This window comes from Canis lupus, chromosome 16 (genome assembly GCF_011100685.1).
Source record: "Canis lupus familiaris isolate Mischka breed German Shepherd chromosome 16, alternate assembly UU_Cfam_GSD_1.0, whole genome shotgun sequence".
NCBI classification, from domain to species: domain Eukaryota; kingdom Metazoa; phylum Chordata; class Mammalia; order Carnivora; family Canidae; genus Canis; species Canis lupus.
The window spans coordinates 8,652,416-8,884,264 of record NC_049237.1 but is presented as its reverse complement, the minus strand read 5'-3'; the positions used below and the strand labels follow the sequence as shown (position 1 = coordinate 8,884,264).

The following is a 231,849-nucleotide window of genomic DNA, read 5'->3' as shown; positions in this document are numbered from 1 at the left end:
ATGTGACAACAAAGAGGAAGTGAGTGTGCATCATTGCGAGCATGCAAATGGAGTAAAATGAAAATGGTCGATCTGGGTAAAAGGTATGGGGCTATCCTTTGTAAGCTACTTTTATTTTTGCAAATTTTCAGGAAGCTTACAATTATTTCCAGACAAAATATATTTTTTAAATGTATGAGGGTGAACATTTATTCATTCATCAATGAACTCTAACAGGTTCCAACAGGAACTTACTTCTAGGTAGGGGTTTGGGGCCAGGAGGTTCAAGGCATCCTAAAATTTTGAGCAAACACAATAGGTCCCACAGAAAATTTGGGACAAAGCACAAAGCATTGCTCATTCAAACCCATCATTTGGTGCTTCTTCCCAAAGGCAGGATCCATACTGCTCCTCTCTTGCTGTGGGCCTTCCTACCTCTTTCCCTTAGCCTATGTATGTTCACAGAGGACTTGACTACAGTGGCAAGTTCAGGGCAGTTTTTACCTAATAGCTTTGCCGACATATAATTCACGTATCATAAAAGTCACCCTGTGAAAACGCACAGCTCAGTGGTTGTAAGTGCATTCAGTTGTGGGACCATCACTACCTGATTCCAAAACATTCTCATCATGAACCCCCCCCACCCATCAGCAGCCACTCCCCGTTCTCCCCTTCCTCAGCCCCCAGCAATCTCTAATCTGCTCCCTGTCTCTACGGATTTGCCTATCCGGGACATTTTGCACAAACAGCCCTGTACAAGTGGCCTTAGGTGTCGGCTTTCTCTCACTTAACATAATTTTTTCAAGGTTCATCTGTGTCATAGCCTGTGTCGGCATTTCATTCCTTTTTCTTGCCAAATAATAGTCCACTGAATGGACAGAGCACATTAGTTTGTCCCTCCATGAGCTGAAGGACGTCTGGGCGGTTTCTGCTCTCTGCCTGTTTTGAACAACCCTGCTGTGAACCTGTGCACGAGCCCGTGTGGACAAATGTTTGCACCTCTCTCGGGCTGGGTCGCGAGGGCACTCAGGGTCAGCCTTCTGAGGAGCTGCTGCCCTGCGCTCTGAAGTGGCCTCCTGGCGTCCCCAGGAGCTGTGCCACACAGCGGTCCCCGTGAGCACCCGCAGAAGGCAACTCTCCAGAGACGGCTGCCCTTCTGTCATCTGGGAACTACCGCAGCCTGCATTCAAAGCAGGAGTCAGGGTTTGTTTGACTCGAGGTAAATAAATGAGGGGAAGCTGTGACTCGCTCGGTGCCAGCAGCGTGCTTAGCCTCGCATCGTCCCGGAGAACGAGCCAGCACCTGGCATGGCAGACGGGGCCTGGCGCCTCGCGCGCGGCTGCCGGATGAAGAGGCTGCGTGTGCGCGGCCCCGCTGCGGCAGGACGCGGCCTGGCACCCTCTGACTGTCCCCTCGCCGTGGCAAAGCCGCCTGTGCCACTGGTCAAAGCCTCGGCTAGAGTTATTTACTGTGGCCCACGGATCGTGCTCCTGAAAACGCCGGCCGAGAAAGCGGCAGGAGAAAAGCCGGAGGGAGGGCGTGAGGGCCTCAGACGAGGAAGACGTCGCCGAGGCCGGCCCTGCGGGGCCTGTGGCCCCTTAGCCCTGAGACGTTCCCGAATGAGGGCAGAGCCCGGCCCCGATGCAACTGGTGATCCCTACTGGGCCGCGGGCCCTCCCCGCTGCTGCCGAACAGATGCCACACGGGCTCCCTGTTAGGGCACCGGACTGGACCCCTTGGAAGAAGGAGCGGCTTCCAGAGCTACACAAGTCCTGAGGCTGGACGACGGGCTGGGAGGCGGGATGGCCTTGGCAGAGAAGGGAAAGAGAGGTCCTGGGATGGTCGGCTCTCTGCTCTGCTCCCCCGACAACTGGGGGAGCCCCTGGGGATCCCTCTGCCATTCGGAGCCAGATGCTTGGCACCGTCCCACCCCCTTGCTGGGGTCGACCTTTCTGCCCCCTTTCCCGCCTCAGGACCGACCTTGTTGCCAAAATCTTTTATTTATTTTATTTATTTATCTTAAAGATTTTATTTATTTATTCATGAGACACATAGAAAGACCCAGAGAGAGAGGCAGAGACGGGGAAGAAGGCTCCATGCACGGAGCCCTCTATGGGACTCGATCCCAGGACTCCAGGGATCATGCCCTGAGTCAAAGGCAGATGCTCAACCGCTGAGCCACCCAGACGTCCCCAAAATCTTTTAAAATAAATTGTATTCCAAAGGTGAATTGCTGCTTCTTTAATAAAGAGACCTCGACCACGGTTTCATGTTGTGAGGATGCAGCAGGAAAGGAAGCTGGCCTGAGATGCCAAGTGTGTACTACCTTGGCCACGGCCTGTCCCCTGGGCCCCAGTCGATCTACACCTTCTAGCCATCCCTCTGTCATCTCTTCCTCAATGTCATGAATGTTTAGCGCTTTAGTATAGCTCTGAGTGTTCCCAGGTAATTGCTCCTAACTCCTGCTCATTCATTCTTTCTGTCATCATTCAATAAATAGCAGTTATAATCTGCTATTGATATTCACTTCTTGGTTTTTAATACGCTCTGCCTTTCAAAAGTCCTAGATCGGGGGGCGGGAGGGGGAGCGGGCCAGGGGCGAGGCAAGCAGCAGGGCCTGATGTGACGAGAACAGGGAGAGAAACACGGACTTGATCTTTATGTATATTATCTCAAATAATTCTCACGACTTCCCCGTGGGGTCATTATTGTCATCCTCACTTTACAGAAGCAGCGAGACAGAGACATGAACAGGCTTAGCCGCCCACGGGCACGCGCCAGTCAAACGGCAGAACCGGGGTTCCCACGCTCGGCGGCGGGACTCCGGAACCTGCGTTGTTTTCATTACTAGCATAAATGACAACATTTTCAATGCCACGCACCCTCATTCAAGCGTGACAGGATTATTATTTGTAGAAAGGACAATGGATTGGGAGTGAGAAAACCTGATTTTAAGTCTGACTCTTTGTTGTTGACTTTAAGCAAGTCACTTAGTATTTCTGAGCACAGGTTTCCATCTCTGTAAAGGATGCAATGTTTCCCGAAGCATGTTTAGTGTCCTGTGAGCTATTAATACTTACTATGGAAAAAGGAGGGAAAAAGTGAGACTCAGATGGTTGAAGAAACGCTGGGTCCCATCCAAGTGAGCTTCTTTTGCCTTCAATCCACTGATGAACACTGTGTGTATCCAAGAGGGTCACACAACATACTCTGACCCAAATTTCTTTACCAGAGGAGAACAACTTTTTTTTCTCCTCCACACAAAATATTTTTGGTCAAGAAAGGAGATTGGAAAATTCAGGATTGGAGAATCCCCAAGGAACCTCCCAGCTCTAACAATGAATAATTTATGATTCATCTTATCCTTCCGACTAGATGGCACACTTTCTGAGGGCAGGGTGTGCTTCTCTGTGAAACAGTGAGAGGATGGCCAGGGAGAGGCAGGTCCGAATGTTCAGAGGAGCAAAGGGAGCCAGAGATAGCTCCCCTGTGGACGGTTGTTCCCTACAAAGGACTAGCATACCAAGAGGTACCTTCTATCCTTTCCTTAGTTTTACAATAAGTCAGCAACATCCAAATGCAAACTGGGCTGGCTTTGTTCCCCCAAAGCAAATTTCCTGGGCATTAAAGAGATTTCCACCTGTCCTGACATACTTAAGAGGAGGAATCAATATTGTCTGTCCATGACCCTTCAAAGCTACATCTAGTCTTCAGGGCAAATCTGTGGGTTGGCAGTTTGGCAAATTGGTGGAGACGGCTCTCTGCAAGGGGCAGCCCAGGCCTCCACTGCTCCACAGGCACCTTTTCCCCCTCGTGTGTAGGAAGAAAGGATCCTAACTATAGAGACCCCACTGGGCCTTGAGGGATGGTTATACATGCCAGGCTGGAGGGATGGAGAAGGAAGATAATGGGGGCAAAGGTAAAGGGGTAGCAGAGTATAAAACATGTCTCAGGACACAGAGTACAGTTCTCAGAACAGAGAATAATTTCCAGGTCTTCAAAGGTTTCCCATAAAACTCCCTTCTTTTTAAAGCGGACCCATGATTTTCCTTGGGACATTTTTATATATGACTTAAAATTGCCAGATCACTCTTGGAAAAATATGCTACTCATCTTGGGAGTGGTACCGAAGAAAGAAGCTGATGTTCTCAGATATATCCTTATGTGGTCCTCAGCCCCAACTTCCAGATGCCCACAGCATACAATGGAGGATACCCTGGTGCGGTAGCAGCAAAAAACCCAAAAAACACAGCACAATTACCCCCTAAGTCCTCTCCATCTAGAAAAAAAGCCCAAGACTTAGAAATAGAACTAGCTACTGCCCCCATAGATTCATTCAGAGCTCATTTCCAGGTCAACTATCCCCTGCTGTTCCAGGTTCCAGATTTGGGTTCCAGGATCAGAGTGCCTCATCAGAATGGCTCTGTGCTAAGAAGAGCTCTGGTCAAGACATAATGGTTTAGGACTCAGGATACTGGGGATTCAACGTCTGAGCAATTAGTTCCAGATGTCACCTCATAGGCTATAGACTTCTGTGAGAAACCTGGAGAGAGGAAGGCACAATGACTGCATGCCTATTTAAAACTGCATGCCAGGCACAGTATCCAGAATATATTAAGAACTCTTAGAACTCAATAATGGAAAAACAAATACCCATTTTTAAGAAATGGGCAAAGAATTTGAATAGACCTTTCTCCAAAAGACATATACCAGCAAGCACATGAAAAATCTCATTATTAGCCATTAGAAAAATGCCAATCAAAACTACAATGAGATACCAAGAGAACTGAAAGCATATGCCCACACAAAAACTTGCACACAAATGTTCATGGCGTAATTCATAATAGCCAGAAAGTGCAAACAATCCAAATGTCCATCGAGTGACTAATGGACAAACAAAATGTGGTACGTCCATACAGGGGAGTATTACTTGGCAATGAATAGGAGTGAAGTGCTGATAACATGAAACAAGTGGCAAAACATTATGCCAAGCAAAAGAAGCCAGACGTAAAAGACCACATACTATAGGATTTTGCTTATATGAAATATGTCCTGGACAGGCAAATCTATAGAGACGGGATGTAGTTAGTGGTTGCCAGGGACTAGGTAGGGGGAAGGGTGGGGAGAGACTGCTAATGGGTGTAGACTTTCTTTTTGGGGTGAGAATGTTCTGGAATTAGATAGTAGTGATCAACGCACAACTCTGAGAATATACTAAAACTGAATGAGTTCAGGGTACAAATCAAGGCATTTCAAAAGGGGTAACCATATGGTATATGAATAATATCTCAATAAAACTGTCTAAAACAGGGCACAAACAAAGATGCTTGATGCATAGTATCATCCGATGAACCCAAAATGGGTATTAACATCCCCTTTTCACAAGTGAGGAAACTCAAGGATCGGTGAGCTATGGCTCATCACCAAGAGTCGCACAGGTCGCCATGAGACCGAGGGGGTTTAAGCTCGGGTCACTGACACCAAAGACCACGTTCTGCCCACCTCTCCATGCTGCTTCTCGTCAAGGTGATAAGCTAACTAGCAACTGCAGGACGGTTCCTATGGAAAAAATAGCACTCCCTGGACAAAGAATCACTGACCGACATAAAATGCTAGTGTGGGAAGTCGTGTTAAAGGGCACCTCGCCAAATCCCTTCAATTTACAGATGAATAAGCAGAGCTTCAAGGCAGTCAACTGACCTGTCCAACCAAGGCGGCAAGGCTGGTGGGAATGTTCACCCCTCTCGTTTTACAGAAGACAAGCTGGTGTATTGTTCACTGCGATTAGTTAGGAATCAAAAGGTAGATGGAGTTCACCCAGTTGGGGCATGCAGGTCAACAGGTATTCAGCAACCTTCAAACACGCCAGTCTCACATCCAGATCCCAGCTAGAAGATCACTCAGGCCGGTTATAGCTCACATTATTCTGCAGTTACCCTGAAATTTCTCTCCCAACCCCAGGAGTGCTCTGAAAAGTCCCACCAGGGTGCGACTGTTCCAAGGATCCCTCAGAGCTTTTGAACTACTTAGCAGGAACGGGGAGTTCTGGATTTAGCATTCAAGTGTGAGGATAAAGGCTCGGGAGACTTGAGCAACATTCCCCCCGCCAATCCGAAGTGACTCTATGGGGAACCACTTGCCAAGGAAAGGAGAGGAGAGCTGGAGCCAAATGAACTCCCACTGTATTATGGGGCCCTGAGTACTCCCCAACTGGGGGTTTTTAATGCCTGCGAAATGTCTCCACGGGGATGTCCTGTCTCATACTTAAAATGTCCCAAATCAAGGTCATTACCCTAGGCTCATCCCACAAAGCTACCCCTCCCTCGTTTCCCTTTCTCCCACGACTATACTATCCTTACGTTCCCCCAGCGGCCTGGGCAAAATACCTAGCTCGCCTTTCCCATCCTTCCCCTCTTCCCGCTCTGACTCCTCTTGGGCTCCAGGGCTGGAGTCTGCCTCCTGTGCACGCTCATGGCAAGCGCTGTCCTAGGCGCCATATGTTTCCTGCACTGAGGTCGATCCCGCCCACTAACTAGGTAAGTCCTTCACAGCAAGTAGCAGCCAAGACTATTTAAACACAGAAGAAGAGATAGATGACCTCACATGAGCAGGTCACAGAGAGGTTATTAAATAAAAGATAGAGCCAGGAAGAGCAGAGCAGATGGGGCCGTGAGCTGCTCCTTGCATGTATTCTGCTGGAACGGAACGGCACACCAGCACACCGGGGCCGCTGACTGCATCTGCAAATTATTAATGATTTCTAGCGTGGTCCTTCTGAACTCTCCATCTGCTGATGGCAACCACAGTCAAATAAGGACATTCAAACGGAAAAACCTGTGACCTGTGACTTGCCTGTCGTACCAGGTTTGACACTCGCTGTCCCCCAGCCATGCCTTGGGCATCCGTGCCTGCAGCAACATCGGGCTGCCTGGCTGCCCATCCAAATCAAGGCCATCCTTCAAAAACTAGATCAAATAAGGCATCTCTGGTCACTTGGGGCCCTCTGGGTTTTCTCTTGATGGCGCTCATCACAAATTACCTTGCATCACTTGGTATCTTTAGTTGCTTTCTTTAATCCCGTCTGCAATGCGTTTAGAAGTTCTTGGAAAAGAGAGAGCTGGTGGTCAAGTGGGCAAATATGGGGTAGCACTGTATGAGCATTAGTACTATTTGCCTTCATTGCTTACTGGCATCCCCCGGGTCCCAGGCAAGTGGCACCAGTTACCAAACAGGCTGAAGGCTGACAAGCACTTTTTTCTCAGCGTCTTCTTAAGCGAAACCCTTGCCCTCCAAGACCCAGAGAGTCCAGCTGAACATCCACCCGCTCACCATTTGATCAAGCATGCTGCCCTTTCCTTCTACAAGATCCCGTTCCACTGCTTCGAGTCCAGTCTGCCAGAACGCAAGGGGGCTCGGGGAGAAGCAGGCATCATTCCGCCATACAGTGTCTCCGCATGACACCCATTATTATTTGTCTCAGGGGCTAGAAAAACCTAAGACTGACAAACCTTTTACTTCTCTGTGAAATCAAAATGATAACGAAGTAGAGTTGGAAAAAGAAGGGATTTTTAAATTATACTGGGCACAGAGCCAAAGCCAGTGGTGAGACAATGACAAGTCATTTGTCCAGGGCTGGCCAAAAACATTCACAGGGGTGCATTCTTTTTCATCTAATAATGCTGGGGTTGGGGTTCCGTTTTAGATTCCGAAATATCCCTTGTCTGCTCTCTCCAAAACAGCATCCTCTGGGAATATGTCACATGCAATGGTGCCAGTGAAGGGGGGGAGGGTGGGCAAGGGAGCCCCAGTACCCTTTACCAGGCATCTGCATATAACCAACCTAATACCAAAGACTCCAAGGGAGAACCTTCTGCCTTCAGAGAAGGTAGTCTAATCTGGACATCTCTGCAGTCCTAGCACTGGACCACCGGTCCCACGAGGTACATCAGAGCCAGCACACACAGCCTGAAAACAGACCTGGACCACAGACCCAGCTTCCCCACGTCCTCCTCATATTCCTCACTCTGCCCTGCTTCTCTCCTGAGCACTAAATAGCGTAAGACAATTTGGGTTCTGAGAAGTGAAATACAACCCTGTATTAAGCATCTTTCAGTAAAATCTCTAGAAGATTCTCCTGTGTTCTTCACTTTCACTCACACCAAAGCCCCTTTAGCTGAGGATGTGAAGGTGATCTATGAGCCTCGTGAAAATCCAGGCAACAATGTTTTCTTCTCTGGGTCCTATCCCAATATATGCCTCTGCTCTAGAGCCACACTGTCCAATACAGGGGCCCCAGTCACTGTGGCAATTTAGATTAAAATTAAATAGAATTTAAAACTTAGTTCCTCAGCCACACCAGCCACGTCTCAAGCATTTAACAGCCACATGTGGCAAATGGCTACCATTTTAGTGAGTATGGATCTAGAACATTATCATCGGTGCAGAAAGTTTTCTATTAGACAAAACTGTTCTAGACAGTGACATTTACACTTGTAGGCTGGCAGTTTTCAAAAAAACTGTCACCTTGTAGTCTGGAAGAAAATATATTTCCAACCCCAATGGGCAAACTGCTTTATCTAAAACACCCCATGAGGTAAAAGCTCACCTCAGAGCAATGTCCTTCGTATAACAAGCACTCACATTCTTCAGACATTGGTCTGCTTGTCTGTACTGCTTGTCTTCTTTCTACTTCCTCTCTGCCTTCCATCTGACTCCACACTCCTATGGAAAGTATAACCAAAGCATGTGAGTGACTCTCGTTTCTCTCCGGAGTCAGGAAGTCACCACCTCTTCATGGGCTGGCCCTGTGTTCATTTGCCAGGGCTGCTGGGACCCAGAACCAGAGACTGACTGGCTTAACCAACACTAGTTTATCTGTCTCTTACAGCTCTGCAGGCTAGAAGTTCAAGATCAAGACATCGGCACGGCTGGTTCCTTCTGAGGCTGTGGGGGGAGAATCTGTTCCGGGCCTCTTCCCTAGCTCCTGCTGGTTTCTGGCAATCTTCAGTGTCCCTTGGATTGTAGAGGCATCACCCCAATCTCTGCCTTTGTGCTCTCATGCAGCTCTCATGAGTGTGTCTGTGTCCAAATCTCCCCTTTGTTTCTAAGGATACCAGTCATATAGGATTAGTTCATTCCTGTATGAAGTCATCTCTAACTAGTTACATCTGCAATGACCCTATATCCAAATAAGCTCACATTCTGCGATACTGGGGGGTTAGGACTTCAAATATAAATTTGGGTGGGGGAGGGGATGGGGGACACAATTCAACCCATAACAGGCCTTCAAAGCCTCCAAGAAAAAGCACTCCTCCTGGCACACCATCTGTTTTCCATTATTCTATTAATATGAAAAGATCCATAAGAAGTTCCTCGCTACTCAGCTTGGTGGGAGCAGGTGGTGACCCCAGGCAGAGGCTTATACTGCATGAGGCTATTTCCATTATACATAAAGTCAGCTCAAGCCCACTGTACTCGATTTAACGAGGTCCAAAACACAAGGACAAAAACACAGATTTTTGGCAGAAGTGCAAAAGGAAAAGTATGACAACTGTCATGGTCACAAAATAACCTCTGCCGTGTTCGTCTGGCTGCACTACCTCACCATACAGGACGTTTTCCAGGTGGCACGGCAAACACACGTGGGAGAATGTCTCCTGAGGCAGACTCCTTAACAGAGCGCTTGGTCGTCATAGTCATCACAAAAACCCCTGCCCAAGCTGGTCAGACGTGAGCATAAAGAGCAGGAAGGCATGCATCAGCACAGCGCACCCAGAAATGTGCCAGAGTTCACTGCCCAAACATCTCAGGGTGAGATATGAGAGCTACCTATGCTGGTAGCAAGGAACAGAGAAAAAAACCAACACGTTCCAGGGCTAGAAAACCTGATTTGAATCCTAGCTTTGACACTTACTAGATGACAAATCTTGGACGAGGTAGTTAACTAGCATCCTTAAGCCTGTTTGCCCATCTGTAAAACGGGGAGCATGAGGTCCACCTCACATTACTATGTAAAGAAAGATCTAGTGGTGGCCATCCTTCTAATAACTAACCTTTACTGAGTGTTGGTGATGTATTCATGACCCCTCCCAATCCAGTCGGTGAGGTAAAGCACAATCTGCCCCAATTTTTTTGAATAAAGGAACTTGGTCTTAGAGCCCAGAGCTGAGCTGGATCCCGTAATTGCAAAGCCACACTCCTAACCATTTTATGATATGCCTGGTACATAGTAAGAGCTCTATAAATGCTCATTCTCTCTGCTTCCCACCTACCCCTTTCGCTGGCATCGTGCACAGTGTGTAACAATGCATGTTGTACTGCCATTCAAATCTGCACAAGGACACAAGATCATCACAAGTCACTTGGAATAATTATCACCTCTATCAGGACACAATTATTGTCTCGTGTGACACTTCCCCAAACCCTCTTTCATACCCTTTTTACTACATACCATTCCTAGCGGTCGGTGGTGTCACTTACTACACTCCCCTCTTCCCTACTGCCCTGCCTCAGTCTACCTTCTCATTCTCATTCTCTGTTTATACACTTGAGACAATAATATGCAATGGAATGGTCTGGCTTTTGACTCCCCTCCTCTTTTTAACTGGTAGCCTGTATACAGAGGACACTGTCCCTGGGTAGATGGTGGTTTCTTGGTTATGGACTCATGGTTTTAACAGTTAGGCTTTGTCCCTGGGAGTGGTTAAATAAAGATAGATATTAGCACAGTTTTCCACCCAATTATCCTATTTACAAAAATAGAACTCTCCTCTGTGAATGTTTCAAATAGAGTCCTTAATTTCTACAGAAGATGTCAACCTTACCAGGTCGATTCCTAAAGCCTCAATCAGTGAGCAAGAAAGAATACAGCATGGTCAGCAATGGAATATAACACTGAACATACATATATACATATATATAAGTATAAATAAATAAATATATATATATATATAGAGAGAGAGAGAATTATGAGAGCATATACAGATACACACATATATCCATTCATATACACACACCTGAAGTAACGCTTATGAAGACTGTCTGATGGATATGGAGACGAGCAGCTCTGCCGGGTGTTTTGGGTTCTAGCATTGCGTCAAACTGCACCCTTTGGAGGCTAGAATTCCTTTTGCCAGGATGCATTTTGATGTTCTGCCTTGAGCTTCCAATCAGGACAACTGTGAGAAAGAGCTCTAAGAACCCAGCTGTTCCTCTGCTATGGGAATGTTACACCCTGTTCATGATATCACTTGGTTCTTCCTAGATGAAAAAAGTCTATATGCAAAATTTAGGTTAAAAATGGGGTGCCTCTAGGGCACCTGGGTAGCTCCGTGGGTAGATCATGCTTGATTTCAGCTCTTGATTTCACTCTTGATTTCTTGAAATCACTCTTGATTTCAGCTCAGGTCATGATCTCAGGGTTGTGGGACTGAGCTCCCATGCCGGGCTCTGTACTGGGCATGAAGCCTACTTAAGATTCTCTCTCTTTCTCTCTCAAAAAAAAAAAAAAAAAAAAAAAAAAGTGGTAGTGGGGTGCTCCTGGTTGGCTCAGTTGGTAGAGAAGACTCTTGATCTCATAGTCATGAGTTTGAGCCCCATAGTACAAGGACAGTTAATAAACAAACACGCTTTGTTTCTCTTAAAGTTTCAGGATGTCTTCCTTGTCTGGCAGCAAGAATTACTGAACTGACCACATTTTCTCCTTCTCTTTGACCCAGTGAAGCTCAGAGACATGAGGCTAAGCTAGAGCAAGGTAGAGGTCTCTCACTGTCTAAATATCTGATACTTTTTCCTCCTGCTTTTGAACTTTCATGTTTGTATTTTTCCTGTTCCTGTTCTTAAATCCTTTTTTATAGTGTAATGGTTATTTTATGTGTTTATACTATAAAATAAAGCATAATTTATAGACTAAGGTGAGGTATAAATACTTAGTTGGATAGAACTCAATGAAAATAATTACCATAGCAAATAGACCCAAATTTAGAGAATGCCCATAGTTTAAAAATATGATACAATCAGGGAAAATTATTAATATGTTGAAGCTGACATTGTAAGTTGCCTTCCTAACATCCATTCCTGCTTTCTCCTCTGGCAGAATGCTGATTAGATTCAAATGTCACCCCCAGCCCCACCACCGCCACCGCCAACCACCTCCCATCTTCCCCCTTAGTGGCTCAAGATCCCATCTTGATTGGTCTAAGCTTAAGCACTCCTGTGACTGAGAGGCACTGATCTGGGCTGGGCTGTTAGCAGTTTTACCCAAGAGAAGGGAGAAGAGACAGCTGGGGGCCTTTAGGGAAGGCTTCCTTGTTTGATGAGTGGGTTATTTGCATGGCTGGATGGACGGAAGGACGGACGGATGGACAAACATGGATTTCTGCAGGGCCAACCACACCAATTTTTACTATCATTAAGTGCTAGGTACTAAACCGCACACTTTGGGAGGTCCACGGATAAACGAGAAATGACAAAGGGCTGGAGGAGGTAGATGCCGTAAGAACAACACTCCTCGAAAGGCTCCTCCAAGTGCAGCTCTCCAGGGGCTCCCCTGAACCTCAGGAAGGCCAGGAGGTTAATGTCAGATAAATGCTTTGAGAGACTCCCCATAAATACCAAATTCTCCACCACTACATAGGCCTAGCTCCTGTTCTTCCTCAAAAGAAGAAAGGAGGAGCGAGGGAAGGAGGCGAGGAGGAAGCCCAAGAAGGCTTGCTAGTCTGTTTCAAAGGACATTTGCGTCTTCTCCGGACCAGGTAATGGTGCTTCTACATTAAAATGCAACCGTGCTCGGGTCACCAACAATCTGCTTTTTCTCTTAGAGACACCAGACACACGTGGGCCTGCCCACACGCATGGAAACTATTCGAGATGTTCTCCGACCCACCTGCTCAGCCGCCCCCTCCCCGCCACGGACGCATCTTCTTCTGGTGGAATAAGTCCAAGTGCTGTTCCGTCTCTTTGCTCGCTGCCTCCCTGCTGCCACTGCACCCGGAGGTCAGCAGTGTCCCGCGCAAGCCTTGGTCCCCTCGCCGTCTCCAGGACACCCACCGAGGTATCCCGGAGACACCTGAAATGTAACCCCTCACACAGCTCTCCTCCACTCTCTGAAAAATCTCGCACATGGCAAAATACAAGGATGTTCTCTCATCCTCTAGTAACTCGACGGCCTGGCTCTGCATGGCCTCCCAGTGCGCCCCCTCGTTCCTCGGGGTCTCTGCACATGTGCTCTCTTGCTTCCACGCTCACCTCTCTCCCTTCTGCACCAGATCACGTCCACCTCACTTCTGAACTGCTGAAAACCCCAAATCTTCCCGATTTAGCACCCAAAGCTAATTTCTTGAGGTTAGGACCCCTACACTCAATATTCCCTCAGTCCTCACATCTGTAGGCTTCTTTTGCTTTTGAGGACAGCATTCTCCAAAGTCACCTCCTATAAAGCAAAGCCTGTTTCTCACTGACCTCTATGTCCTCGCAGCAGAAACAAAAACAACCAACTGTGCCCACGCGCGTGGAGGAGCGGCTGCACCTGCTCTGCTGACGTATGGGGGGGATCCCCTCGCCAACCCTCCAGCCGGACTGCAAACGTCCCCACTTCCAATTAGTCTGACACCACCCTTGAAGCCTGCACTTCGGCACCTCGGATTCTGTCCCGAAGGGGGCCTGGGTGACAGATGAGGCAGACAGGAGCACAGGTGTGTCCTCACAACCTGGAAACTAACTCCAAGGGCGCGTCCCACAAGGGGGCATCTCTACCTACGCGCAGGAGGGCCCAGGGGGGCATGTGTCTCAGGGATCTTCTGCTCGCCTTTACAGTGACCCAGGGGCATGGTCATGTTTTCTACTCCATTTCGGGCAGACTTGCCACATCTCACACTGTTCTCGGAGCCCAGCCGTGGCACTCACCTGAGGCTGGGACGTGCGAGAGGAAAAGGGGAAGGACCAGTGGAGAAAGATACCAAATGTCGTGAGTGCTAAAGCACATTCCGACTTGGGGCAACACACAGAGAGGAGCTCTTGGCTCACCATGCATCTGTTCCTGCAAGATACCAAAAGCCTTGTGCATATAGTAGCAAGCCTGCTTTAAAAAACATTTTTTTTCTGGTTGAGCACAACAGGGAAAGTTGTAAAAGTAAAACTTATGTCTGTTTTAAGATTTTATTTTTAAGTTATCTCTACACCCAACGTGGGGCTCAAAATCACAACCCTGAGATCAAGAGTCATGTGTCTTACTGACGGAGCCAGCCAGGCACTCCTGTCTATGACTCCTAGCGCTTCTGCAAACGATCACTTGGAGGACCAAAGGACGGGGTATTTGTGCATGTGTGCATGCACACACCCAACACGGGCCCCGGCCCCCGCCCCGATCCAGCAAGGTACAAGCAGTTAAAGGGTGAGCCTGTTCCTTTAATGATGCCAATCGTGAGATGGGGAAGGCGCCAGTGGAGAAGGCATTTAAAGCAGATTGCCCCATTTAGGGAGATATGATTCTTGGAAATGAAGATTGGCACTCTTCCTAGACTAAAGGTTGCACTGAATAACCAAGGAGCAGGAGGGCGACAGCACTGCCCGTTGGGCTGCAACCTGACTTCAAAGACGGGAGCCAGAGGCAGAAATGGGAAGAGGGGACGGGCCCAGGCCTCAGGCTGTGACCTGTTCCAAGTGAGCTCCGAGGCCCATCATCTGAACTGGCCTGTCCCTGGGTGGCACCCTTAGGAAGTGGGGGGAAAAGCTGCTCAACACTCAGGCCCCAACTGAAGGGCTGGGAGAAGAGAGGGCCCATCAGGCCCTGGTCTATTAATTTCAGAACCATTTCAACAATAGTTCTTTTACCTAAGTCTCTCCCACCATACAGGGAGCACAGATTCTAGGTGCTCAAGAAATGCTGTCATCTGGTTTTGGGTAAATGAAACACCTGGACTGAAGCTTCATTTTGCATCGCTAGAACACAGAACTGGGTGTATCAGATCCTTCTGCATGGAGGTCATGAGGAACAGAGCTGGGACCACATCCTTCAGTCACATTCTATCCCATCAGGACAACCATGTTCTCTGTCAGAAGGAATTTTAAAGGTCATCTCATCAATCATCCATTTTATCCTGGACCCTACTCTCCAGCAGGCCCAGCAAGAGATGCTCATCTTGAATTCCTCCCAAGGAATCACTGTTCTCCAGTACTGGCCATTTGTGGGGAGATTTCAGCATTATAATGTTGTTCTTTACAGTCTGATTAAATCTACTCCCTGTGGCTTTCAAATCACTGGTTCAAGTTGGATCCACAGCTCCTTTTTTTTTTTTTTCTTAATCCATCTGCCCTTCAGATATTGCTTCTGTCTCATACAGTTCAATTCTCAGTTCCTTTCAGACAAATGTTTCCTTACAGCAAATGCACATGCTTCTGACCCCTGTTCTACCTTCCCCATCTCAGGCCCAGACACTTGAGGAAAATCAATCTGTCCCAGTCAATGAATGAGGGAATGATTCAGTGAATTAGTCCATCTGTCTCTCCCTCTTACCCCCAACCCAAACATGCCTAATTTAAGGGTAACAATCATGCTCAAAGTCACATATTTTGAACAAAATCATGGTGATATAAAAATTCAGGACTGTCAGCCTCCCCAAGTCTCCAGCAAACACACATATGCATACACACACACACACACACTCTCTCTCACACCTATTTTTATAATTAAAATATCTTTCTTCACGCACTGACATTAAGGAAAAAATAATCATTTCTTATTCAAGATTATTTTTCTGTCATTTAATTATTTCCCTTTTCCTGTAAAAAAAATACTTATTTTGGTTATCTTCTCTTTTAAAAAAAATTTAATATAGGCATTAGGTTCACAGCAAAAATGAGAAGGTACAGAGATTTCCCTTATACCCCTTACCCTACACATTCATCAGCTATGCTGTTAAGTATTTATTTTTTTTTAAAAGATTCATTTTGAGAGAGGGGAGGGATGGGCAGATGAAGAGGGAAAGAATCTCCAGCAGACTCCCTGCTGACTGAGGCGCCCAAGGCAGAGCTTGATCCCAAAACCCTGAGATCATGACCTGAGCTGAAACCAGGAGTCAGATGGATGCGCAACAGCCTGAGCTACCCCAGAGTTCCTATGCTGCTAAATATTCTCTAAGGCTAGCTTGAGACCTTAATCTTAATCAATATCACTTTTTTCTATTGTTAAATGTGATCTGTGTCTATGTAGCCACCTTCTAAAGGAAATTCTAAAACACAGCTCTTGGTAAACTTAGGACTTCTCAAATATATGTGAACTGATTGGTCTCATTCAAAATACCCTGTTCCCAGGCCCAGAACACCTTTACCTAAGTTCTTATCTTCATTTTTTATATGTTGCTAAATAGTCTCCAATAACAACAGAATCTACAGCTTAAAATCATCCTCCTGAAAAGATAATGAGCCTCTTAGACATATGTACCAGCAACTCTCATTCATTCTAATGCAAGAAAAATTAATGCTCATCATCACAAACCATGTATCATACAAAACTGTCTTTACTGGGCTGTTGGATTAACACATGACTTTCCCAGAGGGGGGAAAACCACCCTCTAATTATATTTTGCCCACGGTAAAATAAAATTTAATTTATATGTGCTAAATCACATTTTAACTTTAAAAAGTAGAAGTGGCCCAGAAATATAATAGAGCCAATCATTCATTAAATAAGACTTTACTAAATTTCAAATATTTGCCAGGCATTATGGTAGACACTGGGGATTTAGTAGTGAAAGCCTACTACTCCCTGTCCTCATGATGTCTCACTGGTGGGGGAAGGGAGGGTGGTGTTGGCAAAAGGAAACTAAATATATAAAGAAACCAGCAAAAAAAAAAAAAAAGAAAAAGAAAAGAAACCAGCAAATCAGAGCCACAACAAGATACTGCTTCACATCCACAAGGAAGGGCTATGATTAGAAAGACAGACACCTGCCACAACCTGGATGAACCTTGAAAACATTACGATAAGTAAAAGCTGCCAATTGTAAATAACCACATGTTGCATGACGCCATTTATAGGAAATTGTAGAATAGAAAGGAGATTAGTGGTTTCCAGGGAATGAAGAGAAGGTAGGACAGGGGAATGATTATCAGTGGGTGCAGGATTTCCATCTGGGTTGTGAAAATGTTATAAAATTGGATAGTGGGGGGATGCCTGGGTGGCTCAGCATCTGGAGTCCTGGGATCCTGGAGTCCTGGGATCGAGTCCCACATTGGGCTCCCTGCATGGAGCCTGCTTCTCCCTCTGCCTATGTCTCTCTGCCTTTCTCTCTCTGTGAAATGAATAAATGAAATCATGAATAAATGAAATCTTTAAAAAACATAAAAATAAAAAATAAAATTGGATAGTGGGGAGGACTGTACAGTTGGACTGTACAATTCTGTTAAAGTCCTAAAAGCTACTGAATTTTACCCTTTAAATGAGTGAATTATACCTCAATAAAGCTGCTTTAAAAATATGCATGGAAATCAACAGTCCTCATAGATGCAAACGACCAGTTAGAAGACAATGACTTTGTTTATAAGTATAAATTTGAGATCTCTACATAAGCTCTACACAAAGAACTTTAAACATTATGAAAGTACAGAGGATCCCTGGATGGCTCAGTGGTGTGGCATCTGCCTTCAGCCCAGAGCATGATCCTGGAGTCCCGGGATTGAGTCCCACATTGGGCTCCCTGCAGGGAGCCTGCTTCTCCCACTGCCTATGTCTCTGCCTCTCTCTCTCTGTGTCTCTCATGAATAAATAAAATCTTTAAAAAAAAATTATGAAAGTACAAACAAAAAGAACACATGGAAAGAAAACCCGATCTTAGATGAGAAGACTCGATCTTATAATTTATCTGTATGTGATCCCATACAGAAATGCCAACAGGTTTTTCTGAAATCAAGACCTGTGGATTTCTCAAATTCATATGGAAAAAAAAGAAAAGAAAAAAGAAATCAGGGAGGAGAGCCAGGAAAATTCTGAAAAGGAAGAGTAATGGGGAAGAACTTCCATATCCTTCAGATATTAAATAAAAGCATACACCTCAATAATGGACAACAGACCAACCAAAGGAAAAGTATAGTCTAGAAACAGACCCCATGCCTACAGGAATTTAATACTATGGGTACTATGGGAAAAACACAAGCTTTTCAGTAAATGGTATTGGGATAACTGAGTATTAAAAAACAAAGTTGGCTCCAAACCTCAGAACATACTCTAGTTTTTAAAGAGAACATGAACCAAGATGTAAGTGGAAAAGATGAAATGACAAAAGTGCCAGAAGGAACTTAACAACCTAAAATAGGAAATGTCTTTCTGATTCTGACTCAAAATACAAAAGCTGTAAACAAAAACATAAATTTCATTTCATAAAATTAAACAGACTTTTGAAGGGTAAAGTCACCACCATAAGGAATCAAAACACACACAGCCAACTGGAAAAAAATATTTGCAACTCATATCACAGGCAATATAATATACAAAGAGCTCTTAGAAATAAAGAAGATGAGCAACACAGTAGGAAAATGGATAAAGTTCAAAACACAGTTCAAAATAACATATATATGATGACATTTACATAAATGAAAAAAATGCTCCACCTTACTTATAAAAGAAATGTAAATTAAAACTACATCAAAATATCATTTCTCACCTATCAGCAAAAATCCACAAAAGTCTGACAACAGATTCTGTAGGAAAAACTCTAGGGAAAAAGGCACATTCTTTTATTGTTTATTTGAGTGAAATATAGTACTAATCTTAACAGGAGGAATTTATCAATATCTCTAAAAAAATTACAAGACATACTCCCCCGTTGGCCATCCAATCCCACTTATAGGATTATATGCCAGAGATACACCTACAGGAATATCAAATGACACATATATAAGCTTATCCATTACAATAGCAGAGGAGTGGTTACAATCCAAGATTATGTTAATATTCCATAAACCACAGTATGTCAATAAAATGGAGTACTTTGTAACCATAAAAAAGACTGAAGATAATCTCTGCATACTAATAGGGAGAGAAAGCTAGAATACATTATTAAAAGAAAAAAGTTAAGATGTAGAATATATAAGGTACATCACCTTTTGCATAAACAAAGGAGAATAAGAATATGTATACACACACATAATTTGAATCTACAAAATGAAAGACTTAATTAACAAGACATTGACAACGATGGTTATATGAGGGAACAAAGCAAGGGCTCACTGTGCATATCTTTCTATATACAGTTGTCCCCTCCTTCCCCCATCCATGATTTCACTTTCCCTGGTTTTAGTTACCCAAGGTCAACTGCAGTAAAGCAGCAGATAATCTTCCTTTTGACGTAATGTCAGAAGGTCAAAAACAGCCTGACGCTATGTAGCCATGCCTACGTCACTTACCTCACCTTCATCGCATCACCCAGGCATTTTATCATCTCACATCACAAGGTGAGTACAGTACATAAGATATTTTGGGAAAGAGAGACCACATTCACATAACTTTTATTACAGTACATTGTTATAACTGTCATAACTGCTGTTACTCTTTTGCTGTGCTTAATTTATGAATTAAGCTTTACGATAGGGATATATCATAAAATGTAGCACATATAGGGTTTAGCACTATTTATAGTTTCAGGCATCCACTGGGGGACTGGGAACATATCACCTGCAGATATGGGGAGACTACTGTAGTTTAATTATTTTAACTTACAAACATAAGAAATATAGAGAAAATAATAAATCCCTATATACCTTTCATCTAGATTTAATATCTACATAGTTTTGACCTCTGAGTCATATAAATGCATTCCCTATCCCAAAAAAGCTAAATTAAAAAATTTCTTAAACCAAAAAGATATGAGAAGAAATGAATCTAACATATGTCAAACTGAAGACACAATCACCCCGAGGAAGAATTTATTTTTAGGTACTTTAGAACACAGTTTTTAATTGCACATCCTTAGGTGGACACATTCTAAGGACAACAAAAATGACAAAGATGTGTTAAATTCTCCTTTGTAGTTTCTGGTGTTTGTAATAATATAGGCATTGGTATTCCGAACTTTATTCTTATAAGGTAAACAAGAAATAAAGATTTTTCTGTAGAACAAAAAGGATTTACAATGACAAAATTGAGTGAAAGCACAGGCAAATGTCCATCAAAACTTTTAACAATATGTATCTTTTAGTTCTGTGAAACCAAAAAATCTAGTTTCTGAAACTAAATTTTCAAAATAAGTCACCTCTATAGCAATACCACTCCTAATGCTTGAACTGTGGTCTCTAAAACCACTGTCTGAGACCACTGAAAAGTCCAAGATGAGCCTGGGGCATCTTGCATTTAGTAAGAAAGCTTTTCAGGCTTATGAAGGGCCTGTCAAAACATAGTAGCTACCAGAAGGGGCCTCACTGCTTGAAGATATAACAAAAAGATTAACAATTAAAACAACCAAATCAATAAAAACCCATGCCTGTACAATGATAAAGACAGAAAAAAAAAAAAAAAAACCTAATTTCTTCACCATTTGAAAAAGCTACTACACAACTCCTTTCCTTGAAAATTAAGGAAAGAAGATTAGCAAAGATCCTGCCTTTCCTATTAGAACTATTATTTCAGGGTAACCAGACAGCCCCCAAAGATGAGAGCTCTACAAAGACATCATTTCACAAAACCTAATGAATGTATGATGATGGCAAGACTCATATGGTACTACAAGTACTACAACCATTTGGTAAATAGTCTCTATACCAAAGTTACACCACAGATCACTTTTGGCATCAAAAGGAAAAATGGAACTGGACAGTGAAGGGTTTGGGGTTATCACAAACCTAACCCTGGGGGCCAATCTTAGCTTCACTAATAGTAGTTCAGTGGAAGGTAAATAAAGTGCACAGAATCACCTTCAGGGATTCTAGCATAAAATGGTGAACCTGAACCCATGAAACCTTTAGATAAAGCAAATACGGGAGATGGAGAAGCAAGCCCAGCACTGTCCTAAAGAAACAAGCCCACAGGGGTACCTGGGTGGCACAGTCGGTTAAGCATCCGACTCTTGGTTTTGGCTGAGGTCATGATCTCAGGGTGGTGAGATCGAGCCCTGTGTCAGGCTCTATGCTCAGTGGGGAGTCTGCTTTAGATTCTCTCTTCCTCTAGCCCTCCTGCTCCTGCCCTCTCTTGAGATCTCAAATAAATCAATCTTAAAAAAAAAAAAAAAAAGGGCAGCAGCAACCCACAGATGGAAAAGTAAGAAGGTAACTGCCCATTTCTTCAAGGAGAGACTTTGCCAGATTCAGAGACCAAAAGGAAGTTATAACCAGACATACTGCATGGGCCCCAATTAGATACTGATTTCAACAAACCAGCTTCAAAGGACATTTGGGGGCCAGCTAAGGACATCTGAATATGGACAAGGAATTAAATAAAATGAACTTAACTGAAATACAAGGCTGGAAACTATTCACTGAAAAAAATAGTTAATATAACTAACCTTGGCTTTTCTAAAAAAGTATTTGTACATGTATATGCATAGGAAAAAACCTGCAAGATACAGCAGTGGTAATCTCAGTGTGTGTGTTTTACTTGCCTATACTTTCTTTTTCCACAAGTAGTATTTCTATAATACATTTGAAAAAAAAAAAATTACAGGTGCCTGGGTCACTCCGGCAGTTGGGCATCTCTTCAGCTCAGGTCATGATCTTGGGGTTCTGGGATCGAGCTCTGCCTCGCGCTCCCTGCTTCAGTGGGGAATCTGCTTCTCCCTCTGCCCTCCCCCTGCTTGTGCTTTCTCTCGCTCTCTCTCACTCTCTCTCAAACAAATAAATAAAATCTTAGACAAAAAAAGAAGTTAAATAGACTTGAAATCTCACCACGCTAATCTACAAAAGGCCATCTAAGAAATGATGTATTTATCTTTCCAAAATATGTTGTCTGCCCATCTCTATCTAGCATGCAGGATTCCTGGAATGACTGGGGAACAATCTTTAATTCGGAATTTCATTGCTAAAATGATTCTCTGACAAATCAAAGATTTCTTCCCCAGACTAATACCACATAGTCAGTCTTTAAAAAAAGTGCCAAATGCCTCCTCAAGCACACTTGATCCCCACTTCCCTGTGAGAAAACATTACCAGCAGAATTCAAAAATTCTCCAGGAGCAAAGGGAGCCCAGCAGGACTTTACACAGCACTCAAGTCCCAGGGAGAAAACACGGGACTGGATATACCTGTTGGCAGAACACACCCTTGGACAATAATGACACATTCACACCCATTTACAAGTCCACTTCTCAGGGTGACTTTTCAACCATCACTCAATCTTAGAAGATATACTGTATGCTCTAAAAAGGGTGACTTTTTTAGGTCTCTATATTGTAGCTTCAACAAAAGTCTGTGTGAACAGAAACTGTGCTATACATACAATCATTCATTGATTTAGCAAGTCTTAGGAAGTGTGTGCAATGGGTGTGAAGAGCCCTTGAGCAGAGAACAGACACACCAAGATGTGTTCTTACCCTCACAGAGACTGCAGTCCAACGGGGGAAACAGGTGGAAGACAAACCTGAATAAACAGGTACCCGAAAATTCTAAGTTCTGTGAAGGAAAAGAACAGGGTGTCTTGAGATCAGAAGAGGGATACCCCTCTAATTCACACAGGAGGAAGCAACATTTTGGGTATGACTGCAGAGTGAGGAGCAGTTAGTCAGGCAAGAGGCAGGAGAGGATTCCAAGCAGCAAACAGTCACAGACCCAGAAGAGGCCTGGACAGGGCAGAGTGGGGAAGCCTGGCATAAAATGAGATTGGGCGAATCAGCAAGGGACCCTGGTATAGCCATGAGAGTCAAGATTCTGGATTTTATCTGAAGTGTGATGGAAGTGTTTGGACATCTGAAGTGGGAGAGGAATCAGATCCAACTTACACATAAAATGGATATTGGCAAGAGGTTCAAGAATGGCCATGGGGGATAGGCAGGTCAGGAAGACAGTCCAGATAAGGCACTGTGGTGGGTTAGATGATGCTGGCAGGGTCTGGGGGCCAACCCAGCCAAAGTCTGTTTTGTAAATAAAGTTTTATTGGAACACAGTCCCACCCACCCATTTATGTGTCTACAGCTGCTTTCACAAATGCAGAGCTGAGCAGCTGTCATGCAGACCATCTGGCCGGCAAAGCCTAAGACACAGTTGACCCTTGAGCAACACAGGTTTGAACCCTACTCGCATACTTACTTGTATGCGAGTTTTTTTACATTGTCTGGAAAATGTATTTCCTCTTCCTTATGATCTTAATAATTTTCTCTTCTCTAGCTTATCTATTGTAAGTAGACAACATATAACACATATACAAAATATGTTAATCAACTGTTTATAAGTAAGCTTCCAGTCAATAGCAAAGTATTAACAGTTTGGGGGGAGTCAAAAGCTATACATGGATTTTCTACTCTGTGTTTTAATGTCCCTAACCTCATGTTGCTCGAGGGTCAACTGTACCTACTATCTGGCCCTTTTCAGAATGAGTTTGCTGACCAATGGGCCAGGGGATGGCAGTATAGGGAGAAATGGATAGGTTTACCATATACAGGTGGGTCTTCTTCATTATCCAAGGACTCCGTATCTGCAAATTCACCAACTCACTAGAATTTATTTGTAATCCCAAAATCAGTACTCAGAGGGTGCTCTCACAGTCTTTCCCAGACATGCATGATGCATGTGTTCCCAGCTGAGGTCAAACGAGGCCATGCTTGCCTTCTGGGTTCTGTTCTTGTACAAGTACACTTTCCACTCACCCTTTAGTACCATGTTGTTTGCATTTTTTTGTGGTTTTTATTGGAGATTTAAAAATGGCCCCCAAGCATAGTGGTAAAGGATTGTCTAGGGTTTTTTAATGCAAAAAGGCTGTGATGTACCTTACAGAGAAACTATTTGTGCTGGTAAGCTTCGTTCAAGCATGAGCAAATAATGTTCTACCCTGTGAGTTCAATGTTAATAAATTAACAATATATACTAAAGAAGGTGTCTTTAGAGAAGCACACATAGACAAGGTTATGTATTGATAGGCTGACGAAAGTGACCAGAGGCTTGCGGGATGCTAACTTAGGAGCACTGGTTCAGTATTTGCTAATTCAGTATTTGTGGCAGCTTTACAGAACATAACTCTGGCAAGAAACAAGAATAGCTATATTTGGGAGGCAAAAATCAATAAAACTTGGTGATGGATTAAATGTGAAGTAAAATGAAGTCAAGAATGACTCCCAGGTTTCTGGTGTCAACTACTGGGTGGAAGATGATGCCATTTATGGAAATGAAGAATTGTGGAAAAGGCACGTATTTCAGAGGGTTGACCAAGAGTTTTTCTTTGTACACGTTAAATGTGGTACCTGTGGGACATCCAAATAGTGATGGCAAATAGACTGTTGGCTCTACGACTTTGGAACTCAAAATATAACTATAGGTAGAGATAGAAGTTTGGGAGTTACTGATACATGTAGATGGCACCGAAGCCCTTGGAAATGAGGAGAGAGGACCCAGTCCCTAGAGCAGTGAGGAACATTTCCTTCCTGAATGAAAAGGTCTAGGTAAACTTAAGGCTTTAGGTGGTTTGATTTATTTAATATATAAATACTTTGGGAGGAACATCATCTAGAGCCCAATAAATGTTCATACCCTTTGACTTACTAATTCTAGTATCTTGTGATAGTAAACCCAGAAATAACCTTAACATTTGGGGAATGTTACACTGATAAAACTATTGATGTTTTCCTCTATAATTTCTTCCACACATTCTAAGCTTAGAAATTTCAACTCCTTCAGAGGTTTGATAAATACCCGCTTCTAGCTCTTTCAAGCTTTAAAAAACAAAAACAAACAAACAAAAAGGATTACTTCCCTTTACTTGCTCAAATGCACACTGCTTCAGGTAGGGGTTTTTGGCCTGTTTTTGCATTGCAGTACACCCAGCAGCATCTAGAACAGTACCTGGCATGTTGAACGTGCTCAACAGATTTTTGTTGAATTTAACATTTTAATCACATAGAATTTATGTTGGTATAATGATGTGAGGTGAGAATCTCCGTTGAGATTTTTCAAATTGCTATCATATGGTCCCACTCCCATTTGTTAAATCAGGTTTCCTTTCGCCCACTGCTTCATGGCACCTCCTTCATCATCTATTAAATGTTCACAGACAACAGGGCCTTAAATCTGGCTCATGCATTCTGCCCCACTGATGGGTCTGTCAAATTTCGTGCCAAATTTGATGCTTTATGGTTTTAACACATGGGAGAGCTAGTCCCTTTGCTCCTCTTCTCTTTCAGGCCTGACTGCTCTGTGCCTACCACCTCATCCTTCAAGACCAGTAGAAGTCAGTTTCTCAAATTTTAAGACATATATGTAGATTTTTGAGTGAAACAAAGAACATCTACATTTAGAGAAAAACCAGAGAAGACCGTATTTCCAAATTTTACTCCCTCTTCTAGGAAGGGGTTGGGAAGGACTTCCTGCCTTGTGGTGAGGGGTGTGAGCTCTGGGTCCACAGTGCCTGGGGTCAGGGTCAGCTGTGGGACTCTCAAGCCATGGAAACTTTCTGTGCTTCTGAATATCACAGTGGCAGCAGAACCTACCCTACAGCACTGCTTCAAGGATTCAATGAGTTAACACATGTGAAACCTTACAACAGAACCAGCAACAGCTAGGGCTTGACAGGCATTAGCTGTTGTTTTCATCTTTTCATCACACTTTTTTCTTAGAGGTCTCAGTAAGATTGTTCTCAGATGTTTTATCTGTTTTGCTGCTCAAAGGGGGTTCATGTCTTGGCTGCCTTTTATTATATCCATCCTATAGGCCAACCAGCAGACTAAACACTAGATCATCATGTCAACATGATCCTGGTTGATGAAGAGGAGGCAAATGGGACAGCAGAGCCTCGGGAAGGTGTGTGTGACATTAACACTCTAGAACCATCTGCCTCCACTGTGGCTACCCCTTCTCCAGGGATCCTCGTGGTGTATCTCGTTGTGTGGTGCATGGACCACTTCAAATCACCTGTGAGGCACAGGCTGGGCTGCCGGTCAAGACAAGAGCATGCTCTAGTTATCAGGTGGAGTGCAAGCCCTGGCTCTACCAGTTGCTTATGAGACCTGAGACACATTATTTAACATCTCTAAGCCTCAATGTCCTCTTGTACAAACAAAGAAGATCATAGAGCTCTGTTAGTGAATGGAAATATATTATCATCCCACAAATGACGCCTGCCCAGTCTACTCTGGGACCCCAGGGCCAAACTAGATGAACTACAGACTGGCTAACTCTTGTAGAAGAAGAGACAGTAGGTCACACCCTGGAGTTTTAAAATGGGGCCTCTTTTCTCTTGCAGTCAGAGGCAGGAAGGCCAAGGGACTGGATCTGTACGTTGTCCTATGGCTTCAGGAAGTTACGGCCACGAAAAAGCAGTAGAACTGAAAATAATGCTAATGTCGGGTCTCTGACTCTCACTTGTTCAAGGGAAGTTGTCATCAAAACAACTACCATCTTATTTTAAACAGGTCCTGATTTTTCATTCTGAGTACATTCATTCTAAAACAGGGGTTCTCAATTAGAAATGCAAATTCTCGAGCCCCACCCCAGACCTACTGAAACAGAAACTCTGAGGGTGGGGCCTACTGATGAGTTTTAACAAGCCTTCCAGGTGACTGAGGATGCCAGAGTCGGAGAGCCACTTCTCCCAACAGTGCCCGACACAAGTGGACCAGGAGGGTTCCACATGTCCCTCCACTTAGACCCTCGCACCAACAAGTATATCAAGGCGAATGCATAGCCAAGGTACACAAAGAACAAACAGGTAGGTAGGTAAAGGAGCCTGGCTGTGGACAGATGAGTGGGAAGTAATAAGTAGGTGGAAGCAGAGAGGTAAGATGACATCAAGGAAGGAGAGGAGAGCCTGTGCACCTCAAGGGCTCAGACAGACGAAACAGAAAAGCTGTAGGATTTACTAGGCTCTCTGTCAAGTTTCACTGTGGGAGGGACATACTGGTTATTGAGCTACCTTAGCAAGCAACAGGAAATGGGTCAGTTTCACCCACTATGCTTTATGGAGCAACCAGCATGTAAGATCCAGGCTGAGGAGGGAGAAAAAGGAAAGCCAAATATCCATGAAGCAATCACCAGCCCTGGCTTGTATAAACAGGAAACATTTCAGGTTGCTTTCGTTGCCTCAGATTTTACAGCAAGAAGTCCCCTTATCGGCACTGCCCGCAGACAGGGGGAGGGACGCATCGTGCTCATCTCATGGGCTGGGCCCCATGCTCTTCTGACCATCCTCCAGGTCCCTGGGACCCATGGAATCCCTGCCCGAGAGGCCTCATGCCAAGGGTCCCAGCCAGGCCTTCCCCAGGGCCTCTGGCTGCAAGTTCTGGTCATGTCAGTGCCGGGGGGGGGGGGGGGGGGGGGGGGGGGGGGGGGGGGGCACGACACGACTCAGACTCTGAACTGTACCTGGAGGATTAGAATTAAAAAAAAAAAAGCTGCTTAATAGCTAGACAGTACTCTGAAACTCACCATGGTTGTACTGGTTTCTCTTTTGTGACTTCTCTGTTTTTGTTAATAAGTAGCTCATGATGACAAGCTGCAAACTTTCTCAGGGAAACATGATGAACACCTTCCTAGGAGAAGACTAAGCGCTGGAGCTGAAGGCATGGGACCTTGCTTTCCTTGGGGAAGGGGGAGATACTCCCTCCCAATGAGCTCAGTGAGGCACTGTGGGCTGCCAGGACCCAGGAGAACCACCACTCAGCAGCTCCCTTACAGGTGGGTCTGGGGGAGGTTAGTGGCTCTGACAGCCTTGCTGCAACCACTACCCCTGGAGCTCCACCTGCTAGCGCAGCCCAGGGAAGCTCCCTGCCTCAGGGGTTCGGGGTTCTGAGCCTTCTGTGCACACGCTAGCCCTGCCTCCTCCCTTCTCTCTAGGTTGACACCAGGGCAGCCTCTTCACTGCTCTCGGCCTGTTTCCTCTTGTCAAAGGTTGATACTACTGTGTGCAGATCCCACTGGGTTTATACTGTGCCCGGTAAGATCCTTGAGATACCGACCTCACTGTGAGAGAGCCCGTATAAAGAAGAGATTCTTCAGAAAATCAGGATAAATACGGTATTGCCAACCCCTGCAAGCCTTCCTGATGGCCATAAGGTGTGGGGAGGAAAGCGAAAGGGAACACGTATTGAACCCCTGGGTCAGGCATGCTGATAAGTGCTCTACACATGTTCTCCTATGTGACCCCAACAAAAGGCCCAGTTGCATCTCCACGGTGCTCACACCTTCCCCTGCAGCACACGGCCTCCCAGTATGGCTCACCCTCTGGCTGCCTCATTCTACTATTATATCCAGGCCAGAAAAAATTACCTTGTTCAAGTATCATTTTGATTATATTGGTCCCCTTCTCCACACCATAAAATGTCTCTTGAATTAGAACCCCTTTTAAACCTTTCAACAACTGATCCTAAACACTTACCGTTCTCGTCTGCTGGTCTATTTTGTGCTTACCACTGTAGCCAAGCAAAAATTACTTTGCAAATGAATTCCATTATGCACTCTGCTTATTCACCTTGTTAAGCTAGCACAAGAGTTTTGGCTGTTTTTGTCATCTCTTCGTATAGGAATACCTCATTTATCCGACATCCTTGAAATCAGCTGATCCACAAAATTGATCAACATAAATCAACTACCCATCTTCCAGAAAGTTAACCCTTTAGGCAGCCTTAAATCCGTTTTTGAAGTCACGGTACAATGAAATGAGAGCTTCTTTATTTTAACTGTTTTCTAAAGGAAACATTTCTGTAATATATTAGAGAACCTCCCAGTCTCAGTTAACGGAACATAATGAATATCGATTAATCTTTCCCTGATGGGGCAGGTCATACTTAATGAATAACAGTCATCATACTGTGCTGGAGCCGCGAGTGTAGATGGTTCAGGGGATAACGCTGAATGCATGTGCAAGCGTGCTTGCTCTCTCTTGACTGTAATGAGCTCCCCTGAAATTTAGTTTCCTGTAGAAGCTGCGATCAGCCTGGATTCTGGGGAGTAGGTGCAGTCACATAGAACTCAGGAAAGTGTAACTTGCTGCCTTTCTGCACAATTTCAAGAATTTACATGCTGGTTTTTGTCAGTGCTCCATAAATTCTTCATTAGAGAGAGAGAAAGAGAGAGAGAGGGAGCATATACTTCCACAACCAGCAATAAACCAGGGTTTTCCAAATTTCCTTGCCATAAGACTTTTAACAGGACTGCAGGCACACATACCATTAAAATTTTTTCTTTAATACCTTTTGAAACTAGAAGTTCTACACAGAACTGGCATGATGGATCACTTTGCTTATGATAAGCTCTTGGAAAAATCGTCTTATATTGTGAATAGCAACTCCATTGGTTGACTCAATGAGGGAATACTGATATGAAGGAAAATGGTAAAAATACAGAAACAAACCTTATTGCATCAGGATGCAATCTGTAACTGCGTGAACCAAACGCACTTTTCTACCCAATGTTATGGCAGCTTCCGCTGTGATCTTTCCCTGAGGACGGGCAGCACAACCTGGGAGGAAACGCTCCTTTTGCTCACATATTAGGCTGCATTCTTTTTGTGACAGTGAAGGTTTTATAAAGTCTACAGCATTAGCACGTGCAAGAGTCAATCAATCTTAATTCTGCTTAAACACAGTGTCATTTAATTAATCAGAACCTACTAGAGCAAAAGAAGTTAGGCAAGAATTGCTAAAACAGACCGCTTTCAAAACACTACAAATCTCTTCAATGCCATGTGTAGAAATAAGTGGCTGTAAAAACCACAAAATTCACAAAATTATTTTGCCGTTTTCAAGCTTTGCTCTTTTTTTTTTTCTTTCTTCACTGGCAACTATTTTACTAGCTTACTTTGTAATGGTAAAGTCGCTCATCAGAAAGTCACAGGTTGAATGGCCCTGTCCATCAGTATCTTTTGCCTTTTCTGCTGTTGGCTTGAGACCAAAGACAGGAAGGAATCCCGGCTGCCAGGCTGACTGGTAGCCACTCTCATGAACACTTAGCTTACTCCTCACAGAGAACCTGGAAAAACAGGTATGGCTTTAGCTGACTCAGAATCTGTAAAGAATTTGACAAACTGTCCTTTCTAAACCTGGATGAACTGATATTACACTGAATCATCCAGATTCTTCTGTGTCTTCTCTTCTCTTCTTTCAAGAGCAGTTCAACTTTATACACTTGGGTCCCTGCATACTGTCTGTCAGATCTGTAGGAAGATAAAGTTCTAAAGAGCTGGAAGTAGAGGGGTGAATTCAAAGTGATCAAGCAGATTCAGAGTCAAGCAGAAGGTGGAACAGTTGGGGTAAAGGATGGCTCGATATGCACAGAAGGCAAATAAGGACTCAGGACCCAGGTGAAAGCAAGCTAACTATCAGTTACCAATCCAGGGCTGGTGTGATGTAAGTTATTACTTAGCTATATTAAAGGAAGAGTCAATTCAACAACTGTTTATGAAGTGCCTACTAGGTTTAACGAACTGCCCAGCTACTGTGGGGGATACAGAGATGAATCAGATTTGGTTCTTGCCCTCCAGGGGTTCACAATGATGCAAGAACCTTGAAGTCATTTTTCTTGTGTACACTGTACTAATGAGACCATTATTAAAGAACTGTATTCGGTTTCGACCACCACCAATCTTTTTTTTTTTTTTTTTAATGTGGAGAAACTAGAGAGAGTTCAGAGGAGGGTGAGGACACAGAACAGGCTCTATAAGGAAAGAGCTGTAGAGACCCAGTTATTATCTTCAAATATATGGAAGGTTTTAGAGAAAAGAACGGAGCAAAAGAAAACAGGTTTGAACGAAGGCAGGTGAGATTTCAGGTGGACTCAGGAATTTCTTGGCATTCGGGTAACCTGGAACTGGTTACTGAGGGGGTTCCTAGTGTGGCCTTTTCCTGGAAAAAAAAAAAATTGTTTTGATGAACTGACGATTTCAAGTTATGGACACTCATGTTCCTGAAGACAGGAGGATGAACTACACATCTCCCAAGGTCCTCTCCTGCCCTGGGTTCCAAGCCCCCTGAGGGACAGAGCTGGGTTTTCTCCTTCTATGACTCCTGGAGTCATCTGCTGAGCGACCAGCCCATCTACAGCCCAACGAATAGGTACCACAAAACCACCTGGAATATGCGAACTCAGGCAGGCGGCAAAGCCAGGAGTTAATTCTCCAGCCACCTATGATGCAGGGGGTCCATTCACAACAGAACCCAGAACCCTAAACACCAAAAAAAACAAAAACAAAAAACAAAAAAAAAAAACTAACATCTCCCAGCAACCTGTGCAAATTAAAAACATATTTACATTTACAAGGATACAAAATGTAAGTAATGAAAGAAGGAATGAAAGAGGAAGAGTTGGTAATTAGAGATGGTAACTTCTAAGGAAACTTGTAACAGGAATTTCCTACATTCTGAAATACTTGTTTGATCCAAATAAAAACAAATATTTCAAGAGAAAATAGGGAAATAGGGTCTTCCCTTTATACCATGAGAATGATCAGTGAGTTAAGAATTAAAAAACTGCAAGGGTGCGTGCATGCGTGTGCACACACACTCACACATACACATTCTATCTTGAGTCAGGCCACGGTCCAGTGAGCCCACGTGTACTTCTGACTTTCACTTCCCATACCCCCGGACTCCTCGAGGACAGGGACCCTACCTAGATCTTGTTAATGAGTTCATGAAAGCTGTGCCCTGTCTGTAAAGCGGGGTGACAGCGTCCCCCTGGTGGGGCTGGAAGGACAGTGAGTGACTTCATGTGAGTGGAGTGCACCACACAGACTAAGTAGAACCTAAGTCACGCTTAGCGCCAATGAACTTCAGGCATCTCCGTTTCTTTTAGAGGAAAAATAAAGACCTCCCTATACTCCAGCTTTTCAGTTTTTGTTCATTTTTCCTTTTTTTCCTCCCCCCACAGAGGATTGCTGTATGAAATGGAACTATTACGAGTTTGGGCCTTTCAAGTTCACACTCTATCGATGGTTCCATGAAGTTGGCTGGCATTATTCTGAATCTGGTCTTTGATAGCAACCCGAAGTGCCTGAATTGTCATCATAAGACTACCAGAAAGCACTGGCAAATTACATTGTTCAGAGAACAATAAAAAATGGCTACATATCATACCCTCTTGATCATCATGACTTTGTTTCATATAAACCTCAAAGGTAGTTCCCCCAGATTAGTCTCTATGGGAGGAAGAGAAATGAAGAAACATTAAAAAAATTAAATGTGAAGACTAGAAGCAGCCGTAACTTGCATAAAGCACCAAATGCCTTCTTGTAGGAAAACTATGTTGAATGCATGATGAGCCAGACCCTGGCCAGGGGTGAAGCGGGCGTCACGCCCCCCCCCTCCCCCAGGAGGTCCTTGGTGAGCCACCTCTGGCAGCAACCTTTCCCCGGCCTGCCTGGGGTAGGGATGTATCCTGGTCAGGGGTGAAGGTTATCTTTCATACTTCGGGATACTTTCACAGAGGCAGCTGCAGCCCCTGAAACTTGGCTCTAACGGTTTGTTTCTTCATTCTTAAAGTGGCATAGAATGTGAGAAACTCTCTACCTGAAACCAGCAGCAACTCAGTGGGAATAGACATCTAGAAAGGTCACAGAGGGGGTTAAGAAGGCTCTTTCTTCTGTGGCCATAGGGGGTTTATTGTTGCTGGTGCCAAACTGGAAGAGGAATAGCAGGAGATTAATAATTGAAATGTTGCTATTATTGGTTTTCTAAACTATTTGCGGGCTCTTCCTTCCCTGGAGTCATCATGCCTGTAAGCAGCCCCCCAAAACAGAGGGATTTAAAACATACTAACAAAATGCCCGCTACAGCCAGGCACTGTACACGTACTCAATTCTAATGGAATCCTCACACAGTCCAGTGAGGCTTAAGATGAAACAAAGCTCCAAGAAGTTAAGTAACACACCCAAAGTCACACAGCTAGAGTCGAACCCAGGTTTCTCTGATTCCAGTATTCTACCATACTGTCCGGAATCAAGGGTAAAATTAATGAGCCTTGATTCACTACCCAAAAGCGGTGAGAATGAAAACAATATTTATACTTACTCATTTTAAAAATATAAAACACAAACACAGGAAAAGATATTTTAGAACATGTGTCATCAAATTCTTTTAATGGAAGATGATTCAGAATCCATTTCTTGGTAGGCATTTCGGTAGGTGTCTTCAGACCCATCTGATGAGAGATTTCAGTATTAGAGTTTTGGGAAGTCTGTGTAAGCCAATACTAATTGACATGACACATCTCAGGGATGGTGGAACATAATTAACTTGGAATTCAGGGCCCTCTAATTCAGAGCCCATGGCAATATAGACCTATGTCGCTGGCCTTTGCACTACATATTGAAAATAGCCTTACTAAGCAAGTTGATGGAGTAAACACAATTGCAAGGCAAATGTTTAACTTTATAAAGAAAATAAACCCTTTCAAAGAAGTTTAACTTAATCAGTACCAAGTTCCTGAAAACGAATGCGCTATTTATAAATCTAACATTAAAAGCAAGTAGCGGGAGACTGCCAACACTTTGCTACCCATTAATTTGTATTATCAAACATACCCTTTTACAAAGACTGAATTTCTCTCTAAACAGCTGGCAGTTCAGATGCCTCACTGTTGCATTCAGGCCTTTCACCCCACAGCCTAACCTGGGGCAACTGCGCCCCACTTAAAGGAATGAGCGCGTGCCCGAATTCCAGCTGAAATGCCTCACCTGTCATTATACTGCTCCTGAGAAGAACCCCATGTTCGATTTTTTTTTTTTTTTTTTTTTTAGCAGCTTGGAAACGATTAGAAATCTTCTTGGCAAATTCCCCAGGAAAAGCCCTGCTCCTTCAGGATACACACAGGGGGCCCATGCATTCTGACTGGGATGTGGTAAAAATCCGGCTCACTGAATCCAGTGGATATCGCCAAGAAGGGAAAAAGGAGGTCACCGGAGTCTTAGAAGCACTCATCAAGCTAAGTGAATGTAGGTTCCAGGAGTACAATCCTTTATGGAGGTCACCTGTCTGTTTTAGTGCATGACCAACAGGCTCCTTCAAAAAGACCTAGGCCTGAGCTTGTGCCCAGTGAGGCTGGGGAGAAGGGGGGGGTGCTCGGGAAAGAAGGATAAAGAGGCCCAGAAACTCCAGCAGAGACAAAGGGTACAAAGTGTAGGGACAGTTAAGACAGCGCATAAACAAGACTGAGAGAAACTCAGGGTGGAAAGAGGTGACCAGGTAGGTCAGCTGGAACAGGGAGTGAAGCCTGCAAATAAAAATAAGTGAGCTCCTGAGACCTTTGAGATCCACGATTATGCTTAAACCTTAACATCTTACACACCCACAATTCTTTATCTGTTGTAATGCACTAAAAGAACACTGAAGTCAGAACGAGAGTGCCAACCAAGTCTTAGCCTCCAGGGTATGGCTACCTTCTGTATAGATTTAGAACGAAAGGAATGGGAGGTGAGCAACACAGTTCCCGAGACAGGCTTTCTACAAAGTTGACAAAACACATCCCAAACCCACGGACCCAGCCAGCCCCTTGCAAAAGAGAAAGCAGCCGTCTACTATAGTTCTGAATTCAATGCCAAGTTCCCTCCCTAATGCACGCCCGGAGTGTCCAGCAGAGGGAGTCTCAAGGAGGTACTTAATAAAGAGAAAATTGTTTCATTTTAACACTCCATAGACAGTGGGAGCATTGACTGTAGCCCCCTCCCATAGACACAGACGAACAATGAATGCCCGACATGGGTTCTCCTAGCAGGTTCACAGAGCCACCGGCTCGTTCCATTCTGCGTGGTGGAGTGATCAGAAATTGCGTTTTGTTTTGTCGAATGGTTAAATGGACCTTGTGTTCTTCAGAATCAAAGAGGAAAGCCCCTGGAATAACATCGCTCTGTTGCCTTCTAAACAGCCCCTTTGTTTCTAAGAGAGTCTGAAAAAAAATATTTACAGTCCATAGGTTATTTACAGCCTCATTATCCAGGGCCTGACTGGTAACTTTATTCCATCCAGAAACCAAATTCATTTGGAGCCCTGGAACTAATAACAGATTTTCTTTTCAGATAAGTTTTTTTTTTTTTAATCTGCCTCTTGTAACAGAGATAAAAGTATTAATGCGTTCCCTGTCTCACTCGCCAGCACTGTTCTCGGGATTTATAGAAGGATTAAACCCTCCTCTCCCCGCCCCTCCTCTCTACTCCACACAAACCCTTTCCCCTCTCATTTGCTGTTTCGTCCACAGAATATCTGAACAAAACCGAAAGAAAAGCCAGATGGACCGACGCTAAAAAGTATGTAAAGCCTGCTCTTTCAATGATTTCATAAGAAAAACATTTTCACGATGAAATGACTGAAAAACTCGGGCACCCTTTGGTTTAAGATTCCTCCTACTACAAGCACACAAAAACACAGCGAAGTGTAAAAAAAAAAAAAAAAAAAAAAACTTAAGTTGATTCTGGTTTGATTTCTGGCTGGAAGCTGACAAGAACTGACTGAAGAGAAACGAAAGAGAGAGAGAGAGAGAGAAAGAGAGAGAGAGGAGGGCAAGGGGAAGTGTATATAGGGCTTTTGCCCTCCCTTCTTTTTCTTTCTTCCTAAAGACAGATCCGAAAAATGACCCCAGGCCAGGTGAAGGTGCCACACGCAGGTCCTGCCCAGGCCGACCGAGGGGAACCTCTCGGCCGCCCCCCCCCGGCGCCCTCCCTCCCCCCCAACCCGACCCGAAAACCTAAACTACATTTTCCCTTACACACGCTAATGCGGGGAGATTTTAGCCAATTTCATTGTTCTGCCTGTGGGTCTGAGATGGACTTTTCCCTCCGTACCCTCCTCTCATCACCTAGCCCCATACATTCCGATTCCATAGACACCCCCTAAATAAATAAATAAATAAATAAATAAATAAATAAATAAATAAATAAATAAATAAATAAATCAGAGGCTCGCGGAGAATAAAGGAGTGTGGGGAGGGACCGGAGGGGAGCCGGGGACAGGGTAGAAGGATCACCCTAAAGGTGAATTTTCTGGGGGGGGAGGGGGAGGAGGGGGAGGAGGGGGAGCAGGAGCAGAGCTAAACCGCATCACCTTTATTTATGCCAAATAAATGAAAAGCACCGTCACGGGTCTGTGCCCCCCCAGGCGCCCCCTCCCAGTTTCTTTTCTTCGGGCAGCAGCCCACCCTCGCGCCCCCCACCCCTGCACCACCGCCGCCTCTCCCCTCCAGCCTGGAAATAAGATCCTGCCGGATTCCGGCTCGCGGCCGCGCCGTGGGCAGCGGCGGGGGCGGCGGGGGACGGCGGGGGCGGCGGGAGGGGAGGGGAGGGAGGGGAGGGAGGGAGGGGAGGGAGGGGAGGGGAGGGGAGGGGAGGGGAGGGGAGGGGAGGGGAGGGGCGGGCGGGGGCCGGGGCCGGGGCCGCGGCCGGGGGCAGCCCGGGGAGGGGCGCCGGGGGGCTGCGGGCCGGGGGCTGCCCGGCGAGGGGCCGCGGGCAGAACAAAGCTGCGGGGGCCGCGGCGGCCGGCGGCGCTGGGCGAGCGGGGTCGGCGGCCCGGGCGCCCCTTACCTTCGTACACGGGGGCCATCGGGGCCGGGGTGTCCGCGATTCATGGCAACGGAGAAGGGAACGCGGCGCGCGAGCTCGGCCCCCCCAGCCTCAGTCGGAATCTGCCATCTTGAGCCTGTGTCTCCGCTCTCGGCGCAGCCGGGGCCGCCAGCGCCCGCATCACCGCCTCACTTGGCCGGCGCCGGGGGAGGGGGCCGGGCGCCGCCGCCGCCGCCGCCGCCGCCGCTGCCGCCGCCGCCGCCGCCGCCGCCGCCGCCGCGGTCGGGCCCTGCGCGGGGGCTCCGGGCGGCCGGGCGGGCGCAGCGGCCGAGGCCGAGGGGCCGGGCGGCCGCGGCCCCCGAGCGGGTCCGCGGGGGGGCGGGAGCCGGGGCGGGCAGCGCGCGGCCAGTGCCCGGCCGGAGCTCAGCTCAGCATGGCTGTGCGCGGGGGCTTCGGCAAAAGTTGCACGGGAGGCGGAGGAGGGGCGGGCGGAGCCGGGAGGAGGGGCGGGGGCGGGGGGCGGGGGCGGGGGCGGCGGGCCGAGCGCGAGCGAGCGAGCGAGCCGCGGAGCGCGGAGTCCGCGCGCAATCGAGCGCCGATGGCACGGATGCGAGGCGGGGAAGGCCGAGCGCAGGGCAGGCGCGGCGGGGGGGGCGGGGCCCGCGGGCGAGGTGCGCGCGGGGCCGTCCCGGCCGCGGACAGGGGCGCGGACAGAAGTTTGTGCGCGCGCGGGCGGGGCGGGGCGGGCGGGGCGCCGGGGCGGGGGGCGCGGCCGGCGGGCAGGGTCGGCCGCCTCGCCCGCAGCTAGGGGTGCGGTGAACCGAGGGGCGAGCGGGCGCTCGCCGCCTCCTCCGCCGAGCAGCTTCGGAGACCCCTTGAGGTCGGAGGTGCGGCGCCGCTGGGGGCCGGAGCCCTGCGGGAACCTGCGCTGCCGCCGCGCTCTCGCCGCGCAGCCCCGCCCGGGGCTCCAACCAGACGGCCTCCGGACTCTCCTTCCCCCGCCTCCCAGCCCGGAGCCCCCCCCCCCGGGTCCACCCCCCCTCGGGTTCACCCCCCCCCCCGGGCTCACCCCCCCCCCGGGCTCACCCCCCCCCCCCGGGCTCACCGCCCCCCGGGCTCACCCCCCCCCGGGTTCACCCCCCCCCTCGGGTTCACCCCCCATCCCCGGGCTCACCCCCCTCCGGGCTCACCCCCCCCCCCCGGGCTCACCCCCCCCCGGGTTCACCCCCCCTCGGGTTCACCTCCCACCCCGGGTCCACCCCCCCTCGGGTCCACCCCCCACCCCGGGCTCACCCCCCCCCCCGGGCTCACCCCCCCCCGGGCTCACCCCCCCCCCCGGGCTCACCCCCCCCCCGGGCTCACCGCCCCCCGGGCTCACCCCCCCCCGGGTTCACCCCCCCCTCGGGTTCACCCCCCATCCCCGGGCTCACCCCCCTCCAGGCTCACCCCCCCCCCCCGGGCTCACCCCCCCCCGGGTTCACCCCCCCTCGGGTTCACCTCCCACCCCGGGTCCACCCCCCCTCGGGTCCACCCCCCACCCCGGGCTCACCCCCCCCCCCCGGGCTCACCCCCACCCCGGGTTCACCCCACCCCGGGTCCACCCCCCCTCGGGTTCACCCCCCCCCCCGGGCTCACCCCCCCCCCGGGCTCACCCCCCCCGCACCCCCCGGGCTCACCCCCCCTCGGGTTCACCCCCCCCCGGGCTCACCCCCCCCCCGGGCTCACCCCCCCCCCGGGCTCACAACCCCCCGGGTCCACCCCCCCTCGGGTTCACCCCCCCCCCCCGGCTCACCCCCCCCATGCCCTGCCGTCGCCTCCACCGTAAGAAGACTCCAGTCCACCCCCAGGCAGTGGTTTCGAAGCCGCGGGTCGCGACACAGGAACTGAGCATAGAATTAGTTCAGTGGATGGGGACCACCTTAAAAAAAAAAAAAAAAGAAAGAAAGAAATGTCAGGGAATAGACAATATTAGGATCCATTGTCCTCAGCGAGGGTGACTATGGTTTCAGAATCCTTTTGTTTCAGTTATATATATATATATATATATACACACTGGACAACCGTACAGACCATGATGTAAATTGTATTTTCTACTGTGGGTCAAAGGTCAAAAAGAAAGTTTAGAATCTATACCTTGGGGGCGTAAAGTAACGGATCACTGTAGAACTTTCTTAAAACAAAGTCACGATTTTCTCACTACTTTATATCCTTCACAACCTCCATACCCCCGTGACGCTCCCCCCCCACTCCCCACAGCCCCCTAAAAAAAGACAAGCCCTTCTCGAAACACACCTGGTTTTGTTAGTGGCCCATAGTTCCCCGCCCCCCCCCTCCTGTGAGGGTGACCTTTGACTCTGCCATCTTCCTCACCCCTATATCCAGGGCTACTGCTTCCTACTCCGACTCCAGCCTAATGTTAATTCACATTTGCAGAATCCTAGACCACCCCTTGCTAAAAAGGGCCTCAGACGCCATCTGGGCCAAGCTTCCCTTTTAGAACTGAAAAAGTGAGGCCCATCGAAGCGAAGCCGATTGCCCAGTATTGCACACCATTAAATCTTAAGGTTGCATTTTTTTTCGTGTGTGTGGCTCCCACTTTGGGGTTCTTTGCTTCGCACCATTCAGTCTCCCCTTCCTTTCTATCTAACCTGCTGTCCTTAAGTGGACTCAGTCCAGTCAGCCCTAAGTACCATCACCGCCATAACACACAGTTCTGATGGTGCTAAGCTCCAAGGAGCCAGTGTCTGCTGAAGTACCTAGCTCCTTGGCTTTTTTTTTTTTTTTTTTTTTCTACTTGGCTTTTAATCAACGCAGGCAGGCCCTGAATTACCATTCCCAGTACATGAGTTCAGCAAGTCACTGCCTCTCCAGGGAGACTGGTTTACCCGTGGACTTCCGCCAGCCTTGCCCATCTGAGCCTTTGCTCAAGCAGCTACTTTACCACCAAGGGTGCCTTCTCTATCTTTTCTCTTTAACCAGATTTTCTACCTGGGCCCGACTTGGTTCCTCCACAAAACAGCCAGAGGCAGTGTGAGATTAAGCTAGACCTGGGTTGAGAGCCCAGCTCTTCCACTTCGTAGCTGTGTGAACTTAATCAAATTGCTTAACCTCTCTGAGCTTCAGTTTCTGCATCTGCATCACAGTGAGGTAGCAATGATTACGCTGTTCTTCCCTTGTACCTGTGTCTCTCATGACCTTTGCTGTACAGGTACTCTCTCTCTTCCCCTCTCCAGTGCCACCTACTAGAATTTGCTGCAGTGATGGAAATGTAACCATTTGTGGCTGTTGACCACATGAAACGCAACTAATGTGGCTGAGGAGCTGAATTTTTCATTTTCACAGCCACGTGTGGCTGGTGGCTACCATATTGGATGGTGCAACCCTAAGCTGCGTGGTCAACAAGGGCAGAAATCACGTTGATCTTGCTTGACATTACATCCCCGGCGATGAGTACGGGGTAGGTACTGCACAAATACCCATGGAGTGATGATAGCCACCACTTGTTGTATGCTCATTGTGTGCACCAAGCACAACACTAAGAACACGGTATGAGTTATTTTGTATGGGGCTCCCCACAGCCCCTGAGGTGGGATTAGATTGGAGATAGAGCTTGTACAGAGTATTGGCAGAGAGTAGAAGCTCAGTAAAAGGTGGTTGTTGTTACTATGAAAAACTCCATGTGACCTATGTAATTGATTGTTGTTTTTTGTTTTGTTTTGTTTTGTTTTTAGAGAGGAAGAGGGGGAGAGGCGGAGAGAGAGGGAAAAAGAGGATCCCAAGCAGGCTCCAAGCCCAGCACAGAGCCCAGTGAGGGGCTTGATCCTTGGCGCCTGAGATCATGACCTGAGCTGAAATCAAGAGCCTGATGCTTAACCGACTGACTCACCCAGGTCCCTAATCTAACTGGTTTTTATCTCTTCTTCCAGGCTTCCAGAACAGTGACTCTCACGCTGTGCTGTCATATGGTGTACCCCACCCTAGATGTCTGACTCCCCTCTCCTGTGGAGGTCGCCTGTCTCCACAACTGGGCTGGGAGCATCTTGGGGCAAAGTCCATGGCGTACTTGTTTGGATGTCCCTCATTCATATTTAGTAACTGCCTCTCACTTTGTCCCAGTTGTGTCAAGCTATGAGTGATTCTAGGCAGTAGTACTCCTTGGAATATCCCCTGTCTTCCCAAAATTCATATGTTGAAGTCCTAACCCCTGGTTCCTCACAATTTGACTGTATTTAGAGAGAGGGTCTTGAAAGAGGTAATGCAGTTAAAATGAGATCATTCGAGTAGGCCCTAATCCAATATGCAGACATGTGAGACACGGGGAGAAGGCAGCCATCAGGAAGCCGAGGGCAGAGGCCTTCAAAGAAACCAATTCCACTGACACTTCAATCTCAGACATCTATCCTCCAGGATTGCAAGAAAAATAAATTTTGGTTGTTAAAGGCACACGGTCCGTGGTACTTTGGTATGACAGCCCTAGGAAACTAAGATACCCTCACGGAAGGTGAATTAAAATGAAGAAAGGTCACTTGTGTCACCTGAAAACATCTTGAAGGTGGTCTCCTTTCCCATGTGCCCACCTTGGGCACGGAAAGTGAGTCCTATGAAAGGAAAACAAGATGGAGCCACCTTCTCTTCAGACCACTAGGACTAAACCGGTACCTATGTGATGCCCAACTGCAGCAAAGAACATTCGATTGAGCTAGCACACTTGGTGTCATGTAGGTGGGGAAGTGTTATTTAAATGAATTCAGATTGTTTTTTTCTCATGAATTGGCAGATTGATACGCCTATTTGTCTCCCTTCCGTCCTGTGACTACAGTCACGTGGAAGCAGGATATAAACCTAACTGTGAACTGCCACGGAAGGAGAGCATGAGAGCGGGAAGGGGACAGAATCTGAGACACAGGCCCAGGGAGCACCAGTACTTGAAGTAAGGGAAGAGGAAGAAGAACTCCCTGTTGGAGGAGAGGACAGGGAAGGAGAAGGACAACTTGAAGAGAATGGTACCTTGACATCGTAGGGCAGTGACCACTGCAAGGGGAGCTGTGGTCAGCAGTGCTGTGTGCTCATGAGAGGTCACATGAGATACAAGTGGGGAGGCATCCACTGGATTTAGCAACAAGGTGACTCTGGGGAGACTACTTATGGGGGAAATGTAGGGTTCTTAAATTTAGCCTGAAATAGAACGTGCAGGGTTTATGATAGGAGATGAGAGGATGAAGAGGGTTGAGAAGACTCCAGAAGAGGAGGGTTGTCAAGACTCCAGAAGAGGGCACTAGAGAGTATTCTGGGTAGAGACAGTGCAACCAAAGAAGTCACAGAGTGAGACAAGGAGCTGGCTCCAGGGGCCATCTCATTTGGCTAGGTTAGTGTGCACCATGTTACACTTACTTAATAAACACATTAGCACTTAGTGTCCTAACAAGTTTGCAAATATTCACCATTTAATAAATCCTTTTAAAAAAATTTTTGCACTACGTGGGACTCTAGGTTGCCATAAGACCATGTAACTTCAGTGTCTTTTGAGAAACATAATCAACACAGGAGAACTGGAGAGGATTTAGTAGCCATCTGTGTCAGTTACCTCGTCTCAATTTGTCTCAGTTACCTCTTCTCAATTTTCTTTCTACAAATGGTATGAGTAATAGCTTTCTCAGGAGTGACCAAACGTGGGGGAGTTTTGACCTGGTTTCAAATTCATTTTGCTTATAGGGCAAATGAGAAACCACCTTTTCTTATTTATGTCTATAGTTGTGAAAATGCACAACATCCCAATATCTCCAAGACCACAAGACGGAGATATTTGTTTGGGGGGTATCTATATTCAGGCGTTCGTGTCTTGTTGTCACTATGGGTGTTTGTAGTGATATCTGTGCAGGTTGTATCTTATCCGGACTTGGTGAGCAATGCTCTCATTTTCCTGCTTGGTCCTTCTTTCTGTGTTGAAGCCTCTGGTCTTTTCTTTGGAGGATATGCCTGGGGAGAGGCGGTTCACTTTCTCAGGATCTGTCTTTTGACACCCTCGTCTCTTCTGGTGTCTGGCTCTATGTGTGTCCGTTTTTCTCTCTCTCGAGAATGTATCTGCCTCGTTTTCTTTTCCTACGCATCTTCCTATCTCTTCCACACACGATTTCTTCTTTCTCTCCTTCCCTCTCTTTTGTGATTCATGTCCTAACGAGTCATAATATCAACCTACACTTGTTTTAGGTATTCCAAAGAAAATTACTTGATATTTCTGCCTTAAACCTTTGATAGGCTTAAATGACACATTTTGTAAGAGACTGGTGTTTAATAACTGCAGGACTCCCCAAACAAAGGCTTCAGTGGCAGGACGGGACACTGACAGGGGATGTGAAAGAGTAGACTTTGCATTCAAATTAGGAACAATAGGAGCTACAGCTTTAAGGGCAAAGGGTAGATAGAGCAAGGCTTGGCAAGGTGAAGGGAAGCTGTGGAAATGGCAGTCTTGGAGAAATCGCACTGGCAAAATCAGGGGAATACAGAAACATCATTCATTTTCTGCTTCTGCTCCTAGAAGAAAAAATGATCAGACATCCGATCACGGATACAAGGAAAGGCAAGGAGAGGCCCGAATGGCATTCAACAGAAAGGAGTTACAGCCAGAAGAATAAATGCAATCAGCCTATGAATGTAAAAGAAGCACGGAAGATGGAGTGATTCTGTTGGAGGTCTCAGAAATGGCAGATTAGGACAGATTTGCACCTGAGAAGCAGTTCAGAGAAGCAATCCCGCCTTGCAGAGAAATTTCCGTGATGATGAGAGATGCGTAATAGCTCGGTTTGCCTGATATCAAGTCCAGGCTGAACATGGACAAACTAGGCAGAAATGGCACCAGAGAAGCCTCTAGCTTGAGTGGAGACAGAATAGAGGGGAGGGGTGCCTGGGTGGCTCAGTGGTTGAGCGTCTGTCTTTGGCTTAGGTCATGATCCTGGGGTCCTGGGATCGAGTCCCACATTGGGCTCCCTGCATGGAGCCTGCTTCTCCCTCTGCCTGTGTCTCTGCCTCTCTCTATGTCTCTCATGAATAAGTAAATAGTCTTTTAAAAAAAGAAAAGAAAAGAGGGAAGGGGCACCTGGGTGGCTCAGTCAGTTAAGCATCTGACTGGCTCAGGTCATGATCTCAGTGTCCTGGGATCGAGCCCTGCATCAGGCTCTCTGCTCAGCAGGGAGTCAGCCTCTCTCTCTCCATCCGCTCCTTCCCCAGCTCATGCTCTATCTTACTCTCACTCTCTTGGTCTCTTTCAAATAAATAAAATCTTTAAAAAAAAAAAAAAAGAAGGTAGATGCAGGAGAGCTCTTTCAAAAGCCTGAGGATCCTGTTAAGCCAAGTTAAGCCTAACTCACTGATTAATCAGTGGACTCGTGCATTTTCTGTGCTGTGTCAACTTTGTATTGTGAAGTTCCCTCTCACTGGCATGAAAGAGCTTGCCCTTATGTGGCAACCCCTGAAGGGGGGGAAGGCCATAATGGCAGCGGGCTGTTAGGACTGCCTGTGCTCTGAGGTTGCCAGTGACCTCTCCCATGCCAAATCCAGTGCCCTTTCTCAGCCTCTCCCCTGCTTGATCTCTAAACAAACATTAGTTAGACACTGTTAATCCCTTCATCCTTCTTGAATCAATCCCCTCCCTTGACTTCTCATAATAGTGCACTTTTAAAATTTCTTTTCAATTTCCCTAGTCATTCCTTCTCTCTTTCTCTTTTTTTTTCCACCAAGAAATTCAAATCATCAAATGTTCAGTGACTGCTTACTATGTGTCAGATTCTAGAGCAGGAGCTGGGAATAGATAGATAGATAGATAGATAGATAAATAGATAGATAGATAGATAGATAGAGATAGAGATTTTATTTATTATTTTTTATTTATTATTTTTATTTACTCATGAGAGACACAGAAAGGCAGAGACATAGGCAGAGGGAAAAGCAGGCTACCTGCAAGAAGCCTGATGAGGGCCTTGATCCCAGGACCCCAGGATCACAACCTAAGCCAAAGGTAGACGCTCAACCGTTGAGCCACCCAGGTGCCCCAGGAGCTGGGAGTATAAAAGGGAGTAAGCCACAGTCCCTGCTTTCAAGGAGCTCAAGTTCAAAACCACCAGGTAGAGTATAATATATTATAGTGGGTGCAGCAGTAAAAGGATGTTCATAGTCAAAAGCTAGCACAGAGGAACAAATGGAAAAGAGGTGTTTACAGTGTGGGAAGAGCTGGCCTGTGTCCAAGAGCATGAATTCTGGTGAGGAGAAAGCGTGTAGAAAGCCACGTGTGTTCAGGATCTGTAAGAAGTCAGCATATTGCTAACCACCAAGAACAAGGTCCAGGCAGTGACCAGGAATGTGGCTGGAAGTAAAGGCAGTCTTGTGTTGCCAAGACAAGGAACTTGTACTTTATTCTATATACACCAGGTGTGGGGAGAAAATGAGTTCAGTTTTGAACCTGTTGAGTTTAAGCTTCCTATGAGATATTCACATAGGGATGCTCATTTGCCAAGTGAGTGTGGGAGGCTGGAGCTCAGCCAAGAGTTTTTAATAAGAGAGAGAAATGTTTTTGAGTCATCAGTATATCATGGGTGGCTAATCCATAGGAGTGAGGAGATCACACAGGAAGAAGTTACTTGGTGTCAGTTCTCAAAGTGTGGTCTTTGGGTCACCTGCATCAAAACCCTGAAGGGACTCTCTAAAGATGTGGATTCCTCAGGCAGAAGAACCCCAGTCCTACTGACTCAGGAATCTCTGGTAGGGGTGCCTGAAAATCTGCATTTGAAATTTACTCTCTAGGGGAGACAGTTATAACAGAGGTATCCAACAGCCACCAGTATGGACCACCCACTGGTGTGAAAAGTTAAGATGCAAAAGGCTAAAACTTGGAAGAGAAAGACCCAATCATTTAGGAGCTGTGTGGTTTCCTCTGGGGTAAAGGTGCCAACCCAGAATCCTGACATCTTGGAGATGAGCCACTGACTCCCAGGCTTTTCGTTAAGTCAGAGAAGCAAGATCTTTATTAAGCCACCTTTAGCTGGGCATACTGTTACTTATAGCTAACAGCATCTTAATTAATATGAGGAAGGATTTAATTCTGTGATTTCTAGATAGTGTTTTATCATAGTCCATGTGTAGATCTTTTAAAAATATTTCAACAGCCTCAAAGTGTAATTAAAAAAAACAAACAAACAAAACAAAAGATCTTGGGTATGCAATTCTGAGGATTTTCACTGTACATGTGAGAGGAATTTGAATTTTTAAAGAATTTCTCTAGAAATATGGCAGTATCTTTAGCTCGCATTCCATTTGCCCTAGGTGATACACTTAATCAACATTCAGAAACTGCTGATTTGCTTATCTTTTCTGTAGGAGACATATAGTGCCTGGCTGATTTGAGCCAGTTTGTCTGGTTGAGTTGGATGTTTAAATAGAAGGCAGAAAGATTTAAATATATTTATTTTTGAATTTCCTTGTGCTCTTTTGACATTATTTTGTTGATTTCAAACTTCTGAATGTTAAATCCTATGTGAAATAACCACTGAGAGAGGATGGTGGTGAGCAGCAGGGAAGGCCCAGAGTCCTTTCATCAGCGAATAGGCTGGCATCGCTGGGTGCCTGAGCCTGAGCTCAGGGCAAAGTCCGCTGAGAACGGCTGAGATTCAGCAGGGCATTAGGTAAGAGACTGACCCTGCCCACTCTATTTAGTATGGGAACCTATCCTCCAACTCCCACTGCCCTCCACTGCACCTCATTTCCCCTCGCCTGGTGGTCTTAACCTTTTCTGGTTTGTAAACTCCTTCAGTAGTCTGGGGGAGCCTGAGGACCCCTTCCTGCAACACTGTTCTTAAATGCATTTAAAAAATACAAAAAGTTACCAAAGAAACTAATGACATGGAGATACAGTTACCAAATAAGTTTCTTTATTGATACATTAAATAACTAGATGTAACTGCAGGTCCAATAGCTACAGAGTAGTGATAAGTATAAATAATAGTTCAAGGTACCTGTAAAGACTGTCAATATAATGTAAAAATACCTGTGACTTTCACTGGTAGCAAAATCATAGCTGCGCATTTCCTCAGGTGGCTTGGTTGCCTACAGTTAGATTTCAAAGGTTTAAGGTTAATGAGAATAGAAAAGTCTTTTTTTTTTCCCACTCAAGTTCACAGAACCCCCCCCCCCCAATTCTATCCACCGGCCCCTGGTGGATTTGGGCTCTAGGATAGAACCCCTGTCCTTTTCCTGTTCTGCTATTCTTGCATAATATTTTTATCTTTCAACATCATATATTATTTACTTATCTTTTAAGTTCATTTCTTTTTATTGTCTGATTCTATTAAAATGCAGTTTCCACGAAGTCAGAAGTCTTTGTCTATTTTATTCACTGATGTGTCCCAAGTATTTAAATAGTGCCCAACACTTACCAGAAGCTTCATAAAATTCTGGTCAATGAATAAGACCAGAATGCACTGACATCTGAGTCTGGGCAGGGTGGCAGAGAGTTCTCTTGTCTTGTCTCTCATTTCTCTTTCTCCTCTCTTCCTTCTCTGTTTTCCATCCTCTTTCTCTCACCTGTGTAATCTCTCTTTCCTTCCCTTTCTTATTAGCTTCTTTCCATTTCTCTCTCATTCAAGTAATTCATTCAACAAAGGGGCACTTGGGTGGCTCGGTCAGTTAAGCGTCTGACTCTAATTTTTTTTTAAAGATTTTATTTATTCATGAGAGACACACACAGAGAGGCAGAGACACAGGCAGAGGGAGAAGCAGGCTCCCTGTGGGGAGCGTAATGTAGGACTCGATCCCAGGACTCTGGGATCACGACCTGAGCCAAAGGCAGGTGTTCAACCACTGAGTCACCCAGGTGCCCCAAGCGTCTGACTCCTGATTTCGGTTCAGGTCATGATCTCAGAGTTGTGAGACTGACCCCAACATCAGGCTCTGTGCTCAGCACTGAGTCTGCTTGAGATCCTCTCTCTCTCCCTCTTCCTATGTCCCTCCTCAAAATTAATTAATTAATTAATTAATTAATTAATTAAAGAAGAAAGAAAGAAAGAAGAAAGAAAGAAAGAGAAAGAAAGAAAGAAAGAAGAAAGAAAGAAAGAAAGAAAGAAAGAAAGAAAGAAAGAAAGAAAGAAAGAAAGAAAGAAATTTGACAAGGATTTTGACAAGATTTGACAAGGATTTCCCGAGAATACATTGTGACAAGAGAGACTCAGACTTGAGGCTCCTAGAGCTCATCATCCACTGGGCAATGGCTAAGAACATGGCCTTTGGAGTTACACCAACCCAAGTTCAGTGTCTGCCTCTGTTCAGCCATGGGCAAATCTCTTAACCTCTCTGTTACTTAGTTCTTTTACACCATTTGGCCACTCATCAATTGATTGTTAGAGGGTTTACAATGTGCCTGGCTTTGTGCTAGGCCCTTGCGGTCTAACGGGGTGAGAGATGAGAAAACACACAGTGGTATGACAAGTGCTCTGATGGGCAAAGGGACAAATGCTAGAAGAGGGTAACTCTTCATATCTCGAACCCCATGAAATGTGGCCATAGTGCACTGCCATAGTCAAGGACAGTTCATGAGCTCCACCTAATTTCAAACAAATTCCATTGGTATTTGCATTTATGAAACAACATGAAATGGAATTCAAGTTCATAGTACATGACAAGCATTACTAAATCTTCCCTTATTCCACCCCAGACTTCATTTCCTTTTCCCAGTCACCCCAGAATTTCATTGCAGATTGACTTAAATTCTTACCTTCCTTTGGAGTGGAAGCAAGGGGTAGGGCAGGGATATCAGGTAGGGCTGATTATTTCAGGATTCTCTTTGGTAGACAGTAGAGGAGACAGGGCTGTGCACACTCCCTTTGCACTAATTTTGCCCAGACAGAGGAGCACACAGGATTGTGGACATCTTGAAGAAAGTGGAGTATAAACCACAAGGTTTTAGAGGCTCCTGTTGGCCACCGAGTGGAAATATGCTGGAAGGCCATAAGACTGGGAGATAGGGAGACCTGGGCATGGGGATGGCAACAGTTAGGAGAATGACTGTCTTTCTGACACATTCCAGAGTTGGAATCTGCAGGATTTAATGACTCTTCAGAGCGGGGAGGAGGAGGAGATGTTAGGAGTTAAATTGTGCACACACCCCCAAAAGGAGATATGTTGAAATCCTAACCCCCATACTACAAAAGAACTTTATTTGGAAATTGGGCCATTGTAGATGTAATTCATTAAATTATGATGAAGGTATACTTGGGTGCTCAGTCATTTAACCATCCAACTCAGGTCATGATCTCAGGGTCCTGGGATTGAATCTCGCGTTGGGCTCCATGCTCAGTACGGTGTCTATTTGTCTCCCTCTTCCTCCACCCTCCCCTTCCTCTCTCTCTCTCTCTCTAATAAATAATTTCTAAAAAAAAAAAAAAGGTGAAGCCTTGCTGGAGTAGAGTAGACACTAATCCCATAAAACTAGCATCTAAGAAGACAGCTCATGAAGACAGAGACACAAGGAGAATGCCACGTGAAGACAGAGAATTGGCAAGAAGTGTCTACAAGCCAAGGAAGGCCAGAGATGGCCAGAGAACCTCCCGAAGCTAGGAAGGGGCAAGGATGCATTCCTCTACAGGTTTCAGAGGGAGCGTGGCTCTGCAGGCTCCTTGATTTCAGACTTCTAGGCTTCAGTACAATGAGGCAATAAATTTCTGGTGTTTAAGCCACTTAGTGTGTGGTACTGTGTTATAGTAGCTCAAGGAAACCGTGCCAGTATGGTGAACATTCAGGCTAAGCTCAACTTATTATTTTAAACGTGACAGAGCAAGAAGAGTTGGGGATGAATAAACAATAGGAACAAAAAATTAAAAGGAAAACCCAAAAATGATTTCAATCGATTCAGAAATGCCTAAAGACCCACAGCTCTTGCTGGAATTCGGCATCCTCAGCCCCCAAGGCAGGTCGGGTGGTTTAGATGAGGCGATGCTCGTAAAATCGTTTCACACACATAAAGTGCTCTAGGTACGTTCAGCTTTGTCTTCATTTTAATTAAATAAAAACACAAGGCCATGCGTTGGAGTTGCCCACATGAATGGTTCTGCCCTACAGGCCTGACGACCTAATTTGGAGAGCCCAGTACAAAATGAAAATGTGGGCCCCTTCTTCAGAATTGAAGAGTTTCAAGACAGCAGAGTATCAAACCAAGCACATTGTCCTGGTCCTGTGCACCTGCGCCCATGAAGCCACCCTACTTTTGGGATGGGAGCCAGAGACCTTTGTGATCTCAGAATGCTAACTTCCACTCAGAGAACCAGAGGACTGGACGTGTGGAGGGAGGAGGCGAGGGGAGGAGAAAAGGCAGAGGGCTGGGAATGAATGAGTGATCATGGTGCACTGAATGGAGGTGGCCCTGTCCCCAAAAGGGGACAGATGTTAGGCAACAGATGATACAAAGTATGTGTAGAGTTAGATGGGTCTGGATTGGAGAGGGCATTCAGTACCAAGCAGAGATACCTATTTCTATAAGCAGTGGAGAAGTACTGAATATTTCTGAGCAGGAGTTGGAGATGGTGGAGAGTGAGAAATAGGAAGAGAGGATTGGAAACCAAAACCTATAAGGTTTTAAGTCTAGGTAAGTATCCACCTTACAAATTACTTATCAAAAAAAGATATAACCTTTCTCTCGAGTTCTGTACATGGGACACCTGCTTATTTGCTGAATGAGAGTGCTTGGCGTGAACATCCCTACCTACTGTAGCACCCACTAGTCACACATACTCACCTTTTTTGACTGCTTTGTAATAATTTTAGAAATTATAGAAAAGGCCTGTACTTTTAGTATGTTTAATCTCTTTGTTAGTAAAATGTGTGACCCAGTGGCTAGGATTTGATGGTCCTTTTACCATGTCTTCAAACCACGGTATCCTGTACTATTCTTTTTTCTAGATTGTTTTTAGGTCTTTTCATGTACTTCTAGGTCAACTTTTCCATCAATCCACACTGAGCACAACCTTGTAATCTGAGCAACATGGTTAGTGAGGCCCACGGATGACATGCCAAAGTCACCTGTTATACATTCCATTATTTCCTCCTCACCATAAAGCATGCACAGCTCTTCCACAATGATATCCCTTTATCTCACATATCTGGGACCAAGTGGCAATCCTTCTGTCCCATACTGCTGCACCAAGATCTTAGGTTCACTAAACAATTCCTCTTAGCTATAAAGTCAGTTTAGGTTTAATTTAAAACACCAGCAGGGACCATGAGGATCCTTTGGGTTTCGTGTCCGAATGAAACATTCAAACTTTTACTGCTACCCACTCCTACCACTACTACTAACAGTATTGGGATGGCTTTGAGAAACTGGAACAATTTGGGTCCTGCTAATTTCCTTTAATCCTCCTTTCTTTCACTCCTCCCACTGTTCTCTATGCATCCTTCATCCTGCCTTTAAAGCAATAAAAACTGAAATAATTGTGTACAAACTTTCTACTACCGTTCAAGACAACGAAATGTACGTAGTGTGAGTGCTTAGGGAAGAACAATTAACAAAAAATGCACCAAAAGAAAAATGATCCCTTAAACTCTTGGAGAAAACAAATCGAAATAAGTTACATGGGAATAAGGAAAAATTTTAATGTGAGAGCTTTTTTCCCCCTTGCCTTATGTATTCATTCTCATGGATAAGGTAGGTGGGTTAGAACTCCATATTATGTTTGTATGAATCAGTGGATATCAAGAGAATGTGTAATAGTAACTGTAATACCGATTGATACAGGTTCTGGATTTTATATCTGGTTATTCTTAAAAAAAAAAAAAAAAAAAAAAAAAAAAAACCAACAACCCAGGAACGCTAATGTAGTTAATTAAGTAGCACAAGCTGCTGTAACAGATAAACGCTAACAGTAGCCTAACACAGTGAAAATTGATTTCTCACTCTTAACAGCAGTCCAGAGTGGATGTTCAGTAGTCAGCCTCCCACACGGTGACTCAGAGACCCAAACTTCCCCCATCTGTGTGTGGGACCCTGGGGTCCTTCACTTCCAGGCAGCAGACAGACAGGTGGAGAGAACAGAGGAGCCCTCATGGGAGTTCTTTATGGGCCAGGCAGGGAGTGGTGTCCTGTCTTTGGTCCACAGTCCAAGGGCAAAACCCAGTCACGTGGCTATACCTAACCACCAAGGGAGGTTGGAGAGTGGGTCTAGTTGAGTGTCCAAGAGAAAAAGAATGTTTTGGTGAACATCACACCATTCCTGCCCCTGTGGCATAAAGCTAAACCATGAACAGTCCAATTTCTGCACTGGGTCACATTCAAAGAAACAGAGGTTCAGCCTTAAAAACAATTAAGATGAGAAATTTAATGTGAACCTCAGCTGCCTCATCCAATGAAGCTTCAAAGAAGAATTATATTCTCAATGCATGAATTTCACGAGTCTTCTTCTCTTGTCTGCCTCTGCATGTGTGTATCCTGTATACATGGCAGCTAGCTACCTGCCCAAATTCTCACCTCCCTACTCTGAGCTCCCAAATTGCTTTGCAACTTAGATCACTCAGACTTTTTCTTCCCTCTCATCCTAATTGTGCCTCATTTAACCCTCTGGGTTTCAATTTCCCCATCTGTGAAATGAGAAACTTGAACCAGATGACCTTCATGTATTGAACACTCAACGAGTATTTATTAAGTGCCCACCGGGCTAGGCCAGCTCAAAAATTCTCACCTGCTATGAAAAGGGCAAAATGTTAAATCAGAGGACTTCTCCCACTGTGGTTGAAGTTTTAGAAGAATTCACATGCCATGGGTTTAACAGCCCCTTCATGTATTAGGAGATATATGTTTCTGATAAGAATAAGGTCCTTATCTTTCTATCATTAGGATATAGTCAATAAAATTCACTGTAACTTGTGTAAACAGCTTATAGAACTGGAATTATCATTTCTTTTGAAAAGGCATTAACCCACTTTGACAGGAGTGTTTCAAGCTTGATGATTTGTATAGTGGCTAAAGACTAGAATTGACTGGAAGTAAAACACCGGGTACATGTACCCATTCCATGGAATATGACATAATTATTAAAAGCAATGAGTTTAAGTTCTATCAATTGACCTAGGGGGAGTGACTGTGATGCATCAAGTGAGAAGAGTTAAGTTTCAGAGTCAAGTGCATTACATAATCCCATATTTATAAAAGAAGTTAAAAAAAAACTAGTCTAAAAAATAAAGTCTATTAATTAAAAAAAAATCCATACAATGGAATATGTATCACTCAGTGATAAAAATAAATGAGCTATCAAGCCACAAATTATGCTGTATATCTTAGTATGGCCCCGGTGAAAGGTATAGGAGGGTGTACACCCAGTCTGTCCACATCTATTACTGCTGGGCTGGGAATGGAGATCATGGGAGAGATGTGAGAGGATTAACTTTTTCTTTACACATCTGAGAAATCTTATTTTTTAAAATTTCTTGCAATGATCACATACTTTAGAATTAAGAGAATTTTAAGTATGATTTTAAAATACCGAAACAAAGGATATTTTATAATGACATATGTAAATGGGTGGTAATCCCCATGAAATGCAGGAAAAAAGTGAAGAAGAAGAATGTGTCTATGTGTCTCCACACTGTAGTATTCTTTTCCCTGGGAAGATCTTTTCCAAAGCAGAGCAAGGCTGGTGTGTATATTAGACTGCACTATTCCACATAGAAGTATAACCCAAGACTCTGATTCCATGCTTAGCAAGCTCTCCCCTCTTTAGAAATGTACGCTATCAGTTTCACGTATATCAGAAGGTAAGTGCCCTGACACCAAATTTTTGGGCCCTGGAAAGATGTATCTCTCACTCTAAATTAATACTGTGATTGGGGGGAAAAACAAAGCCAGTCTGTGGTTTGGTTAGAATGAATCAACTCATTGGATCCTGATAACTCTTGGGTAAACTGGTAAAATGGACTACCAAAACCGCAAGGCTGAGACACAGACCGCTGGCTCTAGAAGACGCCACAGAGATACAATCCCTCTGAGGCTGAAAGACCCAACCAGTGTCACCCATGATCTTTTTGTGGCTTGTTTCCGACCTGTGTTATCACTCACTTGTCTATTCTCCCTGCAGTTTCCAGAGGTTGAAGACCCTGTCTTCTAAGTCAAATTTATCAGAGAAGTTGGCCTAGCACCTGCCTACAGTCTATTGACAATGAAACCAACAAATCAACAAAACAGTGGTAGAGACATGGGTGGTTATTTTTCAGGAACTCTGTGAAGTGAAGGTGGGTCATTGGCTGCCAGTCCCCTTCGCCACTGGGGATGTGGGGCCTCATGGGTTTAGATGATTGCAGGAACTCAAGTTTACTCTCACCCAAGGCTTTAGCTAAGTCAGCTCTGCTGTGGAGGTTCAATGAGGGAGGAAGAAAGGGTCTCTTTCACTCCTCTCCCCCATGAAATTGTTTCAGAAAATGCATTTTTTTAAAGTTGTAAACATCATTTAGTATCATTTGAGGCTGAGACAAGAGAACATCAATAGGAAACAAGTCCAAATGGTAAAGGAAAAGAAGAACAATATGAATACTTGGTGTGACATTATCTGACCTATACAAAGAAGGACCACATGGGTTGTCTGCACCCTGCCTAATTCATGGTGAGGTAGGTAAGATGCTCAAACCAGATCTTGTTTCTAGACACATAACTGAATGATTATCTACTATGTGAATGGCACAAATTAAAAGTTTATAAGGAAGAAAAACAACAAAAAACATCCCAGGAGGAGTTCTATTAGTAGTACATTTTAAAAGTATTTATCGAACACCTACTACATGTCAGACATCATTTTAGTGTCTAGTGTCCATCAGCGAGCAGCTCTGTCTCACAGCCTTGTAGTAAAGAGAGACCAGAAGAAATGAACAAATGAAGAAATCTTGGATTTTGAGCCAGACACTTAAGGATGGATTTGGTTGAGAAAAGCAGAAAAGAAAAGGAAACATATTTCCCATGAGATGGCACAGCATAATCATGGGAACTTTCACAAAGTGCTTTACAGTTTGCATGGCACTTTCTCATCCATGCTACAGAGGTGAAAATGAACAAAGCTTTTCGGAGCCCACTGCTGAGATCAACCTGACAGATCGGAGGTAATCATCCCTCCTCTCCCCTCTGCCTTCATGGTTTCGTACCGACTTGCTAATCCAAAGCCCCTTTAGAGGGGGGTTTAGTCCACACAGAACTGGCAAAGGGAACCAAAGGGCAGGGTTGCTTCTGTAAATCATGTATGTGTGTGCACCTGTGTGCCCACTAACAGTTGGCATGGGACATTTTCTATTGAGGGTGACCAAGAAATTCTGCAGTTTATAAGCCCCACTTAAATATCTCCTTGACTTTGAAAGACATCCCTTTCTTAGCTTGCTTTACTCTTCATCCCTTGCTTCAGCAAACCATGTCCTACCACCGTCCTTCAGTTGTTTTTCCATCCTTCAGTTTCTAAATCAAGCCCTACCACATTCATGAGCTATTTTCCAGCTGTATACATGCAACTGATGATGATTTGCCCCCCTCCCCATTTTTGCAGTGGTTCGTGATATTGGGAGGAGGTGGATTCTATCCCTTTGAAGATTTGATGAATACCTTGGACCCTGAGCATGCAAAAAATACATGTCTAATTTCAAGAGATGTATATTCCCCTGAAAATATTGCTTTTCTAGATCACGTTAGTTGGGTGCCAACTATGCACTTAAATGCACTAAAATATACTTCTATATTATTTTTCCTAACATATGTCTTATCTTCATAATTAGACAAACCTGGAAAATAAAGCCATTTTAGGTTTTTTTTTTGTTTTTTTTTTGTTGTTGTTTTGTTTTGTTTTTTTGTATCCCTCATAGAACTAAGTAGAATGTAGAGCACATGGTGGTATTTAATTAAAAAGAAAAGAATGGATAAACAAACTGTGGAACATCCATACAATGGAATATCACTCAGTGATAAAAATAAATGAGCTATCAAGCCACAAGAAGGCATGAAGGAACATTAAATGCATATTAATAAATGAAAGAAGCTGGTATGAAAAGGCTGTGTGCTGTTATGATTACAACTATGTGATGTTCTGGAATAGGCAAGACTACGGAGACATTGAAAAGATCAGTGGTTTCCAGGGAGGCAAGGGGAGGGGATTTTTAGGGCAGTGGAATTATTCTGATACTGTAATCGTGGCTACATGTCATTATACATTTGTCAAAACCTGTAGAATGTACAACACAAAGCATGAACCCTGGTGTGAACCATGGCTTTAGTTAATAATAATGTATCAATACTGGCTCATCATTTATAACAAATGTACCACGGGAATGTAAGACGTAATAACAGTGGAAGCTGCCAGGATGGGCAGGGTTATATGGGAACTCTGTTTTCTGCTCATTTTTCTGTGAACTTAAAACTAGTCTAAAAAATAAAGTCTATTAATTAAAAAAAAAAAAGAGTTTTAGATTTCTGACTGTAGCCTCTAATGACTATTGGGATAAAGACTATTCATTTCCCTAAAGCAATGCATGTATCTCAGCTTTCCAAAAGATGTATCTGTTGGTGTGAAACCTGCTGCTTGACATCATGTCGACACAATATGCAGGATTTTTAAATGAACTAACTGAATGAGTAAGATATGTTCTCATGATACAGACTCAGTCCAATCCTAATGTCAATGGAAGCCTCAACATTTAACACACGAATTTCAACATGAAAAAAAATCCATTAAGGTATAATTAGCGAGTCTTAGACATAAACGGAAAGAAAGCCTACAAAGACACTGTTGTCATTTAAAATAGTTCTCTCTTCTTGTTCTGTCTTTGCACGCTTAATAGATGCTCTGAGGAAAAGCCCTATCTATCTGGAACAAAATATTCATTTGGGGCCCCCAGGAAATCAGTTCAGTGAGTAATGGAGTCAAATTCAAATGGAACTGAACTCGACTTTGAAGGAAACAAAGTTGGGATGACTGACCCAAGTGACTCCTCCCCCCCCCCAAAAAAAAAAATGATACCTGAATTGATTATTCTGAGAGCAGACAAGGATTTTGGCCATAGGATTAACCATTTACCCCACATTATCCTTACATAGCATCTTCTTGTCTGGTTATTAAAAAGGCTGAAATGATGGAGTGAGCTCTTCCAAAGTCCTATTATTCTGTCCATCTCAACAAGTAGGTTGGGTTAAACAGGGTTGGGTTAATTCAGCTGCTTGGGTAGGAAAGTGCTTCGTTATGAGATGGGGAAAAGGAAGGCTTTCCCTCTACCCCTCCATCTTTTCCTGTCTCCAGCAAGCCTCTGAACTCTTCCTAACTCTTTACCTTCCTATTTGCTCTTTGGCTTTGTGGGGAAAGGAGAGAAGAGAGAATATTAAGGGTAGGCCAACAAAGACTCACAGATGCTAAGTGGGCTGCTCGGAAGCCCCCTGTGTCCATTCACAGCTGAGCATGATACAGCCCCCAGGCCTCCTATAGAGGGCCACGCTGCCCTCATGATGACTCCTTTGACCTCAATCGCTGATCTGGCCACACAAAGCGTTCATTTGATGTCGTTTTTGGTTTTTTTTTTTTTACCTTCTTCAATAATTACAATAATAATGTTTTCCAGAAAAAACAAAGAGGCTGCTTGCTTAAACTCTTCTCCTCAGCACGCTCATGATATGCATTCAAAGTGCATCGCCTGGGGGTCGCCATTGTGTACACACAATAAATCTTAGTTTATCTGGAATCCAGGCAGTCATGAAGCTTGGATGACAAGAATTTTTTTTTTAACAGACAGAAGTCAGGGAGGGCAGTCATTGCTCAGACAATGAGATTCAAGCAAGTGCTGTTCTGAATCTATGAGCTCTGTGGGGGAGAAAATGGATGAGGCCGGCAAAGTGAGAAAGAAGGCGAACCAGAAGGGAGAGAAGGAAGTGGGTGAAGCATGGAGAGAGGAAGAGCACATGGAAGAAGCAGAGGGGGGATGGTTGTCAGCAGTGGAGGTGAACCAGGGAGAGCCCAGGGAGACTGGATGGGTGGGGCCGTGCTCACTGAGCTGAGAGCCTGGAAAACCAGGTACACTGTTCTACAAACCACATTATTAGCTGCCTACCAGATGGCTTCCGAGGTACGTGAGAGGGGAGAGGCAGAGAACATAATGTGAGTCAGCTAACACTGAAAGCAACAACAGAAAAAGATCTGGGCAGATCTTGAAAAGGGTGAGGCTAGAAACCTTGTAGGCGGGAGATGAGTGTCTGGCCATGTCACAGATCACGGATCTGAGAGGACATTTGTTCCCAAACCATGGTGCTTTCGTGCCAGCCATAACTCCTGCTCCTAACAGTGACCCTGAAGCATGACAGGAACCTAAAGGAAACTTCTAAATTTCCAGAGAAAGACGAACGATATCGAGTATGGTTTGACTAATGAATGCAGTTTGAATGTTAAGTGTATGTTGCTGTATTCTAGTTTTTGGAAAATCGTGAATCCATGTCTGAAAGGCAGGTCAGGCCCGAGATCCAACAGCCCGACGGGTGTGGCAAGAAGGCCGGGGTGGCGAGGTGTCCCAACGACACCTGACGTTATCGTTAGTAGCTCCAGCTGGATAGCAGGCCTTGTTGTGACTATTTTGTATTGTATTTCTTAACCCCCACAATAACTCCATGAGGTGTATTTTATCACTATCCCCATTTTGCAGATGAGAAGACTGAGGCTCAGTTTGAAGTAAATTAAGTGCATAATTCACAGAACTAGGATTCAAATCCTGTCTGGCTCAGGAATCCAGAGTCTGAGCTTGTGTGTTAGATTCTGTGTCACTGCTGTGCCATTTCTTCATTACGCCTGTTGGTGTGTGCTGGTTGCAAACTGGCCCTCTGGGGAGAAACGGAGGAAGAGGTGGAGCAGAGCAGAGTGCACAGACTGCCAGGTGGCAGGTGGACCCAGCAGAGAAACGTAGAGGAGTAGCACTCCGCATCCTCCCGCCAGGATCTTGACAGTTGAGAGAGGGGCCTTTAGGAGGCTAGTCCAGGGCTTCAAGGTCACCTTCCTCTCCCAAGGCTACCTGCCTCCTTGAACACAGCTCCCTCTCTGGGAACCACCTCAGGTAGAATGTGCATTCCAAGGACAGGGACAGGGGAGGGGTGGGGAGCCTCTGACTGCCCACATCCAACTCACTGGTCACGCGGAGCTCGAGTCCTCTTGATGACCAACACTATTGGTTGAAATCACCAGGTCAGGTTTCTCAGAACATTTTAGGGAGGCCAGTTGCTTCCTGGGGTGGCCGTGCCTCGTTTCTGACCCTGGAAGGGGAAGGATGCTTCCTTCTCCGCCAGCCTCTCCCTTGTCATCCTTGCTCTCCTACAGAACCAGGAGGGTCCCTCTGTCCACTTCCATCACTGGACACACATCACTTACTGGTAAATCCAATTTTGGATCTTCTTTCTCACTTTGGTTCCCCCCTTGCCCTAACATCTAGAACCAACTGTGGATCTGGGAGCATCGACATAGCATATTTTAATACTTCTTGGCCACAGGGCGGGAGATCCCCCTATTTTTTTTTTAAAGAAATGGTGTGGGTCCTCATGCTGGTTTCTGGGGCTGGGGGTTGAACATTTATGCTCTGCACCTCTCTTTCCAGGTCTCTCCCCAACTCCTTCTCCCCTTTCTCTCTCTCCTGCTTCTTGAAACACTCTTATCTTTTATTGTCCATTATGCTTCCTTCTCATGGCCAGCTAGTCTGGGCCATGCCTCCTGAGCCTCTTCCTGGACTCCATTTCCACGGGCAGCTTGCTTTGGTCCTCTGCCCCCCCAGCCTCTTGTACTTCTTCCTCTAGACCCTCTTCCGGGGGCCCTGTGCACCCAAGGTTTTGCCACCATCCACCTGCCCATGGTGCCCGTTTCAGGGCCCCCCAACCAGATGCTGCCAAAGCTCCTTTTACCCGGCCAGGTCTCTGCTGGATCTCATAGACCAGACACCAAACAAGTCTTCTGAAGCCTCTGGCTCCAGCTCTTCAATGTGGCCTGAAAGTTCATGTGGGGTTTGGTATCCTCTCTCCCAGGTCCCTGTTGCCTGTGTTCCCCCTCCTTCTGCACAGCTTGGAGATCCCTGCCTTGATCTTGAATGGTCTTGCCCCTACCTGCTGGTAAGTGGCCTCCCGGGGATGAAATAATCCCTCATCTGTAGCACGTATGGCTTTTCTGGTATAAATACTCCCACCACGCCCCATTTCAAACCTACATGGTGTCATTGAACATGAAGTTAAGAAGAGATGGGTAGTAGCCACCATTAGACAGTATTTTCACCAGACATGTACCACAAACCAGGAAAAAAACCTCAAGAGGACAGGTATTAGTAAAATGTAAAATAATCAGGGAGTGATACATTTTTCATATTTATTGTTTTTGTTTTTATATGGTTTATTCAATTGCAAACTTACATAATTTGCTTTTTAATAATTACAATAATTGAAGTATTTTTGATGATTTAGTATTTAATAATTTATGACCACGTGTAATAGCCAGCTTGCAAGATGCCCAAACATTTAATGACTGGTTCTCGTGAGCCCATTCAAACCCTCTCTAGCACACCATTGACCCCTTTCCCAGAGACCCCAGCTCTCCACCAACATCTGGGCAAGGCTTATTTTTCCTTTAAGGGTCAGCTCTGCTCATGCTGGGAATATACCCCTCTTCTGTCTCCATCATTGCTCCTACCACATGGCCATGATCTGTCTCTACACCTGTCTCCCCTCCTACTGCATGGGCCTCTTGAGGGCAGAGGCTGTGTCCCCTTCATCCATTCCAGTACAGTGCCTGGTACACAGCAGTACACCCTGTGAATTATTGTGTGAAAAATTGATAATGTCTTTGCTGTTGGCCTCCTCCTTCCTCCACCCATCTCCCTTCTGATTCACTATGGGAAAGGCAATGGGCTGCATTATGGAACAACGAGCCAGGTCTCAGTGAAAACAATGCTTGTGATTGGATTAGCTGATCCACTGGACTAGAGCATTGGTAGCTATGAATAGTTTACTCATATAGTCAAGGAAGGAAAGGGTGCGTTCTCCCAACTAGTCCTCCGACGTGGAGTCCCCATGCCCATGACTACCATAGCCCGTGCTGACACTATATAGGATGCAAATTCATCCCTGGTGGAAAACGATTGTTTAAAACAGTTGTACATTTGATGTCCTTCAGCCCTTTCTGCTCAGACCTACTCTCTTTCACTGAATGAAATGATCATTCTAGATCATCATGCTGACTGACAGAAAATCAGAACAGTCCACCAGGAAGTACAATCTGATGGTCTGAACAAGACAGTGAGGAAGCACCTATTTCGTAACAGGTGTATTAGCAATGGGAATGGATCAATGGAGCAGGAATCTATGAATGTATTGATGGCACCGATGATATTTTTGCAATTTTTCAAGTGAGTGCTCGTTGTTTGAATGACACAGACTCCAATTTCTCAGCATTTTTTTTTTGAGTTGCTCACATTTTTTGGTAGCTGATTAACCGCCTAGGCTGTTATCTGAGGGTACCTAATTTACCGCACATCTGCAGAACTTAGCTCCAGCCGCACAGGGAAGGGGTAGCAGTGCATTCTCTAGAATTGTTATTTTATGCTTCACTGGGATGACTTGTTTATATAACTGAATCTTTTTGTTTTCTAAGAAGATTCAGCAGTTCCATTAAGCAACAGCAAAAGCAGTAGTCACTTCTTCAGAACAGACTTCAATGTTAGCAAGATTTATATTTCGCAAATAAATATTTAAAAGCAAATCATAACAGAGTGAAAACCAACACTATCACACATACCCAAACTACGCCAGCTAGTCTGGGCCCATGTCTCGTAGGAATTAAGTGTTTATAAAACCTATGTCAATTTTTCTCTGTCTCTAAAGAAAAGCTTGGTGTCTTTAAGATTCTGTCTGCAGAGACATATCAGTCTGAAAAGCAAAATCAAAAGACTGAGGTCACACGAATTTCATTTGAGTGACCTCAGCCTTTTGGTTTTAATTTTTGAATTCAATTTGAATTCGAGTAAGCGGAATCTGAAAGAACTTGTTTTTGACTGGATTTGACCTAAAAATATTGAGACTTCTTAAAAATCTCCTTTTACAGGGAAACGTTATTTCTTGCCTCTAATGGGTACCGACCTGTACACACTCTGCACATATAGTCAGTCACCCTGTTATGGTGGACAATGGGCCACACCTGAAGGGAACAACAGATGTTTCCGAAGAGCCTGAGACTCACGAACAGAGGTGTGGTGTGAGGGGTAGGGGTGAAGCTGTCCTCAGTAGATATTTCAAAGAGTGAGCTGTGCCTCACAACTAGTCTGAAAGCCAAATTACCTCCATTGGAGAAGGACAGGAAGGCATAAGCAGACTTCCCACGTCTTTGAAAACACCATCTTTGGAGATCTAACAGTTCATTCTTAACGATTCGGGACTAGAGATGATTCTGTGGCATGATCTGGGCTCTTGGAGAGGGAAACCATGGAACTTATTTCCGTAAGAAAAATCTGGATGCAGACTACAGAGTCAATAGCTAATTGTTAAAGCCACAAATGAAGAAAAAGAAGAAAAAGAAAAGGACTTTTTCACTTAGACAAGAACCACAGGAGCAGTTAGCCCTAAAGATGGAAACAGCAAATGACCTTTGGTGAGGGATATTTTCTGAACATTTGAAGCAGGACTTGACTGCTTTATGATACTTCAGATGGCATGGAAAACACTCTATCGTGAATGAGAAATCCTCCCCTTTAAAATGAGCAAGGCCCTAAATTAGTCCTCACAACAGTGTCTCTGGCCAGGTGGACTATTTCAACCGTGCACTTCCTGGTCTGTATCCTTTAGAGCAATTGCATTTCATAAATTTCAGGAACTTGCGTGGAGCAGATGGGTGAGTCATAAATCTGGGGCTCAGTGGCTTCTAGTTCCCAAATTCAAGGCTCTCCAGTGCTAGTCTTGGCACAACCAGAATTCATGCCATAGAATAGTCTTCCACAGGTGGAAGCTCGGTATCTTATATTCATTTCTTGTTGCCATCCTAGAAAAGCAGCAGCATAGAGGAAATGTTAAAAGAGCTTTCCTTTTTCAGGGCACTGTAAAGAGCTAGATGGAAGCTCTTTCCAAGGCAAAGATAATTAGGTTGAAATGTTCTACACTTTGTGGCCAAGGCTGAACTCGTACTGAGCAAAAAGACATGAGCACAGGGAGATGATATCGACCCCACATCTTTGGGGTGAGCCTCTTGGAGAAAGTGAGATGGAGTGAATGAACACCTCTGGGCACTGTTATCCTCCTATCAGTTGCTTGCAGCCCAAATAAAAAATTTTTCCAGAACTTCCCCCCACCTCTTTTGCAAAAGTAATACACGTTCATTCTAGATTTTTGGAAGTGCAGATCAACATACAGAAGAAAATTTCCTTTGTTCTCCCCATGTGTACTCCGGGAACCCTAGAACTCATGGACTGTGGGTTTTCTAGATCTTTCCAACCATGTTAGATGTTAACAGATACTAGGTTCATTGATGACAGATGGAAAGTTACACCTTTTTCTGCCAACAGCTGGTATAAATCAGAATTGTGGTATTTGGGACCCGGACTCCAAGCCAGCCAGGATGAATGAGGTGAAGGCTGAATGGGAACTTACTACCTCCTCTCCACTCTGGACAAGCAAAGTCTTTGCCACCAGTCTGTTGGTGCGGATCTGGCTGTTGTCTGTCTGTCTGGTCCCTTATGGATGGGTGTTCCTTTCGGACTGTTTCTATGGCTTTGATGCTGCCTTCCTCCAGGACCACCTTTGCTCCCTGTCTCTCCTGGATGAAGCACCATGACGTTGGAATAGTGTCAACCCTTCCCTAAACAGAAAGAAAGAGCCTCTGACTCCATATCTCTAGCTAGAGTGTGAAGAGCAGCCTTCCCTTTGACCCTCACCTCACTTGTGCATCGACTCAGAGCCCAGGCGATTGTCCTGTTCTTCATGAAGGTCGAAGTTCTAGGGCCCATGGTTCTAACCCTCACCTTCTCACCCAGGTTTGTTGGGAGATTAGTAGTGTGGTGGATTTCAAATCCAGAAACCTGGAGTCGGGACTGCTCTCAATGCAATGGCAGGTATATAATTGTTGGGCCAGGAGTTGAGCAACCTGAGGGCTGATCTTGTCTTTCCCAAGATTCACGGAACCTGGCTGAGACTGAGTATAGCTGCTTGGTCAAGTGGGCACTCTCCAACCCTGTCTAAATCACAGGGTCACTAGCTGATGAAAGGGCAGATGTGGGAGTGACTGTACGGGAGAGGCAACAGCCTTGGGGAAATCCGAGGCACGTTCTGAAGCTCTGCAGCAAGAGAAGGGCTACGTCACAGAGAATTGAGCTCCCAAGAATAGGAGGAAATCAAGCAGAGGCCAGTCAACTAGGTGCCCAGGATGCTATGAAGGTGGAAGACTGGACTCGGTGCCTGTAGTCTTTCATTGGTTTCCCAAGATGGTGATTTTTGGCACTGATCTAGAGTCCTCACCGGACTCTGCATCCTGTGGTTGAGGCTCAAGTCTGGTGTCCTGGGTCACCGAGTGGCAAGCTCCCCGAGCATAGGGTACTTCTCTTATCCTTCCTCCTCTCCTGGCCCCTGTTCTGAGTTCCTCACCTAGAGGATGTTCCAGGGTGTACTCTAAAAGGGTGATAGTGTGCTGGCTTCTCTGAACTCGGTTGTGAGCCTAGGTCTTGTCTCAAACCCAAAGTGGCTTGACCAAGTTACAGAACTCGCTGGGAGAAGGGGGGGAGGGGGAGTGTCTACATGACAGTGACAATGAATGTGATCTGAATCTCAGTTTTACCATCCAGGCGTTCTGATGTGAGAGGATACAAATTTAGGGCAGACATTCCAGGCCTGTGAGGGTGGCAAAGGGAGCAGGACCGATGGAAAGATGGGACAGACGCGAGAGAGCCGGCCGGCCAGCCAGATTGGGAGGGTGTTCCACAAAGATGCCCGTGGTACAGGAGCCCCAGGTAGCAATCAGGCCTTAACTTGGCAATTTCCCTCGTAGAAAAATAGTGGTCACTTCCATGAGGGGGTTGCCTCCTTGGAGATGTATTCGTGGCTCATTTGACAAAGCAAAAGCAGAGACTAACACACCCCAACCTGATTCTGTCGGTAAACATCACCCAACTGTTTTCTTATTAATTTACCTTGGCAATACCTCTCCATTATGTAATTATGTGGGATTTCAGACCCATATTTACTTCTATCCCCCACACACCTTATGTTACCTCTCCTTTCTACTAACGTATTGAGAAAAAGGACACACTTTTTTTAGTCTCTGCAGAACCTCGAATGATTTAATTGGCAAGTGAGACGGATATCTACTCCAAGGCACTGGGTGGCTGGACAGCACAGGGGTGAGACCAGGGTTGGGGTAGGATGAGCTCACAGCAGAGAAGGGAGGCAGGGGGATGGATGGCTCCTGTTCGGCAGGTAAGCAGTAAGCAGGCACGTCCTGCCCACGGGAGATGTAGGATAGATATTTCTGGAATGTCTAGAAGATATCTAGAAGAGCTAGAAGCAAAGTGGCAAGTGCTTAGCGTGAGAGAACCAAGTTTGAGAAAGTTCATGTTGCTTCTTAGGGAGGACTGGACGATGCTGGCCAGTCTGGTACTCCTGTCAGGGAAAGAGGGGACATTGAATCCTCTCCTGGGGGATAGAGGGGAGTGTTAGAGACAAAATGGGGGCAATTCGCAAATAGAAACCCAGCAGTTTGCTGATACGCTGCGGCTCAAATCAGCGGCCTCCTCAGACCTGAGCTGTCTGCAGGGGTGCTGTCTTTGAACCTACCGTGTAGGTGGAGGGAAGGCGTCCAGATGTTTCTTCTACCTGGATCCTGATTCATGTGGTTTGGGTAGGGCTCTGAGAGTGGTCCTGGAACCAGCAGCATCAGCATCACCAGGCAATTTGGTAGAAATGCCAGTTCTCGGGCCCGGGCCTAGATTTACGGACTCAGACACCTGCAGCCTGTGTTTTAGCAAGCCCTCCCTGTGCGTCTGACACCCGCTTTTAAAGTTCGAGAACCATGACATTGAGGATGTATGAAACTCGGGATGCTCTTCCTCTTAAAAGGAGGCCACCTTCCATTGTCCCCGTTTCACTTGGAAACCCCATCCCATCCCTGTCTCCTGCATCCAGGCTTGGAACCTGGGGTCCCACCCGCCGGGGAGCAGGGCGGGCATGGACTCCCTGACTCCGGGGCCCTATTCCCCTAGGAGCTCTGCAGACCAGACGGTTCACCGGCAGGTGAAAGTCGAGTGTCCTGGGGAAGTCAGGCCTTTTTCTAATTTGCACAAAGCCAGGGTTTGGCCCAATAGTGGGGCTCCTTGCTAGGCTCTTGTCTCCCCCTCTCCTTCCCAACCAGTCATTCAATCCTGCAGAACCTACCTGGATCCACCCAGGGCCCACCATCCCTGACACTTCCAGGCTGTCTGGTGCCTCAGCCCTACACCTTAGGTGGCTACAGTGACCCCCTACCTGCACCCCGTGGGTCTCCCTTGCTTGCCCCTCCCCCTGCCCCATCATCAGTCCTCCTCAACTCCACTTGGCACACATCCCTCCCTCTGCATTCCACTCCCCTTTCACTCATGCTCACGGCCTGCCTACACACACATGTGTGCATGGCACAAGAATCTTTGCCGGCTACTCCGTTGTGCGTGGGGTGGAGTCCACCTTCCTCAGCTGGTATCCAGAGACCTCCTCCCGCTGGCCCTGCCCTGCCTCCAGCCTTATCTCTCACGAGCCCTCATAAACCCTCCTCTCCAGCCAAACTGGTCTACAGGCAAAACCCTGATAAGATAAGCAGGTAAAATTAGAGCCAGTGAACCCGGAATGGGTACAGACAGCCACAAGGGTGTCAGGCTGGGACAGCTTCGGAGACCTCACCCGCTCAGGACTCTGAATGGATCGTCTAGAGTCTTCAGTTAAATAATACCATGAGATCACGGGGAGAGGGGTCCTAAGGACTCACTGACTCCTTGGTGCTTTCTCTGTACCTCTTCCTTTCATTATGGCATTCCGTTTGTTACATCTCTGGTAGGAGGGCTAGCTTGAGCAATGCTTTGGTGGTTATTTCAATTAACTGATACATTTTATAGTAAAATAACCAAGTGTTTGGATTATGGGAACAGACCTCAATTTCTTTCAGGGGTTCTATGAGCAGTTACCCTCATAACCCAAAGAGTACTATTGCCATCTGGTGGCTGCTACCTGAAGCACAGGCATTCATTCCTTCACAAGAGCATTTCATGAACACCTACTGAGTGACAGGCGGGCTTTCTCCTTGCCACTGGGGCTGCACTCTTGAATCAGATACACACACCCTCTGTTCTCAGAAGACTTACATCTAGGGTACAGATAGATAGGCAACTAGTCAGGCAACTTCAGTGGAGAAAACCTGGGGTGTTATGGCAGGACACAAAATTGCCAATCATCATCATGGGTAGTCTGGAGGGCTTCCTTGAGGAAGTGACATCTGAGTTTTGAAAATACACAGGAGGATTCTGGCCTGTTGGTGGGGGGTGGGTGAGGATACAGAATGGCACGAAGCCTTTCAAAACTCAGATGGGCACAGGGAAAAGGCAGGCTGGGACCTCACTCAGTAGTACATGGACCAGTGCAGACGGGGAGGGAGCTAGGCCTCGTTAAGACAGGGCTTGAAACAACATCCAAGGTACAAAGTCGACTTCTTCTGCAGGCAGAGCAAATATTTCTTATTCACATAGTCCATTGGGGTGCAGGGAACTGATTCAAGTAGCACCACATTCTAAGAGGATCTAGTTAGGTGGATTAGTCTAGTCTAGTTGGGCCTGGATGAGCACCACACAGGGAGGCTCCAATGGCCTCACAAAGCTATGGGCAAGCTCCCAGCTGTGACTTCAGAACAGAACCCCAGCTAGCAGGAGCACCATGGGAAATAGACTCAGCAGAGAGAGCCAGAACATAGTCGGAGGGCAGCACCCTGTCATCTTGCAGGCTGGTTGCTCTTTTTTTTTTTTAATATTATTTATTTATTTATTCACGAGAGACACACAGAGAGAGAGGCAGAGAGAGAAGCAGGCTCCATGCAGGGAGCCGGACATGGGACTCGATCCCGGGTCTCCAGGATCACGCCCTGGGCTGAAGGTAGTGCTAAACTGCTGAGCCACCGGGGCTGCCCTGGTTGCTCTTTATCCTTGATCCTGAACTGATTGGGCTTTGGCTTTTTTGGGGGGACCTCAATGGAATCACCTTCCACCTTGTTCTAGCAGCCGGCTTCCTAGGCAGGAATCATTGGCTGAGAACATACTCAAGATGGGAACTACCTGTGGCAGGAATGCTAGGTGTTCACCAAGCTGTTTTTCTTTTTCTCCTGGGCCCACTCCATTTCCAGCCTCCTCTGCAGGTAGGCGTGGCCGTGTCTGAATTCTGGCCAACGACGTCAGGATGGGCATGTTTATGCCACTCCCAGGCCTGACCTATTAAAAACCTTCCTCACACCTTTTCTTTTTCCTTTTCCCCTTCACCAGCTGGTTGCAGGATGATCGAGCAGAGGCATCTGTGGTAGTGGATGGTGGAGCCTGTGTCCCCAGATCACCGCGTGGAAGGCTGCCTACTGCACACCCACATTTGGACTGTTGGGTGAGTGAGAACGAAAATTCTGTAGTTAAACCCTTGGGATGTGGAGGCTTCTAGTTACGTACCTATTCTATCCATCTTCTTTCCAACCCCGCCTCACCACGACTCAGTTCTCATTTCTGTTGGCCGTTCTGGGGCCTGGGGTCCTGCTACCCACTCATGTATGTATTTCCTTGAAAGCTCTGCTGCCAAAACTTCCAATTATCTTCTGCTTTGGGATCTGCATTATTAGGCCCCATGCATATGTCACCATGCCCTCTTTCCCCTGCGTGGGGACTTCATGGTGCTGACTTGCTGGGGGTACCAGTCCCGTCTGCTGTCAGACGTTGGATTCTGAATTTCTGCATTCTGGCCATGCAATGACCAGAATTTCTGCGTTCTGCAGTCTGTCGCTGCAATGCCTGCCCCAGCTCCAGTGATTCGAGGTGAAAAATGGCTGATCCGGGCTCTCACTTGCCTGAAAGCTCCAAGACTTGCCTTAAGGCAGCCGAACCATCTGCTGACTCTCCATGTTCACAGACAGAGCTCTCTGTAATCATCAACATGTAGCCACATTCAGCCACGCCGAGCGCCAGGAGAGATTCAGTGATAATTTAGAAAGTGCTAACATCTGACAAGCTGAGATCATGGGTGACATAAATTGATAGAGACGCTGAGATGTGAAGGACATAGGGTGGGTCGTGTCTGATTAGCAATATCAAGAGCTGCCTGCACTCAAGGGCATCTCCCACCTCCCGATGACACGCGCAGTCAAGGTCTGAACGGTAGCTTGGCTCTGGGGCCCCTGCTGTGTGGCTGGGGCACCTGGCGACATGTGGATGTTAGACTGCTATCTGATGAGCTCCACACTCATTTTCATAGTGAAAGCAGATGGGATAGAGTTGGCCTAAATTGCATTATGTCACTTCCCTGCACGAAGCCTTTCCTTCGATGGCGTCCCGCTCCTTTTGGAAGGAAACAGTACATGTTTCACAGGGCCCAGCAGATTTTAGGTGTTCTGACCGCTGGCTGTTCTCCTACATCGCCCAGCCTCACATTTCCCCTTGCTCCATGCCTCCCAGTCATGCTGGTCTTTATGCTCTGGTTAGGGTGCTGGGCATCTCACATAAGCTCAACAAAGAAACATTGATGGATGAACGAGAGGCACAGAAGCCCCTAGAAGACTACTGCGGCCTAATGAGAGATGGTGATCATGAAAGAGCTGGGATCTGGGCAGCTCCTTCTCTAGATACAAGCTCTGTGAGATGGGACACCTAGCTTGTTTCCCGCACCAGTGAGTTCCCATTGCCTAATACTGGCTAGATGCTGGCATGTTCATTAAGCCAGTGGGAAAAAAAAAAGCCAGTGGAATGAATGTAGGAATGAACAGATGGGGCGCCTGGATGGCTCAGTTGGTTAAGTGACTGACTCTTGATTTCAGCTCAGGTCATAATCTTGGGTTCATGGGATCGAGCCCTGCCTCGGACTCTGTACTCAGCGAGGAGTCTGCTTGAGGACTCTCTCCCTCTCCCTCTGCCCCTCCCAACTCTCTGTCTCTCTCTCTCAAATAAGTAAGAATGGCTAAAGGGAGTAGTGACCAGAATGAGAGGGACTTCACAGGTGGAAACAACAGGGCTTGGTGATTAACTGGATATAGGGGTGGGGAGCTGGGAGAGAAGGAAGAGTCGAGGGTGAGCCCCAGTTTCTGACTTGGGGGGGGAGGCATGATTCACTGGCATGGGGAACACGGGATGAGGGTGAAGCATTTAATGGAGGAAGGGGGCTGTGACAATGAGTGTGGCTTTAGACATTTCAAGTCTGTTAGCATCTGCGGGGTATCTGTGAGAAGAGGACCAGTGGGCAGCTGGCTATACATCTGAACCTCAGGATAGAGAACTGGGCCGGAGAGAACAGGTTTGGGAGTGATTGGCTCATGCTAATAAAAGCTGTGCGGGTACATGAGATCGCAGTGGGCCGGGCGGTGCGGGTGCACAATGATGTATAAAATATGTTCCCTGCCCTCACGACCAACACAAAGTCAAGATGTGACATAGACCTTAAAACTGTTCACAAACCCATCCATGTCTCCATAGCAACCTTGAAGAGAGGAGCGAGTTCTGTCCTCCCCGCGGGAGGGGAAACACACAGATGGCCACTGTCCCCACGCGGCTCCCGAGAGGGGGTGTTTGCACCTCACCTGGGACCCCCAGTAGCGGCACCTGCAAATTCTCCTCCAGCCAGGGCAAACGTGTGTCTCCTCCCACCTCTCAGCCGTGGGGCCACAGAATGACCGAGGAGGCTGACTCAGCTCCCTCTAAGCCTCCGTCTCCCTGGTTCTGGGTCTCTGCACCCCCTGCTGCACCACAGCCATCCTGGGGGCGGCGGGGGGCAGTAGAAGGACCCGCGTGCCAAATCCAGAGATGCCTCGGTAACCACCGCACTTGACCTTTCTGCGGCATTCACACCCTGGGCCGTTTCCTGCTCCCTACAACCGTTCTCCTGTGGCTTTGGTGCAAACATCCCCGACCGCATGTGCACGTGCTGGCTGGGCTCCGGAGCTCTGCTCAAGCGGCCACACGGGCACCTTGTTTCCCCACAACCGCCTTGCGAAGTGCGCACCATTATCCCCACCTCACCAGGACAACCCAGGGCTCAGAAGGGCTGCAGAGCTTTCCCACCGAGAGAGCTAAAGAACCCAGATCGCTTGAGAACAGAAAGCCACATCCTCATGCACTAACGGAGGGGTCCCTCTGCGGGGTTTCCCAGACCGGTCCTCCTCAATTTCTTTGAAAGCCCCATCTGGCACCCCATCATCCCCCAGCCCCTTGCCCACCTTCTCCCCAAAGCTGCTATTCATGGCATTCCTTCCATTGCCCGCTTTTGAACACTCCACCTCTTCTCTGTGGCCAATTTATTCTTATGGCATCACCCCACCTGTCGGCAAATGGCTCTCGAAACGAAAACGACTTCCCTGCTTCAGATTTCTCTCCTGACCTGGCCGCCTCCCAAGCACCTTTACCTGTGTGGCCCCCCCGGGGCTCAGCTTGCTCACCACGGAAGCCACGCGAATTCCCCTCTACCCAGTCCTCCTGCCAAGTCCTTCCTGTGGTGCATGGCACACATGGGCTCAATCAATGGAGCCAGAAATTGGGGGTGCTCTCCTCAACAACCCCTTCTTCTCCCCCCCCCATGCTCCATCGGTGACCCAATACTGTTGATTTTGCCTTCCCGGTAATCCCCAAATGTGGTCTCCTCTTCCCCATTTCCAGCCCTACAGCTTTATCTCGTACCTAGAGGGCCACGCAGCCTCTTCGCTGGTCTGCCCATCTCAGGTATGACCCAGCCATCTGCCTCCTGAGAGAAACTTCTCAAAGCAAAACTAATCATGTTGCAGCTCAATTTAGGTCCTCCTCTGGCTTCCCACAGATCCTAGAATAACGTGTAAACTTTCTGGCATGGCCCACAATGGTGCGTGACCTGGCCTCTGAGTGTCTGCCCATTCGCCCTATTACTGCCAGCTTCTGAAGCCTTGGAACAAGCCTGAGCTGTGCTCCCCCTGCTAAGCACATCTGTCCCGTTCCCATCTGCTCAGTGAAGTCATCTGTCCAGTCTAAGCTTATGTGTCATGTGTCCCAATTTTTTTCCAATCTCCTCCCTCCTGTTTTTTGCCCCCTCTGTGCCCTGTACATATTTATGTCATGGTACCTATTACACTGAAGCCACTTAGGTATTTAAATATCTGCTTCCCTAACCCAGGAGGTGAGTTCTGGGGGCAAGACCTTGGTCTTTTCCACTGGGCTTCAATTCCCGGTGCCTAGGGCTTAGCAATTGCTCAGCAAATGTTACTTGACTGAAGAAATGGATGAGCCCTCCTAATCTGACCTCACGTTCTCAGAAAGTGGACAGAGGATCTCTAAGATATTGGATGGTGTTGGGGAGGTTGTTGTTTTCCCCTTCCAAAAGGGGCCCTAGTATCTTCTGCAAGGAGATAAAGCAGCTCACAGGCCCACACCATCCCTCCATCTTCCTTAACTATAGCAACACTTTATGGAAACCCAGGGGGTAACCATAAAGATAAATGGTATCGCATCCACAGGCTGGCTTGGTGAACTATGCATTTTTAGATTTAGTGGGGAAAACACTGGGTTTCAAGCCAGAAGACTGGGGCTGAAGCCCGGCCTTCAGAATTTATTAATGTATGATTTTAGTTCTGTTACATCTCTGAGCTCAAGTCATTTCTCTCAGAGCCCACGCATGAAAGGTCCTGCTTACCTACTCCTCAGGGTTGCTCTCGGCTCAGATGAGGTTACATGCAAATGTTCTCTGAACTTCCGTGGTGCTGGCTAAGCCCCATTGTCCTTTCACTCGGGGGCCCTAGTTGGCAGGGAGAATGTGCCCCATGCCTCAAGCCTCCCAGAGACATCAGGCTTTGGGCAGGCCAGCTGGGAGTCTTCAGAGAGAAGGAAGGCACCACTTAGACATCTGCACAGGCAGTTTTTAAACACAGAGAACATGAAGGAAATACCACAGAATTTATGGAGTGAAAGCTTTAAAAAGAAACACAAGACTTAAGTCAAAACAGTTGACTCAACTCTGGGGGAGGTGTCTGCCTGGATGTAGGAGGAAAAAAAGGATGGACTTGGGGTGGGTTGAGACAGAAGGAGAAAAACTGGGGTGTCCCACCAGGTGGGCACTCCACGCACAGCTCGAGGGAGGGAGAATCGAAACTGCTTCTAGGGTGGAAGCACCCACCAACCTTTTTGGAATGCACATCTTTGGGGGCGGCACTACCACTTCTAAGACTTTTGCTTGGGATGTCCTTACCCAAGGCCATGGTGATATGTACAAGGATGTTCACTGCAGCCTCATTTGTGGTTGGAAACAATTCAAATGCCATTCAGTGAAGGACAGGCTAAATGAGTCACAACACATCTGTACAGTGGGATCCTAGGGAGCCGATGACATGTATCTATCTCTAGCTATGATGTAGAAGGGTATGCATGCTACAGTAAGTGAAAAAGACCAGTTGCAGAAAAGCATGGGTATGGCAATCTTGTTTTTTAAAAAACTATGAATATATCTACGTTCGTATATGCATAGAAAAGGATGGAAGGATATACACTAATTTGTTAACAGAGTTCATCTCTGGGAGTTGGAATTATAAAATACTTTTTATACAGTTCTATGAAGTTGATGGTTTTTAGTTTTTAGTTTTATTTTTTATAAAGATTTTATTTATTTATTCATTAGAGACACAGAGAGAGAGGCCGAGACACAGGCAGAGGGAGAAGCAGGCTCCCTGCAGGGAGCTCGATGTGGGACTCAACCCCAGGACCCTGGGATTACGCCCTGAGCCAAAGGCAGATGCTCAACCACTGAGCCACCCAGGTGCCCCAAAGTTGATTGTTTTTAATAGATATACCATTAAAAAGAAAATATTTTGAGAGTAAAGGCCTAATGCTTAATTATGGTGAGCATCATGGCGACAGACTGTCCTTTATCGTGGGAAAACCCCCAAATGTTCCTGCATTGTGTCATAGATTTTTAAAATTAATACATTCCTAATCATGTTACTCTGATAAAAATCCTTCATATCTCTCATATCTGACCCTTCCACTTCATCTTGGTTAATTTACTATCCATACCTCACTGAGTATGAGGCTAGCGTGGAAAGGATGGGATGATCTCTCCGCAGCATTGACAGCTCCTCCAAATCACAAATCACATAGAAAGGACTCCAAACATATTAGTCAAAGGAATGAATGAGTGAACTCAGTCACTTGGGGAGCTGGCAACCCCTCAACAAAGTCAGACATCTCTGAACCGGCTGCTAATGCTCAAAGGTTCTCTGTGAACAGGGCAGGACCTGTGCCAGGTGCATGGGGTGACGTGAGGAGTGTATTCTAGATGAGTCTGAAAAGAAGTTGGGCGACCCAGGTTCTAGAACTAGGCAGCTGTGCGACTTGGTACCAGTCACTTTCCCTTTCTGGGTTCTTTTTTATTCCTTCCTCTGTAAATCAGAGTTGGGTTTGGTCAACATTTCTCAAAGCACGTTCCTAAGAACACTACATCTGGGATGTGTTCATGAATGCTCCTTAACAAGAATTTGTGGTCAAATACAATGCTGCTCTCTGCATGCCACTCTTGGAGCTTCACCATGCACATTGGCCAGTTCAAGTCTTTTTCAGGAAATAAGCTAACTTACTGATGCTTACACCAGCATTTTCTCATATTTATTTCACCTTGGAGTCTTAAAAATAATTTTTTTTTCATGAACATCTCTTTGACTGGCCTTCGTAATATCTGAGGTCCTTCCAACTCTCTGAATCCATGGCCGTGACGACTTGCTTCCTCCACACCCGCTTGCTCTGCTCCCAAGCCCCATCCCATGGCTCCTGTGATTGAAAGCGTCGTATCTCAGATGACTGTTGATGAAGCATAGCTCTGTTTTGTGAGGGGGGGAATACACAGATCCTTTAACATCTCAGCACAGTCCTGATCAAATGCAACAAAGGACATGTGGAATATGAGGAGAGTCATGGACATCCAAAAGGGCTGGGCAGGAGCATGAGACACTTGGGGTGCAGCTGTTGGAGGCACCTCAGTAGGAATGCAAAACAGGGAGGCAGGGCAAATGGCCAGAGAAAAGGGAAGTATTGTGTGGTTTGTATCATATTTGTGGCTGTGGCTCATCTGTTCCTCTGTATATTGATGCCTTCCATATTGGAATATAATCTTTTGATTAGGAGAATGGACTTTGGAGTCATGTGTCCCATGTCTTAGTTTCTTTTATAAAAGGGGGTTAATAGAAAGCTTGGCTTCATCGTGCTGTTTAAAAGGATTGAACGAATTAACACATATGAATGAATGCTCTTCGAATAAGAACTGGCCCATAGTTAGTGCTCCATAAATGGCATTTTTGTTATTAATCATTATTATTTATGTTTTCAGCGAAGATTCCTCTCTGACTTCAAAGCTCCACTCAGATGGCCCCCAGGCATCTCAGACTAAACAGGACCCAAGCCAAACTCTTGATTTTTCCCACCAATACTCCATCTTCCCCACCTCAGTGTCACCTCTATGTATACACCCACAGCTCAAGTCAGGAGCCCAGGAGTCAGACTTGTTTCTTCCTCCCCCTTCCCTCACACATCCAATCCGTCAGGACATTCTGCGGTCTACTCTTAAATATATTTCAAATTCCTCTACTTCTTTCTACGTCCACTCCTGCTCTGTCTGCAGGCTCATCTTAGGATGAATGAAGAGTCTTCTAAGTGGCCTCTCCGCTCTTCCTCTTGCTCCTTCCCACAAGTTCTCCACGTGCAGCCAGAATGCTTTCACCAAACATAAATACAAGTATGTTAAAGCCCTAAGTGGCACATAAAATGGAGCCCACGCTTCTCACTGTGGCTTTGTGCTGTCTAGCCTCTGTTGACAGTCTCCATCTCTTAGGGAAGCGATGTCTCCCCGAGCTGGCCCATCTACTCCAGCAGGACTGCCCTCTTTCCAGTTCCCACACACAGGAATTCCTTCCCACCTTAGACCCTTTATCTGTGTCACCCATTTTTGCCCAGAAGGCTTTGCCCTTGGCCCTTTCCCTGGTGGACTCCTCTCCAGCTGAGAATCGCAGCTTCAAGCTTTTCCTTTCCAGACAGATTTCCCCTGCAACACTCTCTTAGCGGGGTCCCCCCAGCTCTTCCTACTCATACCCTGTGTTCATGACCTTCACAGCACGGCTCTCAACTTGCAATTACTTATTTATTTGTCTCCCTGTTTGTTGTCTATCTCTCTCGAGAGAAATTTTCCCGGAGTCTGGTACTACTTCTGGTTTTCAAACACCGTACACTTAGCACAGAGCCTGGTCCCCCATACATATTGATGAATGGATGAATATCATGGTGACCGAATGACTCACTCTCTGAGACACCCTCCCCATTACTGAAAGTGTAGTACACTGACTAATAAGCGAAAAAATGATTCAGTCTACTTCAGTCAGATAAGCTCAGAGCTAGAACAAAGGACACGTGCATGAGCCTACGGACATGCTTTTAGACATGTGAGAAATCCTGCAACTCATGATGAGAGTGCTGACACAGGGCAAGATCTTTGGTCTATTCCATTGGCCAGTCACCAAGGACCCCCTGGGTCCCAGGAACCAATAAACTTTGTGGGATGGATGTCCTCAGTTCCATCAGCATTTTCCATCAGGCTGATATCTGACCCCAAATTTCTCTGGGACATTCAGGGTCTCTGGATCCCGTGTCTTCAGTGAATTATGAATTAAGTTTTTGAAGAGGAGTCTTTCTTCATAGACGACTCAAGGAAATCTATGGTTGCAACCATTTCACATCTCTCGGCAAACATGGGACCAGTTCTGCTGCTAATTCCCAGGGAAGTTAACATAAATGTTTATTGACAGGGCGGTCCTCAAGAAAATAAAGTTGCTGATTCATTGCCTTACACTGAAACCCTGTGTTTTTTCCCTCCTCTTCCTTCCTCTTTATAAGGAGACGCTCTGACGGAGAGTACATTTTGGGGACCCACTTGATATGATGCGGTCTTGGTTGCCTAGTCCTTCTTCTCTCTGCAGATTGTGGTCCCTGTAACAGCAGGAGGACCAGGTTCCCTCTTTCCTCTGGAGGACCAGTCTTCTAGGGACTCTGGGGAACAATGGAAGTCTTGAGTTTTCTCAAACTGGAAGTGAATGGCCCCATGGTGACAGTGGCCCTCTCCGTGGTCCTCTTGGCCCTCCTGAAATGGTAAGTGCAGCCAGCAGGTTCCCATGACTGTGACACTGTCAGCAACAGCAGCCCTGGAGCCTCACTGGAGCCAGGGCGGGGTATGTGGGAGTGTGTTTTTCTTCTTTTCTAATCTAGAGGGAGTTGAGTATTAACACAGCTTCAGAATTAAAAGCAAACAGCCAGGTTAATCTTTTGCTAAAATGCAATGAGATCGAGGTGTCAGGAAAGGCTGGTGATTCAGTGACGGAGAACGCTACACATAATTAAGTTTGAAAGAGATGGAAAAAGAAACACATTGGAGAGATTTGGGGAGAAGTATTTCCTCGTACATGTCATATCTTCTCACTTCACTTTTCTGAGATCCTCTCCCCGTGGCAGATATACTGCGGCTTCGGCCTCTCGGTTCATGACGTTAAAAACAAAAAGGACATAGGAGCTGTCTGGCATCGTGGGCCACTTTGCAAGAGGCCACTGACAGGGTTTTCTGTAGGTGGAAGGACAAAGTGGTGGAACTAATTTCCTAGTTTTCTGATACTTGATAGAAGGGAATGGTTTCTGACGAATGGAGTGTGTACAGTGCCCACACTGCACTCCCTGAAAAGATCTCAGATTTGAACTGAGGGCAGTTCCCTGTTTCTGGTTAATTCACAGGAGGCTTCTTGGAGTCTGGCCCTGCCAAAGGCCTGCGTCTGTAGATGGACGGGCCCGCAATATGCTCCATTAATACATATTCACCCGGCGGGTTAAACTTACTACAGCTACCCACTCGATCCAAAGCACCTGGATTTAGGTGGCTCTGGTTTTTGAGGGGAAAGTGGAAAAATTAATGGGGAACTCGAGTTTGAACAGAATTTCAATTTATGTTTCCGGTGGTAATAAAGCCTCCCCTAGATTAATAACTGGGAAAGCACTTTGAAAAGCATCAAGCATTATGCAAATGTGAGGTATTATTCTTTTGGAATTTGCATAGCTGAAAATGGAATTCACGTTTGATGTTCTAGGATGATGAAATGACTTCTTGGAAATTGGCTCTGAAACCCAGCTTCAGTCCCAGTGCTGTTTTTGCTTTTTTAACTGGTTTAATTATCTTTTGAACTTTTCTCAGTATAGCTTATCTTGCCTTGAAACCAGCCACATGCAAATCCAGGAGCAAGGAGCAGTTCTCATTCCCTGCCTCGCCCCATTCACCCATCTCAAAGTGCTCCCATGCTCAGGGCTGCACACACCACAGTGCAGACACATAGTAGGTGCTTAGTAGGTGTCAGCCAGCATCAGTAACCACCATCTCTGTCAGCTAACTGCAGAGGAAAGGAAGTTGTTAGTGCTTCAGGTATATTTTAAATTTCTTCTTAATACGATTATGAACGTATTTTCCCATCAAGAGCTATGCTCTGACTGTGGTTCTCAAAGCATGTCCCGCCTGGATCTTCCAGGTAGTCTCACAGCATTAATGCTCATATTAGACACTTTTACACATTTCTGTTTTTGTTGTGGGTTTTTTTTTTTCCACTTCTCTGTTCTCAGCTCCCAGCTCAATGCCTGACTTACACCATGGCCTTGATAAATGTTTGATGAACGAATGAATGAATTGCATACGTTAATGTTGCTCTGGTCATGGAAGGGGGCATGTGTCCTGACTGATAAGCTGCTGTAACTGGATGTTTATAATCAGTGTAGATCAGGGAGTCACGGACAATGACACTGTACCATTCAGCCAGGCAGCTGTGCATTTGTAATCTACTCCCGGGGCCATATTAATAACCTGGGTCAAAGACACAGAGATTAGATAAAGGCACAAAGCAGAGGTGGTAAATAGGAAGTGAAAGCTAACTTCCATTTGTTATCTCAGAAACATTTGTTGATCTGTTCATGTATGCCAGGCATGGAGCAGAGGCTCTCTGGTACAAGGTCAGGAAACAGGAGGTTGGGATCAGATGTCCAAGACAGGGGGATACATGGAGGTTCTGGGGTAAGCATGGTGTCTGGAGAGAAGAATGCTGAAAGAGAGCAGGTGACAGAAGAAGGTGGCTCTGGCCGTGGCTCTGGATCCTGGGGTCTATCCCTTGATCCAGCTCAAGGTAACCATCCTCAGGCTCTCAACCCTCCTCTTCCCAGGCAAGGCTCTAGGTAGCCTCTGAGCAACGGACTTCTGCTTGAATGTGGTGGGGCCTCCCTCCTGCTCCATTCTCTTGAGAGATACTTGTGGGAGAGAGAGGGGTGCTCAGAGAAAGCTGGGGGTGGACAGATCCCCACAGCCAGCTCGCTCCTAAGAAGAGACTGTGGAGGGCGGCATGTCATGACTGTTCAGACTCCTTTGTCTTTCCTTTGAGAGTCATCTTTGCCATTGGGCCAGGTAAGATTGTCACAGGGAGCCTTAACTCTGAGAGAATAAAACTATGAGGATTACTTCTTGCCTCCTCAACCAGCCTGTGAGTTCTTACAAGGGAGGGGTGAGGTCTCACATCTCTTTGCAATTCCAGAAATTTCTAGTTATGGCACAGATGTTCTTCTAGCATTTGGTTCAATGGGGGTAGAGTTAAGAAGTACACATTCATCAGCCTAGCACCCAGGCCTTAGGGTTTAGCTCGTCTCCTTCCAGGGGCCTCCTCTCCCCCATCCCTCCCCCATATCCTGTTCAGAGAGCCATCATGTTGCTATATGCGTCCTTCCTTTGCCCTTGCAAGTCTCCATGCTTGGAATTCCCTTCCTCTTCTCTTTCCTTCAGGGCTAAGTTCAGGGACATCTCAGGGAAGCCTTTTCTGTTTGTCCAGGGCACTTCCAAGCCCCTACCAAGTGCTGCTTTTATCATATCTCTCATCACCCTCCACTTCCCTGTCCCCCCAACCCCAAAGCCCAGCAGGTAGCATTGGTGCATAATAAATGTTAGCTGAAGGCTAGTTCCAGCCTCTGATTTCTGCTGGTATTTTTCTTGCTGGTTTTTCTCTTAGCCTTCACAGATCAGTACAGATCTTAACAGTTTTGCCCACAGGAGTCACCCATTTTCCTGAAAACCTCTTGTATTTTCAGTTCATACCAACCTGGTGACCCCTTTTTAAGCTGTTGCAGGTGGACTGTTTTTGTATCCCTACCCACCTTGTAGAAGAGAGACCATGCTATGTACTTAATAAAGATTTCTTAATTATGAAGTGTGTATGTGAATTTGGAAAGAAGAAGACAAAAGAGTCCATTTCATGTAAAAAGAGATCATTATAAAATAGGCAAAATAAATTTCAATAGTCTTCCTCAAAGTGCATTTGACACAAATTTCAACAATGCTTATTTAAATTGACAGGTGGCTGAGTAGTGTGAAGGGGGGTATCAGATCAGGGCTGTTCCACTGGGGCTGAGATGGAGCAGGCATATAGAATATATTAGCTAGAAGTACATGAAGCACATACAAAGGTGATTAACACACCTGACAAGACATTTTAAAAGCTCATTTTTTGTGTGTAAAATTGTTTGAAAGTCTTACTTCTGGAAGAGATTTGATGTACAAGAAAGAAGTTGTGTCAACTGAATATGGCTAGAGGTAACCTTAACTCCTAGCGTATTTCAAGCACATCTAATACTTGGCAATTGGATTCCCATTGATTAAGATTCCTTTATTCTTTAAAAGAGTATAAGGAAGTGGCCCAAATATTAACAGTGGTTTCTTCTTCCTTGGTGGGGTTATGGATGATATTTATTTCTTTTTTAGTTTTTCTAGATCTGCCACATTTCTTTAATGAGTATGAATTACTGAGCAAAGACTACAAAATAAAAATAAAGAAAGAGAGAAATTTTATTTAAAAGAAGAGGAAATGGCTCTTCTCTAGTAGTGAAGAGGAAACCAATTGGATGTTTTGGGTGATTTCAGGACTATAATCTCATTATTTCTACCAACAGAGGAGAGTAGAAGGGGAATCTGTAGTAATGGGAGAGCTTCTTGACTAATGAGGCAGTGTGAAAGGTAAACTGTAGCAGTTTCATTAAGTAGCTAAATAGTAAAAGCAGATAAATATATGACTACACTAGCAGCTGAGAAGTGCTGTCTTGGAAAGATACAAGGGCTTTTAATGCCAGGCTGCATTTAAAGCTCAGGAGCCCCGAGACTCAGAGGTATGAATCAAGTGGTTGTTAGAGTAGGAATCAGGATGCTTTAGGATTCTGATCAAGTCTCATTCTAAAACCAGGTTAAGGTAAAATGTTATGGGTGATTATGAAGACTTAAGACTAGATTCTAATACTAAGCCCAGACCATATCTAGTAATCTAGATAATTGAGTCCTAGACCATATTTAAAAGAAACCATTGCTCCTTGGGAAGCAAGGAAGGCTTAATATCCACAAATCACTCAACATGACATACCACACTAACAGAATGAAGCAAATAAAACATATAATCATCCCAATACATGCAGAAAAAGCATTTGACAGAAGTCAACTTCCTTTCCTGATAGAAATTCTCAATGAATTTCTGTAAAAGGAATATACCTCAATATGATAAAGATTGTATAGGACAAGCCCACAGCTAACCTTATACTTGGCAGTGAAAAGATGAAAGCCTTCCCTCTAGGATCAGAATAAAACAACAAGGATGCCCATTCTCACCACTGCTATTCAACAGAAAGCTGGAAGTCCTAGACAGAGCAATTAGGCAAGAAAAAGAAATAATAGGACCCCAAACTGGAAAGAAGAAGTAAAACTGTCTCTGTTCATAGATAACATGATCTTAAGTATAGAAAATGCTAAAGACTCCATCAAAAGCTGTTAGAACTAACACATGAATTCTGTTAAGTTGCAGGATCAAACATATAAAATCAAACATACAAAAATCTGTTGCATTGCTTTATACTAACAACAAACTGTGAAAGAAGAAATAAAGAAAACAATCCCAGTTACAATAGCATCAAAAAGAATAAAATACTTAGGAATAAATTTAACCACGCAGGTAAAAGATCTGTACACTGAAAATTATGACACTGATGAAAGAAACTGAAAAAGACACAATTAAATGGAAAGATATCCTGTGTTCATGGATCAGTTAGATAGATATTGTTAGAATGTCCATACAACCCAAAGTAATCTATAAATTCAATGCAATCCCTATCAAAATTTCAATACCATTTTCCACAGAAATAGGAAAAAAATCCTAAAAATTTTATGGAGCCATAAAAGCAACGTTGAGAAAGAAGAGCAAAGCTAGAAGCATCATACTTCTGGATTTCCAACTATATTACAAAGTTATAGAAGTCAAAATGGTATGGTTCTGGCATAAAAAGAGCCACATAGACCAATGGAATAGACTAAGACATTCAGAAATAAACTCATGCATATACGGTCAATTAAGTTTTGATAAAGGAGCCAAAAACACACAGTGGAAAAAGGATAGTCTCTTCAATAAATGATTTTGGGAAAATTGGAGAGTAACATGCAAAAGAATGAAACTGAACCCTTACTTTCACTATATGCAAAAAAAAAAAAAAAAAAAAAAAAAAGCTCAAAATAGCTTAAAGACTTAAATGTAGACCTGACACTGTAAAATTCCTAAAAGAAAACATAGGGGATAGCTTTTTGATAATTTGTCTTGGCAATGAGGTGTTTTTTTTTTTTTGATATGATACTAAAAGCACAAGCAACAAAAGCAAAAATAAACAAGTAAGAGTACATCAACCTAGAAAGTTTTTGCACAATAAGGAAAACAGTCAACAAAGTGAAAAGACAACCTACAGAATGGGTGAAAATATTTGCAAATCATATATCTGAGATGGGGTTAATATCCAAAATATATAGTAACAATAGTAACAAAACAGAACAAAATAACCCACTCAAAAAATGGGCAAAGGAACTCAACAGACATTTTTCAAGAAAGACATACTAATGGTTAACAGGTATAGGAAAAAGTGACTAACATTACTAATTATCATGGAAATACAAATCCAAGCCAAGAGTAATCACTTCGCACTTGTTAGAATGACGATCATCAAGAAGACAAGAGATAACAAGCGCTGGTGAGGATGTGGAGAAAAGGGGACGCTCGTGCACACGCTCGTGCACTATTGGTGGAAACATACTTTGGTGTAGCCACTGTGAAAACAGTAGGAGGTTCCTCAAAAAATTAAAAATAGAACTACCACATGACCCAGCTCCTACTCATGAGTATCCAAAGGAAATGAAGTCAGCATCTTGAAGGGATATCTCCACTCCCATGTTTGTTCAGCATGATTCACAATAGCCAAAAGATGGAAACAAATGTTATTGACCCATGAATGGATATATTGTGGTCTATGTGGACAATACTATATTATTTAGCTTTAAAAAAGAAGGAAATCTGCCATTGGTGACAATGTGGATAAACTTGGAGGACATTATGCTACATGAAATAAGCCAGACACAGAAAGACAAAAATGGCATGATCTCACATATATGCACAATCTAAAAAGTCAACTCATGGATACAGTGAGTAGAATGGTGGTTGCCAGGGACTGGAGGATGGGAGAAATGAAGAGATGTTGGTCAAAGGGTACAAACTTTCAGTTATAAGATGAATACGTTCTAGAGATCTAATGCACAGCATTAGTAACTATAATAATAATGTAGAATATGTGAAATTTGCCATGAAGGTCATCTTAAGTGTTCTCACCACACGCACGCAAATGGTAACTATGTGAGGTGATGGAAATGTTAGCTTAATTTTGGTAATCATTATACAAGGTATACTTATATCAAACATCAAATTATATACCTTAAATATATACAATTTTCATTTGTCAATCATACTTCAATAAGCTAGCAAAACCAAACAAAACGCCCCTGGGCTGGAATACAGAGCCCAGCTGAGAACTCTTGAGTTTGTCCGAGCAAGGAAGCCACATCAGTGTTCCCTGGTATAATCAGAGGGAGAGGGAGAGGTATCTAGCTACAGAATGAGGGTATTTGAAGATCAGTTTGGCTACCATTTCCCAAGTTCTGTTCCTAAAAATGTTTGGGAAATTAAATATAAGGTAAGGCTTCTTGGAGATTCATAGCATACCAAGGGACTGAAAAGTTATGCAGTAAAGAAATCTCTTTAACTTCACTTGACCCAGTTTCCCCTGAATGTATTGGATTAAGAAACGCTGAGTATGGCAATAGCAACAAGGGCGATCTCAACTAGCTGAGACTGTTCCTTGACAAGGGTGTGTTGGTGGTGGTCAGGCAGCCCCATAGCCTGGTGGAAACGGAGCGGCTGCTGACCAGAGGAATAAAACCTCAGAATGATCCGTTTGCAAGCTTTGAGGCTCTAGGGTTGATGATGTTTACTTCAGGCCATAGATGGTATGGAGTCTAGAGGGCAAAGGAGGGCCAATGCACGGGCCGGCTCCAGTTCAGCATCAAAGTAAACAAACAACCACAGCTGTCTGGCAGTGGCAGGAACGCTGCCCTGGGAGGTGGGGAGTGGCCCTCGACACCCACCAGGAATGCCACCAAAGCACTTCTTGCATGGTGTGGGGCATTTGGCACAGATGACCACCGAATGCCTTCTGGATCTAGACTCCACGCATGGGCAGGTCTGTACGAACCAGCTACTGCTGGTGAAAAGCAAGTCCGATAAAACACAAGTGGTCCACTAGGAACTGCTCCCTCTTCCTCACTCATCCTCAGCAGTAGTTCTCATGGAGGGGAGAGAGTGTCCTGGGAGCTGGGAAACATTCTCACAAAGCAGTTTGGGGGGGGCTTCATTAGGCTGTGTGCAGGACTCTCTTCTTGCCTTCCAGCCCTCACTCCTCAGAATTTCTGGGTAGCCAGCCTATCAGAGGTGGCTTTGGGAAGCAGAAGGGTCTCAGGCTGGGTCTGGAAATATAAGGAAGAATTGATGGCAGAGGAGAGGAGGGAGAAAATTCCAGGTAAGGAAGAGTCACCATGTCAGGGTGTGTAACATTTGGTAGAACAAAACATTAAGGGTGTGAATAATGGACGCATTTTAGAAATACATTTTAAAGGCCATGGATAATTTCCAGTGCCCCAGAGCATCTACAGAGGGATGCATGCTATTTCCATTTTTTAATTTTTTGCACTTTTTGTTTAGGATATGATGGGTACTTTGGTTTAATAACTCAGCGATGAGCTTGGAGATAAAATTGAACCTGCTTAGGAAAACTAGGTCTGTGCTTCCTCGAGGACCATTTCACAGAATATTATTTTTTGTTTTCTCTCTTTTAAATAGTTATACACAATATTCCTAGCCTTCCCCTCACTTTATTGATTTTCCAGAACGAGAGTACGAGGCGTGACTATAAAGTAACGTGACTGATTATTTTAGCATACACACCAGAACTTATACAGCCAAATGAATTTTATGACCTTCAAAGGCATTTTCCTGATAGGCTAAACCTTTGCAGCAGATATGCCACTATCAGAAAACGCATTCTTAGCACTTTTCTTTAGGAATGGTCCTTGGTGTCTAGAGGCAATCTTTTGACAGCCTCAAGGCAACCAATTGTCCTCTGTTTTAAGAATAGATCGATTTTTTTTAACCAGTCCAAATTTTGGCAGATTGGTGATTAGACAGGCAATATTAGTTTCAACTCAAAATAAAAGGTGATTCTAGAACAATAAGGCTTCTTGTTTACTCAAGAGGTTTTTGTATCAGGAAGCCAGGGATGCTGTTAAGGAGCCACACTCACGGGGCATATGCATTGGTTGTTCGCTTTTGATTTTGTTTTAAGGAAATTAACAGCAATAATCTTAATACTTGTGGTCATACTTTCTCTTATCTTGTGAGAATTCGGGCTTCTCCTAGCATCTACTCTTTGGGAAGAGATGAAAGAAGAATCTCATTTGTTCTATAAACAAAGCAAATAATCGGATTTATGTTGGTGCCTTCCTGTGATGCTTGAGTATATGCTTGGTGCTGCTGTCCCTGGGAGAACAGTGGCTCTTCCAGAAATAAAGTTACTGACTGAACCCTTCCCTCCACCCCTGGATACCATAATAACAACCATCTTCTAGGCTGTCATTTGCCACTGAGGATAAGTGCCCTGTCTTTGGGAACCTGAGCAGCGTTACAGGGATTTGTATATATAACGTGTATCTGAACGTGGGGATGGAACTCTGGAGAGAGAAGGGACAGGGGACAGTTGTTCATATTGCTGTGCATCGGTGTTTCAATTATTAAGAGCCACCTCGTTCCTGGTTTGCCGGAAATATGTGACATTGCACAACTTCTTTGAGGATGGGTAGGGGTGGAGTGTTGGCTGAGTGGGGAGATCCCCACGCCCTTGGGTCTCCTTGTCTTCCATCTCCTGGCAGAGTCTGGCGCTGGGCCACACTGCAGGGCCATCCTCAACTTCCATATGTCCTTGCAAAGATGTGTCTTTAGGTTTCAGCTCAGCAGACAGCAATTCCTGAATGTGTCCCAGGAAGGGGACAGCCCTTTCTTTGCTCAAAGGCACCTGGATGGCCTGAAAGCAAAGCCAACCTCTACACATAGTGGCTTCAGCCAAACCCCTGTTTTCTGAGCACTACACACAGACACCCCGGGGAGAGCCAGCACCGTGCACCAAAACCAGCCTCTGCCTCCACATTTCAACTGCAAGTTGCCCTAAGACCCTCCCCTGGCATTTCCCTCCTGCCGGCACACAATATGCCTATTCTCTTCCCTGCTCCTGCTCACTCATCACAGTCCCTGCTGTCTGGATGTCCTCCTCTCTCTGTTTACATCCTGGCCATCCTTCCAAACCTTGCCAAAGGCCACTCATCTAGAAGGTCATCTTGACCAGGCCAGCCCTGAGGAGCTCTGCCCACCCGGAACTTCCATAGTGCCCTGTGGTCTCTAGAAGTCACCTTGGTACCTACCATGTTATTTCATTGTGGATGCGTGTGTCCTACCTTCCTACCCTGGCTCTAAGCCCCTCAAGGCAGGGCTAAACCTTAAGCCAGTGAGTGCCTTGGGCACAGTAGGTATTCAGTAAACATCAGTGATGGTCACTGAGATGACCATGTGAGATGCCTCAGGTCACTGAGATGCACATGTGGGCCTGTGAGTGCCGGGGATGGCTGGGTCAATCTCCCTCTGACTTGCTTGCACACTAGTGGCCCCGTGTTCCCAACGCCTAGCAGAATGCCTTGCACGTGGCTCATGGAAAGAGTAAATAAATGACTTCTTTGTTCACACACTCATTGAATGCTGAAGGTTTTCAAGGCTGCGTGCTGGTTCTCCCTCATTGATGTGCAGCGGATAACATTCTCATGAATTCAGATAGATAAAGCAATTGTCACATTCGAAATTGAAGAGCAGGTCTTGGATGCAAAAGGAGAGAATGGGACAGAATGTAGGACATGGCCATTTAGAGATGGCATATCGGGGAACACAGAGCTCTTGGGGTCTGATCCGGGCACCCTGACAATCCTGTGGTGGTGAGGGGGTGATAGGAGGCATCCAGCCCCCAGAAGAGAGGCATGAAAGGACAAACACTTCCTCATTCACAGTTCTATTGAACACTAATCCCCAGTTTAAAGCAATGCTATCTAAACTCTTTACCAACATCCACTGTTTATATTATTTCCCCATAGGTCCCATTGTCTAAATAACAATGCATATTTAAGTAATGATTGATTTTCCCATTTTAATCATTCCAAGACAATGATAGAAGCTCTGCCAATGAGAATAGCTGATCAATGAGATAACCAGCATTAGTGTACCAAGTTATATTTCCGCTCCAAAGCAAAGAAACTTGGCATTTTCATTAACCTGCGCAATCTTATTGTCAATAACTGCGCGATTTACATTAGACCCTTTGAAATGTTGGAAATATCTCATGTATCCCCTTCCTGTCTTGGCAAATCAATAGGCAGCTGGGAACCCCAGGCTGTAAACATTGTAAAGCATAGTCAGTTATATGTTTAAGTGTTTGAATTCTATTTGTAACAGAGAGTGACCAAAATTGGGAACATCATCTCATGACAAAAGGGATGATAATGGAAGGTAATTGGGAAGTTCTCAGGAGAACTATGGCACCGTGCAAATCAGCTAGGCCTTTCTAGTTTAGGACAGATACACTTTTTCCACCAGAAGAAGTCATTTCATCCTTGCTAGTTTCCTCATTAATAAGAGAGGGCTGACAGTCCCTGCCTCTCGGCATATGGCACCTTTCCACCTGGCCACCCAGGCCAGCTCTTGCTCACCCTTAACGGTCAGCCAATCCACATTCTTGCCAGTCTTGTTTCCTAAGGGGTCCTTGAATTGTTCTTTCCTCTATCTCTGCTCTTGTTCTACTGTAATCCAGGATTTCGAGAATATCCCTTGGCAGGAAATAGCCTCCCAACTGGTTTCCCTGTCTCCTGCCTGTGTCCCTCAAATTTGTCCTGTAACTCTACAGCCAGAATAAACACCACAGGAGCTCACCACATAAACCCTGTCCTGCATAAAACCTGTCCATGGTGCCCTTCCCACTCAGGGAATGAAGTCTCCCTAGCCTGCTGTGCTCACCCCACTCCACCCCACCCTCACCACCCCACCAGGCTCCTTCCCCCCTGCCTATTCATCTCCTTTTGCCTCTCACCCAACACTCTCCTTTTTGGTGCCCAAAGTTCCTTCCAGACACCATGCTGTTTACCACCCATTTCCTTCCTTCTACTGGGGTGCCCTCCCCTGCTTTGTTCAGGTGAGAGCTTCTGCATTCCCTGTGCCCCTGGCCCACTGCACCTGGTCCCTTCTCTCACTTACCACTTATCTAAGGTGAGCTCCTCAAAGGTGAGCTCCTCAAAGGACTGGGCCTTACACACCTTCCTCCTCGAGGGCCCAGCATCATGCCTGGGCCACTTAATACATTTCTATTGGGTAAACACTCACTCAATTTTCTGTTGAGTCAAACCAAGCTGAGAGATAATATATACAATTTGGCACCATGGACTTGGCATATATAGACTCCCAATACATGCTAGTTGTTCTTTGCTGCTCTGAATATTATCACAGAGAATTTCCATTCATTTCTGGCTGCCTACCACTGCAACCAGCTACCACTCTTTTATTTGTTATATAACAAAATGTCATTGACTTGAACTCTGGATCTTAACAAAAGATTCTGTCTTTCTAATTTAAGCTAGCCTGGGCTGTGGGTGAAGTTCATCTCTGTAAGGGAAGAGTTGCTAAACAAAATCATAACATAAAGGTGACTGTGGCAACCTCTTAGGAAAGCAAAGGACCTTTGAGCACTTTGGCAGTGCATTCGTTCTTCAACACTGTCTTTGAAAACTCACTAAAAACCACTTCACTCTTGGCTGCCCTTCTGCACTTGTGCAATGACCCAGAGCTTGAGCTTTGGAACCAGATTGCCTGGATTCAAACCCTGGTCAGCCTTGTAAACTTAAGCAAGTTTGTAAGGTCTCTGTGTCTCAGTGTCCCCATTTGTAAAATAGGGATAGTAACTGTGCTTACCTCATAGTATGTTTGGAAGAGTCAATGAGTTAAGACATGGAGTAGACTTGCCAGGCCCAGTAGCATTCAATAAGTGATAGCTATTTATTATCTGATTACTGCAGGCTTTTAGTCAACAATAATTATGTAGCTCCTGGGTAGATAGCTCACGATTTTATTTTTAATTAATTTATTAATGAATTTTAACATCACTCAGAATTCTCCCATGATCTTCAGGAATGCACTGAAGTGAAAAGTGAGGGGAGCTATACTCTAAACAAGTGGTCTTGTTTTGAATGATCTTGGCCTTATATCAGCAGGCTGCTTTTGACCTTGAATAAGTAAGATGAAGTTTCAAAATACCTGTTGGATTTGGCAGCTAAAAAGTTTTAGGTGCTGTTGGAGATGGCCACTGATGGGGTGGTGGGAACAGGAGCCAGAATGCAGCAGGTTTAGAGGTGATTGGGAAAGCAGGCCATGGAGGAGAGATGGACTTTTCTTTCAAGCAGAAGATCTGAGATGTCAGTGGCCTTTCCAAGCTTCAGTTTCCAATGATAAAATGGAGACAGAGTCATCCTTCCCTTATCTCCTTAAAAGGGAGTATGAGTGCATTGTGATTGATAAATCTTACATCCACATATATTATTATTAGTCTATTATGGCAATTGTGTATCTCTTAGTTGTAGGTGTTTAAAAAGAAAAGAAAATCCATTTCTTGAAAAGTGCTTTATAAATCAAGTTTTAGGGATGCCTGGGTGGCTCAGTGGTTGAGTATCTGCCTTTGGCTCAGGGCATGATCCCGGAGTCCTGGGATCGAGTCCCACATCAGGCTCTCTGCATGGAGCCTGCTTCTCCTCCCTCTTCCTATGTCTCTGCCTCTGTCTGTGTGTCTCTTATGAATAAATAAATAAAATCTTTTAAAAAATAATAAAAAATAAAAATAAATCAAGCTTTAAACCCAATTCACTTTCTAGAAAAATATAACTCTCCTATGACAAAATTTATATTTGTCCTCTGATTTGAAGAGTAATGGCACAATTCTATTTGCCATTTGGTCTTTGTTTCATTGATTGACACATGCCTTGCCCATGAATGTGAGAACTGGAAGTGTAAATGATGCATATCAAATCAGTACATAGATCCTGGTAAGTCTTCCTCCACTCTCTCTCATAGACCAGACCTTTTGTTTCCTGTACAATCCTATCTAAGCCCTTATCTTCATTATCCCTTAAATATGGCACTTTGTTTCTTTGCAGATTCTAATCCCTCTCATCTTAAAACATCCAAGTAAACCAGCCAGCCAACCAACTAATCAACTACCCACCTCTTCTTTGACTGTGTGTTCCACTCAGCAACCTTTCCACCCATCTTTCTATTTCCAGCTAAGAGGCTTCAGAAAGAGGATCCCACACTTGCTCACATTCTCATCTCCCATTTGCCCTTCAGCTCCACTGAAATGACTCTTTCCAAGGCCACTCATAAATGGATTAACATTTCCCCATCCTTGTCTTTCTTTAGTGATTTGTAATAGTTGACTCTAGTATGTTTAGTCTCTGTTGTTATTGGGTATATTCCAGAAACCTCAGTAGAATAGGGGTAAAAAAGAGGTGAAGTACCTTGTTTATAATCCAATGGCCTCATTTTACAGATGGGGAAATGAATATGCAGAGAAGTCAAGTGAATTGACCTGTATTAGCTATTGCTGCAATGCTGTGTAACAAACCACCCTAAACTCATTGGCAAACAACATCATTTCTTTTTCTCACAGTCTGTGGGTTGGTAGGGGTAGCTCTGTTCTAGGCTGTGGGTGGGGTTCAGATCTGCTTCATATGTGTTTGTAATTAGGCCCAGACTGAAGAGCATGCTGGGGAAAAAGCTCTATTCCTGAAAGATCACAGGAATGCCAAAGATGCCAAAGGAAATAATGTCTCTTGAGGCCTCATCCTGGAAGTGGTTTAATGTCACTTCTGCCCATATTTCTTTTGGTAAGGCAAGTGGCATGCCCAAGCCTAACACTAATGGGGTGGGGGAAGAAGACTCCACCCACCATAATGGGAGGTTCTTGAAAGTCATCAAGTAAAGGGTGACGATATAGAATTTTGATACAAGAAGAGCATGAAGAATTGGAAGCAATGATTCAATCTACCACATGCTCCAAGATTTCACATCTGGGTTCTGATCTCTGGCAAAGCAGAAAGACGTCATAAGTGACAAGACAAAACAAAATAAGAAACAAAAATAAAAACAAACAAAACCTTAAAGCTATTAGGTGCTTGGATTTTTACTGTAAATGAAAACAATAATCTCTGAAAAAAGAATGGACATTGATGGGGAATTTGGCAGCTGAGACACCGACATGGCAGGTCACGGTGGTGGGTCATGGTGAACTAGTACCAAGAATACTCAGGGTCAGGGCTCAGGTTGACCCGAACTGAGCCTGGGGATGTGCCCAGGAATTTCTAGTTGAATAGGCAATAGAGGCCAGGGGCTGACTGATGACAGAACTGGAGCATACTCTGAGAAGAACGAATATTGATTCAGGAGAGGAGGTGGGAGAAGGGAGTAGCTGACCCATAGAGGACCCAGCTCCAGTCTGGAAAAGCAGGATGGAAAGGAGGCATCACTGAAGCCCAGAAGACCTGAAGAAGACTGGGTGTGGAAAACCTAGTGTGGCCATCCAATCCTGAAATATATTACAACCAGAGGACATCCTTGTAGATTGTGAGCTGTGTTGTTTAGGATAAATTTACTGTTCTACGCTGGGCAGTAAATTTATGGATGCTGTTATGCCAAGAAATGGTTATGGCTGAAAACATAAATAGTTCCAGAATTGTTTTAAATATTCTCATGGGTGTAAAGGCGTACTGTGTTATTAAAAAAAATATATGTTTTAGGATTATCTCTTGCCCTTCAAGAAGCTACTCCTTGGTGCTGGCTAGTGGTTATAAGAAGAAAGAGCATATCCCAGTCAGAAGGCCTGTTACACGGGGTGAATTTCACTTGGGTTTTCAAAGACAAAAAGAGACTTTTGACTCCCTTCCGTGCTCCTCTCTGCCACACACTTGTGTACACTGTCTTCGATGAAGTTGCTGGCAAATTTGAATAGGGGACTGCTCTTGCAATCCAAAATCAGCCACAAAATTTCATTTCCTTTTTCCCTATAAACTGTATGTGCTGAGTAAAACAACTAATTATAGATGAGTTAATGTAATGATAAATACCAAAAGAGCCAGGGCGCCTCGGTGGCTCAGTCAGTTAAGCATCTGACTGTTGGTTTCAGCTCAAGTCATGATCTCAGAGTCATAGGATCCAGCCTACTTTGGGCTCTCTATTCAGCGAGGAGTCTGCTTCCCCTCTTCCTCTGCCCCTCCCCTCACTTGCACACTCTCTGTTGGTTTCTTGCTCTCAAATAAATAAATAAATAAATAAATCTTTAAAAAAAAAAAAATCACCCACACCCCAGCAGGCAAAAACAAAGTAGGACATTCAGAATAAGCTGGGGGAAAAAAATATATTTTTGAATTAGTGTCTTCTTTCATTAGAGCCAGTTTCTTTCTCTCTCCCCTTTTCTGCCCTAGAGTGGCGAGGAAGACCCCTCCCCACCAACACGCACACATAGGTTACTCCCTTCAGGCTCATTTCAGGGCTGCTGACAGCTCTAATGGTCTATGCACTGGGTTGAGTAGGTGTTCCCCCAAAACTCATGCTCACTGGGGATCTCAGTATGTGGCCTTGGTTGGAAATAGGGTCTTTGCAGATGAATGTAAGTTCAGATGAGGTCACAATAGATTCGAGTGGGCCCTAATCCATGAGTGACATGCTTATAAGAAGAGGGAGGGACACTGGATGCAGACACAGGTAGAGGGAGGATGATACGAGGGCACAGACACTCAGGGAGGATGCCATGGGACAGTGCAGGTAGAGTTGGAGGGATGTGGCTCCAAGCCAGCAACTCCAAGTATCACCAGCAACTGTCAAATCTAGGAAGAGCAAGAAGGGGTCCTTTTCTAGAGCCTCAGAGAGCATGCCCCTGCTGACACGTTGATATCAGACTCTGGCCTTCAGAACTGCCAGAGAATATATTTCTGTGGTTATAACCCCCCCAGTTGTGGTGCTTTTCTTTTGTCCTAGAAGACTCTTATCATCTCCTTTTTTCCATCAACCTTGCTGAGCCAGAGCAGATCCATTAGGGGCCCAGCCTGAGGGTCAGGCCCTTCCATTGGTCAGACCAGGCCTGGGATGCACCCCTGGGGCCAGCTTCTAAGCCTCAGCTTCCCCATCTATGTGATGGACACAATGAGGATGTGGGTAGAGATGAAAGGACACAGTGATTACGAAGTGTTTGGTACAAGGCCTGACCCATAGCAAGTGCTTAGGAAATGTTCCCGATCATGAGCCATGTGATTTCTGATGGCTCTGCATCCATTTTCATCCTCCTTAGTTGGAAATTTCCTTGATTTTACTCTTTGGCAAAAGCCAAGAAGGTCCTGTGTGTTGTCTTGGTGAGGTGAGTACCTGGCAGAGGGTCTGGCACAAAGGAGGCACTCACTACATCTTTATAGAATGAAGAATAGAATGACCAAATCCTTTTTTTTTTTTAAGTTTAAATTCAATTTGCCAACAATAGTATAACACCCAGTGCTCATCCCATTAAGTGCCCTCTTTAGTGCCTGTCACCAGTTACCCCATACCCCCACCCACCTCTCCTTCTGCAACCCTTCATTTCCCAAAGTCAGGAGGCTCTTATGGTTTGTCTTCCTCTCTCATTCTTCTCCACTCAGTTTTCCTGCTTTTTCTGATAGTCCCTTTCACTATTTCTTATATTCCCCCATATGAATGAAACCATATGATGATTGTCTTTCTCTGATTGACTTATTTCACTCAGCCTAATACCCTCCAGTTCCATCTACGTCAAAGCAAATGGTAGGTATTTGTTCTTTCTGATAGCTGAGTAATATTCCATTGTATACATACGTCACATCTTCTTTATCCATTCATCTTAGAATGACCAAATCTTGTTTCAATACCTCATCATACAGACCTTACAAGGTTCAGTAACCAGCCTGAAAAACCCAGGGTAAAACTTTGGAAGAAGGATGTATTTTAATTAAATTTGCCCACACTGGGGCATGGGCAATGTGGCAGCCAGCTCCCAAGACAGCCCCTAATGATCCCTGTCCCCCAATTTTTACAGCCTTGCACAGCCCCCTCCCCCGCTGTATCAGTCAGTCAAATGACCAAAAAAATACAGCAGAGGTAACGAGATCTTCTAAGTTTAGCTTTTAAAAGACTGAGGCTGCCATTTAGGGCCTTCCCTCCTTCCCCTGGACTGCTTGTTTAGAAGGAAGCCAGATGCCCCATTAAACAGCCCTACAGAGACTCACATGGTGAAGCCTTCCAACAACTACGTAAGTGAGCATGGAAGCAGATTCTCCAGGCCCAGGCAACCCTCAACCAGTGCTGCCTCAGAGGACAGCTTGACTATAACCTAATGGAAGACCCCGAGCCAACACCACTCAGGTAACCTGAGCCCAGATTCTTGACTGTTACACAGAGACTGTGTGAGATAATAAATATTGGTTGTTTTAAACCACTAGGTTTTGGAGTAATTTGTTACACGGCAATAAATGACCAGTACAAATGATGAGCCAAGACTAGGGCAGGAGACAGTAATTGTATAAGGGATTATAAGGTGCAGGAGGCAGGCAAGAGACCAAACCCAGATGGGTTGACCATGGGAAAGGTCAGGCTGGTTCTATAGGTCTGCACATCTGAACCAGAGCCCAGAAGAATAAGAGCCAGAACCAACCCCACTAATGAGCAAAGGACATCGAGACTCTCGGTGATCTTAGACTGGAGCTATTGCTTTCTGACCTTTTTCATACAATTTCCAGTTAGACCTGCAGTGGATCACTGTAGCTAGGAGATGAACAAAGGCCAGAGGGTCAACTTGCTAAGAGTTAGGTCAGTGCAAAGATTTGGGGATTATAGTAACAAACAAGATGCAGTGGGATTATTAGTGTTTTTGAAACACTCACAATATCCTTTTGTTATTTCGATTGCCTAAGCATTTTAAGCCATCTGCTAAGCTGGGAGACAGAATTGGGTTTCCCTAGCCTGTTCCAGGCTACTGGGCAGGTCATAGTTCAATAGAAAGATGGGAATATTGGCTGGGTTTATGAAGACATAACCTCACATCCAATTGGCAAATATTTTTTGAATGCCTACCAGGCAAGATACAAAAGAACAGAATCATTCTGTGCACCAGTTCCCAATGCCCCAGCCTACTGACTTTGGCTACTTAGAGATTGAAATTCGTCTGGCCAAAGAACAGCTCTTCTACTCTGCACAGGCCAGGCTTCACTTTGAACTTACCCGTCCTTATTTCAAGCCTCGTGGCCCTGCTGACTCAGTGGCTAATCTGATCAATTGATTTGATCCCAGGGGATAACAGAGTCCCATGAATGGCATCTGCCTTTTCACAGGGGTCTCAGAGTCCTTAACCCACAGAAGTGAGCAGGGCAGGCCTCTCTGCATCTCCTGTTTAGTAGATGGGTTGGGTTGTAGGCAATTTGCTGCTCTGCAAACAAAATGAAAGACAGTAGAGGCTGTTAGCTAAGAGCACAGACTCCAGAACCAGACAACTCAGCTACTTACGAGCTGTGTGACCTTGGGTGAGTTACTTAATCTCTCTGAGCCTCAGTTTTCACATCCGTAAAATGAAGATGATCATAATAGCACCACTAGCACGGAGTGTGGAGAGGAATAAATGAGTTAACGTGTGAAACACTTAGAACAGCTCCTGGCTTGTGGGAAACATTCTGTAATAGTTCGATATTATTATGCAGGACACAGAGACAGGAGTAGCCCCCTCTGTCCTCTCTGGGCTCTAATTTAATTGTCTGTAAGGGTTCACCCAAGGCAGATGTCTCTCTCTCACAACAACATCTAAAGGGTTCTTTAAGGACTTCATAAAAACAAAAGGATTAACTACAGATGACTAAGCCCACATGATGGAAACAGAACCAGGTACAGTAAATAATGAACTTAGACAGGATTATATTCCTACAAACAATACACTGAGCTTTCCTGCTCTTCATTTACAATCCCTCTGCATCAGGGAGCCGGTGGTCAAAGAGAACATCCCTATGTGTCTAGGACAGTCTGGGTGGGCTCCTGGGGGAGATAGCCCTGTAGCAGAAACCTGAAGAATGACCAGGACTTTCCAGGTGGGGAAAGAGGGCAGACACAGACAGGGAAGAGTGTGCCAGGACCAACCAACCGAGTTAAGCAGGCACCTGGGACACAAGATTTAAGGAGGCACTCACTCTCAGGGTCGTGCAAGAGCAAGGTTGGCACTTGCACATCCCTGAGAGTGAGTGCCTCCTTAAATCTTGCACCCTAGTTCCCTCACTTGTATCACCTTAGTCCTGGCCCTGGAGAAGAGCATGGGTAAAAGCCTGGAAGGGTAAAACAAATTGGCGTAACTAGAAATGTTCCAAGTCATGCAAAATTGCTGGGGTCTAAAGGCGGGGGAGGAGACCACTTGGAGTGGTGCTGAAGAGTCAGACCAGGGCCAGATCATCCAAGGCCATATGTGCCAAATAAAGGAGTTGAGTGTTTAGTGACAGGGAGCCAACAAAGAGTTCTGAACTGGGCCATGGCGTGGTCAGACTTGCGTGTTAGCAAGATTCTTCTGGCACTAGAATGGATGGCAGATTGTCGGATGAAGGGAGAAAGCAGAGGCGGGGAGGCCAGGTCAGGATGCTAATGAAGACTCCATGCCCCAGGGAGACAGGAGGCTGAAATAGGGCAGTGCCAGTTAGCAGAAAGGAGAAGAACACACCTGAGATGTTTTGAAAGCAGAACTGACGGTACTTGAGGGCTGACTGCTGACAAAGATTGATGGAAAGAGTCAAAGATGACACTGAGGTTTCTAATTGGAGTTCTTAAGCAAGAGAAGAAGTACCTGGAAGACTGTTAGTTACCAGGGCTTCCCCAAGTCAGAGGGACATCCCCTGTCCCCCGATTTGTTTTCCATAGGATGTACTCTCTGGGGGCTGGGATGCCTTACTCACCCTTGTGTTGGCAGCCACCCACACTCTCTAAGGGTCGCTTAAATGAACTGGGTGGCTTCCGGACCCCAGCCCCTCATCCTGCTCGGTGGTTTGGGGGTGTCACAGTTCTTCTAGGATGGCTGTGCAGCTGGGGTCAGGACAGCCTCCCATCCTGGACCTGTAGGGCAGTGGGACTGGATGCCAGGGCAGGGTCTGGGCTGGCCCGGAGCTCTAGGAGGTAGGGAGAGGAGCGGGGGAGGCGAAGGCAGTGAGGGCCTGTGGGGAGGCTGGGGAAGCTGGAGTTGTTAGGTGAGGAGAGCCAGTTTGAGGTCAGAAAGTCGCTTGGAGAGCAGGCCAAGGGGCAGTGGGTTGGGGTGAGCCCAGAAAGGCTGAAGCAGCTGAGCTGATGGGAAGGGGGAGGTGTTCCGTGGCACCCCAGACACCAAGCCAGGGCAAGAGGAAGTGCTGAGGCCACAGGGCAACGATGGGAGGCAGAGGACTTCCTCTGACACAGGCTCAGCCCCACACACTGACTCTGTGGTTGACGAAACCCCCAGAACCTCTTCTATGAAGTCAAGTGAAGCCAGGCCTCCTCTTTCTGCTCTGCGTGCATTTTGCCTCGTTCTCATAAAAATAAAGTGAGTAAAAAAGCCAGTCTGAGCTCTTTGAAATATTAATTAAAGACACCACCGTTTCCTTATTTAACTGAGGGTTGCTACCTCATTTGGGATTATTAGCAAAGCAAGACAGCCTTTGTTGTGCTTGACAAAGTGATTAATTCAGACTGTAGGTGAATTTTGGCTTTCTTGACATCTTTTGATGTGCTAAGATTCCCCAGCGAGGACAAACATCATCAATTACTTAAACAAGCCATTACCTTGAGAGCACAATTATCAGTGAGGCCCAGGCTACTAATTGGCAGATGGAGAGATAGAAATGAACTCTGGGCTCTGGCCTGGACCCTTACCTGTCTACGAGGAGCAAGAGTCCTTTCATTTGTCTCATGGTGACGCTCCTGCACATCTGGGGCAACCCAGTTCTTTTTCCACCTCTGCAAAAAATACATCTTGGGTGATGGTGTCTCTAGATCGAGAAGCAGCCTGTGTCTCTCTGATGAGAAACTCTCTCTGTGGGCAGGGCTGTAGGACTCAGCAGTGGGGCAACTCGAAAGACCCAAGTTCACAGAAGCAACATTCTTTCTTGATGGGAGTTTGTAAGAAATTTGGGGGCTTGCTTTTCTCCTCTCCTGAGCACATACATCCTCTAGCTTCTGCTGGGTGCAGCAGGATGGGGCAGGGGCTCTTGTAGGATGCCACGTCTGGGCCTACAGTCCCCTGACACATTTAGGCCTCCCAAGGCCCAACTACAGGAGGCAGCACTTCATTTTTAAATATATAAACATATAAGATTAGATGTAAGTTGATCTGCACTTCAAATTTATAAATTTAAATATATTTTATTTAATAATATTTACTATACATTTTCTTTTAATGCATGAAGCCACTAGTCTTTTTTTTTTTCCTCCTCCATGCTGGAAGAGAAGTTTGAGGGGAAGGTTTTATGCCTGAATTTGTTTATGTCATTGTTTTTTCCAGTGTGTGTATGTGTGTTGGGAATGCGACTCAGACTAGTTAAATTCAGTCAAGTATCCGACACTTAAGCAAAAATCTGGAAGTATTTCATAAAGACCATTCACTTAACTGATTTTATGACATAATTCAATTGCTTTGCTCTATTTTTAAAAAATATTTTATTTATTTATTCATGAGAGAGAGAGAGAGGCAGAGACACAGGTAGAGGGAGAAGCAGGCTCCATGCAGGGAGCCTGATGTGGGACTCGATCCCAAGACTCCAGGATCATGACCTGAGCCAAAGGCAGATGCCCAACCACTGAGCCACCCAGGTGCCCCTGCTTTGCTCTATTTTTAAAATAAAAAGCTAAGTTGGTTGCGTTTTCATCTTGTGAAACTTCTCTGCGCTACCTATCATTCTCTTTAATTCTCGCTGGTGCAGAAGGGTAAGGCCTGCTCCCAGAATCTCTCTGTGGCCAACTGTGATGTAGGGGAGAATCACAGAACAGAGGTTGAGGTGGCTTCACTGAGCCCCGTCCCTTCCTGACCACCAGCCCCGACTCCAAGCCCTTTGCTGCCTCAGCCCCAGGGATGCCAACTAGTCCCTGCTCATTTGTTTTCTTGGGGATGAGATGGGCATTGGAAAGCCCGAGAAAGCAAGGCCCCCTGAGGGTGCCCCCATGCTTCCCATTTTTGGGCCTCCTGGTTCACCAGCCGTTCCAAAGCAGCCCTCTCTTTCAGTGCCTTCACCTGCTGTGGGTGACCCGGCTCTCTTTAGTCGTGTCAGCTTTGACATCTCTGTCCTCAGTTTCATGGTTTTCTGGAGGTTGGTCCTCTTTGGAGAGCCCTATTGTTTGAAAACCAGCCTTGAGGGGAAGTAATAAGCATAAGGACTGCTTGTCATTTTTTTTTTTTTTTCAGCTTCAACAAATACCATCCAGTAGTTGGACAGAGGAAGTGTTCGTATCAAAATACAAAGCATACATTTCAACTGGTATGAGATGCTTCTTCACTGCAAGAATCATAATGTAAATGCTTAATCACTGCTTGTCATGAGCCACTGAAAGTCTGTCTGGTCCACTAGGCTGTAAGTGCCACATCCCTGCAGCCTCCCTGGCACCCAGCACTGTGTCTGGTATGAGACATGCAGTGAATATGTGTCGACCCAATGATACTCTTCATTTGTAACATGTCAGTTAACATTAGCCCTAACAGTGATAAAGCACTTCACTACCAGGACCTCTCCCCTTCGGGAGGAGGGTAAACTACTATCATAGTTTAGAATAAATGCAATGGCAGAAGCAGACCAGCTCTCTCCAGTCCTGAGAAAGGGAAATAGAGGACAATAAGATTCATTTGCTCTAATTCTCCACGTGCACTCTGAGAAAGGTGCTTCATCATTCTCTGGCTGTGGTGTTAAGCTATCAGCTGAGTTGGGGCAACTGAGACAGAGCACATTAAAAAATGTGCTTGGACCATCTTCGAGAGCCAGGTCTTCCCAGCAGTGGAGGATGGACTGCCCATGGCAGGACAATATTTTTAGGGGGTTCACAGACTTAAAGAATTTTCCATGGTAAAATGTTGATTTTTACCATTACTTTTTATTCATGGAAGTGGTAACGGTTTTCATTTATGGCCATGACATAAAGTTTCCTTTTAAAATAAATGCATTTAAGTTTATTTAAAGGAAAATGGTAAGCAAGCAATAGCACAGGAGATTTGCAGATATGCAAAAACTGTAAAGGCGTTATTCAAATGACTGAATTTAGAAGATTAACGTCTTAATACCAATTGAGATTTGTTGACTCAACTGACTCACCTGCTCTGAAAAGTTGGGATAAAAATGGAAAAGTTAGGTCTCTGTGCTGTAACAGTCATCAACTGGATGACTTAGTCTTTGTTTAAAACAATTGTAGTATTTTCTTTAAAATATTTATCTGTTGGCTATTTAGGCAGTAGGGTCAGCAAAGCCTAGTTCAGCGGTACCCGAGACAGAGGCTCAGTGTCACTTTGAGTTTGAGCTTGCCTCCACCCCACACCCAAGCAGCTGTACCATCCAGTTCTCTCTAAACAGGAAGCCCTGGTGATCTCATAGTCCCACACAGACACTTCCCCTTTTCAGGCACACTCCAAAATAAAGTCAGGATGTATACACAATGTAAGGTGGTATGGTGCTGAATAATGACTCTCAAAGATGTCCAAGTCCTAATCCCTGGAACCTGGGAATGCCACTTTTATGGCAAAAGAGACTTTGAGAATATGATTAAATTAAGGCTCTTGAGAAGGTGAGGTTGTTCTGAATTCCCCAGTTGGGCCCTAAATGTGATCACGAGGGCCCTTATAAGAGGGACGCAGGAGGAGTCAGAATCAGAGAAGTTAATGTGGCTACTGAAAGTAGAGATTGGAGTGACATGGCCATAAGCCAAGGAAGCAAAGAACCAATACTCTCCTGGACAGAAAGAACTGACCCTGTTGACATCTTAACTTTAGGCTAGCAACTCTGATTTTGGACTGCTGGCCTTCAGAACCTTAAGATAATACACTGTTTTGTTTTAAACCATTAAGTTTGGGGTTGTTATAGCAACAAGAGGAAGCTAATAGAGCTGGGAAAACGTACTTTAAAAAAGTCCTTCACTCTCTGATAGGATTCATCGTATTGATCTGTTATATAAGGTACTACTATACATTTAAGAGAATACGAACTACAGAGGATTCAATTAAAAAGTTTCAAGATCTATTTAAGTTTTGGAATAGGCATCCATGTGATTGAAGTATCAAAATGGTATCAGGAAGTATCACCAAAAACTACAGTGAAAAGTCTTTCTCCTGTTATGATCCCTAGATACCAGTTTTCACTAAATAGAACCAGGGCTTATTGGGGGTAAGACATGTACAAGATGAACCTGGAACATCTCATTGTTTCAGAAAGTGATAAAGACATTCTATTAAAAGTACTCAGGAGCAAACTTACACATGGTCCCATTAGCTAAAGATGTGACAATTTGATGAATAAAATTATCATTGCAATGGGTCAAAACACATCAAACATACTTAAATCCATTAATTCATAAGGATACAAAAATATCATTAGTTACTACTGTAAGATGTCACAGAATCAACTCATTATTTTGAAAACTAACAATAAACGGAAAGAACCAAGTATTGATCCTACTTTTTTTATATGAACTGTTCCTTAGGGTAATCATAGCAGATGAGGGTAAATTCAGAATTATTGCAGCTAATAAGTGCAGAAGGAATATCACCGTTTTGCAGCTACTAATGAATTAATGGATCTAGGTGATAATCCTCACAGCTGTTAAGATCATAATAAAAGAGAAAAATAGACATAATCAATCTCCTATAGAGCAGTCTTACAGAAAGAGCCTCTGGATCAGTGGTTTCCAAACTTGGGACACTGCAATCACTTGAGGATCTTTTTAAAATTCTAAAGCCCAACCCACACCCTCACAATTAAGTCACCATCTAGGTCTGGGGGTAGGACACAAGCATCAGAATATTCTGAAGGCCCTTGGTGTGCAGACAAATTCAGGAACCAATGGTTTAGATCTCACTACCAGACTGGGGCTGAAGAACAAGTTGAACTACACCAGAGGATGCAACCAGTGAAATTCAGACTATGGGAAACCCTATAAGACACAAGCTATTTATTAAAAATGCAAGAAGAAAAAAGGTGGGCAGGGAAAGTTGAGGGGAATTTAGAGACTTAGAGATACCTTTTTAAGCATCTGACCCAATTACAACATATAGAATTTATTTAGATCTTCATTCAACAAACATACTGTAAAATTATGAGACAATTGGAGAAATTTAAATGCCGACTATGTATAATACTGTATCTTGATGACTTTCCATCTTTGATGTGTAGTATATTATTCAGTGGATGCATAATGATTTTCTTAAACAGCCCCAACTGACAGGCATCTAGCTTGCTTCCAATCTTTTGATGTTATAAAAATGCTAAAATGAATACTGCTGTACATATGTATATGTTCAGGTATATGGGTAGAACAAATGCCTAGAAGTGAATTTGATAGGTCAAAGGGAAATGCATTTGCCAGGTACTAGCAAATAGCGCTTTTATGGTCCTGTACCAGGGTAGAAGCAGTGGAAATGGAGAGAAGTGGGCAGATATGGAGAAGGAGCTAATTTGAAGATATAGCTAAAAGATATAGAGTGTATGTAAAGTAAGAAAAATGAAAGAGAAGCATAAATCAGGTCTAATATCAGTCAGGTACAGGTAATTTTCACATGGATAGCAACTGCCTCCAATCTCAGTGATTTACATCAACATCTATTTATTTATTTCTTGTTCATACTAAATGGTCCAGCATGGACCACTTTGAGCTCTGCTCCTCATCATCTTTATTACAGGACCCAGACTTCAGGAACAGCTCTCACCTCGGAGACTAGGTCTCCTGGCAGAGGGGAAAATATTAAATGTCTCACCATGTACCACTCTCTTGACTTTTGCTTGGACATGGCACATATCATGTCTGTTCATGCTCAGATGGCCAAAAAGTCACATAACCAAGCCTATTGTAAATAGGCTGGAGATGTATAATCCTCTAACTAAATGGGATAGTCATATTTTAAGCAATCACACACTCAACCATGTCTCAAATGTTTCTGGCTTGAGTAATTGGTGGATTGTGGTTGTAACAGTGACATTGAGATGACTGAGCAGGATAAGATTTAAGGGGAAAATTGAATTCAGATTTAGATATGTTAAGTTTAAGTGCCTAATAGACATTAAAAGAGTGCAGCCAATTTGGCAGTTGGGTAAGATTAGTTCAATGGAGAGAATGAAACTAGAGACAGAAATGTGGAAGTTATTGATGTATAGATGGTATGTAAGTGATGAGACTATTAGAAGGAAAGGAGCCAGCAAAGACACAGAGGAGCAGCCTCTGAGAGGAGGAGTGCTGCCAGGGAGCATGAGCAGGAGAGTGTTTCAGAAGAAGAAAATTTCAGAAAGAAACAAGAAAGTTGATCTGTGTTAAATGCTACTGAGAGGTCAAGTGCAAAGACTGACAAGAAGTCACTGGATTGACAAGATCAGAATCATGGATGACCTTGACAATGGCAATCCCATTGAAGTGATGGGTACACAAAACCTACTTGGGATAGGTGAACATACTAGAGGTATAGAAGGGGAGAGAACAAGTCTAGATTATTCTTTCAAATGATGTTACCAGCAAAGAAGGAAGAAAAATAAGGCAATAACTGGAGTCAAAGGAGTTTGCCTTTTTCCTTTAAGATGGAAGACACTGCAACATGTCTGTATGTGTACAGGAATGATCTAATAGAAAAGGAGAACACAACACAGCAGAAAGAAGAAATAGTTGAGATCTCTGAGTAAGAGACGGTTAAGAAACAGAAGTGAAGGGGTTGGCTAGACAGACAAAAGCTCTCTCATCATGATCATCAGTTAATTAGTATCTGTTATTATTATACCTTTGGTTTCAATAAGCCTGCCCTTGTTCTCAGCATATTCACTGTATATTCTCATGTGGTGGTTTATCCACAACATCCTAGCCTAGAGGGTGAGAAGGAACAGGTTAGTGGAGTTAGTGGCTACCAGCTCCTGTTTGAAATGTGGCAGACTTTGTTTCTACTTTGACTCAATCACTTAGCAGCATCATCACCTTGGGTACATTCCTTAGCCTCCTTAAGATTTAATCTCCTAATCAGTAATATGAAGATAATATTGATTTATATCTTTATATGATTGTTAGAAGGTCCCAGAAACAAAAGTCAAAGTTCTTAGCACAGTCCCTGCCATGTAGGAAACATTAAAAATTATTATAAATTATAATAATAGTAATGACTATATACTTCTCTTTGTATGTCTGTATAAATGTATTTTTCTTGTGTTGTGACAAAACTGTCATGAGGTTAATGATTACAATAACTAGGCTTTTGTGGTTCTTACATTATTGGGGAAAGAAATACACATCAGTCAAATATTTATGTATTTATTCAGTACTCCTTCATTTTTTTTCTTGTAGTGGGTTGAAGATTATAAGCAGTTCCCCTTTCTGGATCTTTGGATTCAAATGATAATGAATTTTACTTACTATGTCTTTTTTTTTTTTTTTTTTTACTTACTATGTCTTAAGGAAAAAGCTGGGCAGAACTGAAAAACAATAGGAAGGTCTTATAATTCTAAAATATCTCCCTCTGATTTTTGCTTGTGTTATCGCACATTTTATGTTATATTTAGAAGTTTTATATAGAATGTAACTATTAGACAATGAAAGTACTACATTTCAAAATGTGTGGAATGCAGGTAAAGAAACACTTAGAGGGGGATCTATGTCCTTCATTTATTTTTTAAAAATACTAAAAAAATAAGTAATAAAAATTAAAAAAATTTAAAAATGCTGCAAATAAGTGAGCTAAATTGTTAAGAAATTAAAACAAAGAAAACTCAAAGAAACAAAGAGTAAACCCAAAGAAAGTAGAAGGAAGACCATAATAAAAAAATGGGTATAAAATAATGAATTAGAAAATAAACTAGAAATGATCCACAAAAGCAAAACATGGTGCTTTGAAAAGATTAATAAAATAGACAAGCCTATAGCAAGACTAATAAAAAAAACTTCTCTAAGAAAACAAAGAATAGAAGAAATGTCCTTAACCCAATAAAGGACATCTGTAAAAAATCTGCAGCAAAATCTCACACTCAATTTTCAAACAATAGATAGACTCTCACAGTCAGAAATATGAAAAGGATGCTCTCTTTTGTTGTTTCTTTTAAATATTGTACTAGAGGTCGTAGCCAATATAATAAGGAAAGAAAATGAGAAATTAGACAAAAGGAATAGAAACAAACAGTACTGATATTATTTGCATAAAATATGACTGTCAGCATAAGAAATCAGATATTCCACATGTAAATCAGTAGAACTAAAAAGAAAGTTTAGAAGGATCATTGATTATAAAATTGGCATAAAAAACAAACGATGAAGTCATATGATATTTGTCTTTCTCTGCCATATGTGGGATTTAAGAAACAAAACTGATGAATATAGGGGAAGAGAAAGAAAAATAAAATAAGATGAAAGAGACGGGAACAAACCATAAGAGACTCTTAACTCTAGGAAACAAACAGGGTTGCTGGGGGGGGGGGAGTGGGTGGGGAGATAGGTAACTGGGTGACAGGCATTAAGGAGGGCACCTGCAGTAATGGGCACCAGGTGTGATATACAACTGATAAATCATGAAATTCCACCTCTGAAACTAATAATACAGTATATGTGAATAAGAAAAAATAAATGGTGCTCCCATACATGAATAATACCAATAACAAAAAATATATATACATATATATATGGCAAAAAAAAGATACTCTTCTGTACATAAAATTATAAAATGTCTCTGCAGGACAGAGTTAATGGAATCAATGGAGAGATATAACACATTCATATCAATGTTGTGATAATGTTGGTACTCTAGTTTATAAATTTAATGCAGTCCCAATAAAAAATATTTCAACAGAATTTTTCGTCAAATCAGACTAATTCTAAAATATGAGAAAGATACTAAAAAGTATTACAGAATTATAATATGTAAAGTAGTGAGGCATTTCCATAAGCCAGACACATGGATCAAAATAGACCCAAGCACCTCTGTCACAAAGTTGTATGATAGAGGTGGCACTACCTCTATGTGGGGTACCTCTTCCCCTCTTAGTGGGGAAAGGGGACTGGGGCAGCCAGCACACTGTCTTTGCCAACTCTTTATAGGGGTATGCTTGGCTTTAGGGCAGGATTATTTTGTCAGGGTCCCAGTGACATACTTGCTCCGATGAGCCACCTCTCATTATAGACCCTGGCTCAACACATGACCTTCTGATTAATTTGGTTTCTCAAGTACTTGGAAAGTAGGGGCTCAGAGTAGGGACATTGGATTCTTGTTCCTGGAAAAGGACACCTACTCTTATAGATTAGTGAATGAACATTCTGGTTTGCAGGTTATATCTTAGTAGATAATCTAACTCCTAGTAATTGGGACATGAATGAAAGTACACCAGATGACTTCCAGCCCCGAGGGCAAGCTGAGAGCAAGGTCTTGAGGGAATGGGTTCCAGGAAAGGGGACTGAGGATAAGGATACTGAAACAGAGATGAAGTGCTAAGAGGGGAACTGGGATGACCTCATCTAGAAACTCAGTATTTCCAAGGAGCTCCTGCCTGGAGGCATAACCGATGCAATTCCTAGGCTTACAGTTTCTGTAGTATTAATGGGGCAAAGGAAGGAGAAAGAAATAGAATTTAAAATCAACTAACAAGGCTGTAGTGAGTTATTTTCTAAATAAAAACTATTCAAAATTCGTCTGCTTATCTTCCTCTCCCTGCCTAAATGTGTGCTTGGAGTCAGCCTGCAGTCACTTATCAATGACTGTTCAGTTTCCGATTAATTATTTAACCAGTCGGTGTGGCACAAATTATGCCTGCCACCTAGATAAGCTATGGTAGAAATTAGGGGGGGAAAGAAAGAATAATTTCAAAGTTGGGAAATATTTTTTAAATTAGAGAAAAAGAGATGGCAAAATGTTCTTTCTCAAATAATGAAAGAAATGAGGAGATCAAAGTACACTGATGTGTCTACAAAATTAGAAAAAAATTTATGAGAGCCTGTGGTGAAATGGATACACTGACAGTGAGACTTGCTGGGACAAGCTTTCTGGATAGCCTTGTGTACCAATGTTTGAATCCAGTGACCCATGGATTTCAGATCTGGGAAAGCTCCATACATAAAGTGCTGGAAAAGCTTGATGTACAGAGATATTCACTACAGTAACATAACTTAAATTAGCTAAAAAATAAGAACACTCTAAATATTTTTTTTAATTTTTTTATTTATGATAGTCACAGAGAGAGAGAGAGAGAGAGAGAGAGAGAGGCAGAGACACAGGCAGAGGGAGAAGCAGGCTCCATGCACCGGGAGCCCGACGTGGGATTCGATCCCGGGTCTCCAGGATCGCGCCCTGGGCCAAAAGCAGGTGCCAAACCGCTTCGCCACCCAGGGATCCCCAACACTCTAAATATTTAACAAAAGGAATAGTTTAGTTTATTATGATACATCCTCAAGAGGAATATTATACAACCATTAAAATCATATTCATAAAGGATTAATGACATGGAGATTTTCCCTTATATTAAAAGAAAATAGTAGAAATACAGAGAAATAGAAATAGAAACACATTATAGAGAATGTAATCTCAAAAATAGAAACAATCTTCAGAGAAAAAACTAGAAAGAATTAGAATAAAATGAAAGTAGGTGTTGTCTCCAATAATTGTAGGTTTTTTGCCCACATTTTTGTCAAAGCTAGCCAACCTCACATTCTGCTCCCGTGTCTTAAAATCTTTTGAGAAGGTAACTATTTAATGCCTTGTTTCTAAAACATTTCCGATGTGGCCACAGTTTTTAATGGAATTGATGGTCATGCATGTTGCAAGCATAGAATAACCATGACAAAGGGCTTTCTTCTCCAAAGAGCAGGACAGGAGGTTTACCTGGCTTCACTGGAGAATCATGATTTTTATTCCAGGACATGTGCTATTTGCCAAAGGGATCTTTCAGCATTTCAAAAACATCAACAGCCTCTGAATCCCACCAAGGAGAAATTCTTTGATAGCATTGATGAGAACACAATGGATGAACCAAGGAGTTGGTTGTTTCCAGAAGCATATAGCAGAGAAACCATTTCCTCTATAGCTGCTTAGGATATGTATTGAGGGAAATCTTGGAGGGTGGACCATCATTTGTCTGTCTTCTCTTGCATGAAACCTCAATCAACTCGACTATCTCTTTAATGAATGATTCATCAAACTATCCTCCCCACTTATCACAAGTAGCTTCTTTGGCTAACCAGTAGGCTGACCACTTTTGTTGACTCTATCAAGAAAGGGCTTTGTCTTGGGGAAAAGGAAATATTGGAGAATTTCTAGGCTTTAAACATTGAATCTTACTTTGAAAATGATCCATATGGTTCAATTTATTTTGAGGACGGGCAGTATAAGGCATACCACTGGCTACTGCAGGAATGTGCGTGTTGTAGCAAGAAACAACCACTTTAGTTGTGAAATGAAACCAAAGGAGGCTACCTGAAGCTACTACATGTATTTTCTGATGTCATTTTCCAACTCAAGTATCCCTAAGGTAAATAATGATAGATGTCCATAATCATAGTTAAGGGATATTTCCATTAATTCCCATCAAAGAGATGGGAATATTCTAAATATCACAATACAGTGGTGGCTGTGTGATGGTTGCATATTATCTGCTTTTTGTGGTAGCATCTGAGGCCTGCCTTTTTTGCATTTTTTTTTTGATGGCACAAGACTTAATGGCATAAATTGACATAAAAAAGAAATTTCTTCTGCAATGACAATTTTTAAAGAAGCAGGAGGAAATTTTTGAAAAATCTTTTTTCATTGCGTCTCTAAAACTCATCCACGGGTATTCTCGGTGTATCAGTTTCCTAGGGACTGCCATAACAAAGTACCACAAACTGGGCTTAAAATGCCAGAAATTTGCTGTCTCATAGCTCTGGAAGCTAGAAGTCTGAAATTATGGTTTTTGCACGGCTGTGCGCCTTCTGAAACCGTAGGGGAGAATCCTTCCTGGCTTCTTCCTAGCTTCTGGTGGTTTGCTGACCATCTTTGGTGCAGCTGTGTGACTCCATTCTCTGCCTTTGCTATCACATGGGATTTTCCCTATGTCTCCAGGTCTTCATGTGGCCATCCTTTTATAAGGACACCAGTCATAAGGATTAGGAATCCACTCTAGTATGACCTCAACTAATCACATTAGCAACCACCCTCTCTAAATAAGATCATATTCTAAGGTGCTAGGGGTTAGGACTTCAACTGATCCTTTTTGGGGGTGACATGATTCAACCCATAACACCCGGAGTCCATGGGTTATCCAAAGAGCCTTTTTGAGACAGACGGAGGGCAGCATGAGAACATTGGGACCAGGGAGTACGAAACACGAGTGCAGAGAAGGAAGTGGGAGCAAGACAAATGGAACCCATTTTACAATTTTGCCTGGAAGTCTGGTGGCAGTGATCTTTCCCTGTTGATTTTGGTGCAAGGACTCTGGTTACTGATGGCAACTTTTGGCCACTTCTCATATGAAGATGCTTGAGTTCTATACTTGAGTACTGGTTGCAAAGTGAAGTTTATGGTTGTGTCCAGAACATTCTCTGCTGATGCCATATGTTTGAAAATGTCTGAATTTTGTGCAGACACACACAAGCAGTGTTTTTGTAAGTGGAGTTACATAATTAGGGCATGGACTTGCATAATAATTAGCACATGTAATTAGGCACAGACTTCTTGTCCTTTAATTAGACAATCAAGACATCTAATTACAAAATTAAGATGTAATTATGTGGCCCAAGATCTACATATTTCTTTCCATCCATTAGAGATCACATTTAGAAAATAATTCACAAAAAAATTGATGAAGAAATGAACCCAGAAACCCAGATTCAAGGATGTTGAGGAAAATCTTAAATGGACTGGTAAGTCTTCTTTGGTCTAGGTTCCTCTTAGGTGTGAGGGGAGTTATTTAAAATATCAGTCTACTTGAATGAATAACTTGTACACACTATGCTGTTGACCTTTGGGACACACACTAATGAAGAGGAATGTTGGTAAGACTAATCCGTGTAATTCACACATGGATCTTGAGTGCGGTTTGTAACCACACTTGAACATGGGCTTACGTGTGATGTCCTGGGAATTTTATTCAAACCCAGTAAAGCAGTCAGATGGTGGAAACTTCCTTCCCATTCTTGGTTCTCCCTTGTGACGACTTTATAAAAGTAGACCCATTGCTCAGAATAACACAAACCAACACTTTGGTCGTGTTGTCCTTTCCCTGAATATTTGAATATTCGATGACAAGTTCTTATTTGAAGTGCTCCTTATTGGACCATACGTGGGAAAGGGAAAGATCAAAGACTATGACGAACATTCCATCTTTCCAATGATAAGTGTGTGATTTTTAGAGCAGCATTTTGCTCATCTAAATTCTAGTACTCCTAGGAAGCTTGGCTGTAATGATATGCTCTATATTTTTCCTTGCTCCTAAATTGAGATTTGGCTGATCTCTGCATGATGCTAAACACCCAGTTTGACTCATTAATTTTTCTGAACTAACTGAACTTTTGACCTAATTGGCTGGCTGATTAGGGATTACAGCCATATGTCCAGGTTTTTCTAAGCCAGCTCTGACTTTAACTGTGTTATCCCTCTGTTCCCATAAACTGGTGGAACATCCTAGTAATTCCAATGTTTTGACAGCTACACTGCACTTCTCAGACTGCTGCTTTCTCCTGGAAAGTGGCACAGAAATCTGTCGGGCCACGCTTCCTGGTTTTTGGTTAAGAAAATATGCTTCCCATATGGTTTCAGGCCATGAAAACAAAGACATGAAGAGGTTATAAGCAGTTGGTGATGAGGTCTTGTCTCCATGGTGTGTTCTCTCCCTCCCTATTTTGTTTTTTCTCGATTAGGCCACGGAATGTGATGAGGGACAAATTATGTGCAGGGGTCAGTTTTGACTAGCAAAACACAAATTGCACAGGGGACTTATTTTTGCCATTGTGACTTTTTTCTTTTGCCTTGCCTTCTGATTATTGTTCATGGTCAATGCAGAAGCAAAGGAACTGAACTGGGGAGAGGTATATTTTTTAAAAACAATGAGTGTATTGATGGAAATTTAAGGTGGGGAATGGACATTTAGACTACAGCATCACTAAGGTGTCTTCCACCTGTGGATTTTAGGAATCCTCAATCTCCAGCCTGTCACTGGATCAGGAGGCATTTCCTGAGGTCTATTCCACTCACTCACCTCTGCCCCTGTATCTCATTGGTCCTTAGACACTGTCAACTGGAAACCACTACTTCCACCTGTCCTTGAGGTGAACTCGATAATTCAGTGTATGAATGAAAACTCCAATTTTTTGGTTTTTAAGGTTTGCTTTTCCCCTCAGGTACTCCACAGCAGCATTTTCAAGGTTGGAGAAGTTGGGCATCAGACATCCCAAGCCTTCTCCCTTTATTGGAAACTTGCCATTTTTTTGCCAGGTAAGAACAGTCTTCCATTGTCTTCAAGCATAAGATCCACTGAGCCCATGGCAGCTTAACCCATGAAGCACTGCTTCCATGTAGGTCACCTACACTGTGGGCGCTGTGTGGTGAGCCCTCCCCTGCTTCAATGAATTCTCATGTGATGACAATGATCCATCGCTTATCACCCATCAACATGTGTTGAGTCCTGCCATCCATCCATCCATCCATCCATCCATCCATCCATTCACCCCAAAACCCACTGGCTGAGTATCTAGACATGCCAGGCCCTGGGATGTGGAAGAAGTAGAAGTTATTATGCCCTCAAGTGTGCACATGAAATTACAATATTCGGCACCAGATGGGATGTGCCCTGCACTAGATTAGGTGAGAGAGATGGTAGCTGTGATGTCCTTCAGAGGAGAGGGAGATTTGTCAGGGTTAGAATCACCCTGGAGGACTTCCTGGAGAAGGAGGTCTGGCAGGAGCAATAAACACAAACCAGGTGGGGAGCAACAATGTGCATGACTGCATTTAAATGAGAAATAGGGCACAGCTTGGTGAGCAGCCTGGACTGACTGGAAGCCAAGGATGGGGGAGGACTAGGACAAGCACCTATGTGAGAGAGCAACAGGCTGGATAGCTGGCAGTCTAGAAAGGCCAGCCTACTATTCCTTTTGAGCAAGAGAGGGACCCTGAAGTAGAAGGTACCCTGTTGGAGTGAAGATTTAGTTTAAGAAGTCTAGGTGAGGGACACCTGGGTGGCTCAGCGGTTGAGCACCTGCCCCTGGCTCAGGGCATGATCCATGGTCTCAGGATCGAGCCCCACATCAGGCTCCCTGCCTGGAGCCTGCTTCTCCCTCTGCCTATGTATCTGCCTTTCTCTCTGTGTGTCTTTCATGAATAAATAAATAAAAATCTTAAAAAAAAAAAAAAGAAGTCTAGGGGAAGTGGTGAGGACTTGGCCCAGGGTGAGGGTGAAATGAGGACATTGGGGGCAAACTTAGTAGCTCCTGAAACTAATTTAGTATAGAGAATTCAAGGCAAATGAGCCAAAGCATCGCAAAATGTTGAGCTAGGTTCACAGGGAGAATGGCCATGAGTTGACAGAAATAGAAGGTAGAGAGGGCAGCTGGTCTGGGGAGATAGCTTTGATTGGCCAGAGGGACATGCAAGTGGAAAGGTCCTGTAGGCATTTGTAGATAGAGGCCCAGCACTCTATCTTCTAAGAGTATTTTGTTTTCCTTCATTGGGTTTTCTCAGAAGCCAGATGGCTTATTCTGTGAACTCATGGTGTTGCAGCCACCAGACCCAACATCAGGAGCCAACAGATCCTGCGTGTGAAGAACTACTGAGCTAAATAGAGACTAGAAGGGCTAAGTGGGCCATTCCTGGTCATGTCTGGTCAACATCTCTCTAGGATTTCCCCACCCCCACCATCAGAAAGGCTGGCCCTCAGCATGACACAGATAACAATGTTAGGGGTTTCGTTTCCTTCTTCCTCAGTTTCTTTTCTCTTCCTTTCTGTCCAACACTCTTTTCCCTCTTCATTGTTGTTGTTGCTGTCTTCCTAGTGTTTTAAATACCTTTTCCTCACCTCCATCTCTGGGGTGGTGTGTTCACAACATTAAGCCCACAAACAGCAACCCCACCAAGGCTTCCTGTGAGTTCCCGAGGCAAATGTGAGAAAATTTCTAAGTGTCAAAAGAGAACACACTGGATAGGAAATTTAAAGTAAATGGATTTCACATAGTCCTGGGGTAGGGGGAATGATCAGTTGCATTCAGTTGAGTAATTCAATATTAACATTTTGAGGAAAAATAGTAGAACTGTCCATATGAAGAGAACATGGTGCTCCTGCCTCTGGTTAATTTCCACATATGCTCCTTTTCAGCTCGTCATCCTTGTATGTACAAACCTTGCCAAGTTCTTTGTAGAACATAGTAATTTCAGTGACTATTTTTATATTCATATAAGCTTTCCTTGATATATGGCAAACTTAGACTGTGAAAGTAGATGTAATAAGAATGGGATGTATTTCCATTAAGGACATCCACCTCTTCCAATGCCCCCCTACTCTCTCCTCTTTCCTGCCCCTCAGATGTCTCCCATGTACTGCATTCCCACAACACAGAGATCTAGCAGTCTTCAACCTTTCATCCCTCCCTACATTTCCTCCATCTATATCTGTACACACACTCCATCCCCACTACATTACTCCAGCCCTATAGCACAAAGGGTGTAGCATTTTCTGACCTTCCACCCCACGCATATCTCTAGGTATACTTGTTTCCCACTACAAAATGTGTCTAATGTTTTGTCCTATATAAAGTTACTCTAAGGTTCTTATGTTTTGACTATGTTGTTTTCAGTTAAAAATTTAACTTGGATCATGATAATTCAGAATTTGTGATAATTTGGATAGATTCAGCAGGCATTTACACATATAGTGACTGTCAAAAGAGGCTTTGCCAAAATTAATAATAATATAAACCAAATTGTAGAGGGGAATGTTAACATAGTTGAGAAAGCAAACAGTTTTCAAATATTTTAACAGCAATTACACACAAATACTCGAAGTACAGATGATCTCCTTCTATCCATTAAAGCAGAGTTGACCAAGATTTTTCCTTGGCAATATATTTTTTAAAGCTACTTGTTTATTCTAATAGTTCAAAATACTTGAAAGCAATAGAACTTGAATTCTTTTTTGTTTATGTAATTGTGTTCTCACAGTTCCAGACTTTTTCTTGAATAAATTTGAATACTTGATATTTTGTTTAATCTTTTTCTTACGATGGTGCTATGTTTTCCACAGGGTTTCTGGGAAAGCCAAATGGAGCTCAGAAAGCTATATGGACCTCTGTGTGGGTAAGAGTGAACTCTACTCTTCTACCATTTATCTTGATTTCTGCATGTTCTGATAAGGAAGTAATAACCAGAATGGGGATGTGGCATGTGTTTAGATCTTTTGAGGATCCATAAAGAGAGAGCCTCGCTGTATAGATGAGGCTCCAGGAGGAGGCCTCAGGGTTGCTCAAAGGGGGCCCCCATGGGAGGCTGAAATAACATGACCTCTCAGCCTTTAAGACCCCGACTAGTTAGGTCAATCCCTAGATGCCTTGACCATTTCTCACCACTACTGCAATCAGACACTTGAGAACTAGTCTAGTTCTAGTCTAGTTTGCCTTGAGAACAAGATGTGACTGGTCTTTTCTCATGAACTTACCTAAACCAACTCTGTGGATAAAACATCCCGTCAGCTATCTGACCATATAATCTACCATCCAATACAATACACCGTGCTATTAACAATCACCCCAGGACAACAGTGGATGTGAAGACTGTCCTGGATATATTGGAACATAGGGTCACCCTAGTTCTCAGCCATGTAGAGTAATAGAGCCCCTCTTTTTTTCTTGAATTTTTCTTTTTTTTTTTTTTTAAGATTTATTTATTTATTCATTCAGAGAGAGCGAGAGAGAAGCAGAGACACAGGCAGAGGGAGAAGCAGGCTCCATGCAGGAAGCCCGATGTGGGACTCGATCCCGGGTCTCCAGGATCACACCCCGGCCCGCAGGCGGCGCCAAACCGCTGCGCCACCGGGGCTGCCCGAATTTTTCTTTTTTATACCCGAGAATGCTCCTTCTTAAAAAAAATTTTTCAGAATCTGGTGAACAAACATATGTTAAGAGCATTTATTCTATTCAAGATTTGACAGACTTAAATCATATTGATTCTCAACATGTGTCTTTCTCCACTGGAGTCCTAATTGTTTTAGTCTGTTCTTGTATCGCTCCTCCTCAGCCACTGGGAGATTTTTAGCAGCTCTTCTCCAGACCACCAGGTCTGTGTTCACTGTTTTAGGTGCAATAAACTTCTGTTGTGTTCCTAAAGTACATGCTAATGGGGTCCAGTGGTCTATGAACCCTTCTATCCAGTGGATCCGTTAAACTTATTCTCCCAGTGATGATTTTCAAAAGATTGACTTGTATTCTATGGAAATGGTCCCACAGTTTTGGCCTAGTTGCTCTCGTTGCTGTTTAGTTATATGATCCTGCAAAAGTAATAAATTGTCATACTAGATGATCTCTGTATTAGTTTTTATTGATGCATAACAAGCCAATCGAAAACACAGGGACTTAAAAAATTATTATTTATCATGTGCCTAAGAGGTGGCTGATATTGATTAATCTAAGCTACACTTGGCTCAACTCAGCTGTGCTTTCTGGTGCATCCATTGGTCCTCTGGGCAGGTAGCTCATTTAGGGCAGGCTCAACTAGGGCTCTGCTCCATATACCTCTCATCCTTCTTGGAATAGCGAGCAACCAGGAAAGGCTCTTCTCAATGTGAAGGCAAATGTTCAAGAGAGCAAACCTAACAGTGCAACAACATCTTAAGTTTCTGCTGCATCATGTCTGCTAACATCCCATTGGCCAAACCAAGTTATATGCCCAGATTCAAAATCAGGACAGGAAGCACACTCTGCCCACAGTGAGGCCGAAGTGAGTCATTGGCCAAGCCTGACATCGATGGGGCAGGGAGGCGTATTCCTCTGATGGAAGAGCAGGGAGGTGGTGTATATCTTTCAATAATGAGCAACTCTACTTAATCCTCTAAGATTTCTTTCAGCTTGGTCTTTGCTTTTTTTTTTTTTTTTTTTTTTAAGTGCATAGCTTCTTACTTTGAGCATGATAGATACTTAATAAAGGCTCAAGGGATTGACCCATTTACCTGTCTTACTTTTGTGCTGCTCTATTGCTTTTTAAAAGTTCTCATTCCAGTTCTTTTTTTCCAATGGTCTCATTCTGTGGTTGACTTGACACTGACCTTGGAGACTGTCCCATACATTGCTGAGACACAGCACTGACTCAGAATGACAGTAGCTTCCCTAGAATTAGGAAAAAGGCTAAGTTTGAATTCTAGGAATCTGTTCCCTTGAGTACTTCTTGTACTGATTTTTCAGAGTAAAACACTTGGGTATTTTAAAATAATTTTAGAATGTCAGATGAAGAGTTTAAAGGGCACTGTATTAACTGGTGGGTGGTGTGGTATGCATGAATGTATGGGGGGGAGGAGGAAGAGAGAGAATTAGTTTCCTTGACAACAAGATGTCCAATCAACTTTTCCCCCCAACTTTAAGTTAACACCATTTATTCTTTTCATTTCAAGAAAACGTAAATCAAAGGGAATGATTTCAAATGAGGTTTTAGAGATAGAAATTGCAGTATCATCTTCACTTTTTGTTCCCACCTCTGGTGAAAAGGGGGGAATAAGAAAGGTGATGGCATAATTTCTTCATACAAAACTGTCAACTTTTTTCTGCTTTAGAAAAAAAGATGAACCATAAAACACCAACTTCTTTTTGAACATGTCCATTCCTGAATTTGGAGGCAAAACGGTGGTGGGGCAAAGAGTTGACTAGGCTCTGTAATCTTGACGTGACTCAGTGTGCTCACCTTTTAAAATGAAAGGGATGGATGAGCTTATATTTAAGGTCCTTTTTAGCCCCCCCAAATTATTTTGTTACTTAAATTTTCGCAAAATCTTTTTGCTGGTTGGGAATGTCAAGGATAAACTACATTCGGTAAAAGACCCTTCTTTTACAGTGATTCCATGTAAGTTATAGTAATTTTTAGACTTAGAAAATATAATCAAGACCAGATTGGCCCTCTTAAAAATTCAAATGATAGACTGATTGATTCACCATTTGGCAAAGGAAGCCCCACACTGTTGATGCCATAAAGAGACGCACTGGGTTGTTAGGTGACAGGACACTACTGCACATTGGGAGAAACATGGACAGAGAAACAGAGAGGATCTCCTCTTTGCTCTGGACCTGAAAGCCAAATATGGGGATCATTATGCTTATTATCTGGTTGTTATCATTAGCAACCCAATCAGAGTTTGGGTCCCCAAACTGGAGATCAGCTCCTTATCCATTTTCCCTCCCACTCACTGCTATGGGGAAGATACTGCTAGAGAAGCTTTCTGCCAAGAAGGGTTGACAGCATCACTGTTTATTGTTACCACTACCACCACCACCGCCACTGAGAACAAAATGTCTTTACCAAGTATCTAATTATGGAGCCTGCTTTGCCACGCGCTGTGCAGATAAAACTACACATGTCGTCTCTGCCTCCTTTGAACTTGAATGTAAAGCAGATGGACTGGCATGCATACCTATCCAGTTTTTATTCACAATACTTGATTTGAACTCTTTTGAATTGCACAGTAGTACCCTTGACAACATAATAGGAAAAAAATGCAAGGCTTTACTGCTTTAGAGAACATGCCGTCAATTAATGATTACGGGTTGGCTCCTTCACTCTGAGCGTGAGCCCCAAGGTGGATTTATATTCCTCCCCAAACCCTAAAAGAACAGTATCAACATAATCATCATACATTTGTGATTGGGTATAAACAGGATGGAGATTATTTTCCCTTCCAATTTGTAATTGACTTTATAATCCAGTGGATGACAAGCTATTACTATTAATTACTTTTTTAAAAAAGATTTTATTTATTTATTTGAGAGAGAGAGAACAAACAGGAGTGGGGGTGGGGGAGGTGCAGAGGAAGAAACAGACTCCCTGCTGAGCAGGGAGCCTGATGTGGGGTTCAATCCCAGGACCCTGAGATCATGACCTGAGCAGAAGGCAGACACTCAACCGACTGAGCCACCCAGGTGCCCCATATTACTATGAATTACTTATAAATACTAATGGCACCTAAGTTCAGCTCATTTGTGGCTCCTAAAGGCTCCTATCCAAAGCTTCTTTACCCTTCTCTCTTTTAAGTGATAGTTCTATAGCTGTTCTTTTATTTGGTCTCATCCCACCTCTTTTTCCCTCACATCACTTTGACCTTGATTTCTAGTATAAACGTAGTTTCCTCTTGTTGAATTTGATTTTCATGCCCCTTGGCATTCATCATCTCTGCCCCTCCATTTGATTAGTGGCCCCTCATTCCTGTATCCCTTTATCAAGCCAGATTTGTTCAATGATCTCATATATTCTCATTAGAATATTCAGTTGCAAGTAGGTAAGAATGCATATTGTATATAATTCAGAAAGTACAAACAGTATATAGGAACAAGTAAAACTGACTCCCTTCTTGGACCCTTAGCCACTTGTCATCCACTGGGTTATAAAGTCAATTACAAATTGGAAGGGAAAATAATCTCCATCTTGTTTATATCCAATCACAAATGTATGATGATTATGTTGATACTGTTCTTTTAGGGTTTGGGAAGGAATATAAATACACCTTGGGACTCATGCTGTGACTGAAGGAGCATGTGATTGCCATTAAAATGTGGTGGTCATGATTTTAAATCTTTACCACTTGATGGTAGCTTTGATTTGTACTTTTTAAATTATGAGCAAGCTTGGATATCTTTTCATATGCTTGAAATCCATTGCATTTTGCATTCTGAAGAATTCTTTGCCACTTTGCCACTTTTCTGTTGGATTAGTGATCTTTTCCCAATTTAGTTGTAGAAGCTCTTTATATATATTAAAGAAAATAGCCCATTACATCCATATACATTGCAAATATTTTCTCCAGTATATTGTTTAACTTGGTTTATTGTGAAGTTTTTCAATCAGAAAACATTTGTTTTCTTTTTATTGTTGAGTTTAATCAATTTTCATGGTTTCTACATTTTGGATCTTACTCAAAAAATATATTTTTAACTTTCATTTTTCTAGTGTTTTTTAAATTTCATTTAAAAATTATATATTTAATACATTGGGAATTTATTTGAAGCTAAAGTTAGGAGGCATTCACTCTTTTTTTTTTCTCAGATGGTAGTGTTCCATCTGGAAATTCATCCTTTTCCAACTGAAATGAGTGTCATTTTTATTATTTATTAGCTCCCATATATATTTCTGACTTCTGTGCTGCATTCCCCAGCCTAATCACATGCCAGCGCTGCACCAAATAACCTCATTTGGATATCATGCATGTAGCACCTTCTGGTACCTAGCAGCAGTAGAATGTTCTCAGAACATTTTTGCAAGTTTCGGAATCTGAAGCAATCTCTCAGGGAACCTTGAGTCCCTGAACTGAAAAAAAAAAAAAAATCAATTTAGCAAACAAATAAGGCTTTGGTATAAAAGACCTGGCACTTAGACACAAGGTTCATGCCCACAGGAGGTAGAGGTGTCTCATATGCTTCCAACCTAGAGGTTTTTAGCACCATTTTTATTTAATTAACTAGCACACGTGAACTAATAGCACCTTGTCACCAGACAGTGAGAAAGTTGAGAACTTTGGGATACATATGGAAAAGCAACGAAAACAGTAAGGTCATTTCAATGTTTTTTAAAGCTCAGATTCTGTTGTACCTAGGAGAGTGTGTGTGCTTCAGGAGTGAGTACCATAGGAAACCTTCTCAAGGAAGCGCTCTTGGCCATCACACTTGCGTACTTTGTAGGTGTGGCCGCAGAGCAGCACCCACAAGGTTTGCTTTAATGCCATCAGATGGCTATGTTGTCAATGTATGGGACATTTGTTGGCCTACCTCCATAGATCCAGAACTCTGGGAATGAAAAGGCTCTAAAGGACTGAGCCTGCTGCAGCCCTGTGTCCCCTGGTTGTTCCCTAAGAAGATGCAAGGTGGAACCTGAAAATGTGGCCGAGGATAGGGCAGGGTGGAAACTATTGCCTTTTTGTTCAAGAAAATACTAGTGTTCAGACTCACTCCTGGACAACTGATATGGGGAGAGGGTTCTCCTTTTTAAACTGGACTGAGTTCAAGAGAAGCATACATAGGTGTTGAAGGGTGGCAGAACTCTTAGGTGGGAATGAAGCCACTGTTGCAGAAAAGTTGCACAGATGCTGATGCTTAGGATCAAATATGTAAGTTTCTGTGGTTGATTTGCAGAGTGTGCCTCAGAACGAGTGTCCTTTACTAAGTGTGTGACCCCAAAATGTGACTCAGTTTTAAGAGGAATTAATGAAAATGAAAACTACTCTCACCACAGAGAAGACACGATATCCCTGAAACTATGGCATGAAGTACAGACATCCTAAATTATTTTAACATCTCTGGTCATGAGGCCTGACTAGGGGTAATATTTGGGTCTCCTAACTTGGTAAAAGTTGAGTCTTTCATGACAGTGTGGAAAACAAAGCTTAGACTCACCATTTTCAAATAATATGAATCTGAAAGCGAAATTAGTATGAGACCTGGTGGTCCATATGCCATAATTATTGAGAATCATTCAGTGAGTTAAATATCAATATTCTCACTGGTCAAGAGAGATCAATCATGAACCATCAGCTTGCAAGGGTACATTTTTAGATGAGTGATTACACTGGTATTGCATTTTAGGGGGCGGTGCATTGTTTTATTAAAAAATATATATAATTGGCTGATATTTTTTCTAGGAGGCCTTTAAGAGCAGGAAGAACGTTGTCAGCAGGAAAACACATGACAATTATCATTAATTGAAACATTTAGCCCAATAGGTAGAATTATCAAAGCAACAATTGTCCTAAGATTTATCTTAGGTGACCTAGACCGGAAAGAATGGGATGAATTCCATTAGCATTCCACTTCTCTTGAATCAGCCTTGCATAGACTTTCCACCTCTCCTCTCCGAATCATGGTCTCTTGTTATTCCCAATGGTGAATACCACAAAGCGTCCATTCTTCCTGGTGGCTTAAGATCACCTTTTCTCCCCCTAGTCTTTATCCAAAGGCCTTTCTGACGTTTACCCATTTTTTCCCGGATTTTGAATCTCTTCTTTTAGCCACTATTTCACACCACTTCCCCCCTCCCCCCCTTATTCAATGACAACCCTTAGGTGGTGGTTGCTGCATAGTTGAATGACTACTACTGTCCAGGAGTTAGGATCAAGGGTCCATATTAATTCCTCTTCCTTGGGTGGCAAAACATCAAACAGAGCATGCCAACTTACAGGAGAAAACTGGGCTTCAACTTCCAGCCCCCGCAAAAATTAAAAAATTAAATTAAATTTAAAAAACAACATCAAATTCTAGCTCTCACTCTCTTATCTGCTACTTGTTAGTTTGATGGATTTAAGCCAATCTCTTCTACTCTCGAAGCCCCAGATTTCTCAAAATAAAATGAGGGATGTGGACTATATCAGTGACTCTGACCCTTTAATTTTGGGCCCTGGTGAATAATATATTTTGCATGGTGATCCAGGACACACACACACCTGAAATAAAAGTCTTACAAAAGAACATCTTATTTACTATAAGAGGCACATTGACCTATTCTATTCTATTATTTCATGAAAAACAAAGCAAAACAAATACAAGCTGGTCACGACTCACTAAATCGGTTTTATAACCACTAGTAAGTCAAGATGAGCAATTTGAAAAGCAAAGGGCCAGATGATACCTGAAACCCTTGCCAGCTCTAAATGAGGTGGCTACAAACCAATGGCTCAACCCCAACAGTCTGCACTAGAAAATTTTTATAAGCCCCTGCTTTTATGGTGGTTTAAGACTCTGAGAGATCTCTGACAAAATCTAGCAGAAGTAGAATAGAAGCTGAAACCATTCCTCCAGAGGAGGGGCTTTTGCCCCTGACTGCAGAACCAGAGCTAGCACGCGATGCCACACAGCATCTTATTGCTGCTGCTTTAAAAATCGCAAATTCAGGCATTATTACAATGATTTCCCAATCTTAACCCAGAATCTTTCAAGCTAAAAAGTTTAACAAAGGGCTGCCTGGGTGGCTCAATGGTTGAGCATCTGCCTTGGCTCAGGACGTGATCCTGGGGTCCTGGGATCAAGTCCCATATCAGGCTCCCTGCATGGAGCCTGTTTCTCCCTCTTCCTGTGTCTCTTCCTCTCTGTGTGTGTCTCTCATGAATAAATAAATAAAATCTTCTTTTAAAAAAGCTTAACAAAATATAGGGGTTGACAATTTAAAACATCTCTCTGTAAGATTTTTGCACTGAGTGAGTGTAAATATCTAAGTAATTCATGTGAATATCCTGTCTCAGCTAGGTTTGGCCCTCATTGCTTACTTCTGGGAGATAGGACAGCAGAGGGAATGGCCTAGAAACTGGAAGTAGCCCCATTCACTGGGGGTGGCCAGGTATGGAAAACTGACCAGGCTATGGGTGCTGACCAGAGCAGCTTCCAGCTGGTGAGCAAAGCACAGTGTTTAAAGGGTAAGAAATTGGCAGCTCCCCATTCTGGCAAACACTGGCCAATGTGAACGGTCCAGGAGAAAGCTGCCCACAGAGAAGGTGTCAGCTGGATAACAATCAGACATCCAGAAAAGCAGGACTCAAGAAGGCACGTCAGTGGACAATAGGGCCCCAAAACAGGGTGTTCCAGGCCCTGAGAAAGGGGTAGGGGGAGAGACCTGAGAACAAATCACACACAGGCACTCAATCCTAAGACTTGGGAGCATGATGTGAGGTGCAGAATGCAGAAACCAGACCCTATCCTTGTTATCAGCTGGGGACAAGAGATCTATCCTGGCTGCAACAGATCAAGGCTGAGGACAGGACGTTGGGGACAGGCTGGGACTGCAGGTGGGGGATGAGCACTTGGCTGGGAAGAGTGGAGGGTTCAGAGGCAGGGAAGTCAGCCTCAGATTTTCAGTTTTACACTCCTCGATATGCGTTCCCCAAATCTACCACTAGAGCAGGTTCAAGGTGGAAGGGAGCTCATTCTCCATCAGTGACAACCACGTATGGCATCAATAACTTCTATATCCCCAAGGTGACAGCCCTGCACAAATGTGCCCCCGAACAATAGAACATCTCAAATTAAAATTGCATAAAAGCTCTATTTCCAGCTAATATTTTCAAATAATAAATTCCATATTTAATTGAATTGTACCTGCAACAAATCCAAGTTGTTCAACCCAAAATGCAAAAGAGAATTATATAACCTAGTCATGAATCACTGTGGCATTTGCCAAGGCATTCTCCCATCTGGAAGCAGGTCCAGATAACACATGGCATTACGCAGACATCTTGTCGAGAACTCTTTTGCTCAGATACTCTCAAAAATTGCACACACTTACCCAATTCTTACGGCTCTCAACCCTAATTAATTGAGAATGCAAATAGCATTCGTAGTCTTTCCAAAAAGAAGAATGACAAACCCTCTTTGATTTCATGATTTTAAAAAAGCCATTACTGAACTCGAAGGAGCAACTAATTCTCAATTTACACAGAGCTTAAAGTTCCTCTTCATCCCGATTTTGGGAGCGGAGAAACTTTTTTCAAGTTCTTGGAACCCTTAAAGGATTAACAAAGAAAACCATTTTAAATCTTTGTTACTCACATAGGGCAGAAGGCAAAGGCATCTAGATGTCTACACCAAATTAACTCTAGATATATAGTATAAACTTTCAAACAAAAAAAAAAATCACTTATCACACAAATTTGAAATTCTACTAAATTTTGCATTATCAAATTTATCTTTAAAATGAAGCATATAGGGGCACCTGGTTGACGCAGTTGGTTAAGCAGCCAACTCTGTATTTTGGCTCCCATGATGATCTCATGGGTGGTGGGATCGAGCCCCGAGTCAGGCTCCATACTCAGCGTGGGGGGGCGGGGAGTTCTGCGTGAAGATTCCCTCCCTCCTACCCCTCCCCCCACTCACACTCACATGCTCTCTTTTGATAAATACATAAAATCTTTATTGAAAAATAAAATAGGGGCACCTGGGTGGCTCAGCGGTTGAGTATCTGCCTTTGGCTCAGGGCGTGATCCCAGTATGGGGATCAAGTCCTGCATCAGGCTCCCTGTGAGGAGCTGCTTTTCCCTCTGCCTGTGTCTCTGCCTCTCTCTGTGTATCTCTCATGAATAAATAAGTAGAATCTTTTAAAAATATATATAAAATAAATAAATAAAATAAAATAGGCCATATTCTCTTTCTTCCTCAGGACCCTTCAATTTTCTAGATTTTGGGTTATTTACTGTGCATTCCAATTACTCCTGGTCAGACTTGTGCGTGACACTTCCGCAGCTGTGCACATGAGGTAATTCCTAGTAAGGGACTGCCAGGATTTACGAGCCTGCATGCCTGGGGCAGATCATGGCAACTTAATTACTAAAATAAGTTCCTTGATTATTGTTTGCATCTCAAGACCATGCTCCTCACAACTTCTCCCCCATCACACCCCCAAACTGCAAGAATTTTGTGACCTACTATACGAAATTTTCCACTTGGAGTGAGGCTTTCAGTGTATTGGCCTACTGATGAAGGCCTGATTCTCTGACATGCTCTCCAGGCTCCCCACATGAACCACTAGGGAGGCACTATTAGCAAATGATGCTATGTTGGCCTCTGTCTAAAGAGGAACTCATAACCTATGTCCTAGGCCTTTGGCTGATGGATGACCCATCACCACATGGTAGGTGGACATGGTGGACATGGTGAGGGTGGTCTTTTGTGTTACAACACCTACCAGCACCTCTTGATACTACTCAGGCTACAGGGAAAGTGGACATCCAGGTATTAACCAAGACTTCTGCCCTCCCAACAGGACCCCCCTGGGGAAGGATATCCAGGTCCCATCAGGGTCATCCCCCTCCATCTTTTGCATTGCTAATGCAGTGTCCGGTGCATATTAATCACCAGAGAGGCCATTCCACTTTCCTTTAAAGGGTATCCCCAACTCTCCAAGTTCTCTTCTTAGATTCATGGGCAGACCAAGGGATGGTTTTGCCTTTTGACTGACATGGCCACTGGATCCTTCCCAAAGACTCCACCTAAAGATTCTCACCTGCTTTCCCAAAGTCTTAGATGTCTCTGCTAGAGCTTGGGTCCCTCAGGCCATCCCAGTTCTTTGTCCCCCTTAGCCTGGGAACCCACTATGATGCTATCTCCTGAGTGGACACTTAACATCCTGAGGTCTGCCCTCCTCCAAATCCATACTTGTTATTGAGCACTGTGGGCTTCAGTGTCTGAGACTCCACAACTGATACCCACAGAAGAAAGATTTCATCTAAGTAGGTGGAATGGGTGGTGGTAAAATACAACATAAAACACCATCTGAATCCTTTTTAAGTGTACAGTTCAGCAGCATTAAGTGTATTCACACTGTTGTGCAAATATCTCCACCACTCATCTCCAGAACTCTTTTCATCTTGAAAAACAAACTCTATATCCCTTAAACAAAAACTTCCCATTCCCCCTTTCCTCTAGCCCCTGGCAACCATCATTTACTTCCTGGACATTATGCTAGGTGAAATAAGTCTGTCACAAAAGGACAAATATGGTATGATTCCACTTATCTGAGGTTCTTAGAGCAGTCAAAATCATAAAGCCACCACAACAAAAAAAGCCCTCCAGCCAAATGTCCATGTCATCCTCAACACCTGGATCTGACCAGGCATCAGGGGACCCTTAAGTCCCACAGCCACGGGTTGTGGAGGCAGGAGAGCCCATTCCACCTACTTCATCTGTCTGTGGACACTTGGGCTGCTTCTGCCTTTTGACTATTGTGAACAATGCAGCAATGAATATGGGTGCACAAGTAGCTCTTCGGGACCTCACTTTCAGTTCTCTTGGGGATATATCCAGAAGCAGGACTTCTGGATCATTTGGTACTTCTCTTTTTACTTTTTTGAGGCACTGCCCTACTCTTTTCCATGGCAACTGCATCATTTTACATTTGGAGAATGTAACAATGCTTTACTATTCCCTCTGACCGTTGGCTACATGACCATTACTTCTTGCCTTCAAACCTTGAGAGTGAACTCCAGGCGAAACTTAAACTTTCTCCTTGTGCTCCGGAATCCAACTGTTCAATGTGAACCACACATTTCTAATTGGAATGCATGGCCTCAGTCATCTTGCCCCGACTTCCTGTTGACTATAGGCCAGCGAGCACATTCCTTACCAGACTAGCCCTGTTATCAACAAATGCTTGAACTGCACCATAAATTCAGTTCGTTTTAATAAATTCCCAGTAGTCCCCTCCCAGAGCCCCTTCTCCTCTTATCTCACTCTCTGCCAAACTCTTTACAATTTATGTGTTTGCTTTTCAATTCTGCTTTCAGCCCCTCCAAGTTTCCTCCTTCCTGCCAGGTCACTGTAGCCTTTATGTCTCGTATAAATTTAGTCCTCTGTGTCTGGGACTCTGGTTGATTTCTCCTTTCTCCATCATAGGGCCACTCCTCCTCACCTGGGCACTGGCCCTTCACTATCTGGCCTTCCCACCTTAAGGAACTTGTCAAGATCTTGCAATTTGGTGGTCTTGCAATTTGTAGCTTGTTACTTTTCCTTCCCTGTGTTTCTCAGCTATGTCACAGGCATGCATTCAGCTTTGTGATGATTGGCTGGAGGAGGCACACTGAAAGCCCCCCGCTCCATCCTCACAGCATCTGCACTGATGTGCACTTGCAGAGAGAGGCTGGAGGGCTTCACAGCCAGTCATGCCAAGGAGGGATGGCAGGTGGCCCCTGGAGAAGAGTGCACTCAGGTGCGTCGGCCTGTGAGGAGGTTGCAGGGGATTTTGGCTGAGATAGAGATAGGGAGAGAGTACCAGCCGAGGGTGTGCTAGACAAATGTGATCTTGGGGGCTGTGATAGAGAGCATGACCTTGGCAATGCAGGGGAGGAGTCAGACCCAGCCGTGGTGCTAAGGAAGTGGCTTACTGGAAGGAAGTTGTGCAGATGCCAGCGTAGAGAAGCACAAGGCCAGGGGTGAGTGGTGGGAGGGGGCCAGAGGAGGAGGGAGATTATAAACAGACAAACAATCCTTCTAATGGCCCAGGGGAGGAATGATAACGATTTGGCCCATCAGAAATGTGAGATCTACAGGAGAAGGAGAATTTTATACAGGAAACGTCCCGCAGCGTCCGACACGAACATTCGCCCATCATCAGGAAAGAAGACACGCATCAACCCTCACTGCTGAATGCCGGCTTTGAGTTCTGGAGGGAAAATGATCATTGCCTACAGACAGAGGAGGGGAGGATGGCAGAGGGCAGCTCCGTGTTTGCTGCCATCAGTCACAGCTACGGATGAGCCACGGGATCCCCAGTGACTTTAGGGGCAAAGCACCCTAAGGATCACGGAGCTGCATTAGGAAGGCCACGGGAGGGTGCGAATCCCAGAACATGCTCAGAATCTGGAGTCTTCGGCCTCCCCTCCTTCCACAGTCTAGCATCGCTGTTTCCCACAGAGAGTCCTTTGGACCATTTCCATGGACTATAATAATTGTCACGTGGAAAATAAAAAAAAGGGGGGGTTCTCCTTGGTCAAACGCTGCAAAACGCCAGGTCGGTCGAAGGAACACAGGTCTCTTTACCGTGGGACTTCTCAGAGGCTTTCGTGTAATAATGTACTTGGAACATCTCCAAGTGACACATTTGGTATGCAGGGTTTATTTGACCACAGAACTTTCTTTGTTGTTGTTTTCCAGAATGTCTCTTGGGACTAGAATATGGAGAACTGGCTTTGAGAGAAAACACTGATCTAATAAATAGCCTTTTACTCCCAGCTATTCCACATGAAACAGAGCCATTGATGAGAACAGCTTACTTCACCATTGACGAATTATCAGGGTTGCAACCAGTAATTCCTAATTACCTCCACTTCAAGATTTTCTCTGTCTCTGTCTCTCTGTGTGCGTGTTTGTGTTCATTCTGAGACACTGTGGAGAACAAGAAACACGGTGCCATGCGTTTTGCATGTTTATTCATTCCCTTTTATCCTCATACCTTTCTTTCATTCCCTTCCTCTCCCCAACAGACAACCATTCCATTGTCCTTAACATGTATTTTTTTGGGCACACGTTCTTGCAAACTGTGTGTTTGTGTGTATTGTCTGTAGCTCATATCAATGGCAGTGTCCTCATTCCCTGCTTTGGTTTTTTCACTTGGTGCCATGCTTTGCAGACTGTCACATCACTGGGCTCCCATAGAGCGTGTGGCCTCCATCCATCCTGCCTGTCCCCTCTCCCCCCAGAGGGGACACCTGATGGCCTCCAGCAAGCAATGCTGCAGTGGGACTCCTTTTATGCTTTATGGACTTGTGTGTGCATTCTATGGGTATATATCTTGCTTTTATGACTCTAAGAGACATGTATCTTTATTCCCTGGGGCCACTTACATAGTAAATACCAATCCATAACTGTTTTCTGGTATCTGGATCACAATACCTCATGTAACCATCCCAACAACCCTGCAAGTTTGGCTGGGCTGACTGCATTATCCTCAATTTATATGGAAACATATATGACAATTTATATGGAAACATATATGACCAACATATATGTGGTTGGCAAGAGGTGAGTGCAGGGCTGTGCAAGTTCTCCTTTTAAATTTTTTTTTTTTTAATTTTGAGTAGGCTCCACACCCAGCGTGGGGCTTGAACTTACAACCCTGAGATTAAGAGTTGTATGCTCCTCAGACTGAGCCAGCCAGGCGATCCCTGGTTCTCCTTATTAATCCAAAGGCTTTTCTGTTCCAGTCTCCTATTGTCGTTCCTTGGCTGTCAAATCTCCTGCCTTAGGACATTGGCCCTAATGCCAGGTCACATCATTATTTGTTTACTGCCCTGCTCTCTTGCCAGAATGCCAGCTCTATGAGGACACAAAGTCTGTCTCTGCTTTTCTGGGATATTCCCAGTGCCCACAACAGTGCCTGACACAGAAAAGGTACCCAGGAAGTATTTATTGAATGACTAAAGAAATCACCCCTGAGCATGTGTCTTTCAGGACAAAAACCTCAACAGGAAAGTCTTGTTATTTTGCTGATTTGGGTAATTAGTATTATTTCCTTGGGACATAATGAAAGGAATTAGGGGGGAAATCTCTCATATTAAAATCAAGGTTTTGGGTAGAGGGGTCTATAACCCTGCCCCATCAGTGACTATGCTTCAATTCAGTTGTGAGCCCATAAAAGTACAAAATTGATTCACTGCCATGTCAGGCCATCTTGGGGTCCATGGGATAAACAGATAAGGGGAAGGTAGTGCTCTCATGACACACTCACAGGGCTCCCCTCACTAAGGTCATTCATCGGTCTCTTATGGGGTTACTAACCCTTGGGGGGTCCACCTAGGGAGCCAGAGAGAGCACTGGATTGCAAGCCAGATCTGGGTTCTGGTCTTAGCTTGGATGTTCCCAGCCATCGGACTAGACCGAGTGACTTAACCATCATCCCCAACCTTTAAAAACACGTGAGTGCCTGCCTCTTCCCAGATCTGACATGAGAATCAAAGGTGCACGATAATTCATGCAGCCTGCCAAGGAGCAAGGGTGATTCCTCTGCTCCTCAGGTCAGTTTCTGAAAGGTCTTCTTAAACGATCTGGGGCCCCGGGGAGAGTGCCAACTTCAGGAGCCGTCCCCAGCCAGGTGTGGGGTGATCGTCACTCCCTCCTGCTGCACGTCCTCAGGAAAGCTGGGCAGGAACGCCTCTGGCCTTTTGCACCTCTCGGAGAACCCCTGCCCCCCTTCTCCTGGCCTTGGCAAGTGTCCAGGTGGTGCCCACTGGTCACCTCACCTCTTGGGGCCTTTATTTTCGTAGCCAAGCAATGAGGGTAGATGTTGGGGTAGAATGGAGTTTCTTTCTCTAAACCATTATGATCTAGACTTTAATTTTTTTTCTCCTGCCCTTGTTTCTCCCCTGCTATGTCTGAAATCCTTCTGCCACTGAATTCTCCTTTCTTTGGAGTCACACACCTGCTCTGATACCTAGCTCAGGACCGAGCACGTGTCTCCCTGACACTGGGGCTCCTCCTTGACCTCATTGTCTTTTTTAGAACTGACTCTAGCTTTTGTGAAGCCCCACTATTCATATTCGGAGTCCACATGGCATTCGGAGAGAGGAGATTTTGCTACAGAGTCTCACACAAATATATGCCCTGCACGTACTCTCTGCAACAGGACACACAGCCACCAGAACACACACACACGGTCCCCTCCGGCGCCCAGGAATCTACATGCCTGGGCATCACTGTGTGGGCGCAAATATTCAGGGACAGCCAAATGACTATTTTAATGTTTCTTTGTCCCTGCAGTGCCATCTAACTATTTATTTAGTAGCTTGATGCTGTTTGCATCAACAACTTTGCCTTATAGGCTGTTCTTCACGTTTATGATTCTTACTGTGAAAAAAATTGCTTGCCTAACATCTGTTCTGAATTTGTTTTTTCTTTATTTTTATTTATCTATTCCCTATTGAATTAAATTTGCACCAAGGACAGTAACTTGAATTGGACTCCTCAGTGTCCTTCAGGATTTCTATACACTTCAATACATCTCTTAATTACTCTTTTTTTATTGTTATGAGCTAGACATATATACCCATGCTCACATAGGCAGATTGGTTTGTAGCTTACCTCTGCCTGTCCCCCTCTGGGGAATAAGTTTTATTAACTGAATAAATTAAATGGGCGGGTATATTCAATAGAGTAGAGAGGTTTATCGTTATAGGTTTGTTTCAGATAATTTTCCCTGTGCTGCCCAGCTCCCTTTTTTCTGCCATAGCTCTGTTCCGGAGAAAGCTTGACTGTAGCTTGACAGTCACAACTCACCAGGACTGGAAGGGCCACTTGATCTTACAGATGAAGAAGCTGAGGGTCAGGGCAGAGGCTTCCTGCCCCAGAGCCAGACACTCAGGACAAGTAGGGTACAGCCTGAACCTGAGTCTCCTGGCTGCCAGGCCTGGGGTTGTTCCTAGGCAACATGAAGCCTCCTGGTGGACCCTGCCACCACCCACACACTGTGCCATTGCCGTGGACTTGGGCCCCTCACAAGCACGCATTTGCATGTTTTTCATGGGTGTGGCTGGCACGAGTTGGGTGAGGGATGTGCAAGAGATGGCATGCTGGCAGGGTGGGTCATTGGCAGGCCTGGCACTCGTGGACTCCCCTGGGAGCACTGTGGTTCTCTGGCTTCTTCCAAGCTGGCTTGTGTGAACTCAGCCTGGAGTCCTCATTCATCCCCTACTGTTACCACCAGAAACCCACCCTAGGACCAACAAAGCATATTCCTGGCAGTAGCCAAGAAGGTCCCTAAAAAAGGGTGGTGAAACCTGCTTTTCTACTTGATAACCTGGGAAATCTACCAGGTTTAGGGACTGTGACTCCAAGACTCAAGGGACTAGCTCAAAGTCACAACATTCTAACTCCTGATGCAATGCTCTTTCTGCCACCAGTTCTTAGCTCATCCTCGGAGGGGCATTCCCTTCTCCCCTTCTTTGTGACCTTTCCGACACTCCTTTCAGGGTCTGGGTCCCTTTCTTCTGATGGCACAAAGACAGAGGGGACAATTTCTCCCATGTCTGGAAGAATTCACTGCTGACTCCACCTCAGGCATTGTCCACCCAACAGATGTTTTGGTCTTGGCTATCTGTGTAGCACCGAGCTGATGGCAATAGGGAGACCATCCATCCCTTACACTCACCCGCCCACACACACCAACACCCACACCTACCCACACCCCCCCACACACAGTATCACTCATTTCTTGTTTCCTAAAGAAACATGGCATCTAATTCAGAAGAAAAACGTGGCCATGGGCCAAGTTACGCAAGAATGCCAGGTAGTAAGTGACTGAATACGTGATTAACCAGACAACCTGAAGCCATGACTTGGGTAAGAATCATGGGCCAGTGAAGGCAGATGCTTCCTGGAGGAGGCAGTACTTGAGCTTGATCTTGAGGAGCAATAACAGGGAGATGAGGATGACGAAGGAAGAGTCCTACCCAATAAGAACAGTTAGAGAAAGACCTTGGGGCAAAAATGGTTGGAGTAAGAGAAGTTGACCATCTGGACATGGGAACAAAGATGGGGCAGTGACCTCGTCCACATTGACCTATGACCCTGAAATGAGATTAGAGGCTCTCTGCTGACTTCACTCTCCGTGGCTGGACAAGTCTTCCCCTAAAGGGGGATCTGAGAAGCTCTTCTCAGTGTCACTACATTACAGAATGTCTGATTCAAATGCAATCTTTGGCAGAGCCATTGAGTTGGAGTGGGGAGGTGATCTAAGAATTCTGCATCCTCAGCTGTCCCCCAGGTATCTGTGCAGAGCCAGAACTGAGATCACGGTGACAGCCACAAAGGTAGACACACAGATGAAGAAGCCAGTAGAGCAGCCCTGCAGATGGACACCTCTTCCATAGCTGTAGAAGAGAAATAGGAAGAGTGGGCCACAGGTTTTAGAAGGAACAGGGACCAGGTGTCTTTTGGAATGCAGGATAAAGGTGAATAAAGAAAAATAAGATCCTGAGGTTTCAAGTCTGGCTTCAAATCAGCTGGCCTCAGGGTTTGGGAAGTCAGGAGGATACGAAGTGATTTCCCAGAACAAGAGAGGCAGATTCAGAACCATTCCGCCATTTATTCCTATGTATGAGGTGCTCTGCTAGCTTCTCAGAGATGCGAGGGAAAAAAGAATAAGGCTTTATGCTCAAAGAATTCATAGTAGTAAGGAGCTCATTGATCAATAAAACAGAATGAGATACAAATCCATGGAGGAGTGGACCAGATGCTATAGAAACTGCAAGGCTCCACAGAAGATGGGACAGGTGACTCAACTATCAGAAAGGGTTTTCCAAACTAACAAGATGGAGCCCAGGAAAATTGCGTGTGAAAGAATGGGGCATGGAGATACACTGCAAATTTGTGGGAACAGAGATAACCCTTTTTATAGCAACTGTATGTGGCTGTGGTTCCCAAACTATGTGCTAAGGCAACCCAGGGTGCCCCGGTGAATTAACTGGGGCTTCCTGGGACATTTTAAATATTCATGAGGAACACAGTGACATCTGTTGGTCACTGTGAGAAGTACTTCCAATTTATGTGGATTCCTTATTCCAATATCAACTAAGTTGTTAGAACACGAATAACTATTGAGTTGTTTGGGCTGTTGGGTACTCCTTTGGCTTTGGGGGTGGGCGGGCTGTGAAAAGCTCCTGAGTCACTAAGGGTGCCATGAATTGAGAAAGTTTGGGGACCTTGGTGGAAGGAAATAGGCAGAGAAAGAGGTTATGGCTCCTGCAGGGCCCCTTGTGACAGGCCAGGAAGCTTGGACTTGTTACTTCAAACAATGGAGAGACAACATAGGCAACTTCTGCTTTCAAAGGTAGACTTGGCTTGGAGGGAGGAGTTGGTTTGGAGGTAGAGCCCATTGGGGGCTACCGCAGTGGTCCTCATGAGAGAGGCATTAGAGGTTGGCACTGGAATACCCATTATGGAACTCCTACTGCATGCCCACAACTATAGTCAGGGCTAGACACCAAAGATAAATAAAATAAGGTCCCTTTGTTCAAAGGGAAACAAGTGGAAAGTGGAGAACCACTAGCAGTTACCCAGGCAGGAAAACAAGAAGCAGGGCTACTGTTCCAGGAAAGTGGAAGGAACAGCATGTGCAAAGGTGTGAAGGTGAGGGATGATGGAGAGTTTAGGTGAATCAGGGTGGTCATCTGTCCTGGCTCTTGGGGTGACTGAGAATAGGGAGGGACAAGGCTGAAGAACAGGCAGGGGCCAGGTTGTGAGGGATGCTGTTGTCCATGCTGAAGACTCCCAGAGGCCTTGATGGTGACCAACCACTGAAGGGTTTTAAATAAAGGAGCAGTACAATTAGATTTGCGTTTTACAAAGTCCTAGGTGGATAACTGAGTCAGGATCCATGTGTAGACAAGCAGCAGGTTTATCTAAACTTTACTGGGTGCAAAACATTCTCATGTTTCTCATCCGATCCCCATAGTAGGCCTCTTTTATTTAAGACCCTGGCTTGGGAATGCTGTGGTTTGCTCAAGGTGACACAGCTGTTAAATCACAGGGCAGAGCCTTGAACCAAGTCTCCGCAGCTGCACCCCTGCCAACCCCCACCCTGACTCTTGAAGGGCCAATCCAGTGAGACATGCCCCCACTTTTTGTGTTTTTCTTATTACAAAAGTCACACACACTCATTATAAAATACTGGGACATTAAAGAAATACACAACGTGAGAAGTAAATACCCCCATAACTTCCTGCAAATATATCTCCTTCTAGACTTTTTCCAGGGATATTATTAACGTGCCCTAGCATAGTGCCTGACACAGAGTATGTGCTCAATAGATGCTTGATGAATGAACTAATAGTCAGTTCAGCTATTATTCACTGACACAACTATATGTACTATTTTACAATGTCCTTTTCTGCTCAGCTGTGTAGCCTGGGCATCCTCTCGCGTTGGTTCCTGTAGGTGCCTCCGATGAACAGCCCAGAGGGCTTGACCGGCCCTTCTGGAACAGGGCCAGGCAGCCCAGAGGCCAGTACTAGCAGGCTACCCTGCCTCAGTGCCTCGAAGGCAATCATCCACTATCTTGATTGAACTGACTGATCAGTTTAAAACAAACAAACAAACAAAGGAAACCAAAACCAAAAAACCCTGCTAATTAAACAGGTGGGTTTTCTTGTTTGCACGATACCTCACTGATTTGCTGAAATTTTCTCTTCAACCAGTCGCTTTGGAGTTCCATAAGCAAATTCTTCTGTGCATAAATAAATCTAAATGAATGATTGGCCAGGAGCTTTTACCTCAAAGGTGAAGCTAGAACTTACCTTTGGTAATTGGGCTGGCGGGGCGGAGCGGGGGGGTGGGGAGGCGGTCTGGGCCGCGAAACAAGAAGATGCTCTGAGTTTCCTCCTTTAAAAGACCTCACCTAAAAAATAATAATAATAAATAGAATAAATAAAATAAATAAATAAAAGACCCCACCTGAGCAGGTGGTGGCTCGGTCTCACACACCTGCTCAGCCCTGGGGCTGCTCCACCGACCAGGCGGCCTCGCAGAATCGCATCCCCTGGAACCAAACCATCCCCATGCCCAACTGTCAGTTGGGCAGTGGGGAGGGGCTCTGGTTCAACCATTGTCCTGACCTTGGGCACCTTCTTTCACTTGGTCTCAGGGTCCTCTTCTGAAAAGTGGGTACAGTAACTACCGCCTCCATGTCCCAGGAGGATGAAAGGAGATGACGTGGGCAGGGCACCTAGAACCAGGCCTGGCAGGGAGTAAGCACTCAGTAAATGCAAACAGTGGTGGTTTGCTCCAAGGTTCTGAGGACGGTCCCCAACCCAGCTGAATACTTCACTGGCTGATTTCAGGGATCTAGGAAGTTCCTCCACGCTCTATAGAGAGTAGACTTAAAATGCCAAGATCTGTGATTTCCTTTTTAATTTGTGGGATTACTAGCATTCGAAGCCACACCAGAGTGCAGATTGTCCTGTTTTGCTCCCATATTTCAGAGATGAGGAAGCTGGAGCCCAGAATTAGGCTTTACAGAGTTTGCCTGTGGTGGTTGAGCAAGTTGCAGTGCTGGCTGAGTCTAGACCCAGCCTCCCGGGCTCTGGTGTGTATCACTGGGCAGTGTGCCACCCCATCTGGGAAGCAGTAGGACGCCCCCATACATTCACACTGATGTACAAGACTGAGATCAGCCCCCCTCGGGGAAATGTTTTGAACAGCAGAAGGGAATCAGGTATTCACAAAGTTGAGGAAAAGGGAGCACCATATTGGTTAGGACTTCTGGGTTACAGATGGTAGATGCCCAACACAAGAGAACTGAAGCACACAGGCTAACTGAACTGTGGAGGACCCATGGGTGGCTGCAGCAGGTGGAGCCTCAAACCCAACTTTGTACTTCCTCGACACCCTGTTTGTCTGAAATGTCTGCTTGTCCCTGTTAGCCCCTCCTGCAGGCAGTTCTTACCATGTGGTAGAAAGATGGCCAGCCATAGCCCTATACTCATAGATTCCTGAAAGTTTAGCAGCTCCAGGAGAAAGACGAAGCTTTCTGCTGCAGTCCCCATGTGTCCATCCCAGGAAGGATTCCGAATGGCCCTGGTTGGGGCCCGTGTCCACCCCAGAACCACTCACTGTTGCCAAGGAGATGAGACACCGTGATTGGTATGGCTGGGTGGCGAGTCCATCCGCATGGTCGGATGCTGGGGATGGACTTGGGGGCTGGAATGGCAGGGTGCTATCACTGACCATTCCTCCGGGGCTGCACACAATGGGGGAGGGTCTTCCTGAAACAGGGCTGGGCACACAGGAGCTCTGGAGCCCTCCCAGGCACCCAAGGGGAAGTCTGAAAAGCAATCTTCATTATGTTTTTCTCTGCTCAAAAATCTTTCCAGGAGTTCCTCAAACTACAGATGAGTGTTTGTGTAAATATAAATTCACAAGATTACACAATTTACATGTAAAATGGGGCCAGTTTTCTCACGAGGTTCATAAACCAGCTCTGAAGCAATTCTGAAGGAATTGTGACAAAATTGTTTTTAGTATTAGCAATATTACTAGAAAAAAAGCACAAAGACTCCCAAGGTGCTCACTTGGAAAGGACAACTTCCATTTGGATGTAGAAGTATTATTTTGTTGTTGTTGTTGTTTTAAAATCCAGATTATATGTAAAATTATTTCAGTAATAACTAAATAAAAAAAAAACTAAATCAATACAAACACATGATCAAAATGTGTGTGCACCCTAGTGTAAATGCTTTTGTTTTAGGTCTAAGAATATAGGGAAATGAGAGTGAGTGTGAACTTTGGTTAAACATAGAGCAGGATTTTTAACTTGGGGTTTGTGGGTCCCCATCCTGGTTAATGTCAGTTACCTCAGGACTCCCTTGGGAACTTGTTAAAATTAAAGGGTCTGGGTTCCACCATGGAGACTCTGGTCAGACAGGTCTGGGTGGGGCCAGGTATTATTTTCTGAATTTTGATCAGCCATTAAGGCTGAGATTCACTCCCTTCAGACAGTATTTCCCAGAGTGTGGGAGTTGCCTCTTGGCATCAGAATCTGGAGAACCTATGATAATGCAGATTCTTGGCTCCTCCCAGGCCTACTGGATCTGAGTTGGTGAGGAGTAGAGCTGTGACTGTATAGTTCATTAAGCTCCCAGGTGGCTTAAAAAATTTCTTTATTTTGTGATAATTATAGATTCATAAGAAGTTGCCCAAAAAAAAAAAAAAAAAAAAAAAAAAAGGTACAGAGAGGTCCAGGGTGCCTTTGACCAGTTTCCCCCAGGGATGACCTCTTACATAACTAGAGTACATTATCAAACCAGGAAACTGACACTGGTACAACCCACAATGCTTATTTAGATTTTATCAGGTTTACACAAACTTGTGTGTGTGTGTAGTTCTAGGTGATTTTATCACATGTGTAACCACTACTGCAAACCAAGATACAAAATTGTCTCATCACCACAAGCCTCTCTGGCGCCATCCTTTAGAGCCACACCAACTCATCACCACTCCCATACCTAGCCTTCTAGCAACTACTAATTTCTTCTCCTTCTCTACAATTTTGTTATTTCAGATATAAACAGAATCCTATGTCACCTATCTAGATTGGCTTTTCTCACATAATTCCCTTGTGATCCATCCAAATCATCTCATGTATCAATAGTTTGAGTTTTTAGACCGTTGCATAGTATTCCACTATGGGGATGTGCCACTCTTTGTCTAACCTTCGTCTGTTGAAGAACATTTGGGTTGTTTGCAGTTTTGGGATCTAGGTCTACGATAAGAGAAACTTCCATGAACATTCATGAACATGGTTTAGTGTGGACATAAATTTTCATTTATCTGAAATAAATGCCCAAGAATGCTATTGCCAGGTCATGTGGTAAGTGCATGTTTAGTTTTATAAGAAACTTCCAAACTATTTTCCAAAGAGGCTGTACCATTATATGTCCACACCACCAACGCATGAGTGACCTGGTTTCTCCACATGCTCATCAGCATTTGATGTCACTATTCTTTTTTATTTTAACCATTCTGATAAATGTGTATTGAAGTTTCATTGTGGTTTTAATTTGCATTTCCCTCATGACCAATGATGTTGAACATGTTTTCATGTGCTTCCTTGGCATCTGTATATCATCTTTGGTGAAATATTTGTTCTTGACTTTTTTGCCCATTTTGGGGTAAGATTGATTTTATTCATTCATTCGTTCATTCATTTAGAACATGCACAAGCAGGGTGAGGGGAAAAGGCCGCGACAGAATCCCAGACTCCCCACTGACTGTGGAGCCTGACATGAGGCTCCATCTCATTGTCCCTGAGATCATGACCTGAGCCAAAATCAACAGTGAGATGCTAACCAACTGAGCCACCCAAGCACCCCTGCCCATTTTTTATTGGATTGCTTTTTAACTATTGAGTTTTAAGAGTTCTTCATATATTCTAGATGGAAGTCCTTTGTCAGATATATGGTTTACAAATATTTTCTCCTAGTCTGTCAATTGTCTTTTCATCTTGATAGGGTTTACAAGGAGCAAAACATTTTTATTTTGATTAAGTTCAATTGATCAATCTTTGTCTTTTATGGATTGTATATTTGTTCTTAAGCCTAAGGACTCTTTGCCTGTCCTAGATCCAAAGATTTTCCCCTTTTTTTCTAGAAGCTTTATGTTTTACATTTAACTCTGTGATCTACTTTGAGTTGATTTTTGTAGAAGGCGTGAGGCTCATTTTTTTGCCAATATATGGCCAACTATTCCAGTTCCACTTGTTGGAAGGCTATGCTTACTCCATTGAATTGTTTTGTGTCCTTGTCAAAAACCAGTTGAGGATATTTGTGTGGGTCTATTTCTAGGTTCTCTATTCTGTTCCATTCATCTATGTGTCTATTTCTCTGCCAATACCACACATTCTTGGCTACTGCAGCCAAGTCTTGGAATCTGGTAGACTGATTCCTCCCACTTCACTTTTTTTTTTTTTCCAAAATGGATATAGTTATTTGAAGTCCTTTGCCTTTCCATATATATTTTAGAATAAGCCTATCTATGCCTACAAAAAGTTTGCTGTGCTTTTTATAGGAATTGCACAGAGCCTATGGATCCGTTTTGAAAGAACTGACAGCGTGGAGTCTTCCAATCCATGAACATGCTATATTTATTTATTTAGGTCTTTTTTATTTCCTCTACATTTTATATGGCATTGTATTTTAATTTTGGATTCAACGTGTTCATTGTTGGAATATAGAAATACTATTGATTTCATGTGCTGATCTTGAATACTGAAAACTTGTTGAACTCACTTATTAGTTCAGGATTTTTTTTTTAATTCTTTGGTATTTTTCTATGTGGACAATGCTGTCATCTGAGAGTAGAGGACAATGCTTGTTCCTTTCCAATCTAAATGCTTTTTATTTATTTTTTCTTGCCTTATTGCAAGTTCTAGAACTATGCTGAATAACAGCAGTGAGGGTGGACATCCTTGCCTTGTTCCCAATCTTAGGAAAACACACTCTTTCACTGTTAAGTGTGATGTTAGCTCTTTTTTGTAGATTTCTTGTAGATACTTTTTAATTTGAGAAATTTCCCCTTTCTACATGAGAATTTTTATTATGAACAAGTGCTAGATTTTGTCAAATGTTCTTTTCTACATCAACTGAATAACCACATAATTTTATTTTTTATTCAATTTATATGTAGATCATTTTGATTTTTTTAAAAAAAAATATTGAACCAGCCTCAGCCTGGAGTATTTGGGTGGCTCAGTCAGTTAAGCATCTGACTCTTGATTTTGGCTCAGGTCATAATCTCAGGGTCATGAGATTGAGCCTGGTGTTGGGCTCCATGCTCAGTGAGGAGTCTGCTTGAGATTCTTGCCCCCTCCCCTACCCTTTCCCCCACTTATGTTCACTCTCTCTCTTTAAATAAATAAATAAATAAATAAATAAATAAATAAATAAATAAAATCTTTGTGAGAAATATTGAACCAGTCATGTATACCTAGAATAAATACCACTTGGTTGTGGTGTATAATTCTTTCTATAGATTGCAGGCTTTGATCTGTTGATACTTTGTTGAAGATTTTTGTATCCAGGTTCTATGAAATACTGATCTAGTTTTCTTTTTTTGTACTGTCTTTTTCTGGCTTTAGTATCAGGGTAATCCTGGCTTCATAAATGGAGTTGGGGATTATTCCTTCCTCTTTTATTTTCTGGAAGAGTGTGTAAAATTGTTAATTATTCTTTAAATGTTTGGTAGAATGCTCCACTGAAACCATCTGAGCTGGGAGACGTCTTTTTCAAGAAATTTAAAATTATGGATTCAATTTCTTTTATGGTTATGGGATTATTCACATTGTTTATTTCATCTTGGATGAGTTTTAGTAGCTTGTAGTTCTCAAGGAATTTGTTCATTTCTTCTAAGTTGTCAAATTTATTAGTGTGACGTTGTTATAGTAGTCTCATATTATTTTAATGGTTGTAGAATCTGTAGTGATGTCCCATTTCGTTCCTGATATTGGTGATTTGTGTCTTGACTCTTTTTTATCTTTGTTAACTTGTGTCTTGACTCTTTTTATCCTTGTCAGTCTTGCTAGCTGTTTATTAGTTTTATTGAGTTTTTTCCAAGAGCTAACTTTTTTTGTTTCATTAAATATTTTTCTGTTTTCAATTTCATTCATTTCTGCCCTTGTCTTTATTATTTCCTTCCTTCCGTTTGATTTAGGTTTTTTGCTCTTTTTCTAATTGCTTGAGGTAGGAACTTAGATTATTCACTTATGATTTTTCTTTTTTTCTAAGATAGTACTTAATGCTACAAATTTCTGTCTCAACACTACTTTAGCTACAGACATAAATTCCAATTTGTTATCTAATTATAATAGAGTGATGTATTTGTTTTCTTTCATTCTATTTCTTGATTCATTTGTTTTTCCTTCTTATGGGTTACTTGAATGTTTTTTAGAATTCCTTTATGACATTAAAAAATTTTTTTCTATATCACTTTGTGTAGTGTCCTTAGTAGTTGCATAAATATACATATGTAATTTTTCAGTCTACTGGTATACCACTTTGAGTGATGTGAAGAAATTTTACTTCCATTTTTGTCCCTTTACCTGCATTATTTCTTAATATAATTATCTTAAGGATTATCTCTAAGTATACAGAACCCCATATCAGATGGTGTTATCTTTTTTTTTTCAACCATCAAGTATGATCTGAGAAACTCATGAGAAGGTTATTCTGTTATTTTTTAGGCACTCCATATTATTCTTTCCTTGCTGAAGTTTCAAGCTTCCTTCTGTTATTATTTCCCTACTGTTTGGAGAACTTCCTTTACCGTTATTTAAGGGTAGATCTGTTAGTGACACATTTTCTTAGTATTCCTTCATCTGAAAACGCTGTTATTTCTTCTTTCCTGAAGTATATTTTCTCCTGGTATAGGACTTGTGATCGACAGACCTCTTCTTTCAGCATTTGAGAACTATGCCACTTTCTTCTGGCCTCCATGGTTTCTGATGATAAATCTGCTTTCCTTTGAATTGGTGTCCCTATAAATAATCCATCCATTCTCTTAGCTGCTTTCAAGATTATTTTTCTGTTCTTAGTTTTCAGAAGTTTAACTATGATATGTCTTGGCATGGGTTTCTATGGGTTCCTCCTATAGAGGATTCACTCAGCATCTTGTTTATGTTTTTTGCCAAATGGGAGAAATTTTCAGTGATTATTTCTTCAAATCCAGGTGGCTTTTAAGCATATTTTATATTTGAGAAGCCTTGCTCTAGAGTGGATTTCAAGGGTCCTGGAACCCCTCAAATTGTATACAAAATGCTGTAAATATCCATGTTTCTTAGGGAATGTCTGCAGCTTTCACTAGATTCTCTAGAGGTCCATGAAACTCGCCATAAATTTCATGAAAAGATTGTTTTATAGCCATATTGAGTCATTTGTGGTCTTCTTGATTAAGAAACAATAAAAACTACTTGGTATACTTTCTTTCCTTCTACCATATCTTTTGAATTTCTATTTCCCAAAGATTGCCCCCCCCCAATTTTGGAAAATATGATCATTCAGGTGAATATTTTCTGAGTGCCTAATATATGCCAGCCAAAATTTTTCCCCATTTTCCCCCAGTCAGTGAGAAGAGGAGTTTTAAAAATTAAAGCCATTTTTAGCTTTTGAAAAGTTCTCAGTGACTAAGAATTCAGAATAAACTTTGCTGCTTTCATATCTTGTGACTTTACTCTTTAAAATCTATTCCTTACTGCTCTGAGCTGAATATGACAATGGTCACATTATATCCTGAAAGTACAATTTCGTAGACTAAAGACATGGCATTATGCAGTGGATCCATTTATCATCACCACTCAAGTTTGCTTCATACGGTTGGTAGCCAAACACTCCTAGTTCCTCCAAGCAGACTCATCCCTGGACAGTTGCACACACAGATCCCTCTACCTAGTGTACCCTCACCCCCTTTGCCACTCACATTCCTAAACTAACCCCTGCTTATCTTTTGGAATTCAGTTTGAGACGCACCACCTCTGCGAAGCCTTTATTCTCCCAGCACCAAGTTGGATGTGCCTCCAATGTTACCCCTGCTTGCCAGATGTCACACTGTGTGCTGATTACCTATCACTCCCATCAGACTGTGCGACCCTTGACAACTGTGACTGGGTCTTTGTTGCTTTTATGCCCCTGGTACTTTAATAAACGTAACCAGACATGTACTCAAGTGCCAATTCCACTCAGAGTTCACTAACACCAGCTGACTGGCTGCTCCTTTCCTCCATTTCTTCATTAATGTCAGAAATATCTGCTGAACTACTTCATGCACAGGTGTGGCAACCAGATGTTCAGCCCTTCATCAGCAGATTTGATCTTTCCCAAATTTTCACAGAATTTATTAATTCACTTTAGATTTTTTCCAAGGATCAATATATAAGTGTTTTGGCCTTTTTTTTTTTTTTGCTAGAATATCTGTCTCCCCATTTTTAGACAATATGGACTACACTGACCTCTGCCATTTTTACTTACTACTGGGTCTTATGAATTCTTTAATATTGTGTTTGCATTTACAGATATATCTTTTCTATTGGGCTATGAGCTTCTTAGGATGCTCTGGGGGGGACTCTGGGACTCTCCCCAGAGTTTCCAAAGCCTGGTGCAAGGTGGATTCCAGAAATGTTTGCGGAATGAAATTTGATGCTAGATCATCACAGCTATACTATTCCTCATGATTAGCACATGTATTTCCACATTTTCTCCACACCTTTACTTCCTATTTGTCTTTTTTTTTTCCTATTTGTCTTTTATTCTTCATTCTAAGCATGGGGAATTCTTTTTGGAAAGGGGAAATTGGTAGATAAATACAGAACATTTTAAAGTAATTTTTTTTTATTCCCTCAGGTACTATCTTGGTCGCCGGATGTTTATTGTTATCTCTGAGCCAGACATGATCAAGCAGGTGTTGGTTGAGAACTTCCATAACTTTACCAACAGAATGGTATGTAGTTTTCTCTCTGCATATGGATGAATGGGGAATCATTTCTAAGATTCAAGGACTGCACATCACATCTAATAGGGATGTGATTGGGCCCCTTATCGGGTTTAGATCAGTTTGACTCAAAATAGCTCTCCAAAGAATTCAGGTTTTCAAAAGAGGTGCACAGGACTGGTAGAAAAGAATGGCATTTGCATTTAAGAAATGCTTCAAGAAAGCTAAAGCTCAAGAGAAGTTCTGGCTAATAAAAATGCTAAAACCAGAAGGGTTTTTTTAAAGCTTGTGCTAAAAGCTAGAAGAATCCAGAGGGCGCAGGTCAAGTGACTGAGGAAGACAGAGGAAGGTTAATAAATATCAGAGGGAAAGCAATTTTTCAAGCCTCTTGTGCTTCCATCTTTCCCAGAGCGTATAAAAGTCTTAAGGCCAGAAAGGGAAGACAAGCAACATTACAAGGGAAATTTGTCCCCTTGTAGCAGGAGAAGCCTGTAAGAGGGCTCCCCAGGGTCAGTTCAATCCAATCCACTAAAGAATGTGTACATTCCATCTTTTTGAGAAAGTACATATCCTCCTACTTTTTATCTTTGTTGAGGACTCTTAAAGAATGAAAGAGCTGACTAATAGTGGCACATGTTAGTGTTGTTCCTATTCCCCAAAGATGAAGAGGATAGGAATTCTAGCAGAGAAGACCACTGATCTCTATGTTGATTCTTGGAAAGATTCTAACATGAATAAATGAACACTTGCTTGTGAAAATTGAGGGAATCACAATCTTTTTTGGGGGAGGGGACAAATTAAACTCAACTACCATTCTTAGAGGAATAATAGGTAATATATGCACTTTTCTCGGTTATTTGGCAAGCTTTTGCATACCCACCATATGCCAGGTGCTGTCTAGGTGCTGATTTTAAAGAGCTAGAAGATGCAGGCTTGTCCTGAAAGAGCTCACAGTCTAGAGACAGTGGGAGACAGGTGAATAAACCAGTATTCTATGGTCTGGTTATGTGTGCTGCAGTGGGAACCACTGTGTCATCCAGGATGGGGCCAGGGGAAGGCTTATTAGATAGATCTCTGGGGCTGAGTCCTAAAGGTATTAGCATAGCTCCCCTGCATTCTGTGCTGGTTGAGCCACCCAGAGTGGGGTTTTTTTCCTCATAAAATTTCATGAGAACGTATGAGATTGGTACAATTATCATCTCTATTTTCTAGACAGGGAGACTAAGACACAGAGGGCTTAAGTGACAGCCCTGGTCACGTGACTAACAGGAGGAAGAGCAGGGAACCTCGTGCCACACCCCCGACTCAAGTCCTTACTGCCCCACTACCAACAGCTGCCTTGGGTGACACTTCAGGATTGTCAAGGTGTCACTGAGTAGTTAGGTGCTCACCCCCAGCAAGCTCATCTTCTGGCCCCAGGGTGTCATGCCCAATTCCAGTTATCATATGGCCACTAGAAGGAGGTGACTGCCTGGCCTGTTAACACTGTCACCTCAGGGCAGCTAAAAGAATTGCAGAAGTTTAACTTCTCCGCTGCCTCCCCAAATGTGATGTTGCTACTCTGCTGTTCAAAGTCTTCTGAAGTTCTCTTCTGGGGTGCTGCTGGGATCTTAGGGACGGAGGCTGATGGTCAAGTGCAGTTGTAGCATACAGCTCTGCCGGATTCAGTAAGGAATGTCGATTAAAGAAGCGGGGAAGCCAGTGAGTCCCAGGACCTGGACCCCCAAGCTGTATCCCAGCAAGCAGGGAAGGCGCCCCTGAGCCCCCCTGGCGGAGACATGGGACCTAGCAACCACATGTCTCTGTATTGCTTCATGTGACACCCGGATGTCTCCAGGGCACGAGCCCCTGAGAGCTGACCTGGAAGAGGGCTGTGCGCTGACATGCTGGGGACATACGCTCAGCACACAAGTTCAAGCAGGGAGCACAAAAGAAAGTTGCCTCAGCTTCAGCCAGTTTCTCCTGCAAACCATTTGTTTGTCCTGACTTTTTCCATCCCCTAGATCATTTTTTTTTCTACTTCCCAGACTACGATTCCCCAGAATATGGTTCCTTTTACCTTCTTCTACTGCACACAATGCCCTTGGGATAAAGTTCAAGCTCTCCAGATGAGACTGAAAGGCCTTTGTAATTTAGATCCATGACATATGCTCCAACCTGGCCTCTCACTGCTCCCCAAGGCGGGCTGTGGCTCCAGCGGGACCAACCCCTTCATTCTCTCTGCGTCCTGCTCTAGAGAGTCCTGCCCCCGTGCCTTTGCTCAGGCTGCCACACTAGCTACAACTGGAGGCAGCGTAAGAGTGGGTCTTGTATTTGCTAGCAACTTGAGCTGGAGTAGATCATTCACCTTTTTAAGCTTCTCATTCCTCCTGGGCTGCTGTGAGGCCAACTGAGGTCGCGCAGACAACCCCACCTTCTACTCTGCAAGCATTAGCTGCTCTCAACAGGAAGACCCTCCACTCCTTCTACAGCCACTCAACCCTTCCCCAAGGCTCTTCTTAAATTCTGGCTCTTCCAAGAAGCCTTCCCTACTTCAGTCCACATTTGCCTTTCCCCTTGTTCTGAACCCTCGCAGCATTTGTCGTGTACACCACATCATCATGGACCCCATTGTGCCTTCTTTTTTTAAATATTTTATTTAATTTATTTATTCATGAGATACACAGAGAGAGACAGAGAGAGGCAGAGACACAGGCAGAGGGAGAAGCAGGCTCCACGCAGGGAGCCTGACATGGGACTCGATCCCGGGTCTCCAGGATCACACCCTGGGCTGAAGGCAGGTGCTGAACCGCTGAGCCACTCAGGGATCCCCACCCATTGTGCCTTCTATTTGCAGTTAAATGAAGGTATGGCTTCCATGCTAACTTGATTATTAGCTCCTTCAGGGTGGTGTTCTTTTTAATACCCATGGCCCAAACACAGGATGACTATTCAGTACCCAATATATTCTTGTTCAAATGGAACTAAGTCTCTGTCAACTTAACATCCTCCCCAGAAGAACCATTCTCCCCTACCTGAAGCTGAAGAGATTCGATCTACACCTCCTCTTCTCGATCATTCATAAACATGGAAAAAGACCCATCAAAGATGAGATCTCTAGGAAACCCCAATGTTTATAGTTTTCCATCTGGGAATGTATTCATTTATCTTTAGCTTTGTTTATGGTCTTTAAGCCAATTCCATATTCATGACAAAACAATCCTTAGTGACTCAATTTTTTAAAAACCATCTTTAGAGTGGGATTTTCTCACAGGTTTTTGAAAGTCAAATTAAATCGGGTTCTGTGGTTCCCTCTTATCCATATGCTTATTTATCTGCTCAAAGAACTCAAGGAGATTAGTGAGGCGTGCTTTCTTCATACCGACACCACGCTGCCTTCTCTCTAATAAGCCATGTTTACTTAAGTGTTCAGCAATTCAGCTTTATTATACATTCATTCAGTAAACATTAAACGCTTACTCCATGCAAGCTTCTACCAAATGGTCCCTTGTGATACGGAAAATACCTCAGCATATTAGTTGGATACATTAAGTTTGAAGGAACTTAAATAACGCATGGATTCATTTTTTTGACTGAGAGCTTGTCTCCTCATAAATCCAGGCTTGACTTAGGCACGTCCCAGAGCAGCCTGGTGGAGGATGGTTGTCATGTGGGAAGGTGGGTTTGGCTCTAGCGTTTGATGTGAGCTGTAAGCGTCCCACGAGGGACCAATGGCTGGAGGTGAGGTGACACCACGGGGAACTCACTAACACATATCTGTACAGAGCAAATAATTTGAATTCAAACTTGTTGAATGAAATATTTTTTCAAACTCGAGAACCCTGGGCTGAAGAGACCATGAGTCAGACCTGGAGGGCAGTTCTCGTATCTAGCTTTCAAACTGGCGTTTCTTAAGGCCCTCACTTCCGTGTGAGGTCTGGGCCGCTCCTTGTCCATTCTCTGGATGGCCTCCAATCCATGCCCTCAGCACTTCCAGAAGAACCTCCATGGTGCTGTAGGCACACTTCACTGTTAAACCCAAATCAATCTTCTCAGCATTCCTAGAACTTCAGTTGTCCCGCCTCAGGACCTTGGGATTTTTTTTTTTTTTTTAAGATATTTTTAATTAGCTCCCCTCTGCTATCAGGTACTCAATGAAGCCATGAGGGCAGCTCTTTTAAAAGAAAAATATCTGTGGAAACTGGAGTTGGGCCCACATGACTCCACAGAAATGGTCATAACCAGCAGTGGGACTTCCTATTCCTGGCCTCCCCATTCCGGGCCTGGAGTGGGAGAAGCTGTGGGAAGGTTGATAAGAGGTAGGGTGGTCTGTGGTCCGTGTTAGATTGGTTTGGTTGGACGGGGTCATGGAGAGAGCATATTCAGTCACTAAACTGCTATCAGGAGCTCTAGGTTCTGCTCCAAAATGACAGCATGGACCACAGGTCAGGCTGCAGGCATGCCCATCTCCAGTTCTGCCACTGGCATGGGGAGTGGAGGTGGCAGGCTGTGGTAGTTGGGTGTATGTGTGTGTGTGATATGTGGTTCCAGCCCTCAGGTCCTCACCGGCAACACGGGGTATCCCCTGTCCAGGCACAAGTCCAGCCACACCACCGACTCACAAAAGTCACACCTATAGTCACATAATGGATTTGATGAATGGTTTTATCCAGAACCATAAAGACCCAAGGGCCTGGGTTGCCCCAGGTGCTACCTTTCCCCACAGACACATGGGAATCATTGGTTTCCCTGTGAAACCACAAGCCCTTGGCACTGGCAAAGATTACGAAAGTTCTAAGGCAACTGAGTCACTGAAAACCTTATTACTCCCTGCAGCAGCAGCACCCCATTCCAAAGAACAGGAGCGTGTGGGCTTGTTACAGAGCTCATGAGCACAGAAAGCTCCATCCAAGGCTCCAGATGGGGCGGGCCACAGGTGTGGGGCCCCAGGGACCTGCCCATTGGTGTCCACTGAGGCAGGGGCAGGTAGGCTCCGCGAGTTTGCCATAAAATTGCCCCCTACACCTCTCCAACTGGTACCTCTCCACTGACAACTTTTGAAAACTTGGCTTATCTAGAATTTCTGATCCTCTTTCCCTTAAGTAAGACATTGAGTGAATGAAGCCATTCGGTTTTCACATGTGAGCCGTGAGACTTACACTGTGAGAATGGTGTTTGGACCTGACTTAGGGAAGCTTATATCACCTCAGTCAAGCCTTGAATGCTATTTTTAGCTTTGTGGGGTTAATTTTTTATTTAAATTCCAGGTAGTTAACATACAGTATAATATTAGTTTCAATGATTCAACACTTACATACAATATCCGGTGCTCATCACAAGTGCATCCCTTTTTCTTTCTTTCTTTCTTTCTTTCTTTCTTTCTTTCTTTCTTTCTTTCTTTCTTTCTTTCTTTCTTCTTTCTTTCTTTCTTTCTTTTTCTTCTTCTTTCTTTCTTTCTTTCTTTCTTTCTTCTTTCTTTCTTTCTTCTTTCTTTCTTCTTTCTTTCTTTCTCTTTCTTCTTTCTTTCTTTTTTTTTTAAAGACTTATTATCTAATTTAGAGAGAGAGAGAGCGCAAGCCAGAGGGGGTGGGGACAGAAAGAGAGGGAAAAGCAGACTTCTCTCTGAGCATGGAGCCCAACGTGGGGCTTGATCCCACGACCCCAAGACCCCAACCTGAACAGAAATCAAGAGTCAGATGCCCAACCTGCTGAGTTACACAGGCGCCCCACAACAAGCGCCCTCCTTACTCCCCATCACCTATTCCCCCCAACCCCCTCACCTCAATCTGGTGACCATCAGATTGTTCTCTACAGTCAAGAGTCTGTTTCTTGGTTGGTCTCTCTCTCTTTTTCCCCATGATCCTTTGTTTTGTTTCTTAAATTCCACATATGGCTAAAATCACATGGTATTTGTCTTTCTCTGACTAACCTGTTTCACTTAGTAGCTTTGTCTCTTTTGAGAAGGGTCAGTGCACATGATAGGCCCACAGCCCCGAGCAGGGCAGAAGTTCATACTTAAAACCCAGACTGCCGAAACCCAGAAACAGATGTGTGCAACCGCATTGGCCTGAGCCCTATTTTGAGCCAGGACTCTTTGATCTCACACACTGTGCTGTGCACAGGAGACCCTCCAGCCTGAGCTGGGAGCATCTCATCCTGGGATGGGCTGCCCCTTGGAAGCCCCTGCATCATAGCCATAGTGAGATCCCCACACCCTGAGAGCCTCCCCCTTTCACCTGCTTTTCTCATGTCTGGACATTGACTGGTATGCAAAAGCCAGGCCCGGGGCACCACACGTGATCGGTAAAACACACTTAGCTCCACGTTTTCAACTTGGTGGGGAAGTGTGAACCCTAACATTTTTAAAGGCATTGAGTGCATCCTGAAGCCTGACGGAGGGAAGAATAGTGCTAAGTGGTATTGATTTGAATGCTCCAATGCTCTTCTGTCAGAGTCTTGCAGAACTTTTTCAAACTTCAAGATCTTGCTGAAAATGATTTCACAGCTCATGTGTCACCTGACCCTTGCTTTCAACAGGAAGCCAGCTTTACATTTTTTAAAAAGAGAGATAAGTACAATCTCGTTCTTATATTTAGGCCTCCTTTCTTTAACTTTTGTGGTGGCTGAAGTAGAAGTAAGTGTATAAACCAGGAGATTAAGATCTAGAACTTGGGGGAGAGAACAGTAAAGGAGCCACAGAAGTAATTCCGGCACCTCGGTGGTTATATTCCTGAACGTCTCATGAAATCAAGTCACTGTGCCTGTGAGTCCTGCCCCTCCTGCTCCTCCTCTGCCCTGATCTCTTTTAGTAACACCCTGTTTCTCCCCCGTCCTCCCCACCTTCTGTAAGCCACGGCCCAGCAGTATGGTAAAAGGCACACGGCTTGAATTTAAAGAATTGAAATCAGATTCTGGATTTGCTGCCTTTTGTTAGCTGAGTCTTGTGGACCAGTCCTTCAACTTCTCTGGGCCCATTTCTTCTGCGTCGAGTACGAGCGTCAGACGAGGTACCCACCAGGCGTGTTTGGTTCCCAGTGCAGGTGGCAGTCGGCACCATTGGGTAAACCATGGCATCCCACTGGCATCCCAGAGAGCCATTTAGAGCTTCAGATGTGAGGGTCCCTCTTCGGGCCCACCAGGAGAGTTTCTTTTCCCAGCCAAGCACAACAGGTACTAAATCAGAGATACCTTGTCCTTCCTTAACACTGTTTCTGTCAAGAAACTGCTGAGAACTTTCGAAGGTGTTCCTTGGAAGATTTAACAAGCCCCTGTCAGGAAGAGGCCATGCTGTGGGGCATGGGGCTTGCAAAAGCACAGTTCCAAGCCTGTGGTTTCCTCCTCTTTGGTGGATAAAATGCTAGGAACTCTCTATCAGGCAGGACCACCAGAGCCCATATCAGGACTTTGTCCAATTTAGAAGAGGTCCCTTTCCTTCCACCAGCTGATACCGAGTTGTCAGACGGAGCCCGATCTGGGTTGTGCCCCCTAAGCCAGGTCCTCACTTGGAGGCCAGGCTCTCAGACCAGTCAAAGTCTAAGGCAGAGAGAGGAAACAAAGTGTATGCCTTAGGATCATTTTCTATGGCCAAGACTAATGGGTAAAAACTGTCCAGTGGAGACAGAACACTTTCACTGTTTCAAAGCACCAAATATAAGCCCTTTTTGGTTAAAATCTTTGTACAGCCAGATAGCAATTGTCTTATGTTGCAAATACCATATCATCAGGTGTAGAATTTGGGGTGATCCAGGTGAGAGAATTCTAGAGCTTTTGTTGATTAACATAATAAGGAGCCATGCAAGAGGATTCATGTATGCAGGTGAGGAGAGAGGTCATGCCATGGAGCTTCCTCATCTGTGCAAAGTTGTGCAAGAATTTGAAAGTCTGAGGGGATCCCTGGGTGGCGCAGCGGTTTGGTGCCTGCCTTTGGCCCAGGGCGCGATCCTGGAGACCCGGGATCAAATCCCACATCGGGCTCCAGGTGCGTGGAGCCTGCTTCTCCCTCTGCGTATGTCTCTGCCTCTCTCTCTCTCTCTCTCTCTCTCTGTGTGTGTGACTATCATAAATAAATAAAAATTAAAAAAATTATAAAAAAAAAAGAATTTGAAAGTCTGCAACACTGGGCCTAGCGTTTTTGTGATCATGGCATACTTTGATATTTATATTCTTACAGCCTACTTGACATACGTTACACTGAACGGGTTGGTAATTCTGGCATCGTGACTGATGATTTATAACAGTATCTTGGAGTCTTCAAAAGCATCTCATTCTGTTTACCTACAGTTCTGTGTAGGCCGTTGAAGAACTGTTGACTGCCCTGCCAGGGCATCATAGAGATCGTACAAATCTTTTTTTTTTAATATTTTATTTATTTATTCATGAGAGACAGAGAGAGAGAGAGAGAGAGAGAGGCAGAGACACAGGCAGAGGGAGAAGCAGGCTCCATGCAGGGAGCCTGACATAGGACTCGATCCCAGGTCTCCAGGATCACGCCCTAGGCTGAAGGCGGCGCTAAACCGCTGAGCCAACCGGGCTGCCCAAGATCGTACACATCTTAAGTCAAAGTTCTTACATGTTCCAGGATGCAAGAGAACTTTTTTTTTTCTTTTTGGCTAGTATAATATATTCTATTATACTTCTTACACATTTTTCATCCTGACATGCATACTCAATTATAGCAAACATGCACTGCATGCATTTTGCAGCATTTTCTAGGAAGAGCTGGTGGTTCTCATGGGGCTCTCTCAGGCCAGTTGAGAGCCACGGGTTTAGCATGTGCTAACCACCCAATACATGGTGCTCTCTTCACATCAACACGGAATGCCGAGGTTGTTGGTTTTCTTTGATAACTTGTTCCTCAGAATGATGTGCTTCTTTGAAGTTTAAAGCTTATGCTTAGTTGGTCTAATAAGAAGCTAGACTCTATTTTAAGAGATCTTAATTGAAAAGACAAACACATTCAACTGTCCAAGGGAAACTTAGCAGGGGAGCCATGAAGCCACTACTGCTGCTTGCCAAGGCGCTGTTTCCTAATTCCTGGAGAATTACCCCAAGATTAATGAGTGTGAAAAGCACTTTGTTAGCTGTAAGATCAACAAACACTGGTTGGAAACCACCCCATTCCCACCCTCCAAGTCAACTGTGAGCTCCTTTGAGGGCAAGGATTCCATTCCTTATCTTGGTGGCTTCAGTGCTCCATAGCACCTGGCACATAATAGGTGCTCAAGAAATGTTCACAGCCTTGATAACTTTTAACTAACAGGATTTTAGCTGAGGAAGGGGGGATGACTTCCAATTTGGGGGTTTAGGTTAGAGTAGGCTTTTGGAATTTTTTTGACTGTGGCCTACAATATAAAAAAAAAACCACATTGCACATCATGACATAGAGTACACAAACACTTTATTTCTCTCTCTTTCACACACACACACATCCTATTTTGTTTTCAAAACAAAATACTTATTCATAGTTTGTGAAATGTTTCTCAGAGTATCTTCTACTCTGTTCTATTTATTTCCTTAGTTTTTCTTTTTTAAAATGCTGTTTGCAATCCACTGCATTGATTTCATGGCTGGTTATGGCCCATTGTCTGGAAATCCCTGGCTGGATAGTGATTGGAGGTACCTTCGCTGAGACTCAGGAGACAAAATTGGGTGGACAGACAGGAGTCTAGAAAGCCCTGTTTCTCTGGATCTTCTTCCCTGAGACTCATGGTGCCTTCCTGTCTCAACACTCCCAGTTCTGCCCTGTCAGATCTACTAGTCCCGTACCTCATTCCTTCAGGGGAGGTCCCTCTGTAGGGAGCCCTCAAGGCATCACTCAGTAATACTAGTCAAGTATTATGTGGAAACAGGGCTGGGGGAGGGGGGTGGGGAGTTAGTGTTTGCTAGGCACAGAATTTCAGTTGTGCAAGATGAAAAGCATCTGTGGATAGATGGTGGAAATGGTTGCACGGTGTGAATGTACTTAATGCTGCAGAACTGTATGCTTACATGTGATTATGATGGTAAGTTTTACATTATGTGTATTTTGCCACAATTGAAAAACATATATATATGAAGACAGACAAACAAGCCTGCAGGGGTCCCCTGGAGATGAAGACTCCAGGGTTGGAAGAGTTGTTAAGGGTCATTTAGACTAACCCCCCTGGACGCTCAAGCTTCTCATGTAGAATTTCCCCAAAATGGTTTACAGTCATCAGTGATGGAGGCTCATTACTCAAAGCAGGTTATTTTTATCTTGGAACAATTCTGACTTTTGACTGTTCAGAAGTTCTCCTTTAGGTGAGCTGAAATTTTCCTCAAAGCTTCCACTATGGAACCCACTTCCACCCCTCAGGGTCACTGAAACAACCCAAATTTCCTCTCTCACATAATATGCATTCAGTAAGTTTTTTTTTTTTTTTTTTTTTGGTGCATCCTAAGTACCACTCTCTGATCTTCCAGTCTTCTCTTTCCAGATACAACATTCAAAAATCTGCTCTTCCCTCTTACAGAGTCATCTCTAGAAACAAAAATTCAACTCTAACCAATGCCCTGAAATTTCCCATCACAAAATGGAGAATTTTAATGGCAGTTGTAGGCTGAGAGGAGTGTGTTGGCATGGCAGGTTGATGAGGGAGATATTTGAGGACGATGCTGACATATTGCATGGAAGACTAGATTTGTCCTCTGGGTACAAGATAAAAAAAAATCTCATGGATCCAATCCTTAGGTCTGAAGGACAGATGCAAGATCCAATCAACCATGACTCTCGGCTCTAATATATTCTGTTCTGTTGGAACCCCATAAACCACTACCCAGCTCTCCTTGGAGTGAAATGCTTTATTACATGCAGCGTGGCACAGGGCTGGGTGTTTGCCAATATGTAAATTTACATAATGTGCCATTTCCTCCTTTGACTCTGGAACCCAAACACATGGGTTATGTTCCCTAGATTCCACAGAAGTGTGATTCTGTATAGGGACCATGGCACTCCTAAAGCAATTCATTCTAAATAGGAAGAGGGATTTCTCTGCAGAAAAAATATCTCAGCAACTTAGTTCTAATATATAATTAAATCCCCCCTGGATACTTTGCAGTTATGTTTTATAGCTTATTTTGAATGTTCATATTTTATCAGAAAATTATAATTTTCCTCTAAACATGAGTTTTTACCAGGCTTTTGAATTATGATGGCTGGCTTTATATTTCAACTATGAAACGGTGAAAAGAAATAGCAAAAGTGTCCATCACACGAGGTGCCAAAGAGTGCCTGGTCCTTCAATCCCCCTGCCTTCCTGTGCCCCACAGCTGTGAGTCTGGGGGCACTCCAACCAGGTGTGGGGACCCCAGTTTTGATGACCTGGTAAGAGTAGTTGGCTTCAAGATGGAAAAGAATAGCCTAGGAAGAAGGGAGAGGAGATGTCATGCTTTGCATGTTTTCAGACTTGGCTTGAATAACTCCCCTCAGAGCAGCCTTCCTGGCCGGTTAGGCCTATCATTCTCTCATCTGGCTCTATTTCTCTCTCCTAACGCGCGTACTTGTTAGTTTAGAGGGTTACTGTCTGCATCCCCAATAGACTATCCAGTGAGGGCCAGTGCTATGTTTTCTTTATTCGACACTATGTCGACAACTCCTTCCACATATGAGACACAACAAATGTTTGCTGAATAAGGAAAATGAATGAATAGAAGAACCCAGAAACATAATGACAGGATTTCTCTTCAAAGCAGATCTGTTCAAGGGTGCCTGAGTGGCTCAGTTGGTTTAAGCATCTACCTTCAGCTCAGGTCATGATCCTGGGGTCCTGAGAGCTGATCTGGGGTCCTGGGATTGAGCCCCACATTGGCGGGGGGGGGGGGTCCCTGCTCAGCGGGAAGCCTGCTTCTCTCCCTCTGCCACTCCCCCTGCTTATGCTCTCTCTCTCTCTCTCTCTCTCTCTGTCAAATAAATAAATAAATAAAGTCTTAAAAAAAAAAAAAGCAGCAGTTCCATTGGGACATACATCTGAAAGATCTCTTTTTGTTTTCCCTTTCCCTCCTCCTACACTGCCCATGTTCTCTCCCCCAACACATGTCACCAAAGACCCAGTCTGTCATCTCCCGGCCCAACCTAACCAACCCAGCCACACAAAACCCCTCGCCACAAAGTTCAGACATGAAACTCAATGCCAATATAGACGAGCCCATCTGCACGAAGCCTGCTGTTTGGTCCTCGGGGAATCCTGGCCCCGAGGCCCAGCAGGGGGACTGCAGAACACACAGAGGCCACCGAGTTCATTGTACAGTGATGACCACATTGTAACTGGTGGAACTGGGTGGAACTGGGTCAGCAGAGCCTACCCACCTGCTGCCACCAGGCCCTCGGCCATGAATCTCCAGGTCACTACCTACGAGCCTTTGCAGGCTCCCTCTGCATCTTTGCAAGAGCAAGCTAATTCGTTGATCATTGGTGGACTTTAACCAGAGTGTTTATCATAGACCCGAATCATCACCAAGGTGGCTTTGGCTCCCTTGTGTCCTAATCCTCTGCTTATTTCTCTCAGGTGTCGGGCTTGGAGTCCAAACCAGTAATGGACAGTGTCCTGTTTTTACGCGACAAAAGATGGGAAGAGGTCAGAAGTGTCCTGACTTCGGCTTTCAGTCCCGAGAAGCTGAACGAGGTAAGGCAGAGGGAATGCAGACTCACGCGGACGGACGGCTCCCTCCCTCCAGAGTGCGATGGGGAGCAGGTTCACATGGCATCACTTGTCTGCCTGGCACATTGAAATGGCCCATGCACAGGGGCCTTTGAACCTCCCCCTATGATGCCAAAAAGCCTAGGGTGCCGTACTGGATGGAGTGTGTCCCACATCTCCAGCCCCCCATACCTCCAGTTGCCAGGAAGCAACTGTGAGTCTACAAGCACTTAGGGCACGTCTGTGGGGACACGTCCCAAGACTCTGCCCAGGAGAAAACCGGAGCAGTGCCTCTCATACTTCCAGGTCTGATGGATCACCTGGGGATCTTGTTAAAATGCAGATTGTGATTCAGCAGGTCTGGGGTGTGGCCTGAGATTCTTTATTCCGAACAAACCCCCAGGTGATGCGGATGCATCTGAAGGGTGAAGCATCTTTTACAGAGCGAGGAACCGGGGTACAGCTTGAAACAAGGGTGAGCTGTGAATCCAGTCTGAAGTAGGGAGGGGATGGCCATGGGTCACGGGGGAGGGGTGAAGTGGGGGGGACACAGGCATGCCCAGGGTCACCATAGAGCCGAAGTCAGTGGGACAGGAGCACAACATACCGCCAGCTCTTTAAAACCCTGGGCCCCCTCTGCCCCCCACCCAGAGACCCGCCCTCTTCTTTGGGCCGTCTGGCCTGCCTCTTGGCCAAGTTCTTCACCAGCTGCTGGTCCGGCTTTGGTGTCTGCTCTCAATTCTGCAAGAACTTGGGACCGAGCACTTGAGCCCTTCTGATGGGAAGTATCTCGGTCAGAGTCCCAAGTACCTGTGCAATTCCAGAGCAAGTGTCCTTCCAGAGCCATCCATCAGAAAGCCTGGGCTCAGAGCGGCCTGTCTTCAGGTCAATAAATGAAAGCTACTCTTCAACCCAAGATGCTCATCCATCCAGTCCTGGGTAATTCCTATAGATCTTCTGACGTCCCCCAGAAGAGGAGAGGTCCCAGACCTCATAATTAATCCCATCCAATCAAACTCACTCAGAAACCAGGGATCCTGCCCATGTTCAGCGAGGTTTGGGTTTGTGTCTCCACACAGCCTTCAGTGTTTGAGGGCAGAGGGTAAGCTCAGCTTAAGCACCAGCTAAAACTCACCAAGCTCATATCTGTGCCAGGCACCTCTCCGAGGACTTCCTAAATACCTTAACACACTTAATCTCCAGCACATCCCTGTGAGGTAAATGCTCTTATGATCACTCTCATTTCACATATAAGGAAACTGAGGCACAGAGAGATTAAGTAACGTGCTCCGTGTCACACAGCTTGTAAGCGGCACCGCCAACATTCGAATCCAGCTCCGGAATGTGCTTAGCCTCTGTTTGCCCACTTCTCTTACCTCCATGTAATTTTCCAACGTTGTTCTAAGGCTCCTTAGGATGGTCCCAGGGGCTGTCTGGAGGGCAGGGGGAAGGAACAGGGAGCAAATGGAGCCTCTGTGGAAACCCAAGGGGATCAGAAGCAACACTTCTGTCTTTTCTGCCGAAGTTTGGAACCAACTAAGTTTTGGAAACGCATTTCACACAGAGGAAACACAGATTTCTCCATTCTTACCGGTAAAGCCCTTAGAAAAACGTAGCTCTGCGGTCTGCTCCTGCGGGCCTGCTAATGCTTCACCCAGGATGGAACACTGCAGCCTTACTGGCAGGAGGGCGGCAAGGCACATTCGAGAATGGGCCCAGACGCGCGTGGGGCTCCCCACGAATGCTCAGTTCCCGCCTCCGGGCCGCAGTTTCATCGGGGAGGCCCCCCTCTGATCAGGAGACCCAGCCCCTGCTCAGCTGCAGGTACACATGGGAATCACCTGGGAGCTTTGGAAACCACTGCTGTCTGGGTCCTGCATCTAGAAGTCCTGATGAAATCGGTCTGGTTTGGAATGCAGCCCAGGTTGGAGGGGTTTTGTGGCTCCCTGGGTGATTCTAACATAAAGCCAGCGCTGGGAGCCACCCCTCGTGGAAGCTCCCCTCAAGGAAACACAAGGAGGGGAAGTCTGGCTTCAGCTGGAGCAATGCGCCCTGCCCCATGTTCCGCTGTTACACACTGAGACTGCAGGTGAGGATTTATTTCAAGGAAGGGCCTGCTTCTTGAAAACCTGCAAAGGGGCAGCCCAGGTGGCTCAGTGGTGGAGCATCTGTCTTCAGCCCAGGGTGTGATCCTGGAGTCCCAGGATCGAGTCCCACATCGGGCTCCCTGCATGGAGCCTGCTTCTCCCTCTGCCTGTGTCTCTGCCTCTCTCTCTTTGTGTCTCTCACGGATAAACAAATAAAATCTTTAAAAAAAAAAAAAAAAAAAACTGCAAAACCGTGTTTTGACCACCCAAATGAGGTTAACCAGAACCTTCCCTTCCCGGAAGGGGAAGAGAAGTGGGTGAACCATGGGTTGACATCACTCACTCAAACATGTTGCATCAAATTTCACTGTTCGTGAGTAAACAGTGACTTGGCAGTGCTACAGATGCAGAATCTGATCACTTGTTAAAAAGAAATTGGTAAAGGGTGTCTGATTCTTTTCTAAAGTAAGCAAGAAAGGGGAAAAAAGCTTTCTTGACAGATTTGAGCTACGTTTCTTTGGGAAAAATAAATAAATCTGGATCTTTTTTCAAGGTCTAGATTTCTTTAGCACCTTATAGGGTGTACTCGGGAAATTGATATGATGTTGTTTCCCAAACAAATTCAGTGCCCCTGGGATCCAAAGCATTTTCTCCTCTGGTGTGCAGAAAATAGAGTTCCTTCAAGTGGTTTAGTGCAGAAAGGTACCTAGGGGAAAGGGCGAGGTTGTAGATGGCAGGAGGGAGGCAGGGTAGAGGGGAGGGCATGGGGAGGGAGAAGAAATGTCACACACCAGATTCCCTGGGTTTTGCTTTAGTTTTGTCCCATTACTTAACATAAACCATTGGTAAACTTAGCTCTATTGAAAATCTTCCTGGGATGCCTAGGTGGCTCAGCGGTTGAGCATCTGCCTTTGGCTCAGGTCATGACCCCGGGGTCCTGGGATCAAGTCTTGCAACGGGCTCCCTACAGGGAGTCTGCTTCTCCCTCTGTCTGTGTGTATGTGTCTCTCTCTGTGTCATGAATAAATAAATAAAATCTTTAAAAAAAAAAAAAAGAAAGAAAATCTTTCTGCTCAACACAGTTAACTTTAAGTTCTTGGGTTTCTATTAGAAAGGATGCCACTCTAGTGGAAGCAATAGTCACCTTTCTTCCTGCCTCTGGGGCATTTAGACTGGGTGAGTTAAGGTTCTTGGTGGAGGGGGGTTATCTAAATAGATGCATCAGCAAGTAGTTGACAGCAGATCTGGAGCTTGGGAGAGAAGAGCAGGAAAGATGATCATCAAAAACACAGAAATAGGCGAGGTCACACCCAGAGTGTGTGTTGTGTAGGAAGAGAAGAGGGTGGTGGCGAGAGCCATATTCAAGAGAGGGGTGGAGGAGAGACCTGCGAGTAAGACTCAGGAAGATCAGCCTGCAAAAGAAATCCAGAAAGTGAGGAAGGGATGCATTTCAAGGATGAAGGAGCAGCCAGAGGTGTTAAATGCTGCTTAGGTAGAAAGGAGCACCGCCATAAAAAAAATTGTGCAAAAAATAATATTTTCAAATATTAAAGCATGTCGGTGTGTGTTGTGCTTCACAAATCATGTTGCCTGTGATTTTCCTTCCTGCACTGAATCAGTGGTGCATGTTGCTTTAGAAGTACGCAGGGGATGCCTTCCAGAACAAGGAGGTCAGGGCTTAGGTTTGACCTGCATGCACACCAGGCTTTCTCGAGCCCTACTGAGACAGTGGTTTTAGAAGCTAAGCTTTCTTGGGAGAGAAAATAGTTTTCCTAATTCCAAAGGCAGCTCCCCTTGGAATCTGAAGAGCGAGGTTTGGGATTCTGAGCATGGAGCATTAGTCTATGCTAAAGTGTAGAGAGGATGGAGGATGTCACCAGGGGGTAGCTTCTATCCTGTGGAAGATGGGTGGAGGGGAGGAGGAAGGGAGGGCAGCGTGCAGGCCTTAGTGCCCCTGATTGCCTCCTCCTCCAGCAGCCTAGGTGACCCTTTAGGTTTCTGGATGTTTCTTTGAGCTTTAACCTCCCATTGGCTTTTGCTCTCTATATCACTGGTTCTGGAACCCCATGTGACCAAGGGCTGCACCAGAATCACCTAGAATCCTTGCTAAAATACATAATTCTAGCCACTCTAGGACCTACAGAATGAGAATTTCTAACGGTGCCTGAGAACCTGTATGTTTTACAAGTTCTCTGCCGTAATTCTGATAAGAGCCAGAGTGGAAAGCACTGGTATGAGTCTCCCTCTTGGTCCCTTGCCTGACCATCTCAGACCCAGGGCTTCCCCAGACCCCTTCCCTGCTTTATTTTTCTCTGTAGCACTACTGCCAGCTAACAGCCCATTGACTCTACTCCTCTTTTCTCTGTCGTTAACTGCATAGCACTAGGCACATAATGCCCACTCGATAGTGATTTGCTGGATGAATGGATGGATGGATGGATGAAGAATCAAAGAGCCAGGAAGCTTTCTACTGAAGGATATATGTTAAGACTAAGACAAAGGAAAAATAAAAGGGAATAGCTTTATCAAGGAAAAACTAAATAAGGGGATGAGGCAAATCATTGGCTTTCTCTCTGGAGAGTCACAGGTATATACGTGCAGAAATAGAAAAAGCAGGTCCCAAAGACAGAGAGGAGAGTGAGGCACACAGGACATAGGGTGGAGGAGGGAGAGATGACAAGAGGAGCTCAGACAACTGACCTAAGCCTGCTCTCCACTTGGTCACGGACACCTGAGTCCATTTTCCCCGAAATAGCTTTGGAATACCAATATCTCCATTCCTTGCTGAATTCATAAGTAGCTTGGGGACTTTTAGCATCAAACTTCAGAATTCATTCTTGAAACAAAGATTTGTTTTCCCTTGGAATTGTGCAGCTTGTTTCCGTTGGCACCTTGGCAATCTACGCCCTCTACTACCTGTGTCTGGAAGCGTTATTAATATTCAAAGGGCCGAGATAGCACAATCTTGATCCATGTGCCTGTTAGGTAGCCTGGGTCAGCAATGCTCAGAGATTACTTTAAAATCAGCATTAAATCACAAAGCCATATTTTTATTTAAAATAAAAGTGGTTTTTGGCTTCAGGTTAGGGACAACATAGAAAGATAAGGCACTGGTGAAAATTTGGTTGCTGTGCTCCTGATTCCAGAAAAAGAGGCCACAGAAATCATAGTCGAGTGACAGCCAAGCTATTGAGGCTTATATTACAGGATTGCTGAGCACTGCTGGGAAAACAATGGATTTTTTTTTTATTAGGGAACATTTTGCTCAGTTGACCTGCCAGAGTTCTCGCTCTGTCCCCTAAAAGATTAATTTTTTAAAAAGGGCAACCAGTGGATTTATTGAAATTTTTAGTGTCTTGTACTAGATTCTCTACCAAAGACTATTAATGAGCAGCCCTGGGGTTATGTAAAACTTTATTATGGGTCAGAAAGTAAATAGATTTAATTTTACGAAACAAAACTGGGGCTAAATTAATTCTTCTCTGAGGGAAAAATATAAATAATGGAGATTCCCAGGGGACCCAGGTTAGCTCTAATTTTATTTTTAAATTTTATAATTCATCTGAAAGAGGGGGCATACTATGAAATCTACACATTTGTAAATTCCTCTAAGCTCTTCTGATTTTACAAATATTAAATCAATTAGAATAAGTTTCTAAGACTCTTCTAAGATTGTGTAAGTCAGCACAAAAGTGGCAGCTAACTTTCAGTGTAACCAAGAATAAAATAATACCTTTAAGAGAAAAGTATCAAAACTATACTTATATGATAATGAACTTTCAAGCTATGAACTACTACCAAGGAAAAGGATTTGAAATTGTTGAGGACTGAAAAGGACCCATGGTCATACAGTTCCATAAAATATTGCCAACCATCTTCTTTTTTAAATTTATTTGAGAGAGAGCAAGAGAGAGAGAGAGTGCGCATGAGCAGAGGGGCAGAGAGAAAGGGCCAAGCAGACTCCCCACTGAGCAGCGAGACTGACTTGAGGCTCAATCCCAGGACCCTGAGATCAGGACCTGAGCTGTCAGACACTAAACCAACTGAGCCACCCAGGTGCCCCCTGACAACCATCTTCTGAGAGATTTGTTATGTACCTTCGCCTGTTAATGAGTTGGGAGAGTCTGCAGTGAAGAAATCTGTTTAACATTGTTTGTTCTGGGCTCAGATAAGTTGAAGGGCGAAAACATGGGTGGTTAATGTCCAGACTGGCTCCTGGGAGAGATGAGGCCATGGGACACTGTGACTTTGGTGGTAAGGTCCATAGAGGATGCCATTTGTAAGTGCCTCTAGCAGAGACCAGGCTCCAGAATGGATGGACCATGGATCTGCCCCAGTATGGTGGCTCATGTCTTCTCAGTCCTCAAAGCACTGTAGAAGTGACGAATATTTCCTCATTCGCCCACAAAATAAGCTGATGGTGACCCGCTGAGCAGATACCGGACAGCCGGCAGCGTCATACATGAGAGCCTGGGTGTGTCACTCAACAGGAAACGAGCCAATCCTATCTGTGTGCATAGGGACTCAGTTAAAGACAAGCCAGACCGACAGGGAAGGCTGGTATCTCTCACAGTTGCTGAGAATCCAGCTCTCTGCCTAATTTTTCACTTTCATCCAGATGTTTCCTGTCAGGAAGGCACAGTCAATAATGTATGAATCTTAAAGGCGGAGGCAGATGTGGTTATTATTCCCTCTAGGCCTTTCCTGCCTTGGAGAAGACATATTACTCCAGAATGACTACAATTTTTAAAAATTTAAGTTGATATAGCCAGCTTATGAGTAAACGCATAGCTGCGATCATTTCAGTGCAAAAGTCTTCACAGGATTACAGTCTTCATCATGGTTTGGCTTGGCCTTTAAATTTTCAGCGTACACGCTTCAGACGATCATGCACGAGGGCTTCTAGAACAGAACCCACTCTCCCAGTAATGTTGCAGCAAGCAGCTTTCTCTTGGCGGCATGAGCCTCCAGCAGTCCATTTTTAATATTTGCTTTTATTTCTTAATCCTTCCAAACAATAAAAATGAAAGTCATTATAACCAAGTGTGGCTGTGGTAATAAATACTTTGGAGTCCAAAAATACATTGTCTCTGCCTGACCAGTTGCCCATTTTCCAGAATGTCTGGGTATTTATCTAGCAGCAAGAGACCATTATCCTTCGACACAGTTGTATTCCACTGACACCTAATCTCCTAATTAAAATCAGTATAATGATGGACTGTTTAAATTCTGGTTAAAATGTTCCTTTTCCATTTGCATTTAAAAGAAAACACACTCCTCATCACGGGTACCCCATCCTGGGTTATAATTTGGCTTTCCTTTTGCCAGAATCATAATGTCACTCTGACTTGCCACTGGTTAAATCTAAACGAGCATCTAAATGTGCCTCCCAGCTTGGCTGTTGCTTGGCAACACCAGCAGCCACCTCCTCATCGGGATGAGTTCTAATTGGTCACAACTCTTGACAGGAGCCACTGACTTATTAGAAATGACACTTGATTATTCACCTAGATGGCTAGAGCTGATACTTATCAGCAGGAAATTCTGCATAAAAATAAGTCATGGATGTGTTTAATATCTCGGTGGCAGAAGGAGGTAGTAAGTTTGGTTAACTGATATTAATTTTATATTTGTTAGCCACCAGTTTAAAGCACTTTAAGGTACTAATTTTTTTAAAGTCAACAATATGCTTAAATGCCATCTCCCACCCCCATTAGCTGACTCTTATTTATTCAGAAAATCCCCCTCTGACATCAGTTCCAAAACAACATTGCCCACAGGTCTAAGAATGCCAAATAGAATGAAACATTAAATTTGTAAAATGCAATGAAGATTTATTAGTTCCTGTCTATAAAGGGTTTATAATGTAGAAGGGTAACAAAGTACATGAATTCCTACATTATTACTAAGTAGTGGAAAACAGTGACAGAGTTGACGTCCTTTTTCGAGCATAAGAAGCCTCTTTGGGGGGGAGGGGGCGGGCAGGGGATAGCATTGGAAGTGAGTCCTGAAGATTTTACTGAGTTTTGACAGAGGGAGAAGGTACATTGCAAGTGGAAAGAGCTACAAGAACAAAGGCATCTGGACAAAAAGTACAGGATGTGTTCAGGGAATAGAGGAGTACAAATTGGCTGGAACACAGAGTACATGTAACGGATTAGCGAGAGAAAACTGGAAAAGTAGGTTGAGGCACAGAGGGTTCTGTGCTAGGGGGAGTGTTTTGTGCAAGCTTCACTGGAGGGCGAGGAGCTATGAAGTACTTGAAAGTGAGGGAGTAAGGAGAGGAGTTTCAGCCTTTCAGCCTGCAGGATGTGACACTTCCTCTAGACCCGTGTGACAGACACTGAAGGAGGAGGTGAGGATAGTTGCAAGTCATACCTGTACCTCTGGAGTCTCCACTTTCCATGGCCCCAGGGGGTCAGCTCCCAGGGGCCATATTTTGATCTCAGGGTGGTACCCTCTGCTCAGGCTCTTTCCTGAATCTCCTTTATACGTAGACCAATGAGTCAGCCCACCTACACACCATTGAAGGGGGCGGGGGGGGGGCATCTCGGTTTAGAAGTAGAAGATAATGAAGAAGGGGTCCTTTCCTTCTCTCTCCCTAATCAGGAAATGTGTTATCTCTAGCACCCGGGCTGACTCTGTTCTCCAAAGTTTCAGGGGTCCCAAAGGCTTAATGGTGTTTATTTGTTTTGTTTTCCAAGTTCATGGCATCATGCATTAAGTGAAATTATAACCTAGAAGTAAATTGACTGAGGAACAAAGAGAATGTGGATTCTGATTTTGGAAGAGAGAGCAACAAGCCAGGAGTCAGAGGATCTGAATTTCTAATTCTCACTTTTACTAAGTTTTTGAAACATAAAAATAACCAGATTTAGGTCTTTATGTAATTCTGAAGTCAATGCATCAAAGAGATGCAAATAGAGTTTCTTACCATGGATGGAATGTGTTGGAGCAAATAGAGAGGCTCATGGATTCAATCCTTTACTGTGCCAAACTGGGAAGTTGCCTGCTCTTTCCATGGTTCTTAAGTAACTCAATCTGATGCTTAGTGACCTCACTCAAATCCTAGAATGGAAAGGGACTTTATAGTGCACTGCAATTAGCCCCTTGTTTGAGGGTGAGGATCCCAGTTCAGAGAGATTCAAATGACTTGCCTAAACTAAGAGGTAGAACAAGCATGAGTACCAGGTCTTTGGCACAGAGCCAGCTCCCTGCAAACTGCACCACCTTCATGCTAAGATAGAAAGAGCTCTTCAATCAACCCATGTTCCTTCTATGTCAAAGCCCTCAAAGAACATTCAATCTGTCATCACCTAGATAGTTCTAGAGACACAACTGAATATGTTGCACTAAGCCCATTCCTGATAGAACAAATATCAAAAACTTTAGTAATGTATGACAACTCACAAGAGTTGCCACAAGAAGGTGACATTGCAAATGTATTAGTTATCAATTGCTGTGTAACAAATTACCCTAAAATTTAGCAGCTTAAAACAGTAAAACTTTATTAGCTCATGGTTTCTGTGGGCCTCTGTGTGCAGCAGTCAAGCTGTTGGCCTGGGCTATGATCTCATCTGAAGGCTTGACTAGGGGAAGATCTGCTAAGCTTATGGTTATTGGCAGGATTCAATTCTTAGTGAGCTTTAGAAGGTAGGATAACAAGCTTGTTCTACGTCCTTCAGTCAATGGGGATACTTAGATAACAAGTACTTTCATTAGACCGGTCTGGTGACTAAGTACAGACTGGATTGAAAAGTGAAAAGAAAGGAGGCTATGAAGCTCTTTGAAAACTATTTTTTAAGGTTCTGGGTGGCTCAGATGGTTTAGCATCTGCCTTCACCTCAGGCTATGGTCCTAGAGCCCTGGGATCGAGTCCCACATCAGACTCCCTGCTCAGTAGGGAACCTGATTCTCCCTCTACCCTTCTCCACTGCCTGTGCTCTATCTCTCTCTTTCTCTCTCTCTCTCTGAAATAAAGTCTTTCTAAAAATCTATATAAAAAAAGAAAACTTTTTTAGTCCATCTATGTGTTAGACACTATACAAAGTATTGAGATTACAACGTTACTTATGCTGCTTTGTTCTCAAGAAGCAGGATGATAGCCACGTTCCAGGTGACAGACAGGTGGCAAAGCCTGAATTAGAGTAATTGGCAGGGAGATAAAGATGAAGAGACAGAGACAAGGAACTAATGATAACATGGTGAGGCAAGAACAGGTGGATCCAATGGGGTCTTGTCTCTAAGGAATAAGAGGAGAGGAAATGGTGCCAGGCATCCAAACCAGGGGTCCTCCAGAGGATAGCTGTCATGCCTTCTAGTGCCAAGCCTTTTATATATTTCTAATCACTGTCACAACTCTTCAAAGAAGATCTCATTATTCCCATTTTGTGGATGAAGAAATAGACTCACTGAAGTTGAGCAATTCACCCAACCAAGGTCACACAACTAAAAACTACCAAGGAGAGGAAATCTAATAACTGGCAGTGGCTTTGAGGATTTGCTCTCCCAGGGTCAAGTGTACTTAACAAGGTCAGCATCTTAGTCTCAGAGAAAGAAACTCCACTGATGAAATTCTGTGAATCACCTAAAAAAAAAGAGAAGAACGCCTATGATCAGGAGAAATCCTTAGCCCTTCTTTGTCATTTCCCTATGAGCTGTCTCTTTTGACCACTCAGAAAGCTCTTCCACCTTGTTAAATTAACTCTATTGTCCCCTGTCTATACCTTGACTCAGAATTCCTTAGACATAGTCTTAAAAAAATCCATTTTTTTCAACTGGGCAATTTAGTAGTACAGCCAACTCCAGCTAAGCAAGGACTTCCTTCCTCGAAGAATTTCTTTCCCAGGCTGAGGAGGGTACTTTACCCTTGATGGTGACTGCTAGTTACCAAATGGCTGAACACCATACACTCAGCACCATCTAGAATAAAGCCAATCAATGTGAGAGGTGAGAGAAGCAAAATGGGAACCTTTCTCCCTGGGCTTGGCTGCTAGACTGTCATTCCCAAGAAGAAATCATTCTTCTAAAAGCTAATAACATTAATATTTTATCTGATGATAAGTATCACATATGTGCCTTATGAAAAATGTGGGAAAAACAAAAATAAAAATTTCTCATTATCCTACAAAGATGAAATGTAACCATCAAATGAGAATCTTTTATTAAGATCTGACGATAGTATTGTGTGTTCATCTGTGCTTGTGTGTTTGCACAAGCCACCTATGCCTGCTTGTCTGCAAATCTAGGGGAATAACTGCTGGGCTTGTGGATTGTATAAAAATGATTGCAAGCCCATCAAAGAGAGCTTTTGTTTGTATGCAACTCGTGTGAGAGTGAATATTCCATAACTACTTGTGTATAATGCAAGGAAGAAAGCCTGAAACAATGCCTATTGGCCAACATACAGAGCATGCTCCACCGTCTTATAATATCTTCTCTGCATTGCTTCTTAAAACATTTTTCATATTACATGCCCCATCTCATATCACATTAACCCAAATAAAAATGTCATTACCCATTCAGTGCAACAGACAGCAGGCAGAGCGTGGTGGAAAATTACAATCATGCCAGTCAGCCGCAAAGCATTCTAGTTACGAGCATGTAGAGGAACCAATGGAGGGTGGTGGGTTCAGCCCCCCATTGCACTGTCCAGCATACGATTGGATTCAGCACGGGTGGACCCCTTCTGCACGAGGCATGCTTCTGAAGAGTTCAGTGTAAATCCAATTTTATGTTGCATACCATTTTTGTTCCATTAAGGAAGCTATAAGCTGTAAGCTTCCTTTTTTTTTTTTTTCTGAAGCCAGAGTTTATTTCTAGGTAAGCAATACTCCTGGAACGTTCAGAGGCTAAAAGGCCCCAGGGCATCCAGGTATCTAATGTTAGAGCCGGGTGCTAGCCATGGCTGCTTCTACTTCGAAACCGTCTGACTGACCCCGGGCGGGGTGACAGCCCTCTCTTTCCTCCTGTCCCAGAGTGGTGTATTCCTCAGAGTTTTGGCGTAATTCATACAGGGCCATCCCTCCAGTAATGAGGACAAAAAGAACTCCAGAAGCCATCATTGTCAATATATTGACAAAATATTTTATATTTTATAGGTTCACTTGTACCACTAAGCTTATTAAAATAATGGAAGAATATAGCCCGGGAAGGCAATCACAGAAATATGGATGAGGTAGTAGAATTCTCCAAACACGAAGGCAGGCTAAGATTTTTCGAGAGCAGTGGCCCAGAGGCCATTAAAAGTGACCCATTTACACGCACTTTTGTCCTGATGGATTTTTAAATTGACAGTGTGTGAGCATTTAGAAGAGAATGCAGTTGTCATGAAGAGCCCACCCAGAGTTCCCAGGAATAAATCAGGGTAGCCATTCTCATCCTTGTTCTGAGTGGACTTCAGGATAGGCATATGAGGTCAATTACATTTCTATCCCAGCAAATCATTTGACAAATTCTTCCCCAGCCAACTTATTGAGCAGTTGCTGCCTGGCTGCACTTTGGTTCGTGAACTTAGGTTCATGCACAGCCGGCCAAAGAGCCAGAATCAGTGACTGCTGGCCAATTCTGGGGCTACCTAAAGTAGCAGACCAGCAGAGGGCCATGGGCTCTGTGTCTGCTCCTGTATACGTATTGCTGGATGGGCTGAATGAAGGCTTAAAAGGCACACTCACCAAATTTCAGATGGAAAAAGCAGGAATAGCCAGTGTTGTAGGAGATGAGATTTGAATGCATGAGTGTACCCCTTGGCCCACCCACACTGAGCACAAGCACTCTAGTACTCTAAGCCCTTGAAGCTTGATGAGCAGAAAATCCTTTTTCCCCAGAATGTTCCTCTCCAGATACTTCTTCCGAGGAGTCTTGGCAACAAAGGAGACTCTCCGCTGCTCTGCTGTCTCTCCATCGAGGGTGTGGGTGTATTCTGCTCTGCACATCTGCTCCTTGACCTGCTGTGTGGCTGCCCATAAGTGCTGTCCAGGCCACTGTCCCTGCTCTGGGAACTCACACAGCCTACAGCTCACTCTGACTCACCGGGAGTGCCTTTCGGCTTCTCAGGACCATCTCTCCCACAGCAAGCTGTTGGAAAGAACTGGTGTCCCAGTTCTTTGGTGACACTGCAGAGCACATGGGGTTGGCTTGCAGAGCCATAGGATGGAGGGGCCCAATGAAGCCATGTGTCCCTCCAACATCTGGCTAACAGCCACCCAGGCTGTCCCACTGTGCCAGGCTTCTCCAATCACTTGAATGTTTTAGGGGAGTTAAAAGATGGTTCTGCTCAGAACACACGGCAGGACTTTTTACAGCTACAAATATAATATAAATGTAAAGCCTTTCTAATGAATGGAGTCTGAAGTGTCAAAAAAATCAATTGCATGTGGTGATGATGCATGGAAAAAGACCTTGTGGTCTTTGTTGACCCGAACCTCAATATTGTCCTGTCATACATGTCTTCTTAAAAAGTCAACATACATTTGAACTCGGCCACAGTAACTTCTTGCAAGATACATCCACGAAGGCAAAAGAAACAAAAGCAAAAATGAACTATTGGGACTTCATCAAGATAAGAAGCTTTTGCACAGCAAAGGATACAGTCAACAAAACTCAAAGACAACCTACAGAATGGGAGAAGATAGTTGCAAATGACATATCAGATAAAGGGCTAGTTTCCAAGATCTATAAAGAACTTATTAAACTCAACACCAAAGAAACAAACAATCCAATCATGAAATGGGCAAAAGACATGAAGAGAAATCTCACAGAGGAAGACATAGACGTGGCCAACATGCACATGAGAAAATGCTCTGCATCACTTGCCATCAGGGAAATACAAACCAAAACCACAATGAGATACCACCTCACACCAGTGAGAATGGGGCAAATTAACAAGGCAGGAAACAACAAATGTTGGAGAGGATGTGGAGAAAAGGGAACCCTCTTACACTGTTGGTGGGAATGTGAACTGGTGCAGCCACTCTGGAAAACTGTGTGGAGGTTCCTCAAAGAGTTAAAAATATACCTGCCCTATGACCCAGCAATTGCACTGCTGGGGATTTACCCCAAAGATACAAATGCAATGAAACGCAGGGACACCTGCACCCCGATGTTTCTAGCAGCAATGGCCACGATAGCCAAACTGTGGAAGGAGCCTCGGTGTCCAACGAAAGATGAATGGATAAAGAAGATGTGGTTTATGTATACAATGGAATATTACTCAGCCATTAGAAATGACAAATACCCACCATTTGCTTCAACGTGGATGGAACTGGAGGGTATTATGCTGAGTGAAGTAAGTCAGCCGGAGAAGGACAAACATTATATGTTCTCATTCATTTGGGGAATATAAATAATAGTGAAAGGGAATATAAGGGAAGGGAGAAGAAATGTGTGGGAAATATCAGAAAGGGAGACAGAACGTAAAGACTGCTAACTCTGGGAAACGAACTAGGGGTGGTAGAAGGGGAGGAGGGCGGGGGGTGGGAGTGAATGGGTGACGGGCACTGGGGGTTATTCTGTATGTTAGTAAATTGAACACCAATAAAAAATAAATTAAAAAAAAAGTCAACATACACCTGGGCTTGTGATTGGCAGTGACCCATTTATGATTTATGGGATCTTACCTGAAATATTGTGTTCCATTTATGGAGCTGCCTTCCAAGAGTGACACTGATGAGGGAGAGAGAGAAAAAGAGAGAGAGATAACAAAGGAGAAGTGCATGTAGACCATGTGGCACAAGGAGTGGTTGAAGGGATGGGGAACAATTGTCTAGGAGATGAGGAGGAGCAGCATTTGCTGTCTGAGTATTTGAAGCATTACTGTGTGGAAGAAGTCAACTGAAACCAGTGAAAGTCAACTGAAACCAGAGGAGGAGCAGCATTTGCTGTCTGAGTATTTGAAGCATTACTGTGTGGAAGAAGTCAACTGAAACCAGTGAAAGGTTGTTAGAAGGGAAGATTTTGCCTCAGTACAACATACCTTCTAACAAGTAGATTAACATCCTATAACTTTCCCCAAAGCCTCAAGACTTTAAGAACCAAGACTAGGGGATGCCTGGGTGGCTCAGTGGTTGAGCCTTCAGCTCAGGGCGTGATCCTGGGGTCCTGGGACCGAGTCCCACATTGGGCTCCCTGTAGGGAGCCTGCTTCTCCCTCTGCCTGTGTCTCTGCCTTTCTCTGTGTGTCTCTCATGAACAAATAAATAAAATCTTAAAAAAAAAAAAAAAGAGCCAAGACTGGGTCTTAAGTAATCATTCAAATTCATTCCCTCATTCAAAAAATAATTACTACGTGCTAGGCATTGTTCTAGGTTCTGGGGACATACAAATGAACAAAAAGACAAAAATCTTCCCTGCCCTCAGGAAGTTATGTTCTAGTGTCAAAATAGGAAAATCATAACATATTTAACATTTTAAAAATGTTTTCCAGAAGAAAGGCTCAGAACAATGGTTTATGGCATGTTGCTTTAGCTATGGTGTTACTGTAGAATGGACACTGGTTAGAAGGATTCCCCTCAGCGTTTCTGACTTGGCTTTGCAAATATACAGGAGAAAATATAAGGTCACATGTGTGGCCATCAGGTTCCACAGAGAATCCCACCCCCTCGAGCCGGCGGCTGGGGTCAAAGTGGTAGTGGCCAAAAATGAGATCCAAACTTGTCGAAGCTGGACACTCATTATACAAATGTTCACGATACCATTCTCTCTGTGTGCATATGTTAGACATTTTCCATAATGAAAATATTTTAATATTTAAAAAAAACTCAGCAATTTCCCTGGGTGGGCATGAAAGGTCTCCTGAAGTCAAGGGCTCCCTTACACATATGTATTCAAAGGTTTAAGCAGCAGATGCAGATATGAATAGCCATCCATCAGAAATGTTCTAAAAATGATTTTCGTATTGAGTAAAAAGTTGAAATGGACGATCGTACGTTCCTTTGGAGACTACGATTCTATATTCTATTGGAAGATCTAAAGTATAATTGGAACCAAGCAAACATGGATTTGGGCTAATTCCAGAGAGAGTACATATGGATTGTGGGCTATTTACTCTCTAATGCTAACCAAATGTCACGAAACCAAGTACTGATTCTCATTTCTGTCTAAGCATTTAATGATCATTTTTGTAATTATTTCACAGTATTTACTCGAAATCCTTTCTTCTTTTTGCTTCCAAAAGAACAGATTGCTTAAGCTAAAATAGACGTTTACAGCTATTGTAGTTTACGATTTTTGTGAAGTTCAGACCCTCCTCTTGAATCTTTGCTGCATGAAAGTTACCTTGAAAACAATGTTTTCCCAGGAAGCACCACACATAACCTCTGTATCTGCAGCTAATTTAGGTGTGCTCCCTGCCTGGTGTCCTAATTACCCCTTTGTTATCTGCTATCAGATGACTCCCCTAATCAGCCAAGCCTGCGATCTGCTCCTGGCTCACTTAAAACACTACGCGGAATCCGGGGACGCCTTCGACATCCAGAGGTAAGGGTGCTATGTGGCCACAGGATAAATGAGAAATCGGACTTTTGAATTGCTGCTTCTTGCAACTGTACATAATTGCTGGACAATTACCTCGGGACCAGCAAACTATGGAAACGCTAGAAGCTCATAAAAAGCATGGGTGGACTGAATAATAAGAAGAAATGAAACCCACGTAAAATGTGCAGAGAATGGGAACAAAGCCCAGGGTAGGTGTGGCGTGTGGCAGGAAGCCTTGGGTGGGCAGTGGCGTGTGGGTGGACACGCCTTGTGACCTCTGCAGATGCGGGAGTGGGCAGAGAGGACAGGCCTGCGGGGGGAAGGGGAAGTCCATGCATTTTCACCGAATTGCAAGAACTGCAATGCACCCCAGCCTAGGAGCCAGGACTTAGCAGTGGACACCAAATTGAAATGACTGATTATCTGGCTTCCCCTCCACGTGTCCTCTGCTAAGTTATGGCTTTTGGCACCAGAGTAGTAGGGCGAGAGACTCGGGTCAGCCAGAAGCCGACTCATTCTTATTATCACTTGTAATGAAATAATAACATAACCATCACCAGCATTCAAATTCTGCCGTGGTGTTTACAAAATCCTCTCACACACTTTCTCTCTGGCCACGAGATGCATGAGTTGGCTAAAGAACAACTACAAAAGCAAAATAAATAACTTAAAAACCCTTAACTCTTTGGCTGTGAGGATCAGAGGGAATTGCATTCAGTGGGCAGACGGCCTTCGTTGTAGCGGGGACATGTGCAATCAATTGTGGAAATATTTTCGATAAAGCAGTCAAAATAAAAGAAATCATCTAAGGATGTCATTTATTCCTTAGTGATAAGCTGTTGGTGATAGAAAGGAACTCCATGTGTGCCTGCATCAAGCCACAAAAATAAGAACTTTTCTTTATAAAAGGATGTGCGTACCCCGGTGCTAGCCTTTTTTTTTTTTTTTTAAAGAAAGAACTGCACCTGACTCCTCCTGCAAGATACCAACGGAGGATCATTCTGGTTTAAAATGGCCCTTTGAGGGCAGGTTTCCTAGAGCCTAAGAGGTTAATTTTTCTGGAGCTGTTGCCAGACACTTTTCCTTCTGTTTGTTTCTAAAGTGCAACGTGTGTTTTCTGTAATAATATACATATGTTCACGAAGCTGGTCCCAAAGTTTGTCTTGTATTTATTTGAGTGTGAAGCGCCCTTGTTTTTGGTTTGTTACTTTTAGAAAAACTGTAAAATCACTAGGAGGAAGAGGGGGACAAGCTAATAAAACTAGATGAACAGGTTGCTAATTCATCAACCCCCAACTTGTTCTGTATCAGTTAACCGCTCGATCCTGGCTTTGGACCGACTCTGCACAGCTTTGGGGCAAGATGCATGGGTTTTGGGTCAACTGTGTTCCCTCCCCCACAGGGAGGAAAATTTAAAACATCCTTCTTGGAATTTGACTGTGGCTGGTTGATTAAGGCTGCCCGAAGCCTGAAAGTTGAGGACATGATGCTCTCTTACCTTCCCCAGTCTTTGTTTGCATGAGCCATCTGATAGGTTCTTGTGTCTCCTCCCGAATTCTGTTGCCAGGCTCAAAGGATCTCAACTCAAGCGCCCTTTCCCACCCCCTCACTTCAGCTCTGAAGTGGTGCCTCTTTAGGGGTGTGCACGATGGCCAGGCCAAAGGCAGGGCCCTTACCACACCCAAATGGCTTCCTCTTCCCGCAGGTGCTACAGCTGCTACACCACAGATGTGGTTGCCAGTGTCGCCTTTGGCACCCAAGTGGACTCCCGACGGGCTCCCGGGGACCCCTTTGTGAAGCACTGCAGGCGTTTCTTTGCATACTCCATCCCCAGACCTATCCTGGTTTTAATCTGTAAGTGCAACTCTTGCCCAGAGTGGGAAGACCAGGGTCCAGCAAGCTGGCCTGATGCCCTGACAGCTGGGAGGGCCCAGGCAGCTTTTGGGGATCACCCTGACCACGAGGGGTCTCTGAGAGTCACCCTACAGAGTCCACCCCACAGAGGCCTTATGCTCAGAACCACCCAGGCTCCTCTTGTCACCAGCCAGGGCCACTCATTACCAAGGCAGGTAGCTCGGGCCTCTCTCACCACGGCCGCAGAGAGAACAGTGCTGAGCGCTTTGCTTGCGCTGCCTCCGAAAGTGCTGCGTTCACCTTGTGGGGAAGTATTCTCATCCCCACTTCACAGATGGGAAAACTGAAGCTTAGAAAGGCAGAGACAAAACTGGAGCCCAAAGCGTTTCATTTTCTACATCATATTGCCCACCCGCCCCCCACCCCCAGCAAAACCCTCTTCAGAGGACCTCTCTGCTTGAAGCACAGTAAATAGAAATCACATGAAGGTCCTGACAGGTTACCTGATACCATGTAGACTGGTCGATTTATTTTATTTTTATTTTAGAACTGAGGTTTTGCCCTCTGGCCAATTCCAGCATCTTCTTGCTTTTATGGAAGTATTGAAGTGTTGCTATTGCCATTATTGATTATTGCCCCAACTTCTGACCTTTTTGCTGGGCTGCTAAATTGTATTCACTCCTTGGTCAGTCTCACTCCCATTTCTGAGTCCATTTCTACGAAGTCCCTATCCCCTTCAGCAGCCTCACACTGAAATTGTAGGAGGGGTTGCTGAGGGAGTCCCATCAGCCGCCCCTTTGTCCCTCACCACCACCACCCCCAACCCCTGCCACCTCCAGGAGCTGCTCCCCTGAGTCAGTTCCCCTTGCCACTGACCACGGACACGCCCTGCAGTGGGTGGCCCCCTGTCCCTGTTGCTGCTCCCACTCTTCTCTCGACCACTCTGAGCCCACGTTGGTTCAGGCTCTGGCTCTTGAAAATGGACAGAGTGTTCTGAAAGCTCCGAGGGCCCAGAACTTCTCCTCCCTGCCCCCCACCCCCACCCCCAGCTCCCAAGCAGCACCTGTGCAGGGCAGGCCTGACCTGAGCAACCCTGCGGCTGCTCGGCCCCTTGGCCTAAGCCATCCTCTAGGAGAAGAGAAGTGTCCTTGGCCCAAGGAGCCCTGCCCAAGGCCATGACAGGAAGGACATAGGCTGCATGTACCTGGCACAGCAAGGACGTACCCACAGGGCCAGTGTTCTTGCCAGCGGCTGTCGTGGCAGCTCGTAGGGACCATTCAGGTGGTAGCTCTGGGGACAGTGACCCTGTGGGAAAGCAAATGCAAATGGCCCCCAAGTTAAGAAAATAGATCAGCTTCCACCACTTGCTCAGGTTTGAAACAAACCCTATAACCCGTCCTCATTGATGGAATATGAAGACCGTGGGCCTCCCTCTCTAGGACCTGGAAAAATTAAATTCTAAGGATGAGATTGACTTCTTGGGGGCCAGATGGAGTGTGGACTCAGTTGTGCAGACATTTATCATGTGCTTACTGAGTGGCGAGTGGAATAAGGCACAGCACCTGCTGGAAAGCATGCAGGCCCCGGTGGGGCGGGCGGGGGGCGGGGGGCGGCCTTCTGATGAGGACTCTAAGTCAAGGCCGGGGTCTGCTTCCCTGGCAACAAGCTTCGGGTAGCCCCGGGTTACTGCCACCCCGTTTTCAGTGCCACTTTTGTTTTTCTCTTTCAAGTATCATTTCCATCCATAATGGTCCCACTGGCCCGGATTTTGCCCAATAAGAACCGAGATGAACTGAATGGCTTTTTTAACAAACTCATTAGGAATGTGATTGCCTTGCGGGACCAGCAAGCAGCCGAAGAGGTAACGTATCTTAATAGGACACGGCGTCGAAATGGAGTGGGGCCTGATTTGGCACCCCTCCCTCTGTCCTGTCTCTTCCCTCCCAGCCCTGCACACACCGCGCTGGCCCTTACTGAGGCCTACCACTTAGAGCTTTCCAGGGCATGAGAAGGAAAGGAGAAGGGCTGAGAAGGGGTGATCACAAAAGAGAAAAGAGAGGACAGAGGGGAAGGATGGTGGACAGAAGCCCAGAGCAAACGGTCCAGGCTCTGACATGGGCGCCCCCCCCCCGAAACTCACAGCCTCTCTATTTCAAGCACCAACAATAGCAACCCCAAAGAATTTTCCAGGTAAATGTGCCCACGTGGACTTTTCATCGGCATATCCTTTCTATTGAAAATCGGCAAGATGGATTTTACAGCATGAAGAGCATCAGCCGTAGAGAGGAGCTGGGGCAACTGGTAATTGATCTCACACTGGCTTTCAGCATGGACGACGTGGCTACGAAATTTGGGGGTGAGGGCTCTCTCCTGCTGCATCTGAGACCCTGAGACTTTTTCCTCCTTACAGACTTGCACCACACTTGGCACATAGGAGGAATCCAGGGAATATTTGGCTGAGAACAGAAATGGGACTTTTCAGTTAGGAAAATAATTTCACTGCTGGATACACTCATGCACGCCTAATGCTATTCTTTAAGGGCCTCGTTGCATTCAAGAAAGTTGCTTCAAAAGGAAACAACAAGGGCTGAAGTGTCTTCTCTGGAATTGACTTGTGCGAGCTTTAAAAGGGTTGCTTCAAAGACTAGCTCAGAGAGATTAATAAGGGACAACGTGAGGTCCCATTGCTGCGCTGGGGGGCCCAGAAGGAGATCGGGGGTCAATCAGTGGCTGGATGCACCAGCAGCAGCCTCGTCTCGCCTGGCGTCCCCCCGCTGGAGACTCGGAAGCAAAGGTGTCCTGGTTCAGAAAGCAGGGGAAGGTGTGCAGAAGCTCACAACCCCTTGGCCCACACCACTGTGAACTGCACTTGATGCCCTTGGAAAAGAATCAGCTCACTGGTGTCCCTGGCCTGGCTTTGCCACCTAAAAGGACAGAACATTCTCATCCAGATTCATGCGTCTCCAGAATGAGGATGAAGCCTACGGAAGGAGGGGCGGGGAAAGCCACGTTTCTAAACCTCAGAATCGCTCTGAAGAGCTTTCTGATGACAGTTTTGTCACACACACACACACACACACACACCCTTCCCCCAGCCCGAACCCCACAGGCTGTGGAATCAGGCTGAAAATTCTAAAACTGTTGCACCCAATGGCTTACTATGAGGTGAGGGGTTTATTAAAGATCCAATTACTGGGATTGCCTCGAGCTCTTCCTTTTATAAACTCGAGAGCTATTTGTTTCAAACAATGAGTTGATCTGAGAAAAACCTCCCAACCACAAATCCAGGACTGCCCGTGTCAAGACAGAGCTATATGGTTACTAAAAAAACTTGCTTTAAACCCATCTAAACTCTGTAGACATTCCATCAAGCAGATGTGTGTTTGCGCAGTGGAAAATGCAGCACAGATGTTAAAAGGTAAATATTTTTCTAAGCTCTAGCCGATGGGTGGATTAGACACCTACATCTATCAGGGTGCGTATTTTTCTTGGATATAACCATAAAGCAGCACTGTTTCAGTCCTAAATGGGCAGTGTTCAAATAGCCTCTGTGATGCAGTGCAAATAAAAGAAACCCATCTACACTAATGCTCTTCTCCAGCGCCCAGGCCCTAGGGAGCAGCCCTGTCCTCTGGCCTTTGTAGCTGGAGGTGACAACAGAGTTCTAACCATGCTCGATGGCCCTCTAGCAGCCTGTCAGAGCAGGGACGAGAGGAAGGGTTGCCAGCTGCAGTGCTGGGAAGAGCCCCCGGTGCTCTCCTGCCCGACACCGTCTCCACCCCCCTCCCGTAAAGCCAAGGGTGAGCCTCAGGGACAACTGCGTGGCACCCTGAGGAGTTCTTTCTTTCTTTCTTTCTTTTTTTAAGATTTTATTTATTTATTTATTCATGAGACACACACAGAGAGAGAGAGAGAAAGGCAGAGACACAGGCAGAGGGAGAAGCAGGCTCCATGCAGGGAGCCCGACGCGGGACTTGATCCCAGGACTCCAGGGTCAGGCCCTGGGCTGGGTCAGGTGGGCGCTAAACCGCTGAGCCACCCGGGCTGCCCACCCTGAGGAGTTTAACACTCCCCAGCTGACAGGCCTGGGGATTCTCATCCAAGAGCCAGGGTAAAAGAAAGCACTCACCTGCCACATGTGCCATCATGCCCTGCCCCGTCCTGACTCTGCCCCACGGGACCACAGCAGCCACCCAGATGTTGGCCAAGCATCAGGAAGGAATCTGGGGAAAGCCAGCCCTTGAGGATGCCTCCTGGAAATCAGTATGAGCAGGGCCAGGCTGGAAAGAGGCAGTCAGCTGTGGCTCACCTGAGCAGGCTGGCAGGACACCGAGGCCCTGGCTCCTGAGACTCAAGGTACTCGATGCCCACAGGCTTAGCTGTGAGCCCCGCTGGCATCTCAGCAGACATCCTGCAAGGACACAAAAGCTGGAAAGCAGTGGAGCTCCAAAGGCCTCAGTCTCCAAGGGCACGCACTTGTAAGCAAATCCAACACAGCCTTTCTCAAAAAATGTGTTTACCGCATTGCACTGTTATTTGTGGGATTATTTGTCGCAGGCCTAACACGTGCTCAGCACCACACCAGGCATGGGGGTGGGCCACAGGGTCCTGCCCTGGACTCGCTTATACTCTTGTGGAGGAGAAAAAGCAACAGCACGTGAAGTAACAACAATCTTATGGGTTGGAATTAAAGCACTGACACGTGGGGCAGGCACGGATTATTTAACGCAATAGAAATTCAGAAGCCAAGGAATTGTGCACACGTTGCACCAGGTACAGTACTTTGGAATTATGTTTCTCCCAGTGGTTCTGACTCTCTCCTTTGGCTGTTTAGCTCCATACACTTTGGAAAAGACAACCAACATATTGGTTGTCACTCATCACATTAACGAGCTTTTCGAAGAAAGGATAGGCCAGGGATACACTTGGTCAACTCGAAAGCAATACATAAATGCTTCGATTGTTACAATTAGTGCTAGTAAAAATATGAAGAATATGCAAATTGCAGCTAAGAAGATAGGGGAGAATGGTAAGAAAGCTCTAAGCACTTAAATGAGGCAGGGGATCCTTATGGGAAGAGGGACCCAAGGGTGGGGGAGGTATGGGCAGGCCAGGATCCCCAAGGCTCATTCCCTCCTGTCCCTGCTTCTGCCAATTTCCTACTGTGTGAGGAAAGCGAATGGCCACCTGAGTGAGCCCAGAGTGGTGTGTAAGTGAACAAGGGAGCTCGTGCTTTGCTTTAAATCTATAGGTGCTTCGCTTTCTTGTTGGAAAACCAACCAGCCAACCAACAGTACAAACATGTATAAAGTAAAAAAAAAAAAAAATCAAAGCCTCCACCACACCCCGGTTTTCCCACTCCTCCAGCTCGCTGTGAACTGCCGGGTTTAGATGTTGCTAAACATCCTCTATGCGTGAACAAATACGTGTAATTATGTGTATTGTACATGTACCGTTTTTATAGAAATGAGGTTCCACTGTGCATATTGTTCTGCAACTTGCTTGTTTTTTTTTTTACTTCCCCAAATGGCTTAACACGTTTCCCAATCAGCCCAGATAGAATGGCCTCATCCTTCTTAACGGCAGCATCACCGTCTGCTGTTTGCTGCACCAGAGCCTGAGAACCCAGTGCCATATAAAGGACATTCGAGGCTTCCAGGTTCTCACCATCTCAGATAATCCTGCAGCGAGGGTGCTGGTCCCATCAATCTCATTAAAAGTTACACATATACATGAGGTGCCTGGGTTGCTCAGTCTGTTAAGCTTCCAATTCTTGATTTCGGCTCAGGTTATGATTTCAGAGTCGTGGGATGGAGCCCCATGTCAGGATCCATGCTCAACACAGAGTCTGCTTGGGGTTCTCCCTCTCCCTCTGCCCCTCCCTACTGCTCACACTCTCTCTGTCTCTCAAAGAAATGAAAAATATCTAAAAAACAAAAACAAAAACAAAAAACAAAAAACGCTACATATGCATGTCTTTTTTTTTTTTTTTTCAAGAAGTCTCATTCATGTGACTCAAAGGTCTAGAATGGGCGTTTTCTCCGTTTGTCCCTTAGAGGCGGAGAGATTTCCTCCAACTGATCCTGGATGCCCGACATTTGGCCACCTCTCTGGGTGTGGACAGCTTCGACATGGTCAGACAAGTCTTCTCCTCCACCGACTGCACCGTGGGTCCCTCCCGGCCACACCAGCCCAGACACCTGTCCCAGCCTCTGACTCTGGATGAGATCGTGGGCCAGGCCTTCATCTTCCTCATCGCTGGCTATGAGATCATCACCAACACGCTCTCTTTTGCCACCTACCTCCTGGCCACCAACCCTGACTGCCAAGAGAAGCTTCTGGCAGAGGTGGACAGCTTTAAGGAGAAATATGTGAGTACCGTTGTCCATTGGAAATCCGCAGGACATATGATTTTGTGTTGGTACAAGTGAAACTTATTTTTGATAATCTCCTCACTAAAACCACATTCTAAGTTTATAAGATGAAACTGGGGTGTTGCCCACCTTCTCTATACCTCTGGGTGAGCAAGTAAAAGGAAGTGTTCAGGACAACAGAAAAAAAAAGGAAAAAGAAAGGAAAAGAAAGAAAAGAAGGTGTGTCGTGCACATGCCTCTGCCGTGTGGGGTGGTCTGTGGATCCAGGCCTGGCTCGGGAGGCTGCAAAGTCTTAGCTCCGAGGGAGGGTCACAGAGCCAGGGATGGGAAGGAAGGGGGAGGTGTGGTTTCCCAATGCTCTGACTGTGGAGTCAGCGCTCTCCCTGGGAGGCAGGTGTGAGGCTGGAGGGGAACCCAGTCCTCCTGGCACAGGAGCGGACCGAAGGATAGACCAAGCCAAAGCAGGAATGAAACCTGGGTGAGCATCGAGGAGGAAGGCCATAAATGGAGTGAGGTGAAATGGGCTGGTTGGCACCGAGTCCAGATTCGGGATGTTCCTTCTAGATGAGCCTCTTCTTTGGTGGAGTTGAAGCAAACTTTCAAGGGTGCTGAGCGAGGCTACTTTATCACCCCATATTTTTCTGGATGCTTTTATGCGCACTGCTTTGAGTCACAAGTTGTTAAAAATCTGTGCTTTTAAAGGGAAGGACACTCTAGTAGACTTCATTACATTCTGATATAATTATTACATTCACAATTTGGGGGCAGTGGCCTGTTCTTAGAATCCTTAGAAACTTTTCTTTATATACTGAGCTGATAACTGCTTTCAGAAAAATCCACTTCTTTATCCCACAAGGGAAGTAGGTGCGAGGTCAGCCTTTCTTTGTGAATGCAGTTTTCAAATATTTTGTTATTTCAAATATTTGAAAACCTCATTAGCTATGTTACTAATTGCCTCAACTTTTGGCTCATCACGAGCCAACGGTCAACTTTAAGTTCCACACCGTTCTGACATCTGCTGGGCCAGGTCTCCCCAGGGCACTGCTTATCCCGTTGATTTCTTTGAGCCTGGATGCAAGAGTTTATACTTATCCATACTGTTGCTCACATCAATCAAAATAATTTTGAATCCTGGTTCTGCCATCTGTCATATTAGCAATTCTTCAGCTTGGAGTCATCTGAGACTTGGTAAGCATGCCTCCTCTTCCACGCAAGTCATTGATTAAAATGTTGAACAGGACAGGGCTTCCCTCCAGGTTGACATTGATCCGTTAATCAACATTCTTTGGGCATGGAGTCTCAATAAGTTGTGCATCCAAATAACCCTGCTACCTATTCCCACCACCCATCATATCCTGTTTCCTGGGTACTTGTGATGTTTGTCTGTCTGTCTGTTTGAAGAGGGACTCATGATGACTGGGGTACATGACTGCAAGAGAAAGCTGAAGGGCATATCTAGCAAGATACATTTAGTGGCACCTAACAAAACCCAATCTAAACTGATTTAAACCAAAAAAAAAAAAAGAGGCAGTGGGGAGGTGGGGTTACTTATTAGTACAGATCACAGAGCAGCCTAGGAAGAGATGTGACTTTGAGCAAATCTTTACCCAGGCCTCAAATGTGTGCGCAGATCCCAGTTTCTCCCCAGTTCTTGGTTGTGCATTCTTAGTACTGGCCCCATTCTCATGTGCTTTCCTCTCAAAGTCTGGGGAGCCAGCCAAGAATGTCTAGGACTACAGTAGGCTTCCTTGCTCGTTACCAAGAGAGAAAAGAATCTGTGGCTCTAAATTCTCAGCAGGAGTCATCAGGCTCACCGTAGTTGGGATCCTTAGGTCACTGCCCATTCTTGAGCCAACCATTGCAGCCATGGGAATGGCGGCGTGGAGGGGCTTAAGCCAGTCAATCCCACCCCCGGAGTTGATCATACCCATGTCATACGACTGAGAACTTGGGAGAGCACATGCCCGAGGAAGCTCTGGCTGCTATCTTGGGAAGGCAGTAAAGGCAGTAGAGGGTATTCGCCCCATGGTCTCAAACAAACCAGAAGCCAGCATCTAGAGAGTGGTCAGCAGTGTGGGAGACATGGTGGTGGGTTGAAGAGGGAGGTAGAAATCATGATCCACACCTTCAGGAAATGTAATCACCAACTGAAAAAAAAATAATGTCTATGAAAACAATACCCACCCTCCCAAATGAAACCTTCCTGGGCAATAGAAGGCAGCAAATAATCAAGTCTAGAATGTATGGTGTCATTGAGAGCGCTCATGGGGCTCTAGGAGTCTGTCCCACCAGCTACACCATAATTATATCCGTTATGTTCATCTACCACGAGGACACAAGGAGTGTTCCACTGGCTTCCATTCAGAGGCCCTCACTCACACAGCCCCTCAGCTCTGACATAGCCTCAACTGACCATGACCTCAAGGAGGGTGATACTGTATCACCAAACGCAGCCTCCTTCCAATCCCTCCACCCCCCCGGGTGGGGCTTCTTTCCCCAGAGAACTGTCTCCCCGGGGGGCTGTGCAGAATGTGGCCAGGCATTGAGACTCCATGAGAAAAGAAACAGATTTTGGTAGGTAAAGTTTTTCAAAGGGGGAGATGGCTTAAAATGCAGATGCCAGGGCTCTTTCCTCATAGGTTCTTATTCTGTAAGTCGGGGCCAAGGCCTAGGAACCTGAATTTTAAATAAACGTATCAAATGATTTTGATACGGGTGGTCTCTGGTTCCACCTTTGAGAAGTCAGCCCTAGACTCTCAGGGCCCAGACCCCTCTTCTAAGAAGAAACAGGAGCCAAAGCCCTGCCCCAGCCATGAAAGCCCCCCCTACCAAGCTAGGTCATTTTCTTTCTCTGAGTCACAGCTGGGACTGTCTCTGAGAAATGGGAATACATAGGGGTTGTCTTTTCTTTAATTGATTAGGCAATCACAATTGTGTTAATAGCCGTGTAAGTGTTGTACATGATAACCATTCAATGATATTTGTAGGTTCTTTTTTCTTTTTCTTTCTTTTTTTCCCTTCCTTTCTTCCTTCCTTTCCTTCCTTCCTTCCTTCCTTCCTTCCTTCCTTCCTTCCTTCCTTCCTTCCTTCCTTCCTTCCTTCTTCAATATAATCAGAGTTCTGTTAATAGGGGCCATCTGTCAGGACATGGAAATGCAGATTAGATGTTCACACATTCGTTATTTTCCTGAAAATTTGCATGTAAAGTATGACTTGTTATAATTTTCCTGTTGCTTTCCATGCAACAAATATTTCTGAAGTGCCAATTAATGCCAGACTCAGGCTCCAGACCCTACACCCAAAGATGCTCTGACTTAGCTCTTCCACAATGTCCCTGGAGAGCCTTGCACAACTCATCTCATGGTTTCTCTCATATTTGTCAAGAGATCGCTGGGTTGGAGCTCCAGAGTTTCTATCTTCTGAGCCATATCTTTTTATAGCAATGCCCTATGAGAATGTGATGAAAGCTATGTCCCTCTCCCCAAGAATAGGAGTGTGTATGTGCATGGTATCAATCAGGATTCTTTCTGTTGATAAGTGATAGAAACCTTAACCCAGATTAGCTAGGGAGCTTATTGACCCACACAACAGAAAACTCCAGAAAGGAGATCTGCCTTCAGGTGTGGCTTGATGCAGGGGCTCAAACTCTGTCACTGGAACCAAGGTTGTTCTCTCTCCTCATCCTTCAGCTTCATCCACTCTGGGCATACTCCATCCCCAGACAAGATCTCCCCTAGAGGTCTTAAGACACATGTGGAACCAGTATATTGAACAGTCTGGACTAAGTGAGGTACAGACATGGAAACTTTTTGTGTTTTCTCCAATCACCTCTTTTAAATGTGTTCTGATGCATCTCCTTTTTCCTCTCCTTGATGATACCTCCAATAGGTCTCAGAGATTTCTGGTCACTTTTAGGCAATTAAAAAGTCCAGACCAGTCTAGTCCAGTTTAAAACTTCAGTCTCAGATCCAATTCAGTGCCCTTCCATCTCCTTAGCTCAGGCTGACCTGTGGCCTGTGGAAGCTGCCCTGGGGAGGGCCCACGGTCTGTTTTTTCACCCTCCTTCCTATCCCCTCCCTGCCCCTCCTGGGCCCCCCACTCCTCCCACGGTTGGGGCCTTCTAGCAGATCCCCCAGCCTACCTAACTGAGGCTCCTCTCAGCACCTCCCCTGCAGCGGCCTCTGGCGTGGGACCCTGCAGGAGCTGCTCCTGGGCCCTCCCCACTGCACGGTTCCCTGGCAGGGTAGGGGTGCCAGCTGCTGCCTCGTGGCCTGGGTTTGGGGTCTCTAGGCAGCCAGCCGCCCTCTTGAACAGGCTGCCACCAAGATGGCTTGCTCTGAGCTTCCAGGCCTTGCGCAGTGTCCACGTGGCCCACGGGAGACACACACTTCGGCCACACCAACAGCGGCTGCTCCATCTGTTCCCTCCCTCTGCCCTGACATCATCGCTCTCCAGTTAATCTACTTCTGCTCAGATTTGGGTGGATGGGGGGGGGATGGGGGGGCAAATGAGGAACTCTGCTGCGTCAGCAGATGAACGGGCTGGAGAATGCAATGCCAGGCTCAGCCCGCTGCCCCCAGGCTCTATGGGGGGTGGGTTGGCTGGCGCCCAGGGAACACTGTTCTCCGAGCTGATGACTCCTAGCTCTGACAAGTGTCCCTCAAAGCCGTCGAACCTCTCCATGGGCTGACGGGGGCCGGCCGGGAGCGCCTCAGCCAGAGCGGGTTCACGCCCCGCGCGGAGCGGAAAGGAGTCTCCTTCTGCGAAGCCCCCACCGGAAGTGGCCGGGCCTCTCCTGCTGGTGATTGGGCCGTGCGCCCACCCCTCAACCAATCACCGGGCCCCAGGGGAACGCGGCGCTCTGATTGGCGGAGCCCTGGGTCTCTTGCTCCATCCCTGGAGCGGGCGCCTGGGGCGGCCTCCCCTGGACCACTCCGACCTCAGGGCGGGGAGCCGTGGATCCCCGAGGCCCTGTTCCAGGAAGTGGGGGGAATGGGCGCAGAAACCAGTGTGTCCACCCAAGGACACAGAATCTCTGGTCCACTTTCAAATTTCTTGTCATGCAACCGCACACTCCTTTCCGCTGGATTTTTAACACCCAGCTTTCCGGAGTCACGGGTGCAAGTCCAACGGCCCCCAGCGCTGCCCGCTCTTCCGACTTCTAAATCCTGCGTCCGGCCCGCTCTTAGGTGCTTGTTGTGAACGGGGAGGCCACGTCATACCAAGTGTCCTGTGATTGCCACAGAGCCAGTCAGTGCTTCCTTATCGGTGCGGCTACAGTGGGTGGCAGTTGGCCTCCCTGTACCCCTTGCCAGTCAAGATGTGAAATTGTCAGCGGCGAAAGTCCATAATTTCATGCGCGCTACTTTTAGCAGAACCAAACTTCTGGCAGGCGTAGGAATACTTGAGGGTCTTCCCTCCCCAGTGAAGATTATCTTGATACGTGTTTTACAAACTCACACGTTCTGTCCAGTAATACTCCATCTCCTGCCACCTGTTCTGAGCCAAGTGGCCTTGACCTCTTTCTCCTTTCGGGGCATGGATTTCTGTTTCCATTTATAATATGGTTATAATCCACTTTATAATTCGTGCCTCTAGGTTGCTTCGTTCCAGAGACACATGTGTTTTCTTCCAAATCATCTGGCTTTGGAATTTGTTCTGGCTTCCCTTCCTCTCATTCCACCACCAAAATCGCGCTTAAAACGTTTCAAAGTCACCCAATCTCTTGGAAGACTCTCCCGTTGCCCCATAATTCCTTAGTCAGACTGAAGGGGAGGTACCTTCCCTAAATTCGAGCACTGAGGAGCTGGGAGAGGTTTGTACTGCTTGCACCACTCATAAAATTGAGAAAGCACACCAATTATTTAATAAGGTCTTTGTAATGTTGATGCTTCATTGTGTTCTCCAATATCTAATTTTGAAAAAAACAGGAGAAAAAAAACAAACAAACAGCTTCTTTCCATATAAATTGTTTTTGCTATAGCTCTAGCACTTTATGTGGAAATTATTGACTTTTGATCTGGCCAAAGCATTCTCTTTTCTTCTCTTTGGTGCTGGACTGTGCCAGCTAAAATTTATGACCCATTTTCCTTCTGTTTAATTGTTGTTATAAATCTGCTGTGCAGAACCCAGTTGTAGATTTATCACAAATTGGGCTGGATGGATATACAGCCCCTCTTTAGGATAATTTGAACACAGTTACGCCTTAGAAGGAAGGCCAGATTCTTAAAACTTCTCTTGAAGAGCTGCTTTGTAACCATTATAAATATCTAATTAAAATACAACTTGCTCTTTCTTTTTCTCTTAAGGATAAAAGCATTCCATGCTGGGTATTTCAGCTGATTAGCTCACGCTGCTAATGTGAGCAAGGTTGAGGATTTGTTCCTTGAAACAGCCAGAGGATCTCAAAGAAAAAAAAAAAACATATTTTGTGGCCACACACAAAAAAGAAGCCATTTTGCCCCCAACCAGCTGTTTCATAAATATACATCCTTTGTCACAGGAGGAGGGTTGAGTAAAAGAAATGTGAGTAGCTTAACACAAATCCATCCTCACTATGAAAAAAAAAATCTCCCAGTTTGGATCATACCCAGGGTGAATATTCAGGGTCTGTCATCTTCACACTGGGAGTAGGGCATAGCTGACTTTAAGATTCAAATGGAAAAAAAAAAAAAAAAGATTCAAGTGAAAAACTCGAAATGGTTTTTTTTTTTTTTTCCCATTGGGCAGGTTTCTCCACTTTGCTCAGGTCTGCTTGAGTCCTGCTGTCTGACATTTTAGGAGGAATAAGCTCAAGTGTCCTCATCGACTCCTTCACACGGCGGTGCATCTAAGCCCTTCCCCACAGATCCTGTAACAGTACAACAGAACACAAAGCTGAGAGGTACAAGGAAAGAGGCAGGAACTCAGAACAGCCTACAGCCCTAAAGTTAAACCAAAATCCTGGGTGGCTCAATGGTTGAGTATCTGCCTTTGGCTCAGGGTGTGATCCCGGGGTCCTGGGATTGAGTCCTGCATCGGGCTCCCCGCAGGGAGCCTGCTTCTCCCTCTGCCTATGTTTCTCTCTCTCTCGCTCTCTCTCTCTCTCTCTGTGTCTCTCATAAATAAATTAAAATCTTTTTAAAAAAATCCAAAGACAAGAACAGTGATACTAGCATGGCCAGATTCACGGCAAAAGACCACGGAAGTTTCATGGGGTGCCTGAGATTCCACATCTCCAGCAAGCTCCCAGGTGATGCTGATGCCACAATCCACAGCCCACACTGCCAGCGGCCTTGTTCCAAACCCTAAATCCTGCATCTCCCCCAGTTGTGCTATAGGTAGCAAGTGCTTATCCCTAATGATAGAGCTCTGATACTCCACAATAATTTACCTTCTGTTAAAACAGTTTCAAAATCATTCCAAAGAGAACGATGCCACTCTCACTTTACTGAGTGAGAGAGACAGTGATGTGGGAATCTCCCCATCCTGGGTATGTCTTTAGGAGTGTACTGCCTATAATCCTAAATCTTGCTTCCTTAAATAGTTTTCTCCAAGGTGGGAAGCTAGGGGGAGCTTCTGGGTAGATGCCAAGTCATTTTCAAGGCGAATGAAGGAAGCAACCAGAGCCTCCTCTCAGGATATATGTGTAGACTGGAGACCTACCACCTCTAACAGGTACCCAGTGGACTGGATCTTTTCAGCAGGGAGCTCCCCCTAGATCAGATGGTATATGGTAGTTTTAAGAGTCTCCAGTTGAGAGTCCATGTAGAAGTACTGTGGTCAAAGAGAACTCCCGTGATGCTCTTCCCCTGGGGCCTGGAGCAAAATCTGCACTATTTTCACTGCACATGTAGGAGCTGCAATGAGGGGAACCTTGGAACGTGTCCAGCTTGTCCACTTTCTGTCCTCCATTCTGGAAGTGTCTGACCTAAAGAACAAGTTTCTCTCACCCCTCCCTGGCATCCCTGTAGCTAATATTAGAGAAGTCTTGACAACCTACAAGAGGGGCCTCTCTGGGCCCTAGAACTCTGTGCTCTGGGCCCTCTCTGTGTACCTAGAACTCCATCCTGGAAGTCATCTTTTGTGGCCACTGCTATGAATGTACCAGCTCCAGGAAGGAAAACAACTCAAGACAAGTCAACTCAAGAGTCCCCAAAGCGGGGTGACCCATTACCCTGGATGAGAAGATGGTAGCCCCAGTTTTTAACTGCCCATGTGATTGTTACTACATACACACGAAGATCTTCATGATCTAGGTCACTAGCCCATTCTTTCCTTGGGGACACCTGCAGGAAGGTAGGGACCGTGTGTGCTATGCATGACTGCGGCCCAGTGCCAAGACCTCCATGTGCCCCCACCAAGGGCTCTAAACCCTTCCCCATTGCTTGGAGATGCCCAGAGCCCATGCCCACACTCCCTGATTTTGAGCCACTCCCATGGGCCTCAGCAGTCACAGCCAATCCCCAGGCCTCGCACCATCCAGGAACTCTGAGAAACTCCATTGGTTTCTTGTCTTTTCTCTCCTTCTCACCCTGCTCCCTTCCTTTCTTTTTTTTAAAAAATATTTTATTTATTAACCCATGAGAAACACAGAGACATAGGCAGAAGAAGAAGCAGACTCCCTGCGAGGAGCCCAATGCGGGACTCCATCTCAGGACCCGAGATCACACCTGAGCCAAAGGCAGACGCTCAACCACTGAGCCACCCAGATGCCCCATCTTGCTCCCTTTCTGTCTCTTCTCCTCTCTCCCCAAAGTACACAACACTATTTACTCTCCTTACCCTTTCCCTTGTTCTGGCTCCAGACCCCAGATCAGAGAGCCACAGAAGCTTCCCTGCTCCACCTCCTGACCCACTGCCCTTGGGGGAGCCCCTGGCCACCCCAGAAACCTGAATTTTGTACAGTGATATCCCAAATTAGGGCAATGGGGGCGATCAAGTGAGAGGCAGGTTGAAGAGCAGAAAGGACTTGCAGACTTTTTTCCTCAGCTTCCTTGCTTAGCAGGTCAGCACTTTGAATTTTTAGCAATTAATGCTCCAAGCACCTGCCCCCCCCCCCAACCTGAGTCCCCACAGAGCAATTGAGGCTCGGCTGAGGGGGAGGCGACTTGCAAGGAGAGGCTCCTCGGGGAACAGGCCACACCAGTCAGCATATATTTGGTGCCTTTCATGTGGCAACTCCGAGTATTTTATATTCAATATCTGGGCCTCTAGAGGGGCCAAGCTTTGCTAAGCAAATAAGCTGGTGGGGTCGGTACACATCAATCCCGAAAAGCAAGAATTAAAAATAAACTTGGGAAAGTGGACCGCACAGGTGAAGCTCCTCGTTCTGTGGGTCCTCTTGGCACTGAGCTAGATTCTCAACTGAATGGCTCGTTTATTTAACTATTGCTCACATTATGGGCTCTTAAAACATCAAAGGTATGGGCTGTATTCCCAACAATTCGCTTTTGGAATAAAAGAAGAAACACACACACACTTTTTTTTTTTTTTTTAACTTCACTGGACTCTATTGACCAAAGCCATTCTGACCCCAATTGAGCAAAAACTTCAGAATGGCATCATCTGGTACAAAAAGACATGATGAAGACTCCTGCTCCTTTGTCCAGCCACTCATCACTAGGTTTAAAATCTCAGCATTCGGAGGTCCTTCCTCTGATCCAACATGGTATCCAACATTATTAAAATGCCCCTTACTCTTGGGAGGAGCAGCATAAGCAAGTCCCCGCGAGGATTCGAGCCTCATGAGGGTGAGGGCTTGTCTGCTGGGCACACTGGTACCTCCCAGGGCATCCAACAGTGCCTGGCACGTAGCAGGCTCGTGATGGATAGGCGTGGGGTGAGACAATGAACGAATCACGTTTGCCCCTTCTTTTCTAACTGCAGATGAAATGAAAGCAAATTTGAGTTGGGGGAAGGGTATAAGAGGGTGCATGGGAGAAAACGTGGTTCCTGCACCCTGAAAGGAAGGAGGTAGACGGGAGTCAGAGAGACAAGGCCGCTGCCGAGGGAGATGTGGGCAGATGAAGGCAGCATCCCGCCGTCTACAGGGCTGTGACTGTGCTACCACAGGGCTCCCGTGGGGCCCAGAAGCTCATGCCCAGGAACAGAGGGATCCTGGGCTCTTAGCCTCCGAGGGGATCTTATGGGGTGTCTAGGGCAGCCTCCTACCCAGGACAGACCTCTGTCTGACACAAGATCGGGCCACTCTGCTCGAACACTCCCAGGAACTTACTACCTTATGCTTACACCGAGTTGAAATCTGCCTCGGTTAATCGTCTGCCCACTTGCCTACTTGTTCTACTTCTACTCCTCTCTCGGCTCATGGTATTTGTCTACAAGAGTCCGCAAATCGGTAGCTCCGGCCTGGGGTGGGGGGCACTTCCCCCCCATGAGGTGCCAGTGACTGGACAGCTCAGAGATGGAGAGAGGATGGTGGGAAATGGGGAAGTCAGCAGAGAATAGGGACCTTTCTAAAATGTTTGCTTGTGGCCAAGACATTCAATTTACTCTGTTTTCTGCTAAGTGTATGCTGCCTCGGGACTGTAGGCAGCATTATGTTTTATTTTGGGTGTTTTGTGTGTGTTGCATTTGTTTTTTGGTTTTGGGGTTTTTTTAGCATTTTGTTTTACAGTTGAATATGGTATGTGTGAAGATAGCAACCACACGAGCCTGTTAGCCCAAGCATATGAATATTCCAGATCAGAAGGGATGTTTGACTCCCCGATGAATTGCAATGTGTAAGGTTTATAAAGTTAAGCACTTAGAATTCTGTCTTTAAAATTTAAATATTTAGATTGGGTCTCTAGGACACAAAAGGCAATGCCTGTTTCTCACTCGCTTAATTTGATTTTTTTTTTCTTTTTCGTGGCACAAGTTGTTTTTCAAAGCCTCATTCCTTGAACGTTCCCTATAGGAGGAATGTAATTAAACTCCACTGGCCTCCCCCTGCTGGGACTGAACTGGGGCCAGAGCTGTAGGAAGCATAAAACAGATACCCCGCGAAAAGAATCCTTATTATAAAGATGAGAAGAGAATCAACTTCCCTCTGGTTATGAACAAGAAGCTTTAGAAAGCCACCCAGGCTCTTTTTGCAATGGGCTTAGTCTCCAAGACATTTTAATTAGTAATTTAAGACTGGAAGGCAGAGGACAAACTCCTCACCTCCTTAGCTATAGGCGAGAACTTCAACTCGATAAGAAACTGGTTCAAGTGGCTGAGGAAGAGAGGGAGATCCGGGGGGGAGGATGCTTCATGGCAAAGCACAAACTTTTTCATGAAAATGGCTTAACGAGGTATCCCAGCCTTGTCAATCACTATTTGGGGGCCCCCATCCCTCGAAGGCAGTTCTCACCCCCTGCCTGGTGACAGGCCCCGCCTCTTGCCGGTTCACCTGCTGGGAGCAGTCAAGAAGCTCTCACTGGGGGATGGGCTCCCAACTACTTCCAGACTTTTCTCTGACCAAGGGGCACCACCACCCAGAAGAGGGAACCCCAAAACCTGAGTGCCAGTGGCGCCCACGGAGGCACCGAGCTGCCACTCCCTCGCAGTGTGACATGGAGGACTGACATCATAATCTCTGTTCCTCCTTCTTCCTGTCTGTAAAATAGGAATAACAACAGTATGTTGCTTATAAGGTTGTCTCGAGGATTAAGTGAATGAACCCCGGTATGACTGTGGTCACAGGGCCTTTGCACAGGCACATTGTACTCTCATCTCCCTTTCTGTGCCTCAGTTTCCTTACCTATGAAAGGAAGGGACTGAACCAGACTTCTTCACTGGCAGTGATGACAATGATGATGCTTGAATGTTTATATGGCAGGCCCTAAGCTAGGTACTTTACATACTAGACTCGACTCTCACAACCCGATGAGTTGAACTACCACCATTCTCATTTAATCGATGAAGAAAGAGAGGCTATATCAGCCAGCGATCTCCAGAGGAGCAGAACCAATGGGGGAAGAGGGGAGACAGAGAGGAGACAGAGAGAGAGAGAGAGAGAGATCTTAAGGAATGGACTCCTTTGATTGTGGGGGCTGGCATGTCCAAACTCTGGAAGGCAGGCCCGCAGTCTGGAAACTCAGTCTGGATTCAAAGCTGCAATCTTGAAACAGAATTTATTCTTCTCCAGGAAACCTCAGTGTTTGCTCTCAGGGCCTTTAACCGATCGGATGAGGCTCATCCACATTATCGAAGGTCATCTTTACTCAAAGTCAACTGATTGTCCAATGTCCACATCTACAGAAAATCTTCACAGCCACGCTGAGATAGCGTTTGATTCACTATAGGTACTGTGGTCTAACCAAGTTGACACAGAAGCACTGAGAAGATAACTCGTTAAGGGTTCTACACTAGGAAGGGGCCTCGCTTGGATCGGAACTCACACCTCCCATCCGCTTAGTCTCGGTTCTCAGCATTGTCTCTTGTGTTCAGTGACTCAATAAAGGGGCGTCCTCCTGATGGTGTGGGTCATGGCTCCAGCACTTCAAGAAAGGGGGGCTTCTGGGATGCCTCTTTGGGGGTGGGGGCGCTTGTAGCTATGTCTGTACCACACTTTCATGGCACTGAGAAGATGTCAGTTGTCAAGCAGATGGGGGCACACACCCTTGTCTGTCACCTTTGTCTGCACCATCTTTGGCCTGTCATCCTGGCTCTCTGCTCTAAGGATAAGTTTGCCTGGAAGGTCTTGGGTTTGTAGTGGCTTCCCCGCCCCCTGCCACCCCCCTTCTGGGACAGGTTCAAGGTCCATTCTCTGAGTCTATAAATGCTCTTTCTCCGGTCCATACAGTTCAAGATGAAGAGTATTTGGGCAGCTTCTTCACTGACCTGCCTCCCTAGATGCCTACCCTCTGAAGCAGGAATGTTCCTGAAACAAACATCATATCCCAGGGCTGCTTTCTCCCTCCACAGACACTGTTCTCAGTGCTTTTCTCACTTTTTCTGGGACACTGATCCTGTCTCACGTATTGTAGAGTTCTCCAGCCATCGCAGGCTTTCTCTTTGGGTTCCATGACCCTGGAATTTCCCATTAGTTGCATTTCCTTGTGATTCATTTTCATTGTGTTTTTTGGTGAAGAGCATGAAATGTCCATCTGAGACATTTGTCTTGCAGCCTAATCACCAACCTGGCCCTCTTCTGCTCTTGACTGTGCCACAGTAGAAAGGGAGCTCTGTCCTCCCTCTCCCTGGGTCTCTCTTGGGCACCAGACTTGATGCTTGCCTGGCTGGAAGCAGTTGTTAACAGCTGCCAAGGGCCATTTTACTCATCTTGACACTATGGGGGTGCTGCCTGCCTTCTGTCTCAGAAGGATGCTCTTCCTGCCCAACTCCTCCCTGATCTGCCATGGTCCCCTCTGAGGACTACAGAGAGTGCTCCCCAAATCCCCTGGGTCTCTGAATGAAGTAGACCGAGGCCTGGGTTATAGAGCAGATAGATCCCAGGCCACCTGTAGGCAGACTCCTCAGGCAACCAGAGACCTCTTAGCAATTCCTTCTACTATCCACGCAGCCACTGGGACTGAAGGCCATGTGCAAATCAAGGCCCAAGAGCAGCGGGGGCTATTCCCTGCCATTGAGAACTTACTAGAAACCACAGATGTTTGGGATCCACCCCCAGTGATTGTAATGTAGTTGGCTGCAGCAAGGCTGGGCATCATGCTTCTTTAAAAGTCCCCAGGTGATGCTAAGCTGCAGCCAGGCCGAAGGGCCGGTGCCGTGTTCCCATGAGGTATATCTGCAAACTTAGCATTAGCAGTGACCTTGGATTGCATAATTAAGGACAGGACTAACTTTATAAATACTCTGCATAATTATTGGACTTGCTTTTCACTTCTTTAGATGTCACTCATTTGGTCAGCAGGAAATAGTAGGTTTTCTGTGATTGTGTTATGGTTTAGATCTATCCAACCCATCCAGAGAGCCAAGAAACAAAAGCATTGCCTGGTGAGAGCCACGAGATGATTGTTCTGGAACATTCAGCAGAACAGCCTCTTTGAAGGCACCTCTTAAAATTATGATCTGTAGACCTGGAGGATCCCAAACCCAGAGGTCATCTGGTCCGTGCCCCACCTCCAGGGTGGAAAGGGCTGTTTCTCCATCTTCTGGACAAGACAAGTGAGGCCCAGGGAAGTTCACTCAGGCCATATGTTATCTCAGAATGGAGGGAATGTGTTTCTGGCTGCCCAGAGCATGTCTCTCCTCTCTCTCTCTCTTTTTCATCCTCTCACCTTTCTCTGAAAATCTCATTTAATGATTCCCCAGCCTGGCTGCAAATTCAGTGATTTGTAGGCCTGAAAGCTACTAATGATGTGGTCACTACCATCATCATCATAACAGTAAACATTTATGGAGCGCCATAATTATTCATAATAATTTTATGTGTTAAATAAATCTGACCTAACTCTGTAAAGAAATGGGCCCTGTGAACCAAGTTTATTACGTAAATTAGAAATCTCTTAGAAACATCAAGTGGAAGTGCCTCAAGTTCCATGTCACATGTACCATCTGGCAGTTTTTTTTCTGGGCTTGAGTCATTGTGAGTCACTCACATGATTACAGGGGGTACTCTCTGTCGTCCTTACCTCAATCTCTAACCTGTGGCCAGTTCTAACTGCTGTTTTTGTGAATTTCGTTATTTAACAAAGTCTGCTGAAGAAACACCATGTTTCTAATTTGTTTTTATCAAGGAGTGATCCTTTGGGATCAAGTATTCAATATCAAATAATATTGATAATAATGATGATGGAAATAATAATAATAATTACAATTCATTGAACACCTATTCTGTGCCTGGTCCTGGGCCAACTCATTCCAACAACCAAGTCAGTATTTCCAAGTATAGAAAATATTTCCTTAAAGATTAGGGAATTGAAACTCAGAGATTAAGTGAATGGCTCAAGGTAGAAAGAGAGCCTGCCTGTGAACTCAGATCTACTAGCTCCTGGTTCCTTGGTGCTGTCTTGGGAATGACCAGTAGGTCCATAGTAGATTGTTCTATGAGAGCAGATGGTTGGCCAAAGTGGGTTAACACACAGTCAGACACATTTAGGACCATTATGTTAGCACTGTGATAGCCAGGTCTCTCTCAGGATGTCAGGAAGTTCCCAGAGTCACTTCTCTTCCTCTCTTGGGTGATCCTCTCCTTGTCTTCTAACACCAAGTACTTAAGGTCATTATCAGAATAAATGGCATTTTCTGCTTAGATCTTTGGCTTTGAGGAACGAAGAAATCCTACTCAATCACGATATGTCAGACTTCACTATAAAAAATTAATTAATGTACTTCAACCACCAATAAACAGATCAAACAACATAAAAATCTATAGCAAAAGAAAGGAAAAAACCCTAAGCCAAGAAGTATATGGTTTCTTTTTACTTAATATCCAATAAATTTACATTCTCCTCATCTGCCCTTGGGTGTCTTAAACTAAAATTCTATCAATATTTCCATGTAAAATAATTTTTTCTACATAAAATCCACCATATCAGAATCCCTCTATTCATTCTGTTTCTTGGGTTTCAGACAGACAGTTTCTCCCCTCGGGAATAATTCATATGTCAAACCTGTCATTTATCATTGTATCTGGTAGCATTTTTCTCCCTGTCCCTCAAATTTTAGCTTAAAGCCCACTTAATAAGGTCTGTGGGTATCCTGACAAACACCCTTCTCAGGCTTCATGAGATTTCTGGTGAGACAGGCCATAATCCAGCAAAACAAATCCTGTCCCCTTGCCGGCATCTAAACAGTATCCTGTTATGTGTCTATACCTGCTTTTCTTTTCTACAACTGGAAGGAAGGATGAAAACACCACCCATGCCTCCAAATCTGATTTCCTATATCACACTTGACAACCTTTGAAGCTGCGATGCACATTTCTTCTGATTGGTTCATTCATTTCCATGTGAGTCAGGTGAAGTGGTCCATCGGTTTAAGGCATCCCTGATGGTGCTCCATGTTGGAGAGTCATTTCCAGAAAGGAGCACCTCCTCCTCATTGTCCATGTCGGGTCATTAGAGAGCTTTGCCTTCTCAGCTGGGAAAGCCAGTGACCGAGAAAGCAAGATTCCTCCCTCCCCCCGCCCCCAGGGATTTGTCTTTCTCAGCCATTTTCAGAAAATCGGGAGTCAGCAACCTTAGAAAGAATTTCATATCATATCCCCTTCTCCCCCGTCTCCCTCTCTTCTTCCTTCTCCTTGTGCTTCTCTTAGGCAGGATGACACGCTTCTGCTTGTTGACCCCTAGAAAACTCAGCTGCTGGCATCATGAGCGCAATGATCTGTCATCACATCCAGGTACATGGTAGGGGCTCAGTGCTGGATGAATGAATGAATGATAGCTGGAGTTGCAAGAATCTTAGAGATGATTCAATCTAATCCCTTTGTTTTACAGATGAGGAAACTGAGGCAGGGAGCTTTAGGAGACCACCCAAGATCAGGCTATCTGGGTGTGGTCTCTTGACTCCAGATCTCTGCCTGTCGTCCTCTCTCTTAAGACCTAGAGTAGCCAGGGTGCCCTTGCCCCTACACTCCATCCTTGGAGCAGCAAGAGTCCACACTTGTGGTGGGAGAGCAAGCCTGGTACGGCTTCCGGCATGACAGTGTCTGTGTTTTCTCTTCTGGATGAACAAAGAGTCCCCTTTTAACTGTACAGCCCTCACCTGCCTTCCTCCTGGTAATTCCTGCTGCAAACAGCCTGTCTTCCAAGCCTGGCCTGGCATTCCTCAAATATTCCTCAAAGCCATCTGCTCCCTGTCCGCTAAGCTTCAGCTCTGGGGATGTAATATGCCCTTAGCGAGATTTTACTCCTCCCACCCTTCCAGAACAGACACTGGCATTTCTTGCATTGACAATATTCCACAATTAAAAAAAAAATCATAGAAGCTGAAAGAAAGAAAAAATGCTGGTGGCATACCAGAAGTCTCCAAGAGGGTGACGGTCATCAGTGAAAAAAATTAAGCAAATCAGCCTCTAATGTTTAAGCATATAATTCTCTAAATGTTAAATTACTCAACTGGTGGACATTTCTATAGTGAGGCTGTAGAAAGAAAACAACAGAAATTGCTTTTTTCCCTTTGTGTATAATCACCCGGCAATGTGAAGGCACAGAGATGAAAAACCAAATCCTGCTCGTCCAGTTAGGCTAACCTTCACACTGCACAGTGCTTACCAGGTGGGAAATGGCCAACTTCTAGAGGAAAGGCAGGAAGGTTCTCTCCTGCTATTTCACCACTGACCTGCATTTCATCTGAAAGGCATGAAAATGGAGGAGGGAAAGCAGCCCCTGGCCACTCCCTGGGATTGTTCTCGAGGATCTAGACAGACCATAAGTAATTCAGTGAGCCCCTCACAAAGCCCCTGGCCCTGCGCTGATGTGGCTGTGGCATATTCAAGCGAGCCAAAGGTAATCAGCACCACCAAAATGCAACACAAAACTCTTATCAGAAGATGCCATTTTTTTTCTAAATGTCATATATACAATTTTTATTGGAGCATGATGACAGATAGTGAATAACTTAACATAAATTTGCATAATACAATACAGCTGTTAATTTATGATCATATTAAGGCACAAAGTTTTGTAGTTTGGGCACTTAAAGTCATAATCTTTGCAAACTTTCCTTCCTGTTTGCTCTTTATTTATTACTTACTTAGGGTTGCCACATAAAATACAGGGGGCTGGTTAAATTTAAATCTCTGATAAACACTGTATGTTTCCTAGTGTGAGCATGTCTCGGGCAATATTTGGGACATACTTATACTAAAAAATGATTCATCGTATAGCTGAAATTCACTGTTAACTGAAGGCTTCTATTTTTATTTTAAATCTGGCAACTGTATTCTTCTTCATAAACACCTTATCCCCTACCAGCTATGTGCTCCCAGCGGGGAGAAGGGGTGTTGTGTAGAGAAGGGTGCTGGCATCTGGGCCTTTGGTGTCTTTATGTGAAGAAAAAGGGATCAGATTGTGGAGGTACCAGTACAGAGGGGGAAACTGAGGTAGGTAGCATATCTGAGTTTTCCTGGCAGCACTAGAAGTGTTAGAGCGATGGTTTTCAAACTTTTTGATCATAAAGCATCTTAAGAAACGTATTTTCTAAATCAGCCCCGTCCGGATGCATGAAACGATATGTATATGTGTGATATATTCTGTGCTCTATTCCATTCTATTTCCTTTTTTAAAATGCTGGCCTTAATCCCCTAAATTGAATTCACAATTCCCTAAGGCATCATAGCCCAGATTTTGAAAAACACTGGGTTAGAGGGTTTTATAGCTCAGGAAAGTAAACGAAGAGATTTTTTTAAAAACCCACTATACAAATGAGGAAATGTGTCTGATCGGTTAACTGACTTTCCAAGTCCATTTCACTAATTGCTAAACTAGGAATAAAACTTAGGTCTCCCAACTCTCAAGCCTGCGTCCCTGGTTTCATTCTATCACACTTTCCAGCATTTACTTTCTCAATCTCCAAGTAAGAATAGACATTCTGGGATCTGCATTTTTTTTTTACCTAGTTTTAGTACTTCTAAACCATTTTGTTATCACTTTATATTCTAAAACCCCCAAGATTTATAGCATTGCTGATCCAAACTGATTAGATTCCTGCTTGTGGCATCCATTTGACACATCCACATTTAAATTAATTCATCTTGGCACTTACCCTTTGATATTTAGCATCTTACTTCCCTTCTGACCCCAACTTTGTCCCACTATTTTGGTGTCCCTGGAGACCTTTACAGTACATATTCGATGGGCTCTCCCCTGAGACAGGCATTGTCTGAGATGTAAGAAAGACCTCAAAATGGTTATTATTACTTGCTACCGTTGGTTCTCCCTAATCTATGAAGTTGAATAGAGTATCTCTTACAAATGTTCCCTTTTGGAATTGAGAAAACATAGGTTCAGAGAGGCTAAGACCCTTTCTCAGGATCACACAGCAAATGCAGACTGGAAGAGCTCAAGTCTTCTTGCTCCAACTCCTAGGCTCTGCCATCGGGGCATGGAGGTCTGCTGAGCGGAGGTGCCCGCAAACAAGTACGCTGGCAGGAAAAAGACATCACTCCCAGAGATATCGTGTATACACTATATTTTTCTCACATACTAGGTCTAGATTTTCAAACCACTTTCAGAACTTTCTGGAATCTGATAACCATTCAGTTTACCATCCTCTAGATCCTATGTCCATTCACTCCACACATCCTTTAGTCCTAGTCGTGATGACAAATTCCAAAGTAATTTGTGGTCCCCATCTGTGGTCCCCAGAGCACTTTTCCCATTTCTTTTTTTAATGATTTATTTATTTATTGGAGAGAGAGAGAGAGAGAACACAAGCAGAGGGAGTGCTAGAGGGAGAGGGAGAAGCAGGCTCCCTGATGTGGGGCTTGATCCCAGGATCCTGGGATGGTGACCTGAGCCCAAGGCAGACACTTCACCGACGGAGCCACCAGGATCCCCTCCCACCTCCCCTCGTGTGGCGCTGCAAGAGTCCATCCTGCCTGTAGAATCCGAATGCAGGGCTCCTTCTGGTATTTTTATTAGCTCAACAGTCAGTCCATTTATGCAGAGGAGTCAACTTGGCGCTCTCCCTCCACCCTGTGAAATAACCTTGCCTTTGGCTTCATCTCGGCCCCACCAGGACTCACAGGACTGGGCACAGGGAGCCACAAGCCACCTCCTCAGGGATGCACAAAGATGCTCCTAGCAAGACTCAGACAGCATTTTGCAGCTCCCATGGCCCTTTCCCCAATTTATCCTCTTCCACCCTCAGGGGAGCTGGGCTGATGGCTAAGGCTCCAGGTTAGATTCCCTGCCTCAAAGCCAGGCTGAAGCCCTGAACCAGCCACATGGGCCTAAACCTCAGTTTCTTCCACTGTTAAAAGGGTATAATAAACATATCTGCTCCGTTCCGTTGGGGCTGATTAAATGAGGTGACGTCTGGAAAGCACTTAGCCTGGAGCCTGGCACCTATGCTCTCCAGAAGCATTTGGTTTTATTCTGTTATTGTTTTGATTCTTCCTATTTCCAGATATCATCCCAGAAGTCTTAAGGAGACACATGTCCCTTCACGTGCCTCTGGTCCACCCAGGTCCTGGCATGTGCATCCGTGCCCCTCGGCCAGCAGTCCCTTCCTTGCCACTCCGGATCCCCTTCCAGCCTGGCAGTTTTCCTACCTCCTTACCTTGCAACAAACCTTGCTCCTTCCACATCCCATTTCCCCAGGACACTATTTTCTGCTAGGGACCAACAAAATAATGGTCGAACTACCAAGACCTGAGGCCTTGGAAAGATTTCAGCGATTGCTGGTTGATCTCGAAGGCCCTCTCCTAGGCCCTGGCTCAAGACGCATCATCCAGCGGTCACTCCAGGAATGAGGGGCTTACGTCTTCCATGTTTCACCCACTGGGCCCAACCATTTTTCCACAAATCCATTTCCTTATACCTTCCCCCAGTAGCTTCAAACTCTCCGCCCCCATAGAATGACCCTTTACAAGATGGAGACTACACCTCTCTGACTTCTGTATATTTTCTCCATGTGGCAGAGTTTCAAGTCTCCTGGCCATCCAAGTCTCCCTTCCAGTCTAACTGGGTCCCTCTAGAGGGTGATACAGCCAGAGCGGCGGGCCGGCCCAGGATGCGGGCAGATGGTGCAGAGGAGGGCACGGTAGCTGCTTCTGTGAGTGGTTTCTGATGACTGGTGGCCCCATTAATAACCCGTTCTCTGGTCATCTTCCCTGAATGTGTTGAAATATATCTCAATTATTGTAACCCTGTAGAATAAGAAGTCCTACAAGTTTAAAATATACTAGCTAGGAAAGGTACTTCCTCTTACTTGCTCCCCAAAACTTAACTCCTTCAAGCATTCCGAAGCAGGGTAAACAACTTCATACTTTATCCTCTTTAGATCTTTTCTTCCAAACACTTAGATCTTTGGTGGTTTCCTGGGTATGGGATTAGTCTGTCTCTCCCACTGGACTGGAAGCTCCATAGAGAGGGACTCACCACAGTAGCTCCAATGGCCATGGGCCTCCCAGGGGCCCTAAGGAATGAGTGGATGGACTACTTTGGCTCTGATCTCACCCTAGTTCATCCAACCCCATCTCCTTTCCTGTCATGTGCCAGACAATTGAGGGTCTGAGGTCCTGGGTTGGGGCAGCATCCAAGAGCCTGTTCCCAGCATGGTATCATGGTAGGGCCAGTCTTCAGGTATGGCGTGAGATGCCAAGTGGGCATCCTAGGAACATCTTCAGGGAGAAACCAAGTCAGAGAGTTGGTCAGGCCTACTAGAGGTTGGTCAGTCTAAAGAGGCTGGCCAGAGGGGAGGACCCCCGGGGTGAAGACAGCAGGATGGATGTGGGTGAGCCACACACAGCTGCAACTCTAAGCAGTAGTGTGCACCCACCCAAGACTTACTGCCTGCCAGGCGTGGGCAAGTGCTGCCTGTGAATAGGCTTTTTGCCCACTACAACTTTTTGGAGTCTTAGAATTATCTCCATTGTACTGAGTGAGAAACTGAGGCTGACCACGGTCACACGGCTGGTAAGCAGTGAGACACAAATTCATCCTCAGGCAATGTGACACCTGTGTGCTTTTAACCACTGAACAAGACTGGCTCCCAAGGTGGACGTGTGATGTAGAAATAGGGGGCAGAGGGATCCCTGGGTGGCGCAGCGGTTTAGCGCCTGCCTTTGGCCCAGGGCGCGATCCTGGAGACCCAGGATCGAATCCCACGTCAGGCTCCCGGTGCATGGAGCCTGCTTCTCTCTCTGCCTGTGTCTCTGCCTCTCTCTCTCTGTGATGACTATCATAAATAAATAAAATTAAAAAAAAAAAAAGAAATAGGGGGCAGACCTGAAAGAGTTCCCCAAGCCCTCTGTACAGAGCTAGACTTTCTAGTACGTTCTAGAAGCCTGGCGCTCAAACAATGCCCTGGGAGCTTCATGTTACACCTGAGAGCTGACATGGAGCCCCTGACTGTGGCAGGGCTTGCAGGGCTTCTTGCAGGGACATCACAGGATCCCTGGGGACTCCAGGGTGCAGCTCAGCTTGAGAACCAGTAGGAATCAAAACTCGTGAGGAAGCTGCTCTACCCTGCACTTTCCACAGCAGTGCCCAGAGGCCGGGGGGGGGGACCCCAGAACTGGAGTCTCACTTCCACCCCCCAACAGGGACTGGAGTCACACCCCGACTGAGAGGCCAGAAGGGGTCAGGGCAGAGGAAACGTGCTCCGGCCAAAAACCACCCGACAGTCCGACAAGCGGGTACAGAGACCGCACATGGCTTTTCCGTTGCTCTGTGTTGTGCTGTTTCCAACTCATCTGGCTGGCACAGGAATGTTCGGGACCAAAGCCTCCTTCCCTGCTACATACGTGTAAAGCCTTACCCCGTCTTTCCTGGTTTCACTCCCCATAAATTGGTTTTCGGGGCCTCTGAGCCTGTAACATGTAGCTATATAAGGCACCTGTTTGATTATAATGGGATCCTCCCAGAGAGTACTCATCAGAAAGAAAGGTGATGCACAGGAACACGAAGAGCCTTCTGAAGTGAATCCCAGACGTTCTTGCTCTAGATCCGTATGATTATGGCCCTATGTTTCATTTACCTTAAAAAACAAAAACTGCATTGGGAAGCTAAGTCATGTGGGGTCCCGAAGACCAGAACAGGCTTCCCAGGCCGGCCTGGCCTTGGCCTAGAAGACGGTGTGGGCCACAGGACCGCCCTGGAGCACAGGGGGCACTGGCACTGCCGTAACAATGTTTTCTCAGCAAGGAGATTTGACCAGTTTTACAAAACTCCACTCCCAAACTAGAGACTCAACCCTGTCTACCACCAGTCTCCGTTTTTGGAAAAGACTCTCTCTCTTCTTGGATCACTGGGGAAAGATCACAGCATAGCACGGGCTGGGCCAAAGGGAGCAGATATCAGAAGGATTTCTATGGAAGGTGATGGCTCGTTGTGGGGTTAACGAACCTTGAGAAAATCCCACAGGGGCCCTCCTCCTGCTGTCATTTGAGTCTATTTCCTCCTGCCCTTCCCTTAGGAAAAAAAAAATTGAGAACAGCTGGGCATTGTTCCATTTTCAGTAAACTTTGCAAATACACTTACCGGCCTGGCCAGGACCCTCGGGGGCAGCCCCCACTGGCCCAGGGACATTCTCAGAGCAGCTGCTCTTCGGGAAGAAGCCAGAGCCGGCTGGGGCCAGGGAGAGAAGAGGTTCACGCGACCTGAGATGAGGAGCCCTGGGCCCCAGGGTGGCCCACGGCAGGGGCTTCAGCGCAGAGCAGTGGCCTCCTCACGGGCCTGTGCCAGAGAACTCTCCAGATGCTCAGGGGGGTTAAAGGTTCATGGCTCAGGAACAGGACAAGCAGAAAGTCTCCATATCTAGCACACCAAGAGCAAGGGCTGCAGAATTCTCTGAGGCCCCCCACCTCCTTTCCCAGGGAGTACCCACACGCACCCTCGTCCATCCAAGATGACACTGGCCCTTGAGAGCCCGAGCACTTTGCCAGGCACCCAGGAGGACCCGTGAGGCCCCTCGTAGGGTTTCTCCCAGTTTAGCTGGGCGAGGTCCCCCTGCACATGCCCTGTCTCCCCGCCGGGGTTCACGATCACTCAGGACCCCCTGCATCTTGCCCTTCCACGCAGCACCCCCCGCCCCCCCCACCCCACCCCCCGCGCTGGCCTGAGGGCCCCAGTCCCAAGCAGGCCCGATTCTGTGCTCCTGGCCACCTGAAGCATCGGAGCATCTGCCTCCATCGCCCCTCGGCAGCTCCGCCCTGCGTGTCCTGCCTGAATGAGGAAGAGGAACAAGCCTGCCTTCCTCGCCTTTAGACCTGGGCAGACTCAGGTTTTCCTCACTCCGCCTCTTTCCACCAAGCTCCATCCTCTCTTTCTACCAACCCTGCACATAAAGCCCTCCGGGCCTCAGTTTTGTCATCTGTAAAATGGAAACTCAGCTAAACGATCCACGTGAAACTCGCCCTGTGCCTGCCCCCCAGGCCTTGGGTCAGTAAATACTCTCAGTAACCGTGAACTTGCCCTTCTTCGAAAGACACTGTTGGTTCCACTGTCTGCCCCGCCCCCAGGCCAGGCTTGTTTTCTCTGGTCCCCACATCACCTGGCCTGGCTTTCCTGCCCCTCACTCAGGGCCTTGGCTCTGGGGTAGACATTGGAGGTCAGCACCCAGGCAGCAGGCGGCAGCTGGAGGGGGGCACCGGGATGTGCCGTGTCCCAGCACCCCACTCCCCTTTCAGAGCCCTACACGTGGAGCCGGCACTTATGGGCAGCCTACGGCAGCTCCGGCACCAAAGCCACCAGCAGCCTGTGCTCCTGAAGAGCGTGGCAGCTCAAGAGCCTGCAGCTCGATGGCAGCTTGCTTCTCAGATCTGTCCGTTGGGTGGCAGGACGTGACCCTCACCTCCTCTAGGGAGTCCGGCCTCCTTCTGTCCACTGGGAGGTCATCCCACCACCTCTTCTGTCCACTGGGAGGTCATCCCACCTCCTGTCCAGGACCCCATAGAACAGCAAGGCCCTTGCCCCATGAGCTCCTGGGGGCCATCTGCTGTCACCCTATTATGGCCAGGAAATACAACCTGGCAGCCGTGCCCGGCCCAGCTCAGCCATGCCCACCTCCTCAGGACTGCATCTCTGTCCCCAGGGACCCCAGCTCCCCTCCCCGCCCACAACTCCTCCCCCGCCTGGTCCGTGGCTGTGGACCTGACCCCGGGCTGCCTGGACCTACGGTCCTGCAAAAATCCCTCAGCCTGCAGGCCCCTGCCCCGGGCCTCCCAATGTGACAGTCACCTGTGGCACCTCCGAGGACCCCAGCGTGCCCCCACCCTAAGTCCAGCCCCTCTGAGGAGGCTCGCTGCGGGACAGGGGGATGCACCCCGCACCCGGCACCCACAGGGAGCAGCAGACACAGAAGACAAAAGAAACGAGTCCTGAAGATCCGAGGCCCAAACAAATGGCCATAATTAACACGCGCCAGTGCCGCGCTGCCCGGCCGGGAGGCAGAGGCAGGAACCGCAGAGAGCACGCGCTCCAATAAAACGGCAATAAACGACGTGCCTGTGAAGGAACCCGGTTCAATTCGGCTCCAAAACCTGGTTTAAGCGCTTTTATTGTTTCTGTGTGAAAGAGCACAAATGCTTTTTGAAAATTGCTTCGGCATAAGCCTCCCCCTCTCCGGGAAGGGTTTCTGATCCCCCCCCACATCCCATCCGCTGTCCCCACTGTGTGCATCCCTCCCACAGAGAGTTGGGGGGGGCACAGGGCTCCTCCCCCTCCGGGGCCCCCACTCGCCCACCGGACGGCACCCTCTCCCTCTGCCAGGGCTGGCACACAGCAGGCGCAGGGACGCACTCCCGGTGCAGCGGTAGCCTGGAAGAGGTGGCCTGCAAACCTCACGGGAGCCCCAGACGTTGCTAAGGGGACCCCTGAAGGACAGCTGGAATTCTTCTTAGCAAAGATAGTAGAAAGATATTTAAACATGTAAGATAAAAGCATAAAGATAGGAACGCGTACACAGAATCGTTTTCGGTGGGGGGTGGGGGGTGATGTCCGTTCATGGGGCCACAGTCACCTTTTTGGGATTTTGTCCTACATTAGAGGAGCAGTCCAGTATTGGATAAAACCAAAAACAAAACAATGAACAAAATTATGCCCCTAGTCGGGACTGTGTTGAAGCCCCCCAGGGCTCGTGCGGGCAGCTCTGTCCACAGGACACCCCTGCAGCTCTGTCCACAGGACACCCCTAACTAAAGCCTCAGGGGATGCCTCTGAGGCATGCCTCAGGGGTCCCCGCAGGTCTGGCTTGTCCAGCAGATGGGGGACGGCGGGGGGGGCGGGTAAGTCTTGCCTGGGAGAACTCAGCCTCCCATTCCATGAGACCCTTCTCCGTTCCGAGAGATGGGGTGTGTGGGTCTCACTTGCAGGGGAGTCTTCCTGTGACCCCCCCTTCCCCTCCTGCAGAGGGGATGGCAGCAGAAGGATGGCCCAGAGTGAGCAGGGAGGTGAGCCCCCCACATCTCGTAGTGGGGCACGAGGGGAGCACCTGCCAGGCCATTCCCAAAGGCCCCGGGCTGGCTGAACCTTCCCCCTGGCCCTTGGCAGCCCCCTTCACCTTGAGACTCCAGCCCCCACCCAGCAGACCAGAGGCGGAGGCATGAATGCAACATCTGGGCCCCTCCGAATGGAAACCACTATCGAGGCTCTGAGGCCCAGGCAGTCTGTGATTTAGTGAGTCTCCCCCCACTCCCAAATTTAATTACAAAAAAAGGGGGGGGATGCCTGGGCAGCTCAGCAGTTGAGCACCTGCCTTCGGCCCAGGGCGTGATCCTGGAGTCCCAGGATCAAGTCCCACATCAGGCTCCCTGCATGGAGCCTGCTTCTCCCTCTGCCTGTGTCTCTGCCTCTCTCTGTGTCTCTTGTGAGTAAATAAATAAAATCTTTAAAAAAGGGGGGGGTTCCCCCAAGAACCTCATCTTCTGTATCCAAACCCAGTTCTCCTGCTCCAAGGGGAGGGAGGGACGCTCTGTTGTGCCCTCAGGCCCACTATGGGGAAGCTCGTGTCAGCCGTTATTCTGCGGCCCATGTTTGCTTGGCTCTGCCACCGTGGAGGCCACCACACTCAGCAAGGAATCCTTTCCACTACCGCCGCCAGCTGCAGAAATAGGGCAAGGGCTAAAATCGCATCAGGTGCAAGAGGTGCCGAGGCAGCCACTGCGGCCACCTGTAAGAGGTGGCCCTGGAAACAGGCCCTGGCTATAGGCCAGCCCTCCCCACGTCTGGCCTAGGGCAAGCCACTCAAGCTCTGGAAATTTCTGTCTTCTCCTGGGCAGAGTGGAATCTTATTAGGGGACAGGAGGTGTACTGCGAGGCTCTTAGCACAGGGAAGAGTTGAGGCAGGTCTCTAAGAGCCTCTGTCATGTGTCCTAGGATTTACCTTCTCGTACCTTCCTTCCTCCTTTTCTGATCACAGGAATGGGGGTCTCTCTCAGCATCTCCCCTAAGGCAGCGCCACTGAATTCTTAATTCTCACTGGCACAACTATTTCCATGTCTGTGGGGACGGCCCCACACCTGCAGCTGGTCCCTGACCAGCATTTTTAGAAACAAGCAAATCTGATACGTGCACTTGCCACCTCCTGTCCAAAGCGAGAGAATTACAAACAGAGCTTCAGGAAACCCTGACCGGCACTTGATGAGGAGTCCTCACTACCAGCCTTCCTGGTGTGATCTGCCCCCATTTCACAGACAAGCAGACTGAAATCCTGGTGAGGCTTCATAACTTGCCCCCGGCCTTGCAGTCAGATCTGTTGAATTCCACATCTCTGCTTCTCCACTTACAAATCTGCCTGTGGACCGTGAAATTCAAAATCTCAAGAGTTGATTATAGAAGAGAAAGACAGTGAATTGCTCCTGATGGGTTTTTTTTTTAATTTTTAACTTCAAAAACTTACTCATAACTAGGGCTGGATATATTTTAAAGCTTAGTGGGGCTAAGGGAATTATTTTTCGTAAGAGCCATAAATGAGCATTCCTTCGTGAGCACACACCTCTCTGAGCTGTGGGTCCTCGCCCATACCATGGGGGACAGGGAGTTGAACCCATGGACCTCCAGAGTCTCCGAGTCTCTTTACGGTCCTGGGACTAACCTCCCACTCATGCATCAGCTAACAGGGTTGGTCACTCTTTTCCCTGAAACCAGCCAACAGACATCCTGCACTTCCCCGTTAAAATCTGGCATCAGACTCCATGTGGGCCTCTGGATGGCATTCTTGGGCAAAGAAGCCTATTTTTCCTTTTTTTTTCAGCTTGGGCCTAACCCTCCCCACTTCTATCCTGAGATAGGAAAATGGACTGAGCAGGCAACAGGGAATTTAAAATGAGCTGGGGGGGAAAAAAAAAAAAAAAACCCTGCCACAATAAATCGCATCGCAGTGGAGATCTCTATCTAACCAGAAAATTCTCAGCCCAGACAATGGCTCATTTATTTCCAACAATATTCAATACAACAGAATTCCAGGCCGACAAAAGGATTTCTACAGGTTCTCGGACTTGGTTGCAAAGGGATTTAACCTACATAGAGAGAGCTGTTCAATTATAGATTCCCAGGCGTGAGGCAGACCTTTGTAAATAAATTGTAAGGGGGTCTGCAAATGCGGCTGCTTCCCCGGGGGAGCATCTCACCTACCAACGGTGCGTGCATTCGAGGCAGAAGCACCATGGCCCTGCCTGGAGGACGTTTGGGTAAATATTTGGGTAGAGAGGCTGCTGCTGGGATGGGGAGCAGAGCCGGCCATCGGAGGAAGTGACCCTCTCTCCCAGGCCCGCGGATGATACATTTCTATAAACATCCAGGCAGGCAGCCTCTAAGGACGCCCGGGCTTTCCAAACACATTTCCTATTCCATGGTCAGCGTGGCCGGGAAAGAGCAGGCCGCGAACAGGAGGGCAGGGAGGGGGCTGGAAGCCAGCCTTCTAAATTTAACACGCAGTGGCTTTTAGGCCGAGTGGATAAAAAATAAATTCCAGTGCTTAAAGCTCTTATCTTTGTTTACCATTTCCCCAAACAGTACGTGACCTGGGCTCTGACTCTTGGACTGCGTGATGGAGACGCACAAGGGAATGAGCGATGGGGCTGCGGGGGGCGGAGGTGGGGGTACCTAGAGCAAGGGGATCCACCTTTGTGTGACATCTCCTCTGCCGGCAAGTGCTCCGGGATCCGCTAGCGTCACAGGCTGTCCCTGGGGAGCCGGGGTGGGGGTGGGGGTGGGGGGGTGGTCATGATGCTTTGGACCATCCTAGATGTAGAAGGCCCCACAGGGCCACGTGCAGCCCCTCCTGATGAGGGATCCATGAATATCCACCAGCGACCTTTTCAGATGCTCAGCGACTTTTGACAATCTCCAGCGGGCCTAGAGGCTGCCTGTTTCATTAAGTTCTAGTCATTTGAAAATCCTTGCCTGTATTGCCTCAAAATCATTCTCCCCAGGCCTTACACCATCGGGCCTGGGTCCGCCCCACTAACTAGAGGAGCAGCACATGCTTTCCCTTTGTCACACGGCTGCTGCTCGGTGGCATTGCTTCATATCTGCCCGTGGTTGGTTCTTGCAGTGTGCCTGTGGAAGTGCCGTGCCAGCCCAGCTCGCTCCCTCTCGCTCCATCCCCTCTCCTGTGCACCTCGGTGAACCCCCCTGCTGCTGGCTTTGGTCTCCCGCCTCCACTCAGGTGACTGATGCCATGTCCTTTCCTGGTCCCTAATCTCTGTGGCTGTGTCTGGGAGATCCGAGACTGTCCAGAGTCCCTTCCTTTCCAGGCTCTCAGCCTCCTTTCCTGGGCGGCCCTACAGTTCAGGCCTCTGCACCCGGCTTTCCTTTCTGAACCCCAATCTCAGGGGACTCATCTCCCTCTGTGTGGCTGAGCTAGACACCGTATCCCCCGGGGTCCCTCCCCCACAAGCCTGCCAAAGGGGAGCTCTCCTGGAAGGGCAGCCTCACCTCTTTCTATCTTTCAGCCACCTGGGAATGAAACCTAGGGATCACTTTCATCTCTTCACTCCCTGCCCCCTTACATCCGAAGACTCACCTCCCCCGGCAAGTCTCCCTTTAAAATTACGGGGACACAGGGATGCCTGGGTGGCTCAGCAGTTGAGCATCAGCCTTGGGCTCAAGGCGTGATCCCGGGCCCAGAATCGAGTCCCGCATCGGGCTCCCTGCAGGGAGCTTGCTTCTCCCTCGGCCTGTGTCTCTGCCTCTCTCTGTGTGTCTCTCATGAATAAATAAGCAAAATCTTTAAAAAATAATAAAATTATGAAGACTCTGTATCCGGCTGCACATGAAAATCTCCCAGGGAGCTTTAGGAATACTACCAACTTCTGCACACCAATCCATCAATGGATGCTGAATGTTTCGGGGTGGGGCTCCAGCCTCAGTGGGGAGCAGCCAAGATAGAAAATCACTGCTCATACTACTTCCCTTTCAACCCCTTGCCCACTCTGACCACTGCACTGTCATCCGAGCTCCGAGCTCCTGCCCGGACTATTACAGTAATCTCCCATCTTCTTGTCCTATTGACCAGCTCTTCCAACTGTCTTCATATACCATCGTCAGAGCACAAAATACCATTTTCATTATGTCACCTCTACTCATCAAACCTTCAGTGGCTCCCTATTACCATAGTAACAAATCTCTGAACAAACAAGTAAACAGTGTCTCAAATACAGAGTGAGTTGAATGTATGGGGTTGTGTCTTGCCGCACCCACCCCCGCCCCCGCCATGCCCTCACACTCTGCTCGGGGCATGTCACACCCATGTCATAGACATACTCACTATCTATATGGAGAGAGAGTGAACAAAAAGAATTTCTCCGCAAATTAAATGCAAAACCCGCTCTCCCCACTGCAGAGATGGTGAGCTAGGTGATCTAACTGTCATTTATTTAGGGGCTTATTTCTTTAAACATCATATACAATCGGCTATTAATGGAGTATTATATAACAGCAGATAATCCAAAGACTCTAGTTGATTTGGGAATGTGTTTTATGCTTATGAGTACTTATGTACTTATGTCTGATAATTGAGACCATTTTTTAAAACCAGGGGATTAGATGTGTCTTGTTTGTCCCTACCTCCCCTTTTCTCTATATGCCCCCACTAGGGATAAATAACTCTGCTCCCCAAATAATACACTATTTCTTCTCTCAACCCTTTCCTGGAATAGACAGTGGTTGGGTTTCAGCGTGTTGGGGAGGCAAGTGGAAGGAAGCAGATGGAGCCCCAGGGAGATTAATAGAGGGACCTGGCATTTGTGTCAACAAACTGCTTTTCAGCTGGTTCACCACTAAAATTTTAGGCAATAGGTACAACCAATCTGTAAAACTGTCCAAAATATCTACTAAAGCTGAACATACTCTTCCCTTACGACCCAGCAAATCCATGCCTAGGTATACACTCAGCAGACGTGTGGACACACGTCCACCACAAAACACATACAAGAATTTTCAGCTTTATTTATAACGGCCCCAAACTGGGATAACTCAGAGGTCCAGCCACAGTTGAAAGGATGGACGCCACGAGAATGGACGCCCTTCAGCGCCACGCCACATCATGATGTCCAACACACAGCACCACGCTCAAGCAGGCATGGGCAAAGGCCTACATCCTGCGTATTCTGTTTATGTACAGCTTTTTAAAAGGCAGAGTAATCTCTTGTGTTAGAAGGCAGGATAGTTGGGCAGCCCCAGTGGCTCAGCGGTTTAGCACAGACTTCAGCCCAGGGTGTGATCCTGGAGACCCAGCTTCTCCCTCTGCCTGTGTCTCTGTCTCTCTCTCTCTCTCTCTGTTTCTCATGAATAAATAAATAAAATCTAAAAAAATTTCAAAAAAAAAAAATAGAAGGCAGGATAGTGGTTGCCCTTGGTGGGGAGCCTGGGACCGGATGGAGTCACAGCAGCATGCTGGCAATGTCTGGTGTCTCAAGCTGGCCGTGGGTACACAGGTGTGCTCGCTTTGTTAAAAGTCACTGAACTCTGCGCTTTAGCTTGTGTGATATTTTTTTCTGTATGCATGGTATTCTTCCATAAAATGTACCTAAGGACAGCAGATGGGGGGGGGGGGGGACGAGGGAGAGAGGGGAGAGGGAGGGAGGCCTAGGCAGTACAGCATGAGGGACAAGTCCTGGAATGTGAAGATCTGGATTTCATTCCGACTCTGCCATTCACCAGCTGTGTGACCTTGGATGAGCCATGAATCTCTGAATCTTTGGTTTTCTTCATCTAACAAAAGTAGGCAGCAAAAACTGCCCTACCTATCGCACGGTGCAGTTGTGAGGACCAAATGATACAACAGATGTAAAAGTCCCTCTGTGCGCAGTAAAATATTGCACGAGGCAGAGCGCTATTGTTATCTTAGGTCTCTGAAGACAGGAATTCCTGCTGAAAGTCAGGGACATCAATAAAGCTCAACCCAGGGCCTTCGGTGGTGAGGGCTAGTGTGTGTGTTTGTGTGTGTGTGCGCGCCCGCACGTGTAGGCGGGTTTATGTTCTTTCATTACAATCTCCTCACCTAATCCCTTAATGGCCTGGCCTGCAGAGTACAAGGGCACCTGGAATAATCCACAGGTTTATGTGGACGGGTTCTGTCTCCTTTCTTGTAAAGTGGGTGTAAATAGATCCCATACACAGTCTCCTAATTACTTTCTCTAAGGTATGGACGCATGTCTGCATCTAAATCTACCAAATGCTTTCAATTAGCATGCAGAACTTTCTGATGCAGAACTTTCTGGGCACTGGCTAGGCAAGGCAGTGACATTGATGGGAAGATTCCCCTCCCCTCCCCGTCCCGTGGCCCACTCCATCCATCCGACCCTCACTGCTTCTCGCCCCAGCCTGGACCAGCTCAAGTGGGCCCATCCCTGGGCTCTCAAGCCAGCAAGTTAGTGTCTCTGTTTAGAGAACTGGTTGGCAAGGAGCCCAGGTCCCCGCTCGGGCCTCGCCGCAGGACTGCGTGCTCATCTGCGGGGCTGGTCACGAGGGGAAGGGCTCTTCTGGGCTGGTGGTCAAAAGGGCAAAGCAAAGGTTGCCACATTTTCCACGGTTTGGTTTCATATTCTCATCTTATGTTCCCCAGAGAATGAGAGCGAATAGAAATCTTTATCCTTCATACAGGCTGTATGGCCCCTGGCTGGCCCCAAGCCGGAGAGCCGGGTCTTTGGGGATGTCACGTTCCCTGCTTCTGGAGGGCAAAGCCTGGCACAATGGAGCTCACTCTCTGTAACACTGCATCTGGTGACAAATGCCACATTACCAGCCCTGTTCGCTGCTGCTGTTACTACTGCGTGGGAAAGACCAAACTGAAGCCGCCCCCACTTCTATTTCCTTTAGCAAAATAAGAAAACGTTAATTTTTCTATTAAGTCCCTGAATCTCCAGGAAAAAATCTTTTCGAAAGCAGTGACATTTTGTTTTCTGTTCCTCCTTAATTCACCACGTCCTAACTGCACACGCATACAGCATGTGATATATGTGTAGGTGTGAGTGACTCAGGGGAGGGGCGTGTGTGTGTGTGCATGTGTGTGTGTGTGTGTGTGTGTGTGTGTAGCTCTCAAGAAAATGGCACACAAGAATCTAAATGTAGCCAGAGGACATGAATAGGTCAGGGCAGTATTATTTCCTATTTAAAAGGATTTATCCATAGATTTTCCATGAAGTTCCCTTAACCATCAGGTTTTTCCATTGCATTTAAATATTGGTTTACAGATCTAAGCGGTATGATAAAAAGACAAAGAGACCGAGGACCTTAGAAATAAAAAGAGAGGGACTCATGAGTGGCTCCTTGGTTTAGGCCCTGCCTTTGGCCCAGGTTGTGATCCTGGAGTGCCGGATCAAGTCCCGCATCGGGCTCCCTGCATGGAGCCTGCTTCTCCCTCTGTCTCTGTCTCTGCCTCTCTCTCTGTCTCTCTGTGTCTCTCATGAATAAATAATTTAAAAATCTTTAAAAAAAAAAAAGAAAGAAAGAAAAAGAGAAATTACTACCCACTGAAAATCAAATATAGGTGGAAATAACCTTCTGGAAAATTTGGATTGAAAATGTAACCCATGAGGCACAGGTTCAGTTTATGTTTTACTCTATATTTCCCCCAATAGTTAGTAATCAAATATTTACTATTTAATCCACATTTCCCACTATTGGATATTAATAAATATTTAATATTGATTTTCAACCTTCTGAGAACACAGCTATTTATTTTATGAAATAAGTCCCAGCTGAAATAAGTTCTATAAGATTTTAAAATCACTTTCTTCCTTAACACATCCTTATAGAGTCATTTAACACATGCCGCAGAAGGCTCGGTGCTACAGTGAGCTCCCTGCCACCCAATACATTCAAATGGAAGGATTATCTGCTCATTTGGTGCATTATGTTTTCCAGAGACCTGTCACCTTACCGGCTCCTTTGCCCTGCCCTGCCAGCTGGGCAGGACCCCACCTTACAGACCTGGTGACCTGTTGGTGTTGCCTTGGCAACTGGCCCCAGGCCACAGCCGCCTGGGGTGCATCCAGGGCTGAGACCCTGGCGGGACACCCCAAGTGGGCACCCAGAGGCATGGCCAGCATTGGGGACAGCAGGACAGGTTGATTCTGAGTAATACGGGGCCGTGCAATGGAGTCAGAGCCCTCGGGATCGCTTTTTAATGTTATCTTCTGGAAACACAGAAGCTTAAAGTGCTTCCTGGCTTGAAATGAGAGTCTACTCTGCTCAGACCCCACTGGGTTCTCCTGACATCCCGGTGCCCCTTGGGGCACCAAGGGTCTGAGCACCAAGGGCCACAGCAAGGGAGGAACTGGACCAGAAGCCTCAGCTCCCGGCTCCCAGCTCCCAGCTCCCAGCTCCCAGCTCCCAACTCCCAGTTCCCAGCTCCCAGCTTCCAGCTCCCAACTCCCAACTCCCAGCTCCCAGCTCCCAGCTCCCAGCTCCCAGCTCCCAACTCCCAGTTCCCAGCTCCCAGCTCCCAGCTCCCACTTCCCAGCTCCCACTTCCCAACTCCCAACTCCCAGTTCCCAGTTCCCAGCTCCCAACTCCCAGCTTCCAGCTCCCAACCCCCAGCTCCCAGTTCCCAGCTCCCAGTTCCCAGCTCCCAACTCCCAGTTCCCAGCTCCCAGCTCCCAGTTCCCAGCTCCCAACTCCCAGTTCCCAGCTCCCAGCTCCCAGCTCCCAGCCTCCTGCCTGCGATGCTGCTGCTGCTATTTCAAACATTTGGGGTGAGCCGGCCAGGCTTTTCTTCCAAGGGAAAACGTTTTCTTGACTAAGCTACCCTTCCTTTCCCTTTCTCACTTAGAGTGAATTCTATATCACTCCCCCCACACCCCCCACCACCAGCATTTTTTCATTGGGTGGGTTTTTTCTAGATGCCAAAGAAAAACACATCGCGCCCGTAGAGCATAACTACCTTTTCTGTTTCATTTCTTGCCAGCCCTCCACCAGGTCCCACGCCCACCACACTTCTTCTGACTCAGCCCAAAAGGTCGCCCCGCATGGGAGGGCTTTCTGCCTTCTGTGCCCGGAAAACTGCCAACTGTCCTACAAGATCCGGCTCCAAACCACACCTCTCCCACTCGGCCAGCCTCGCAGAACCATTTTTAATTCTTGAGCGCAGCTCCAAGTCTGTGCATGGGGCGACTCCACACGCTGTTGTTATTTACATTTCTATTTGGTGTTTTAGCTTTTTGCAAAGGAAAACTTTAAGCTGTATAAATTCAAAGGCCACTTGGGAGAACTCTGTCCCCCTCACCCAGCACCCACAAGAGTCTGCTGCGGCCACTCTGCTTCTGTCCCTTTCCCCACTTCCACGTTTTTAAAAAAAACATCCCAGATGTCCTATCATCTGTAAATATTTCATTCTGTTTTTTTAAAACAGAAGGGCTCTTTTCCAAAACGGGCCCACCATCCTATCATCACACTGAAAACCAATGAACCATAATTTCTGAAGTGTTTCAAATATCCAGTCAGGATTCAGGATCCTGTGATGGACTCATGGATTTTTTTTTTTTTTTTAAGACTGGTTTGGCGGAGCCAACATCCAAACAAGCCCACCTGCTTTTCAACTGGCTTCTTCTTATTCATCATAAAGATCTCAGTTTGGGCAACCCTTGCTTCTGGCAGCTTCCTTGATCCCGAATGTCTGGGAGGTGTGGCCTTCTCTGTTCTCCCGCAGAGCCTCATGCTCACCACTCCCTAATCCTTGCTGTTGGTTCGCATCCTGAGACAGACCATGAGGTCCTGGGAGGGTGGGAAGGGTCTGCATGTTATGAGCCCTGTGCCTAGTCAGGGCCTGGCCCACCATAGGCACCAACTTAGCATGTGTCCTAAAGATTCATGAATGAATTAATTCTTTTTTAAAAATTATTTATTCATGAGAGACACACAGAGAGAGGCAGAGACACAGGCAGAGGGAGAAGCAGGCTCCCTGCAAGGAGCCAGATGTGGGACTCGATCCCAGGACCCTGGGATCACAACCTGAGCCGAAGGCAGACGCTCAACCACTGAGCCACCCAGGCGCCTGAATGAATGAGTTTTCAGAACTGTATCCTGGTCCTCCCAAGTCCATTCTAGAACATGTTCTGCATTCAGGATAATGATTAGCTTAGAAGTCTGCTTCCCCAGAGATCCAAGACTTGCTCGTTTGGGGATCCTCAGCACCTAGCCGGGCACCTGCCAGGCAGCAGGGGTTCGGGGCGGGATTGCTGAATTAAAACATGGGTTTTCTGCTTCACGTTCTAGCTATGTGCTTTTGGTTTCGAAGGCTTTCCTCTCTGGGTCTCATTTTTCTTATCTCTATAATGAAGAATTTGGATGCATGCATGATTCCCAAGTCTTTTTTGGGTCTAATTTGTGATTCTGAGCAGGGGCCCAGCGTCACCGGGGAGTCCCCCATTTGCCATACACTTGCTGCCCTCTGCTGGCAGGACTGGTGCAGGACCCCTTTATCCCTGATTTTCCCGAAAGAACTAACTAGGTCCAGGCAAAGGTCCAGATGGGTGGACTGGTCTGTCAATGGGACAGAGACTTGAATTTCATTGCTTCACCTGGGTTTGATTAAAATGTGCAAGCGTGAGCCTCCCTCCGCCACATCTGCCCACTCCTCCCACGGGAGGATCACGGGTAGATGACCGAAGGGCTAATGCAGTGAGTGGTCTCTCCCTGGGGCTCACACTACAGTGGCCAGTGGCCGAGTGGGATGGGAGAGCTGGTGCCCAGGCCCCACTTCACACCCACAGTCGAATCCTGGGGGGCAAGGCCCAACCATCCTTAGACATTAAAAGCCACCCCACTGCCTCTAATGTTCAGCCACCTTGAGAACCACTGGACCAAGCTGATATTTGCATGTGGATCTCGAGCCAAAAGCTTAGAAGCACAGGAGAAAGCTCATCCAGAGAAAGAATACACGAACCCTTTGACTTTATAATATCCAATTCCCCTAGGCTGCTTTCAAAAGTTTTATTTCTCTAATAAATGCTGAGAGCTTCCAAATCACAAATTCTGTTTGGGAAACCGATACCATCTACTGTTAGGGACGCTGCTTCCAGACCTGGTTTCTCTTTGAGATATAGTTCTGTATTTTGGTGCACAGTGCCACCATTTCTTTTTTGCATTTTCTGCGTTTGTTACGTCTCCTTGGGTTGCAGATGACAGAGGTAGCTGTTGCTGAGGCCGTAAGTGAGAAAACACTGTGAGAGGACTGATCCACCCACCACCCACGAGGCTACTCATCCCGGAGGGTGGCAAGCAGAAACCAGGCTCTAAGGGACACCAGGGAGCCTTCTCCAAAGGCAGAACATGGTCACCAACAGTTCATGACTCACCTGTGTTCACTTTCCACCCGCTTCTCTGTCTCTGCACGCGATCCTAATTCCAGACAGGTGCCCTTGGGTCGGAGGCTCACATCAACCGTGGCCTGCGTGGCCAACCACGCAATTGTTTTATACAAAATGAAAATATGTGGCCCCTCATTCAAAAGGCAGGGGAGAGTGCCATCAACAGTAGATACAAAGGTTCTCCCTTTTTCTTCTTCTCTAGCATGAATCTTACCATTCATCTTTCTATCATGCAATGCCAGTTTTATTATTTTTTTAAAAAAGATTGTGTTTACTTATTTGACAGAGAATGACAGAGAGAGGGAGGGAAAGAACACAAGCAGGGGGAGCGGCAGGCAGAGGCAGAGGGAGAAGCAGACTCCCTGCTGAGCAGGGAGCCCAACGCAGGGCTCGAACCCCGGACCCCGGGATTATGACCTGAGCCAAAGACAGATGCTTAACCGACTGAGCCACCCAGGCAATGCCAGTCTCAAATGTAAATATCGGAGTGTTTAACTCACATGCAGAATCACTGAAATGACACAATTTGTATTTTGTGACTCGCAGGCCAGGAGAAAGAAGCACAAATCAAACCACTAAACACAGAAAGGAGAACAGAGGTGCCCAGGCTCCCCCAAGGAGGCTCTCCCCACACGGGGATGCTGCGTGGGCCGGGGAGTCAGGCCCTCACACGTGTTTGGGGCTCTGCCCCCTCCTGCCAGCCACTAGACCCTGGGGGGCAGCCCCGTGGCCGGCTGCAGGCCCGAGTGGCTCCCGGGGGTGGAGCAGGGCCCCCCGGGGGCCATCCACCGACAGCTGGGGGCTGCAGCCTGGACGGGCCCTCTGCGCTGCTCAGGGAGGGGAGGTCAAAGAAAGCAATGCCCCGCTGAGGCCTGCTCTTGCATCAGCAGCTATCTGGGGTTAAGAAAGGAGGCTGTCCCCTACCAAACAGGGGACCACTCAGGCTCTGTAGGACACGGGGCGACAGGGAGGATGCGGGGAAACCCAGCAGAGCAGCGAATAAGCCTCCATGACCCCATTCTAACCCTCCCACCCACATCCTGCTCCCAGCTCGTGTCCCATGTGTCCCTTCCCCTCCCACCGGGGCACAGTCCAAGGGTCACTGAGGTCCCCCCAACACAGGGTGCTGGGTCAGGCCTCTCCACACCTTCGCCCTTTAGTACCTAATCCACATTCCTGGCCTCTCCTGCTCTGACTGGTAACGAACTCTCCTTTTCATTCATATTTTTCATCATGGCAACTTTATTTCTCCTTCTCTGCTTCGCCTGTTCATAGCTTTTGACCATGTTCCTAGTTCCTTTTCTTGCAGATTTATAAGAGCTCTTTGGGTTTTGTCACTATTCATCCTGTATGTTACCAGGACTCTTTTTCTTTTGCTGCGATGTCACTCTGCGCGTCTTAACTTTATGACATACCAGTTACCGCCTCCGTGGCTGCCCCTCCGAGGCTCGGTTTTCTCATCTGAGAGATGGGGGAGCAGCTGCCTCTCGGGGTGCGGGGGGACTGACCCAGGTCGTGTCTGTGCTACACGCAGCCACCAGGCTCCGGAAATGCTCCCGGCTGCACCTGCTGCCACTGCCCTAGAACCAAACCTCTCTGTGTGACACTCAAAGACCCCCCAAGTCCCAGGCCGGGCCGGCTCGTCCTCGGTCACATACAGCACCATGGAACAGGGACACCAGGACACAGGGAGCACCGACCTACACTGTGCATTTGCGGCGTCTCCATGTGCGAGTCTGCTAAGCGGGAGCGGGACTCTAATGCTAATGGAGAAGCCAGAAAGGCTGTGTGACTCGCTGTAACTCAACTTTCTTCCTTTGTCACACCCCCCCACCACCATGACCACCATCATCAGACGGCCCTTGACTACTGCAGCCTCCAGGAAGGCCTGCCCTACCTGGACATGGTGATTGCGGAGACCTTGAGGATCTACCCCCCGGCTTTCAGGTACGCCCCACTCCCCATCCCCACCCCCAACCCCACCCCAGCCCGCAGTCCTCCAAAGCCCCTTTGGCATCACCATCTAGGATCCTCACTAGACATCAGTCTGTCACCCTTTGTGTGATGCCAGACTCGAGTCTCTGGAGGGCGAGGCCTGAGCCCTGGGTTTCTCCGTATCCACTGGGGCGCAATAGCTTCCAGAGAGTAACCCCAGTAGTCAATGTCTGGCTCATTTTCCTCTACCTTAACCAGCTTCTCAAAGTGTCACTGGTCTTTTCTTAACATGACCTTCCTCCCCAACCCAAGCCCATCTCCTTGGCCTCCCAGCCTTGAACGGCTTCAGCTAGTCCCCCTGCCTGCTTGTCTGTTCATCCATTTGTTCATTTGGCAACTATTTATCAAGCCGATGCTATTCCAAGCACTGGAAAATCAGCAGATGAAACTCCTGCCCTTGGAGGTGATGCTCCAGGGGGATCCTTTCAAGGCCTGGAAGGCATCTCCTCATTCTCCCAACAATTCACCCCGGCCCCTTCCATCGAGGTCCAACCCGAGACTCACAGCTCCAGGCACTTTGTCTGTCCTCCCCCAGCATCTTTGCACAGACTGTACTTTCAATTATATTCTCGGACACTTCTCAACCCCTCTGCAATGTTTCACCCAGGGACACCCACTCACACTAACCTGTGAGTGCCTGGAGAGCAGGAATCTGGTCTTCTGCTTCCTTCCAACTCCCCCTAAACGAGGCAGTCCATGGAGCACAGGGTCTTAACTTGGGGCCCCAGGCCCTTAGGGAGGGAAACAGTGGCCAGATTTCAGTTTCTAGAAACAGAAACAACACATAGCATTTAGCCTGTACATCATAAGTTCCACTCTGCATGCCTATGAATTCATATACCATATAATCCAGAGGGAGGTCCCTTTAGCCATTTTTTATTTATTTTATTTTATTTTATTTTATTTTATTTTATTTTATTTATTTATTTTATTTTATTTTATTTTATTTTATTTTATTTATTTTACTTTATTTATTCATGAGAGACACACAGAGAGAGGCAGAGACACAGGCAGAGGGAGAAGCTGGCTCCCTGCAGGGAGCCTGATGCGGGACTCAATCCCAGGACCCCCAGGATCACCCTTGGGCTGAAGGCAGATGCTCAACCACTGAGCCACCCAGGTGCCCCATCTTTGGCCATTTTAAAAAGAGAAAATGTGGATGCTTTGAAGGTGTCTCAGAATTATATTCCAAGCCAAAAACATCGTCAAGAGTGTGATTGTAGCTCTTGTCCAAAGCGAGCGTTCAGACCCAGAACAAATATAGAGAATTCTGGAGATGTGTGTGAAATCTCGTGGTCCTCAAGTACACAGGCTTCTGCCCCTCAGAGCAGTCAGCCCCGGAGCCTGCCTTGCTGCTCTCCTGCTGCTGCTGCTCTCTCTTAGTGCCTCTCCTGGCATTAAGACCGACTCTACGGGCCTTCTCTGATTTCCTTGGGAGCCATGGAGCAAACTGTCATTCAATCTTTGTTTTTTCATGATTTATATCCAGCTTCCTTCCAAGAGAACTGTGGGCAGCTGCTATACACATTAAAATGAAGCTCCAAATAAGACATTCAGTGATAGAACAAAGGCTGTCTAGGGGAAAGAAGCCTTTACAGGACCCCAGAGAGGGCTGATAACTGGGGTCAGGTCCCAACTCGGTTGCAGAGGTTCCTGCCAGAGAGGAAAACCAGCAGAGTTGAACAGTCGTGTTCTCTAGCAAGAGGAAAGTCTATAAAGTGATCAAAGACATGTCATTTCCTGGATCTAAACCCAATCAAGAACTCATCGCAGGAGACCTGGTCGAGAGGATGTGTTGAGTGACAAAGTGAATATGAATAGGCTCTACGACACCAAAATGCTCTGATCGATTCTCCCCGTGACCCTTTATCAACAGTACCGTGTAAAAGGCAGCTGGCGAAGGCATTGCTCTGGGAAGCCAGGGGCTGCTGGTCCCACTCCAAGGCAGGCCAGAAACTAGGGAATTCGGATGAACCGGTCGATCCCCTCATAAAAATCACATGCAGTGCCAGGCCTCCATCATCACAGAACAAATTTTGACAGAAAGCCATGACGGTCCTCACATCCATGCCCTTAGTTTGCTGTGTGATCTTGGGTATGTTCTGAGCTGCTCCGTGCTTCTGCTTCCCGTGTGTTCAGTGGGCACCCAGCGTCTGCTCGGCCCACCCCCAGGGTGCACTGACAGTGGACAGAACATCTGAAAAGCCGGACACTCTAAGTGGTTGTCATGCAAGGTGTGAGGTGCAGAGAGGAAGGCCCGCCTTCCAGGCGAATGGCCAGCTTCCAGCCGGCTCCAATCCTGGGCAAGCCGTGATCTCCTGGGCCTCACCTTCCTCTGTACCTACTCCACCAGAATTTTTAGCCATATCAGCTCTGCTGACTTCTCTCTGCAAGCCATCGTTATTCTCAGCCAAATGAGAGGCCAATTCACTTCGGTCCAGGCAACAGATTTCGGGGTGAATACAGAGAGAATGGCGAACCGTATTTATTTTTCTTTACTATTTTAATCTCAGAAAAGTGCATTGGCTTTTTCCAAGCCCTGACACACCTTGACAGATAACCATTATCCACACAAAAGCTCAGAACGGCCCCTGTGGAAAACATCCCAACTCTTGTTGAAGTGTTATCAGTGTGAATCCAGGATTCTAAATGGTATAATCCAGCAGATTTTTCTATCCTTATCTATGGCCTAGCCTAGCGAGACAGGAGGCCCCACTACATACAGAAGGGAAAGCTTATTTTCTGGCTTCTAGGGGGTCTTGGATCCTGGTCCAGGATATTTTCCCAGTAAAGATGAAAAAGAAAAGGATGTCACGGTATAGCCTAGTTTGACCCTTTAGAACCGAGGCTGTGGACATCAGAGACCCCCACCTGCTTGCTCTGATTTGAGCACCGGCGTTTTGCCACCAGCTCCAAGCACATGTTAATTGCATTGGTAGCTTAAGACCGAATGGGGGTCCCCCAGGCCTGGCCTCTCCTGTTACATTAAAGGCTCCTAACCAAGTGACGAATGCTTCAAGGAGCCTCGGGTTACTCTTAATTTATTTTATAACCGAGAGTAAAATATAATGATAATTAGTATAATAATTTTATCTCCCCTACAATATTTAGGAAAGTCCAGTTCTACAATCTGAAATAAAAGCCAGTATAGATAGTTTTTCATTTTAAAGTAATTATCTGTATCACAAAAATAATATGCTTATACTTTAAAAAAATCAAAAACCAAAAAAACCTAAATAATACAGAAGGATCCAGAGAACTGTTGGCACTTCTGGCCCCCTGCCATCCTCCACCCCAGTCCCTTGGAAGATATCATGGCTGAAGTTCAAGTATTCTTCCAGAAATTTTATGTTTATATGCAAACATCTGTGGTCTAGCTCTTAAAAATACAATGTAAATGGGATTGTGCCGTGGCACTTAGTAAACAATCTGACCAGAAGTTTTCCCCTCTAGTAGAAGTTATCCATGGTGGTGTAGACAGTGAATGGAGATCAGGGGCCAGGCAATTTATTTATTTTATATTTTTATTTATTTGAGACAGAGAGAGAACGAGCTGGGAGAGGAGCAGAGGAAGAGGGAGAGAGAGAAGCAGAGGGAGAAGGAGAAGCAGAGAGAGAAGGAGAAGCAGAGAGAGAGGGAGATGCAGAGGGAGAATGAAAGAGAAGGAGAAGCAGAGGGAGAGGGAAAGGGAGAAGCAGAGGGAGAATGAAGGAGAAGCAGAGGGAGAGGGAGAAGCAGAGGGAGAAGGAGAAGCAGAGGGAGAAGGAGCAGAGGGAGAGGGAGAAGGAGAAGCAGAGGGAGAAGGAGAAGCAGAGGGAGAGGCAGAAGGAGAGGGAGAAGCAGACTCCCTGCTCAGCAGGGAGCCCAGCGCTGGGCTTGATGCCCGGACTCCAGGATGGTGCCGGGAGCTGAAGGCGACGCTCCACCGACAGAGCCCCCAGGCGCCCGCTGGGCCAGGGCAATGTGAAGGGGCTTGGCCACGAATGGCAGACGAGGGGAAAGCGTGGCTGGGGAATGACCCGCAAGTGCCCCCACAGGAAGAAGCCCTTGGGAGGTACCTGTGCCCCCCTAACCAGGCCTGAGACAAGCTCTTCGGGCTTCATGCGTGACAGCATTTCATCCAAGGCCGAATGAGCCTAAGGAGCCTAGAGGCTGCAGGGTCGGGAGCAGTAGGGCGCCAAGGGCAGGGGGTGGAAACCATCCTGGTCGCCCCTGCCAGAGGGCCGGGCCTCCTGTCCCCGTCTCCCCTACACTCTCCTCATTGCCGCTGGCCATCAAGGCAGGGGTGACCGACATGTCCCCATAGGTTCACACGGGAGGCGGCGCGGGACTGCGAGGTGCGGGGACAGCGCATCCCCGCGGGCGCCGTGGTGGAGGTGGCCGTGGGCGCCCTGCACCGTGACCCTGAGTACTGGCCACAACCGGAGACCTTCAACCCCGAGAGGTGAGCTCTGTCCCCCACAGTGGGCCCGAGAGGGACGCGAGTGGGAGGCACTTGGAGGTGGCCAAGGGGAGACAAAGATGTAGCAAAGTCGTCCCCAAACCGTTAAAAGTCCTAGCAATCAGACATCTGAGAGACAGGACTGCCAAAGGAAATAACTGCACCGTCTTTAAGGCCCCAGAGAGAATCCAGAGATTTAGCATTTCGGCAGCCCGGCGTGCAAGCAACAAGGCAACTTCAGCTGGGCGTCCTGTGTCCCAGCCAAGAAACAGGACACGGGATCCTATTTCAGGCGTGCGCTGGAAAATAACAAAACATCATGTCCTTAAAAAAAAAAAAATCGGAGCTTGTTCCAAAACAAGAGTAATTAACGAAATTTCTCCCTGAATTCATGGGATCCAGCTGTGCTAACATGCTAGCCTGGCTCCCCACGCCCCTGCCCCCTACTTGGGGTTTGGTTCTAGGCTCCCAGATTGAAAATGTCTGAGCAGGAGGCCACACCGTCCTCACCCAAACGATGAACACCCCTTCCTGGTGTGACCTGGCAAGTGGACACTGTGTCCACTTGTGGGCCTTCCAACTTCCTGAGGAAAGAGGCCACGACTCTCCCCCCCGCCCTGCCCCCCATCGCGGGGCAGCTGGACCTCGATAAATAATACCCTGCCCGCAGCAGCTCTGGGAGCACAGTGACTGTCAGGTGCCAGGGCTGCCGCTGAAGCCAGCTGGTCACTACGAAACGGTGGCGGACCCCTAGTGCTACTGTCCCAGGACACACGGGGCACACGCTATTCGGTAGCAGGTAGACTTTCTGCAGCGGTTGGAACAGAGAAAGCCCCAGGGGCCCCAGTGTCACCGCTTGGACCAGGGAGGCAAGTGTGGGCAGGGGAGACAGCCGCCCAGTGCGGCAACGGCGGATAACCCGGCGGGACACGGGACACGGCCTCCTGGGAGGGCCGGTGCCCAGGGAACCTGCACAGGAAGCTGGTGGTGGCTGCTGCCCTCCGCTGGCTCGTGGGGACTGAAGCCACAGGCCCAGGTGAGGGGTGTGGTTTCTGAAGACTTTCATCCTGGTGGATCCTCAGGAGCCTTCAGATTCACCAGCAATCAGTTCTTAAGGGGAGGGCCCAGTGGGCCTTCCAGGTGATTCAGTTTTGTATTATTTTTAAGATGTTATTCATTTGAGAGAGAGCATGAGCAGGGGGAGGGGCAGAGGGAGAGGCAGGCTCCCGGCTGAGCAGGGAGTTTGACGGGGGACCCCATCCGGGGCCCCTGAGATCATGACCTGAGCGGAAGGCAGATCTTAGCCTATGGAGCCACCCATGCTCGCCCCCCACCCGCCCGCCGTGATTCTTTTGCATCAGCAGTGCCCCTAGGGCTTTGGGACACAGAGGAGAGGGCAGGACTGAAGCTCGGGGATCAGCGGCCACCAGCTCCAGGGCCCCAGGGACAAGGCCATGGGACAACAGATTCTGTTGAGCGCAGTGGGGTTCAGGCCCACTTGCCAGGAACGTGGCCTCCGATGAAAGGGTCCCTGGGCCACAGCAGTGGCTGACCAGGCCCCGGGAAGGGAGGTGGGTGTCCCCGGCCCACCCTGACCGCGTGACCCCGCAGGTTCAAGGCCGAGGCGCAGCGACGACAGCAACCCTTCACCTACCTGCCGTTCGGCGCGGGCCCCCGGAGCTGCCTCGGGGTGCGGCTGGGGCTGCTGGAGGTCAAGCTGACGCTGCTGCAGGTCCTGCACCAGTTCCGGTTCGAGGCCTGCCCGGAGACGCAGGTGAGCCCCTGGCTGCTCCGGGCGCCAGGGTGCGGGGTGGGGGGCTGGGTGGGGTGCTCACCCCGGCTCTCCCGGTGGAGTTCTTGAACTCAGTTTCTTGACGAGTGTTTAGGGGGCTGATAACAAGAACCCCTTCTCCCTGTTCCTGCTGCGTGAGGATTAAATGGGTCCGCACAAGTGCTCGGGGGTGAGCCCAGCACGTAACCCAAGGCTGTGTTCCTGTTACTACGATTGACGGTCTCTGTACAGCGAAGCTGGGCCTGCAAGGCCGCAGCTCTTCCCTCTTCAGCTAAGCGAGCCGGTGATTTCCCCAGGGTAGGTCTCATTATTCCCATTCTTCGGGTGAGGAGCTAAAATAAAGCTCACAGAGGTTAAATCACTTGCCTACGTGGACCGCAGGCTCTGTGAGGAGGGCAGGAACGCGCGTCTGTCGGATTCCCTGCTAGAGCCTCCAGCACCAGGCTCTGGGGCAGGTGCTCACGCGTTCGCTGAGCGAATGTTCAGGAGCAAATGCAGGACTAGCCAGAGAGTGAAGAGACAGGCTCAAACCCGATCTGGCCCGCTCTGCACCCCAAGCCTTCCTCCTCCCTCTGCATCCAGCCACTGCTGGGCAGTGTCTGCTGTTCCCCCTCCGGCCTGAACACTGTGCCCCTTCGTGCCTGTCCACGGCTGGACGGGAGGGCACGGGGTGCAGGCGCTAAGTACGCAGCAATGAATGGTCAACCGTGGGATTCAGAGAGTGGCGCTGCCTCTGCAAACAGGACGGCGTCCAAGGCTGGAGACAGGCAGGGGCAAGTTGGGACCACAGAGCCAAACAGAGGAGCAGGCCCCCAAATGACTTGGGTGCTCCGGGTGCAGGACTTCTTTTTGGGTTTGTCTCATTTACCCTTGATCTTGACAGACAGGACAGCAGCCAGACCATTGTCCCAACACACTGCTTAGGCCTGGCATTCCCCAGCTCAAGAACCAGCCATGTTCAAATCGAACTCCAATAAACAAAAATATACAAAAAAAAAAAGAAGGAAAAAAGAACCAGCCATGCGTCCCCGAGCCTGCTGGATCTAGAGAGAGCCTGTCTGAGCCCACTTTGTATCCTCGGCCCCATCCTCCCACTCCGGGAGGGTTTCGCGTGCACTCGTCCCTACTTGGAATGCCATCCCTCCCACTTCCCTGTCCCCAGACTAATCCCATCTTCCAAATCCTTTGGTGTTCCCTCAAATCCCGAGGTGGCCCCTGAGAAGTCTTGCCCGCAAGGCTTCTCCTATTCCTAGCCCCAGCTCAGGTGTCCACTCCTCCAGGAAGCCCTCCCTGACTTCGTTAGCCCCATTTGATCTCCTTTTTGGAAGTCCAGTGGTGCTTCCAGTTTTTCTAGAGCGGTGTTAATACATTAGCTGCTAGTCACATGTGGCAATGTAAATTTTGATAACCAAATAAAAAATTCAGGGGATCCCTGGGTGGCTCAGTGGTTTAGCACCTACATTTGGCCCAGGGTGTGATCCTGGAGTCCCGGGATCGAGTCCCGCGTCGGGCTCCCTTCGGGGAGCCTGCTTCTCCCTCTGCCTGTGTCTCTGCCTCTCTCTCTGTGTCTCTCATGAATAAATAAAATCTTTAAAAATAAAAAATACAAAATTCAGCCCCTCATTTGCACTAACCATATTTCTAGTACTCGGTTGCCACATGTGTTACTGGCTGGCTACCCCCACGGGATAACGCAAGTTTAGTTCATCTTGTTTCTTGGTCATATAACTTGTCTCCCCTCAAAGACATCTGAAAAGCCCACCAAGGCCCCAGCACTAAGGCAGGGTGATTCTTCATCCCCTTAAAGGATTCACATTAACCACTGAACCATCGTTTTACACAGGGCGCAAGGGGACACCCTGCTTCTTGAGTACTTCTCTGGCTTTTCTTCCAAGTCCCCAGTCCACCATCAATCTGCCTTGTAAATTGGACATGAGGAAAGCTTTCTGAATGGCGGTGAGGCTAGACCACACCACACGTGAGAAGGAGACAGCCACTCTCCCAAAGCCCCTTGGAAAGAAGGGGGCGCTGCTCAGTTACTGCTAGGGCACTGGGGAGTGAGATGAGAAGAGGTGAGAGAGTTTGAGGATTTACCCTTCACTTTCCAGTCATGTGACCTCGGGCAAGTTGCTTGGCCTCTCTGAACCTCCATTCCTTCACGTGCAAAGTGAGCTGCTACTACCTCCTACGCAGGCTTCTTGGGAGGACAAATGAGGACCTTAGTCCCCGCAGTATTTTATTAACTTGGGAAAGAGGGTCAAGCACCAGGGTGCTGCTGGGGCCCCAGCACCCAGTGTCCCCGAGACACAATTTTGCTGGCTTCTCAAGGCCCTGCCAGGGAGGCTGCTTTGCTCACTCAGTATTGCTGTCCCTCATCTCCAAACCCTGCTTCAGGCCCAGTTCCAGAGTTTTCCCATAGGTGCGGTTAGCCGTAAGCCATCTCTTCATCTCTCTTTCAGGTACCACTGCAGCTAGACTCCAAATCTGCCCTAGGTCCAAAGAATGGCATCTACATCAAGATTGTCTCCCGCTGACAAAAGCTTCATGTGGGAACTCAGATTTGGGGGAAAATATCACGGAAACCATTGAAAGGGTGCCTGACATGCAAATACTTAATAAATGTTTGTTGCACTTAGTTTTGACTCTGCTGATGATATATGAGCCGCTGATCCACCTCGCTCAATCAGAGATTGCTGGTAAATAAGCAAAAATGTAATTTTGTCAAAATGAGGAAGGAAGGAAGGAAGTCCTGGCCTCAGGATGGAAGAAGGAACCTACAGGGCAGAGGGACACGGGGACACTCAGTGAGCTGCCCTGATGGCACCAGCCCCTGGTGCACTTGTGGCATTTGACTTAAAAAAAGGACATTTATTGGAAGCCCAGCTTCAACAATGGCTCAGAAGCTTCCTAATGCTTTGATTTTCCTACGTAGGAAATACTAACATTGTGACTTCTCTTAATTTTGATCAAAGTGTCAAAATATAGAAGTGAATGTATTATAACTATCGTGTTGCTGAGAAGTTAAAATTCAACGAAGAGCCCACAAGTTGAAGCCCACATCTGTCACGAGTTGCGTGTGGTCGGGGCTGCTGGTCATCCCACGTCCCTGTGCCTCCGTGTCCTCATCTGGAAAACAGAGCAGCGGACCAGGGTCAGAGCCCCGTCCTTTATGCACCACCTGAGCAGCGCGGAAGGGCTAGGTGTCCTGTAGATGGCATCTTGGGCAGGAGTTTGTGAGCGCGGCTCCCAGAGGCTGACCTGCCTTTAGGCTGTTTCAGGAGAGCTGGCTCAAGAGGGTCCCACGTATCCGTGGCTGTGGATGCTGCCTCTGCCGTTGGGCCCTCTCCCATTGCAGCCCGGAACACCCCGGGCTCCCCGAACGTCCTCTTCTGGAGAGCCCTCTTCTCACTTTCGGGCTTCCCTGGAGGCAAGAAGGCAGCCTCGACTCCAGCACAGTCCCAGCTCTAGCTGCCCGGCCAGCCCATCACACAGCTCTCTCTGCACCCCTGCTGTCACCACTGCTCCTCTCTGCGACCCAGCCCTTTCTAGATGTCTGACCCTGGGGCTCACACTCACACTCAATGTGTGAGAAAGTCACACATTCCCATTCCTGGTGAGCCATCTGCCCTTCCTGATGGCTCTGCCTGTCTCTCCGTCCCTGACCCTCTGTGGCCATCGCAGAGCCTCATCCTGCAGAAGGGCCCAGTTGAGCACCTGGCTCCCTCCTCAGAGCACAGCCTGTGCCCAGCACCCCCCAGCCTGTCAGCTCCATTGGTTGCCCTCACTTTCCGGTCCAGGTGCCTACCATCTTCAGACACAGCAGCGAGGCTTCCTACTGTCCTAGAATTGCTGGGCTTGGCCCCACTGCTCTTTCAAGCCACAATCCCCAGTTCTCCCAAAATGCCACCATCGATGCACAACACCAGCTACCATGGGGGCAGGAAATGGCATGGATTGGGCCCTCCACAGGACCCTTTAGCTGGATCCCAATCAGGTCCTCAGGACTAGTCATTCACACACTTGCCGTGGGTCCCACCGCCTCTTTGCACCGAGAGAGTTACCGTCATTTTGACTTCTTCCCATCACAGTGCCCACCCCCTCCCAGGCCACAGCCTGGCCACATGGACCCCGGCCCTCTCAAATTTCAGGTCCAAGTTGGTATTCCTTCTGGCTTGCCTTCTGAAAGGTGAGCAAATCCAGCGCCTCTGCAGTCTTCTAGCTCAACTGCCTTTTCTGGAGCATGTGATCACCTCCACACCAGGCTTCTCCAACCATTTTTCCCACCCACACTCCCCACTGGACCATCCCTGCTGCCCACCACTCAGCTCCCAGCAGCCAGATAGTTAATGAGCAGGGGATCAGGTCCATGTAAGACTCAGCAGGCAAGCATCTGACTTAACGATTCTCCCTGACACTCCTCTGGCCCCCCACCTCCACTGTAGTAGGACCAGGACTCAAATCGAAAATAAAATTTCAGCATCAGTCAGGGTATGGTGGAAATATCTTGGGGCCTCTGAAAAATCCTACCATGTACAATGAGGTGACCGGCCCTGCAGGTGGTTAAGGTAGTACTGTTGTTGCTGCATTTTTTTGGTCATATAATTCAGTTCCT

At 45.9% G+C, this 231,849-nt stretch overlaps 1 protein-coding gene and 3 long non-coding RNA genes across 6 annotated transcripts; all 4 read left to right on the top strand.

Moving 5' to 3' along the window:
• Positions 1-26,651: 26,651 nt before the first annotated feature.
• Positions 26,652-32,165, top strand: LOC119869499. The gene is made up of 4 exons (XR_005371246.1): positions 26,652-26,809; positions 27,579-27,774; positions 27,934-28,113; positions 31,963-32,165. It is a non-coding gene; the product is annotated as an uncharacterized LOC119869499 (long non-coding RNA).
• Positions 32,166-39,037: 6,872 nt separating this feature from the next.
• On the top strand, positions 39,038-41,098 carry LOC111090236. Its single transcript, XR_005371050.1, has 3 exons — positions 39,038-39,727; positions 39,814-40,037; positions 40,312-41,098. It is a non-coding gene; the product is annotated as an uncharacterized LOC111090236 (long non-coding RNA).
• A 26,988-nt stretch (positions 41,099-68,086) lies between these two features.
• On the top strand, positions 68,087-229,872 carry TBXAS1 (thromboxane A synthase 1). Of its 3 annotated transcripts, XM_038559412.1 has the most exons (14): positions 68,087-68,219; positions 76,786-76,954; positions 111,973-112,066; positions 114,867-114,919; positions 144,156-144,252; positions 156,744-156,860; positions 173,348-173,436; positions 175,139-175,287; positions 177,018-177,148; positions 181,344-181,658; positions 220,865-220,956; positions 225,311-225,448; positions 227,057-227,219; positions 229,697-229,872. In XM_038559412.1, exons 2-14 carry the CDS (start codon positions 76,866-76,868, stop codon positions 229,769-229,771), a joined length of 1,602 nt encoding a protein of 533 aa, XP_038415340.1. In that variant the 5' UTR covers positions 68,087-68,219; positions 76,786-76,865; the 3' UTR covers positions 229,772-229,872. The 3 variants fall into 3 exon arrangements, with proteins under 3 accessions (XP_038415340.1, XP_038415341.1, XP_038415339.1); XM_038559413.1 differs by lacking the exon at positions 76,786-76,954 and having other exon boundaries at positions 68,094-68,219; XM_038559411.1 differs by lacking the exon at positions 68,087-68,219 and having other exon boundaries at positions 76,704-76,954.
• LOC111090235 lies at positions 203,465-204,075 on the top strand. Its single transcript, XR_005371245.1, has 2 exons — positions 203,465-203,706; positions 203,803-204,075. It is a non-coding gene; the product is annotated as an uncharacterized LOC111090235 (long non-coding RNA).
• Positions 229,873-231,849: the final 1,977 nt, after the last annotated feature.

Bases quoted from the DNA above. Each gene is read 5' to 3' on its own strand.
- TBXAS1 (XM_038559412.1), top strand. From the start codon at position 76,866: ATGGAAGTCTTGAGTTTTCTCAAACTGGAAGTGAATGGCCCCATGGTG. The intron at 173,437-175,138 runs GTAAGGGTGCTA...CTCTTCCCGCAG, and splicing joins GACGCCTTCGACATCCAGAG to GTGCTACAGCTGCTACACCA. The intron at 220,957-225,310 runs GTACGCCCCACT...ATGTCCCCATAG, and splicing joins ATCTACCCCCCGGCTTTCAG to GTTCACACGGGAGGCGGCGC.